Source organism: Budorcas taxicolor, chromosome 1 (genome assembly GCF_023091745.1).
Source record: "Budorcas taxicolor isolate Tak-1 chromosome 1, Takin1.1, whole genome shotgun sequence".
Taxonomy (NCBI): Eukaryota; Metazoa; Chordata; class Mammalia; order Artiodactyla; family Bovidae; genus Budorcas; species Budorcas taxicolor.
In genome coordinates, this window is record NC_068910.1 from 3,628,961 (window position 1) to 3,870,002 (window position 241,042).

Consider the following 241,042-nt stretch of genomic DNA (forward strand, 5'->3'; position numbering starts at 1 on the left):
GATCCGGGAATGGAGCCAGGGGTTCAGACCTGGGAGGCAGACAGATCAGAGAGCTTGCTTTTAAGGTCTGGCAGGAATATGATGAGTGGGTGGGATGGTCTTATTGAAAAGTCCTGGGGTAGAATGGCCGATGCACAGGGTAAAATGCACACGTTGAATTCTTACCGTGAGCTGAGCTGAGCCACAATGATAGGTTAGTGTCCCTGGAGCCTTAATGGAATTTTCCAGGAGAACTCAGGGCCAGAGAGTACCGCGTAGGGCAACAGAAATCGGTGATTCATGGATATCAGAGGCTTCGGGAAATAAAATAACTACAGAAAGGGATTTGGGGTAATTGGATCTTCTGAGATAAAAGGAGGTGGCTTTGTGACTGTCAGTGGAGTGCAGACAGCCCAACAGCAGACAAGTTGAAGGAGTCAGAGATCTAGCACTCTGCACTTCTCCTGGTTTTGGGCGACCACTAACTACGCTGTCACATCCACTCTCCTCTGAGCATATGCAAAGTGCCCTTCACGCATCTACCGTGTGCCAGACATTGTCCTGAGCATTTCCTGTGCACTTCCTCTTTGAACCTCAGAAAATCTGTGATCGTTCCCATTTCACAGAGGAGAAACCTGAAGGTCATAGGATGAAGTCAAAGTCACACAGCTAGCACAAAACAGATCTGGACCTTGAATACCAAGTTCAAGTCCAGATTGAGCACCCTACTATACTCCCCCTCCACCCTTGCTTTTAATTTAAACTCTCTCAGTTATCAACTTTTTTACTCATTTTCCCACATAAGACTTTGATGCTCACAGTGGTATTTTTAACTAATACCCAGAGTCTTATTGAGTATTATTTTAAATTAGTTTTTGTTTGTCCCCCTTTTTTTTGAGCTCAGTTTTTTTTTTTAAACTAGGTAATACAGCCAAATGGTACAAAATTTAGAGACACAAAAGAGCATACAAGTGTTGTTTCCCCATTACCCAGCTTCTTATTATGATTACGTTTAGAAGTTATTTGTATTTTCTTTCTTTCATGTCTATTACCACCTTCGCTATAGAATTGTTTTTTTCCTTATTGATATGTATTATAGAAGCTTCTAATATATGAAGGGAACCAGTCCTATGCCTGTGGTATGAATTGCCAGTATTTTCCCAGTTTATCTTTTGCCTTTTGAAAATGTGAAGGTTTTTTCCATGGAGAAACATTGTGGCAGTCAAATCTGTCAATTTTTAAATTTTATGACTGGGATATGCCATTCTCAGACAGCTATACCTCACCGCAAGATTATAAAACAAAATTCCCTTCGTTTTCTTCTATTACTGTTCTGGGTTTGATCCATCTGAAAACTTTTTGCTATAATGAGATATGGATTCACTTTAAGTTTTCATAATAACAAGCCAGTTATTCCAACAATGTTTGCTGAATAACCTTTGTTCCTTAGTGATTTGAAATGCTCCATTTATTCTGTGCTAGATCTCTCAATTTATTTACTTCTGAGCTTCATGTTATGGATATGCTTGTCTCTTGATGCAAGTACCACACTGTTTAAATTACTGCAGCTTAATATCATGTTTTAGTAGCTGGGAGACCCAGTGCCTTTCTTTCTACTCTTCCTTTCAGAATTCTCCTGGCTATTTCTGATTGTTTACTTTTCCATGTGAATTTCAGAATTCATCTCTCTACTTCTCCCCATCTCTAGGACCCCCAAAACTATTTTTTTTTCTATTGGAATTGCACTAAATTTACAGATTAATTTAGGGAGAAATGACTTCTTTATGAGTTGAGTCATCCTATTTAAGAAAAAGATGTAACTTTCTGGGACTTTCCTGGCAGTCCAGTGGTTGAGAGTCTGATTTGCAGTGCAGGGGACATGGGTTCAATTCCTGGTCAAGGAACTAAGACCCCCCCAGGCCACAGAGCAACTAAGCCCGTGTGCCACAACTATGGAGGCCAGGCATCACAATGAAAGATCCCACATGACAAAACTAAGATGCCACGAGCCACAGCCAAGACCTGATGCAGTCAGATAAACGAATAAATATGTTTTTTAAAAGATATAACTTTCTTTTTTTAAGTGTTCTTCGATGTCTCTCAGGAATGTTAATTTTTCAAATAGAATTTCAATGCATCTTGTTAAGTTAATGGATGGATCAGTTCAGTTGTTCAGTCACTCACTCGTGTCTGACTCTTTGTGACCCCATGGAATGCAGCATTCCAGGCCTCCCTGTCTATCACCAACTCCAGGAGTTTACTCAAACCCATGTCCATTGAGTTGGTGATGCCATCCAACCATCTCATTCTCTGTTGTCCGCTTTCCCTCCTGCCTTCAATCTTTCCCAGCATCAGGGTCTTTTCAAATGAGTTGGTTCTTTGCATCAGGTGGCCAAAGTATTGGAGTTTCAGCTTCAGCATCAGTCCTTCCAATGAATAGTCAGGACTGGTTTCCTTTAAGATGGACTGGTTGGATCTCCTTGAAGTCCAAGGGACTCTCAAGAACCTTCTTCAACATCGCAATTCAAAAGCATCAATTCCTCGGCACTCAGCTTTCTTTATCGCCCAACTCTTGTATCCATACATGACTACTGGAAAAACCATAGGTTTTACTAGACGGACCTTTGTTGACAAACTAATGTCTCTGCTTTTTAATATGTTGTCTAGGTTGGTCATAACTTTACTTCCAAGGAGCAAGCATCTTTTAATTTCATGGCTGATCTGCAGTGATTTTGGAGGCCCCCCCGCCAAAAAAGTCTGTCACTGTTTCCCCATCTATTTGCCATGGAGTGATGGGACCAGATGCCATGATCTTAGTTTTCTGAATGCTGAGTTTTAAGCCAATTTTTTCACTCTCCTTTTTCACTTTCATCAAGAGGCTCTTTAGTTCTTCTTCACTTTCTGCCGTAAGTGTGGTGTCATCTGCATATCTGAGGTTATTGATATTTCTCCCGGCAATCTTGATTCCAGCCCAGCGTTTCTCACGATGTACTCTGCACAGAAGTTAAATAAGCAGAGTGACAACATACAGCCTTGACGTACTCCTTTTCCTATTTGGAACCAGTCTGTTGTTCCATGTCCAGTTCTAACTGTAGCTTCCTGATCTGCATACAGATTTCCCAAGAGGCAGGTCGGGTGGTCTGGTATTCCCTTCTCTTTAAAAATTTTCCACAGTTTTTTGTGATCCACACAGTCAAAGGTTTGGCATAGTCAATAAAGCAGAAATAGATGTTTTTCTGGAATTCTCTTGTTTTTTCAATGATCCAATGGATGTTGGCAATTTGATCTCTGGTTCCTCTGCCTTTTCTAAATCCAGCTTGAACATCTGGAAGTTCATAGTCCATTTACTGCTGAAGCCTGGTTTGGAGAATTTTGAGCATTACTTTACTAGCGTGTGAGACAAGTACAATTGTGTGGTAGTTTGAGCATTCTTTGGCATTGCCTTTCTTTGGGATTGGAAATAAAACTGACCTTTCCCAGTCCTGTGGCCACTGCTGAGTTTTCCAAATTTGCTGGCATTTTGAGTGGATGGATAATCTACATTTTTATTGCTATTATAAATATCTTTTCCCCTTCCATCATATTTCCTAACTAGATGCCATTTTAGCTACAGTTGTAAATCTCCACTCTGGCAGTATTGCTGCAAGTTATCTTGGGAAACTTCACATCTGACTTGGGTTCCAGTTGTTGGAACTCGGCAACAACTCCAGTTGTTGCCAACTCAGGTCCAGCTCCTTCCACCAGCCTATGGTCAAGACCCAGACCCTTTGGAATCTGAGGGTTCTGGCAGAGGGAATGCCCTATCCATACAGCTAAGTGCCTTTAGGATGGGAGCCATGGGTACTCAAATAAGTTGATGATGTTATGTATGTCATAAACAATTACAAATGTGTATGAATCCAATGCCTTTTCATCCTCTGGGACAGAGGAGAAGATAGCAAAGTAAAGTTTATGTTGCTTCAGTCTGAAACTGTTTGGATAAACTTATCTTTGGTGTCCTAACAATTGATCACCTGGAGGAAACTGAGGCAGTATTCAATATTACATGTTCTAAAGATGCAACACTATTTTTTCCTCAAATCACAGAAGGCAATAGGGTGTCAGGTGTCCTCCCAAGAAAATTGAATCAGTCTGGTATTGGAATTCGTCAATGTTCATTAGTATTCTTGACCATCACTGGTATTTAATGAACATCTATTATCTATGTGCCATCTGGCGCTGGGAGTTGAGGACACAGAAATGAATAAAGCTACAAGTGCCACCATCCAGTAGGGAAGATAGGCAGAAAGTCACTCTAATGAATAAGGACAAATATTCAATAGACTTATGTTCAACATGCCACAGGAATGTAGAGGAGGGGGCTGTGGAGTTTACTTGGGTTTGTGCTTCCCATGTGGCTCAGTTCAGTTCAGTTCAGTCGCTCAGTCATGTCTGACTCTCTGTGACCCCATGGACTGCAGCACACCAGGCTTCCCTGTCCATCACCAACTCCTGGAGTTCACTCAGACTCAAGTCCATTGCGTCGGTGATGCCATCCAACCATCTCATCCTCTGTCATCCCCTTTTCCTCTCGCCTTCAATCTTTCCCAGCATCAGGGTCTTTTCAAATGAGTTGGTTCTTCGCATCAGGTGGCTAAAGTATTGGAGTTTCAGCTTCAGCACCAGTTCTTCCAATGAATATTCAGGATTGATTTCCTTTAGGATGGACTGGTTAGATCTCCTTGCAGTCCAAGGGACTCTCAAGAGTCTTCTCCAACACCACAGTTCAAAAGCATCAGTTCTTCATTGCTCAACTTTCTTTATAGTCCAACTCTCACATCCATACATACCCTCGAGGCTCAGTGGTAAAGAATCTACCTGCCAAGCAGGAGATGTGGGTTCGATCCCTGGGTTGGGAAGATCCCCTAGAGAAGGAAATGGCAACCCACTCCAGTATTATTGCCTGGGAAATCCCCTGGACAGAGGAGACTGGTGGACTATAGTCCAGGGCGTCCCAAAAGAGTCAGACTCGGCTGAGCGACTAAACAGCAACAGCGGTAGTCTGGCTTTTGAGCTAGGCCTTAAAAAGTGAGGAGTAGTTAACCAGTTCCACAAGGGTGGCAGAGGGTGCTAGAACCTCTGGGCTTTATCTGAGAGCTAGCACTGGTGGGGGCTTGGCCTGGCTCTTGCCCAGGGCAGGATGTCAGGGGTGGGAAAGGGGTGTCAGTGGCAGTTAATGTTCCCAGGAACAGTGCTCAAGCAATCTGGAGTGGGATAAATGCCCTAATTCTCACCCACCTAGTGGGACAGCTCCAAAATGTGTTCTACAATACTGCTCAGTGGATTGGGCCCCAGTTGCTCAAAGGGTAACTTGCTCCCTAACACACATCTTCTCTGCTTCCTTCCCTTTCTGTCCTACTTGTCCACGTCCCCACAGGATCCCTTCCTGGGATCGCCTCTTCAACAATCTGCATGCTTACGTGCTAAGTCGCTTCAGTTGTGTCTGACTGTGATCCCATGGACCGTAGCCCTTCAGGGTCCTCTGTCCCTGGGACTCTCCAGGCAGGATTATGGGAGTAGGTTGTCATTTGTGTTCAAACCCTAGTGTCATGGTGTGCATCTGGGTAACTAACCCCATACAGCAAAGGATGGGCAGAGTGCATTCCTGCAAGGAAGAATAGTGTCAGCAAAGGCACAGAGGTATGACAAAGCATGACTTGTCTGGGGACCAGAAAGAAGTTAAATACTGTATGACTGTAGAGCCGTTCAAGGACGCTCAAGGGAGATGAGCTTGTCAGGCAGCGTGGAGAAACATGGGTGCCCGGGTACCTAGTGGCTTGACCCTTTGTGGAGAAAGGATGTGGGATTAAAATGAAATGTTTTAGAAGTTCAGGGGATGATTTGGTGGTGGGCAGGGGCACTGCCTGGGGGCTTCCCTGGGGGCGCAGAGGTAAGGAATCCGTTTACAATGCAGGATAGTCTGCCTGCAATGCAGGAGACGCAGCTTCGATCCCTGGGTCAGGAAGATTCCCCTGGAGAAGGAACTGACAACCCACTCCAGCATTCTAGCCTGGAGAATCCCGTGGACAGAGGAGCCTGGTGGGCTATAGTGCTGGGGGCCGCAAAGGGTCAGACACAACTGAGCGACTAAAGCACCAGCACCCGGGGCACTGCTTGGGGAGCAGCAAGGAAGAAGACCCTGCCCTCCTCTTCCTCTCCTCTCTCTGACGCTTTTGCCCAGGGCTCGGGGCTCCCAGCGCCAGCTCGGGGCTCCCAGCGCCAGCTCTGGGGCTCAGCACACTCCACCCGACGTGAGCGAGCCTCCTGCCTTCCAGGAGAGATGCTGGCCGCCTCCCCCACCTACGGCGCCGGCTGCGGTCGCCGAGGCTGCAGCGCAGGTTAGCGGAGGTGGGCGGGGCGCCGCCTGCAGCCCCCACGCGCCGTTTCCAGGCCTGGGACGGCTGTCTGTCCCCAGCGGCGGCACAGACGGAATTTTCCTTTCTGCAGCTGCGCCTTCCCGCCGCCTTCCCCACTCCCCGAATGCCGGGCTCATCCGAGGCCTCCTACTCAGGCGGTCATTGATATTCTCATCCTGTTGCTGGCTCCTGTCGATGGAGGATGAAGGAACCGGGAAGGGCTCTCAGACAGGCTGGGGGGACCAGGAGCCTTTCCTGTCTGCGTGGACACAAGGACAGGCGTTTCAGGCCAGCACGTGGTCCTAAGCAGATCTGTGCCTTATTTTCTTTTCCTTCTGTCTTTCCTTTTTCTTTCTTTTCCCTTTCCCTTCCTCCTAGGCCCTGAACTAGGCATTCCGGATTCAGAAATGACTCAGTTGAAACCTTTGCCCTCAGAAAGCTCCCAGTTGAATGAGGGAAACAGAACATGATGACCCAATACTTACAGTTTTGTGTGCTGAGTACTGTGATAGAATTCTTTATGTATTTCAAATATTCGTTGAATGATGAAAGAAAAAAATTGAATGAATGTTAGGGCAGGGAGGAGGGAGGTGTAGTCAGGGAAGGCTTCATAGAGACAGTGGTGTCTGAGCTCATTGGGAAGGGCTGGTTATAATCACTAGCTCTTGCTAACTGCCGGGTACCTCACTAGGCCCTTTTAGCTGGAATCCTCATGAGAAAACTGTGAGGCAGACAATCCTACTTTACAGAGGAAGAAAACCTCAGACAGATTGGATAAATTGCCTGAGACCATAAAGGATTCCAGCACAGCTCTGTCTTCTGCAAAGCCTATGGTTGTCCACCAGGCCTCAGGAAGTATATCCCCAACAGAGGGAACAGCTTGAGCACAGGCTTGGGGGGCACACTATACATGACAGAGGAGCTTATTCTCTGAAACTCTTGGCTGTCACGCTCTCTAATATACTCGAGCACTTTCCAAAGCACTCACTGTGGCTTGCAGGAAAAGCAATTGGCAGGTGAGTGTTCAACACTTCCTCCTAGAGCTGGGAATTAGAGTCTGAATCTCAGCTCTTCTGTGATGGGCTGTGTGACCTTGGGGAAGTCCCTTCCCCTCTCTGAGCCTCTTTTTTCTCATTTGTTTAAATGACTCTGTGATTCTTACCCTGTAGAGTTGTAAGAATTCAAGGCAACGTGTGAAGCCTTGAATTAGTCTATCCATTCAAGGTGACTTTGGGATACCCAGGACTGGCTCTTGATGAAGGGTTTGGCTGAATCACCAGGCAAGGGGACTTTTAGATAATTGGATAGGGAACGCCTTCCATCTTCCAAGAAACGAGGGTGCTGGCAGGCAGCCTGCTGCTAGCCTGCTTCAAATGGACCAGATGCTATTTTGGAGATGAGAAAAGACATTCTCTTGACAGTGGCAGTGTAGAGGGAAGATAAAAACCAAGATATAGAAATACTGACTGACTCCTGATCAGGAATGGGAGACAAGCAAGCCAGCCAGGTGTCTCCAGCCCTTGAGAGGGCCTCTAGTCCTGGCAGTATCCTGCAGATGTTCACGGTGAAAAGGAGGGGATGGAGAGAGAATGCCGATGGGCTTTCAGGCTGAATCATATTCATGAAAATGACAGTCAAGTGTTTGACCTTGGACTATGACTCTGTTTTTCTCCAATCCCTGGAGCTGGTTGTTTTCAAGAGAAGAAATGGGGCCATCTGCTCAGAGCTGGCCTTGGCACTGAGGAACCTTTCCCTGGGGACAGCCATGCAGGAACTCATACAATGTGGTGTCAAGGTGGGGGTGGGAAATGTTCTTCTCAATGTACAGATATTTACATTAAGGAGTAAGGCATTAATGCCTCATGCCATCTCACCAGTAAAGAAGAGGATGTCTTTTTTTTTTTTTTTCTGGCCCAAATCCTCAGGTTCTCAGCAGAGATATTATAACCATACTTTCAAAATAAAATCTTCACAGAGTCTATGAATTGCATGCTGACCTCTTCAAGAAATGGGAGACTCAAAAAAAAAAAAAATTGACTGCAGAATATCACATAGCTATTAAGTGGTAAGCCACGGATTTAAATATTGGTCTGTTTCCAAATTGGAACATAAGTTTCATTATACTCTTTATTTTTTTTTAAGAAATAATTGGTATCATGAACATGTACTTACCATGTGCCAGACACTGTATTGGGCACGTTTTATACATGATCTCTTAATTTTCTTCAGTAACTCAGCAAAGAATGATTAACCCCACTTTACAGATAAATAAACTGAGTGTCATTAAAGAAATTGCAGGAGGCTGCCTGGCTAATAGGTGGCCGAGGCAAAGGATAAACCACTTGGATCTGACACTAACAATCTAATTGATCCACGGTCTGAGAGTGGTGGAGCAGGATGGGGAGTCAAGAACTGCCCACTATTTCTGTAAACAGCTCATTTACTGGCCTCTTGTAAATATCTCGTCCTACCACCTGGAAGGCACCTCCTTGAAGAGGAACTGTACCAGAGGTAGAGAGGGGGGGTTGCCTCCTGCGTGGACTTGGTACAGAAGGCTCAGCTCTGTCTCTGGGATGGGGTTAAATGCTAAGTGGAAGGGATGCTCTTTTACTTATCTGTGAAGTGGTGTGCAGATGCTGCTACAAAACAACCTCTGATGAATTCTCTGAGTTTCCCAGGCAGGGAAAACCCGCTCTGTGCTGCTCCTGCGTGCATGACAGAAACAGAAATGTTCCTCTGTCACCATGGCAACAGCCAATATACCCGCATCCCACAAGAGGCCAGAGCTGCTCTGTGGGGAGCTGTGGTCCAAGCTTGGTGGGAGTAGGAGTGGGGTGTATGGGGGGGAGGGGTGTCTCATCAGCTAGATTCTTCTTGCTTGAGGCCAGCTTGTTCCTGGAGCAGGAATGTTTATACAGGATTCCGAGCCTCCTATGGCTGCAGGAATTTGGGCAAAAGGAGATGGTAGGGAAGCTGAGGAGAGTCCAAGAGGCCTATTATTTTTTCTATGGCTTCCAATAAATGTGTTTAATAGGCAAGCTGCTGATGAATGCAGAATCTCATGGGCTTGCACACAACCAGATCCGACTTACAGCTTTGTAACTTTTTAGTTCTAAGACCTCACGTTAGTTAGCGTACCCTCTCTGAAGTCTAATAGCTTCATTGGCAAAAGGGGGATATTTAACACTATTATGAGAAGTTAAATGAGATGATACATGGGCGGTTTCTGGTATCCGGTCAGCATCTAATCAGTTGCAGTTATTATTATGTCCCCAGTACTGTCAGAGAGATGGAGACTTAGCGAGGGGACCATCTCTGACTCTCTTAAGTCAGGGGCAGACTTGGAATTAGAATTCATGCCACCTGTGTTGCTTCTGGGCGCCCCAGCTTCTCTCTCTTCCTAAAGCCATCTGCCAGTGTTTAGCCCCTGTCCCTGCATTCCCCGGCTCAGCCTGGTGACGTCAGGTGCTTACTTCCCCCTGTGGGGCCCCGCCCAGAGAATCTCATAGCACCAGACCTCGGGGATCACCCAGTTTAGCTCCCTCTCCTTCATCTTTTCCAGCCCAGGAAATAGAAGCCTGGAGACAGAAGTGAAGGTCCTTCTTCAAGGTCATCCAGAAAGGCAGAATTTATTAGTTAAAGTGCTTGTTACCTTTATTTTGGCAGCTATAACTCAGCCCGGGAGTAGCTGCAGAGGTGCGCCTTGTGTCCTCTATGAATTCCCTTGGGTGTGTAACGTCGTGATACATATATATGAGAGGAGGTCTTATTTCGCATTTTAGTTGTGCTAGTGGCAAACTCTATGATTCCCGTGGCATCAGAAATATTAATAGCTAGCATTTGCACAGTGCCTTACAGCTGATAAAATACACTCACATACTTGATCTTATTTAGGCCTCCAAATAGTCCTTCAAGGTCGTTGTGATAATTATTGCCATTCTTCTACAGATCAGGAAACTGAGGCTGAGAGTGACTTCTTCAGGACACAGCTACCATGAGGCAGGTTTAGGAGTTGAACTTATATTTGTGAGATTCCTAAATACAGCAAAGTGGCCCAGCTGATGCGCCACCTTCAGAGAATTCAAAGATGGGGACATGGCTGTCTTCTGCTCCGGGGTGGAGGAGGAGGGCATCCACAGGGCTGATGGTCATGAAGGCCTACTGGAATGCAGATGACAAACCCTCAGTTCAATCAGGTTCTCCAAATGACAGGTCACAAGATAGTATGGGAGGCAATCATGATGCCTCTTCCAGTAAAGCTTTGTCACCTTCAAAGTTTTCCCATGTTATCTCATGAGAGGCCCAAGGAAGACCTGTTCCTTCTGGTTTCCAAAAGAGGCCCAGGTTGCTAAGCAGCTTGTTGAAAATTGCAAAGCCAGTGAGTGACAGAGCCAGGACAAGGACCTATTATACTTTCTGAACCCAAAGTCTACCTCGCCTTAGGGCAGCTGGGTCTGAATGGGGTCCCAGATCCTAAGGCATGAGGGAGGGACAAGGATAATACCTACGTTCCAACAAACTTCCGTGTTTCGGAGGAACCGAGACAGTGCACCAAGGTTTGCCTTTAAGCTCAGTTTTTTGAGCTGTGCCTGCAGAACACTCCTGTAGCCAGCCTGGCTGCCTGTGAGCCTTATCCACTGCACTGTTGCTCAAGGGGAAGAGAGAAATTCAAGAGGCGGTAAAGCATTTAAATTGGTTCCTGATTTTAGCAGGATTCTTTTCATCTGCGGTCGCCAGATATTTGCTTGTGTTTACAATTCAGTGGGAAGATAAAGATTACATAGGGAAGGACCTCAAAGAGTCCCAGGCTTCCAGGCTTGGAAGAGACATCCAAGATTCTGACAGTTGGTTTAGTCAATCCCTGAATGATTAAGAAAGATGGGGGAGACACCCCCCCACCTCCTGCCTTCCTCACCAATTACTCTGGGAGAAATGCCTTCCCCCTGCAGACGAGGAAAGGTGCTGGTTGGTTTCAGAGGAAGATAGGTAGAAAAGGGCCTAAGTGCACCAGAATTTTCTATTTTACAGCATTTCCTAATCCTGCTCCTCCTTCAGTTCCAGAGAAAAGGCACTGGTAGCTCAGATGGTCAAGAGTCTTTCTGCCAGTACTGGAGACCTGGGTTCATTTCCTGAGTTGGGCAGATCCCCTGGAGAAGGAAATGGCAACCCACTCCAGTATGCTTACCTGGAGAATCCCGTGGACAGAGGAGCCTGGTGGGCTCCAATCCATGGGGTTGCGAAGAGTCAGACAGGTGAAGAGCACTGTGTTCTCCTTGCATCTGGATCCTAGATCCACAGGTAAGGATAAGGGAAAACTTTGAATTACAGCTCATGAAAAACCCCAGCCCATTTATAATGCAGCGTCTTTGCACGCTGCAAAGACACTTCTTGGCAAGGACTCAGAGGAACACAGAAGATGTTGGTTTAAGCAAATGCGATTTACAGTTCTGCCAACAAATGAAAATCTTCTGACCTTATTCAACTGATTAATAACCTCCCATGCCCAATCATAAGAAAGTAGTCTGTTCTTCTGCAAGAGTAATATCTTATTAAAACCAACCAGAAGATAATTGTGAATGAGTGGAATGTTTAATACATATTTTTACTGGTCTTGTGGGCCTCCATTGTATCAGTGAAGAACTCTCTAGATAAGCAATTCTCTGGGAACATTTTGATCTAGCACTCAAGACTGGGAAACTTTCTGTGTGTTGGATATTATATGAGGCTTTGCAGATCATTCTAAGAGAGCTAGGAGACAGAATTCCTCACTGGGATTTGCCATCTAAAGAAGTAGCTGGATAGGGACTTCCCTGGTGGTCCAGGGGGCCTGGGTTCGATCCCTGCTCAGGGAACTAGATCCCACATGCCTCACCTATGAGTCTACATGCCACAGCTAAAGATTCTGCATGCCACAAAGAAGACAGAAGATCCCAAGTGCCACAGACATGGCATAGCCAAATAATAAATAAAGAGATTTTAAAATTAAAAAAATAGCTGGATAGACACTAACAAAATAAATATACACATAACTACAGCCCCTCAGAGCACCTCTACAGACATTTGAGTGCATTCCACATGCCAGGTGCTATTCTCAGGCTTAAGGAGTGTAATGTTAATATAGGGAAGGTCTTTGCCACCAAGGGAATAGATCTATACATTCTTATGACTTACCCAGGGCATCATCCCTGACTTGCCATCTCCTCTGTCTTGGTTGTCTCCTCCAGTCTGTCCTGGTTATCTGAATTCTACCCACTTTATAAGCCCTCCCCTGTGAAATCTCTCCTACCCCAGAGATCTCTTCTTCCTCTGGCTCCTTTGAGCACTGCCTGCTCCACTTCCTGGTCACACACAGTTGTTGTTGTTGTTCAGTTGCTAGGTCATGCCCAACTGTTTGCAACCCTGTGGACTGTAGCATACCAGGCTTTCCTGTACTTTCCCATCTCTTGGAGTTTGTTCAAACACGTCCACTGAGGTGGTGGTGATGCCATCCAACCATTTTATCCTCTGTTATCACCTTCTCCTTCGCCCTCAGTCTTTCCCAGCATCAGGGTCTTTTCCAGTGAGTTGGCTTTTCGCATCAGGTGGTCAGTTTTGGAGCTTCAGCATCAGTCCTTTGAACAGATATTGAAAGGTCACACACAGACTTCTCTGCTATTGTTAGTTATGTGTTCACCTGTGTCAAAATTGTCTCCTTATGGGCTCAACTTGTATTTTCTTCATCCTTGAATCTCCTCTACCCTCCAGTGCCTAGTATCATGCTTTGTGTGTATCAGGTTCTCAAAACATGTTTGTTAACTGGTTGATTTTTTAATAGTATATATGCACTACAAGCAATTCATGGGGTCGCAAAAAGTTGGACATGACTGAGTGACTGAACTGAACTGAACTGACTGACAAGCTTAATGATTAGGGGGAATTACTTAGTGAAATACGAAAAGAAATATAATCCACTCATCCACACACACCCAAAAAAAGTGATGCAGTGTCTGAAATCCCATGATTAGAGATTCATGCCTTTGAAAAGTTTCCCCTCACTTTCTAAAACAGTACTTCTAGGAAGGACAATATCTTAATCAAAGTTTATTTACCTAACATATTAGTGACTTACCAGTTTTATTCTCCATGGAGAAGGAAATGGCAACCCACTCCAGTGTTCTTGCCTGGAGAATCCCAGGGATGGTGGAGCCTGGTGGTGGGCTGCCATCTATGGGGTCGCACAGAGTCGGCCACGACTGAAGCGACTTAGCAGCAGTTTAATTCTTCAACAGACTCAAGAACTAAGTTGGGTACAGTTGGATTGTAAAACAGCAGAGTCCTTGCTACGTATCAGGCAGTGTGCTTGATGCTGGAGTCCAAAGATGACCACGACCCAACCCTATCCTTGAGATGCTTATATTCTAGTCACCAGAACATTTTGTTATCATTTCTTCAGGGACTCTGATGAATCCAAGCACAGGCAATGAAACACAGCCCAATGTGGGGACTGAGGAAAGGCTTCCTGGAGGAGTCATCAAGGCGCATTCCTCCAGGACTTCCCTGTCTGCGAGCTTTCTCCACTTCTCTGCTGGTAAACTCTTACAGCTGTCTCGAGACCCATCACAAATGCCACCTCCTCTGAGAAGCCATCCCCAAGCCTCACAGGCAGAATGAATCCCTTGTATTACAGTGTTTCTCACAGCTTATTGTGGCGATTGATCCTCCCGACTCTTTCCTCTAGCCCACATGGACAATGAACTCACAAACAGGGGCCACTTTCTAATCACGTCATTAGGGAGATGGGTGAAAGTCACTCAGTCGTGTCTGACTCTTTGCAACCCTTTGCGACCCCATGGACTATACTGTCCATGGAATTCTCCAGGCCAGAATACTGGAGTGGGTAGCCTATCCCTTCTCCAGCAGATCTTCCCAACCCAGGAATCAAACCCAGGTCTTCCACATTGCAGGCTGATTCTTTACCAGCTGAGCTATCAGGAAAGCCAGGGAGGAGACGGGAGGACCGCTGTATTACTACAGTTGACTGAAGACCTCTCGGGTATCACTGGGTCTCTGGCTCAGGGCTAGACTGTGCATCTCCAGCTCCCAAGCTGAGTGCCAGCTGGGATGTAGGAAGCAAGGGCTGCCTGCCAACATTAGCACCAAGCTGCTCAGTGATTCCATTCAGTCCAGCATATACTTAACTTACTGAGCACTGAGTTCCAATAAGAATAAGAATCCGGCCACCACTCCTAGAATACTTACTGTGTGCCAGGTGCTTTACATACATGATCTCACTGGCTCTGTGTAACACTTTTGTAAAGTGTGATCCCCTTTTACTAGCTGAGGAAAATAGGCTGGGAGGTCTGGTTTTGCCAAAGGTCACACATCACTCAGAGCGGTCTGAATGTAATGTGTATCTGCCGCAGCCTGCTCCAATTCAATGTGGAGATTAAGTATATCTCCTGAGAGGTGAAAACAAAGGTCTGGGGGCGGGGGGCATACAAGATTTAGGGAACGTCCACGGGAAGGCCCATATCAGAAGAACTTCATGGAGGTCAAGGCAGATCTGGCCAATAAATGAACTGGAAAAAAGACATCTGTCTTAAATAGGAGAATTTCTTAGTACAACACAGGATGTACCAATACCTGTTAGCAAGGAGAGAGAAGGGGTGGGGGAGTCTTCGATGTCTCACTTCGGGGGGCTCCTCCTGGGGGAGGGGCATCTCCAGCCTCTCACCTTTCCTCTCTCTTATGGAAGAGAAGGAAGAGAGGATATGTGCTCGGGGGTGAGGCATCTCTAAGGAGCAGGTGCTGAAAGTGCATCTCACACACCCTTCTAAGACAGGTGCAGAGGGCCTGTCCCCCACCCCCTTAACTCCCCAAAGTGGAGATGACCCTTGGCTTCCTCACAAGGTCTTGTCACCTTAGGGTGTGTGTTGGGGGATGACTTTCTCTCCCAGCATTGAGCAAGGGATTCTCACCATAGGGTGTGTGTGTGTGTGTGTGTGTGTGTTACTGGGGGCGATTATTCCTTTCTCTTTCATCTGGGGGTTGGGGAGATGGCACTTTTTCCCTGCTTTGGGAAAGGAGGTAGTTCTTTTTTTCCTCATTCTCGCCTTTGTGTGTGTGTGTGTGTGTGTGTGTGTGTGTGTGTGTGTGTGTGTGCATATGCGTGTCCGCGCGCGAGAGAGGAATGGCTCCTCTCTCACCTCAGGGTGGGGAAGCTGACATTTCTCTTCGCTCCCAATGGGGACAGGTTTCCCTCGCCTCCATCTCGGGTGGGACACGGTTCTTTTCTCCCCCAGTCAAAAAAGGGGTAGGGGCTCTCGGCTCCCCTTACCCACTTCTTGGGGAGCAGGACTGGCCTCCACGCCCTCCCCACAGAGCCGCGCCCAGGTCGCAGGAGCCCTGGCACTCCGCGGACCTCGAGTCCCCAGACCCCGCAGACCGGAGGCTCCCGGCCAGCGGCACCGGCGGCGAGTCGGGGGTGGTGCCGGCTCTGCGGAGAGGGGCGTGGCGACCCGTGGCCCCGCCCCCGGCCCCGCCCGCTCCCTGGCGCTGAGCCGCGCGCCGCCCCGCCCGCCTGGCCCAGTCCTCCGCGGCTGTCTGCTGGGCTCGCGCGCCGCGGACTGAGCTTGGGCAACCTCAGCCGCCTCAGCCGCCTCAGCCCCTCGCCGCCGCCTGCGTCTCGCCCTCTGCACCGCCCGGCCCCGCCGCCCCGCGCGCCCCCAGCCTCTCAGCCAGATGATGAACTTCCTGCGGCGCCGGCTGTCGGACAGCAGCTTCATCGCCAACCTGCCCAATGGCTACATGACCGACCTGCAGCGGCCGGAGCCCCAGCAGCCGCCGCCGCCGCCCCCCGGCCCGGGCGCGGCCTCGGCCTCGTCGGCGCCCCCGGCCGCCTCACCCGGCCCCGAGCGGAGGCCGCCGCCCGCCCAGGCGCCCGCGCCGCAGCCCGCCCCGCAGCCGACCCCGGCGCCGTCGGTGGGCAGCAGCTTCTTCAGCTCGCTGTCCCAGGCGGTGAAGCAGACCGCAGCCTCGGCGGGCCTGGTGGACGCGCCCGCGCCCGCGCCCGCGGCCGCCAGGAAGGCCAAGGTGCTGCTGGTCGTCGACGAGCCGCACACCGACTGGTAGGTGCCCGGCCGCCGCCGCTGCCGCCCGGGGCTCCGGGCTGGGGGCGCGGGGGTCGCGCGGAAGCTGCTCCGGGGCCCAGGGAGGTGTCACAGCGACGAAAGCCAGGGTCTGGGTTCCCGCAGTGAGGACAGGTCCTGCGAGCGCGCGCGGAGGGGGCGGGGGAGGCACTGATCGGCCTCGAAAGGTGAAGTCTGAGGTGAGCCCCTCAGTTGACTCAAATCCCTCGTAATATGCTGGAGCTACTTTATCCAACAGAGAAGAGTCGTAAGATGTAGTGGTTTTTTTTCCTCTTCTTTCTGAGGGGTCGCGGAGGGGACAGACTTTTCTGCCTGTATACATCAAAAGCTGAGGTGAAAAAGGTCCCAAAGCCCCGGAGGGACATTTAAGGCCAATAAAATGGGTTCTGCTTTATGAAGCCAGGCGGTGGGGGGCGAGTAAGGAATTAAAATAGGTATTTTGAGGGGCGGGGTGGTGAGGTGGAGAGGGCAAAGGTAATTTTTCACCTGGTCGGTTGAAGGCTGATGTCAGTATTGACATCAAGGTTGACCACAGATGTGGGAGCCCAGGTGTACACCGACCTGTACAGCATGGGGAAGTCGTTTAAGAATAGTACGATTCTTGTATTTTGTGCAGCCCCAGGTGTGTGAGTGTGTGTGTGTGTGTGTGTGTGTGTGTGTGTGTGGGTCGGGATATGTGGCTTAATAAAATCTTTTTTGGAAGGGGGTATGAGTTTTGGGGTGGAAGTGATGGTGGCTTTTTCCAGTCGAAAGGATGATGACCGAGGTAAAATATTCTGGATCATTAAAGGATCATTAAAAGATCACAAATAAAAAGAGATCTGCCTTAGTGCAGTAGATGGGGAACTTAAAATTTTTTTGCTTCTTCTTTTATTCTTTTCTATTTTTTAAAACGGATATTCCAACCTGGAATGGTGAAGGTTGGGGGACTATGTGACCTCTGGTTGATAAAAGCATGAATGAGGTCTGTTTAAGACAAATTCGTTAAAAGAAGTTCCAATTTATGGAGGAGGAAATTGACCCAGGAACGCATGGTTGGGGTGGGAGGTGATAGTGGAATTGACTAGTGAAGGGCTTGAAGAAATGAAGAGGTGAGGGAAAGGGGTTACTTTTTCTTCTGGACCATGGAAAGGGTTTCGTTTTGTTTTTGTTTTTTTGGGGGGAGGGGGGCTTGTTTGTTGGTGGTTTTTACTTTCCTCACTAGAGTTGGGGTTGGAGGCTAGACCTAAGTCTTTCCTCCCAAGAGGCAGGCACAGAGGGACCACTGAGCTATGTATCTCCATTTCCTCTTCTGACTGCTCCTCTGGTTTTCTCTATCATTTTCTTACTGGGAGACCTACAGGGAGAGAGTGCTGGCGTGGGGGTGATGACAGTGAGGTGTAGATGCAGAGATGCTCTCCTGCTGGCCGGTAAACACGACCATTCTGAATAGTCACTTGGGTGACTTGTGTAGTTGGTTTTTTCTTAGGACAGCAGAGTAGAAAATCTAAAGGGACCTTTGTAAGGAAATGACAAAGGCACAAGGAAGAGTGTACTGGGGAAGGTAAGAGTGCACAGTGGTGCCGTTGGCAGTACCCTATGAGAATTATTCTAACTCAGTTCAAAATCAACAAGTGCTTATTAAGTGGGAAGGACAGGTATCTAAGCTTTTTTAGCATTGTTATATGACAGACCTTGTACTAGGTATTCGAATAGATCTCTTGTCAAATTTTTACCACCAAACTGAGGCTTAGAGAAAGTAAGTAATGTGTTCACATTCAAATGGTAGGACTAGAATTTGAGCTTAGGCCTATTTGACTCCATTATTGCCACTCCGTTATATTACCTCTTATTATTATTATTATTTTATTATTAGTAATATTAATAATTAGCTCCCTCTAGGGGCTAGACAGTGTACCCACCTTACAGGGAACTAGACTCTAATTTGAGAGACAAAACGAAAACATAAAACAGTTAACAAAAAGGAATCTAGAATAATTAGTTGAGACTAGTGTTTCAGGCATTCAGTAGATGTAATGATTAGTGAGAGTTACTGGAGAAAACTTCACAAAGGATGAGTCCTGAAGAAAGGCCAGGAAAAGGAGGGGAGAAACGGGAAAGAAATCAGTGCTTCATTTTTTATGCAAGAATCTGATCCTTCTATACACGCTCCTGCTCTCCTACCCTGTTGAAGGCATTTGTTTTGGGTCTAATTACCAGTTAGGTTCAGGTAGGAAGATACTCATTTGTATGGGTATGTGCTTATAACTGCTTCAGTGGCTTGAGATTTGAAACTCTCCTTGGGTAGTGTTATTCTCTAGGAAGACTACCTGCCTGGCATGAACCACAGAATTTACCTTACCCTGGAGACTAGACTTCTGATGAAAGTTAATAGAGGCCATTTTCCTATGGCCTGACTCCCAACTGTTTTCTCTGAAGTAATAATGTTGATTTATTAAAACTCATAAACCCAGTTTGAGTCTAGTGCTTGCCAACAGTTCTGTGCTTCTGTGTTTCTGTGCTTAACAGCAGTTCTCAGACTTGCAGAGTCTGTCTTCTTTTAAGGTGTCTATGTTTGTTAAAAACATCTCAGTTAAATATTGCTGAGTGGTTTTATTGAAGTTTCTATGAGTTAAGAAGCAGATGCCTGTTTATGACAAGCTCAGTGACTTTAAAAGGTGTTTTTTGCTCTAAAGGTTGATTTTAGTAAATTTGTCTCACAGTTTAAGCTACCTACATAGTATTCTGTGAGCAGGTGTCATACATGCCTGGTATTTTCTTGGTGCTTGAATAGGAAGTCAAAGTATAGCCTCCCAGTAAAATTTAAGAATTTTGGTCCCATTTGAATTATGGAGTTTTAACAAGTGTTTCAATAACTGGAAATCTAAAGAGGGGCTTAAAATAGGCAGCCTTGATACACAGCCGACTCTTCTGAATTTCTATAGCATAATTGTGGGCAATGGAATTTGGGGATCTTATCACTAACCAGGTTGATGGGAAAATTGGAGGGTGTTTCTCTCTTTTTTTTTTTTGCTTGAAATGTGTTTTCATTGGGTGCCTGAGGCCTTGAGATTAATTGCACATTAAAGAATCATTGAAAAATGTTTCTGTTCCACTAAAAAGTGATATCAAGCTCATTATATACCTTTTTAGTTAATTATCACCATAATTATTATATATAATAATCATTTATTTTAAAATTACTATTATATAATAATAGCTGTATTAATATATAATAATATATATGTATATTGTGTGTGTATATACACGCACACACACACACATGCCTGAAAATGTGTGTCTTCTTTCATAGTTTGGACCTGAATTTGAAGTCCAGTTAAGATTGCATTTTAATGACCTTTGAGCTTAAACAAGGGAACAAGCATCCAATTGTATATATTATTTTTTCTGTGTATGATATTCTCACTGGTTATGAGGTAAGTTTTCTCTCAGATTCTTCCCTGCCTCTGTTCCTGTGAGCCTAATTCCAGTGACCAAGTGCTTTTTCAACATCAAATGTGTCAGTGTTTGAATCTGAAAATCAGGATGGTTCTAGGGATTATCTAGAGTATCTAGAGACTGCGGATTGGTAAATCCGCAGATATTTATTGAACACCTCTGTACAGGGTATATATGCTAAGAAAAATGAGACATAGTACCTCTCTACTAAGATCTATCTGTCTGGGTGAATAGACAAGATAAATACATTTTTAAAAGTTTCCAGAAACTTCCCCTCCTATTAGAACTATGGTCCTTGGATCCACAGAGTTGGCATCAATAGGAGCTTTTCTTTTCTTTTTTTTTTAAATTTATTAAGGGATCATTTTACTACCTCGATGGACATGGGTTTGGGTAGACTCCGGGAGTTGGTGATGGACAGGGAGGCCTGCCGTGCTGCCATTCATGGGGTCACAAAGAGTTGGACACGACTGAGCGGCTGAACTGAACTGAACTTACCTCTACTTTTGTCTTTGTTGTTGTTTTCAATTTTTTAAATTATGAAAGTATGATAATGCATTTACAGGAGACTTGGAAAATACAGAAGGTTACATACAGTTCCACTATGTATTACAATTATTTTTTTAAGTAGATAAATGTAAGATTTTAGTTGAAGTTTCAGTATCAAACACTCAAAAATTAATAGAATGAATATACAGAGAAACAGAAGGATATAGTAGACCCGAAAAGCACTATGAACCAATTCAACATAATTAGATGTATACAATTTTTACACAACAACAGAATTTGTAGGAACTTACAATTTCTGTGTAAGTTCCCATAGACTATAAACTGGGAGACCCTGGAACATATCCAGGGACACAAAACAAGGTGCAAAAGTTTCATGGTCCAAACGTATTAAAATCACCTGGAGTCTGTTCTCTTATCACTATGGAATTATGTTAGAAATCAATATCAAAAGATATTTGAAAATAATCCACATATTTTCAAGCACAACTTAGCCATCAAATGTCTCAATAAAAGACTGAAAAAATAGAGGGTAATTGCAGAGAAGAAAGCAGTTAAATGAGAAATTAATATCCAAATGAGAAATTAGTATTAAAGATACTTTAAACAAAATACCATGTATTTGGAAATTAAATGTCTACTTTTAAATGATGGGTGTATCTAAGAAGCCATAACAAGGAAAATTAGAAACAATTTGTAATAGAATAAAAATGAAGAGAGAATTTATCAGAATTTGTTGCATGCAACTGAAGCTGCTCAAAGCAATTGAATACAATATGGAGTCTTGAATAGGGTATGAAAACAATGTCTTCACTTTCACTTTTCACTTTCACACATTAGAGAAGGAAATGGCAACCCACTCAGTGTTCTTACCTGGAGAATCCCAGGGACGGGGGAGCCTGGTGGGCTGCCGTCCATGGGGTCGCACAGAGTCGGACACGACTGAAGCGACTTAGCAGCAGCAGCATTAAATTTTGTGAAATTTGAACAAAATGTGTGCTTGAGTTAGTAATACTGTATCACTTTTTAATTTCCTGGATTTTTTTCTTTTTTTACAGCATAGTATTTCTTTATATTCTCAGAATTGGATTGGAAGTTTCAAGCCTCATTCGAATTTTTTTTCAATCAGTAAGATAATAAATTTTCTTTACTTTTATCAGTAATACTAAATGCCAAAATACATAGAACTATATCAAAGTTTTATGTGAATATAAATTAGAAATCTAGCATTCTATTCACACTAAGTAAAACAAGTGGAATCAAAATGTCATAAATTGTTTTAGCTAGGCAAAAATTCATAAATTTTCTAAAATATATATATTATACATTATATAGGCTTCCGTGATGGCTCAGATGGTAAAGAACCCACCTGGCAATGCAGGAGACATAGAGACATGGATTTGATCCCTGGGTCAGGAAGATGCCCTGGAGAAGGAAATGGCAACCCACTCCAGAAGCCTCACAGGCTACAGTCTCTGGAGTTGCAGAGTTGTACATGACTAAGCGACTAAGACACACACTCACACACATGCCTTATACACACACACACACACACACACACACACTACCTCTACTTTTAATATACTTTGGGCATTAGAACTTGCTTATTCTTTAATACACAGCAATATTAATTAAAAGGCACAAATAGACAATGGTTAGGCAATGAACTTGTCTAAAGACTGATGGGCACAGACCCTTCTTAAGCAGGAGTTTTTTGAACTACAGATTATCAGGTCCCACTTGACGCCCACAGAATCATAATTTGCATTTGAATAAGCCCTCCAGGTGATTCACAAGCACATTAAATTTAGGATGCACTGAATTAAACGTTATGTGATTAGTGCTAAAGGTGTGGTAAAGCACCAACTCCAATCCTTTTTTGAGCCACTGCTGTATGTCGTGTGGTGCCACGTTCTTTACAAATATCATTTAATCTCTACCACAACGGTGTATTGTATTGTGGATGTTTGAAAGAGGGAGAGATGGATGTGGACTAGAATGGAAATAGTGAGATTTGAACTGAGCTTTAAAGAATTTAAATCAAAAGAGACAAATTGGCTCAATCCAGACAGTGGGTGTCATAAGCAAAGTGCACTGGTAGAAAAGAGGGAGACCACCATGAGACCAACTTGGTGTGTGATCTGGAAAGCATGTGTTTCCATTCTTCTCTGGTTGGTCTTTGGGCATTTCATTAAGAATAGGGGAATTCAAAGTACAGTAGCCTGGACCAGTGCTTGTGTGTAGTTCGAGAGAAATATATGAATTGAAACTTGGGGTGGGAGGCTCAAGTGAGGTCTGAGGGTTCTCTCAGCCAAATGTTATATCGATATGTCCTGTTTCTAATACAAACATACTGATTCCGTAGAATTTTGTTGTTCATAGCAACAGTAGCCTATAGCTTAAAATCCTAGGTTGTTAGAGCTGGTATATCATCCAGATTATTTTATAAATGAGGGAAATGTGGATCTGAAGAGGCAAAGTGGCTTGTTCAAGTTTACTGAGAACTAGGATCTAGAACTTCTAAGTCTTCCTTATAAGCCCAAAGAAATGGAATGGTTTGCCCAAGGTCAAATAAGAAGTTAGTGAGAGAATGGAGACCAGAATTCTCATCTTCTGACTCTTTAATTATCGGTAGATTCCTTAAATTTAACCTCTTTGCTCTGTGAAAATTCTGTTGTGTCTGCTTCTTTTAAGGAGTTATTGTGAAGTTGTGAATGCTTCAAAAAGAACCACTTGAGCATAATATTGCACTATATCTCCACCAATAATTTCACTATCTTATTTGAGTTATTGTTGTTTCAGCAAAGGTCATTGTAAAATGATTGAAGGAGACTTTTAGAGCTTACTCATCAAACTCCAATAGTATAATAAAGTTAGTAGGACTGTAGTTTTAGGATGACCTTGCTCCCAGGGATGCATTTTTACCTTAGTGTCCCTGTCTGCCTAAGACTGTTTACTGTCTTTCTGTACCCAAATTCAGAATGGAGGCCAAAACAGCAAGTTTCCCAGAATCTCATACCTTCCCCTCAGATTTAGAAAAGAGTTAACTGGGATATGTTCAGTTCACTTGAGCGTCTAAACACAAGCCAGGTGCTGGGAATATAAGATTAAGTTGGGCATAGACCTTGTCCACTGAGATCTTCCAGTCCAGAAGGGGAGAGGACAGACATCTAAATAGGATTTTAGTATAGCATGGTAATTAGTATGCATAAGATGCTGTAGGAACACAGAAGAATAATGTTGTGGTTAGAGGTGTTTGTACCACTACTCGTTAAAAATGTGCCACTGTTGAGCCTGATGGAGAAGAAAATGGCACCCAACTCCAGTACTTTTGCCTGGGAAATCCCATGGACAGAGGAGCCTGGCAGGCTACAGTCCTTGGAGCTGCAAAGAGTCAGACACAACTGAGTGACTAAGCAGCACTGAGACTCTGCTCTAGAACCCGGAAACCACAACTACTGAAGTCCTAGGGCCTGCGCTCAGCAGCAAGAGAAGCCACCACAGTGAGAATCCTGTGCACCGCCACTGGAGAGTAGCCCCCCACTCAGTGCAACTAGAGAACAGCCCAAGCACCAATGAAGACCCAGCACAGCCAGTAAAGACATAAATAAAAACTTGTTTTAAAACATGTGCCACTGTGTATTCTTAGCTAAACCACTTTGCGTCTTTGGAGTTTGATTCTCTCAGTTCAGTTCAGTCGCTCAGTCATGTCCAACTCTTTGCGACCCCATGAATCGCAGCATGCCAGGCCTCCCTGTCTTGAACTCACGTCCATTGAGTCAGTGATGCCATCCAGCCATCTCATCCTCTGTCGTCCCCTTCTCCTCCTGCCCCCAATCCCTCCCAGCATCAGAGTCTTTTCCAATGAGTCAACTCTTCGCATGAGGTGGCCAAAGTACTGGAGTTTCAGCTTCAGCATCATTCCCTCCAAAGAAATCCCAGGGCTGATCTCCTTCAGAATGGACTGGTTGGATCTCCTTGCAGTCCAAGGGACTCTCAAGAGTCTTCTCCAACACCACAGTTCAAAAGCATCAATTCTTTGGCACTCAGCTTTCTTCACAGTCCAACTCTCACATCCATACATGACCACTGGAAAAACCATAGCCTTGACTAGACAGACCTTTGTTGGCAAAGTAATGTCTCTGCTTTTCAATATGCTGTCTAGGTTGGTTATAACTTTTCTTCCAAGGAGTAAGTGTCTTTTAATTTCATGGCTCCAATCACCATCTGCAGTGATTTTGGAGCCCCCCAAAATAAAGTCTGACACTGTTTCCACTGTTTCCCCATCTATTTCCCATGTGATGGGACCAGATGCCATGATCTTCGTTTTCTGAATGTTGAGCTTTAAGCCAACTTTTTCACTCTCCTCTTTCACTTTCATCAAGAGGCTTTTTAGTTCCTCTTCACTTTCTGCCATAAGGGTGGTGTCATCTGCTTATCTGATGTTATTGATATTTCTCCCGGGAATCTTGATTCCAGCTTGTGCTTCTTCTAGCCCAGCGTTTCTCATGATGTACTCTGCATAGCAGTTAAATAAGCAGGGTGACAACATACAGCTTTGATGTACTCCTTTTCCTATTTGGAACCAGTCTGTTGTTCCATGTCCAGTTCTAACTGTTGCTTCCTGACCTGCATATAGGTTTCTCAAGAGGCAGGTCAGGTGGTCTGGTATTCCCATCTCTTTCAGAATTGTCCACAGTTTATTGTGATCCACATAGTCAAAGGCTTTGGCATAGTCAATAAAGCAGAAATAGATGTTTTTCTGGAACTCTAGCTTTTTCGATGAGCCAGCAGATGTTGACAATTTGATCTCTGGTTCCTCTGCCTTTTCTAAAACCAGCTTGAACATCTGGAAGTTCACGGTTCACGTATTAGTGAAGCCTGGCTTGGAGAATTTTGAGCATTACTTTGATTCTCTAAACCCTGTCAAATGAGAGCACGGACACAGACATTCTCTAAGATCTTTTACAGCACTACGTTAGTTCCATGTTATTGTTTTTGTGCGTTTTTCTTTCAAAGGCTTTGGCTCTATGATTTGTTCTATGTGGTAATGCTTGCAAACTTTTGAAAGAGGAGGCATGAGTCAGTGTATGGCTCACATGTCCTTGGATGAAAAGCTCATCTTCAAGTACTCACCCTTCAGTACCCCTTTCTTACAGCATTGCTACCATGTCGTATACACCCCCAAAAGGGGTTGGTCCTGTAATGCCCACTGTGTATGTTTCCTCCTCAGTAGTGGGGCTTGTGGTTGAATTTCTCTCTCCCTGATAGATGGAAGAACATTTGAATACATATGCTGAAGTGTTGGCCAACTGCGTTGATTTCTTGATCCCTGCTGGGTGCGCTGTGTTGCACAGTTTGCACAACATCTTCATACCCATTGTCTCATTTTATCTTCATGATGATGAACAAACAGGCTCATAAAAGTAGTTGCTTGCCGAATATTAAATAGCTATTCAGCTCTCCAGGTCACCGTTTTTTGGTGTGCATGAACACCCCATGCTTGCTCTTCCTCCTTCCTTTCTGGAGAACAGCTATTGTGCTCTCTGCCTCTTCTGCTCTCTCAGCCTGGGCATGAAGATGTCTTTCTTTTTTCTTTCTGTCCGTCTAGTCAAGGCTATGGTTTTTCCAGTGGTCATGTATGGATGTGAGAGTTGGACTGTGAAGAAAGCTGAGTGCCAAAGAATTGATGCTTTTGAACTGTGGTGTTGGAGAAGACTCTTGAGAGTCCCTTGGACTGCAAGGAGATCCAACCAGTCCATTCTGAAGGAGATCAGCCCTGGGATTTCTTTGGAGGGAATGATGCTGAAGCTGAAACTCCAGTACTTTGGCCACCTCATGCGAAGAGTTGACTCATTGGAAAAGACTCTGATGCTGGGAGGGATTGGGGGCAGGAGGAGAAGGGGACGACAGAGGATGAGATGGCTGGATGGCATCACTGACTCGATGGATGTGAGTCTGAGTGAACTCCAGGAGTTGGTGATGGACAGGGAGGCCTGGCGTGCTGCAATTCATGGGGTTGCAAAGAGTTGGATACGACTGAGTGACTGAACTGAACTGAAGACCTTTCTTCCATTCTACTCCTCCCAAGTCCAGCTTTAATCCATTTCCAGGACATTGTGTGTATCTAGTTCTCTTTTAGGGGACTTATCAACTTTATGAAGTAACTTGAGCCTGATTTAATCCTACAAAAGGAGGCTTGGGCTTTGTGGGAGTAAACTGGAAATCCCCTCTCTCTATTGTGGACTTGAATCCTTGGAGGGGCCCTAATATTAATAATAACACAGCTTAAGACTGTGTTTTCTTTTATACCTCCAAGTTTTAGTGATACAGAATGAATCTTCTGTCTTCGGACCCTGTGATGTGCTTCTTGGGACACCTATGGATATGATTCCCTCTTCAGTCCTATCACATCCTGAGGCATAGCTGATGATGAGAATTTAAGTTCTGTAGAGTCCTATGTTTACTAACATTTTAATTCCTGGGGAAAAGGACAGCAATGAAAGATTGATCTGCTAATCAATTAGCGAAGAGCTAATAACTCCAGTTTGTTATTTTCCATGAAGACTACAAAATAAGTGAAAAACTTGGAATTAGATAAATTATATAATGCATGCTTTCACTTTTGAGAACTTGTACAAAATCTTAGGGAAGACAAAATTAGCATTGTATAGTGGAAAGATCATTGCAAACATTTAAAATATCTGGATTCAATCTCTCCGCTGCCATGTAACGTTTTGTTTCACCACAGGCAGTTTAACTACTGAAGCCTCCTTTTCTATTACGGAAATTAAGGATTAGAGCTAAATCATTTATCTTCAGAGTCCTTTAGAAACTTGATTTCTAAAGGTGAGATTGTTTGATGGTATAAAGAGTTGTTCAGAGAAGGAAGAAATCACTGTGGGCTGGTAAAGTCACAAAATATGTCACAGGAGGGCTAGGTCTGAGCTGGGCTTTGAAGGCTGAGTGAGATTTATATTCATAAGGAAGGAGAGAGGCATTACAGTTAAAAGGAAGAGAAAGCAAAATTATAACAGCAGGAATGCGTAAAATGTGTGTAAGAGAACTCTTAGGCTGCTCAGCATACACGCTTCAGGACAGGGAAGAGAGGAAGGGAGGTTTGGAGAAGGGGGGTGACGTGATGACAGGAGAAACGATAACAATATCTAATGTATTGGGTATACAATGTGATAGGGCTTCTTTTGTACAGAAAGTTATTTTTGAGATGGCTTATTTGTAGGGACACTTTATACTTGGAGGACTGTCACATCCGTGTCCCATTTAATCCTCCATACAGTAGTATTTGGGCTTTCCAGGTGGTGCTATATAAGTGTATGTGTACATATGGGGCTTCCCAGGTGGCTCAGTGGTAAAGAGCCCCCTGCCAGTGCAAGAGATGCAGGCTCGATCCCTGGGTTGGGAAGATCTCCTGGAGAAGGAAATGACACCCCACTCCAGTATTCTCGCCTGGGAAATCCCATGGACAGAGGAGCCTGGCGGGCTATGATCTGTGGGGTTGCAAAGAGTCAGACGTGACTTAGTGACTAAACAGCAGTAGCTTATGCACCTCTGCTCTTTATTTATTATTTCTGATTGCCCTGGGGGTCATGCGGGAGCTTAGTTTCCCAGCCAGGCATTGAACCCATGCCCCCTGCATTGAGAGCACAGAATCTTAACCTCTGGACCACCAGGGAAATCTCAAGGGGTTCTAAGTAGATGTATTAACTCATTTACCAAGTTATGAAACAGATTACTGTTGTTAACCTAATTTTACAAATGAGGAAACTCATGGTGAATTTGAGATTTGAACCCAGGTAGTTCAACTCTTGAGACTATGTTCTGTAATCACTAGATAACAATGTTCCAAATTTCTCCTTGGCACCGAACATGTTGGTGTTTCTTTTCCTCAGTGTCACAGACATGTGTTTTATGTTGAGCAATGTCTTGTTCTCTGTGAACTTCAGTTTCAACTATAAAGAGGAAATAAAGTATATTTCAAAGGGTTCTTCTGAGAACCAGTTGAGGTAAGCTCTCAAAAATGCTTAATGTGACTAGGACCTGGGAAATGTTCAATAAATGTTTCATCATGACAAGCAGATTTTCATAGCAGCTTTGAGGCAGCAGCTGACATATGAGTATTTATAGGAGCCTTCGAGTCAAGTAAAATCATTTGTAGACAGGTTTCTATGACACTAAAAATAATTTTGAAAAATAGGACAAACCTAAATGAATATTCCTTCATTTTGGTTGGAGTAGTTTGTTGCACATCATTGAGAAAACACTGATTACTAATGTTTTGAAACAGTCTTGGGGTAAGTTGTTTTTGAGATGGCTCAGTTGTAGAAATTATACTTTGAGGACTCTCACATCCATTGTCTCATTTAATGCTCCATACAGTAGTCTTTGGGCTTCCCAGACAGCACTAGTGGTAAAGAACTCACCTGCCAATTCAGGAGACGTAAGAGACACAGGTTTGATCCCTGGGTCAGGAAGATCCCCTGGAGGAGAGACAGCTACCCACTCTAGTATTCTTGCCTGGTGAATCCCATGGACAGAGGAGCCTGGCAGGTTAGCATCCTTGGGGTTGCAAAGAGCTGGTTGGACACAACTGAGGCAACTTAGCATGCGTTCATGGTAGTATGTGTGGGGCAGTAATTAATGTTATTTTAGTTTACCTATGAAGGAATTAAGGTGGGAAGGTTACCCAAAGTCAAATAGCCAGGAAGTGATACAGTCAGGACTATCACCCAGGTCTCTGTCTTTGGATCTTGTGTATTTTTCTGTGGGCTTCCTAGACTGAGTTGCAGGTGCCACAGAGCTAGCTGGTTAACTAATTTAGTTAGAAACTTGTTTTAAATGAACAATATTATTAGTTATTCCAGCCATTTGTTAAACTTTCTTTGCCATGAGTATTTAGATTAATGATTTCCCTTTAGTGCTACCTTGGGGTTCTCTTGCAGAAACTGTTATATTTGACTCAAAAAACCAGTGAACAGTGCCATGAAAGATGGTCACAGGAAGGTTGGGGCTGGGATTTATCTTCTCTGGCGAGGTTGGAGCCAAAAGACCTCAAGAAGCACCATGATGTTCTGGATAGCTTTGGAGATTTGTAGTCAGAAGGTCTGGGTTTAATTTAGCCATAGCAAGCTGCTATTCTCTGAGTCTCAGTTTCCTCATCCTTAAAACTGGAGTCATAAAACTTCCTCTGCTTCCTTCATAGGATTGTCCTGCGGACAGATTTCAAACAGTAACATCCACAACAGATTTAAATATATGCATATTGAAACTGTAGCAACAGGTGGGACTAAGAGTAGATATGGGGAAGAATTCCACACTTAATTTCCTTGTAAGTATTGTCATGGGATTCCCAGGTGGCCAAGTGGTAAAGAGTCCACCTGCCAGTGCAGGAGGCACACGAGACATAGGTTTGATCCCTAAGTCAGGAAGATCCCTTAGAGAAGGAAACAGCAACCCACTCCAGCATTCTTGCCTGGAGAATCCCATGGACAGAGGAGCCTGGTGAATTACTGTCCATGGGTGTGGAAACAGTTGAACACAACTGAGTGACTGAGCACACACACACAAGTATTGTCATGGGAAATTTTTCTATTTAATTAGGAGTAAGAATTTAGGGGGAAAATAGTTTTTTCGCAAGTGTCAGGGCTGCTGATTCTAGTGGGAACTGTGGAAATGGTTAATTCTGTTTCTCCATGTTTCTGCACCTTCCCCCTCCACTGATGCCTTTCATTCTTTGTCCATGGCCTACTGCGGCCTAGGACCCGTTTCAGAGGTGAACATGTTTTCTAAAACAAATTTGGGAATGAGGTCTTGTTTTTCAGTAAGAAGATAGTCTGAGAAAGGTTTAGATGCTGACATATGGAAATTGGGGGGAAATCTGGGGCTTCCCTCGTGGCTCAGATGGTAAAGAATCTGCCTGCAATGCAGGAGACCCAGGTTCAGTCCCTGGGTCGGGAAGATCCCCTGAAGGAGGGCATGGCAACCCACTCTAGTGTTCTTGCCTGGAGAGTCCCATGGACAGAGGAGCCTGGCAGGCTACAGTCCATGGGTCACAAAGAGTAGGGCACGACTGAGCGACCAACACAATGAAGACAATGGTGGTTGCTGATAGGAACCTCTTTGAAATCCAGAGATTCCTGGCCAAGTTGTTGTTGGCTCCCTTATTTCTGAGCTTTTCATTTTCAGCAGACTGAGTTAATCTTTGTTCAGTATGAGTTGTTAGTGGCTATTGACAATCCCTTTTTACAGGTTTTTGCATTTTCCTAGAAGGAGCTAGAAAATAGAAAAATCTTCTGTAACCCTAAGTAATAAACAGTGCAATTTTAGCATTAAGATAGGAGGAAAACGAGAATCATATTTTATTGCCACCTACTCACATGGAAAGTCTACTCCTTAAAAGAAAAAATTATCATGACTTGGCAAAGAGGGGTGAGATCAATTTTCCTGTAGCCCCTGGATGACTTACACAGTCAGATCAGGCTGAAAAATGCACTGACCTTAACTTTCACCCTGGAAGGAAATTGTAGCATTTGTGATTCTGTAATAAGGCCTATGTTTAAGTAAAAATGTATAACGTACTACATACTTCATCTTGCATGTATCGTCTCATTTAATTGTCACCTTTACCTTGTGAGGTAAGTTGGTATGGTTGCCTATTTTGATTAGGAAGCCAGTGCTCAGAGAGAGTGTGGTTTATTCAAAGTTACAACATGAAACAAGTAGAGCTGTATCTAAAATCTAGATTCTTCTTTCTCCACACCCTTCTCTCCTTGCTCAGTGTCCCTTTCTCCATGCAGCTAAACTTTCTGAGCTCTGCATTAGTCAGTTACGATGCTCTTGCCTCAAAGCACCAAGGACGGATGAAAGATTGCCTAAGCTGAAAAGAGCCTGTATAGTTTGTGACAGGTGCTGCGTAGGTTGGTTGAAAAATAACTTAAAGATTGTCTCCTTTCCCTACGTGTTTTTTGTTAATGCTTATAATACTCTGATGACTTAGAGTCCTTCTGGTGCCTCTGATATATTTCAGACTGCTTTTAAGTTGTCAGGAAAGAGATTGTTCACTCCAGAGCTCAATTCCTTTAAAGCTTCTTATTTTCCTTTTGTATCTGGAAATTTATTTTTTAACCAAAGCTATACCCACTCTTCCTCACCTCAGTTCCAGCTGGAGTCATATGTAAAGTTCTGCGAGTCAAGAGCAGCTAGTTTGGAGGCAAAGAATATGAAGCTCCTGTCCCTTCTGAGTCTTCCTTTTCCCGAATATGCGAAGCATCCTGCTTCTGTGTCCACTTAGCAGAACCCTGTGCCTTTCTCTAGACCCATCAACAGCAAAGGTCTGGGCAGTGGCCTTGAGGGAAGAGAGACTTTCCAGAGATTCTTCAGTGAGATTATTTGGTTTTCCCCATTGTTAGAGCTTAAAAACAGGCATAGAGACCACCCTTTGGTTTGTTTGGTTTTGGCCTTGTGCTTTCGGGATCTTAGATTTCCCAGAAAATCTCCACAGTGAAAGCATGAAGCCCAAACCACTGGACCACCATGAATTCCCACCTTGTCTTCGTTTTTAATTACCCACTTCTTCAGCCCTTCTTGGGGATTAGTGTGAGGTTTCCCATTTATCTCATTAATTCTTTCATGAAATAAGAAATTAGTGCTGTAATGCTGAACACAAGAGACATTGTCTTGTCTTCATAAAGCTTATAGTTTATTTGGGAAAGTAGTCAATTAAACAAGCATTGTAATAAAGTATGCATATCAACACGATTAAGCGAAGTTTTAAATAGAACATGTTTCTATCATAATTTCACCATAGCAATAGAGCAGCTGTTACATTTTTATATTCTCTTCCAATATTTGTCTAAATACAAGCGCATTTTTACAGAATTGTGATTATTTAGCAGTAATTTCATATTTTGTTTTTCTACTTATAAATAATTTTATATATTGTTATATAATCTTAATAATTATATATATTTTAAGAACTGTTGTATCATAAATTACTCAATTATGTTTCTATTAGAAAACTGTGTTGACTTCCAATTTTTCAACATTATTACATAGTAATACCACAGGCATTTTTATTTTTCAGGAAATGAACTATTTGATTGAATATTACAATACGACTCAGCATTGGATCTCTTGGCTCAAATCTCAATGTAAAACACAGCTAGTTGCCAGAATTAATGCAAATTGCAGGACACACTGATCACTGATACTTTGAGTGCCCCTGGGGGCCTGGGGCTATGCCTTGTGAGTGTTGCTGAAAAAAAAAAGGATTATGATCATATAAGTAGCTTTTGGTAGATATTGCCATATTGTTTCCTATATAAGGTTTTTCCAGTTTGCAGTCCATCAACTGTATTCACCTCACTTTTCTGCACACAGTATTACCCTTTTAAGTGTTAATAGATATACAAGCAGTATTTGAATATTTTATCAAATATTTCTGTGAGTACAGATGAGTTGAATGTTTTTCCTAATGTTTGTTGATAAATATGTGAAACAATTGCTCTGGGATTTTTGGCATTTTACTGGTTGATTTACTAATTTGATGGTTTGATTTTGAATGGGACATTCATTGTCAATGAGGAAGAATGGATGACAGTGGTAGAATGTCTGCTGGGGATTTGCTTTAATTTGACCAAAAACTTCTGTGATTGTAGCATTAAGAGTCAGATTCTTTGAGCTAGAATCAGTACTCTGTGTAGAACCGACACCTGTGGGGTCTACAGTGGACTGTGAGCTCCTTCAAGGCAAGAGTCATGTTTTATTCTTTGCCTCAGCATTTAACAGCCTGGCCAATACGAGGCCTCAAAAAAAAAAAAAAAATTGTTGAAGGAATATGAATTTCCTGGGATTGTCTCCTTCTCTGAATATCATTCTTACATCTTTACCATTTAAAATTCATTCTTTGGATCTCAAAGACTTTCTAATCTTGGATGCCTCTAGGAATTTATGAATACCTGTAGGAGGGTGAGTGTGGTGGTCTCAGGAACATATTGGAGATTATAACCACAATACAAGAGCAACACTCTGTAGAGGTGGAGTGGAAAACGGATGCTCAGTGATGCACGTGTGGAGAGGGAGAGAGATGCTGAGAAGAGCAGTAGGCAGTTGTCAGGAATGAACCTCATTTATTGTAGAGCATCCCAGGAATGTGAGAGCAGGGAGGTAACGCTAGTGATAACCTGAACTTTGGTGTCCATATAATAAATGCAGATGAGAATATTTACTTCCCAGGTTTTTTGTGCAACTTTATTTAAATAAAGTAGGTTATAAAAGTGCTTTGTAAACTCTGAAGTGCTATGTGAATAAAAATTTATTGTTATCATCACCATCATGTAGGAAACCAAGGAGGAGAAGGATAAAGTTACTTGTATCTTTTTGCCAGGAGCTAGATTTCATCTTCATATTTTACAGTCAGTCTTTATCATTTGAAGATAAAATGGAAATTTCTAAAGTATTATTCCCACCGACCTCCCCCCCGCCCCACCCCTTTATAATAGTGAGGAAGAATGGAGGATGAGGTTGGGTAACTCTAGGGACTAAATAGACTTTGTTAAGCTTTTTGTCAAATGCTTTTGACCAAATGATTAGTTTCTCTTTGCCCAAGTCCTTTTCCTAGAGCATGAAGCATAGCAAAAGAGGAGGATAAAACAACCTGACATGGCTTTGTTCAGAGGTGGTAAGTGATTTGATGGAGGCAGTGGGTTAAGATGTAGAGGAATCATGAGCCGATCCTGGATTAGTAGATTAGGATCCAGCAAGGAGAACCTTGAATACAAAGTTTAGACATGGTCAGTAGAGAACAGTGAAAGTTTTGAAACAGGAGAGTGGTTGAATCAGTGCTGTGGTTAGGAAGGTTTATCTGGGATGCCTGCTTAGTTGCTCAGTCGTGTCTGACTCTTTGTGGCCCCATGGACTGTAGCCTGCCAGGCTCCTCTGTCCGTAGGATTTTCCAGGCAAAAATACTGGAGTGAGTTGCCATTTCCTACTGCAGGGGATCTTCCCAACCCAGGAATCAAACCCGCATCTCTTGTGTCTCCTGCATTAGCAGGCAGATTCTTCACTGATGTGCCACCTGGGAAGCCCGTTTATCTGGGGATGGTGTAGAAAATGGGGAGGAGGAAGAACTCGGGCAGGGCTGGAGGCCGATTTAGTGCATGCTTTGGTTGTTTGTCTGTGAGACACCGAAGGCTTCTAAGAGGACCATGGTAGTGGAAAAGAAGGGGTCAGCACAGGATGTCAGAGAGGGCAGTCCCAAGCTGAAGAAACTCTGAGGCGTTATCTCCTTTCATCTATTATGTCTCCCAGAGGTTTGTTTCCCTGTAAACTTTTTAAAAAATTGAAGTATGAAACTGGAGCCGATTATACAGAGTGAAGTAAGCCAGAAAGAAAAACACCAATATAGTATACAAACACATATATATGGAATTTAGAAAGATGGTAATGATGACCCTGTATGCAAGACAGCAAAAGAGACACAGATGTATAGAACAGACTTTTGGACTCTGTGGAAGAGGGAGAGGGTGGGATGATTTGGGAGAATGGCATTGAAACATGTATACTATCATGTAAGAAGTGAATCGCCAGTCTAGGTTCGATACAGGATACAGGATGCTTGGGGCTGGTACACTGGGATGACCCAGAGAGATGATATGGGGAGAGAGGTGGGAGGGGGGTTCAGGATTGGGAACTCATGTACACCCGTGGTGGATTCATGTCAATGTATGGCAAAACCAATACAGTATTATAAAGTAAAATAAAAATAAGTAATAAATAAAAAATTGAAGTATAAAAGTGCATGAATAGTAATAGTTCAGTGAGTTTTTATGAAGTATGAAGTCTGAGCCAAGTTAAATATACAACATAACCAGCACCCTCTAAGCCTCTATAAGCCCCAGTCCTGGCTCAGACAGAAAAGAATCTGCCTGCAGTGTGGGAGACCTGGGTTCAATCCCTGGATTGGGACGATGCCCTGGAGAAGGGAATGGTAACCCACTCCAGTATTCTTGCCTGGAGAATTCCATGGACAGAGGAGCCTGGCGGGCTACAGTTCACAGGGTCACAAAGAGTCAGACATGACTGAGCGACTAACACTTTCACTTTCAAGCCTCTATAACCCCTTCAGTCATTACTTCTCCCTTCCCCACAGGTAACCACTGTTTTGGCTTCCTTCACTATATGTTAATATTGCCTGGTTTTGAGCTTTCTATAAATAGAATCAGGTGGTACTAACTCTGTTTTGTCTGGCTTCTTTTGTTTGACATTATGTTTTTGAGATTGTTCTGTTTTCTGGTATGGAACATTAGTTCATTCTTTTTCAGTGCTCATTTGTATTTCACTGTATGAATATATCACAATTTATTTATCCATTCTGCTATTGATGGACACATAAGTTGTTCCCAGTTTGAGGCTGAATAATGAATTTATTCAAGTTATGAATCATATTGCTATGAGAAATTCCTTCGCATGTCTTCTGATAAACGTAAGCTCCTGTTTCCTACCCAAGAGCGTAATCTGCTGGGTTATAGGGCATATGCAAGTTCACCTTTAGTAGCTACTACCAAATAGTTTAGCATTTTACAGAGTTTACCAGTTTACACTGCTTTTAGCAGTATGTCAGAGTCCCTCACCAATTCCTGTGTCTTGGTCAGCTTGGGATGCTGCAGTACATACCATAGGCTGGTTTAATGAGCAGTTACTTCTTTCTCACAGTTAGGAGGCTGAAAGTCCCAGATCAGGTGGCCAGCATGATCAAGTTCTGTTGAAAGTCCTCTTCTTGGCTTGTTGATGACACCTGCTTGCTTTATCTTCACATGGTAGAGAGACAGCTCTGATCTCATCACCTCCTGATGAGGGCACCAATTCTGTCACAGGGTCTCCACTCTTATAAATTCATCTAAACTTAATTACCCCCAAATGCCCCACTTCCAAATACCATCACACTGGGGATTGGGGCTTAACATAGGGACCGTGGCAAGGGACACAAACATTCAGTCCATAGTAACTCAGCATTGTAATATTTTAAGGGGTTTCCCAGGTGGTGCTAGTGGTAAAGAACCTGCCTGACAGTGTAAGAGATGTAAGAGATGTGGGTTCGATTCCGGGGTCAGGAAGATATAGTGGAGGAGGGCTTGGCAACTCACTCCAGTGTTCTTGCCTGGAGAATCCCATGGACAAAGGAGCCTGGTGGTTTACAGCCCATGGGGTCGCAGGGAGTCATAACGACTGAAGCGACTTAACACTCATGCACGTAGTATTTTAAATGTCAGAGGCTCTTAAATTATAAGAAACTTGAACAGAGAGGGCTGAGTCTAGCATAAAGGAAGAAAGGGACTGCAGTCCTCCCTTTGCATCCTCAGGCGATTGGTTCCAGAACCCCTTCCCCCACAAATCTATGAATACTCAAGTCCCTTGTTTAATAATGGTGAAGTATCCCAGGGACGGGGGAGCCTGGTAGGCTGCCATCTATGGGGTCGCACTGAGTCGGACATGACTGAAGCGATTTAGCAGCAGCATTTTCCGTACAAACTATGCCCATCCTCTTGTATACCTTAAATCATCTCTAGATTACTTATAATACCTTGAATACTGGAGTGGGTTGCCATGCCATTCTCCAGAGGATCTTCCCAAGCCAGGGACTGAACCTGGGTCTCCTGCATTGCAGGTAGATTTTTTGCCACATCTGAGCTACCAGGGAAGTCCAATATAATGTAAATGCTATGTACATAGCTGTTGCATGGCAAATTCAAATTTTGCTTTTTTGGGGGGAACTTTCTGGAGTTTTTTTCCCAAATATTTTTGAACCCCAGCTGGTTGAATCTGTGGATACAGTATCTCAGGTACAGAGAGCCGACTGTGCTGGTTATTGACGGCCTGCCACATACCAGATACTGCCTCAGTGCTTTTACTTACATTGTCTCATTTAATCAAGATAATTCGCATGTACATTGTGAGCTCGGTGTTATTGCATTGATGTTTCAGGCCAGAAAACAGATTCACAGGTCAGGCAGCTCGTAATTACTTCCAGAATCCAACCTAGATCTGCTTGAATCCAAACAGTCACATCACATAAAACTGCAGTTTGTCAGTGAGGCGTTTTCAGTTTTTTGGTGCATAAAGGGGGCTCTTGCTGATGACCCTGAAGTCCCCTCATATACATAGTCCCCTTCTGAGACTTCGACTTAGCTGACCTTGTAAACAGCAGCCTCCCAACCAGGCACCCCCGTGCCTTGTGCCCTCTCTGCTTCCCCACTGAAGCTCTTAGCAGCCAGTCATTAAGACCATCTCAGGGTAGTTATTATCCTGACACGTCCTCCAGCTAGCAGGATGATGGAAGAAGCTCCCATGGAATTTTTAATGCTAGCCAAGCCTCTTCTATCTCTCACCAGTTTTCTTCATGTAGCTTTCCCCTCCCATGACTAGGAAGATGGACATGACATATAATAGAAAGTGCTAGAAGGCAGGAGACCTAGTACAAAGTACTAATACTGCTAAAGACTAATACTGACCCTAATACTAAATTGTATGCTCTTGAATGTCACCTGCTCTTGATCCAGGTTTCCTAATTTATTAGAAATGAGATTGGATTGTGGTTGGTGGTTACATGGGTCATCCTCAGGGCTTACTGTGGGAAGACTCAAGCAGAAGATACTTTGAATTCTCTGTATATGATTGTAAACAGAGCAGCTCTGGTTTTACTTTTGTTGTGTATATATTGAGCTTCCTCATGAGATTTTAGTTAAGGTGGAAGATTATATGAAAGTACATGCTTGAAATCCACTAGACTAGTTGTATCTGTTAAGTCAGTGTATCACTTTGTGAAAACTTTATGAAAGATTATAAGTGGCAAAACTGAAAGCAAAATTGTTACCCTTTACATACACACACAAACACACACACATACTTACAAGCCTTCATGCTCTTCTCTGACCACTGTAAGGGAATGGGGCAGATATAATGAGTTTTGCCCAGGGTGGTAGGTTGTGGAAGGATTAACCAAAGAGGAGGCGTCTGAGCTGGACTTAAAGGAAGAGCAGAGCTTCTCTAGGTGGATTAGGAGACTGGAGAGAGATGCCATTTCAGGCAGAGAAATGAGGCAAGAAGGCATGGAAAAACACTGCCCTTTTAGAAGTATTGTGTTTTTGGTGTAGAGGTTGTATATGATGGAAAGAGAAAGAAGGAGGAAAGCCAGGTGACGAGGCCTCTTTGTGAAGGGACTTGAACATTTGAGGACTAATGAAGTGTGGATGTCATTTGAATTAGCACTGTTCATTCATCTGGGGCTCCTTTAGTCTCAGGACCCCTGATCCACACAGCAGTGGTTTTGCGTGGTAGCTATGGCAATGATGATGGTCACATACTCAGAAGTGACTTTGATTAGAGGCAACCTTGCTGATCTGCATTAATTTCTTCTTAATTGGCTAGGAGTACTGGGTATATATGTGTCATACTTGTATAAAACGAAAGGATGGGGTGGGGGAGGCTGTGCTTGTGGGCAGCGACTTTCCACACTGTAATAGACTCAGTAATGTCCTTACCATTTAATTCATCATCAAGAGTGAAAGTGGCAAGATTGTCATTTTACCTCCTATGTGAAAAACTAGAGTCAGGCTTGTGGCTCAGACTTCACAGATCTTCTCCGTAATGGATCTCCTGATTCTGTCCCTGGAAACATATGTTTATTTGTAATGCCTTCCATTTGTGGTAATTGGAGCACCATGCCTTTTCATTCTCCTGTCAGATGGCTGTCTTCCTGCTTGGAGGGCCTCAGAGCCTGATATAATGAGCCTATGAATTGCACTGGATCAGGAATCAGGTTTCTGGTTAAGCATGTAGGAGGGGCATCTCACCCACTTGCCCCTTTTTCTCATTTGTGACCTTGAGATGTCCCTAAATCTCATATGAATCCTATCCTGGTTGAGGACAGATTTCAGATTGGGACTCATATCTGCCCATTTGGGGGCAGTGTCAGCTTCATCCATTTTACAGAACCATGAGAAGGAGCGAGCTGACAGTGACTGAAAAGTTACATGGAGCAGGCACTTTACGTACATTGTCTCACTGAGTGCTTACACCTAAAAAGAGGGCTTACCAACATTTTGCATATGAGCAGATAGTTAAGTAATTTCCCCAAAGTTGTATATAGCTAGAAAGTGATAAGTGAAGATTTGAATCTTTGTCTGAATTCAAAGCTCATGTCTTTTTCTTTTTTTTTTTTCCTTTTCGTGACTCTGAAAGCAGAATGGTTGTGCTAATAGAGTGATAGGAATTGTGTAGCTCGGTGGAAAAATTTTAGGGAGGAGGCTTTAGGCATTAGAGCCAGAGGAGCGGCTTTGGAAAATCAACACTAAAAGCTAATCAAAAGAGTAGCCTTTATAAAATACAGAGAGTAAAGAATTGTAAGCTGTTCTAATACTTTCCTCACTTTGGGAATGAAACACGTTATGCTGTGACCAGTGATAAGTTTAGATGATATCCAAGTGCGAGGCAGAGCAGGGAGCAAGAAATTGATGTGATATGTAGCTGGGACTTAAAAACAACCGAGGTATAGTTTGCATACCATATAATTCACCTTTCTAAAGTGTACAGTTTGTTTGTCTTAGTTTACTTATGAGATTGTATAACCGTCACCACTGTCTAATTCCACAGTCTTCATCACTCCAGAAAGAAAATGACCTGTATCCATTAGCAGTCATTCCATTCCCCTTGCTCCCTTCCCCCAGCCACAGACAGCTGATTATCTACTTTTTGTCTCTATGAATTTGTCTGTTCTAGACATTTGATGTAAATGTCTAGAATTACACAATAATGTGACCTTTTCTTCTTCTGTGTCTAGCTTATTTCACTTAACATTATGTTTTCAAGGTTAATCCGCATTGCGGAATGGAATAAAAAGGAACTAAGTAAATAGCACTTAGTAGTACTTAGTTCCTTTTTATAGAATTTTATTCCTCTGTTCCTTTCTGTAATATTCCGTTGTATGGATGTACCACATTTTATTTACCCATTCATCAGTCAATGGATATTTGGGTTGTTTCTACTGTGCTGTTGTGATAATGCTGCTATACACATTTGTGTATGAATTGTTATGAACATGTTTTCACTTTTCTTATGTGTATTCCCAGAAGTGGAATAGGAGTGACTCTATGTTTAACTTTTTGAGGGACTGCCAAACTGTTTTCCAAAGCTGCTGTGCCGTTTTACATTCCCATCTGTAATGTGTGATGGTTCCATTTTTTTCCCACCTCCTCAACAACATTGTTATTGTTCTTTTAAAAATTCTTATTCTAGCCATCATAGTGTGTGTAAAGTGGTATCTCATTGTGTTTTTGTTTGCATTTCCCAAATTAAAAGACGCTTACTCCTTGGAAGAAAAGTTATGACCAACCTAGATAGCATATTCAAAAGCAGAGACGTTACTTTGCCAACAAAGGTCCGTCTAGTCAAGGCTATGGTTTTTCCAGTAGTCATGTATGGATGTGAGAGTTGGACTGTGAAGAAAGCTGAGCACCAAGAATTGATGCTTTTGAACTGTGCTGTTGGAGAAGACTCTTGAGAGTCCCTTGGACTGCAAGGAGATCCAACCAGTCCATTCTGAAGGAGATCAGCCCTGGGATTTCTTTGGAGGGAATGATGCTGAAGCTGAAACTCCAGTACTTTGGCCACCTGATGCAAAGAGTTGACTCATTGGAAAAGACTCTGATGCTGGGAGGGATTGGGGGCAGGAGGAAAAGGGGACGACAGAGGATGAGATGGCTGGATGGCATCACCGACTCGACGGATGTGAATTTGAGTGAACTCTGAGAGTTGGTGATGGACAGGGAGGCCTGGCGTGCTGCGATTCATGGGTCACAGAGAGTCGGATACAACTGAGCGACTGAACTGAACTGAACTGAATGATTAATGATGATGAGCATCTTTTCATGTGATTATTGATTATTTTTATATCTTATTTGGAGAAGTATCTATTCAAATATTTTCTCATTTATAACTGGATTAATTGGGTTGGTTTTGTTGATAAGTTGTAAGAGTTTTCTTTATATATAATAGTTATAAGTAACCTTACCAGAATGTGATTTGTAAATATTTTCTCACACTTAGTGTATTATCTTTTTACTTTTGATAGGATTTTTTGAAGCATAAACCAAATTTTAAGTTTATCTGTTTTTTCTTTTGTTGCTTGTACTTTTGGTATATGTCTAGGAAATCATTGCCCAGTTCAAAGTCACCTGTTTTCTGCTTAGAGCTTTATAGTTTTACCTCTTGCATTTAGGCCTTTGATTCATTTTGAATTAATTTTTATAGATGGTATAAGGTAGGAGTCCTACTTCATTCTGACACATGTAGACATCTATATTTCCCAGCACATTCATTGAAAAGATTCCTCTCTCCTCATTGAATTGTTTTGACACCCAGTTCACTATAGAATTATGGATTCATTTTTGGATTTTCAGTTCTCTTTCATTGATGAGATGGATTCCAGTGATCTGCTGTCTATCCATATATAATATCACACTGCCCACACTGTAGTGGCCTTGACGTAAGCTTTGAAATTGGAAAGCATGAGTCCTCCAGCTTTGTTCTTTTATAAGACTTTTGGCTATTCTTGGTTCATTGAATTTTCTTATGGATTTTAGGATCAGTATCTCAATTTCTAAAACTTGTTTATTTATTTTTGGCTGTGCCACACAGCTTGTGGGGTCTTAGTTCTCTGACCAGGGATTGAACCTGGACCCCAGCAGTGATAGTGCTGAGTCCTAACTACTGGGCTTCCAGGGTTTCTTTTAAAAAGGCATTTGGAATTTTGAGAGGGTTTATGTTGAATCTGTAGATCTATTTGAAGAATCTTGGCATCTATTAAGTCTTCTAATGCATGAATACTGTTGATTTTCCACTGTTTAGATCTTTTTTAGTTATTCTGTAGTTTTCAATGTATCAGTCTTGTACTTCTTTTTAAATATTTGTTACCAATAATTTTATTCTTTTTGATGCTATTATGGATGGAGTTGTCTTCTTGATTTAACTTCTAAGTATTCATTACTGGGTTTTTTATATTGGTTCTGAATCATGCAACCTTGTTAACCTCCTTTATTAGCCCTAATGGAATGTACGCATGTATTCCTTAGAATTTGTTGTGCATAAGATCATGGCATCTGCAGACAGAGGTAGTTCTGCCTCTTCTTTTCAATCTGGATGCCTTTGATTTCTTTTTCCTGTCTGACTGTCCTGGCTGGAATCATACAATGCTAAGTGGAGAGAGCAGACGTCTATGTCTTATTCCTGACCTTTGAGGGGAAACTTTCAGTCTTTCACCATTAGTATCAAGTTAATGGTGGATTTTTTCATAGATGCCTTTTATTAGCTTGAGGAATTTCCTTTTGATCCCTAGGTTGCTGAGGGGTTTTTTTGTTTTAAAAACATACTGGGTTTTGTTAAATACTTGACTGTGTCTGTGATCATGTGGTTTTTGTCCTTTGTTACTATTTTGTATTATATTGATATTTATATGTTGAATCAACCTTGCATTGCTGGGATAAATCTCGGTCATCATGTATAATCCTGTTTTTCCCTTTGGAATGTTTTTTTTTCTTTACTGAGGTCTAGTTGATGTATAATATTATAAATGTTTCAAATATACAACATAGCAATTCACATTTTTAAAAGTTATATTCTGTTTATAGTTGTTATAAAATATTGGCTAATATATAATTCTTTTTATATACTGGTAGATTTGGTTTGTTAGCATACTGTTTGTAGCTGGAGCTTTTTTCAAAATGTTTTTAGTAGATCTGACATTATACAGAGAGAAATAGAAGGTGCCTTACATTTCACCAACTGCTGTGTGCTGCCACCATGCTGAAAGACTTACTTGTCTTTGTCTTGTTTAGGCTTCTAGGCTGTATTGTCCCTGTCTTGCAAATGAGAAAACAGGCAAAAAAATTTTTTTTGGTTCAGGACTTATCTTCTCTTAAATAGGGATTGATACTGCAAGGAAAAAGAGTAAGACAGAGCCAATAGCCAAAAAAGCAGCAGAATTTTTGAAGATGTGTCATAAGTTATAAAGCTAGCTTTATATATGTAAAAACAGAACCGAACCTGTCATGGGTATAATCGTAGGCTAGACATCTCATATAAGGTAAAGGGTTGAGGATAGAAAGAAACACAATTTTTTCTTGGCTGTATGACTACTCTTTTTTGATATCAGATATGGTCAGGCCTTTAACCCTTAAGCCTCAGTTTTATTTTATTTTATTTTATTTTTTAGCCTTGCAAAGATAGTATCTTTTATTTATTTATTTTTTAATTTTTATTTTTACTTTATTTTACTTTACAATACTGTATTGGTTTCGCCATACATTGACATGAATCTACCATGGGTGTACATGAGTTCCCAAACATGAACCCCCGTCCCACCTCCCAGCCCATATCATCTCTCTGGATCATCCCCGTGCAGCCTCAGTTTTAAAGAAGACATAGTTTCCTGCCCTTAAGTCTTAATAGTTAGTTTCTAGTGTGGATGACAGGTAAGCTGTTCAGTGAGGTTCTGGGTCCCTAGCGATGCCCACATTAACCAGGTGGGCACTGGTGTTGGGGGAGCCTGGAATACTTATTGTATACTTAGTTAATAACAATGAAGTATGGAATGATTAAGTATAAAATATGCTGATTTGGGACACAGATTGGTGATTTGGGAGATTTGTGTCTGTGTTTGGCAGCAGAGATTCTCAGTTGGATTCCCATGAGTTAAGATTTCATGAGGATTCAGCGTCCAAAGATGATTGGAATTTGATGAGGGACTGCCTGGCAAGTGTGTAGCTGCAGACAGAAAAGACATTAAAAGTAGATGTCAGAGTGGGAGAGGAGGTCTTTGGACTAGCAAATTAATCTAGTTCTGATGAACAGGAGAGAAGAAGGATAAACACAACATTCTGCATAGTGATTACTTCTGATGGAAGCCAGGGTAAAGCAGGAGGGTTGGATAGAGAGCTTTAATGATATTGGTAAGTTCTGTTTCTTAAAACAGTTGGTAGATCCACGAGTGTTCTTTTTATTAGTAGAATTTATAGTAACTTTATCATGTTTTAAAATATATCCAATATTTCTTTCAGAAAAGGAGGAGATGAAAGAAAAATGATGGAAGAATAAAGGAAGAGAATCAAGTCCCAGCAGGGAACTAATGCCAGGCAGCCTTTGCTTAATATCTGTCATGTTATAGTCATCTTGCCCATTTGGATTTAGTAGGGGATATATGTTTCTTTTTTTCCATGACTTATGACTGAAAGGTAATTTCTTAGAGCTAAGCGTTGGGAAGAAGAGAAGAAAATGAAGCTTTGAAACAGATTTTGTTTCTCCTTCTCAGGGGAGAAAGTGGAGGGTGTGGGAGTGGGAGCTCGTGTGTCCAGGCACCAAACTTGGCAGACAGCTCCCTCAGAGCAGATGGAGCGAGGATTTCATCGCCTGACAGACTGACTCAGACCTGCCTCCCTGCAGCCACTACTGGGTAGGCTGGGGATGGCTTGAATCTCTGTCAAAAGCAACCGGATGGTGTTATTTCTCCCTCAGCTCTAGCAGTGGCATACTCTAACTCTCCCAGATGAGGAGCTGCCCAGGACCTGGCAGACCCCGTGTTCGGGCAAGGAACTGGTGTATCTGACCTCTGTTGTTTGCAGGGACAGTGGCTTTGATGGAACGGGCATTTCTTAGACTGAAGTGTTTAAGCAGAGGCTGTAACTCTCAGTGATGACTTCCCCAATCCGTGTTGCTGTAGGGAGGATTTTTACATTGAATTAGATCTCCTGTGTGTCCTCTGAGCTTTTTTTCTTCCCAGAGATTATGAGAAATGTGAAGTGGAAAATCTTATATATAGTCTGTGATTGGTTTAGTGAGATCAGCATAGGGAAAAAAAAAAAAAAACCCTGGGAAAGACTTAGAATTATCGCCTAAGAAGTAAGCAGCTTTCTGGAAGTGACAGATTTTGCTGCCAGTCACGATTTTAGTAACCAGTGAAGATGAACATGTGCTGGATTAGGGCCACAGCCTTTTAGTTAGTGTCCTTGCCTTTAGTCTCTCCCCTGCCAGTTTAATTGCAAATGGTGCCAGGCTTCTTTTCCTAAAAGCCGACTTTCATCATGGCACTTTCCACTCAGGTTTCTCCAATAACTGCCACTCTGCATCAAGTCTAGGTTTACTGTCTACCTTTGAAAGTGAAAGTGTGAGTCTGTCAGTCGTGTCCAACTCTCTGCGACCCCGTGGACTGTAGCCCACCAGGCTCCTCTGTCCATGGAATTCTCCAGGCAAGAATACTGGAGTGGGTTGCCATTTCCTTCTCCAGGGCATCTTCCCAACCCAGGGATTGAATCCACATCTTCCGTATTGGAGGTAGATTCTTTACTGTTTGAGCTACCTGGGGAAGTCTTTGAGATGTGTTATATCCGGCCTTCTTCTCTATCTAAAACCTACCTACCTGTCCTGTAAGTCTTAGCTCAGTTTCCTCCTCCTTCAAGCTGTCTTCTGTGCTCTAACAAACGTATACAGTAGTTTCTAAATAATGTAGTGATAAATTGTTTCATAATGTTTATTTGTGTATGAGTGTTGGACTGAGAGCCCTTTGAAGCAATGGACCATGTTTCCTCCTCTTCCCCGTGGTATTTAAGATGGTACCTGGCACTTATCAGTATATTTTGTTAAATTATTGAACATTGAAATTTTTGTAATAACTAGTATCTGTATATTAATAATTTTAGAGTTCATAAGTACTTTTACATTTATTGTTTCATTTAATTCTCCCAGAAATTTTATGATATTCCCATTTAGAGATGAAGAAATTGACTCTTAAGAGAGATATAATTTTTCCAAGATCTCATGGTTGCTAACTGGTAGACAGAACTGGAGTCCAAGTTTTTACTTCTGTTGAAAATACCGACTTGCCTCAGGTTTTCTTAAAATCCCGGTTTTCTTTAAGGGATTTGTAGATATTGTTATTCAATACCATGGAAATATACTGGGAGTGTAATAAGGTGCTATCTTCCTGTAAACTAGACAGTTATAGAAGATGTTATGTTTCAGATTCAAACAGATCTGAAGAGGAAAGTTTTAGTGAATTGAGCAGGGTCTCTCTAAAATTCATACCACCCTTCACTTCAGAATGTGACCTTTTTGGGAAATAAAGTCTTTGCAGAAGTTAAAGACCTTGAGATGAAGTCATCCTAGTTTAGGGTGGGCTCTAAAGTCAATGACTGGTGTCCTCATAAGGAGAAGAGAGCACACAGAGAGGAGCAGGGAGGAAAAGGCCTGTGAAGATAGAAGCAGAGACTGGAGCTAGGCAGCTGCACACCAGGGAACAGTGAGGGCTGCTGACAGCCCCTCAAAGCTGGAAGAAGCAAGCAACTGATGGGCCCCTACAACTTTCAGGGGAAACATAGCCCTGCCGTCCCCTTGATTTTAGGCTTAGCCTCCAGAACTGTGAGAGAATAAATTTTGCTTGTTTTCAGCCATTATGTTTGTGCTAATTTGTTATAGCAGCCTCAGGAAACTAATACAGAAAGGGGAAAAAAAAAAGTCTCTTATATACCAGGCTAGTTCTAGGTGCTATAATATGTTATTTTACTTTATCTCTCAAATACTTTATGTAGGTAGAGTGATTTATCCATATTTTATGGTCAGGAAAATAAGGCTCTGAAAGGTAAAATAGAAAGCTCATGTTTTAAAAATGTTCTGTCATCCTGTTTTCAGCTGCGTACTTTTCCTTTTCCTGTTCATTGCCTGAGAAGCTTATTTTGTGGTCCTCACAGTGCCAGGGCACTGAATTGTGATGGTCTATCTTTATTAGATTGGTCAAAGATGTGAATGGTGGGTTAATCAAACGAGGGCTGAAAGTCTCATATGACCTTTCTTCTGGGCCTGACTTTCAACCTCACTCTCCCAACTTCCTTACCTACATATTCACACAGCCTTCATGAATCTTTCTTAGGTTCCTCTTTACCTAATATTCTCTGTTTCTGTCTCTTTTTCGTCTGAAACTCCACGGCAGCTTATCTATTGAATTTTATTACACCTATTGTTGTCTATCTTTTATTATGTGCTTTGTGCCTGTCTAACTCTCCCAGGTGTATTGTCGGTTTCTTAAGGTGAGGATCTTGTCTCGTTCACTTTTATGTCTTCCGTATTACCTATTGGGAATCGTTAGTTGGCACATCTGTTAATTAATGATTAGTTGAAATTTGCTTTCCTCTTCTTCCTCCTCCCCAGTTTTCAGGTTCCAGTGCCAACCTTTGGAAGGCAAAGTTCGCCTTTGGCTTCCTTCTGTCTTCCTTTCCAGTGGCGTCATTGTTCCGTGTGCCTCCTCCCTTCTCTGAGCCTTGCTGTCCACTGGCTGTCACTTAATTCTCTTGTGAAGCGCTGCTGTGCTCTGCTCCAGATCACTGTACAGGAGGCCTACCGTAGTGCTGTCACAGTGTTACGGCCACATTAGGTGTCTGCCTCCCAAGCTACAAACTCCTCAAATGGAAAAGAACTTTCCTTGCTCATTCTAGTACTCAAATGCCTAGCTCTTTGCTTCACATTCATTAAATGTTGATTGAGTGAGTAAATTAAAGGTGTTTTACTTCATAGGATGTCTGTATTTTTCTAGGAAAACTGGTAACGTGATAGGCCTTCCAAATCTGGTTGAATTTGATGGTAGAATTTTTTAAAAAATATTAACAAGTATTGAGGTAGAGGTCTGAGTTGGGAGCCTTTTGATTCCCCAAGTATTCAACCTTATAGGTTACTTTCTATTTTATATGGCTAGTCTTGCCAGGTATAGATGTGAAGCAGATCATAAGGCCAAGGTCATCTTGAAAAGTGATGCCAAAACCCTCCGTATGGAGCAGAAGTGTTTCCTGGAGAGTTTTGTGAAGCCGTCTTTTCATGAAAGCAGCTTTTAAGAAGCAAAGCAAAGCATTTTAAGCTTCAGATAATTCAAGGCTTAGAGGTGATTGAGATTCTCTTTTATAGTTTTCTTCCCCTAGGGGAGTTGCGTAGTGTGAGAGAAAGAGCACCAAACTGGGAGTCGCAGTGCGAGTTCTTCTCCCAGATATGACTGTGATTAGTTACGTGATTATAGTGGGCTCTTGTGGGGTTTGCTTCCAGTGTCTGTTTTCCCTTCTTTTAAATACCAGTGCCCAGGTTTTCTATCTCCTCCCTAGAACTCAGGCCTTATGCTTTGGACATAGCCCACTTCACCCCTGGCTCCAAGGATACACATGTGATTCGTGCCTTGCTAATAAAGAGGATTGCATTCTTTCTGATGATGTAGATTACTTAAGAATGGGCAGCAGTCTCAGTTTGGATATATGCCTGACTTTTAAAAAAACTGTTTTTAATTTGAAGGATAATTGCTTTACAGAATTTTGTTGTTTTGTGTCAAACCTCAACATGAATCAGCCACAGGTATACGTATATCCCCTCCCATCTCCCTCCCCATCTCACCCTCTAGGTTGATACAGAGCCCCTCTTTGAGTTTCCTGAGCCATACAGCAAATTCCTGTTGGCTCTCTATTTTACATATGGTAATGTAAGTTTCCATGTTACTCTTTCCATACATCTCACCCTCTCCTCCCCTCTCCCCATCTGTTTCTCCATTGCTGCCCTGTAAATAAATTCTTCAGTACCATTTTTCTAGATTCCATATATATGCGTCAGAATACAATATTGATCTCTCTCTTTCTGACTTACTTCACTCTGTATAAGAGGCCCTAGGTTCATCCACTTCATTAGAACTGACTCAAATGCATTCCTTTTTATGGCCGAGTAATATTGCATTGTGTATATGTACCACAACTTCTTTATCCATTCATTTGTCAGTGGACATCTAGGTTGCTTCCATGTTCTAGCTGTTGTAAATAGTGCTGCAGTGAGCAATGGGATACATGTGTCTTTTTCAATTTTGATTTCCTCAGGGTATATGCCTAGGAGTGAGATTGCTGGGTCATATGGTGGTTTTATTCCTAGTTTTTTAAGGAATCTCCATACCATCTTCCATAGTGGCAGTATTAATTTACATTCCCACCAACAGTGCAAGAGCATTCCTTTTTCTCCACACCCTCTCCAGCATTTATTGTTCGTAGGCTTTTTGACAATGGCCGTTCTGACTGGTGTGAGGTGATATCTCATTGTAGTTTTGATTTGCATTTCTCTAATAATGAGCCATGTTGAACATCTTTGCATGTGTTTGTTAGCCATCTGTATGTCTTCTTTGGAGAAATGTCTGTTAGGTCTTTTTTCAACTTTTTGATTGGGTTGTTTGTCTTTCTGGTACTGAATTGTACGAGCTGCTTGTATATTTTGGAAATTAATCTTTTGTCAGTTGTTTCATTTGCTATTATTTTCTCCCATTCTGGGGGTTGTCTTTTCACCTTGCTTATAGTTTTCTTTGCTGTGAAAAAGCTTTTAAGTTTAATCAGGTCCCACTTGTTTACTTTTGTTTTTATTTCCATTATTCTAGGAGGTGGGTCATAGAGGATCGATCTTCCTTTGATTTATGTCATCAAGTGTTCTGCCTATGTTTTCCTTTAAGAGTTTTATAGTTTCAGGTCTTACATTTAGGTCTTTAATCTGTTTTGAGTTTATCTTTGTGTATGGTGTTAGGAAGTGTTTGAATTTCATTCTTTTACGTATCGGTTCAGTTCAGTTCAGTCGCTCAGTCGTGTCCGACTCTTTGCGACCCCATGAATCGCAGCACACCAGGCCTCCCTGTCCATCACCAACCCCTGGAGTTCACTCAGACTCACATCCATCAGGTCGGTGATGCCATCCAGCCATCTCATCCTCTGTCGTCCCCTTCTCCCTCTGCCCCCAATCCCTCCCAGCATCAGAGTCTTTTCCAATGAGTCAACTCTTCGCATGAGGTGGCCAAAGTACTGGAGTTTCAGCTTTAGCATCATTCCCTCCAAAGAAATCCCAGGGCTGATCTCCTTCAGAATGGACTGGTTGGACTCCTTGCAGTCCAAGGGACTCTCAAGAGTCTTGTCCAACACCACACTTCAAAAGCATCAATTCTTCAGTGCTCAGCTTTCTTCACAGTCCAACTCTCACATCCATACATAACCACTGGAAAAACCATAGCCTTGACTAGACGGACCTTAGTTGGCAAAGTAATGTCTCTGCTTTTGAATATGCTATCTAGGTTGGTCATAACTTTTCTTCCAAGGAGTAAGTGTCTTTTAATTTCATGGCTGCAGTCACCATCTGCAGTGATTTTACATGTAGCTGTCCAGTTTTCCCAGCACCATTTATTGAGGAGGCTGTCTTTGCCCCATTGTATATGCTTTCCTCCTTTGTCAAAAATAAGGTACCTGTAGGTGCATGGGTTAATTTCTGGGCTTTCTGTCTTGTTCCGTTGGTCTATATTTCTGTTTTTGTGCCAGTACCATACTGTCTTGATGACTGTAGCTTTGCAGTATAATCTGAAGTCAGGAAGGTTGGTTCTTCCAGCTCCATTCTTCTTTCCCAGGACTGCTCTGGCTATTTGGGCTCTTTTGTGTTTCCATATGAATTGTGAAATTTTTTGTTCTAGTTCTGTGGAAAATGCCATTGGTAATATGATAAGGATTGCATTGAATCTGTAGATTGCATTTGGTAGTATCGTCATTTCCACAATATTGATTTTTCCCACCCAGGAGGACATCTGTTTATGTCGTCTTTGATTTCTTTCATTAGTGTCTTATAATTTTCTTTGTACAGTTCTTTTGTCTCCATAGGTAAGTTTATTCCTAGATATTTAATTCCTTTTGTTGCAATGATGAATGAGATTGATTCCTTAATTTCTCTTTCTGATTTTTCATTGTTAGTATATAGAAATGCAAGTGATTTCTGTGTATTGATTTTGTATCCTGCAACTTTGCTAAATTCACTGATTAGCTCTAGTAATTTCCTTATACTATCTTTAGGGTTTTCTATGTAAAATATCATGTATGACTGACTTTTGATCAATTTTTTCTTTTTTACAGAAGGCATATATTCTTTTTATATTGGATATGAACCTGGGAAGATGTAAGATTGGGGTCCTCAGGAGAAGTTCTGCCTGGGAATAAAACCAAAACAGAGATGAAGAGCAACCAGGTCCTTTGAACCCCTAAAGTCTGTTGAACTCAAAACCTGGATGTTTCATGTGTGAATTAGTAGAAAAATTTTTTTGCTTAGTTTACTTTTGCAAGTCATCTGAAATGGTGACTTTCAACAAACTTTTTTGAGCCTTTATTTTAGTATCTTTAAAACGAGTAGACTGGGCTCATTAAGAGATAGATTTACTTCTATGTTCATACCTGTTTGAAATAAAATAGATTTTTTTTCACACTGGAATTATACGGATTGAGAGTCTAGGTGTTCTTGGTGCTACTAAATTGTGTTTCCCTGTAGTTAAATCTGACCACTGATGTTTCAGTGAATTTATAAAGTTATAGCCTTGTCATTGATCAGATCTGTGAACTTGACCACATCTTTTAGCCTCTGAGGTTTAATTTCCTCTTTTAGGATGTGATGCTGATGTTGTCTTATTAAACTTACAAAGTCAGATGATGGAATGAAATCAGAGGGTCAGAAGAGAAGTGTAATTTTGATGGTACAGGATAGGTAGGGTTCAGATGAGGAGAGGAAAGGTAAGGCATGAACATGAATGACGTGAGCAAAGGCAGAAAAGAGTGAGTCAAAGTCTGTAAGTCAAATTTCTTCAGATTCCGGATGGAATATTGTGTTTCATTCTGTCTTTCCCACTACATGAATAATCAGGGTACTGAAAGATTTGAAATAAGATCTTTGTGGGAAAGTAAAGGCTTCCAGAAATATGACTGAGAATTTAGTAACTGTCTGTAGTTATCTTGCTCTGTGGTTGAAACAATTTGAACAACTATTTTCCATTCTTTCAGAGGAGAGGACTAGGGGAATTAGTATGAGATATTTGGAATCTAATGGAGACATTTGGTTAAACATTATAACCCCTCAAAATAGGAGGAATCTATCTTGAGTCATGGTCCTCTAGTTTTACAGAAGCATGTGGAGGCACTGAGGTTTCCAGAGGAGCAGTTTACATCCCCCATTAGAACCGTGTGGTCGTGGTTCTTGTTGTAAACTACAGATATTTCTGTTATTGAGGAATAAGCACAATACCTTCGAATAAGTTTTTTATATTTTATTGTACCCCGTGGCATTAGGCTTACAGAATCATGGAACTTTAGAGCTGAAGAGATAGAATAATAGAGCAAGTATTTATTGAGTTCTAATTGTGTGCTATCCACTGCCCTGATTTCTTTACATATATTAAATCTTCCTCAGCTTATGATAGAGTTACATTTTTATAAACCTATTGTAAGTTGAGAATATTGTAAGCTGAAAATACACTTAATACACCTGACGTCCTGAAGCACATCACAGCTTAGCCTGGTGGTGTTTTAATCATTAAGTCGTGTCCAACTCTTTGCGACGCTATGGACTGTAGCCCACCAGACTCCTCTGTCCACAGGATTTCCCAGGCAAGAATACTGGAGTGGGTTGCCGTTTCCTTCTGCAGGGAATCTTCCCAACCCAGGGATTGAACCTGCTTTTCCTGCATTGTAGGCGGTCTCCAACTGAGCCCCCCAGGTGGCACCAGTGAGATGAAGTTTCAATTCCTGGGTCAGGAAGATCCCCTGGAGGAGAAAATGGCACTCTACTCCAGTATCCTTCCTGGGAGAATCCCATGGACAGAGGAGCCTGGCAGGCTACAGTCCATAGGGTCGCAAAGAGTCAGACATGACTGAGTGTCTGAGTGTAGCACAGACAAAAATAGCACAAATTGACAGTATTGTAAGATGAAAATGCCCTTAATACACCTAACCTCCTGACCGTCACAGCTTAGCCGAGGCTACCTTAAAGTGCTCAGAACACTTACACTTGCCTATGATTGGGCAAAATCAGTGCTGAATCTCTCGTATAACTGCATACAATACTGAAAGTAAAAACAGAATGGTAGTCTAGGTACAGAATGGTTGTAAGTGCATCATTTGTTTACCCTCGTGTTCGTGTGGCTGACAGGTTTTGGGGAGCTGTGGCCCCAGTGCTGCTTCCCAGCATCATGGGAGACTGTCCTACCACACGTCGCTAGCGTGGGAAAAGATCAAAATTCAAAATTTGATGTATGGTTTGACGAATGTGTATTGCTCTTGCACCATTGTAAAATAAAAAAATTGTAAGTCAAACCATCGTAATTTGGGGACAATCTGTGTGTTTAATTCTCACAGGTACCCTATAAAATAGGTACAGCTATCACTCCTATTTTTAAAAAATACATAACTATTAGTGGTGGCGTAATGTAATCCTTAAAGGACAAGAAAAAAACAAAAACAAACCACCCAATCAAATAGAGAAATAGCAGTCTCTATTCAAATCTGCATTCAAATATTGTATTCAAATATCGTACTGCATTCAAATATCGTATGCAGTATGAAGTATGGTTGATTTACAATGTTTCAGGTGTATAAATCATTCGTACTTTATGAGTGAGGAGATTGAAAGGTTAACAGGTTAAGAAATGTGCCTTTAAATCATGCAACTGAGAAGTGGCAGAGGCAGAACAATTACAAATCTGTAATTGTATATCCTGAAGTTTCTGTGGTCTGGGGGTTTCCAGCCTGGGCTCCTGGTGTTTAGTAATCTAGTCACAGTCCCCTTCCCTTCCAGGGTCTTTGCACTATACCACCACCAGGGGGCAGTACTTGTGGTGTAGCAAAATCTGCTAAAAACGCAGTTTAGAGGGAGTTTACTACACTTAGTATTTTAGTATATTTTTTTAATATTAACTTCAGTGACTGCTTAATGACTGAGATGTGATTATAATAAATTAGGACTGTTAGCCTTTTAAGATTTTTCTGATGCAATAAAAGAGTAGATAAAAAGCAAAATGCATAAATTAATTTTCCTTTTACTGCAAATAAGAATTTTGGATTTAAAATTATTTAAAATGAGATGCTAAGAATGAATGAGGAGAAATATATTTCAGGTTTTTTCCTGGGTTAAAAAAGTAAGTGGCAGTGCTATTTCTCTATTTGAATGGGTGGTTTGTTTTTGTTTTTTTCTTGTCCTTTGAGGATTACATTCAGTTAAGTTTAGTTCAGTTCAGTCGCTCAGTCGTGTCCGACTCTTTGTGACCCCATGAATCGCAGGCCTCCCTGTCCATCACCAACTCCCGGAGTTCACTCAGACTCGCATCCATCGAGTCAGTGATGCCATTCAGCCATCTCATCCTCTGTTGTCCCCTTCTTCCCCTACCCCCAATCCCTCCCAGCATCAAAGTCTTTTCCAATGAATCAACTTTTCGCATGAGGTGGCCAAAGTACTGGAGTTTCAGCTTTAGCATCATTCCTTCCAAAGGACACCCAGAGCTGATCTCCTTCAGAATGGACTGGTTGGATCTCCTTGCAGTCCAAGGGACTCTCAAGAGTCTTCTCCAACACCACAGTTCAAAAGCATCAATTCTTCGGCGCTCAGCCTTCTTCACAGTCCAACTCTCACATCCATACATGACCACAGGAAAAACCATAGCCTTGACTAGACGGACCTTAGTCGGCAAAGTAGTGTCTCTGCTTTTGAATATACTATCTAGGTTGGTCATAACTTTCCTTCCAAGGAGTAAGCGTCTTTTAATTTTATGGCTGCAGTCACCATCTGCAGTGATTTTGGAGCCCCTCAAAATAAAGTCTGACACTGTTTCCACTGTTTCCCCATCAATTTCCCATGAAGTGATGGGACCGGATGCCATGATCTTTGTTTTCTGAATGTTGAGCTTTAAGCCAACTTTTCGCTCTCCTCTTTCACTTTCATCAAGAGGCTTTTTAATTCCTCTTCACTTTCTGCCATAAGGGTGGTGTCATCTGTATATCTGAGGTTATTGATATTTACACCACCACTAATAACACTTGAATAAAGTTTTACACTTCACAGTGCACTTTCACTTATGTTATTGTACATATTAGTCTTTCCATCTTTTGTGCTCCCATAGACATCTGCACGGAGCCCTTCACTGTGTTTTATGTGTTATTTACTCCCCAACCAACTATAGTCTCCAGAACAGTGTTCCCAGTGAACTGATTTGTGGGTCCTGTGGAGTTAGTATTGCCATGTTGAGTGGTAGGGAGCTCAGAGCTGCCTCCCAGAACTATGTGAACTTTGAATCTGTTGGAGTTAAGAAAAAAGTTAAAATCAATTTGCTTAGAAATATAAATGAAGGTTCTATTTCAAGCATAATATAGCAGGAAGAAAAGCTTGGACTTGGAGTCAGAAGACCTGAATCTGAATTCCTTCCCCTATTTTACTAGACATTGATTCATGCTTAAAGCACCTTGTACTTCTCCTCTATGGTATTTATTGCAATTGTAATCAAATAAGTATTTGTTTAATGATTATATTTTCCACTAGTATATAAATTTAATCAGGAAAGAGACTACAGTATTCTTCACAATTGCATTCTCTGCACCTAGCACAGCAACTGATACATTTTAGGTGCTTAATAAATATTTGTTGGATGAATAAATGAATGAAAACCCAGTAAATTGGGACAAGGGGAATTAAAATTGGCTTTACTGGATCTGAGGAGTTGGCAACTTTTTCACTGAGGATGCTGTATTTAAAATTGAGACTTGAAGGGTGAAGGGGAGTTGGCAAGGCAAATAATGAGGAAACTGTTCTGAGGGAAAAAACATCTGGGAAGGGGAAAGAGCCTGGTTAATTTGAAGAAACACGTCCCTGTGTGATTGGAATGTAGAAGGGGCAGGAGGAGCGCTGTGAAGTGAGCCTGGAGTACGCAGAGGCGGATCATGCAGAGGCCTGGGGGCTTTGCTAAGGCTTTTGCACTTGATTCTAATAGAAATGGGATGCTCTCAGAGTTTTGGTAGAGGAGAGCCATGAGTAGGTGTCCCTTTTGAAATGGCTCTCCTAGCAGTTGTCTAGTGGGGTCTGGATTGGAGGAGGGGGAATGTGGGCCCTGGGAAACCATTAGAAGTCTCTCACAGAAGCCCACGTGGGAGATGATGGTGGCTGGGGCAAAGATAGTGGCAGTGGGGATGGAAGGAGGTGGAATAGTATAATGTTTGGTAGATAAGATGGTCAGGTGTTGATGATTGATTGGATGTGAAATGAAGGAGAGGGAGGTAGCCAAGTATGTCTAATAGGTTTCTGATGAGGCACCTGAGTGGATGGGGTGCCGTTTCCTGAGAGGTGAGGAACACTGGAGGAGCCTGAAATAACAGGTTTTAGAGTGAATGGGGGAGTGTTATTTTAGACACGTTTCTGACATGCGTTTCAAGTGCCTGTGAGACATCCAAGTAGAGGATGACTATGGGCAGTTAGGTATACGGGTTTGAGCTTCAGGAATGCATATTGTATTCTATGACTGTGAGAACAGAAAGAACCACCTTATTCTTTTTTTCATGACTGCATGTTTAAGTACTAAGGTACCAATTATGTGGTGTAATTATCTTAAGGAAAATATACATAATATGGAGAGAAAGAAATGTTTTTTGCCCAGAACGTTTTTTTTTTAATTGAAGTATAGTTGATTTACAATTTTGTGTTAGTTTTAGGTGTTATCACAGGTGTGATCACAGCAAAGTGATTGTTATACATATATTTTCTTTTCCAGATTATTTTTCGTTACAGGTTTTTACAAAATGTTGAGTACAGTTCCACCCTGAATGTGCCCCACCACCCCCCACCGCCAAATTGTCTAATCTCATAAGGTCAGCACAGTGGGGCCTACTTGGTTGAGAGAGAGGAGTAGTTTAAAATGTGAGTTTCCTTTAAGAGAAAGGGGAAATGAGGTTCCCCTAGCAGGTGGTTTTGGTCTTATATTAGAGGAGGTCCACCCGATTTATTATTTTAACAGAAGGGATGGAGGAGAATGTACAGAGGGATGGAGGGGAAGATACAGAAAGCTATGTAGACTGAATGGTGTGAAGTTGAGGACGTATCCATCTGGTGGATTCTATTTTCTTTGTTAAGTAGGAGGCTAGGTCATCTACTGAGATGACAGAAGGGAGAAGGAAGGGATGCTATTTGAAGGGAATGAAGAAGACTGGAAGTCACCATTGTCTTTTGACCAGACAAACATGTGATTTATTGGCAGTTGAAGACTTTGTTGAGGTCCTTTCTGCCCTGTTATATGTGGGTGTTTTGGCATTCCTCAGCAACTTGGGGACATATTTGGAGAAGGTGGGTAATTGAGCTTATCAAGGGGTTTTGAAGTTTTACCAGGTAGAGAGGATGAAAGGCAAAGGAAATATAGGCTATTGAAATACTGGGTCATGGAATCCAAGTTGAGTGGAGAAGCAGAAGGCAGGAAAGGAGCAATGGAGTGAGAGAGTGGCACTCAAACTTTGGTGTGCATCAGAATCATTTGGAGGATTTGTTAAGACATAAGTTGCATTCATTTGTAAAACAGGAAGATAAGTTCTGATGCCTTTTTCATTTGATTATTGTAGAGTATAAAGAGGGAGCATGTGAATATTCTCTTTAATTTGAAAAGAGCTATTAACATGCCTTTTTTTTTTTTTTGCAGTAAGGCATTCAGATTTAAGGTGGCTCAATAAATCAGCAAGTAATTCTTGGTATAAGAATACTTTCATTTCCCAGGTGCCTGATTACACACAGGTTACATACTTTGTGTATTCCAGCCTTTTGCTCTGACTTACCGGCAAAGCGCTCATTATTTGTCTCTAGTGGATCAAGCGTTTTCTGTGATCCCTAATGAAAGATTTAACCTCTCTGTGCCTTTTTAAAATGAGGCAATCAATGTTTGCATTGTTTTGCTTCCCCATGAGGAAAGTATGAGATTTCATTATTTTTTTTAAATAAAAACTTATTCTTATACTTTTGACATTTTTCACATATAATAAAAGTCTTCATTTTAGTTATAGAATCTGGTGATTTATTATAATGGTGATGATGGCTAACACTTATTGAGCATTAATTGTGTGCCAGTCACTGTCCCAGTTACACAGTAAATAGGACAATCCAAGGAAGAGCCTACTTAGTGTTTTTATATATTTCACTTAATCCTTTCAGTAGTCTTAGGAAGGTATACACTACATTCCCCCTATTTTACAAATAAGTTAAGTAAGGCTTAGGGAAGCAATAGGCCCAAGTCATGCAGCATCTGTATGATAGCTAGGGTTCAAATCCAAGGTTATCCAATTCCATACACCTGCTCATAATCACTAGACTAGAATTGCAGCAGTCAACATAGTAGTGTCTTCTGTTAGTCATTGAGTCAGCTGGCTTATTAATTTTGCAATCATATGCAGACTTAAGCACTGGGAGCTTGTGTGTCATTCTTTTGAGTTCTATATAAGATGGGATTATCAGGGTTTATGAATATGCAGATGAGAATGGAGGCACTTGAAGTTAAGAAATGTTCATGGCCCCATCTTAATCATTTATTCAACAAAAACTTATTGAAAACTTAGGGTTTGTAAGGACATTGTGCTAAGTATGTTCTAAGGAAGATAGTCTGAATTCTTACTGGTTTAGCATAACTTAGGGATTTTAACATTGGGGCTCAAAAGAGAAGCAGAGATAAATTGTGGGAAGAAGATTAGATTGAAGCTTGAGAGATCTAGGTTCTAGTCTGGTACCAGAGTGCTATAGATGGGTTGGGGGTTTTATCGGAAATGGTACAGTACTTCCTGTGAAATGGCTAGAACTTGTTGAATGAAAGCCATGGTTTGGAACTAATTTTGTTTTACAGTTCTGTGATATTTTCTGTTATGAAATTCTTCTCTTTTGTTTATTCATACATCCATTGGGCCCATTGGGCAGTGTATATGTTTGTTCCACACCTCTGCCTAAGTGGCTGATCAATTTGGAAACATGCTTGTGTGCAGAGGACTGGAGGGCAGATATAAGCCAGAGGTAGAATCAGTACCCTGGAGAGCTCCAAGTGGGCATGTGATCCGAAAACAAACCAGTCCTTAGGCTGTCAATGATTGTAATTCTCTGCAAGAACCTTAGAATGTTAACAGATCCTGAAGTCATGCCCTTCATTTAATATAGATTCCTTAAAAATGATGGCTCCAGTTTGAACTTATTTCATAGGTTTGTAGACTTGGAAAGATCTTTGGGATCATCTCACTGATGTCTTAATTTTAAATATAAAGAAAACAGAGACCCAGAATGAGAATAGCAAAAGGATAAATGGTCTGGACAAGAACCCAATCTTTTGACTCAAAGGCCAGTGCTTCATGTGTGGTGATGGATCCACCTGTCTTTAAGTGTCCTCTTAATAAAAGCAGTTCAGATTATAAGAATAAAGTGAAGTGAAGTGAAGTCGCTCAGTCGTGTCCGACTCTTTGCGACTCCATGGACTGTAGCCTACCAGGCTCCTCTGTCCATAGGATTTTCCAGGCAATAGTACTGGAGTGGATTGCCATTTCCTTCTCCAGGGGATCTTCCTGACCCAGGGATTGAACCCAGGTCTCCCGCATTGTAGATAGACGCTTTACTGTCTGAGCCACGAGGGAAGTCCTTGTAAATAAGTCCTTCTTATTTATAAGAATGAATCCTTATTTATTTATTTATATAAATAAGTCCTTCTTATTTATAAGAATAAAAGAAGTAGGAAATCTTACACAGTGTTTGTAGCAAGAACTTATAGTTTTCTTCTTGAACCAGGGTTTAAGATGATCTCATAGGACCATGGCAAAGGGATATATAGTGTCAGTTTCTTTAGATACTCTTGGTGTCTTTCAGTGGAGAATATTCTTTTTTATTACTGGAACATAAACAGAGGGTATTGTGCTGAGAGATGAATTGCTGCATTGTTCTATATCTCTGGAAAAGGCACTGCCGCTGCTGCTGCTAAGTCACTTCAGTCGTATCCGACTCTGTGTGGCCCCATAGACGGCAGCCCACCAGGTTCCCCCATCCCTGGGATTCTCCAGGCAAGAACACTGGAGTGTGTTGCCATTTCCTTTTCCGCTGGAAGAGGCACAAGCTCTGATAATTTCTTCTGCAGAGCTGCTACTGGTCTTCTAGTGTAGGGTGGTTGTGGTCTGTTCTTCACATTGCTGCTGCCCTAGCAAGTTTTCTTAGTACAAATAGATACCCAAAGGTCAGAGCTGAAGGATCTTACCTAAGGTCTGCCTCCTTAATTTTATGGAGTACTTTTAGTTCTGAGCTATTCTCCAACTTTAAGTGTATCTCAGGGGCTCTGAAATTGAACACTCAGGCTTGTTCTTACATTGACCTACTTGGAAATGGCTTACCAGAAATCTTTTCTGAACCAGAGGAATATACCTTAAATAGGTCAGTTGCAGAGAACCTCTTTTGAAGCACACTCTGAAACAGCATCTGGCCTGAGGTGATAGGGTAGCATGTCTTCAGGCAAAAACTTTCTCAGATACTCATTTGACTTCTCTGCGAAAGAAGCTTTTTAGTCCACTTGATATTCTCTTGTGAAGTTCACTCTGTGTTTCCCATGTGGGTTTCTGCCTCTGGGCTGGCTTTCTGCTGGTTTCCTCTTCCATTCTCTTTCTTTATGTTGTACTTTTTAATGATGATGATTCTTTGCCTTTGACAGGTGTTTCAGTTTGAAAATTGTTGACACATCCTTATTTAATCCTCCCACCAATTATATGAGATATATATTATACACATTTTAGTATATAGATTTAGCAAACATTTATGAATGTTAGCTACAGGCTCTCATATATACCATTTTTAAAAGTGTCAAGTTTCATCCACATTTTAGGAAAGAGAAACTAGAAGCTCAAAGAAATTAAGTAACTTCTATTCCATTCTTGTTTTCTTGTTTTCTTTCTTTCTTTTTTATACCTATCACCTGATTAGAATTGTTCTTAGCACTTAGGAGAGGTAAAAGACAAGTTTGCTGTTCTCCGGAACTCATGCAGTGTCTGAGGGAGTCAAGATTTGTAAAGATAGTGTAGACTTTAATCAAGGTTAAGAGTTAATTGTTGGTTATACTTCCAAAGGAAAAAAAAATAAGTTGATCTGTTAGAAGAGAGCAAGAAAAATCAGAGTGGACCAAAGAAACAAATACAATTTACTGATGAGAAGATAGAACCTAAATTGAGGGATCTGGAGCCATTATAGGTTCCTGATCTGTGGATAAGATGAGAAAGAGTTAGGTTAGGAATGTTAAACTAACTAGAGGGATTAGTGGGAAAAGAGATTAGAGGCTGAAACACAAACTAGGAAATTGTTTTAATCTAGATTACCCACAGGGGCCAGGCCTGGCCATGTCTTTGAAGTTATAAGAGAAAAGAGAATTTTTTTTTTTTTAATACAAAGGATCATAGCATTTTTGAAATTCTTAGCTTTACCCCTATAGTTTAGCCTTCAAAGAAGTGGTAATTTAGTGACTTTGAACTCTTTGTATCCCTCTTCTCTTCCTTTGACCCTAAAATGCTGTTTTGAACTTGGTAATACTCTCTTCTCCCATATCCTGTGTGGAGATCTCCCTCCCAGAACCCTCTGTTCTGTCTCAATCTGTATTATTTGCTATCTAGGCCTATTGCATCCTGGGGTTTTGTTTTTTCTTTCAATACTCTCCTGGGGATTAGACGCTATTTTATGGATTCAGCTTTTTTTCTTTATTTTATATTCTCATTCTTCAGGAGCACATACTCCCGGAGGTTTTGAGAAAGAGGCCTAAGAGATGAGTCTTCTGAGAATTGCATGTTCAAAAAGATTGTTTTTGTACTCATACATTTGGCTTACAGCTTTGTTGAATACAGAATTCTAGATTGAAAATAGTAATTTTCTCCCAAATTTAGAAAATTATTGTTTCTTTCTTAACAGCATCTCATTTTACTTTGAGAAGTTTAATACTGATACATTAAAAAGGCACAATTGAAAATCGAAAAGCTCAATGCTTGAACTTTTGGTGATACAGATTTCTGTATCAAACAATTTGAGGATATACGTGGAACATTTATAAAAATTAATATGAACGAGTCATAGAGAACACATAAGGTTTCAGAAATAGAAATTATACAAAAAACATAAATGTTTAAATTCTTTATGTATGTTGAAAATTTAAAAGCATATAGCTAACCTACTGTATATAGCACAGGGTAAATCTGTTCAGTATTGTGTAATAACCTAAATGGGAAAAATATTTGAAAAAGAATAGATACATGTGCACGTGTAACTGAATCACTTAGCTGTACACCTGAAACTAACACAATATTGTGGGGGGGTTTTTGACATTAAAGAAAATTATCTATTAAATTCACATTTTAGTGCTTCACATTTCTATGAGTGCAGACTGTAACTTTTTTTTCAGTTCATATGCAGAACATATTTACCCATTACCCATGTGACACCATTGAATATATTATTGATTTAGAAACAAAGATTTCAGTAGAATTTTAGTTCTGAACACTATGGGGAAAATACATTTTCTTTGGAATTATCCATTATTAACACATTATTAATCAACTGTATTCTAATATAAAGTAAAAAAATTGTGAAAGGCATACTGCCAAATAAGTAACACAAATTTAAGATGCCTAAAACTGAATGAAAATGAAAACATTACATAGCAATATTTGAGGGATAAAGCAAAGGTAGAGTTTTGAAGAAAACTTATATTTTAAATACATAAATTAGTTAAGAAATCTTTAAAATGAATGAACTGTTTTATGAAGTTAGGAAATGAGGAGAATAAGCTGAAAGGAAAAAAGAAGCACATAAAAAATAATGGATTTCCATACACACAGAAAAGACCTGTTGAGATTTTGTGATTGTAATGACTCTGTGGACCAGTTTTGGAAGAAATGACATCTTTGTAACTTCTAGTTCATAAACATGATGTATCCCACCATTTATATGTTGCTTCTGTAACTTCTCTAAATTTCATTTTGTGGTTTTTCAGTGTGGAGACTTTTGCATATTTCATTACCTTTATCCCTGGGTGTTTGGTGGTTTTTTTTAATGCTATTATAAATGGCATTATTCTTTGAAATTCATTTTTTTTTTGCTGACTGCTGGCACATAGAAACAAGTAAATTTTTGCAAAAAAAAAAAAGACAAAACTAGAATGTTATCATTTTGCAATGCCTAGTGAATTAATGTATCTAGGTATTGAGCAACAACAGCTATTCAGTTCAGTTCAGTTGCTCAGTCGTGTCAGACTCTTTGCAACCCCATGGACTGCAGCAGTCCGGGCTTCCCTGTCCATCACCAACTCCCAGAGTTTACTCAAACTCATGTCCATTGAGTCAGTGATGCCATTCAACCATCTCATCCTCTGTCATCCCTTGCACTTCCCGCCTTCAATCTTTCCCAGCATCAGGGTCTTTCCCAGTGAGTCGGCTCTTCACATCAGGTGGTCAAAGTATTGGAGCTTCTATACATTTTATACATGTTTTCTGTGATCTGAACTAATGAGCAAGATGATTAGTGGAGAAAAGAAGGGAGCTGTATAAGAAAAAATTTTGTTTTTTTTTTTACTACTCTATGCTGGTCTCTGTGCTAGGGCATTTCACAGATAGTATCTTAATATTCAAAACCCAGTATCCCTGTTTTACTGAGTCTCACAGAGGTTAAATAACTTGATCATTATAGTGAGTTAGCAGAGTAGAAGTTAAAGCCCTAACTTGACCTGGTTCCAGATTACAGATTACTTCTGCTTTTTCCATTGATTTGATATTGGCAAGCAGAAATGTGGGGGGTACACTGATTTCTCTCTAAATTCATTCTCTATTGTATTGGTCCTTCAATTAGTATTTTGTGTATATGAAAAATTTTCTGGAAATATGTATGCTAAATTCTCTTTCTCCAACTGATCAATACAGACAGACTCATTATATTTTCATTCTAACAGAAAAAAAGTGATAGTTCTAAGAAGATATCATAAGATATGAAAATACAGTATTACCTTTAAATATCGTTTTTTTAAGGGAGTTTTATTTCTAGTGAAACATGGAAAAAAGATAGGAATGAGTTACAAATATAGTCTAGTTTCTGAACAGTGCCAGAACAGTCTTATACATATAGAAATATATGTATTGGGAGAGATATTGTTTTTAATATTTTGTGTTGGTTTTAGCCCTCAACACTATATAAACTTGGATTAGACTTGCTAATAGATTGACAAAAATTAAAACTGTTACTTTTCTGACTCCAGCTTGATTTTCTAAAGTTTATTTTGTATTTAATTTTGACCTGGATTTATTTCTCTTAGCATTTTATCTGTTGATAGCTTTGTTTGTATTCTAAGTTCACAGGAAACTGATCTCTTCTACTCTCTGTTGCCCTACTTCTCCTTTCCCACGTTGCTGCTGTTGTTTAGTTGCTCAGTCATGTCCAACTCTTTGTGACCCCATGGAATGTAGCCCGCCAGGCTCCTCTGTCAATGGAATTTCCCAGGCAGGAATACTGGAGTGGGTTGCCATTTCCTCCTCCAGGGGGTTTTCCCGATAGAGGGCTCAAACCTGTCTATACTGCATTGGCAGGCAGATTCTTTACCACTGAGCCACCAGAGACGCCCGTTCTACTCCCTTATCGTGCCTTTATTGTTACTATAAGACAATCGGGAGATTTTGTGAAATGCTTAAAACAAGCATATAAATTGAGCTCGGTTTAATTTTAAAAGAATGTTAAAACTAAAAATAATTATATAACTATACCTGAAATATATTGACGGTTTTAGAGCATGGTTTCTCAAAGTTTCTCAAAGATACTCTGCCTGCCTGAGTCAAAAGCCCCAGGATGCTCATGATTGTAAAAGCATACTCCATAGGTCCCTCTCCAACCCTTCTGAATCAGGATCTCTGCATTTCTAAATGAGTGCATGCGTTTAGAATTTGATTTTCATCCTTTTCTCAATTTCCGTATTTCTTACCTATAATGTCTTTAATGATTTATAGATATCGATAGACCATCTGCAGGTTGACTTTGTAGATTTGTGATGTAAGTGGAAGATGTTAAGAGCATAAATACATTTTCTTTCCAACAAATTAATGATCTCTTTAATGATAATATATGATTTCTGAATGATTCCCAGCTGCATTATCAAAGACATTAAATTAAAATGTTATTAGGCTTTGTGTATAGACTAAAAGAGGAATCAAGACTCAGAATTTCTTTTTCCAGAACGAGTATCAGTTATTGCAGTCATTATTAACCTTTGTATGTCTGTATGGCTTGAGATAACAGTAATTTACTTCTTTTCCTGACAAGCAGTTGTTCCCTTTCTGTTTAAATATGTCAGAGGCAGGAAGCTCTTTCCTGAAGTAAACTGTTCCTTGCAGTGAAGGACAATTTGCCTCTATTATTTCCACTTATTCTAGGATCAGTTCTTCTGATAATGATTAAGCTCTAGCCTGTCAAAGTAGACCCAGTGAATGAGTCAAGATAAGTATTGGGGAAGGGAATATGAAGGCAGGGCTGAAACAGTAAGAGCAGCCTGGGCAGAGAAAAGCCCAGAAAGGAACATGGGCTCTGGAGATCTATTTGATTATTTCACTTTCCCTGACCTAGTTAAAAGATTCTGTTGGAGTGTCATAAGGTGCTGAGAATGGCTTCCAAAAGGAGCTGCTGCTGCTGCTGCTAAGTCGCTTCAGTTGTGTCCGACTCTGTGTGACCCCATAGATGGCAGCCCTCCAGGCTCCCCCATCCCTGGGATTCTCCAGGCAAGAACACTGGAGTGGGTTGCCATTTCCTTCTCCAATGCATGAAAGTGAAAAGTGAAAGTGAAGTCGCTCAGTCATATCCAACTCTTAGCGACCCCATGGACTGAAGCACTTACCTTTATTATCTCCCACCCCACCCCACCCCCTGAGAGTCCCTTCTCATTTCAGTTCCATGCTGGTTCCAACTACTTTCTCATCATATAAAACAATTCTCTAATGGTAGCACTTGAGCCCTAAGTCACCATCAGTTTGGATGAGAAGGCATATTTATGTCTATCTCTCTGGTTACATGCATCTCAAGTATTATGTTGCCAGGTGGTTTCTTAAGAGGGCAATTGATTAAACCATATGGATAAAAATGCAAGCAGCAGGTGTCAGTTCCCACATACAAAGAGCTTAGAAGTCATGACACCCACCCTTACACAAGAAACAACTGAGCAAAATGAAAACGGGTAACTTTTCTTGGACAGTAGGAAATCAGTAATAAGTAAGTTTTCTTATCAGAGAGCTGAGATTGCTGCCCCAAAGTATGGAGAGACTTATCCAGAAAAACAGTTGAGATCTGCTTACTTGGGGCAGAAGCTTCCACAGTCATGAACTGGTGGGAACACCTAGATGGTAATTTAGATGAATTGCTACAGGCTGAGTGCAGGCTAGCTGGAGAGTGAGAAACTCCTGGGGCCACAATCTTAGAGATGTCCCACATTTTCATAGGTTTTACACCCAAGAACCTTATCAGGTTCTCACTGTGAAGAGCCAAGAAAGACCCCATCTTGATTCTGGCAAGAAGAGGAGAGTAACTCTTATGAAATGTACCTGGAGCCTTCTTTGTAACAAAGGTCTGCTTTCCAGGGGAAGACTTGGCCAGAGCCCTATCCCACCTGTGGAAAGGACATTTCTCTGACTCCAGCCCCTCATGTCTTATTGTCTCACCTAAGTGAGGAGAGGAGAAAGAAGTTGAGAAACACTGGTGAAGGTCCTAGTCCAGGGACAGAATCCCTCTAAAAGACTGAGATATACTCATAGGACTATAGAACTCTTCCTTCTCCCTTATCTTACCACTCGATTAATAGGACTCTGATATAATAACTGGATTACAGTCAATAGTCTAGTATTAGATAGTTGGTGATGTTTGCACAACCTTCTGAATATACTGCTGCTGCTGCTGCTGCTAAGTCGCTTCAGTCATGTCTGACTCTGTGCGACCCCATGGATGGCAGCCTACCAGGCTCCCCCATCCCTGGGATTCTCTAGGCAAGAACAATACACTAGAACTCTCTAAATCGTACACCTTAAAATGGTGAATTTTATCTTATGTGAATCATATCTCAGTAAGCTAAGGAAAAAAAATAAAGAAATCTGAATAATGTTTGTACTTTAGTTAATAATAAAGAATATAATGACTTATTAATTTTGATAAGTGTACCATATGAATGTAAGATGTTAATAGACAAAGCTAGGCTTGGGGGTTTTGAGAACTCTCGATCTAAAATTGTCCTAAAAAATAGAGTTGGTTTTAAAACAGGAAAGCAGCTGTTTCAACATCAGAAGTGAAAACAAAATCTCCCTTATGAAAGCAGAAATAGTTGGATTCAGTTGTTTTTGAAAAAAGAAAAAGATTTAGAGGGAGAGAAAAACCTAATCACACTGCAAAGTATGGATTGAGGATGTTCACCAAAACTCTTGGGGCTATTCGTAGAAAATCCAGCTGATTCTTATGCAAACTGGATATCTTATTTGGCATAACTACTGAGTTTTTCAGCCCAAACATTTCCCTCTCTTCCCCCCAACATTTCTGTACTTATTTCAGAATGTTTATAGCATGTTGGATATGGAAATAAATATGCTGGAGCCCTGATATCACAGGGTGATGTGGTAGTGACGTTTGGAAGGTAAAGCACTATATTCTGTTTCCAGAATCTCTTCACCAGTTTTGTGAAGTTTGTCTCTAGGGGAGAAAGGACTGACGCAAATTGTAGCAAGGGAAAGGAAAAGAACAGATCCGTGTCAAAATGCACCTCAAGCTGTGCTCAGTAATCAAAAGGAAATGTTGCTCCTTTATTGTTGCAACTGTCTGATCTTCCCTTGTGAAGTTCTTTCCGTCCTCCAAGACCATGTCTTCTGTGAAACTTCTGTTTCTCTCTAGTCCGTATTATGTCTCTGTTGAATTGCTCTAACTACAATTGGTGTCACTACTTTGGCCCTTAAGTACTTATATATAGTCTGGTTATTTGGGACATCGATATCATGTATGACATGTCTGCTTTTTGTGAGACTCTGTGGGCGGGAGCTCATTTCAGTTCTGATTGTGAGATACAGTTGGGCTTCAGAGGTGGTAAAAGAACCTGTTTGCCAATGCAGGAGACACAGGAGATGAGGGTTCGATCCCTGGGTCGGGAAGATCCCCTGGAGAAGGGCATGGCAACCCACTCCAGTATTCTTGCCTGGAGAATCCCATGGACAGAGGAGCCTGGCAGACTATAGTCCATAATGTCGTGAAGAGTAGGACACGACTGAAGTGACTTAGCACGCACGTAAGATGTAACTAGGTTGTATGTGCGTGTGCTTAGTCACTCAGTCGTGTCTGACTCTGTAACCCTGTGAACTGTAGCCTGTTAGACTCCTCTGTCCATGGAATTCTCCAGGTAAGAATACTGGAGTGGGTAGCCATTCCCCTCTCCAGGGGAATCTTCAGACTCAGAGATTTTCTTTGCCTTAACACCATCAATAATTTATTTTGCATTCTTCTCTATTGTATGTATGTTAGGAAGCACTCGTAAATCCTTTGTAAAAGGGTTTAAACATTAAAATTACTTGTGGGTGTGTGGTTATTATAGCTGGTATGGTGAGAACAGTAATTAGCAAGTCAGTAGACTTGGGTTCTCAGTGATCTGGGACATTAACTAGTTATTTGCATTTCCTAGCTTCCATTTTGCCACTTGCAATATGAAAGAATACTATCTTATACAATTTCTAAGGACATTTTGGGATATAAAATTCGTGGGACTTCCCTGGTAGTCCAGTGGTTAAGAATCTGCCTTCCAGTGCAGGGGACATGGGTTTCATCCCTGGTTGAGGAACTAAGATCCCACATGCCGCAGGGTATCTAAGCCTGCCCACCACAATTTAGAGAGTCCGTGTGCTACAGTGAAGATCCTGTGTGCTGTAACTAAGATCCGACCCACAGCCAAGTAAATAAACAAACAAATAAATAAACATTAAAAATAAATATGTGTGTCAGTCTCATCCCACTATGTGAAAGTCTCTGACAGCAGCAACTGTCCTTCGTTCCTTGTATCTCGCAGAGCTTATTACATAAGACAGAGTACCTGTTGGGATATTAATAAAAATTTTTGTTAATTAAACATTTTTCTAGGCACTGTTCCTGTGTATGGAGTCATGGTTATATTTTCAAATTGATACCCCACTAATTTTTACTAACAGATGAGGAGGTCCATTTATTTCACAGAATACTGCAGAGTGCAGACTTTTCTATGCTGCAGGCATTATGAACTGTTTGCACATACCCTGGGGCTTTCTGCAGGGCAAGTAAATGGCTACGCTTGTCCCAATATGTTCCATTTGGCCCATTTATCAAAACTGAGATACTGTAACCTCTGTAGTAGACATTAATGTCAGGCTTTCTGGGAAGAGATAGCAAGTCTCTTCTATCTCTCTAAGATACAAAGGTCTTATCGTTGATGAAAGGCAGATAGGAGGACATATAAGAGAGCTAAACTTAGAGTTCTAAGTTCTGGTTCTGGCTCTGCCTTTGATTTTTATTTTTGAAACAATAAAGTTGGTTTTTAAAAATATAATCCCAACATTATTGGTCCCAAATAATTTTACACAGATTTTTTTTTCTTTTTTTACTTTCTTCTAAACTTTGGAAAATCACTATACCTCTCAGGTCTTTAGACTCTTCATCTTCACACTGAGGCGTTGGACAAGATGATTCTTGCAGTCCTTTCCCAGAGCGAACATTCCAGAACTTGTATGGCTTAAGTGCTTGAAGATGATAGGCTTTGCCTGAAACCCCTGATGGGTGATAAAAGTTCACAGTCACACTCATAGCTTGAGCCTAGAGCACTGAGGGAATCCAGATTTTCTCCTTGATAAGTTGTACAATCACCTCTAGTGCTTGAGGCACTGTTACCTCCCGGATAGATCCACTTCAGATATTTTGCAACTGTACACGGGAAAGTTTATATGGAATCACACAGATGCAGCCTAAGTTCTGTTTTTCATGTCTGAAAATACTACCCTAGTACTTAATTGATAGTTAGCTGGCTTTGGAGTTCTAGATTGGAAGTCTTTTTCCCTTAGAATGTTGAAGGCATTATCTTCTAGATTCCAGTATTGTTCCTGAGAAGTTCAAAGCCACTTTGATTGCTCATCTTTATTCCTGGTTTTTTCTATGTGATCTGTTCCTGTGGCTCTTCCTTAAAAGCTTTAAGTATTTTCTCTTTGGCTTGCTCTTCTGAAATTTATAATGTTGAACCTTCATGAAAATCTATTTTCCTTCAGTTGGAAAAACAAGTCCTTTGATCTTGAATGCATTCTCTTGAATTATTTCTTCGTTCATTTCCAACCCGTATTTTTCTCATCTCTCTTTCTGGAGCTACTGTTATTTGGATGTTGAACCTTCTGAACCAATTGGCTAATTTTCTTAATTTTCTTCTCTTCTGTTTTCCATCTTTGAGTTTTTTAAAAATGTATCTTTCAGAAGGTCTCCTTAACTTTTCTTCCAACCTTCCTACCTTTTTTTCAGCAATATTTTATTTTTCTCTTAAAAAAACTTCCCATTTAAATCATACATTTCAGTGGTTCCTAGTGTTTCCGCAGAGCTGTGCAGCCAACACTATTCGATCTTAGAATATATTCTTTCTCATCACCCCTAAAAGAGATCCATCCTATCTCCCCTCACCTTCTCAGCTATAGACAGTCACTGATGTAGTAACTAAGAGTTACTGGAGTCACATAACTAGGTAGTCATAGAGTCAGGACTGAAATACAGGTCTGATGCTCCAAGTTCATGCTGTTCTCATTATGTGCCTTCCAAGGTGAGAAAAAGCAGGCTCGTAGGGAACTAATGAAGTAATGCCCGGGTGAGGTAAAAAGTGCCTGTGATGCCACAGCTCTTGAATTTTCTCGATGCTGATTTCACATAGTCTCCTTGTCCCATGAGCCATGAAAATGTTTGGCAAAATCCAGTGTTTGGGCATGTAAAGTATATTTTTCAGGTTGATTTTTGAACCTAGAAGTAATCTTTTTTTTTTTAAATTCAGACCATGTGTACCAATATCTTTTGATTATGATAACATGATCACCATGAGAAGTGAGGCTAAAGGAAAAAATGATTTCCAGGGAATAATGCTAAGAGTCATTACTAGGTGTGAGACACTATACCAAGTATTTTACCGGTATTGATTAATCCTCACAAGAATCCTATTGGAGAGGTATTATTTTCCGCCAAGACTAAGAAAGGGTTAATAACTTGTCTAAATATCACATGGCTCCTTAGTAGTAGAGCTGCACTTTGAGCCTTCACCTCTGTCATTACAAGGTCCTTGAGCATCCCTTTACACTGCTCTGGAAACAAAATGGCTTCACCCTTATAGCCCGGGGAGAGATGAGTTCAGTTCCAGGAATATTCGTGTAGGAATACCCTTCAAACATGGCTACAGATTTCAAACAAAATCAGCTTAAAGTGTTTTAGGGTGTTCTACCATCTTAATTGTGGTGGAATAAAAATGTTCAACTATAAGAATATGAAGGTTGATAGTTTAGAGGAAAGATAATTGAATTTTTGAATAGTGTGAAGAAAGTAAATAGCATCATCTGTTAGTGTATTTTGCTGATGAGAGGATTTATCACATCTGGATTTTAGGGCATTTTTAGCCAGTAAACAACAAAGATTAGTCAAAGGTTAATTTCCACTGTTAACTTGGTAGTACTTGGCATATAAATGCTTAATGAATGCTCATTGAATAAACAAGTGAAAAGCTGCCTTTTATTTAAGCAGACACAATTGTCTTTTGTAATGCAGTGCTGTAAGTATGTCCATAATATCAAATCACAAAAAGAACTTCTTGAAAGGAAAATGGAATAAGTAATGTTACCTTCTGTTGGTTTCTGAAAGAATGGGCCATTGTTCCAGATATTTTGCATTTCCACTTTCTTTCCAACTCTAATATGTTATGATGCCATTGTCCAGAAGCTTTGCTGAATGTTGGAGCAAATTATATATCACCATTTCATTGTCACAGAAGCCAAATTGGTTTATTGAACAGGCCCCTGGATAATTAAAACTTATTAATTCAGGCCCCAGATATACTGGGTATATTAGTATTAATGTCTCTGTGGGTTTTTAATCCAAGGAAACTTTAGACATAGGAATGCTCTTGGTTGCTTGCTGTCAACTGAGAGATGCATGCTAGGAAAATGTGATTGACGTCATTAGCCCCTTTTGACAGCGTAATGTTATTCTCAGAGCACGCCACAGCATATGAGTTATTTTTGTCTTCTGTGGGTCAGAATCTGGGGCTTGTTCCTATTCCCTGGGAAGGTGGGCAGATTGTTTAATGATGGCTTTGCCCGCCAAGATATTTGATCTTAATAATGGGCTCAAATTTTCCTTTGTTCCATTGGGAACTTAAATTGTTTCAAGGAAACTTAGTAGTAAAATACTTTGATGTGGGGAAAAATAAGTACCTCTCACTGAAATCAGTTTGTTCTCATCATTGATCCTGAGCATGTTTTTCTCATTTCCATATCAGTAACTTTATTTTCTGAGTGTCCTGCCCCTCTTTGCTGATATCCTTAATATATATCCTTTCTGTCCTAATAGACCTTTCCAGAAGCCTACTCCCATCCCCTTTCCCCCAACTGCCCTTTCCGCTTTCTCTGAAATTTTATTATAAAAAGACTGCTATGCAATTTAATGCTTAGTTATCTACTGTCTTATATTATTATCTCATTGTTTTATGTTTTTTTCACTTTGTCTCCTTAAAATATTTGCTTCTTGAAACCAAGGAGCAATCTTTGTTCAGCTCTGTAATCCTAATATTGCTGAATTTGTCCCAGAAAAAAGGATGTATAGAAGAAGGAGTAAAAGACTGTAAAGGAACTTAATATTTATTGAACTGATACCCAGTACTAGGTATATGTAACTTATAGTTTATTTAAAATTTTAAAACAATAGCCTAAAGATGGGAAGTATTAGGTCCATTTTACTCCTGAAGAGACTTGGCCTCAGAGAGCTTGAGTGATAGGGTCAGAGGTAGTGTGGAGTTACAGTATTTAGTCTTGAATCTCTCTTTCTCTGCCATTTACTATCACAATAACTTTCTTACCCTTTCTAAGCTTCAGTTTCAAGATGGGGATAATACCTGCTCTACTGGGTATTCATGACCCTTAATGAGAAAGATAATGTAGATGAAGAGTCTTTGAATGTCCAACCCATAGATAGTCTGTAAATGAGACATATGTGAAAGTAGAATGAACAGGACTCCCTGTTGGAGTGAGTGTGGTACACAGGGAGAGAAAAAAATGAAACATGACTCCCAGGTGTCTGTCTTGAACTACTGAGAAGATAATGATATAATCTGCAGAGAATTTGACACACTAGAAGAAAAACAGGTGTGGAAGGGGAATACAGAGGTTAATTTCGAGATCTTGAACAGGCAATTGAATATACAATTCTAGAGCTCAGAGGGAAGATCTGAGACAAAGATCCAGTGTAAAATCTGGGAGTCACTGGCCTGCATGTGGTCAACTGAAATTATATACAGTCTGGGGAACTGAAATAAAAAAGAAGAAAAACAGAACCTCAGAGTCTTCTGGCACATCAACAAGCATACCAACGTAAACATAATAGGAGTTCTTAAAGGTGACAGACGAAGGAAAGACTATTTGAAGAAATAAAACCAGGGAAAAGAATATCTAGAGAAATAAAGCCAGAAAACTTCTCAAATTTGATGAAATACATGATTTGATAGATTCAAGAAGCTCAAAAAATTCCAAGTGTAGGATAAGCTCAAAAGAGATCCATACCTAGAGACATCATAATTCAGTTTTGTTGAAAGCCAAACCCAAAGACAGTCTGAAAATGGCAAAAGAGAAGTGACTCATATCATTTATAAGGAATCTTTAAAAAGATTATCAGCTTATTTTTCATCAGAAATGATGAAGGCAGTGGCACAAGGCAGTGGGATGACACATTCAAAATATTTAAAAAAAACTGTCAATCAAGAACTCAATATCCAACAACATTATTCTTCAAAAATGGGGAAAATACAATATTCCCAGGTAAACAAAAGTGAGAGGATTAATTGCTGACAATAGTTATAAGTTTCCCAGGTGGCACAGTGGTAAAGAATCTGTCTGCCAAGCAGGAGATATGGGTTCGGTTGCTAGTTAGGGAAGATCCCCTGGAGAGGGAAATGGCAACCTACTCCAGTATTCTTGCCGGAAAAAAATCCCATGGACAGAGGAGCCTGGTGAGCTACAGCCCATGGGGTGGAAAAGAGTTGGACACAACTGAGAGACTGAGCATGCGTGTGTGCACGCATGCACACACCATTCTTAGGAGAAAATATAGATGTCAGTCTTTGTGACCTTGGATTGGACAATGGGGATTTTTTGTTTCTGTTTTTAGATACTACGTCAAAAGAACAAGCAATAAAAGAAAAAAATTGATCAATTTCATCAAGATTAAGAATGTTTGTGTTTCACAGGACACTATCAATAAAGTGAAAACACAAACCACAAAATGGGACAAAATATTTACAAATTATAATAAGCATCTAATCAATAGAATATGAAAATAACTTGTAAAATTCAAAAATGAAAAGACAACTTAATGAAAGAAATGGTCAACGGATTTGAATAGATGGTTCTCTAAAGAACATAAACACATGACCAGTAAGTAGATGAAAAAGTCTCATGAGGACATAGTCCTGAAGGAGTAAAGAGCACTGAGGGAACAGGTGAGATTTTAGATGGCCTGTTAAAATGCTTTAAAATGAAGCCATTAGGAAGATGAGGACGCTCTTTTTGTACTGATACGGAACAATTTCTAAGATCTTTTTAAATTAAAAAAAGAGATGAGGTACAAAGTGTATACAGTCTGTTACTATTTGCATAAAAGAAGAAAAATTATAAATTCAGTTACCTACATAAGTATGAACTTTCCTAGTGACTCAGATGGTAAAGAATCTGCCTGCAGTGGAGGAGACCCTGGTTCGACCCCTGGGTCAGCAATATCAAACCAGTCAATCCAAAGAAAATCGACCGTGAATATTCATTAGAAGGACTGATGCTGAAGCTGAAGCTCCAATACTTTGGCCACCTGATGCAAAGAGCCGACTCCTTGGAAAAGACCCCAATGCTAGGAAAGATCAAGGGCAGGAGGAGAAGAGGGTGACAGAGGGATAAGATGGTTGGATGGCATCTCTGACTCAACAGACATGAGTTTGAGCAAACTCCAGGAGATAGTGAAGGACAGGGAAGCCTGGTACACTGCAGTCCATGGGGTCGTGCAAAGTCAGACACGACTTAGCAGCTAAACAACAACAACATGAGTATAGAGTATCTCTGGAAAGAGGCAAAGAAGCTGAAAACATTGGTTGCCTTTAGGGACAGGAGGGGGATAGAAGGGACAGTGGTGGGGAATGTGGAAGAGTTTTTACTGTGATGTCAGCATGGTACAAAAGATTTTAAAGATCCTTCCCATTATATAACTAGGTCCTTGATAAACTACAGTTAAAATAGCATTTTTAATCATTGCTAGGCCCTCAAAAACATGAAGTCTCTAAACTTCCCTCATTCATATCCCTCCATGAATTTAAAAAAAAAAGGAAAAATAAAGCGAGTGCAAAATGAATTGGGAAAAAGAAAAAAGAGTGGTGGAATGAAATTAGAAATCAACCACAAGAAGAAAACTGGAAAAATCACAAGTCTGTGGAGACTGAGAAACATGCTATTAAATAACTTTACTCAACAAAGAAATCAAGGGAGAAATTAAAAAATTATCTGAAGATAATGAAAATATGACATACCAAAATTTATGGGATACAGCAAAAGTGGTGCTAAGAGGAAAGTTTATAGCAATAGAGGTCTATCTCAAGAAATAAGAAAAATTTCAAATAAATAATCTAATCTTACACCTAAGGGAACTGGTAAGGAGAGAACAAGCAAAGATGAAAGTTAGTAGAAGGAAGAAAATAATAAAGATCAGAGCAGAAATAAATGAGAATAAAAGACAATAGAAAAGCTCAATGAAACTAAAAGCTGGTTCTTTGAAAAAATCGATGAGATTGATGAACCATTGGCAAAATTAACTAAGAAGAAGTAGAGGATCCTGATAAATAAGAAGTGAAAGAGAAGAAATAACAATATACACCACAGAAATAGAATTATAAGAGCATATTATTAACAGCTGCTGCTGTACACCCACAAATTGGGCAATCTACAAGAAATGGACAAATTCTTAGAATCATACAACTTTCCAAGACTTAATCAGGAAGAAATAGAAAGTCTGAAGACTGCTCACTAATACAGAGATTGAAACAGTAATCAAAAAGCCCCCAAACACTAAAGTCCAGGACCAGATTGCTTCCCAGGTGAATTCTACCACACATTCAAAGAACATGTAATACCTATCCTTCTCAAACTGTCCAAAAAATTAAAGAGAAGGGAACAATTCCTAACTCAGAAAGGAAGGAAGGAAGAAAACCACTGTCTTACACCATACACAATTAACTCAAAATGGATCAAAGACTTGAATAAAAGACCTGAAACCATAAACCTCCTAAAGGCAGTATGCTCTTTGACATTGCTCTTAGCAATATCATTCTAGGTATGTCTCCTCAGGCTAGAGAAACAAACGCAAAAATAAGCAAATGGGATTTCCTCAAACTGGAAAGCTTTTGCACAGCAGAGAAAACCATCGGTCAAGGACAACCTACCAGATTGGAGAAGATATTTGCAAATGATATATCTGATAAGAGATTAATACCTCAAAATATATAGAATTCATACTTGACAACTAAAAACAACCCAATTTAAAAATGGACAGAAGATATGAATAGACATTTTTTCAAAGAATATATACATATCTCCAATAGGTACATGAAAAGATGCTAAACATCACTAAGTGTTAGGGAAGAGAGGTGAGCAAATAAATGAATAACCTTTCCTCTATGAGTCTAAATGAACATTTTATAAGAATGATGTATAATTATGGAATTTTTAAAAGACAATAGAAATCCCAGACAGCAATAGCATGTGGATCTAAATGGGGACATTTGAAGTAACAGGCTTCCCTGGTGGCTCAGCAGTAAAGAACCCACCTGCCAATGCAGGAGACGCAGGCTGGATCACTGGGTCAGGAACATACCCTGGAGGAGGAAATGGCAACCCACTCTAGTATTCTTGTCTGGAAAACCCCATGGACAGAGGAGCCTGATGGGCTACAGTCCATGGGGTCACAAAAGACTTGGACATGACAGCGGTTGAGCGCGTGTGCACACACACACACCGCACACCCACACACACACAAGTACTGCTCTGGTTGGTTGAATCCTCAGATGTGGAACCTTGGATTCAGTCTGGAAGGCTGACAGTATTATTTAAAGATTTTCCTCTGAGCTGTGGAGTCGAAGGATTGATGCTCTTACCCTGCCATGCTGTTCCACAGTCAACTATACATCCTTTTTAAAGCACGTATGAAACATTTTTTCAAAACAAAACAAAACTTGAAACAACTAAGGAAGAGATTGGTGATGCAGGTGAAGTGTAATACAGATAGTGCAGTTTAGTCGCTCAGTTGTGTCCGAATCTTTCCGACCCCATGGACTGCAGCACTCCAGGCTTCCCTGTCCATCACCAACTCCGGGAGCTTGCTCAAACTCATGTCCATTGAGTCAGTGATGCCATCCAACCATCTCGTCCTCTGTTGTCGCCTTCTGTTTTCAATCTTTCCCAGCATCAGGGCCTTTTCTAATGAGTCGTCATCAGGTGGCCAAAGTATTGGAGGTTTAGGTCCTTCCAATGAGTATTCAGGGTTGATTTCCTTGAGGACTGACTGGTTTGATCTCCTTGTAATACAGATAAGATGGGCTTTTAAAGATTTTCCTTTTAAATCTCTATTTTGAGCATTTCTAGCACTAAGTGAGCACAATACATGTAATCACTGGTTCTGAAGCGTTGCTCATCCTTGTAAAACTCATCTATATTTTAAATTTGCAGACACTGCTGTGAACTGAGAGGGAACTGCTTGTGTCTTTGACAACATAATTGAATTGTATGAGCAATCTGATTTCCTCTGTTCATCAGGCTTAAATTAGGAGAATGCCAACTCATGCAGCAGCTGCAGTGTTAGACAAGGGCTTTGCATCCAGTAACAAGAATGAGAGGAATAGAGATTTTTGAATTTTGGGTATACTGCTCTTCCTCCATCATTCTTGGTTCCTGAATTGTGACTTCTTTGCTTATGCAAAAGCAAAGTAAAGTAATTTTTGACCTTTCCAATATACCCCGTCCCCAGGTAGCCAGAAGTAATCTCCATCTCTTCTGAGTCACTGCAGTCTTTTAAGTCTTTTATCTGTGCACATTGTTTGGCACAAAGTGGTCAGCTAACAAATGTTTGAAAGAGAAAATAGAAGGGAAAGAGGGAGAAAGAAGATCCGTGCTTTCCAGGAGGAGGTTTTGTTGCAGATAGCCCAGGAAAGGAAAGGAAACCTGACTTGGCAGAAAAGAGGCTTGCTCCAGGGCAAATCTTGTGCTTCATAAAGAAGGGAAAAGCATCAGAAGCTTCTAGTGGAACAGTCCATAATATTCTCCAAGACCATTAGCTATAGAATTAATATAGCCACACTTGAGAGTTTTCTCTCAAGACTTCTGGAGAACATATGGGCTCTGTTATAGTACAAGGAAACTTTTCTAGCCTGGTTTGAAGGGAGACTATATATTATTATTATTATTATTATAGCATGTGATGGCTCAGATGGTAGAGTCTGCCTGCAGTGCAGGAGACCTGGATTCATCCTGGATCAGGAAGATCTCCTGGAGAAGGAAATGGCAACCCACTCCAGCATTCTTGCCTGGAAAATTCCATGGACAGAGGAGCTTCTGGTGGGCTACAGTCCATGGGGTTGGAAAGAGTCAGACACAACTGAATGACTAACACAGACGCACACACAGTTATGTATTATTTTTCCAGACCTATCTTGCCACCTTAGCAGATGCTCTGAACTCATACAGTTCCTATACTTGGTAATGGTTTGTTGTGTTAATTTCCTATTGCTGTGTAACATCCATTTTTTAGTTCACAGTTCTGTAGGTCAGTAGTCTGATGGGGTAGCTAGGTTCTCTGCTTAGAGTATTAAAAGGTCAAAATCGAAGTGTCTGGCTGGGCTGAGTTCTTGTCTGGAGAAATCTGCTTTTTTTTTTCATTCTTGTGGCAGAATTCAGTTCCTTGTGGTTGTAGGCCTTGTAGAGCTCCTTGTTTCCTTGCCAACTGTCAGCCACAGGCCACTCTTAGCTCCTAGTGTCCACTTGGATTTCTTAACATGTGGCCTTCTCAATCTTAATCCAGCAATGGCACATCAAATCTTAACTGTGTTTCAAATGTCTGACTTCTTCTGCCACCAGCTGGAGAAAACTGTGCTTTTAAAGGGCTTGTGTGGTTAGATTAGGTCCGCCAGAATAAATTCCCTATATTAAAATCAGTTGTGCCATAATAACCTATTCATGGAAATAAAATCCATCATATTCAAGAATCCTGGGAAAGCTGGAGCCATCTTAGAATTCTGCCTACCACATTCATATGTGTTTTATCTCATTAGGTCCTAAGAGTCTTGAGGACAAGTTAATGCCTTGCACATAACAATGCTTAGAAAATACTGATATTCACATCAGCAGTGACTAAAAATTAATATTAGAAGTTGTATATGAGATTTATAATCTTATTCATAAATCCCTAGTATCTGACATAGTGTATGATTTAACTATATGGCTCAGATGATAAAGCCTCTGCCTGCAATGCAGGAGATCTGGGTTTGAAAGCACATTCCTGGGTGGGGAAGATCCCCTGGAGAAGTGAATGGCAACCCACTCCAGTATTCTTGCCTGGAAAATCCCATGAACTGAAGAGCCTGGTGAGCTGGAGTCCATGGGGTCACAAGAGTCGGATATAACTGAGCAACCAACACTTTTAGCATTTTAGCAAATATTTAGATGAAGTAATGAAAGAATGAATAACTAATTGTATAATTCAGGGCTATGAACACTTCTGGTTATTATGTAACATGATATATTTTCCTAAAATCATGTGTAATCTAGTTTGTTATATTTTTGTAGTTTTAATGAATTGATAGGGTACAGATAGAGTCTTCTAGATACTGCTATTTTAATGGCTATTTTAAAAGCAAAACTTTGCAAATTGCTCTTTCACAAAAATATCTTCTATATTTTTTTCCTGATAAAGTGATGAGCACTGGAATAGGAAATGAAAGTTAGATTTAGATCTTGACCCTACCTCTAACTACAAATAGGTAGCTGGTATGTGTGTATGTTCTAAGTGTGGGGACACTTTGGCTTGGGTAATCTTTTACGTTCCACTGTCCAGTTCTACTACTGCATATACTATTCAAACATAATAGTTTACATAACTCTGTGCCTTAAACATTTCGATTTGAGATGCCCCGCAAAAGTATTCCAAGTAAAGAAAGAAATACTTGGAGTTAGGTATCAGAAAGATTAACCATTTCCTTCCAGCATCCAGATGGCTGCCAACAATATGTTCCAAGACACATTTATCTTTGGAATTGAAAGTCTATTACCCTGGGACTCTCTAAATGTAAATGTTTTCCTTCCTGCTTGAGTAGTTTTCTAATCTATAGTTTTGAGTGATGGGTATTATCGTTGCAATTTAATGACATTAGCTCAGCCCTTATTGATTATCTGTTTAAAAAATGGATTAGTGGATACTTATTCTATCGGAGAGCTTCTCTGTATAATGATGTCACTGTAATCAGACTGGGTAATGTAATTTTCTGCTTAGGTCAGTTGCTAATCGTCACCCAGAGAGGTCATTCCCATTTGAGATGACTCATGCGGAGGCCCTGGAACACAACACTGTATTTCAGAGAATGCCATGTAAAATTACGGAGAATTATGGCTTTTTCATCATCTCTGCTTTTTCAGTGCAGGATGGATCTTAAGCCAGCATTTCCTAAAATCATTTGGCTACAGAAGAGCTTCCACCTAACACCTAATAAATTTCATAGAACACAACTTGGGAAAGGCTGATTTTTTATAATCTAAGACTCTAAGACTAACTCTAGGGAGCATTATAGGGCACTTTTTTAGAAGTAGCTTTAGGTGTCATTTGCTTGAACTACCATATTACAGGGCTTCCCTAGTGGCTCAGACAGTGAAGAATCCACCTGCAGCGCAGGTGGATCAATGCTGGGTTTGATCCTTGGTTTGGGAAGATCCTCTAGAGGCGGGCATGGCAATCCACAGCAGTATTCTTGCCTGTAGAATCCCTGTAGAATCCCATGGACAGAGGAGCCTGGCAGGCTACAGTGCATGGGGTCATAAAGAGCCAGACACGACTGAACAACTAAGCACAGCACACAGCGCCATATTACGGCGGGAGAACCTGAGTTTCTGGAGGACTGAAGAGACTTATCCAGGAAAATTGGTGGCGAAGCTTGGATGAAAACAATCCAAATGTCTTGTCTCTCATTTCTGGGCTTTTCTTACTATGGTGCATTTCTTAACAAACTGATAAGCCTAACAACTGTGAGCCATAACCCCTTTTTCGCTAAAGATGACCATACCTTTAACATTGACTGGGCTTCAGTTTGGGGGTAGGATTGGGAAGAGGGCTTTGACTAAAAGAATATACTGAAGTTTTTGTTTTTTAAAGAATGTCACAAGGGACTTTCTTGGTGGTCCAATGATAACGAATTCACCTTGCAATACAGGGGATGTGGGTTCAATCCCTGGTCAGGGAATTAAGATCCCACATAGTGCAGCACAGCTAAGCCCTCAGGCCACAACTACTGAACCTGAGCACTGCAAGAAAGATCCCTCATGCTGCAACTGGGACCTGAGGCAGCCAAATAACTAAATAAATATATTTTTAAAATGTTATTCCTCTAAAAAAAAAAAAAGAATTGCCATTCTTAAAAAAAAAATGTTATGAAATAGCTCTTTTCAACTCTAGTTCCATTCTTTTTATGTGCAGAACCCTTGTCTTAAGTAAAACCTTCTTATCTTCTCTTCTCCATTCAGGAGTAAACTGTTATTAAGTTATCAGACTCCAGCCAGCTTCTTTTCTAACTTCTGCACTACAGGACTGCACGTTACGAGTGGAAACTTGCATTCTTCATACTTTAGTGTTTGGTTTTTGTTGTTGTTGTTAGTTTGTTTGCTTAGGTGTTTTTTTTTTTTTAAAGATATAATCCATTTAGAAACCGATTTTCCCAGAGCTCTTCCTGACCATCTACTTAAAAGAGAAAGGGGGGAAATAGATGCAAAGTGTCGGGAGAGAGATTATATGGAGAAAATGCAAATACCTATTTCTAATATTGAGCTGTTCAACTGAAAAAAGCCATAGAGACCCAATGAGGTTTGCAGGTTGTTCCTGCTTATAGCCTGTAATTCCATTCCTAAATAGCTTTACATGTTGAAGATTTTTCATTCTTGTTTTCTCTTATCAGAAAGTGCCATTATCAGAAATTAAGGGAGTATTTTATAGGATTGGAGTAGGATGGAGGCAGGATAGGAACAAATCTGGGGGTCTGGGAACTTGGAGAAGTGTTAGGCAGGGAACCTGCACAGAAGATACAGTTGCCAGAGGCACAGTACTGAAAAGTTACCAGGACTTTGAAGTCACCATGCTTTCTGGTTTTGAACCTTGTCCACCTTGGACAAGGTATTTAATCTCCCTAGGCTTTTATCTATCTCTAAAATGAAGATAATACCACCTATCTTCAGGATTATGAAGATTACAGAAATCAAAGTACAAGTGTTTATTATATCAATAGTATTACATTATATTTTATATTCATCAAACCAGTTAGAGTTTGCCTTTGGGAAATGAGATTGAGAAAGTTTTTTACTTTCTCCTTTTTGCTTGAGAGTTTTATGATAATTCTATAGTATCAGAAAATCAATAAATACACTCTTGTTTTAATGTAAAAAGAAATATATGAAGTGCCTGATATTTGCTCAATGGTCAGTTAGTTCTCTTTTCATCTCTCCCATCCTTCCTTCCCCATGGCCAAACGTCTTGATCTTTTTTCCTGGTACTGTCTTTTTTCTCTGTAAGGAAGAGAATAAGACCCAATGATACGGGCAACTCACCTCCAGGGTTTGAGGTACATATGAGATGAGAGAGGTCAGTTCTGCCTATCTAAGTGTTCTGTAAGAGGCCACAAAGTGTATAGATTAAAGACTCAACCTTGGGAAAGATTCAGATATGAATTTGTATCCTGGCTCCTATCATTTACTAGCTGAGCAAGCTAAGGCAAGTTATCTTGATGAAACTTCTGTTTTTCCTTTTCCCAGGCAAGAATACTGGAGTGAGTTGCCATTTCCTTCTCCAGAGGATCTTCCCAACCCAGGGATCAAACATGCATCTCCTGTGTTGGCAGGCAGATTCTTTTACCACTGAGCCACCAGGGAAGCAATAATTATAACACTTACCTAATAAGTTGTGGTGTGTATATATTTAGCATACTATTTGGCACATTATGATGCCCAAATAGATGTTAGTTGCCATTGTTGTTATTATCATCATCCCATCCAGGTCTCCTTCATGTCCTTAGACAACCCTAAATGAACTTTTAAAGAGCTGGTAATTCCTAAGCAGCCCTATAGAATACCTCAGAAAAAGTCGTCTTCGTCTGTTAGTATGTCTTCTTTTTTCTGGTCTTTATCTTCATCTTAAATGGGACTTCTAACTCAAAAGCTTTGAATTTGCTTTCGATGTCAATTTATTGCCCACTTTACCAGTCTACCAAGTAGTCCTAGTTAGTGGGCTTTTTTTTTTTTTTTTTAAAGAAAGAGAAATCTGGAACTTTTTAGCTATGATTCACTGCATTGAGTCATTTGTCTCTGGGATATTGACTACTGTTCACTGTTGAAGAATCAGAGAATCCTTGACATTGACAATGTTGTTCATCATTGCCAGTATCTAACTCCAGGACATTTCACCACCCCAAAAGGAAACCCTGTACCATTAAGCATTTGCTTTACATCTCCCCATTTCCTAACCCTCACAACCATTAACCTGTTTTCCACGAATTTGCTTATTTCAGATATTTAATATAAATGAAATCCTCCAGTGTGGTCTTTTGTGTCTAATTCATTTTGCTTAGCATGTTTTTAAGGTTCATTAATATTGTAGTATATATTGGTACTTCATTCTTTTTTATCTCTGAATAATATTCCATTGTTTGGATATAGCACATTTTATTTATTTATTCATTGGTTGATGAACTTCAGGGCTGTTGCCATCATTTTCCAATTGAAATAGTGCTGCTATGACATTCATGTAAAATATTTGTTTAAATACCTATTTGCCATTCTTTTGGGTGTATACCAAGCAGTAGAATTACTGAGCCATATGGTAACTCTATGTTAAATTTGTGAGGAACTGTCAAACTGTTTTCCAAAGTGGCAGCACCATTTTACATTTCCACCAGCAATATATGAGAGTTTCCATATCTCCACAAGCTTGCTGTCTGTCTTTTTTTATTACAGCCATCCTAGTGGGTATGAAGAGGTATCTCATAGTGGTTTCGATTTTCATTGCCCTAATGGCTAATGATGTTAAAAATCTTTTCATATACTTGTTGGCCCTTTATATGTCTTCTTTGGAGAAATGTCTATTCAAGTCCTTTGCCCTTAAAAAATGGGTTGTCTTTTTGTTGTTGTGTTGCAAGAGTTCTTTTTATAATCTGGCCCTAGGCCCTTATCAGATATATGATTTGCAGGTATTCTCTCTCATTCTGTGGGTTGTCTTTTTACTTTTGATGATGTCCTTTGATGCACAAAAGGTCTTCATGAAACCTGTTTTTTTTTTTTTTGGTTACTTATGCTTTTGGTGCATATCTAAAAAAATATTGCCTAACCCAAGGTAATGAAGATTTATCCCTCTGTATTTCTTAAAAGAAAATTTTAAAGAGTTTTACAGCTTTTATCTTACACTAAGGCTATGATCCATTTTTAGTTAGTTTTGAATACAATGTGAAGTAAGGGTTCAACTGTACTTTTTTACATGTTGATATCCAGTTGTCTCAGCACCATTTATTGGAAAGGCTATTCTAGCCTTGTCTAACTCAATGGAAGTATGAGGCATGCTGTGTAGGGCCACCCAAGATGGATGGGTCATGGCAGAGAGTTCTGACAAAACGTGGTTCACTGGAGAAGGGAATGGCAAACCACTTCAGTATTCTTGCCTTGAGAACCCCATGAAAAGTATGAAAAGGCAAAAAGATAGGACACTGAAAGATGAACTCCCCAGGTCGGTAGGTGCCCAATATGCTACTGGAGAAGTGTGGAGAAATAACTAAGAAAGAAAAAGAATTAACAGAAAAAGAATTAAGAGATGGAACCAAAGCAAAAACAACATCCAGCTGTGGATGTGACTGGTGATGGAAGTAAAGTCTGATGCTGTAAAGAACAATATTGCATAGGAACCTGGAATGTTAGGTCCATGAATCAAGGTAAATGAGAAGTGGTCAAACAGGAGATGGCAAGAATGAACATTGACATTTTAGGAATCAGTTAACTAAAATGGACTGGAATGGGCAAATTTAACTCAGATAACCATTATATCTACTACTGTGGGCAAGAATCCCTTAGAAAAAATGGAGTAGCCCTCATAGTCAGCAAAACAGTCAGAAATGCAGTTCTTAGGTGCACTCTCAAAAATGACAGAATGATCTCTCTTCGTTTTCAAGGCAAACCATTCAATATCACAGTAATCCAAGTATGCCTGAACCAGTAATACTGAAAAAGCTGAAGTTGAACAGTTCTCTAAGACCTACAAGACCTTCTAGAACTAACACCCAAAAAAGATGTCCTTTTCATTATCAGTTCAGTTCAGTCGCTCAGTCATGTCCGACTCTTTGTGACCCCATGAATCGCAGCACGCCAGGCCTCCCTGTCCATCACCATCTCCCACAGTTCACCCAGACTCACGTCGATCAAGTCCGTGATGCCATCCAGCCATCTCATCCTCGGTCGTCAACTTCTCCTCCTGCCCCCAATCCCTCCCAGCATCAGAGTTTTTTCCAATGAGTCAACTCTTCTCATGAGGTGGCCAAAGTACTGGAGTTTCAGCTTCAGCATCATTCCCTCCAAAGAAATCCCAGGGTTGATCTCCTTCAGAATGGACTGGTTGGATCTCTTTGCAGTCCAAGGGACTCTCAAGAGTCTTTTCCAACACCACAGTTCAAAAGCATCAATTCTTCGGTGCTCAGCCTTCTTCACAGTCCAACTCTCATATCCATACATGACCACAGGAAAAACCATAGCCTTGACTAGATGGACATTTGTTGGCAAAGTAATGTCTCTGCTTTTGAATATGCTATCTAGGTTGATCATAACTTTTCTTCCAAGGAGTAAGCGTCTTTTAATTTCATGGCTGCAGTTACCATCTGTAGTGATTCTGGAGCCCCCAAAAATAAAGTCTGACACTGTTTCCACTATTTCCCCATCTATTTCCCATGAAGTGATGGGACCAGATGCCATGATCTTTGTTTTCTGAATGTTGAGCTTTAGGCCAACTTTTTCGCTCTCCTCTTTCACTTTCATCAAGAGGCTTTTTAGCTCCTCTTCGCTTTCTGCCATAAGGGTGGTGTCATCTGCATATCTGAGGTTATTGATATTTCTCCTGGCAATTTTGATTCCATCTTGTGTTTCTTCCAGTCCAGCGTTTCTCATGATGTACTCTGCATAGAAGTTAAATAAGCAGGGTGACAATATACAGCCTTGACGTACTCCTTTTCCTATTTAGAACCAGTCTGTTGTTCCATGTCCAGTTCTAACTGTTGCTTCCTGACCTGCATACAGATTTCTCAAGAGGCAGGTCAGGTGGTCTGGTATTCCCATCTCTTTCAGAATTTTCCACAGTTTATTGTGATCCACACAGTCAAAGGCTTTGGCATAGCAATAAAGCAGAAATAGATGTTTTTCTGGAACTCTCTTGCTTTTTCCATGATCCAGCGGATGTTGGCAATTTGATCTCTGGTTCCTCTGCCTTTTCTAAAACCAGCTTGAATGTCAGGGAGTTCATGGTTCACGTATTGCTGAAGCCTGGCTTGGAGAATTTTGAGCATTACTTTACTAGCATGTGAGATGAGGGCAATTGTGCGGTAGTTTGAGCATTCTTTTGCATTTCCTTTCTTTGGAATTGGAATGAAAACTGACCTTTTCCAGTCCTGTGGCCACTGCTGACTTTTCCAAATGTGCTGGCATATTGAGTGCAGCACTTTCACAGCATCATCTTTCAGGATTTGAAACAGCTCAATTGGAATTCCATCACCTCCACTAGCTTTGTTCGTAGTGATGCTTTCTAAGGCCCTCTTGACTTCACATTCCAAGATGTCTGGTTCTAGATTAGTGATCACATCATCATGACTATCTGGGTCGTGAAGATCTGTTTTATACAGTTCTTCCATGTATTCTTGCCACCTCTTCTTAATATCTTCTGCTTCTGCTAGGTCCATGCCATTTCTGTACTTTATCGAGCCCATCTTTGCATGAAATGTTCCCTTGGTATCTCTAATTTTCTTGAAGAGATCTCTAGTCTTTCCCAATCTGTTGTTTTCCTCTATTTCTTTGCACTGATCACTGAAGAAGGCTTTCTTATCTCTTCTTGCTATTCTTTGGAACTCTGCATTTAGATGCCTATATCTTTCCTTTTCTCCTTTGCTTTTTGCCTCTCTTCTCTTCACAGCTATTTGTAAGGCCTCCCCAGACAGCCAGTTTGCTTTTTTGCGTTTGCATTTTTTGCATTATAGGGGACTGGAATGCAAAAGTAGGAAGTCAAGAGCTACCTGGAGTAGCTGGCAAATTTGGCCTTGGAGTACAAAAACGAAGCAGGGCAAAGGCTAATAGAGTTTTGCCAAGAGAATGCACTGGTCATAACAAACACCCTCTTCCAACAATACAAGAGAAAACTCTGCACATGGACATCACCAGATGGTCAATACTGAAATCAGATTGATTATATTCTTTGCAGCCAAAGATGGGGAAGCTCTCTACAGTCAGCAAAAACAAGACTGGGAGCTGACTGTGGCTCAGATCATGAACTCTTTATTGCCATTTTCAGACTTAAATTGATGAAAGTAGGGAAAACCACTGGACCATTCAGGTATGATCTAAATCAAATCCCTTGCGATTATACAGTCGAAGTGACAAATAGATTCAAGGGATTAGATCTGATAGACAGAGAGCCTGAAGAGCTATGGACAGAGGTTTGTGACATTGTACAGGGGGCAGTGATCAAGACCATCCTCAAGAAAAAGGAATGCAAAAAGCCAAAATGGTTGTCTGAGGAGGCTTTACAAATAGCTGAGAAAAGAAGAGAAGCTAAAGGCAAAAGAGAAAAGGAAAGATATACCAAACTGAATGCAGAGTTCCAAAGAATAGTGAGGAGAGATAAGAAAGCCTTCTAAAATGATCAGTGAAAGAAATACAGAACAATGGGAAAGACTGGAGATCTCTTCAAGAAAATTAGAGATACCAAGGGAACATTTCATGCAAAGATGGTCACAGTAAAGGACAGAAATGCTATGGACCTAACAGAAGCAGAAGATATTAAGAAGAGGTGGCAAGAATACACAGAACTGTACAAAAAAGATCTTCATGACCAAGATAACCACAATGGTGTGATCACTCACCTAGAGCCAAACATCCTGGAATGAGAAGTCATGTGGGCTTTAGGAAGCATCACTACAAACAAAGCTAGTGGAGGTGATGGAATTCCAGTTGAGCTATTTCAAATCCTGAAAGATGATGCTATGAAAGTGCTGCACTCAATATGTCAGCAAATCTGGAAAAGTCAGCAGTGGCCACAGGACTGGAAAAGGTCAGTTTTCATTCCAATTCCAAAGAAAGACAATGCCAAAGAATGTTCAAACTACCACACAATTGTAGTCATCTCACATGCTAGTAAAGTAACGCTCAAAATTCTCCAAGCCAGGCTTCAGCAGTATGTGAACTGTGAACTTCCAGATGTTCAAGCTGGTTTTAGAAAAGGCAGAGGAACCAGAGATCAAATTGCCAACATCTGCTGGATCATCAAAAAAGCAAGAGAGTTCCAGAAAAACATCTACTTCTTTATTGACTACACCAGAGCATTTGACTGTGTGGATCACAACGATCTGTGGAAAATTCTTCAAGAGATGGGAATATCAGACCGCCTTACCTGCCTCCTGAGAAATCTGTATGCAGGTTGACAAGCAACAGTTAGAACTGGACGTGGAACAATAGACTGGTTCCTAATTGGGTAAGGAGTACATTGAGGCTGTATATTGTCACCCTGCTTATTTAACTTATATGCAGAGTACATCATGCAAAATGCTGGGCTGGATGAAGCACAAGTTGGAATCAAGATTGCTGTGAGAAATATCATTAATCTCAGATACACAGATGACACCACTTCTTTGCAGAAAGCAAAGAAGGAACTAAAGAGCCTCTTGATGAAAGTGAAAGAGGATAGTGAAAAAGTTGGCTTAAAAGTCCACATTCAGAAAACTAAGATCATGGCATCCAGCCCCGTCACTTCATGGGAAATAGATGGGGAAACAGTGGAAACAGTGTCAGACTTTTATTTTTGGGGGCTCCAAAATCACTGCAGATCGTGATTGCAGCCATGAAATTAAAAGATGCTTACTCCTTGGAAGGAAAGTTATGACCAACCTAGACAGCATATTAAAAAGCAGAGATGTTACTTTGCCAGCAAAGGTCCATCTAGTCAAAGCTATGGTTTTTCCAGTAGTCATGTATAGATGTGAGAGTTGGAGTATAAAGAAAGCTGAGTGTCGAAGAATTGATGCTCTTGAACTGTGGTGTTGGAGAAGACTCTTGAGAGTCCCTTGGACTGCAAGGAGATCCAACCAGTCAATCCCAAGGAAATCAGTCCTGAATATTCATTGGAAAGGCTGATGCTGAAGCTGAAACTCCAGTACTTTGGCCACCTGATGGAAAGATCTTACTCATTGGAAAAGACCCATTGAAGCTTCAGTGTCACCCAAGAATTTTTTGTGAAGTGAATATATTTCCTGGTAGTTACATGAAATCAATGCAGTTAGTTACAACCACATACCTCTTTCCTACCTTCATGGATATGTAAAAGGACTCACTTTAAATGTACCAGCGCCATGATTTTTCCTTGCTCATAAGCTTCGAAATATAGCATCACTGGACCCAGTTTTTATTCCTAGGGAAAACTCCAAAGCACATTCTTTTAGTAATGACTACTGAGTCATTCAGCATATAATTTTTGAGTGACAGCTTTGGATTCAGTGTTGAGAAAGGTGGATTTAGTCCCTAAATTATATCTTACCAAGGTGCAGTCTTTAGGAAAAGGACTCTCCTGTTTTGTTTAAATCTCATCTCAAAATTTACAAAGAAATGCTGCAAATTACTGAAGATGTGCTGCTCTGGATTTTGTACCATTCAGTGCTGACTCTATAAGATCTCATTATTCATTGTTTACGAAGGCCCTCGGAGACAGAGAACTATTTCCCAGCCCACCCTCCCTGAGAAACATCAGGGACTGGAATCAGCAGCACTCTGGATGATATAAGAAGATAGTGCCAGAATCTGTTATATAACCTGCTAAAAACTCTGCCTTGAGGTTGCAGTTAGTCAAAGCTAAATCCTCTCCTGCGTATCTGTTTTCTGCCTTTTGCCCTTCTTTAAAAGGACTGAACTTCCTGCCGAGCAATCTGCAGCATCTTCTCCAGAGGCAAGCTTCAGCCTTCCTGCAGTGTGTTGGGAAACAGGGATTCCCACCCAGCTCTTCCTATCTTGGCCCTATGTACCACATTTTAAGTGTTGGTGTTAGTTGCTCAGTTGTGTCTGACTCTTTGTGACCCCATGGACTGTAGTCTGTCAGGCTCCTCTGTTGATGGAATTCTCCAGGCAAAAATATCGGTGTGGGTTGCCGTTTCCTTCTCCAGGGAATCTTCCCGAGCCAGGGATAAAACCCAGGTCTCTCTCATTGCAGGTGGATTCTTTACCCTCTGAGTCATTTGACTTAGTCTCAATTTCGAGTTCCTACTGATGATGGGCATTAGATAGTATTGTGGCTTCAGTTATGAACATGGCATGGGTAGTACATTCAAAGAACATAGTCTGGTTAAGGAGATGGAGCATACAGAGGAAGAGCTAAATAGTGAGGAAGAGCATTAAGACAAGTGAATTTTGTGCAGTGACAGGCAGCACCAAGTAATGGAGACAGCAGTGACTTTACAGTTGGAAGAACCAAGTTCAGAGGCTCAGTTTTATGTGCATGACCAAAGGAACCTTTTCTTGACTTAGTTTACTCATCTATAAAGTGGAGAGAATGATCTCTACTCTGTCTAAATCTCTAAGTGGTTGTAAATGTTGAGTGAGATATTATATGAGAAGCTTTGAGAAATGCCAATTTAAAAGCAAGGTGGAAAGTGATCTTATCTCATTTAATAGTAGAGGAAACTGGCATAGAGATGAAAAACCTTGCTGAAAGTCTCACATGCTTCTATAAAACAGCACTGCATTATTTAAGCACAAAATAGAATGACTTTCTTCATTTGTCTCCCTCACTCGTAGACTTTGTCCACTGCAAGAACTCTAAGTAATCCATATGCTGTTGGCACCAAATAAAGTGTGTTTTGGTAGAGTGTGAGGAAGTTTAGGGGTCCATATTTTATCCTAAAGATATTGGTCAGAGAGATATACTGTCACCTTCTTTGCTGGGCATGGCAAAGGTTTAAATCAATACTATCCAGTAGAAATATAATGCAGATGGCAAATGTGAGCCTTATGTAAAATTTTAACTTTTATAGTAGCTACAGTAAATGGGGAAACAGAGACCCACAGAAGTGAAACAACTTGCCTAATCCACACAACAAGCTAGTGACAGAATCTGGACTAGAACCCAGGTTTCCTTTCCAGGCCAGTGTTCATTCAATCAGTTTACTGTGGAGAGCCTCATTTCACAAGGGTAGAAGACAGTAACAATGAGTCTTTTATTATATTCTCCTTGATGAGACCTGACAGGGTCCACCTCTTCTTCTCCACTAATAAATCAGGTTCGCCCCCCTCTTGTTATTGTTTTTCTCTAGAACCCAGGCTGGGGCTTGCCTTAGCCTTTGTTCTGTTCCCAGTTTTTGCGGTGCCAAGAAGGATGGGGAGAGAGCGGATTCAGGCAGGTCACAGTGGCACAGATGTTTCCTGGTCTCTCTGAGGGAGCTGAATGCCATGGCCAGGTGTGTCTTTCAGGGCCTTCCAAGCCCTTGGAGGTGGTAGGTGTTTAGAACCGCAATTTCCTGATTAGCTTCTGTTTGTCACAGGCCTCTAGCCACTAACTGAGGGAGTACATTTAAGCCTCTACTCTGGGAGTCATCAGTCACTCAGAGCTCTCTGTAGTCTGGCCATAATCTACCTCTGTATTCTTATTTCCCAGCGTCCCCTTCATGCATCCTGTGTTTTCTCCCAGAATACTATGTTTTCTTCCTTCCCTCCTCATCTTCACCTATTAAAATATTACTCATTTTTCCATCAAGTTGAAACACCACTTCAAGAAACCTTCAATATTATGCTCCCTCCTGCCATCGTATTGCTTCTTAGCCCTGTCTCCCACCATTTCCTGCCTCATATTTTATATGCAGGAACTTTGCAACCTGTTATTTTCTACTTCCATTCCTTTGCTAATGCTGTCCATTTGCCTAGAATCCCTACCTCACTTTTGCCTCGCTGAGTCCCCTGATGCTGGGAAAGATTCAAGGGAGGAGGAGAGGGGGACAACAGAGGATGAGATGGTTGGTTGGTATCACCAACTCAATGGACATGAGTTTGAGCAGACTCCAGGAAATGGTGAAGGACAGGGAAGCCCGGCATGCTGCAGTTCATGAGGTCGCAGAGAGTCGGACATGACTGAGTGACTGGAAAACAACCAAAGTCCCATTTAAATTTAGGACGGGCTATCAGGCATCACCTCTTCCAGGGGGACTTCTCCGACCCTCCACGCTGAGTTCGGCTACTCACACGATAGAATCTACCAGTCTCTATCTTTGTACTTACATGCTATATTTTATCTATCTGTACCTGACTCCCACACTAGACAATGTTCCAAGGGAGATATCTGTGCTTTACATTTTCTATCTCTGGCAACTAGCAGCCTTCCACTAACAACAGATGGTTAATAAATGTTTATGGAATAGGTGAACAAATAACCTTTAAACTATAATATGACCTTAAGGTTTAAAGGCTTAAACCTTTAAACTTTATAATGGTTTGAGTTATCCCAGGTAGCCTAGTGGTAAAGAATACAGGAGACAAGGGTTCAATCCCTGGATCAGGAAGATCCTCTGGAAAAGGGCATGGCAACCCACTCCAATATTCTTGCCTGGAGACTCCCATGGACAGAGGAGCCTGGCAGGCTATAGTTCATAGGGTCGCAGAGTCAGACACAGCTGAAGTGACTTAACATGCACTTTATTTTGGGGGGTAACTATTTGTCTACCACTAGATTATATGTTCTGTGAGGGCAAGGAAAGTGATGGAATCTTATTCATCTATTTGTCCATCACAGGGCCTTATTCACAATGAATATATCAGTTAGGTTTCTGTGGAGAAACAGATCCAATAGGAGATATATAGATGTGTATATTGATTTTAAGGAATTGGTTCATGTGGTTGTAGGGGCTGGCAAGGCAGAATCTGTGGGGCAAGCTACAGGCTAGGAACTTGGGCAAGAGTTGATTTTGCAGACTTAAGTTTGAAATTTGTAGAGCAGGCCAGCAGGCTGGAAACTCAGGCAAGATTTTTCTGTTACTCTTGAGGCAGAATTCCTTCTCTGGGAAACCTGGGTTTTTGCTTTTACTGCTTATAACTGATTGGGTGAGTTCCACACACATTATCAAGTATAATCTCCTTTGCTTAAAGTCAACTGATGGTGGATTTTAATCACATCTACCTAATACTTTCATAGCAACAGCTAAACTAAGTGTTTAACCAAACAGCAGGGCACAAGAGCCTAGCCAAGTTGACATATAAAAATTTCATCATCAGGTAAGTGACCAATAAATGTTTGCTGAATTGAAGTCTACTTTTCAACTTCTTATCTGAAGCTCAGAAAAACACAATGATCCTAATTCTGTTTCCAGCAGTAATTTGGACTCAGATCCCCAAATCTTCTACCACTAAACTCCCAACAGCTCTGAATAAAAAGTAAGAACATTCTAATACATAGCTGAACTTGCAGGAAAGTAAGGGACTCTCCAGCGGCTGAAAATGAAGACAAACTGAGTAGTAAGTGTGTCAGATGATATTGTATCAGGCCTCTTGAGATATCTGTGTTGGTAACCTTGGAACTTGGTTTTAAATACACACAGAGGAAGAGAAAATGAAGACTTGAGTCTTCATAAGACGAGCATTAAAGCTGAAACCCACAAGTGAGATGGGACTTTCTGTAACACGGTAGTTAGAAAAAAAACTCCTTAATATATAGTCACAAAAAGGTTGTCTTTCTCAGCCTAGTCTCTGAGAAGAAGAAAAGTCTCTCTCAGAATTCAAAATGATAGGTCTGTCTGAAGTTGGGTTCAGAGTTTATATTTCTACTACCTATGTGATATGGATCCTGAAAGTTGATTAATTAACACAAAAAGTATACTTAGCCAGTTGATATACCCTGAGGTACCTAGCAGAATAAAACAAAAAACCCTCTTAAGGTGATAAAAGATCTAAAACTATAAGATGATTTTTTAATACGTAAAATTAATATATTTAAACAATTAAAAACAAATTAAAAATTAAAAATATGAGTTTAGAAATGGATATCATGTATAATGGGGCTTCCCAGGTGACTCAGATGGTAAAGAATCTGCCTACAATGCAAGAGATCTGAGTTTGATCCCTGGGTTGAGAAGATACGCTGGATAAGGGAATGGCAACCCACTCCAGTATTCATGTTTGGAGAACACCATGGACAGAGGAGCCTGGCGGGCTATAGTCCATGAGGTCACAAAGAGTTGGACATAACTAAGCAACTAATACACACACACCATGAATAATATAAGGTAGATATGACAAATAGAATTTAAACAGGAGATTAGACACTGCTAAAGAGAAAAACTGGTAAACTGGAAGATAAGGTAGAAATTACCCACAATGCCTCTCAAGGAGAAAAAGAAAAGAAAAATATGAAAGCAAAGTTAAGAGACATGGAGGATAGAATGAGAAGATGTAATACATGTTTAATAATAGTTCTAGAAAGAAAGAATAGAGAGAATGGAAAAGAGACAATACTCAGAGGTAATGGTTGAAATTTTTCCAAAACTGATGAAATACCTCAGTTAGGAAGCACATTGAGTTCCAAAGGATAAATAGAAATAAAGCCAATTCTAGACATATTGTGGTGAAACTGCATGGCAGTGAAGATTAAAAGTGGGTATTAAGAACATCCAAAGATAAAAGAGATATCCTACAGGAAACCACAATTGCGCCAAGAACAGTGGCAAAATAAACAAAAGAGTAATGCCCTCAAAAGGTGAGAGAAAAAAGAAATCCCACCCAATCTAGACTTTTCCATCTAGTTAGACCTTTGTTCAAGAGTGAGGGTAAAAGAGAGACAATTTTAAACAGATAAAGTCATCAAATTTACATCTCAGAGATAATTTCTAAAAGGACTAATAAAAATGGATATTCTTCATGAAGCAGGAAATTGAGGACTTTCCTGCTGATCCAGTGGCTAAGTCTCCACACTTTTAATGCAGGGGTCTGGGTTCGATCCCTGGTCAGGGAAATAGATCCCACATGCCTTGCATCCATCAATGAAAATCAAAGATCCTAAGTGCCTCAACCACAGACCTGGCACAGCCAAATAAGTAAAGGAACAAATAAATAAATATTTAAACAAAAGAAGAAGCAGGAAATTGAGGAAATTGAATACAGAAGGAAGTAGTGACATGAAAAAAACAATGGAGACTAGAGAAATAGGTAAAGTGAAAGAAAGTGAAAGTCACTCAGTCATGTCTGACTCTTTGCAGCCCCATGGAATTCTCCAGGCCAGAATACTGGAGTGGATAGCCTTTTCCTTCTCCAGGGGATCTTCCCAACCCAGGGACTGAACCCAGGTCTCCTGCATTGCAGGCGGATTCTTTACCAACTGAGCTATCAGGGAAGCCCAGAGAAATAGGTATACATGTGAGTAAATCTAAAACAAATGAAAATAGAAAAAATGACAGTACAGAATAACAACAAAAATAATGATTAATTTAGCGAGCATGAAAATAAGGTCAAATTAAGATATCAGGCAATAATACGTGACAGGGAGTAAAGGGAGTAAAGAGAAAAGAACTGTGATCAGTCTTGAAATATACTAAAACTTGGGAGGACAGTGAAGCTACGGATTAAACTTGATAAATAAAACGTGCATATTTAGAAAAAAAAAGTTGGTGGTAACCACATCAAGGATAGAAATAAAATGTGTAATTGCCAGACAATTAAAGGAAAAAGACTTGCACAAAGGGCCCCATTTAAAAGAAAGATGAACTCTGCATAAGTTATAATAACATTCAGAATAACCTAAGTGTCTGTCATTGTGAAAAAAGATAAGTGAATTGTGATATAGTCAAACAATGAAAATGAATGAGCCAAGGTTTTATGTATTACCATGAAAACATGTCATAATTATAAAGTTAACTGGAAAAAGGCAACTTATAGGCAGATAAAGAATAGTACAACTTATATAAGGTCCTCAAATAAATGTTGTCCCATCAGCTGCCTGAAAAGGAAAGCAAAACAAAAGAAACTTGAAAAATAGTAATTTTTCTGTTGACCCCTTGCTATGAACATTATAGTGTAGATTCTTGCATTGGGAGAGGAGGTGGGGTTTGATGACCTAGTTTTATGTTTCCTATACATAAATAATAGACAGACTTTTAAGTCTTTAAGTCATTCAAGTGAACATAGACACATATCAGAACTGTTGACACGAGGAGAGAAACTTCTTTTGGCCTCGGGATTTCCTCTTTATTTTGGAAAAAAATCCCCAAAGTATAATACAAAATGAAGAACCTGGGAAATAACATTTAAGTAGATATCTCTCTTCCAGAGTATGTGTCTTAAGGTTTCTGTTTCATCATTCCCCAGATTCCAAACTGTTAGCTTCACAGGTCTTCAGAGGGCTCTCTCCTGGTTATTGGCAAACCAGGAAGCAAGGAACTGGCTCCATCCTACCTTTCAACCTTACCTCACAGCCCTTCTGCCGTATGTATATCCTGATTATACCATCGCAGTGCCACCACTTAGCAGAGCTTTGCGAATTACACTTTCATGCTGCAATACTTTTGTTTAAGTTACTTTTCTTTTTGAAGTGTCCTTTCCACGTCACATATTGAAATTCTACCAACTCCCAGACTGTCAAAGCCTAAAAATGCCTTTAGAAACTGTGCTTAAAGGAGGGGCAAGAGGAGGGAAGGGGATCAAGAGGTACTGGCTAGTAAGTGTAAAATAAATAAGATATAAAAATATTGAATCACTGTGTTGTACATCCAAAACTAATATAACATTGTAAATCAACTATACTTCAATTTAAAAAAAGAAAGAAACCACGTAGTTCAGTTCAGTTCAGTTCAGTTGCTCAGTCGCGTCTGACTCTTTGCAACCCCAAGAATCGCAGCATGCCAGGCTTCCCTGTCCATCACCAACTCCCGGAGTTCACCCAAACGCATGTGCATCGAGTCAGTGATGCCAACCGGCGGTCTCATCCTCTGTCGTCCCCTTCTCCTCCTGCCCCCAATCCCTCCCAGCATCAGGGTCTTTTCCACTGAGTCAACTCTTTGCATGAGGTGGCCAAAGTACTGGAGTTTTAGCCTCAGCCCCAGTCCTTCCAACACCCAGGACTGTTCTCCTTTAGGACGGACTGGTTGGATCTCCTTGCAGTCCAAGGGACCCGCAAGAGTCTTCTCCAACACCACAGTTCAAAAGCATCAATTCTTTAGCGCTCAGCTTTCTTCACAGTCCACCTCTCACATCCATACATCACCACTGGAAAAACCATAGCCTTGACTAGACAGACCTTTGTTGGCAAAGTAATATCTCTGCTTTTGAATATGCTATCTAGGTTGGTCATAACTTTCCTTCCAAGGAGTCAGTGTCTTTTAATTTCATGGCTGCAGTCACCATCTGCAGTGATTTTGGAGCCCAAACAAATAAAGTCTGACAGTTTCCACTGTTTCCCCATCAATTACATATGAAGAAAATACATTTCAGATGAATTCCTAAGCTACACAAAATTTCTGTTATTCACCCTGTAATAAAAATTTATCACTTCTTTCTCTGTACTATAACACAAACAGAAAATCACATATGTGGAATGTCTGGAACTTTATTAGTCCTAAGTTAGCAATTGAAATTTAAGTATTATAATTCTAAAAGAGCACAAGAAATTTTAATTTTTAGTTGTGATAAAGTACATGTAATATAAAAATTACCATCTTAACCATTTTTAATGTACAGCTTAGTACTATTAAGTATATTCATGTTATGCAACTGACTTCCAGAACTCTTTCATCTTGCAAAACAAAATCTTTATATCTATCAATCATCAAGTCCCCACTGAGCATAAGAAATTATAAAGAGATGTTTCATCCTGTAAGATGTGATAAAAGAAATAAAAGAGCTTTAACATATGTATGTCTTAACTAAAAAGCAAAACTGAAAGTTCAGTTTCAAGAGTTGTAGATTTTTCTCTTGAATGCCACTATGGGAAAAAAGAAGAGGATTAATACTTATAATGGTTGATTACTACTGAGAAGGTTACCAACCTGTACCTAAAGATGTTGGTTGTCTCTACTATCCTGTATTCACTTTCCATTTTTTAGGCTATATTTTTATTATAAAAATTATACTTCCCAAGAAGCCATTTAGAAATAGTAATAGGAATTGTTACTCTTGCTTTTATTACAAATTTTTATTTTGAAACTAAAGCAGAAAAGCATGCATGAAAATCTAAATCCTCTTTATATAATTCTTTTTTTATGGTTTTTAAAATAATTCCATATTTTAGAAGTAGTGTGAAACAATGATTAAGATCTGCTCTGGAGTCAGTTTCCCTGATCTCAAATCCTGAATCCAACCATTAAGTAGTTATATGTCCTTGAACAAGTTAATTATTCTCTGTGCCTTGGTTATCTTATCTGTAAGATTAGGAGATAATGCTAACCATCTTATATAACTGATATGAGGATTAATTGAATAAGGTGAGTAAAGTCACTAGTCAGTAATTAGTGCTCCAGTTCAGTTCAGTCACTCAGTCATGTCAGACTCTTTGAGACCCCATGAACTACTGCGCAGCACACTAGGCTTCCCTGTCCATCACCAACTCCCGGAGCTCGCTCGAACTCATATCCATCGAGTTGGTAATGCCATCTAACCATCTCATCATCTGTTGTCCCCTTCTCCTCCTGCCTTCAATCTTTCCTAGCATCAAGGTCTTTTCCAATCAGTCAGTTCTTCGCATCAGGTGGACAGAGTATTTGAGCTTGTTGCTGCTGCTGCTGCTAAGTCGCTTCAGTCGTGTCCGACTCTGCGCGACCCCATAGACGGCAGCACACCAGGCTCTGCCATCCCTGGGAATCTCCAGGCAAGAACATTGGTATCAATTTTACTATAGTTGATATAATTCTGATACTTGGACTTTGGGATAGTCTCCTGCACTTCTGTTAACGCTGTTTTAACTCTTTGTGGCAGAGCTGGGTAAAGTCTGGGTCTGTAGTCTTTCATTCTCCTACCCTTCACCCACTGCTTTGCATACTGCTGGAGAAATAGTAGGTACCCACGCTGATAAATCGTTGTTTAATGAATAAATGATGAAAATATTTTTAAAGGTTTATAGAATATATTTCATTATAAAAAGTGGATGGTAGACTCTATTTCAAAGGAATGTATGGAGACGCTAAGGATACAATTATTGGTTTTTAAAACTATCCTTTGGGCTTGTTGAATGTGAGGCCCGTGCATCCTCAGTGACTCATTAGAGGTGGTTGAGAGGATGGACAAATTCATTGCAGAGGAGAGAGCCTGAACAGTACCTCTGTATTAATACTTCGATACTAAGGCATGAGCTTCTGTCCAAATCTACCCTGAGCTAAACTTGGTATAACAAAAAGAGCTCTGTTGAGAAGAAATCAGAGTTCCCACAGGGTTCGCACTCATGACCTTGGCCCACCTTTTCCCTTAAGCCTCAGTTTCTTCACCTATAAAAATGAGAATGTAGCATCTAAGGTCTGTTTCTCCATTCAAAACACATTTGGTTCCATGTTACTAAACTCTGGTGCACCTGGGAGCCTGTGGCATGTGTCTTCCAGAACAGTGACAGTTCTCCCAGCCTGCCAAAATTCAGTCGTCAGTGCCCATTCTGGTGAATAATATCTCCTCCTGAATTGGTGCCAGTTGGAAAATTGTAGAATGGAATGTGCCACCTGGGTTTGAATTTGGAAATCCGAAGTGTTGTTGCCTTGAGGTACAAGGATGTTTCTGCCCAGCCACAGTGGTGAGTAGGCTGATAATACCAGTCGTGGCAGTTTGCACTTGGACTGAGAAAAGAGGGTCAAGTCTCCTTTGCTAGTGAGAGCAGAATGAAGAGAAAGCTGTGTTCTTATTTCCTTCAATCTGCTGTATGAACTGTGCACCAGTGATATAGTATCACAAACAGAATGAATGCATCAGCAAAGTGATAAAAATTAAAAGTTTATTATGCTTCTGTGATGCTTGAAGTAAAAGTGAAAGTGTTAGTCGCTCAGTTGTGTCCGACTCTTTGCAACCCCATGGACTGTAGCTGACCAGGTTCCTCTGTCCGTGGGATTTCCCAGGCAAGAATACTGGAGTGGTTGCCATTTCCTTCTTCAAGGGATCTTCCCAACCCAGGGATCGAACCTGCATTTCCTGTGTGTCCTACATTGGCAGGCAGATTCTTTACCATCTGAGCCACCAGGGAAGCCCTCTATAATGCTTATCTGTTTATATTCTTTATTGTACTTGATCTCACAAGCACTTGGAATGGAAATCAAGTCCTTGAATTCTTTAATATCCTATAAATGACCATATTTCTGTCTGTATTTATAAATGCCTGAGCAGCATTCAGTGAATTCATTTTGTTGAAATGCTCTTCATTTCAAAGGACTCACACAGGCACATTGTTTAACCCAGGGATTTAAAAAAAAAAAAAAGGGAAGAAAAGGATGTAAAATGTGTGAATGGGTGCTGTGCTAGTTACTTAACATATTCATTAATTCTTTCAACAAATATTATTGGGGACCTAACATGTACCAGGCATTGTAATAGAGCTGGACATACGATTGACACTGCAGTTATCACACCAGCAAGATCTCTGCTCTCAGAAAAGCTACATTTTGGTTGGAGAGATGAGTAATAAATAGTCAAGCTGATTTTAAAATAACATCTGTGATGAGGAACTAAAGAGCCTCTTGATGAAGGTGAAAGAGGAAAGTGAAAAAGCTGACTTAAAACTCAACATTCAAAAACTAAGATCATGGCATCCAGTCCCATCACTTCATGGCAAATAGGTAGGGGAAAAAATGGAAACAGTGACAGACTTTATTTTCTTGGGCTCCAAAATCACTGCAGATGGTGACTGCAGCCATGAAATTAAAAGATGCTTGCTCCTTGGAAGGAAAGCTATGACAAACCTAGACAGCATATTAAAAAGCAGAGACATCACTTTGTTGACAAAGATCTGTCTAGTCAAAGCTATGGTTTTTCCAGTAGTCATGTATAGATGCGAGAGTTGGACCATAAAGAGGTCTGAGCCCTAGAGAATTTGTTTTTGAACTGTGGTGTTAGAGAAGACTCTTGAGAGTCACTTGGACTAGAAGGAGATCAAACCAGTCAATCCTAAAGGAAATCAGTCCTGAATATTCATTGGAAGGACTGATGCTGAAGCTGAAACTCCAATACTTTGGCCACCTGATGCAAAGAACTGACTCATTGGAAAAGACCCTGATGCTGGGAAAGATTGAAGACAGAAGGAGAAGAGGGTGGCAGAGGATGAAATGGTTGGATGGCATCACTGACTCAATGGACATGAGTTTGAGCAAACTCCAGGAGATAGTGAAGGACAGGGAAGCCTGGCGTGCTGCAGTCCATGGGGGTCTCAAAGAGTTGGATATGACCTAGCAACTGAAAAACAACTACAAAACAAGCTTTAGGATACATGGTATAATAATTCATAAAATTTTTACCAGAAAAGAAAATGGAAGCCTCTCCATCCAGTTTTCTTAAGTCAAGGATAACCTTGGTAATAATTTGCACCAGAGCAGTGCACTTAAAAATCTAGATACATTCACTCTTTGTAATATATTAACTAATTGCATCCAGTTAGGTATTAAAAAGCACAATATATGATAAAGTAATATTTATTCCTGGACCCAAAGTAGAAAGTCTATGATTGCTTCACAGATGAACACTCCCAAACATTCATGGTAGCGATAATACAAGTTCCACAAAAATTCTTATTTCCCAACTCCCTCCGTGAAGCCAGAATTATTACTCTGACACCAAAGACACCACAAAAAATAGAAAACCACAACCCCAAATCCTCAATAAACATAGTTGCAACAATTCTTAACAGCTTTTTAGCAAATTGGATTTCATGATACATAAAAACTATCATGTGTCATGACCCGATGCAGTTCCTCCCAGAACTCAAGTTTCGTGTAACATTTGAATATCAATCAGTGTCACTCACCACACAGCAAATGTAAAAAGAAAAGCACGGCCTTTGCAATTACCTCCTTCTTCTCTTTCCGCTTTTTCTCCTCCTCTTCCTTCCTCTTCCTCTTCCCATTCTTCTCTGTCTTCTTTGGCGGGAACTCCTAGGAGGTTTCAAGTTTTACAGTACAGTATTGCTTACTCTCATGCTGTTCATCACCTCTCCAAAACTCACTCACCTTGCATAATTGGACCTCTGAACTCTGATCAACATCTCTTCATTCCGCCCATACCCCCAGCCCCTGACACCCACCATTCTATCCTCTGCTTCTCAGTCTGACTGTTTTAGATTCCACATGTGAGATCACGCAGTGTTCATCTTCCTGTGTCTGCCTTATTTCACTCAGCATAGTGTCCTCCAGGCTCATCCACGTTGCTGCAAATGGCAGTCTTTCCCTCTTTTAAAAAAAATGGCTGGATCATCATATGTGAATATCACATTTTCTTTATCCGTTTGTTCGTTAGTGGGCATTTAGTTTGCTTCCATATACTGGATACTCTGAGAAAAGGGTGATCTTTAAATGGACCAACACACAGAAGCGGTAGTTTGACAAGAGGTGGTTGGGAAACAGTGTGAATGGCAGATCAACCTACTGGTAGCATTCGGTGTGTGAATGACGGTGGGACAGGGCACCTGCATATGTTTGTGCAGGGTGTTGACTGACAAGGGCATCTGACTAAGGAGATAGGAGGGGTGAAATGCAACCCCACATTCCATCTGCCAAGCTGCGTACCCTGAAGCAGGAGTGTCCGACTGGAGGAAGGAATGCCTTTTTCTAATTCACTCAGACTCTTGGGGCCATCTTGCAGGAGGGAAACACCGAGAGATTAGTTTGGCATAGAAGAATGGGGCCAGATCACGGAGGACCTGTCTGTGTATCTAGAAATGGATGGCTCTGATGGTAGTGGTGATCATGGGTATAATTTTTGACCCGACACTGGAGTTAAACCTGGGTATTTGTCAACGCTAGGATCCCTGTTTTTCTGGTATAAAAACAATCACATCTTTCAAAATTATATTTGCTTGAAGTTTTCTCCAGAGCATACATTAATACAGACCTACTTTAATATCAAATCAGCCTGATTTAATTTTATAAGCTAGTCAGGACTGTCCTATGACTCCAAAGCATTCTGCTCTGTAGCTCCACTGTAATTACAGACAAATGCGTCTAATCTTCCCATCACGTGTTGTCCTGAGTTACAGGATTCTATTCCTCCCTCCCCCCGACCCCCGCAACCAGTGTTTGATAATCTTGTTATCTTGTGATACTGCATCATTTAATTATCCCCCAAAATAGAGATCTTCAGAAAATCTGCTCAGAGAAAGTGATTTTCTGTTCCGAACTGGTCACAGCTGGTGTGTTTACTCAGGAATTAGTCATTTTCAGAACTTGGCATTTTTTTCTGAAAGGATCTCATCTGCCATCTAAGTTGGTTAAAGCCTTCCTGCACACCTCTGGAGGGAATTTTATAAACTCCAGAGAAGAATTCAGTAGGTGACCTCAGAGATCTACAAGCCCAGGACTCTTGTCAGACTGGGCATGGTTACTCTCTCTCTACTGTTAACCTCCAAATGTCTAGCTGTATTCATTTCAATAACTCCATAAACGTCTCCTGAGCATCTACGGTGTGTCCAGGAGTCAGACAGGCATTGAGGCCACAAAAATGAGTGGAGCACAGTTCCCATGGATGTCCAGTGGATTTCCCTGGCAGTCCAGTGGTTAAGATTCCATGTTTCCACTCCAGGGGGCACGAGTTTGATCCCTGGTCAGAGCCCTAAGATCCTGCATGCTGTGCTGCACAGCCAATATAAATAAATCTTGGGCTTCCCAGGTGGCACTAGTGGTAAAGAACCCACCTGCCAGTGCAGGAGATCTAAGAGTTGTGGGTTCAATCCCTGGGTTGGGAAGATCCCCTGGAGGAGGGCATGGCAACCCATGCCAGTATTCTTGCCTGAAGAATCCCATGGACAGAGGGGCCTGGCGGCCCACAGTCCATAGGGTTGCAAAGAGTTGGGTATGACTGAAGCTACTTAGCATGCACAATTCCCATGTAAAGGAATATATAGTTTCTAAACTTGATCATCCCAAGTGCTGAAATTTAATTTTATTAGCTCTGCCTCCTACTAACTGCTGCTTTGAAGCAAGTCACTTCATTTACCTGATCTTCATTTTCCTACAAAACCAATAACATTGAAATGAGTTCCTGTAAGGCATAAAACATTGGGAGATTACTTTGGTTGTCTGGGATAAATGATGCGTAGAGTATGTCATCTCTCAAGATCTCTTTCCCTCCTTTAGACCCTTCTCTCCCCTTTGGACCTTTACGTTTATAGACTGAAGAAGACTCATTCTGTCAGCCCTTCCTAAAACCAGAGACTTTTCATTTTGTTTTCTTTTTCTCTGGGCCATTTCTACTTCCCTCTTGTCATTTGTGTTTAGACAAGTGGACCTGATATGCCGTATCTCGAATATGAAAGTACTGTGACTTGTACAAGATGAAGTCAGTGTAAAAGAAACCCTTTATGCTGAGTTTCCAATAAACTTTCTAATGATGATCAACATTTTTTTACCTTTCAACCTCTCAGTCTTTCTGTGTCTTTCTCTTACATCTCATAGGACCAGTGTCTTAAGGAAACAGTTTTCTGTTATTTCTTTTTTTGAATTGTAGTTGAACACTCATGATCCCCTGATAAAATCATTTTCCACTGAATATGTTTTCTTACACTTAGTCACATGAAAACTCCTCTGCCACTTTACTGCCCACGTCCACATCTTCTTTCACTTCATCCCTAATCAACTTGGCATTTTAATCCCTGGAAGAGCTAAATGCCATCTGCAAACTTGGCATTGCCTTCTTTCCCAGATCATTTATGTGATTGTTAACGAAGCCACCATGCAGCTTGCTTTCCATCTAGGAAGTTGCAGAGATTTTGATTTAACTACTTAATCACTGAGTTAATAATAATACCAAAGACCAGCCGCAGAACATTGCCTTTATCCAGAAAACTATTCGCTTTTTCCTATTTGTTTCTTATTCCTAAACCAATTATCCATAACGGACATTTTTCCATGTACTAAAAGAGAATTATGACTAATGAATTAGATTACAAATCCAAATTGGATTTAAGGACCCCTTTCCCTGGGTGAGGAAGATCCCCTGGAGAAGGAAATGGCAACCCACTCCAGTATTCTTGCCTGGAGAATCCCATGGACAGAGGAGCCTTGTGGGCTACAGTCCATGGGGTCGCAAAGAGTTGGACAGACTGAGCGACTTCACTTTCACTTTTACTTTACCAACTAAGTGACTTCCCTGGTGGCTTAGATGGTAAAGCGTCTGCCTACAATGTGGGTAGACCCAGGTTCAATCCCTGGGTCCAGAAGATCTCCTGGAGAAGGCAATGGCACCCCACTCCAGTGTTCTTGCCTGCAAAATCCCATGGACGGAGGAACTTGGTAGGGTACAGTCCATGGGGTCGCAGAGTCGGACATGACTGAGCGACTTCACTTTCTTTTCTTTCTTTACCACCTATTTTACTTCTCATTTATGTCTTTGTTCCAGAACATCTGTATGAGGTGTCTGCCCTGTACCACCTTCTGTCACATAATTAAATCCTATTTCTTAACATCAGCGTCGTTTGCCAGCTGGCTTCTAAGTTCCTAGGCCTAATCAATCAGATGCTCCATTGAGTTGCCTGATGAGTGTTGTGCAGTAGCTGTTGGTTTGCCATGTACCAGGAAGACCGCAAATCTTGACATCTCATTACTGCAGCTGCTTCCCAAATGATCTGGAGCCCTGGTTGGCTCCCTCCCATGTCTTCTGCATCCCAAACAATGTGGCCTCTCAGATTGTAGGCATATCTGATCATGTCACCTCTGCTTAAAAGCTTTGGCAGTATCTTGGGAGACAGTCATGAAAACTTGAATATAGACTCAGAAAAGACACTTAATATTCAAGTTTTCACAACTGTCTCCCAAGACCTGCCAAAGATTGTAAGCAGAGAGGTGACACAATCAGATGTGCATAAGATCTGAGAATCCACGTTCGATTCCTGGGTCGGGAAGATCTGCTGGAGAAAGGATAGGCTACCCACTCAAGTATTCTTAGGCTTCTCTGGTGGCTCAGACCATAAAGAATCTGCCTGCAATGAAGGAGACCAGAGTTCCTGGATTGGAAAGATCCCCTGGAGAAGGAAATGGCAATACACTCCCGTATTCTTGCCTAGAGAATCCCCATGGACAGAGGTGGGCTACAGTCCATGGGGTCGCAAAGAGACAGATACAGCTGAGCGATGAAGCACAGAGATGCTTTACATTATTATTAATTATTAAATAGTGATTGTTATTTAAAAAGTTGTTACCCTAGGATAGGCAAATCTCCTTAAAAAAAGAAAAGTAAATTAGGTGTGACCAGAGACTGTGGGGTTGGGAAGGGGTGAGGGATGGATAGTTAATGCTTAATGGCAGCAGAGTTTCTATTTTGGATGATGAAAACATTTTGGAAATAGTGATTTTGGTTGTACAACACTGAATACCCTCAATGCCACTAATTGTACACTTGAAAATGGTTAAGATGGCAAATTTTGTTATATATATATTTTGCCACAGGGAAAAAAGTTTTTAAACCATTACCAGTTAGAGATATTACTTAAAACTTTGCAAGAAAAATAACGTGATATTTGGGATTTGTCTTAAAACACTTAAACAGAGTGTTCCCTGGTGGTCCAGTGGTCAAGACTCCAAACTTCCACTGCAGAGAGTGTGGGTTCAGTCCCTGGTCTGGGAACTAAGATCCCACCTGCTACACTGCACAGACGAAATATTAAGAACAAACAAAGGACACTCAAACAGTAGTCCCAACAACAACAGTGAAGGTGATAAATGAAAAAAATTGACCAAATGTTAGTTACTGAGGATAGAATTTTCCATAATAAAAATTTTTTAAAAAGATCTCTTGGAGGCCAGCTCTTACATCCTAACTTCTCAGCCTGAAGTCTAAAGTCCTTTGATGGCCTTCCCTTTTTCAAGGAGCCTCAACTCTCGCTGCTCAGCCTGCCTGCCCTGCCCCCAAGGCAGCTAGGCACTGCAGAGCTCTGTGCGCAGCCAACCACTGTGCTCTCTCCTTCTTGTGTGGCAAATTCCTGCTCATTCTTTAAGGCTCAGCTGCATCCTGGAGCCTTCCCAGGCTCCTCCAGGCAAAGAGAACTCCCTCCTTCGGGTTCTCACAGCGCCTTGTCTGCACCCCGTGACCACTTGCTTGTACCACGTATTATCATCTTTTATTCATACTTCTGTTCTCCGCTAACCTGCAAGCTTCATGAAAATAGAGAAAACTTACTGTTCACTGTACATCTTCCTGGGCTATGTGAAGCTTTCATTGCTGCTGTTTTAGTTGTGTGCATTGAATATTTTTAAAGGAAAAGATTGAAAGGTGGGGATGTGAATATTCGTTATAAATCTTAAAAGTTGAAAGGGTCCTTAGCGATTACCCATAGGAATATTGGTCTCTTTCTAGACTGTGCTTTCTCTACTTGGCAACTACTGATGCATTTTTACATTTTCAGTACCTACCACTGGGTGTTCAGTACATTGTTGCTGAATTTACTCACAGATCACATCCTTTCTTTCTACAGATGGCAGAAAGCCAGCTCTCTAGCTTGAGGTATGTGGACACACACTTTTTAGAAGAAATGGTGAATTTTCAGACATGATTTGTCAGGGCAGGAAATAAGCACTGGCTGTCACTGGGCCAGTGGAGTTGGCTCAGCGGGTGGCTGCGCTGGGAGCCAGGCATGTCTGCAGTACACTTGCTGCCAGGGGGTGGCGGCAGGCACTCACAGACTCTCCAAGACGGGCAGGCCTGATTCACCCTTTGAGTGTAGGGTGGGAGATGGCCTCCTCTACTATTCCTAGTTTATTTTCTAGCTTCTTGATGCCTTGAGATGCTTGGCCCAAAGAATAGGGCCCAAGTTAGAGACAGTAAGAGCCACAAACTAAGCGTCTTGTTGGAGGTAAATGTCTGGGTCAGTGCTAGGCACTACTAGGTACACCGTTTGTTTTAGTCGCTCAGTCGTGTCCTGCTCTTTTGCGACCCCATGGACTATAGCGCACCAGGCTCCTCTGTCCAGGGATTCTCCAGGCAAGAATACTGGAGTGGGTTGCCATTTCCTTCTCCAGGGGATCTTCTTGACCCAGAGATCGAACCCGTGTCCCCTGCAATGACAGGCAGATTCTTTACCACTGAGCCACCTGGGAAGCCCCTAGGTACTTCGTTAGTGCTCTCATCTTCTAGCTGGAAGTTTTGATCCCTGTAAGAACTTTAGGCGCCCTGGGGGAATTTACACTCCAGACTGTTTTTAGGTCCTTTAGTTCCAGTGTAGATGGAAACTGAGAACAGATTTTCATGTGGGGAAGAAGAGGGAAGAAAGAACATGACACCCTGGGACGTGCACATGCGAGAAGAAAGGAGAAGACAGCTGGACCTGTAGAGACACAGTCCACTCAGTCCTGAGGTGGCCTCTTCTGGCTTTCTACATCTCTCCAGCCAACACCATCACTCCTAACATCTCAGGTGAAGAAACAAGCCCTGATCGTGAATAAGGAGGAGTTGGAAGGAGTTGGAAATCTATAGATAGGACGATTCTATTTGTACAGGTCTTAACTCAGAGCACATAATACGACAAAAGAACATAATCGATATTTAAAATCCAAGATGATGAAAAGTCCAGGTTTGTATTCATATTCCTTGCTTTGAAGTATTGCTCTATTCTAATGGTCTGAGGCTGGAGTTGGGGAGTGGTGACACAGGTTATTAGATAACTGAGTTTGAAAGGTAATATCAGATGATGAGGCCATGAGCCAAATATCATGAGTAGATGAGAAATGAGACAAAAGTTCAGAAGAGAAAGAATCCTGTTGGCTGTGGTGAGACAGCAATAATACCTGGTGTGTGAATGTTTGTTGCATTTTGCCAATAGTCAGTCCTTAAAGAAATTCAACCCGGAATATTCACTGGAAGTACTGATGCTGAAGCTGAAGCTCCAATACTTCGGCCAACTGATGTGAAGAACTGACTCACTGGAAAAGACCCTGATGTTAGGAAAGATTGAGGGCAGGAGGAAAAGGGGGCGACAAAGGATGAGATGGTTGGATGGCATCACCAACTCAATAGACATGAGTTTGAGCAAACTCCGGGAGATAGTGAAGGACAGGGAAGGCTGGCTTGCTGCAGTCCATGAGTCAGACATGACAGAGTGACTGAACAACAACAACTTTATATTGCCATAATATTTCAGAGTTTCCAAAACACTTTCATGTCATTTATTTTCATCTGGCTTCATTAAATCTTCACAACAGCCGGGTATTATTAAATGAGGTAAAATACATAGAATATTTGGGGCTTCTTAGAATAGTGGTTAGTACGTAGTGAATGTTTACTATTATTATGAAAATCATTATTAGCCCTATTTTATACTTGACAAATCTGAGGCTCAAAGAGGCTGTTACTTGCCCAAAGTCACACAGCTGAGAAGTGGTAGAACTAGGCCTGAACTGAGCTCCTGTTTCTAGACATTTCTCCATTTTCCCATGTGCAAAGAGGGAGTATTTAAGCTGGGCTTGCCAAAGTTGGGCCAAGTTTTGAGGTGGCCTTAGCGGAATTATCTCTAATGAGGTCTCCACAGCCTCGTGAGCCCTAGTTGGCCAGTGAATGGGAATTCCTGAGAGTGTTCTGTGCCTTGAGTAAGAAGAGTTAAATCTACTCATTTTAGCAGTGAGGGGAGATGGTTCATTGCCTCGTCCCTCAAGGAAGCTGCAGGCCATTAAACTCACATAGATCCTCAGCTGGTAGGCTTGTTAAGAAAATGTGACAATAGGGGGAAATTGACAACCCAGGCACCATAGATATTTTTAGTCTGTGCTTCAAGGATGTACATCTTGGTTTCTGTTTAGATTGAGCATGAGGGAGTGAACTAGACTGATTTGGCAAGACTGGCAGTCCGAAAGTCCTTACTGAGACCCTTCTCTGTGCCCAACTTAAGCAAGGGACTGAGGGGGGTAATTAAGGGAGGCGAAGTGACTTTCCCAGATGCTCAGACACTGTGGAGCGTGGTGGTGTCCTTTTCTTCGGTGGGAGGCAGTGTGCTGACGGCAGGAACCATTCTGTCCCTTCCGCACCAGCGCTTCTGCAGCACATTACCCTCCTAATGCACAATGGCTGCAGCTACCCATAACGCATCATGCACTTCAAGTTTGCTAAGAGAGTAGATCTGAAGTGTTCTCAGTGCACGCTCACAGACACATACACACACACGGTGATAATGTGAGCTGATGGGTGTGGCAGTTAACCCGATTGTGGTTATCCCGTTTCACAAAGCAGACATATATCAAGTCATCACGGTGGACACTGAAAATATTGCGATTTTATTTGTCAGTTATCCCTTAGTAAAGCTGAAAAAACTACTCTTGTGAATATAGTTTTAATTGTCAGCCATTGTAGCTCTGTTTGTAATAGCAAAAACAGTCCAAACACTGGAAATGGAATTTCATGCAACTATTAGAAAGAAAGAAGTCTTATCAATTTTATGTGCTGAAAGCATATCACTAAGATATGTTGTTGTTTTTTTAATTGAAGTAGAACTGACTTGCAATATTAGTTTCATGCATACAATATGCAGCCATCTGACATTTTTTTTTTTTTTTCTCATTTAAGCCACTTGCCAGAAGTCACAGAACCAAAAAAGTGTACAGCTAGGATTCCTACCCAAACTGTGATTCTAGGCCCTGTGATCCAGAAGCCCTCTGGATCCTAGCACACTGCTTCCTAACAGTGCTCTCTTAGGATCAGGAAGTAATTTTCTCACTTGTTTGTAAATTACCAAAAAATTTTCCATGAAGACACCTGGGAGAATGTGCTCATCCTCAAGAAGGCTCTGTTGCCTGCCACCTTGCCTGCCACCAATGCCTGCTCCGTTGCCTGCCGCCTTGGCTACTGTTCTATAGGATGTGGCATAGCCAAGAGGGGCCAGTGACCTGAAGCCGGGAAACACAAACCCAGGTTTCCAACAGGGCAGATTACCTTCAGGAAAAGACATTAAGATAATTGGAGAGGTGGGGGTGGGGAGAAGGCATGAAAACAGGGTCATTAGCCAACTTGGTCAATGGGCAGGTACAGGAAGTGGCAGATAAACACAGCCAGAATCTATAATTATACTTCAGTATCAGTGTTCAAAACCCACAAAATAAATGAGTGAATTAAAAAACTTGGCAGTGTCTAAGTACCTAGATATAAACTACTAGTGTTAGCCTTAACTCCTGTGAACTTCTCTGTGATTTTGAGCATACAATTTAGCTGCTCTAGCTTTCTTTCCCCATTAGTCAAGTGGACAGCACAGTCTATCCTGGCCACTTCACAGAGTTTTAAGGAACAAATAAGGCAAGAGATGTGCTTTGAAAATGCAAGACGTTATACCAAATGAGAGGTTATTGTCTATGCCTCTGGGACATACCTCACAGAAGGAGACCTCTTTTCTCATTAAACTTTTATTTTAAATTGGATCTCAGATCTTGTGACGGATTTTTTCAAGTTGTTTCCATTAAAAAGTACTGATTTTTAAAAACTAATAACTTAAAACTGCCACACACAAAACAAATGGTCCATGAAACGTTTATTCTCCTTTCCTGCTGAAGGGTTTACGATGCATTGTTATCTTTTAACCAGTCTTTTACTATTAAACTGAAATGACCAACTGAGACGAGCAGTTCTGAGATCATTCTGCCACCACTGGTTAAGACTGGGGTGGCAGGTGTTTAGAGATAGGAAGCTGGGAGGAAGCATCAGGAAAGCATTGCTGGTAGCAAGGTAGACACAGCTCACCAACACAAGCGAGGAACCTCATGGCATCATTTTTTATTCCAGTTCCTCCTATTTAGAGTTGTGGACAAAGACCTGTGGAGTCCACAAGATCCCCAGAGCAGTGATAGAGCGGTGCGTAGACTATTGCTTAAGCCCACAACTAAGATGGAACCATGAAAGGGGCTGGATGTGCTACATGACCTTTGCCTGAGGGGCTTGCTGAGCTATGAATGTTGGACGGGGCTCTGGAAGCAAGCTGATGAAGCACAGTGAGGAACTGGGGCAGAGGTAGGGAGATGAGCTTCGGAGATCCAGTTCTAGGATGGCTGAGTGCCTCTGAGGAGCAATTTGAGGGTAGCCAGGGACTTGGACAGGACAAATGACAACTTCCTGGAACAGACTGTTCCAGGACCAGAGAGGAAAGGAAATAGCCTGGCCCCATCCTGGGCAGTTCACAGGAACTAGGGCGGGAAGTATTTGAAATGGAACTAGCCCTCACAACTTCAAGTGCTTTCTCAGTGGAAGAAGGAAAATGGGACAAGAAACTTGTGACACAGCATACACGTCAAGTCAGTTTTCGTGATGGTGGGATTGAAGATGGCAAGAATGAACAAGCAGAGGGAGTGCTGTGCAAGGCCAACAGCTCTGGGCTCAGACTAGCGCGTGATTATTGCTTCTGTCACTCACTTGCTGTTTGACCTTGAATATGCCGGTTTTTCCTCTGAGTCTTGGTTTCCTCATCTCAAAAATGAATGCCCTCCTTCCCATCTCATAAGTAGTTATGAGAGTTAAATGAGATGTTCTTGAAAGCAACTAACATATAATTCCTAGAATATGAGTCCTAGTAAATGTTAGTTTATCCCTTTGTTTTGGAGAAGGACTTTAGAAAACCTCCAGTGAGACATGCTGATTTGAAATTTCAAGCACTGGGAAAGCAAGGCCAACCTAGGTACAGTGTGGAAAGGCTCTTTTGACAGATGGAGAAGCAGCCTAAAAAGGCAGATAAGAAGCTCTCATGAGAGGAAGGGTAGGTGAAGGGCAAAGTAGCACTGGCTCTAAATACAAGCACAAACTCAGTGCTCTTACCAGCAGCTGTACTGTGAGGTTTCTCTGGCTTGTGACAAAATGAGAAGATAATAAGTACGGTTTATCTAGGCTTGACTCATTCCCTTGACTGTTCAGAAACACAGGAGAGGTTTTGTGTTCGATTATAGTAGTTTTCCTAAGCCTCTCCCCCGCCCCACTATTTTTCTGGTATAATTAACTCTGCTTCATTCATTGACTCTCCTTTCATCCTTGTTTTATTGGTTATATTTGCTTTTTAAATTATCAATTGCCTCAAATCCTTTCTGGAAGTATGGGTATGAAGGGGTAAAATAGTTTTAGTTTCTTCAGAAACTAAAATTCCAAGGGTGGAAACCAACTAGAAAACCAGAGTGAAACGCAGGATGGGGAAAGATAAGGAGACCACAGTGAGGCATAAACTGACCTGGTTTTTACCAGGAATCTCATCAGGGAAATCCTACTCCTGGACTTCTTTTGTAGCCAAAACATGACAGCAACTGTTTTCACAAAAGCGCACAGCCTGAGAGTGAAAGGCCTTTTAGTTTATTTTAGAGAGGAAAGGCCATGGTTTGCCTGGAGGCTCTCTCATGGTGATCTGGTAGTAGACTAAGGTCTAACACTGACCCAAGTCTCTTGACTCTCATTCTGGAATTCTGTGTGCTGTGGTCCTCCTCATCTTTGTGAGAGTGAATTTCTGATGACAAACACCTGTACAAAACTAATAGGTGTGGGTTTTGTTTTGTTTTTCCTGTTTTTCCAGGGCCAAGTGCTTTCGGGGCAAAAAAGTCCTTGGAGATTATGATATCAAAGTGGAACAGGTAACCACCCTGGAGCCCAGGATTGCATCTGCATCATCGTGGGGCCCTCTTGACACTCTGGAGTGAACCGTCTGGGGCTGCCAAGTGAAAAGATCAGGGTCTATCACTAGCTTCTAGGCTCTCTACCTCCTCCCCCTACCCTTTCCAGGATTTCTCTCTCCAAGAGACCCGGTCTTGAAGGCTGCATCTTTCAACTCCCCTGACTTCTCTTCATGGCTCTGGGGTCTCTAGGGAGGCAAGCAGTGTAGCTCTTAGGGCCTCTGGGGGTGCAAGGTCCTCAGGCTGAGGAACACTGTAGAGGAATGTCTTCCGAGGACACGGCCACACCTCCACTGTGGTGGCAAGGTCTTGCTTGGTAGATACATGTCTGCCACTCAGGTGTGCAGCCTCCAGTGAGGCCTCCTCTGTGCCCAAGGCTGCACTTCAGAGAGAACTTAACAAAGAACACCTCCCGGTTTTAATGCAGTGAAGTCCTGAAAGCCTCATTTTTTTATCTTCCTGTACCCTTTGCTTCATGATAAATAGAGATTAGGTCCATTTGAGTCGGGGGGAGAGGGGATGTCCGGTTTACACAGAGCATGTATTTTCTATGTAACGATAGAAGCTACTCATCATTCCTTACACAGTGTGCTGGGATTTACAGATTTACTCTTTCTATCCATTGCTGCATTCAGTTCTTAAAATAACTTGTTAGGCAAGGTTGATAAAAATTATTTCCATCTTATTGATGGGAGAAGCTGTCCACCCAGAGAGAATAAGTAAAACATCTTATGCATCTCACTGGGCCAGAGCAGCACCAAAACCCGATTTCCTAAATGAAAACTTGGTGCTTTATGAGACTGAGAAAGGGCATATTTGCCTCAGTTTGCATTCCTATTCTGCAGAGAGGCAGCACAAAAGATGCTGGGTGGGGAGCTGGAAGCCCTGAGTTTTGCTCCTGTCTCGGCCAACAGTAAGCTTTGTTTGTCCAGAAAAGTCACTTAACTGCTCCTTTGGTAAATAAGGATAATTATCTCTGTCCCGCCTGCCTCACAGAGTGGCTATGAGAGTAGATGGGATCAGTTTGGGGAAATGCTTTGCAAACTGTAAATACATGTTTGGTGGAAAAGATATTGCTGCTGCTGCTTTATGGGGGGTGCCTCTCAGAGTCAGGACTGTAGGGCTCACTCCCCTACTGCTAATTTTATTTAGTTATGTTCTATCATAGTAAGAAACACAGAAGGTGAAATCCATGCTCTTAATCCCCTCCTGTTATTTTCCAGGCGGAATTTTCAGAGCTCAACCTGGTGGCCCACGCGGATGGTACCTACGCCGTGGATATGCAGGTGCTCCGGAATGGCACAAAGGTGGTCCGGTAAGGTCTTTTCTGTCTTCGGGGTCACTGCCACTGTCTCTGGCGTGCCATGTGTAGTGTACAGACCTCGATGACATGTGCTGTGTGGCGGTGGTGGAAGGAGGCAGAGAAAGCTGGCTCTGGCCCTTACAGATGTCTTAGTTCCATGGTAAAGGAAGCTCCATGGACGCAGAGCTCACTTTGCAGTCACTGGATGATTCCCATCAGAGGTGTTGGAGGACTCCAGCCCCACTTCAGCCAGTGCAGCTCTGGACTTTTATCTCTCAGTGTATTTCCCCTGGAAAACACGATTCTATTGCTTTAAAAGAAAAGGGCCTGGGGGGAGTTTAAAAACCTCTGCTCTGGTCCAGCCTCCCATGTTACATGGATTTGCTTCCGTTCACTCAGTGAGTTGGCAGCAGAGCCCTGTGTACTACGTGAATTCTTTTAACGCCCTTCCCAGTGTTCTATACTCCAAATTTCTGGGAACTCCTAAGTCTTGATAGGAAAGCCTGGGTCAGAGGGACATTGACTGTGAGTGGAAGAAAATTTGTAATTACAAAGCACTTACGCTGCAGATGGGGTGCTAGGTGACATGTAGACGTCATCAATTGTAATGCAACAATTCTGTGTGGGAGATGATGAAGATTCCAGATGAGGGAGCATGGTTTCCACATTGTTATTCTTTCCCAGGACTCAGTGTGGCCTCAGGGTTCCAGGCATTAGGGTCTTGCTCCAGGAAGAGTCCTCACTTCACCCTTTTCCCTTTTTCAACCTGCGCTGCCCTGACCCCAAGGCCACCAGTGTCCAACCGGACCTGGTCTGTGACAGGGAAGGCAGCACTCAGGTGTCTGGAGCCAAATGTCAGGGAGTGTGAGCTCATCCATCCTGGAGACTGAGGAGGACAGAAGAGAGCTGCCCACCCATGGTCGGGGAGCACTCAGGAAGCTCCTTCTAGAGATGATGGTGGGCTCCCCCAGTGGCAAGTGGAGTAGGTCATGGGGATCCGTGACACGAATGGGTGGCAACAAGAGGGCCCGGATCAGCAAGCTGGGAGGGATCTGGCAAAATCAAGGCAGGCCTTCCCCATCACCAGTGTGGGGACCCGGCGCTGACTGCAAGCCTGGAGCTCAGTTTCAGTAACCGGGATATAAGGTTTGGTCTCAGGCATTTGACGGAGCCAGTTTCCCAGAACTCGGGCGCAAGGAGGTCGGCCCACGTCTACTTTGAAAGACTGATCTCTGAGCCCAGGTAGGGCTGGAGCAGTAGGCGGGAATTGGGTGGGTCCCAGGGCAGAGAACCAGGTCCGTCACTGCACATGTGTGGAATGGCTGAGGCTTGGAACCTTGAGGGGAGATGCTGCCACAGAACTGACTGTCTGGGAAGGTGAGGTTCCTCAGGTGTCAGGGCATGAAGTCGGGCCCCTGATCTTGTGGAGCTCTGCTGTCTGGAGGTGAAACACAGGGAGCCTTCCCGTGCCTGGGAACACACTGTACTCTCAGCTTCCTGTAGCCAGTTGCTCAACCTCAGCTCTGTGGAAACATTCGTGCCCCTCCCTAAATCTGCTTTGGAGGAATAACACTGGGGTGTCTGGCATCTGTTCTCAGCCAGCCTGGACCCTAGCTCACCTGGGGAGCTGCTGAGGGCACGGCATCTTTAAGGAGCAGCTTGAGGAGTCAGAGCAGGACGCTGAGGTCAGGGATCTTTGGGGCAGGGCAGTGAAGTCAGCCAAGTGTGGTGTCTTCAGAGTCTGCTGGGACCCCCTCGGGGGTGCCAACTCCAGAGCCACAGGAGCTTCCACTCTCATCCACAGGGACACGGAAAATTCTTGTTGACTTAAGGTGTGGCGGTCTAAAAGTGTTTCTTCCCCCCTCCCCGAGGGCTTCTGCACCTTAGAAAAAGACAGTGCTTAACCCAGAGGAATTGTTCAGTCGCCAAGTCATGTCCGACTCTTAGCAACCCCATGGACTGCAGCATGCCAGGCTCACCTGTGCTTCACCATTTCTTGGAGTTTGCTCAAACTCGTGTCCTTTGAGTCAGCGATGGCATCCAACCATTTCATCCTCTGTCACCCTCTCCTCCTCCCACCCTCAATCTTTCACAGCATCAGGGTCTTTTCTAGAGGAAAAGAATTTCAGAAATCTGTTCAAATCTCCTTTGAGAAGTGCCTACATAATACCGCATTTCCTAGTCCATAAGAAAACAGTCATGACAAAATGAGGGTCTTGGCTCAGGTAACCCCTTCCCTGTCTTGGGCTTTGGAGATGGGAGACAAGAGGATATGTGACCTGAGGTGCTGGTTGGTGGCAGACTTGCTTCTACATTCTTTCCAGGTCCTTCCGGCCAGACTTTGTGCTCATCCGGCAGCATGCGTTCGGCATGGCAGAGAATGAGGACTTCCGCCACCTGATCATTGGCATGCAGTACGCAGGCCTCCCCAGCATCAACTCCCTGGAGTCCATTTACAACTTCTGTGACAAGCCGTGGGTGGTGAGTGAGTCCCTCTTCCCTCAGGTAAAAGGGCAGCATCCTGATCCTCTGTCTCCAGGTCCCTAGAAGGACCTCTGTTGATCCAGACACCGTGAGGGGCCAGCTGAGATGTGGGAGGAGCTTCAGCTGGGGCATGGGGTGGGGCAGGCTCTCACAGTAGGGCTTTGTTGTCACGGGCTGGGCTGCCTCTGCTGCAGAAAGGACCTTTGGCCTCACAGCAGAGTCACACAAAGATTCTGTGAAGGAGCCCTTCCAGGTCTGCAGCCATCAGATACAGCAATAAAAACACCTACTTCTTGCCTCCGAAGGATCTAACCATTGGAAAGGCCTGAGGCCAGTGGGGACCAAGGGGATGGTGCACCTCAGAGGGATGTCAGTGTCAGAGTCCTACCAAGTGTCTCAGCAACCTTAAAATGAGATTCATCCACACGCATACCAAATCAGGCACTTTTATGCTCTGGAAGTGCCCTCTGAGATAATCGGCTCTCACTCCTTCATGGCTGAGATGTGACCATTTTCAGAAAGAAGGTAAGGAGTATAAGACCACTCATGATGTGATGCCAGCTTCGGAGATTTTCCTACATGAACTTCATTTAATCCTCATAATAGCTTTACAAGGAAGGTGTTATTATCATTATTATCACTTTTTACAGAGAAATGAGACCCAGAGAGGATTCAGTAACTCACCAAAGTTTCAGAGCCAGGATTTCTCTGACACCATCCCTCGCATAAGCTGGGTTACCATGTGAGGAAGAAGCTGGTCTCGTGTTCTCTTCCTGGGATAATCTGGAAATCTTGGAGGCAGTGGAAGCCTCTGAGCAGAGAGAAGAGTGCAGCTGGGAGAGGAAACGGCCTGAGACAGTTCTAGGCTACCCCAGCCTCCCCTCTGACTGCCGAGGGGACCCAGCTCCTAGAACTCTGCCGCTCCAGGCTGCTCCTTTCAGAAGGAAACACCTGCCCCTAGTCACATCCTTCTCTTCTTGTTTTTCAAGGGTTATTTCAGCTCTCACACACTGGCTTGCCAAGGGTCATGGCACTGGTGGCTGATTGTGGAGTTCCCAGACCCCAAGCTTCTCCCACTCAGGGAGCTGGAGCGGGGGTGTTGTTTTTGTTTTTGTTTTTAACCAAAAGGACCCATCACCTCTGCTCTTACACCTGAACTCAGTCTTCCTATTTCCTTGGAAGCCAGGGAGACCTGACAGTGTGAGAGGAAGACCAGTGAGCGAGGAGTAGAAAGATCTGGGAGCTGCTGTAGCGGCCCCTTGTTCAGCCTTTCCCTCTGTCTGGCCTGAGGACTTGGAGTCCGAGAGTTCTGCAAAAACCAGCTGCAGGAGTTGTGTGATTTGAATGGGTTGCTGCTCACAGGAGAGCGCATATGAGGCCTTCAACAAGTTTCCCCTTAGTCACATGGCCTTCCGTGCTGCACTCATGCCCTAGCCCTTACCTCCCTCACCCCTTCAATACTTGCTAGAATTTGGCTCCCTCATAGCCACACAGGGTGGTTCTGCTAGTATCAGCTTTTCTTCTGGGCAATCTCACTAATCAGCCTCCTGACTAAACCACTCTGTGCCCTGGTTTCTTTGTCTGTAAACTAGGAGTAGAGGCTTCCCAGGTGGCTCAGTGATAATCTGCCTGCAAATACAGGAGATGCAGGTTTGATCGTTGGGTTGGGAGGATCCCCTGGAGAAGGGAATGGCAACCCACTCCAGTATCCTTGCCTGGAAAATCCCGTGGACAGAGGCGCCTGGTGGGTTATAGTCCATAGAGGGGCGGTCACAAAGAGGCAGACACGACTGAGCAACTGGGCGTGAGCATGAAACAAGGAGTAATCACAGCACCTGCCTCCAGTCTGCCAGCCTGGTGTTACAGCCCCCAGTCCTGGGGATCTAAAAGAAACTTATTCCATGCTGCATGTTCCAGAACTGTGCCGGCGGCCAGAGAGGGGCGGGTCAGAGAGCCTAGGCTGGGGCTTTGCCCCTCCTGGGATCTGGGATCTGGTGAGGGTTCACATTCTCACCCGTTCACAGTCCCAGCACATTGCCGTTGGCATCGCAGGGGAACCGCAGGACTCCCTGGCCACACACCAAGTTCTCCCTTCATTTTCACTAAGCAGCTGGCACACTAATGGCATTTTATATATTCTTTGCCTGTTCATGGGGATGAACAAATCTGGTGTCTGTGAAGGGGGCTTCCCTCTGAGATGATGACTTCGGTGTGTGTTTTCTAATACTGTGGCTGCTCCTGGCATGAGGAGAGGCCTCAGCCGTGTTGTGAAGGCTCCACCTTGTCTCTGAGCACATCGGCTATTTCATAGATTGCTCAGGGCAGGCACACGGGGAGTTTGGAAGCAGAAGTAAGACCTATCAGTGAAAGTAGCATTCCAGAGAGAGTAAGAGTGCTGCCTGCCATATTGCTGCAGATTTATCTGAAAATCCTGTCACTCTATGTGGGTTTTTTTTAGAGGCAAATGCACAAGAGTTGAATTGAAGCATTTTATTTCCAGGAGGGATAAGCGTAAAATATTAAATTCAGACCGATCTTGAAATCCCGTTTCATCTGAGAAATCTTTCCTGATACATTGGATAAATGGTTATGCTGAGCATTATCTTCCTATTCGTTGCCAATACCACCCCCAGCTCCAAATGCATTCTTTTGTCTATGTGGAGAGGAAATAACCCTTATCAGGTATTACTTTTGTTTAGTTGATGACTGTGTGCTTGTGACTGAGGCTGAGCTTCCAAGGAGGCAGGGGTTAGATGCCAAGCCTAGTGCTCTGAGCAGAAGGGACTACAGAAGGTGGAGGAGGGTAGCGTGAGCTCCCGGGGAACCAGCTTAGTGCATGGGAACTGGCTGCCATCTTAGTCTTGACTGTGCCAGGACTCTGGGAGCCCGCCGGGGGCCTTCTTGGCATCAGCATGGTGTCTGTGTAACTCTCCCACATACTGGGAAGATAGGGCCCCACATTGCCTTGGTGCTGTGCCAGGGTGTGGGCTGCAGCAGGACAGAGGTTGTGAGGCAGAGCTGGCATCAGCTGGCTGGGGAGGCTGCAGGGCCTCGGGAGCTCAGGCAGGTATCCAGACGCCGAGCAGGAGTCCAGTCATTCCAAGTGCCCAGCCAGGACCTAAAGGTGAGGTAGTGGAGGGAATTGGAGAATGCAGGAAAGGTCTGAGGGGTGGTCTTGACAGTCAGAGAAAGTGGAAGAAGCAGAGAACACCAGCAGGGACGGCAGGGTACAGTGACGAGCGCACTGGGCAGGAAGGGGTCCGGGCCCTGTCCCATCACAGCCCCAACTCCAGGCGCGACGTGGGAGCCTGTGCTCCCCTTTGCTTCTCTGGCCTTGGTCTCCTCATTTGTAAGATGAGATGTCTGGTCTAGAGACTCTCTGAAGTCTCTTCCAATAATAAAATCTTAGGGCCTTGGGGGTCCATCAATCATACTTGCAGCCCCGGAGGAGGCCTTGGAGACCTAGAGCCACCAACTGTGTGTCCCTGAGGAAAGTGACCCAGAAACTCCAGTGTTTCTCAGCATTTCAAAAATAACAGGTTCTATCTCTACTCACAAAGGGACCACAGCCAATGATCACTAAACAGCAGTCTCATCATGGAGTTTGGGAGGAAATATAGTGAAAATGTTTTTTTTGTGTGTGTGTGGTTAAAAAGTCTGAAGAACTGACCAAATTCAGTTGTCTATTTTATATATGAAGAAAATGAGGCCTGGAGAGGCAACATCATTTGCCCAAGGACATCTAGCAAGTTCAAGGCAGAACAAGAAGAATCAGAAGACTCTGGTTTTCTAACAACCCAGTTCTGGCTTTTATTGTCTCCCCGTACCAACACACTTGCTAACATCACTGAAAACAGGAACTGGGCTTTTGAAAAATGTTCTATCTTTCCCTTCTTTAGTAAACAGAAGGTCGGTTTGCTCTGGCAACTCTTCCTTCCGGCAGTTCCAGGTGTCAGTGGCTTAGAGTGTGAACCCAGTAGCACTAGAGAGAAGACGCTGGATCACTGCTGCTGCCAGTGCTCTGGGGTGGGTGTGTGTGGAAGTGAGGAATGAGTGTGAATGGATTGAACTGGAAAGTTTCCTGTGGGAAGAGCATGGTCTCTTTAGAGCCTGAAAGGCAGCGACATGAAGGAGAAGGAAGAGTTACGGGTTAGAACTAAAGGGGTCCGGCTGTGAGTCTGGCTCAACTACTTTGTGACCTTGAGCGAGCAACTTCTCTGGGCCTCAGTTTCCCCACTTATAAAGTAGAGGGGTGGGCAGGGGACACCAGGGACGCTACATGTTCGCCAAAGGCAGACCCTGACATTTAAGTACGTGCACTTCACCCCTTTTCCCTGGAGCTGTTGGGGCTTCTCATAGGTGAAGGGTCCAGTGAGTTCAGTTCTTAGATGAGCAGTAAGTCCAGAAGACGGGGTCTGTCTTTGCTGCATTCCATGATTTCTTTTCCTTGCCATTTGAATTTCCAAGACTGGGCCCCTTGTTCCCCCATCCAGCTTCATCACTTGCCATCTCTAGAGATGATGGTGGTTAGCGTTTTAGAGACCCAAATTTCAACCCCACCTATCCCTTTTTTTGCAGCACTGTGGCTTTAGGCAGTCACCTACCCTTCCTGAGCCTCATATGTAAAATGAAGATGATAAAGACCCTAGCTCATTAGTTTGATATGAGGATTAAATGAAATATCTTTAACACTGAGTAGGCACTGAATGAATAGTAGCTCATTCTCTCCCTTCCCCAACAGAAGCATATGTTCCTGGAGAATAGAGGGTGGGACACCTCTTTTATATCCTCAGAGCACTTTGCACAAAGCCCTCAGTGGAGCAGATGCTCAATAAATATTTGTTCAATGGATCGCCATTTTGTCTGTTCCAGAAGCTGTCTGGGTAAACTGAAACCTTTGCTTCTCTTTTGCAGTTTGCCCAGCTGGTGGCCATCTACAAGACACTGGGAGGAGAAAAGTTCCCGCTCATTGAGCAGACTTACTACCCCAACCACAAAGAAATGGTAGGTGACTGAGAGGGGCCATCAGTCTCTGCTGTCTGCACTCTGAGCTTAGCCGTGTGCTGACTGTGGGCCTCTGAGGAAGGCCTCAGCCTCTCAACCCCAGAGAATCTATTGAGGTTGAACTGCAGACCTGCTTTGTGAGGCCACAGTGGCGGGGTTGTAGCTGACAGCCCTCTATCTCCGAAACTTGGAGACAGACTAGGAAAGAGCAGAAACAGGGGCGTTTTATCAAAAGCTGAGAGTAACAACCTAGATGGATCAACAGTCAGAAGATCCTGCTGCTTGCGATTCTAGCCACAAGTCGCGGACGGTTACATTCCCTCACCACGTGTCAGCATCCGAATCCGAAAGGCGAGTGGGCTTAACGATTCCTGGCCAGGATAGCTAATATGGCACTTACATGATTTCAGTGAGCTTCTTTAAGCAAATAGTCTGTGAGGAGTATGGAGTGCTCCTCAGATGTAAGCTATTGTTCCTGATATTCACCAGACACTTCCATTCCCTGGGCTTCCTCAAAATTCAGATAAGACAAGGGTTTCACTCTGCCTTCTCTGAGGCCATCCCGGGATGGCAGAAGGAGCAGAACGATGGGATAGATGATTGGTACGGAGGCCACCTCTAGTGTTTATCCCCCTTCTTCTTCTTTGGCCCCACGCTCTCTGCCCCAGGCCTGTGTGGTCAGTGGGTAATCCTACTTCACCCACCAGTGGAGACTCTCTGCCTTATCTTTCCAAGTCTTGTGCTCCAGGACAGAGATCTCCAGAAGGAATCTCCATTGGCACCATTTCTGTGGAACCTTCTTCTGGTGTTTTGTGCATGCCCCAGCTTATCAGCAAGCCGTATAGGACCTTGGGGCCTTGGAAAGAACTACCTTCTCCATCTTTGCCAGAGCTTCCCCAGGAGAGGCCCTGGAACTTTACGCACTTGTCTCTGATAAATCCTTAAGACGTTCACCAGGGCTTTCCCTTTCAGGACAAGTCAGGAAGGCTTGTAGAGGCAGAGGAACCCTCAGGGGCTATGCTTGTAAAGTTCAGGGCATCCAAGAGAGGACTGAGCAGAAGGCTGGGCGGGGAGCCCTCGAAGCTGGCTTTGTCCTGCTGTAGCATCTAGCAGGCTGACCACTTGATCTGTAACACTTGCAAAGTATATTCCTCACCTACCTCCTTTCCCCCAAGGGCCCTTGAGTTCTTTTTCTCCTGTCCTCTAGCCTAAAATTTGCCCTCAAGAGAGGACACCCACCCCCCACCCCCAAGATCTCTGTGAGGCTTCAAAAGCTGAGGGGGAATTTCAACTCTATAAGAGAAAGGCTTTTTTTTTTTTTTCAAGCTTAAAAAAGATTTTGAAGTAGTAATGAAAACAGGACTTTCTAAAGGAGACAGAGGAGAAGCCTTTTGGACAGCAGTTGAGGACATTAAGTATAGTTAACCTGGAGAGACAATGCCCAAGTCTGTTCTTGTCTTGCTAACTGGGCCAGGCCCTGTGCCAAGAATGGCATAGAGGGGATTACACTGTAGGCTTCACATTGAATGGCTCCTGTCCCCCTTTGCCACTCTCCTAAACAGACTGAAAGTATATCAGAGGGTCAGAATGAGTCGGGACAGGAGGAGTAGATGAAACACAGCCAGACGATATTGTTCTTTCCATTTCTCCAAACCAGCCTGTTTATGATACTGTCACCCACCTTCTGGTCTTATATCTCACAAGGCCACCCCATCTCATATGTATAACAGTCATCATTTCTCCCCTGTCAGATCAGTTAAGATGAAAAGAAAACACATTTATCTAGGGAGAAAAAGGAATAGTCCTAGCTTTGAAAAAAGAAACTAAGCCAGAATCAGTAACAAATACCAGCTCAACTAGAAGGTTCGGAGGCAGGGATAAAGGGCTGAGGGTGGGAGAGAAAAGTCCTGCTACTTTCCCTAGCCCTTGGCCCAACGTGTTCTGTACTGGGGTCCCGGACACAAGCTGCCACATGCCCCATCCCTGCCCTCATGCTGGCCACACCGTCCACCTGGTACTTCCCTTTGTCTGGCATCCCTGAAGCAGGTAGGGACAGCCAGCGCCCTGCCAGGAAGGAAAAGGGCTTGGTCTTCGGGATTCTCAAAGGGTTGTGGCGATCCGTCCTACGGCTGGATGATGTCAACAAACTCCTTCCTGAGGGGCAGGCGTCCCTGGTACCAGCTACAGGTGCCGTCAACATGCTTCATGCAGACATAATGCTGGGCCTGATACCCGTAGAGCTTCCGTTCCAGCAGCCAGTCTGTCCAGAGGCACTCGCTGGGAGCCGAGGTGGTGCAGGGCACCGTGTAGCAGGCGGTGATCTGGAGCCACAGCCACACAGCATCCAGGTGAGCAGGGCGTCCTTTTCCTGTTCTTGCCTTTCAGACTCCTACATGTTCTTACAGCCTAGCTCAAGTGCCCCCTGGCTTATAAGGCCCTTCCAAGTCTCCAGATTTCTCCCTTAGTTCTCTTTCCCCTGTACTCTCCACATACAGTATTGCCTCCCAAAAGGCACAAAGGCCCCTACTCTACCACTGACCTAAGCAAGTCACTTCACTTCCTACAACATGAATTTCTTCCCCATAAAATGGAAATCTTAACTCTGCATAAATTTGTTTGAAAGACTAAATATCTTAAATAAATTAACCATTACAGGTCCTGACAAAAAGAGTAGACTCTCTTTAAGTGGTAGTGTGTTATCCCAGTCTGTCTTATATGATGGCTGCCTTCTCAGCCAGAATGCAAGTACATTGAGATCAGGGACTATGGGCCTTGTTGCTTTCCCACCCCCAGCTTTGAATGATGCCTGATCCATCACAAACCTCAAGTATAGTACCGCAAATGAATAGATCACACACATGGGAAGGAAGGAATACACGAAGGGTGAGGCTGCACGGCCTTTCCCCCACCCCCGAAGACCTTGGAAACGGACAGTCCTTACTTGGCAGCCACAGTTCAGATGGTAGTGGTGATTCAGACTTTCTCTCTGCAGAAGGGACAGGTTCTCCCAGGGCTCAATGTAGTTGCACAGATGGACAAAGACTTTCCCATCACTGAGGATCTGACCTTAAAGGGGAGATAGAGGAGAGCCGACATGAGGAGTCTGCTTGTGGAGCTCCAGGAGTTCTTGAGGGAGCCCAGAATCACAGCCTCCTCGGTATCTTGTGGTGGAAGTGGTGACACGGGGCTCAATGAAGGAGCCAGAAAAACCTCTGCTGTCTTTATATCAAAGCCATTACCAGATGATGTTTGTATGAGGGAGAGTTGTAGGGCAAAGGCCTTTCCATTAGCATGGTGCAGACAGAGGGATGTGGGCTTTAAGTCAGAATCTTGGCAGAAATCCCTTCTTTTCTATCATTTACTAGTGTGTGACCATAAGAAATCCATGTAACTTCTCAGCTGAAAGATGAGAATAATAAGGTTGTTGTCAAGATTAAATGAGAGAATGTCTATGAAGTTCCCTGCACAGTTGTGGACCCACAGAAGATGTTCGATACATAGTAGGTCTCTCTTCCTTTTCAACCTTTTCCAACCTTTCTCCTGCTCCAGTGATATCTTGGTGAGTCTGTCCCCTTCCCCTTCTTTACATATCACACTCTTTCCTATTTTCCAAATACCCTTTTTAGTACCAACGCAAAGCCATCCCTGGCCATACTAGCCCTCACCTCTCTTAGAGCTTCAGTCATTCAGTCATTTACTGGCTGAGCAACTACTATGGCCTGGTACCAGGAATACAGGAAATAAACATGACAGGATTTCTACCCCTAAGGAGCTTAAAACTAGTAGGGAAGACAAATTGTGTTGTTCAGTTGGTCAGTTGTGTCCAATTCTTTGTGACTCCATGGACTGCAGTATGCCAGGCTTCCCTGTCCTTCACTACCTCCCAGAGTTTGCTCAAACTCAAGTCCATTGAGTTGGTGATGCCATCCAACCACCTCATCCTCTGTCATCCTGCCCGCAATCTTTCCCAGCATCAGGGTCTTTTCCAGTGAGTCAGCTCTTCGTGTCAGGCGGCCAGAGCAGTGGAGCATCAGCTTTAGCATCCGTCTTTCCCGTGAATATTCAAGGTTGATAAACAAGTAGAAGATGATACTGTTGTATGATTCTATACAGGATGTGGTATAAGAACAAAGGAAACACTGTTATCTCTGTCTGTGGAAGGGGTGGGGGCAAGAAGGGTGTCTAAGATGATACTTGGGTTGGGTGTTGAAAGGATGGGTAGGAGTTCAGCTGCCAGACAAGTTGGGGAAGGACTTCTGGACACTGAGATGGACGGGCACAGCCCTGCAGAATACCTTTTGCAACTGCAAGTAGTTTAAGCTCCAGGGGAAATGAGGGGCTGGGAACGGCCCCTGAGCAGTGACAGGAGGCAAGGCTGGGGAGGTCAGCTGGGTCTGCTCACAGAGGGTATTAGGCAGAAGGGCTGCGTCTTCTGCTGCAGACCATGGGCACCAGGATGAGTTTTCAGTAAGCCTATGCTTTGTCATTTAAGCCCACCTTTGGGTGGACTTGACCTCCCTGAGGCAGCCGGCACGTGTCTGCATCCCTGATGCACTACAGCCCCTAGCAGAGGGCAGGTGCTCAGGAAGGAGGAGGTCCCATCAGCTAGTTCCGGGACCTGGAGGTCCCAGGGGCCTGTTCCGCCCCTGCTCTCCCATCCAGAGGTGCCCAGATCAGCACAGTTCCACATCCTCAGACCTGGGGGACCCCACCTGCGTGGCCTCCAACACCTGTGACTTCTTAGAAATTTGAACTGTGAGAGAGCTCCTTGAGGACTGTGGCATGTTTAATGCATCTCCACTTGAGGAGGTGGTCACTCATTGCTGAAGGGATGGACAGAGAGTGGAATTCCTCCTTCTGTTCTCCCCATCGGCTGTGTTTTTCTTTTCCTGGCCTTCTTTCTAAATATGTTTTATCCTTTAGGGAAAATTTAGATCCCACTTACACAATGAAGGCTTCCCTAGTGGCTCAGATGGTAAAGAATCTGCCTGCAATGTGGGAGACCTGAGTTTAGTCCCTGGCTTGGGAAGATCCCCTGGAGAAGGAAATGGCTACCCAATCCAGTATTCTTGCCTGGAGAATCCCGTGGACAGAGGACCCTGGTGGGCTACAGTCCATGGGGTCACAGAGTCAGACACGACTGAGCAACTACACTTTTACTTTCACCTTACACAGTGAGGCTTCCCTGTCTATAACCACACAGATACCTTCCCTGGACAACAAAATAATTCAGTATTGCATTCATTCAGCTATGGATTAGATTTTTGTGAGGTACTTTAACTATTTTATCCCAGTCAGTGCAGGATGAGGAGATCTGCCTGGGCCCAAGGTCTTGGAGACAGAATCCTATTAGAATCAAGGCTGCTATTAGGGCCTGTGCTTTACTGCACTTCCAGAATAAGGCCTTGGGTGTGAGTCAGTCACGAACCAAGAGTGTGACCTATCATGGCCGCCTGAAGCTGATGCTACCGTAGGCTACAGTGACTATTATGTGTATGTTGTGTATGTGGGGGTGAGGTTGCGAATGCACCATCCTTTTACTCTGTGTGACTAAGAGCTCCCCTGCAGTGTGGTCCCTGGTTCAGGGTCCAGTGCTGGGGAGGGACGGGGACAGGCTCTATCCTGCTGAAAGTGGCCAGGACAGGAAGGGGTCTGGGGACCATGGCCAGCAGAACCTGGAGCTAGAGTGCATGTATCTGTTGTCCTCAGGCCTCTGAAGGGTCATCCTGAAACAGAGGGCAGAGCTGAACCCACCAGGGGCAGTTTCAGAGTGGCATAATTTGGCTCAAGATACCAAAAACCTTAGGCTTCCCTGATGGCTCAGTGGTAAAGAACCCGCCTGCCAATGCAGAAGATGCAAGAGAAGCAGGTTCCATCCTTGGTCAGGAAGAGCCTCTGGAGGAGGAAATGGCAACCCGCTCCAGTTTCCTTGCCTGGGAAACCCCATGGACAGAGGACCCTGGCGGGCTACAGTCTATGGGGGTTGAAAAAGAGTCAGACACGACTGGGCACGCATGCACCAAAAATCTTATCACTTAAAGCTGTTTGGAAATGGAGCCAGCTGCCCTAGGCTGGGACAGCAGCCTGTGAACTAGGAAGGCAGTGGCACTGACAGGGAGGTTACCAAGGCTTCTCCCAACTCAGGCTGCCTTGAGTTATGCAGCTGTTTGTGCCCAAGAAAATGGCTCAGCTTGCTGCCCAAGGTCAGCCTGGCTCCTCCTTGCCTAGGGCAGAGACTCATAGGGCCGCTGCTGGTCTTTAACTTACCAGTCAGGAGATACTGCTTCTGGCTGTTAGCTTCTAGTTTCACCCCACAGAGGGAGGAATCAAAAGGCGTATAAACATACTGAATATCATTGACTTTCTCAAACCCTTTGAACATCTGAAAGGCAATTACGAAAGAGCAGTATTGAGTAAGTGAGTGTACTTTATATCTTAACAGGAAAAACTTTTTCTTAATCTAAAAAAGTTAAGTGAAAGTCTGGTTCAGGACTCGTTGCACACAGATGGCACAACTGGGTCTTATCTCCCTAAAATATTTAAACCTTGGTTTATTCCAGTGAGAAGGGAGGCTCCTCTAGCAGCCCCACGCACAAGCACAGAGGGCCTGTCCTGCACTGTCCTCTGGCTCCTATGGCCTGTCCCCTACATGTCATCCACTCTACTTCAGTATCTGTACCCCTAGCATCACTGAGCCAGGCCGCCCGAACCACCAGCCCTGCAGCCCCACCCCTCCCAGATCACAGCCCCCAAGTCCTCCTAACAGCCCAAGAGGGTGACGCCCTGTCCTGCCCCCATGTACCTTTATCTGTTTGATTTCATACCGGATCATTTTTTGAGGGTCAGCAGGGTCAGCGCTGGCAGGAACTACCTTCTCACTGGAGATCTTGGCCCGGATAGCTGCACAGGAAAAGAAAAGAGGGGACCTTCAGCAGCCGATGGGAACGATCCTCCTGGGATCTGGGTGACCTGTGGCCCCCTGGAGAATTCTGCAGGGGGGTTCTGGGTTTAGGTCTCGGTGGGTTGTGAGGAAGATGCTGCATGTGAGGGATGCTCCTCTGCAATCCCTGGAAGTTCCAAACCCCTTGGGCCTACCAGGTCCTCGAGTCTTTCTGCTCTGCCTGTTGCTCTGGGGAGTCGAGTTCTCTGCAGCCCAGAGTACGGCGGGGTGGAGACGGGCAGGGCGGAGGAGCCACTTGAGGGCAGTCAGTGTGTAGTCATCCACTGCTGTAGCCCAGGACCTCAGAGAGAGCCGGACCGAGCTGACGTTGGCAAATGTTTATTGAATTAATAAATATCCTGACTGTGCACAGAGGTAGTTCATCTCTTTGTTGTTCGGATAGTAATCAAAACCTGTTTATGAAGTTCTTCCTCTGTGCCTGGTCTAACACTGGGTCCTAGGCCCACAAGCACAATTAGGAAAGGGCCCGCACCCTGCAGAACTCTTGCTTTAGTGGAGAACACTCTTACAAAGACCAACAGCACAGCAGACTAGGAGCACAGAGATGCTGGAGATGCTGTGGTAGCACCAGGAGTCAGGAAGCCTTCAGAGAAGAGGAGACCCCCTGGTTTTGAAGGATGAATAGGAGTTTGCCAGGAAGTTAAGGGTTTTTGAGGAAGGGCATTCCAGGCAGAGAAAAAGGGTAAAGGGTGTGTGTTGGGGTGAGGCTGTGGTGACAACCTCAGTTATAGGCTTGGATACAGAGGGATGTTTATCATGAAAGCCCAACCCCCTGAACCCCCTCCTCCTCAATCCCCCTAACCAGTGGATCAGAATAATCACTGGATAGTTCCAGAGGCTTGTTGTTCAGTGACATCCCATAACTGCAGTAGGCAGGGGAGAGGGGATCGCTGTGGAGCCCTTTACACTGTCTTTGTGCTCATTCTGTCAGTTGCAGCTGACTCTTTGCAACCCTGTAGACTGTAGCCCGCCAGGCTCCTCTGTCCATGGGATTTCCCTGGTCCAGAATATTGGACTGGGTTGCCACGCCCTTCTCCAGGGGTCTTCCCGACCCAGGGATTGAACCCATGTCTGTTGAGTCTCCTGCATTGGCAATTGGGTTCTTTACTACTGCGCCACCTGGGCAGCCCTACACTGTCTTTGATTCTCTGGCAAGTCAGCGGGTCTCTGCGCTTGCAGGGTTGCTATGGCGCCAGCCCGGCCCAACCCACCGGTCGCAGCAGGAGGCAACTGGGGCGGGATTTGAGCTCCACCCCTTCCCTCGAGACTCCAGATTCGCAGCGCGGCCCCACCTCGACCCCACGGACCCCAGCCCACTGCTGGGGCCCTCGAGGGCTCCCCTGGACTTACCGAGCGCCGAGTGGCAGACGTGCTGCTGGGGGTGCGCGGGGGCGCAGCTGCACGCCTCGCCCAGCCCCGGCGGCCGCAGCAGCGCCAGCAACCGCAGCAGCAGCGCCCAGCTCGGCGCGGGCCGGGGGCTCCGGGGCATGTCTCCGCAGGGCTGCGACTGAGCCTGCGGGGACTGTCAGACCACACTGCCCCTCCACGGCTTCTCCAGAGCGCGGCGCGCCCCTCGCCCCTGGCTTTATGAGGTGGACCTAGAGCCAGTCCCGCCCCAGTGGGCTCCGCCCTCCCTTGGCCACAGGCCACCCTCGGGCTGCCGCCCCGCGGCCCTCCTGGCCGGCAGGCTCAGTAAGGCGCAGGAGAGAGCCGCGAGAGTCCTCGGTGCTGTCTCCCTGCCTGAGCCTTCTCGAAGTACAGGGAAGGCACCGGGAAAGGGGATGGTGTCAGGACAGAAGGACAGGGCCACAGAGACAGATGCTTGGGGAGCACAGAGACCAAGAGGCTGTGACTCAGGCAAAAGGAACAAGAGTGTAGAGAGGCTCAAACAGAAAGAGTGAGACAGGCAGAGTCAGAGAGAGGCAGACAGAATTACAACAGGCAAGAGAGACAGCGACAGAGAAGGCCGGACCTCTTGCTGAGCTGCACACTGGGAATGAGAGAAGCTCCTCAGGGCTTCTTTCAGCTGCAGGAAGTGTTTTCAATGCCCTATTTATGAGGCTCCAAAGCAACAGCAAACAGTAATGGAACAGGACAGGGAAAGTTGGGGGGGGGGGGGGTGTGTGTGTGTGTGTCTTGGCTCTGTCGGCTGGGGGGTGGGGAGAGACGGCGGAGAAAGCAGCCGGTGCCTTAGAAACCCTTTCCCGTTCCCGGAGCCCATGCAGATGGCGTGAGGACAGTGCTCTTTGAGGGTCTCAGAGCATAGGGTGGCCCATCACTCGGGGCAAACCTGGGCCCTCAAAGCCCTTTCTCTGCTCTTGGCCACCCTGATGTCCTGTCTCAGGGCCCCACTCAGCCGAGAGACTACGTCTTGTTGTAGACGGAGGGGCAGCTTGGAAAACGAGTGAGGCTCGTCTTGAACTGGAGCTGTGTGTGCTGTTTGATGGGGAGCATAGTGCTCCCGGGCTGAGGGTAGAGACCCACGAGCTGGTTGTAGGGTGTTTCCACACAGTCTTGCAGCAGGCAGTACGAGGCTGGATGCCGATTCTGCCCCTCAGGGGCTTCACAGCCTTGCCTCAAACTGAACTTAAAGCTCCTTGCCCCAGCCTCAGCTGGCCGCAGCCCGGAGTGCTGAAATCCTCAGGTCAGGCACTCCCAGTATCTGGTCACACTCAGGATTCCCATAGGAATCTGACTTTTCGTCAGAGTCAATAGTGTATCCTCTGAAAGACTTGTTTTCGTCTCGAGGTGGGCATGATGTTTGTAAAGAAGGCAGCTGAGAGAGCACTGACCTGATGGAGAAAGGACGAGGTTTGGCGTCCAGATTGGCTCTTCATGCAATCCCAGCCAGGGTACAGTCTGATGTGTCATTGGACAGGCTCTCAAAAGCATCCCGTTCGGCCTCTGCACTTGGTGGATGTGAAGGCTGAGGCCCAGGGAGGCAAAGTGACTTGCCGAGAGACTGGGATGCAGGTCTCCTGACGTCTGGTCCCCTCTACCATGTTACTTCTCCCATGGCCATCGTGTGACAGCTTGAAATCCTGCCTTTGGGGGGTGGCTTTTCTTCTTCCAAGTGTCTGTGGTTTCTCTGTTAAAATACGGCTATCTCAAGGTAGTGGTTAAGGACAGGGAAGTCTGGCCTGCCACCCCCATGGGGTCGCAAAGAGTCAGACGCGACTGAGCCACTGAACAACAAGGTAGCGTTTACTCTCTTAAGCATCTCTTTTGAATGGTAAACATGCTGAATTCTTATGTTAGCTGTCTTCCAACCCAAACTGGGCAGAAATAGGCCTTTGCATTCTGAGCTGTGTTCAGTGGTGAGTGGGAGGTGTTGGTGAGCAAGGAAGAGAGTGTGAGAGGTGAGGAAAGCCAGGTTTGGAGCAGGAAAGCTGGGTACACATGAAGGCTGAAGCAATGAGTCTTAAAGATGCAAAGAGTACCAAACAGGAGAACGGGCTCCTTGCAGTTCTGCCTCTAATATGCTGTGACCTTAGGCAAGTCACTGTCATTTTGTTTTTACATTTTTAAATTTCTGATGCAAATAGATTGCACTGGTTCTCTAAAGAGCCCTTCCAAGGGTGTTCCCAAGAAAAATATTTGTAGGATTCCCCAGAGAGACAGGTACACTCTGACCAATTCATTCCTTTCTCTGCTTTCAGCTGACTCTGCCCACGTTCCCTGTGGTGGTGAAGATCGGCCATGCTCACTCGGGCATGGGCAAGGTAAGGCCAGAGCTGCTGTGTTCTGGGGTTGTGAGGCCGCAATGGGAGCTTTTCCGGGAGCCCAGTTGTGGACTGTTCTTCTGCCTCAGTTGCTGATGAATTCTTTCTGAGGCGAAGATGATATGGCCCCTCTGAAACCATGAGTGTTACCCAGACAGGCCTCTTGCAGCAAGCAGAGTGCAGGCCACCAGACTGTCCCTGTGCTCTTTGCAGCAGATATGGCTCCCAAGCCCTGGGAAGGGAAGCTCAAGAGTGGGGACCTCCTAGGGAGATGTGGCACCCAGGTTTGCCTCTGGGTGTGAGCGTCGTGATGAGCCTGGAGGCCCAGGGCTCTTGTGACTCTCAGTGTGTGTGTGTGTGTGTGTGTGTGTGTGCACGCACGCGAACCTCCCTTTCTGCCTCTCTGCCTTCCTCCACCATTAGGTCAAAGTGGAAAACCACTACGACTTCCAGGACATTGCCAGCGTGGTGGCCCTCACCCAGACCTACGCCACCGCAGAGCCTTTCATTGATGCCAAGTATGACATCCGGGTCCAGAAGATAGGCACCAACTACAAGGCTTACATGTGAGTGGGGTGGGGGCCGCCGGACACCCGTCTCCTCAGCTCAGGGACGATGCTCAGCCTCCAGGCAGCAGCCAGCTCTCAGTTTCGCCTCCCCTGGCCCCACAAGGTAGAGAACACAGGGAGGGCGCCATGCACATCGGGGAGTCTTGGCCTGGCTTCCTTTCAAGGCAGATGAGGGGTTATTTTCATTTGCCTCTAAGTGAAACCCGACGCTCTCCTCAGTTGTGAGCAGACTGGAGTAGTCGCAGTAGTAGACAGACGTGTGGTTTGTCACCAGCGGTCATCACAGAGGTTTTTGTATCACATACACTTGTGGCAGATATCTCTAAATACCAATTACTTTTGTCACTACTTACAAGTCATGGGAGTTAGACTTGCAGCTACATTCATACCTGTAAACACATTTGTTACTTTCAGAAAAAGACATATTTTTACACTAATCAGAGATTTATTGTTTTTGATAACTTTTTTGATAATTACTTTAAATCATTGAGTTCTTTTGCTGTCCTGTGTATTTTATTTTACACTTATACACCTTCAGTATTTTGTACATCGAAAGGAATTTGTAGGCTTCACGAGGCTGCCAGAGCACAGAAAAAGCTAAGAAACTATAAACATGTAGCCCTGTAGACACTACAGAGCGTGAAAACCTTGTGGTTATGAGAATAGGTGATTGTTCCATGTAACTGCGTCCATTTACCAAAATGAGAAGGGAAAGGCTTCCTGCAATAGAATTGAGAAAAAGAAAAGATTTCAAGACTACCCGATCTTCTGAAATATACATCCAAACACAAATGGCTTACAAGTCCAATTTTGGAAATAGTAACTTCACGTTTTCCCTGATAACGCAGTTGGTAAAGAACCCGCCTGCAATGCAGGAGACCCCAGTTCGATTCCTGGATTGGGAAGATACCATGGAGAAGGGAAAGGCTACCCAGTATTCTGGCCTGGAGAATTCCATGGACATGGGGTCAAAAAGAGTCTGACACGACTGAGCAACTTTCACTTTGACTTCAACTTCACACTTTAAAAAAAATTTCAGGTAGTATTTTCCTTCCAAAGAAAGAACATTACAATCTATGAATGTGACCTTTGCCACTCTGGACTTGAGCTCACAGCAGGGTGGAGCAGTTTCCCTCCTCTTCACCCACCTATTTTCATTTTTCTTCCCTTGTCTTTCTTTTTAGGGTTTATACTCCCTGCCCCTCAAGAGAGTTAGGAGCCCTGTCCCTGTGCGCCCTTGTAACCTCTCGCACACCTCTAGCTGAGCACTCTTTACCCATGGGCGTTTGTCAGGGTGGAGCAGTTTCCCTTCACCCACCTATTTTCATTTTTCTTCCCTTGTCTTTCTTTTTAGGGTTTATACTCCCTGCCCCTCGGGAGAGTTAGGAGCCCCCTCCCTGTGCGCCCTTCTTGTAACCTCTCGCACACCTCTAGCTGAGCACTCTTCACCCATGGGCATTTGTACTACGCTCCTCTGCGCTCTCTGAGTGATAATGACAGAGTCACGCTGCAGCCCTGCTTCCTTGTGCAGACTCGTAGGGGGCACCCAATAAATACGCAGAGAGAAGCCCTGTGGGGAACTGAGGCACAGAATCCTTTTTGCAACTTTATTGACCAGATTCCTACTTTCTGAGTTAATCATTTTTTATGTAAAGCTATTCTGCTTCAGAAAGGAGTTTAAGGTTGCTTTAAAATTACACACAACGTGGGACTTCCCTGGTGGTCCAGTGGTTAGGACTCTGCACTCTCACTGCTGAAGGCCTGGGTTCCGTCCCTTGTCAGAGAACTAAGATCCCAAGTGCTGTGCATGGCCGAGTAAATAAATAAATAAAATAAGGAAGTATGCACAATATAAGACAGGAAGATGCAGGTTCAATCCCTGGGTCAGGAAGATCCCCTGGAGGAAGAAATGGCAACCCACTCCAGTATTCTTGCCTGCGAAATCCCATGGACAGAGGAGCCTGATTGGGTACAGTCCATGGGGTCTCAAAGGGTTGGACACAGCTTAACACAATTTAAAAGACCATTATAAAAACTAGCTAAAAGCAGTAGGAAAAGCCATGATTTTGGCACTGATGAAAGCTGATTTCCTATCCTTTAATTTTAAAATTCCATAAATAAAAAAGCATCGATGATAGCAGAGCAAGAGTGTCTTGATCCTTAAAAGGAGGCACCACATTTTTAAAGATTGGGGTTTCTGAAAACTACTTAAATGGAGCATAAGAAAAGAGAATCCCCAACCATTGATGAGGGGTAAGCGATGAGAGCAGCTTTAGAAAATATTCACTTACCTTTTTTACTTGTGAGGGACTGTCAGTTATTTGGGCGAATGTTTAGGTTCTCTCGCCTCCTCTTCCCCAAACTTTGGGCCATCTTCTTGCTCTCAGAAGAAGGAACTGACCTGACAGTAGCCAAGGTAAGGACTGAGATTCTTCCCTTCTCCCCGAGCCCTCACCTAGAGACCAGGAGATGGCTAGGCTTGGTGGGAAGAGTGCACTGCCCCTGCTGTCTGACAGTCAGCAATAATGTGGGTCCCTCTATGGACGTCGGATGGCCTGTGAGTCCTGAGTGGCCATTAAGCTGTCCCTGAATGGCTTCTTAGGTTCCCCTCTGCTCCCATGTGCCCCCCGTCATGGATCTGTGCCTGGCATCCCATTGTTAGAGAGAGCTGTGAAGTGTAAGGGGCTTTAATATTACTCACTCAAAAGTTCCTGACACCCTATTATGGACCATGGCCTTGCGCTGCGGACAAGGAAGTGAGGGACTCTGCCCAGCCTGGTCACAGGAGCACACCTGTGAACCACCAGTGCTGGGAAGACAGCATCACTTTCACTCTGATCTGTCCTTGTGTTTCTGTTCACATAGAGCAAGCCACTCAGCTGTGAGCTGTTCATCTTTTCTGAACTAAGCAGTGGGGTATAGGGGAAAGCAAAACCCAATGAGGGAACCAAGAGTCCTGGGCTTGTTGTTTAGTCACTAAGTCGCATTCGACTCTGCGATTCCAGGAACTGCTGCACACCAGGCTTCCCTGTCCTTCACTATCTCCTGGAATTTGCTCAGACTTATGTCCTTTGAGTTGTTGATGCCATCCAAGCATCTCATCCTCTGCTGCCCGTTTCTCCTCTTGCCTTCAATCATTCCCAGTATCAAGGTCTTTTCCAATGAGTTGCCTCTTTGCATCAGGTGGTCAAAGGATTGGAGCTTCAGTTTCAGCACCAGTCCTTCCAATGAATATTCAGGGTTGATTTCTTTTAGGATTGACTGATTTGATCTCCCTGTAGTCCAAGGGACTCTCAAGAGTCTTCTCCAGCACCACAGTTGGAAAGCATCAATTCTTTGGCACACAACCTTCTTTATGGACCAACTCTCATGTCCATACATGACTACATCCATACATACACGCCTTGATGTATGGACCTTTGTCAGCAAAGTAATGTCTCTGCTTTTTTGATATGCTCTCTAGGTTTGTCATAGCTTTTCTTCCAAGGAGAAAGCATCTTCTACTAATTCATGGCTGCAGTCACCATCCACAGTGATTTTGGAGCCCAGGAGAAGAAAATCTGTCACTGTTTCCACTTTTCCCCATCTATTTGCCATGAAGTGATGGAGCTGGATGCCATGACCTTAGTTTTTTCAATGTTGAATTTTAAGCCAGCTTTTTCACTCTCTTCTTTCATCCTCATCAAGAAGCTCTTTAGTTCCTCTTTGTTTTCTGCCGTTAGAGTGGTATCATCTGCATATCTGAGATTGTTGATGTTTCTCCCGGCAATCTAGATTCCAGCTTGTGATTCATCCAGCCTGGCATTTCACATGAGGTACTCTGCATATAAATTAAATAAACAGGGTGACATACAGCCTTGATGTACTCCTTTCCCAGTTTGGAACCAGTCTGTTGTTCCATGTCCAGTTTTAACTGTTACTTCTTGACATGCATACAGGTTTCTCAGAAGACAAGTAAGGTGGTCTGGTAGTCCCATCTCTTTAAGAATTTTCCACAGTTTGTTGTGATCCACACAGTCAAAGGCTTTAGCGTAGCCAGTAATGTAGAAGCAGATGTTTTTCTGTAATTCCCTTACTTTTTCTATGATCCAACAGATGTTGATGATTTGGTCTCTGTTTCCTCTGCCTTTTCTAAATTCAGCTTGTACATCTGAAAGTTCATGTTCTGGTGAAGCGTAGCTTGAAAGATTTTGAACATTACCTTGCTAGCATGTGAACCTAGTTTGACTAGATATACAATCTTGGATGAGTCAGCTAACCTTTCTGAGTCTCAGTCTCCATGTCTGTAAAGCGGGGGCAAAAATTGCAGCCTACTCACACCAGGGAATTTTCAGTGAGGCTCTGATGAGGGATTTGGGATGGAGCAGCCTCGGAAGGGAATCAGCACTGTACAGATGTGAGGTGTTGTCACTGCCGTAAGGGTCGGCTCTCTGGGCTGGCACAGGGCTCTGAAGAACCTGCCACATGTCTTGGTTTCCCAGTGTCTGGTATCGGATCTCCAGGGAGGATACTCCTGAGAACTGCTGAGCAGAGAATCACATCATCAGTCTCCTGTCATAGTGAGTGACAAGGCCAGCATGTGGTAGGGAGTGACCGGGCTTTGTCAGTGGATAAGCGTGGCTTTCCTGTCCCTGGGCCATCCCCTTCCTCTTGAATGTGTCTCTGTGAGGACTAATTTATAGTTTACTTAAAACCTGTATAATTTGGTCCTCATGGCAACTCTGTGTTTACACAAGGATAAAGAAGGCTCAGAGAGGTGAGGTGATTCACCCAAGGTCCCCCAGCCAGTCAAGAGCAAATCCAGAACCAGAAACCAGGTCAATTGCCTCCTCCTTAGTCCAAGACCAACTGAGTCTGTCTGACACGTGGCCACAGATGGAGGACGCAGGGCAGAAGAGAGGGCTTGGGGACTTGACTCCATGGGCTCCACGTGAGGGACGAGGCAGCTTAAGCCTGAAGAGGCCAACCGGCTTGTCCAGAGCCACAGTACCGATAGGGTAGGCCCTCAGTGTTAACTGTTGAAAGAATAAGTGAGCTAGTAAGGAAGCCACAGGAAGACACTCACTGGAGCCTTGAGGGTGTGTCCAGGGTCAATAGAATTCAGCTTGTGCATACCAAGTCAGCCCAGATACCAAGTGGGTAGGCTGATGGGAATACTAGACACAATTCGTTGTTGTTGTTTAGTTGCTCAGTTGTGTCTGACTCTTTGCAATCCCATGGACTGCAGCATGCCAGGCTTCCCTGTCCTTTACTATCTCCCGGAGTTTGCCAAACTCATGTCCATTGAGTCAGTGACGCCATCCAACACCTCTGCCACCCTCTTGTCCTCCTGCCCTCAGTCTTTCCCAGCACCAGGGTCTTTTCCAATGAGTCAACTTTTCGCATCAGGTGGCCAAAGTACAAGACACAATATATATCCTCAAGTGGTTAATAGATTTGTGGACAGAAGACTTAGCTCAGATAACTAAAGTAAAAAGTAGACACAGGATTTGAAGAGTGGTGGAGGCAAAGTCCTCTAGGAATTGTAAGGAGAGCAAGTGCTCATCAGGTTGAAAAGATCAGGGAAGACTCCAGGGCACCAGGGCAACCTGGGCTGGACCCTTGTAGAAAGGAGGAGAGTATTACGGTTGAGGGGTTGGCAGCAGAAGCCCGGCTCTCAGGTCAGCAGACAGGCCCCCAGGCTCTGGGTGGGAGAGGCAGGTGGGGACAGCAACCATGAGCTGTCACTTGGTGGGGCCTTGTTGCAGGAGGACGTCAATTTCAGGGAACTGGAAGACAAATACTGGCTCTGCAATGCTGGAGCAGATCGCCATGTCAGACCGGTGAGTGAGGGGAGGGGTGCAGCTCCCCTGTCTGGGGAGGGCGGCTTCCATAGAAGAGGAGATGTAAAAAATGAGTCCGGCCCAAAGGGAGCCTCTAGTCTAGCCAGACAGATGGAACACAAAGGCCCAAACACCCAGTTAAGAAGATCAAGCAGGACTGGAGATATGATGGAGAATGATGGAGATAAAGACTGGACTTGCCATCGACGCTCCAGGGCAGGAGGAGTTACTGTGGGCTGAGCAGCTGCGGGAGGCTGCCTAGAATAGGTGAGACCTGCTCTAAGCTTGGGAAGGTGCAGAGGGCCCAGAGAGCAAAGCAAGAGGGTGCGTAGATAAGGCAGTGTGCTTGATTCACGGGGGAGGGCTGGGGGTGCGGCCAGGAGAGGTAGAGGCCGCCAGGATCGCATGACCACAAGCGGGCTAGGTGGGAGCTAGTGCCCCGGCCTCTGGACACTTTCCCCTACCCTACTCCAGGTACAAGCTGTGGGTGGACACCTGCTCTGAGATGTTCGGTGGCCTGGATATCTGTGCCGTCAAAGCTGTGCATGGCAAAGATGGCAAAGACTATATTTTTGAGGTAAGTCTGGCCCAAAGAGTATCTCAGTAAGAGAAGAGCCCCAGGGCTGGAGGCCAAGCTCTTGGCTTGAGAGCTGCACGGGTGCACGGACTGCAGTTAGGTTAGAGTCTCCTGAGCCACGGGAAGGTTCCCAGGTGACGCAGCTGGAGAGTGTGCAGAGCCAAACAGCTGCCAGTAGAGCTGTGGACTCTAACCAGCCAGGCTGACCCACACCACTGGTGGGAGATGCCAGACCCGCGTCTCTGGGTCCTAGCCTGCCACTCCTCCAGGAAGCCTTCAGTGGATGTGCCATTCTTAGTCTCAGGAAGCTGGCCTTGGGAATCACTGGGTCCAGTCTGCTCTGCCAGTGAGAGAATGGAGGCCTGATGCCACAAGCAAAGCCACACAGTGAGTCGGTGTCTCAGCTTGGCTAGAACTCAGGTCTCCTGGATGCAGGAGATTCTTCTTAGCTCTTCTCTGAGCCCTGGAGACACTTGACTCAGTCTGGGCCTCTGGCGCAACCTTGCTGACCCTTTTCCAATGTTAGAGGGAGAGTCAGTGGCCATATGTGTCCTTCACACACATTCCTGTCCAGTCTTCCTGAGAGTAGGAGAGGCTCCTTGCCAGGAGTTGGTAGTATTTACAGAGGATTCATGTCTGGAGCCCAAAGTGGGCTTCAGAATCTACTCCATGGCCTGCTCAGCATGTAACTTCTACATGGTCATACCACCCTCCTCTTGGTGGGCCTTGGTTTTCTTATCCCTGAATGAGAGAGTTGAACTACGGAGTCTGCGATCCTGGGCAGGCAGACACTTCCTAAAGGAGGAAAACATCGATCTGGATCTTGAGGTACAGGAGGAATTGGCTTGGTGGTGAAAGTGAAGGCATCCCAGGTCATGAGCAAAGGCAGGAAGCCAGTCGTTTAATGGGCACAGTATCAGTGGGGACAGAGGTTGTGTGGGAGAAGAGTCACAGAGGAGAGAACTGCCTTCTAACCAGCGTTAAGGGCATGGCCTTCCATGTTCCTGCTCCCCTGTCTGTCAGCCTCAGAGCCCGGAGCTGGACTGTCTGCCTGCCCTCTGCCTCTCCCCACCACCCTCAGTCGCCAGACTAAAGTCCCACTGAGCCCTGACCTGCATGAAGTCTGGGGAGGCCCAAGGCCAAGGCTGCAGGAGAAGGGAACGGAGGCATGCAAAGGAGCATGCCTCCAACTGAAGACACAAGCACCCACTTCACCCCAACCTACCTCTGCTGGCTTAAGTCCTGCTTGTTCTGAAAGACTGTCCCAGGCCGTGGATGTCTCCTTTCCTAACCAGGTTCCCTTCCTCCCCCAGGTCATGGACTGTAGTATGCCGCTGATCGGGGAGCACCAGGTGGAGGACAGACAACTCATCACTGAGCTGGTCATCAGCAAGATGAACCAGCTGCTGTCGAGGACCCCTGTCCTCTCTCCTCAGAGACCCTTAACCACCCAGCAGCCACAGGTAAGCAGGGAGGAGACACAAGGGCAGCCAGGAACCCTTGCCTAGCCCACTGCTCCAGATGGCAGTGGCTCTAGGACGGAGCAGAGGTCAGATGCCCACAGGTCTGGGTGGGCTCTCTGGAGTCTTTTCCTTCTCCCTCTTTTTCCCTTCCCTCCCCTCTGGACACCTGATTATCTTCCATCACCCCTTATAGAAACCTTCTCATCAGCAGTCTGCAGGATCAGCTGTATAACTGTCCAGAGATGGAGTATCAGATCCCTCCCCTCTGAACTTGAGGACTCCAGGGAGCCAAGCCCTGTTCCCTCTGGAACTTGTCACCTGGAGTTCTCTGAGGAAGGGCTGGGTCAGGTCTCATTAGCTGCTCAGTGCCTGAGAGATCTGTCACACTTGTAGAGAAAGAAGGGTGTTTCTGAGACGCCTGCTGGTCTGGAGAGGGGGAGAGTCGGGTCCCTCATTCTGGGAGAGAGTGACAGGTAGAATTCAAATAAGAACTCTGCTTTCCTCCCTAGGGGAGACCAGGCAACTTCCTAGTTGCCTGTGGTGTGTGACTCAAGTCAGTCACATCCGCAATGACAGTACTCCAGCCACAGGTCTAGTGGGAGATCCACACTGAAGCTTTTGTGAAACCTCAAGCCCTGTGGCTCTAGAGTGGGCCAAAGAAAGGCAGGGACCCTTGGCCTGAGGGCCTTTAGTCCATCTAGGATGTAGCTCCTTTTTCAAAAATACTGCCAAACTCTTCCCTCCACTGTGTAACAGAGTTGTAACAGCTTGGAACAGTGAATCCAAGAACTGAGTCCTAGTCTAGCTCCAAACAGCTGTATGACTTTGGGGGGAAGTTACTGCCCTTTTTAGGGTTCAGGTTTTATCATTTGTAAATGAAAATCTCTCAGCAATCTTGCTTTCAAGATCCTACTTCAAACATTCAAGGAGGTGGAGTCGAACTCAGAATGTGGGCTTTGATGCAAGAACTCTCCAAGTTTGATAGTTTACTGGCTTTGTGACCTTGAACAAGGACTGCATCTCTGACTCAGGAGAGATCTGAACAATAGCACCTTTATTCTAGGGTTGTTATAAGGATCAAATAAAGCAAAGAATATAAACTGTGGCATAGCATATCATAAATGCTCAATAAAGGCTACCTGTGTTATTACGCAAGTAGGCAGCCTCTGGGTGTAGGTTCCCTCCAGTCTTCGGCTTTGAGGTCATCTCTCCCTTTTCTAAAGATCAGTGCTTTGCTGGGATTATGCTGCAATCAAGAGCCAAGTAATTGGATTCTTGAAATCGTATGGTAAGAAAGAAGAAAAGGAGGGGGGGAAAAGTATAAACTTGTCTGGTTTATTTAGTATAGAAGCAAATTACCTCCACATTTATCTTCTCATCATTTGAGCATCGCCGGATCATAGCATAGAAACACAGTTTACAGTCATAACAATGGACCTGAACCCTCAGGAAAGGATTGCATTTTAGTCAGTGTTTCATACTCTGGTTAAGAAGGCCAGAAACATAATGCATAAGAAGTGTTTCTGTAGAAAATGACTAAGATAAAACAACATGGCAAGCGGTAAGTCAGTACCCTCTCTTGATCTGTCTCCTCCGCCCTTTCTCCACCCCCTATTAATACAAGATGATATCTAAATACCTTTTGAGCTTTAAAGATCTCTCTGAGTAGAATTCTCCTTCCATCCTGACTGATGCTGGATAGATGAGAGCTTATGGGCCAATGTATGTCTGTGCTGTCTTTGTGCCCAAGTTGAGAGTAGCCCCATGAGGCGGGATGTCGCCACAGATTGGCGCTTGCGTGTGTTACACACCGTCCGTAGGGCTTCGCTGGCAGCCCAGATGGTAAAGAATCTGCCTGCAGTGGAGGAGATCAGGGTTCAGCCCCTGGGCCAGGAACACCTCATGGAGAAGGGAATGGCTACCTGCTCCAGTATTCTTGCCTGGAGAATTCCACGGACAGAGGAGCCTGGCAGGCATCCATCTCCATGGATGGCAGAGTCAGACACACTGAGCCACTAACACTTTCACATCTTAGATGGCTCATGCTGTGGGGGCCTCTAAACAAGTACAAAAATCTGTTCCTGTGCTTTAGGAATATAGTCACCAGATAATTATATAGGGTAATTAGGGTAACACACCTTAGTTGCTTGTTAGAGTTACAAGCCCATTATTTAACTATTGTGCTTAACTAGAGGTGATAGAAAGATTTTCCTGGTTGAAATAATATCAGGCCTGCAGTAGATTTTATGATTTAGTAAATCTGATGGCATTACTGTGTCTTCTGGTCCTAGCTGTCTCAGGGATGGGATTGGCAGGTGGTTGCTCATTCCTGCTCTATAGGAAGAGTGACAAGAGTCCCCTTTCCCCCTGGCCCTCTGAGAAATCTGAGTATCTGGTAGCTGCTTAAAGAATTTCTGACAGAGTAAGACAGCCAATGTTGCCCAGGCAAGATAAGCAACAGTGGGCTGCTCTGAGGCCCTGTGAAGGTCCCTTTAGGACTTTTATATATGTGTGCACACCCTCTTGCCTCCTACAGCAAAATCATCCTGACTAGACTGAAGGCTATGCCGAGGGCCAGGAGACCTGAGTTCAGTCTGTTCTTGCCACTGACTCATGAGGTCGCCTTGGGTAGATTTCCTTTTCTTTCTCTGTCTCAGCATCTCTGTGTGTAAAAGGAAGGGCTGAACCAAGAAATTCACTAAGATCTTTTCTAGCAATAAAATTTAATTATTTGAAAATTATAGTAACAAAGAAAGACTTTCTCCCTAAAAAAGTGTTTTCACCCAATGAAAGCATTGATTCTTCTTTCATGTGATTCCCTTACTTTGTGAACATTAAATACTTCAACTTAAATATTTTAAAGAGAAACCCTTCAGAGTCAAGGCAGGAAACCTGGTAAGGAATGAGCTTCCCTAAACACAGGGACACCTGTAAAAATTCCGTACAGCAAAGCCCTTGTGGCTTCAGGGCGAGTTATTATCCACTGAGCTTCACAGTTGAAGTTACAACAGGATATTACAGAAAGCACAGTGTGCTGGGAGTCAAGACACTGAGGGGCCAGTCTCCCTCTGCCAGGATGTTACGTGACTGTGGGTGAGTCACTTCCCACCTCTGGACCTGCTTCCTCACCTGTGAAATGGAACTGGGATAGACAATCTTTAGATCCCTTTCAGTTCTGAGGTCATGTGAAACCTGAAGTCAGCCCACCTGTGAAATCCACAGACCACCCTTACCCCTGCCACGAGCAGAAAGTTTAGACACTCCCCCAAACCACCCTCAGGTTTGAGAATTCTCTGGAGGGACTCACAGAACTTCCTGAAAGCCACTGTACTCACAGGTGCATTATGGGAAAGGACACAGATGCAAAAATAAAGGCCCGAGAGTTCCGAACCCAGAGCCTCTTTTGTCCTTAGGATGTGTTAGTCTCTGGCTTCTGTCTCTGATGCGGCGCCAGGAGTGTTGCCAACCAGGGAAGCTCACCTGAACTCCAGTGTTCAGGGGTTTTGAGGGTTTCATTTCATAAGCTTGCTTGATTGATTGATCATTTCCTTGAACTCTGGCGTCTCCAACTTTCCCCTCCCTGGAGGTCAGTCTAATACCACAGGGCCTGAGGGGCCCACCCTGAGTCACCTCATTATCATGCACCATCAAGGGTGGTCTGAGGGGGGCCCCCACCTTGAATAACAAAGACACTCCTGTCACTCAGGAAATTCCAAAGAGTGTAGAGGCTACTTCCCAAGGCAGGGAGGGGGGTTGTGAATAAAGGCCAGATCTTTCTTTGGGCAAGGCCAAATTCTTTACTGCATACATAATTAAATTAATTTAGCAAATGTCTCTCAAATACTCTCAAGCCTTATTTGTCTGTGTTTTCTCTGACCAGCATAGGCCTAGGCCAAAGTACGTGCTTAAAATTAGTTAGTAGACTTGAGTCGACAGGGATAAATGCAGCATCTTCGTACCGTCCTAGCTCATGCCCACCATGCCCTCACCACACCTTTATACTAGCTGCGTCCTCTCTCTGACGTACTCTTTCTGTATTTTTGCATGGCTGGCTCCTTTGAGATCATATAACTGGTTCTTCCTCAACTGCTGTGTCTCAGGTCTGGCAGAGGCATCCTGGCTACACGAAGGAGCAGTGTAGGCGTGGTCTGCCCAGTACAGTCAGTCGTGGGTAGAAAAGTCCAACAACAGTAACAAAACCAAGTCTGTCTGCTTTTTCATTATCACTATGTGGTGGCCATTCTATATAAATGACAGTGATAAACCACTCCCACTTACTTATCCCTTGATCTGTCAGTGCAATACATATTTGTTGGATGAATTCCAGTTGGAATACGTTTCTTTAACAGCCTTAGCAGCGCACTGGACTTGGGTTGGAGGTCTTCTGAATGAATTTGGTAGAGTCCAAATGGAAGAGATGCAAACCAAAGCGAGTTTACTTGGGCCTCAGCCAGGGCTTTGAATGGCAATCTGAGCCCATGGGTGCTGCCACTCTTGTCCGTTCCTCACCATCAGGCTCCCCAGTCCTGGCCTCTTTCTTCCGTGGCTCTGGCAGCTCAGGCTGAGAGAGCCTCTGGCCTGTGTCACAAGCCCCAGATGCTGCTTCTTGCCCATATTCTAGGTCAAGACCAGGACAGACTTCAGTTCAGTTCAGTCGCTCAGTCATGTGTGACTGTTTTGACCCCATGGACTGCAGCACACCAGGCTTCCCTGTCCATCACCAACTCCCAGAGCTTGCTCAAATTCATCTCCATCAGGTCAGTGATGCCATCCAACCATTTCATCCTCTGCCTTCCCCTTACTTATGACTAGCCGTCGTTGACTTTTCTCCCTTTCTCCCTCCCTCTCCTTGCCTACAGCTCTCCCATTAGAGCTTTTGTTTGTTTCTGTGACTCTAAAAGAAAGCCTGAAGGAGGTTAGGGGTGGGGGAGGTGAGCAGAGGGCCTCCCTTACCTTGTCAGCCAGCCACCTAAGTGGAGTAATTGTAAGAAGCAGAGAGCCAAGTCATGGGGCTGCGCCCAGGCCAGCTGCTGGGCCCAGTTGAGAGGAATAGGGGCAGGGGTGTGAGAGGCACGCAGTCGCTGAGAGCAGGAGTGAGTGGCAAACCCTTATCATCTTGGCCTCGCCCTGGCTGGCCTGCCAGCTTCAGGGCTGCCCCGAGAGACCCTCTACTTGGAGTGCTGTTCTCAAGGTGGCAGTGACACCTGGTGGCCAGTGCCGGCCAAAACCTCCAGGCTAAATGCCCGCAGAGCCTCCCCTGTCAGGCCTGCTTTCCTCTCCCCTCCTCACTCCCTGTCCGGGGGCCTGTCATCTGGGATCTGAGCTGGGCCTCATCACATCCTGGGTCCCTGGAGGGGGTCTGCTCCTGAGACCCCAGGAGCCACGGGCAGAGCTGCAGGTGGAGAGAGCATTCGGGTCCCACCCGCAGAGAAGGTGTCCTGGGGCTCTTACTCATGTGTCTAGTTGTTGTCATTGCCTGTCACATCGCTCTCCTTTTTATTCCCCAATAAAATCTTCCAGAGCCAAAGGACTGAATTGGTCATGAAGGGATTTCAGACACCCCTGATCTTTCTGTCTGGCTGTGGGTTAGACCCCTGAGGGTCTAAGATGCTAAGATTCAGCCTTTGGAAACATGACTGCGCATAATGTGTCCAGGAAGAACATGAGGCTCTGCCTCCATCTTGAGCTGATCACAGCACACCGCCAGTGTCGCTTCCCATCCGGCAGTCACAGCAAGGCAGGTGCTCAGAGGAGAGAAACCCAGAGGTTGGGGCATTTGGTAGATCTGTCCTATGAGCAGAAGTTAAAAGGGCTAAGCAGCAGAATTCTCAAGGAGCCCGTGACTGCACATCCTCAGCTCTCTGACAGCTGTCATGGGGCAGATCAGATGCCAAAGGCAAACCTATTGGAAGACGTGAGTAAAGTCTCTGATGCTGAGAAAGGAAATGGCTGCTCAGGGAAGCGGTACGTGGCTGCCATGTCACTGCTGATGTCCAAGCCACTCCTCAGGCACATGGTGAAAGGCTGGGCTGGAGGCTAGGGCTTTTGGAGCAGGCGGCTCTCAACAGTCTCCTTCCAGGTCTGAGACACTGTGATCCAGGCCGCTCACTAGCCAGAGGCCTGGGGAAGTGACGAGCATCCCAAATTGAAGGGCTGGCGCCCGGTAACCTCTGGCCCTGGGCTTCTGGTGGGGCATTATGCAAGTCCTTTTTCACTGATTCTCTGGCCTAGAGAGATACTCAGAAATGTTTCCAGCTAGGTCTTTCCAGCTGCAAAGGACTCTGAAGTCTCTTGAGTACAAGGAGACCCGAGATTGAGAAGGGGTCCAAGACTGGAATCTAAAGGGCCAGGCAGTTAGGGAGGAGACACAACTCAGACCCCAAACACAGGCCTCAGAGGGCTTCACTCAGCTCAGAAAAAGTGAATTTCAGGCAAAGAAAGGCCTTCCTGCTTCCCACAGTCGGACCACATTAGGGAATTTTTTTCCCCAGTGAGTATAAGCTGAACATGTGAGATTTGAGGCAGGTTCATATAAAGTCACTAGTGACCAGATCCCTTAACATACTATTCAGGGAAACTGACTATTTTGAGGCTGTCTTAACTTGTAAGGGACATCTTTAATCACTTGTCGCTGACATTCTGACCTCGGGTGACCCAGCCCTCGGGGCCCCCTTAGGCCTCATGGACCACCCCACGGGACCTTTCTTGTGTCCATAGGAAATCTCTGATCATGGGAGGACTGCAGTCCAGGACATGCCTCTGCCCTCAGAGCAGCAGCTCCCCTCACACGAGGAGGAGGAGCAGGTCCCCGGGTGCCTTTTGTAACCTCTCAGCAGAAGGAAGGTGGGCTCTAGGGACCGCAGGAGTGATCCTAGGAAGGTCCCTAGGTGCCTGGAAACATGCTGTCCCCTTTGCTCCAGCTGAACCTACAACCTCCTGACCACATTCCTTCCTGCTGCCTCATTCCCCCTGGGGTCCTGGACCGGGGGAGCAGAGCCTGGGGAGCTGATCAGAATAGCTCGGTGGCGTGTCCAGCGAGAAGCTTGGCCTGGCCTTTTTCCTAGGGCCAGACCCTGAGACCCTTTCCCAATTTCCTGTCTCAGATATGCTGAGCAAGCACAGGCTTTCCTCTGTGGTGGGGGCCGCTGGACTCTGGCCAGCAACCCTCAAGAGTTGAGTCACTCAGTGTCTTTCCTTCCTCAGCTCTCCAGCCTGCTGGGACCTCCGATAGGAGCTCCTCTCTCACAGCTTGTCTGCTGAAAGCCGCAGGCTGGCGAACGAAGGGTGCCTTTGGCACAACTCCACAAATCCTCCTCCATGGACTTGGTTTCTCTCCCAGACTAGTGATTTCCTTTCCAGTCAGCTCAGGAGCTAACATTTACTGTTTTTGAAATGACTTTACTGCATCTTCAGGGACCTTGCTGGAACACGTCAGTGATACACAGAGGGCAGCCCAGCCCCGAGTCCACACCCTACCCTGCCCACCCTGAACTACTGTGCACTGCTTGTGCAGCTGACAGAAAACCGCCAGCAGTGTCTTCTCCACTGATGCGTGAAATCCTACCATTAAAGCTTCACTCCCCTGGACCGATAATTTATTATTATTCAAATAATAGTAATGATGCTCAGATCATTACTTCACCTGGCACTTTGCAGTTTACAAAGCACAGCCATTATTCTGAGCCTCACAGCCTTTCTGTGAGATGCTTTAAGCTGGTGTTTCTGTCTCTGTTTTACATATTAGCAGAGAGAGTGCAAACGATCTGTCCAAGGTCACATAGTTTATAGGCAGGAGAGCTGGGTCTTCTGGCCCCTAGTTCCACAGACACTCTGCAGCGCCCTGCACCGTGCCCTTTGGATGCTCCTCCAGAGCTCAGGGACGGTGAGAAGTGGGGGAGCTGGCCCTGGGGACCCTGTACAGGGGCAGCCCTTGCCCTCCTCCTCCTCAGACTCACACTGAGCCTCCCAACCTGGAGACACCTCCATACTTCAGCTCTCTCTTGCTGTCCCCTCGCTGGCTTCCCTGGTCACCAGCGCTGGTGGCCGTAGCACAGCAGGATCTGAGCCCTGTCAGCTTGAATGGGGAGCAGCAGCCCACTGTCCTCAAACCCTGCGCCTACAGGACGCCTCTGCTCACACCCTGTAGCCTTGGCTTCTTGCTGGGCTCGAGACTCCACAGCTAAGAAAGGCTTGGCTCATACCTCAAAAAAGTACACAGAGGACCTAATTGGGAGCTCAGAGCCTGTAGAAGTCGCCAGAGCCTGTGACTGCAGAACCCCAGCTCCATGCCCCGCCCAACCCCGCTCCTCGGACAAGAGTTTGTCCAGGCTGTTTTGGACACTGCTGCCAGGAGGCTCACTCCTGCCCACGCCACCCCTTGACCTTGATCAAATTCATGTCTGAGTGACTTTGAGCTTCTACCTGGTCCTCGGGGTTTCCCTAGTTATCGCATTTACTCCTTTAGACTTGGCTCATATGGGAAACTGAGACTCAAGAGATTAAGTAACTTGCCCAAAATCACATGAGGGGAGCTGTCATTTTACACTGCTCACCATCCTGGCTGCTCCACGTACCCATTTTATTGCGCTGGTGTCCACCTTTAAAAGAGGCACCCAGACCTGGTGATCACTGCTCTGTCGTGAGGCTTATCCATCCAAAGGGCAGTGGACCGGTGACCTCCTCTTGTTGGGACACTGATGCACCTCCAGCTGCAGCGTTGCCCGCTGACACCTTCTGAGCCTCTTGTCTTTCTGTCAGCCCAGGCTTGTTTGGGGGTTTTCCTTATGCTGCTGCAAGGCCATTTACCCTCCTTCTTTGTGTGCAGCTGAACACAAGCGCTGGACCTCGCATTCTTACCTGTTTGAGTCAACCCAGTTTCCTGAGGGAAATGCTGCTGCTCAGTCTGGCCCCGAGTTCCTGCTGTGGGCTGGCCACAGGCCAGGCTTTGGCAGTGACGCCAGAGTGGCCAGACTTCTGTGGAATTCAGCATCCCAGGCGGCTCTTGGTGACTGGAGACAGATTCTGTGGTAGCCAAACCCCACAGGGAGCAGGCCCTCAGCCCCAGCAGACAGAAGGCTTGAGGGTGGGGCCAGAGAGTCTTAGCCTGGCAAGGGCCAGTCCTGGGGGACTCTCCTCCCTCCTCTCATCACCCTTGGGAAGTCTTCAGTCCACAAGCTCCACGGGGCGGGGGCCAGAGAAGCTCCCCAGGCGCCAGACCAGGGTGGCCCAGGCACATTCCCAGGCTCCAGCGTGAAGGACAGCTCCTGGGAGTTCTTCCTCTGCAGCCTTTGGAAGGGAACTTGTGGGCTCAGGTCACCCTTGGGGGTCTCAGTCGTATAATTCTTAGGCTACAGAGAGGAGAGGCAGGGCCAGGCTTCGTGGTGTCGTTACCCTGGCAGCTCATGCTGTGAGTTTTACCATCAGAACTTAATCTAATCCGTGGGAGTTTTCGTTTTTCCTGGAATCATATGTTCTCAGAGTTGAAAGGTGAAGCGTAGTGTCCATCTAACCTATCTCGTATTTCATAGAAGTGTACTCCCTGCTGTATCTCTGTCAGGTAATTCTCTAGCCTCTGTATGAACATACCCACCCTCCCAAGATGCCTCTCCCATTGTTTTTACAACAGGAAGTTCTTGTCATTGAAAGTCTACCTTTCAGAGCTTTTGCCCACTGGCCCTGGCTCTGCCTTTGTGCCCTGTGGTCTTCCATAATTTTCTCTGAAAATAGCAATTCTCTGGGAGGAGAGCATCTTAAGCTGCTCTGAGCAGAGTCTGAGGTGTTTCATGGGCAGCTGTCAGGGGGTACAAGGTGAGGCCCTGGGGGAGGGGACCAGCAAGAGCCAGTCTAGTGGCTCCACAAACTGAATGAGTTTCTCTGTCTTTCATCTGAGTATCCATCTCAGGCTGGGAAAGATTGAAGGCAGGAGAAGAAGGGGACGACAGAGGACGAGATGATTGGATGGCATCACCAACCCAGTGGACATGAGTTTGAGCAAACTCCGGGATATGGTAAAGGACAGGGAGCCTGGCATGCTGCAGTCCAGGGGTCGCAAAGAGTCGGACATGACTGAGCGACTGAACAACAACACTCCACTCAGGCAGTGAGACTGTGACACCAGTGGCATGTCAGGGAGCTCAGAGGAGACTGCACCATCACCGCTGAGTCACATTCCCCAAAGCCCAGGAACAGGAGCACACCGAAGGGGGTGTTCCATAATGAGAAAGAGACCTAAGAGATGACAGAGCTTCAGAAGGAAGGACCCCATCGGCATCACCATTACCGTCATCTGTAGTGTCTTAGGTGGTACCTAAGACAGGTACAGGTACTCGTGGATTCCTCAATAGATGGATGCATAGGTAGTAGATGCATAGGTAGTAGATCGATCGGTGGATAATATCCCTTTATATCATAGAAACCATTTGAAGAAAGATAGATGCAGTGGGGGAAAATAATTTGCCCAAGGCCACCAAGCTAGTAAGTGGGAGATTTGTTTAAACCCAACGTCTTCCTAACCCCAAGGCCCAAATTCCACTGTGCTGCCCAGTCTTAAAGACTTATTGTCAGGGACCCAGTGCAGTGTGTGTGTGTGTGTGTGTGTCTGTGTGTGTGTGTGTGTGTGTGTGTGTGTGTGTTTTGGGTGCTCGGGTTGATAGGCCGCTTGGCTGAAAAGGCAGCCCTGGTGTCCTGTGTGTCCATTACCACGCACCCCCTTATAATCTCCTCTTCCAGTTGGCAGCCAGGCCAGGGGAAGGAGGTGCTCACGATGGCAAAGAACTCTGGGGCCTGAAGTCTCACTGACCTGACTGGATTACGCAGTCTTGGTGGAGACCATTTCTGCTTCTTTGAGGATTGTTTTGAATTTCCCTTCTGCATCGAGTGGGCAGGCACAGGTAGCAGGCCTCGTGTTCTAATTCTCTAACCTGAGCATTTTCAGAGCTGTTCATCAGAGTTGATCCCAGATATGGGGTGGTTTGACATCTATGGTTTAATGACGTCTTTCTCTTGACTTATGCCCTACTTCATTTTGGACTTTACTGTTGTTGTGTGGTTATTTATCTAATAAGCAGTCATTAAGGACCTCTTATGTGCTCAGTCCTGTGCTCGGTGACATTGGTAGAATGACGATAGTCTTAAACTTTCCAAAATAGTCCCAATCTTAACTATTTTACCTTTTAAATAAATAGTTACCTAATCAGGCCATGTATCCCAATTTTTCTTTGGAAAAAATGGGCACTGTAATTGTTAGAAATTCATGAGAAGGTGAAGACTCATCGTCCTTGCTGTCAAGGATCTGGTGATAGAAACATCATCCCAGTCTTCAAGGTGATAACAAGACCGTCTATTAAGTGCTGTTATAGCATTTCAGAGAGGAAACCACAATCAAAACGGGCAGTCAGAAGAGAGATTTCACAAATGAGGTATAATTTGACTCAGACCTCCAGGATGTGTGGGATTGGATTGGTTGAAAAGGAAAGAAGGTATTTCTGAAGGGTACTTATCATAAACACTGGAGTGGCCTAGACTAGAGAACAGTGAAGGGTCAGGCTGGAAGGAGCAGGCACGTTTAGAACATGAGGGACAGAGGCTCAAGGGGCCAGTCCAGCCATGCTGAAGCAAGATTCTGGTGTCAGCCTGAAGAATGCAGACATCATACTGTGGGCGACGGGAAGAGGTCAGACTGCCTGGGCTCGTGTGCCAGCTGCCTCTGTATTACCTGACTTAGCTGGGCCTCAGCTTCCTTATCTAAAAATCAGGGATGTTGATACCTTGGAGAGCTGCTGTGAGGCTTAAGGGAAATACTGCATAAAATTGTCCATCGTGTTGCCTGGCACGTGTATAGTGTTAGCTGTAAATTATTTAGAGCAGTGAAAATGTTACTTGCTCAGTTGTATCTGACTCTTTGCGACCCTGTGGTGTAGCCTGCCGGGTTCCTCTGTCCAGGAAATTCTCCAGGCGAGAATACAGGAGTGGGTAGCCATTTCTTTTTCAAGGGGTTCTTCCTGACCCAGGGATAGAACCCAGGTCTTCTGCATTGCAGGCGGATTCTTTATCATTTGAGCCACAGGGGAAACCCATTTAGAGCAGTGAAGTGATACAATTAGAGAAGGAGTTTAGGAGGATAATAGGCATCCAGAAGATGGATCGGAAAGGAGACTAAAGAATTGAGAGACTATTCTAGTAGTCTAAACAAGAAATGATACAGGCCTGACCAGAGTAGGTCAAGAGGAGATAGTGAATTTCGGATGCAAAGAGGGAAAACCTGGTGGGTCTTGATGGCTGTGGAAGGTGTGGGCTCTAGCTGGCTGGGCATGGGGATCTCAGGGTCAGGGGTGAGACCCACCTTGAAGGCCCCCTGCAAGTCTTGGAAGAAGGGAAAGGGAAGTGTGGGCGTTCTTGCTGTGATCTGTAAGAGGTTGGGATTGTGGATAGAATGGGCACCCTCTGGTGCAGTGGCACCAAAGACATTGCCGAGGGCCCCCCTGCCTTCTACTGCCTGAAATCCTCTTGGTAGAACAGCTGTAGGCAATGCTGTCGTTGAAAGACCGTGACCCTGGCGAGAGCGGCCCTTTTGCTCTCCCAGTACTGGAGCTGAAAACAGGCCTGCAACAGCAGGAAGGGAGATAGAAGGCCAGATCAGGGGCCCATGGGAATGGGGAACAGTTTTAATGTGGGAGTAGGGCTGGGGGGGCCTGTCACAAGGGAGAGGAGCACTGAAAGAGGAAGTGGGGGTGCTGAGGACTTGCAGGGCCTCTCCTGGCCTCGCCTCCGAAGCTCCTGCTTTAACACCACTGTCGGCACACTTGGCAGTCCCCCGCCTCGTGGAGCATCTCCCCTGAGCTGAATTCAGGCTCCACACGCTCCCTGCCTTCAGTGCAAACAGTAGATAAACTGAAGTCACAGCCGTCTCTGCTCCTGCCAGGGCATAATCAGAATCACAGCTGGGAGGAGAGGAAGCCTGGGAGTAGAGCCATGGTGCTGGATAAAATGCAATTATGCTGTTAGGGAGGGAAAAACAGCTTGGCCTTGAGCACTTTTACAAACATTAAGGTCTTACTCCTTCCCTCTGGGTAAGGAGGGTCCTGGGAAACAAAAGACGGCCCCCCTCCTTCAGGTCCCTCCCTTCGCGAGTTCCAGTCCAGCCCAGAGAGTGGCTCTGACCCCTGAGTCAGCCAACTCTGCAGGAGTTAGTGCCAAGGTTTAAGCCGTCACCTGGCCCAGCCCCCGCTGGCGCTGGGGTTGATCCTTCCCCCAGAAGCCAGCCTTGAGTCCCAGGGTAGCTGGCCCTCAGGCAGCCCCCAGAGAAGAAGCCAGATGCTCTTGGAAGTTTCTATAAAGGGTTTAGAAGGAAGGGAAAGGAAAAGGGGGTAAGGGTCTCAGATACTGCCCGCCAGAGTGGTTCTCAGCCCCAGATTGCCTTCACTTAGGTCCCAGCAATACACCAGAGGCTGAGAACCCCCTTGAGGTGTTTGCAGAACAGGTGAAGCCCTTGGGCCAGGTCCCAGTGGATCCCACTGCAGCCCCGCCACAGAGCCACAGGGTTCTCTTGGGAATCTGCCTGAAGTTTTCTCTTGGGAATCTGCCTGGAGTTTCGTTTTTTATCTCTTTTGCATTTTTGTCTTCCAGAGTGGAACACTTAAAGATCCGGACTCGAGCAAGACCCCGCCTCAGCGGCCAGCCCCTCAAGGTTGTTTACAGTATATTCTCGACTGTAATGGCATTGCAGTAGGGCCCAAACAGGTCCAAGCTTCTTAAAGCGATGGGTAGTTAATTTTTTTCAAAGCAGAAATTTTAAGCCAAAAACAAACAAGGAAAGAAAGGAAAGCGGGGAGGGAAGCAGCAGAGCCTCCCTCTGGTGCCGTTTCTGCGTTCTTTCAATGCTGACTGGACTCTGTTCTTCCTATGCAGTGTCCACGCCTCTGTCTGGTTGTTCACCTGTTCCTGTTCGTGCTTGTAACGCTCACTTAACGTTTCTCTGTATAACTTGTGAATCCAGGGCTGTTTGTCAACAGTGAACAAAAGAATTGTGCCTCTCCCAAGTTCCGTGCGACTATCCTCTGAGTGGTTTGATAGTCTCTTCTTTTTTAAGTTTTACACAATGTGGGGTGCAGTAGGACTGGGGCTGGGGTGGGGAGAAACAAAGACCACAAGATCAAACCTGACTCCCCTCCTTCTTCCCCCAGACTCAGATAAACCGCCCCTCTCCCCCGACCCCCTGCTTACCTCCTTGAGTGTGCTTGGGATCTTCAGTGCTTTTTGCTTCCTTTCTGCATGACTCGGGTAAATAGCTAGAAGTTTACAAGATTTCCAAGGTCTCATTTCCATCACTTCATCCGTTGAATCTGAAGGTGTCTCTCTTTTTCTCCATTTGCTAAACTTTGGTGCATTTGAGTTTCTGTGAATAGGCTGGCTGTGCCCGTGGAGCTCTTGTGTTTTCTAGTGATGACATAAACTATAAAGAACAAGCTTATCTCCAGGAATGTGTTCTGTATTCGACATCCCAGTGTACCTTTCGTTTTATTATTAACTAATTAGCTATGAGATTAGACAAAAAAACAAATGGGGCCGCTGATGTGCAATATCAAAGTGACTTTGTGAGTATTTTTTCTGTGTTCATCTCAGTCCCCCTAAATTGTTTCTGAATTGGCCATCTGTGTGCTTCTGTGGAACCGAGGCTGCTTCGTTTTTCCCAAAGCTTGACCTGTGTACAGAGGTGATTCCTTAGCGATTTGGGAGCTGCTGAAGGTCTGGGAAGGACTCAATCGTGCTGCCCTTGGCCTCTGTCGAGGCATGACGACTTGGGAGCAAATCGGAACTGCCCCATTTCCCATGAGCGGGTACGCTGCCTCCTGAACTCCGAGGTGGGCGCCTGCTTTAGTTTTCAGCTGTTGCAGGAGCCTTCCTGAGTCCAGAGGCAGAAGAGCTTCCTCTTCCCTAAGAAGGACTGTCTCAGATTTTAGCCCGTGTGTGTCCAGGGCCGGGGCTCTGGGAGAGCCCTCACCCATCTTGTCCTCTCTCCTCCAACATGCATCTCCTGGGCAGGGAGGAGGCAGTTCCTACGCAAGGCCTCGGGTCAGGGCCTCCTCTTGCTGTCTCCTGGCCAGGCCGGGACAGGGTACCACGTGGCCTCCTCTAGGGCCGAGGGCCGAGGGCTTTCACGCCAGCAATCTGCCTTTTAGAAGTGCTTTGAGCTCTACTTTCACATCCCCCCCACTGCTGCCACGACATGTCGCCTTTCTGGAAGGCCAGGTCTGAGGAATCGCTGGTGACGGTGCCGCGTAACGCGGTTCCTGCGTCCACGGGCCCGTGCCCTGCTTCCCGTCTTGGCTGCTGGCAGGTTCTGAGCTGCAAGGAAATGCACTGAGTGTGAATGTTCTCGACTGCGATTCCTCCCTTAGCTGATGTGGATGCCGACGGTAGTCAGTGTGCTGTAAATAGATATGTATTATAAGCAGTTCCGCACTCCCAGGTGGGTTACCTAAGAATCAGGTCCTTAAAATACCTCCCGATCTGACGAAATGATAGAAAGTAGTAAAGAAACATTTCCCAGGATGGAGGAATACATTTTATTTTTTAAATTTTATTTTTGTTCAAGCAGTGAGCTGATGATGATGGTGTTGCTTCTTTGCATGTGATCAGTGTGAACATCCAGGTGCTTTTCATGTGACATTCGTGAGCCACAAACACAAAGTTGCCATTTGAATTCAGTCGGACTGCAGGGCAGTGTCGGCCACAGTCTTGTCAGGTGGGAAAGAGGAGAACTAGGGCTCCCTCCCGCTGTCAGACATAGCTGACTGCGTATCCTGACTGTCCTGTGCCCTCGGGCAGCATGCTAAGGACAACTCTGTGGCCTGAGGCATCCGTATCACAGTAAAAGAGTGCAGTTCAGGTGTTTTGTACCCATTTCTTTTCTTGATGTTGTCCCCCTTTTTTTGTACCGATCCAGCTGGGAGAACCTCATTTAATGCTGGAAGTGTGATTGAAGTACCTCTTTTTTGTGACTCTTGTACAGCTTAATGTGCAATAAAGGAAAAGTTTTATCTGTCTTCAGTGTTAAGTTGTAGTTTCTGGCTGTTCAAGCATCTCTGTACAGGTGGGAAAGGTCTCAGGTGTCTGGTCCAAGAGACTGAGCTCTCAGCCTGTGGTACTTGACAAGATAATGCTGATACAAACGATGCCAAGCTTTGGGAAAGGCAAAAACGTGTTCACGTGAAATGATCTGCTAATCTGTCATCTTTACTAGTTATCTGATTTGAACCTAGAGCTTCTTCAACATGCAAAATTCCATTTATTTATTTACTTGTTTATCTATGTGTAACTAACCCTGGTATGAATTGGTCATTTATGATAAAGTGGAATCTGTACCATGTAGAGGGGAAACCGGCCTACAATCGTGGATGTACAGTGGTATAGATGTATGCTTCTGCCTCTCCTGAGGCCACAGGTATCCCTGTGTTTCTGGAAAACTAAGTTACAAGTCTTAGCTGTCCATTGAGTTTCTGTGAGCACACTCCTTCCAGCGGGCACATGAATGGGTACTCTGGGACTGAGACTAAGAAATGAGATCTCCAGGTTGCCAGACTGTTTTCTGTCTCATTCTGGGAGAAAGGGGATCTTAGTCCTTTTCTGTGGGCAGTGGGGGTGGGGGGTGGGGAAGCAGGCTACTTTGCCAAATGGTGCCCACAACATCTCCAGGAGAGAATGGGACTTGATTTTTGGAGAATTTCACCACACACACCTGGGAGGGACAGGAACCCCTTAAGGATGGTACTAAGAGGGAGAAGAATTGCCTAGACATGGAAGTTTCTAGTCATGGATGTGAGTTAACGCTAAAAGAAAGCCCTGTTGGGGGTGTGGCAACCAGACACCCAGGCATGGAGTGGGTTGGGACTAAGGCCAACTGTAAAGCAAAGCGTAAGTCAGTGACGGTTGTAAGGCACAGAATACTTCTGAGAATGTCCTTGTCCATCGTCATCTTTGACACACTACCCTCTTGAAAGAGAACTAAGACTGGGTCTCAATTGTTCACAGTTTTCTGCTTGGAAACACTGAGGTCCAGAGAAGTCAGCTAACTTACTCAGGGACTTGCTGATAGATGGTGTCTGGGATTTTCTGATCCCCAGGCCAGGACTCTTTCCACCACCCTACGCTGTGTGTGCCATGTGGAACTTGCACCTAGCACCCCATGGGCCAGGTTGGCCTGCACCTGAGGAAGCTCTGGGGGAGAGGGGTGGTCCCTGTGTGTGGTCTGGGGGCTTTCTGTAGCAGAGCTCACCCCTGAAAGGGCTGCTCAGCCCCTGGTTTCTGCCCTGTGCTCCCACTTCCGCTGTGACCGCGTTGTCGTGCGTCTGAGAAGGCACACGTAGAGCCATGTCCTTGGGGTAACCAGGGACTGCAGCCTCCAGGGGTGGCTCTGAAGGGCTCCAGCAGCTTCTTGTGACAGAGTTTATTCTCTGGTAATTAAATAACCACACCCTTCGTGATGTAGATTCTAATAAGGAAACCCTTTGATATGGTTAAATTATGAAGTTTTTCTTGTACTGAACCTAGGGGGCCCTGGGCAACCCCAAGGAATGCAACCCCCAGGCAAGGTGCTGCCTCCACGCCGGCTCCCCCCGGGACCATCAGTGCCACCTTCCTCCTCCTCCTCCTCCTCCTCCTCCTCTTCCTCCTCCTCGGCTCCTCTGAGGCCGGGCGGCCCCACCACCCACAGAGATGCGCCTTCCAGCAGCAGCTCCCTGGCAGAGGCCCAGCCACCCCCGGCCGCTCCACCGCAGAAGCCCCAGCCTCACCCACAGCTCAAGTAAGAGACAGCTCAGCCGCTCCCCGCCTGCCCTCTTCCTGGGGCTCCAGAGCTGCTAGGAAGCACCTTCAGTCAGACCTCCTCCCACAGACACTTTTGTGGGGGGTTTTTGGGGGTTTGGGTTTCGATGGGGTTTTTTTTTTTGTTTTGTTGTTTTGTTTTGTTTTTTGGTGGGGGGCATGCTCGGGTTGGCTGGGGAGGGGAAGAAAGAGGGAAGTGAAAGTCTAAGGTCTGGCTAGAAACTCAAACCCTCCCCTTTCTTCCTGGGGAGTGACAGACAACTAAGACAGTTACTACCCCTCTCCCATTCTTGTACTAACTTAGGGTTTGCGTTTTGGTTTTTTTTAAATCCTCTTTCCCACTCTTTTTTTCCATTCCTTTTCTCTCTGTGTGTATGTGTCTCTCTCTTTCTTTAAAAAAAAAAAAAGAAAAAAGTTCTCTTTTCTGCCTCTGACTCACAGTTCACGGTATGCCAATCAGCAAGGCTGCCCAGAAGGAAAAGGGAGAAGTAGTTAGATCCATCTCAACTTTTTACCTTCAGCTTGGTCAGAAGGAGGTTGGCTTCTGGTGCAGTCATCAAAGGAGAGGCCCACATACAGACCCCGAGGGACTCCATTCTCTTGGGTTCCCTCATTCCCAACAGTGACCCCAGAGACTCCCACCACACTGTCCGGCCTCCGAAGACAGAACTGGGGGCCCCTGGGAAACAGCACAGCTGCAGGTGGGAGGGGCAGCGCCAGAGGACTCAGCCCTGCCCCCCTTAGGCCCAGGCTGTGTCTCTCCAGCAGCCCAACGCAGACCTCTGTCATCACTGTCAGGTCAGACCCCACTGCCGGGGCAGTGGGAGCGGTCCGTGAGGGCATCTCAGTAAAGAGATGAGACTCTCGGGGACGGAGGTCTGGGGCTCCGATGAGCCACTCAGAGCCTGTCTAGTCAGCACAGAGACGGGAAAACCCTGCTCAGAGCTCTGTGTTTCTTAGTTGGAGCCCTTCTGCTCATCAGTGACAGAGCCGGGTGAGGGCTCCGGCGGTTGATGACTGCTCTCTGTGAGTCTTTCAGTCCTGTACGATGGGCAGGCCATCCCCCAGTCCAGCTCCCCAGCCCGGGACACAGGCACTTTCCACTTCTCGCCTGCCCCACAGCCTCCCCTCAACCTGGTCATGTTCTGCTGTGAGCCTTTTAATCTCTCCCTCCTACTCTTGAGCTGACTCTGGCCCCAGTCTGAGGGCAAATCTCTGGGTTTGTCACTGCCTCTGGGCTGAGCCAGACAACTGGGAGACTGGTCCCGGTGCCCTCGGCCCATGTGTGCAGAGGAGTCCTCGCTGCCAGCAGCTGACGTGTTGGAGCTCATCGCCCCCAGTGAAAGGCAGGGCGTCTGTCCAGTCACTACGGGAGAAGAGATGGGCTCACACTCATGTAGAGGGGGATTTCTGGGGCAGCGCCCGAGTTCAGGAGAGGGCTGGGAGTGCTGAGACTCCAGGAGAGGAGTTCTGGAGGCAGAGGTGAGCAGGAAAGAGACAAGCTGAAGTCAGGAAGGAGAGCACATGGCCACGGGGACACCAGACCACGTGTTCCCTCCTAAGCGCTGAGCCTGGCCTTCCCCTCCACCTGTGGCCTTCACAGCTTTTCTCTCTGAATCACCGGTGTCTCGGGAGAAAATCGGTCCCTAAAATATGTGCAATTCGGGCTTTTTTCTCCTGAGAAAACTACCCAGTAACCTCATGTGGGCCTGATATCTAGTTCTGTGGCCCGGGACACCCTGAACCTCACAGCTGTCCCCCGAGGAAGCCTGTGAGGGCCATTATGTCCACTGGGAGGGCAGTCCATGGAGGCATTAGAGTTTGTGCCAAGTCCAGAGGTTCTTTAGGAATCAGAGAAAGAAAAGCAAACTAGAAAGAGCTGAAAAGGCCTAGAGATCATTTTACCAGACATCAATGGAACACAATTAAGAAAGCAAACAAGAAGCCGAGAGAGGCACGCACGTGGCTTCCCAAGGTCAAGAGTGAGGGAGGGCTGGAACCAAGACTTTGACCCATGTCTTCCGACACCAGCTCCACTCGCTCCCGGACAGTTGGTGGGAGAGGGAGCACACGAGTCCACTGGCCCCTGTTCCTGCATTTCATCCGAGAGTGGGCGAGGGTGTGAGGTTCCTGGATTGGTACCTACCCAGTTGGTGCTTTAGCATTAAGGAAAAGAAAGAGCCTCAAGCCCCTCTTTTCTCCCTGCCTCCCCCACGGCCCCGTCCTTTCCTGCTCCAGCAGTGCTGCAGGGAAAGAGAAGGTGGGGCCTCCCAGGGCTGGGAGCCCTCCCCATGCTGGCTCTCTCCTCTGGCTCCCGGTCTCCCTGGGGCAGGAGCACGCACTCCGATTGTTGTATCCCTGTGTCACCGTCCCTCCCTCCCTTGCCTGGAACACCACCATCTCACATTCTCTCTGGTTTTTATCTTCTTCAAGCAAGTCGCAGTCCCTGACCAATGCCTTCAGCTTCTCTGAATCTTCCTTCTTCCGCTCTTCAGCCAGTGAGGATGAAGCCAAAGCAGAGACCATCCGGAGCTTGAGGAAGTCCTTTGCCAGCCTCTTTTCAGATTAGCTCTGCAGACACACAGGGGGCCGCCGGCCCAACCGGGAAAGGTGTCCAAGACACTTGCCAGCAACCATCCGCCACACTGGGTGGTGATGTCCCGTGCCCTTGACGTGCGTGGCCCCCTCCTCCACTCCGTTGTGCTCAGTGGCATGGTACAGCCCAGCAAAGGAACCAGGTGACAGTCTCAGGGCAAGGTGCCTAACCAGCGAGGGGCACCTGGCATCAGAGAGGATCGAGCCCCCTTTCCCATAGTCGTGAGAGTTTCCTCTGAGGTCCCCGTTTGCTGTGACTTTAGTGGCCTTACTGTGATAGCGCCGTCATGTCTTACTCTCCCTTGTGAAACCAGGGTGCCCTTCACCGAGGACATCTGCTTGCTTCACTGAGCTCAGATGCAGTGCTAAGCATGCCTCTCTCCCACTGTAGTCAGTGCTGCCCATTTGGGGAGGAGAATATTCTTACCCTCCCCCAAATATTCTAGGCTGTACGTGTTAGGGACTCACCCACACCCGGATCCCTTGTCACACCTATTTAGCTGTTGGAAACACCCCTTCCCAACACACGTGGTTCCTCGACTTCTGTGGTGGTGAAGTGCCTGTGGTCTGCTGACTCCAGTGATCAAGGACCTGTGGTCTCACCGCCCCCTCCGGCGCGGTCCTCCTGAGCAGACCGTGGTGGTCTTGAGCTCCTCTGAAGCCATGCTGTAGAGAATGCATGCCAGTTCACCAAGTTTTGTGTTCCTCTCCAAATAAATGTTAAGACTTTTGGTGTAATAAAAGCAGCAGCATTCACCAGCATTTGATTCAGCCGTGAGGTCTTCCCCAGGCCGCCCTGTTGACTGAGATGACGTTGGTGAGGCCCGCGCGAGTGTGCACGAGTGGAGGGCAGAGAAAGGGTGAAGCTGTCGGTGTATATGTGACTGTCTCTGCACATGGTTGAGAACATGACTGTCCCTCAGACGCTCCCTAGGCCGCACTTCCTGACATCGCCCAGGCGAACCTTTTCCTCCAGGATGGCTGGACCTCCTTCAGTAACTCAGCCGTTCCACCAGTTGTATGGGATTTAGAGACTTTCTGTTAATAATAAGCATGGCACCCTTCCTTCCATAATGGCCAGTCCAAGCCACTTGTCAGGTCCATCTGTTTCCTCAGCTCCAACCCACACGGAGGTGCTGATGAGGCAGGACAGACCTGCTCTGGTGAATGGGGTCCCCAAGCTCCCAGCATCCTGAAAAAGTCTGCGCTGGAGGGATTTCAGTCTGGCTTCCTCATGACTCAGTGTGTTCCCCCGACCACAAGTGCTGTGAGGATGCACACTGCGTCTGCCCTGATGCTAACATCTTACCTCAGTAATGTCCCATACACAATGCCCACCCCACCAACCATTCAACCAGATAATACCCATCCTGATGCTGCAGTCTTGATAAACTCCTCACAAACAGTAGGTGCTGAGAGGTCCAAGAATGAAGTCCTCTGGTGCCTGGGTCTCCCTCCGAACTAAGCCCAGGCTCCCAGGGTTTGAGGATCTAAAACTGCCTCTTTCTTTTTTTAAATCTGTTTGTTTACTGGGGCTTCCTTCCCTGGCGACTCAGACAGTAAAGAATGTGCCTGCAACGCAGGAGACCTGTGTTCGATCCCTGTGTGGGGAAGATCCTCTGGAGATGGGAATGGCTACTTACTCCAGTATTCTTGCCTGGGAAATCCCATGGGGACAGAGGAGCCTGGTGGGCTATAGTCCATGGGGTCACAGCTGATCAACTAACACGCACATTTGTGTATTTAATTTAAAAAAAAATTTTTTTTGGCTGTGCCACACTCATGTGGGATCTTAGTTCCTTGACCAGGGATTGAACCTGCACTCTCTGCAGAGGAAGTTCAGAGTCTTAACCCTGACATCCTTATGCCAACTTTTTACACTTAAAAAACAGCAAGTAGAACCTCCACTGAATGACACTTGGGGGACGGCCCTTCTCCCACCACAATGCGCATAACCCGGGCACAAACAGCCAACAAAACAAACAAAAGGAGGGTGGGAGGGTAATACCTGAGCTCAAGGGAATTGATCTTCATGGTTGCTTCCATTTCCAACCAAGAGTCTTCCACTTGCTGTCACTTCTATCCCCATCCCCTCCTGTTCCAAATGTGTTTTAATAGAATGAATTTGCTTCATTAAAAAGTATTTATTGAGCATTTCTTTTGAGCTTAAACACTGTGATGGATTCAACGAAATATTTACTAATATATCCACAGTGGCTGCTAAGTTCTGGGCACAATCCTAAGCACTCAACATATATCAATTCATTTGTTCCTTGCAATGTGATAGACACTGTTGTTTTACAGATGAGGAAATAGAAGTAAATCAAGAGTCAATAACTTGCCCAAAGTCACCCAGCTAGTCTGTGGTGGAGCTGGGCTTTGAACCCAAGGAGCAGAGCCCCATGGCCTTGCTTGCTTTGTGACATTATTTAATCTAGCAGAAGCAGCAAGATACAGTTTTATTGAACTATACATAGTATGAATATGATAACAAAATTATAAATGTACACAAAAATTCTTCATATCCATACCTACCTCCTTCCTTCATATCCTTCCTACCTCCTTCATATCCATACTTACCCAGGAAGGGGTGGGAGAACGTTAGGGTACTTGTTACCAGTGTTGACCCCTTGTCCTAGAACCATGAGTAACATACACAATGCATCTTATTCTGATCAAATATAACTCTGGTTCTTAAAAAATTACTCATTCTTCCACATGTGATGTCAGAGCAAAAGCCACAAGTGGCTTATTTAGAAGATGAGTCAGCCTGGAACTGCTGGGGTGTCAGAAGCGGGAGGCGTTTACCAGAGGTCACACAGCTTCCTAGTCCAAAGGACACATGGATCCTATCCAGCCCTTGGTAATGGGGTGGGGCCAGAGGTGGGGGAGTTCCGTTCAGAAACAACAGTCTTGATGTATAAAAAGACGAACCCAGAGACTGGGAAATTTGCTGCTTTCAGCAATCAGTAAGTATTTGATGAATACCATGATAAAAAATTATCTAGAGCTTGCATCTCCAAAGGTTGAAGACAGTCCTCCATAGATGTTGAAACCTTTGGTTTGTCAGCCAGCTCTGACCACTGTGCCACCTTCGCCACAGCTGATGGGGATTCCCTACCCACATCCTCACCCCAGATGAACAGCGATAGATGCTTCATCCCTCGCCTCATGGAATCTCCATCTCCTTGGGTCAAGACAAATTCGGTTCTGCTCATCGTTAATTTGTTCACAGCCCTTTATTGCGTCCTTACTAAGCTCAATGCATTCTTTGAGTTAAGCAAGGCTTCTGCCCTCACAAAAGTGATAGCCCAGGAGGGGAGGTAGCGTAGAAACAAATATAAAGTGGAGAACACTAAGTGCCATGAGGCTAACGCAGCCAGAATGTTCGTTTGGAAGGCTGTTAAGCCTGAGAGGATTGGTGAGGATGTGAGAAACAAGCATATTGCAAGTGTGAACGTATGTTGGCACCAGCACTTTGGGGAACCATTTGGCAAGACCTAACACATAAACCCCCTGGCTCAGCAATTCCATTTCTGGACACTGATTCTAGAAAATCCCTTGCACATGTAGTCAAGGAGGCAACCTAAAGAATACTAGTGTCAGTGCTGTTAGTGAAAAATGGAAACAACCAACTGTCTGCTGTGGAGGAATTAAAATATAAATTGGTTTATTCTTACATTGGGGAACTATATAGGAGATAACAAAAAGGTTTGAGGAATTCAGATTAAATATGGAAGGGAGTGGAAACGATGAGCCAAGGGAGCGTAACATGGACAACAGCCAGGCATGTGGTTGGAGTGGAGCTTCCTTCTAGCCAGGCGGTCAGAGAAGGTGGCACCCAGGGGGAGCCATGGGCAACGCACAGGGTTGGGAGGCCTGCCAGCCGCTGGGAATAGGGGGAGTGCGCAGAATTCAGGCACTGCGTTTTTCAGCAGGAAGTTTCATCTAGTTCTATCCTTTTCATTTCACAGATGAGAAAACACAGACAACCTACGGAGCTTGCTGAGGTCAGGAAGGAAGTTAGTAATAGAAGCAAATGAGGCTGAGTCCCAGATGTCCGATGGGCCAGCTGCTCGGGACACTGTCCTTGGTGAGATAAGTGAGTCTCTTTCACTTCCAGGGGCTCCTAGCGAGGGTGGAGCTCCGGGGAGCGTTTCCCAGGGGCTGGGAAGAAATGGAAGAGTCAGTGTTGGGCAGTAGAAGGAGTTCTCAATTTACATCTGAGTTTAAGTCCTTGCTTGGCTCAGTTCAGTTAAGTCGCTCAGTCATGTCCGACTCTTTGTGACCCCATGAATTGCAGCACGCCAGGCCTCCCTGTCCGTCACCAGCTCCCGGAGTTCACTCAGACTCATGTCTATCGAGTCGGTGATGCCATCCAGCCATCTCATCCTCTGTCATCCCCTTCTTCTCCTGCCCCTAATCCCTCCCAGCATCAAAGTCTTTTCCAATGAGTCAACTCTTCACATGAGGTGGCCAAAGTATTGGAGTTTCAGCTTTAGCATCATTCCTTCCAAAGAAATCCCAGGGCTGATCTCCTTCAGAAAGGACTGGTTGGATCTCCTTGCAGTCCAAGGGACTCTCAAGAGTCTTCTCCAACACCACAGTTCAAAACCATCAATTCTTCGGCTCTCAGCCTTCTTCACAGTCCAACTCTCACATCCATACATGACCACTGGAAAAACCATAGCCTTGACTAGACGGACCTTAGTCTGCAAAGTAATGTCTCTGCTTTTGAATATGCTATCTAGGTTGGTCATAACTTTCCTTCCAAGGAGTAAGCGTCTTTTAATTTCATGGCTGCAGTCACCATCTGCAGTGATTTTGGAGCCCCAAAGAATAAAGTCTGACACTTTCCACTGTTTCCCCATCTATCTGCCATGAGGTGATGGGACCAGATGCCATGATCTTCATTTTCTGAATGTTGAGCTTTAAGCCAACTTTTTCACTCTCCTCTTTCACTTTCATCAAGAGGCTTTTTAGTTCCTCTTCACTTTCTGCCATAACGGTGGTGTCATCTGCATATCTGAGGTTATTGATATTTTTCCCGGCAATCTTGATTCCAGCTTGTGCTTCTTCCAGCCCAGCGTTTCTCATGATGTACTCTGCATAGAAGTTAAATAAGCAGGGTGACAATATACAGCCTTGACATACTCCTTTTCCTATTTGGAACCAGTCTGTTGTTCCAACTGTTGCTTCCTGGCCTGCATACAGATTTCTCAAGCTTGGCTAGTTGTTAGCTAATTGACTTTGTGTCAGCTTTTCTGTGCCTTGGTTTCCTGATCTATGAGAATAATAGTATCTTTCTGAGGAGGTGAAGAGTTAAATGAGGGAGTTCACCTAATGTCTATTTCTAACACTGGTCAGCATGTGAGAGAATCATAAGACATCCCCTCCATCTCACACAGAGAAGAGCAGCATCAGCTCCAACCCCTCCCTGCCCTTGGCCAGGACTCCTTTGAGAACACCTACACAGATGCCAGTCATGCCTTTCTTCCTGTCCTGTAACCAGCTGGACACCAAGAGCACCGATGCCTTTTCCTCGGGCTGTGGCTCTTCCAGACTGAGTTGGTGAAATTGAGTTGAGGGTAGACACCTGGGGAGGCAAAAGCTGCCGCCTAAACATCCCACTAGCAACGAACACAAACACACACACAGGCCAGAAACCACTGCAGCTACAGAAATGACTGCACAGCCCCCCTGTGACTCTAGTGGGCTAAGTTTTAAACGCTCATACTTTATGATCCTCCCTACAGTGGTGTGCTTTCCCTCAACCAGCTCCTTTGGGGAGGCTGAACACTTGTTCCAACAAACCTGCTGCTTATGCTCAGAAAATAATTACCCTCAGATCTGTAACCCTCAGAGAGCATCACCAACTCAATGGAGAGAAGTCTGAGCAAACTCCAGGAGACAATGAAGGACAGGGGAGCCTGGCGTGCTGCAGTCCACGGGGTCTCAAAGAGTTGGACACGGTTTAGCTAGCAACTGAACGACAGAACAACAACTGGGGCCCCCAAACTGGAACTTCTGCAACTCTTGGAAGATCCAGAGTTCTCTGCCTAGGAACTTAGAAATTCCCGTGCCAGCTGTTCTGTGCATTGCACACTTTGGCAGGTCCTCAACACACCCCCGAGATGATTAAGAAGCATTGTTTAGAGACTGAATTTTGATTAAAAAAAACACTTAAAATTCTTTTATACTCAGCTCTCATGATTAAGCTAGATAACATGTAAGGTTCAAAATGCAAGGTGACTATAAATTAGTGAGATCATTTTTTGTGTGTGGCTTATAAACTGGTTTCAAAGGAGAATGAATCCCAGAGGAGTCTTGTCGGTTTTGAATAGTTTCTCTTTGAAATAAATGTCAAGCCCCATCAGGAGTATAAGATCAATAAGATTCTGAAAGAGAGAAGATACATTTCAACAGGCAAATTCTGTTGTTTGTTTAAAATGGTCTTACCGTCTAATTCTCAGGTCACAGACTACATTCAGAATAATGTTTTGCTCCTCAAATAATTGTGATCATTCTCCCTTACATCTGTGTAGTAGTTTGCAGTTTATGTAGCACCTTGGACTTTAAAGGCAATTTACAGTTTATAAAGCACCGATTCATCTCTCAGCTTGTTCAGTTTTTCGCAACAGCCCCCTGAGCCTATTCCTCATTATAAGTGACTTCCGAGCATCTGAGCTTTGGGCTCAGGCTCCAATAGTGCTCTTCCTCCTACACGTCTCCCTGGACTTCAAAGCCTGTTGTTTGTAAACGTGGGGAAATCATGCAATTCTTCATTCTCTCTGGTAGACCCTTCTCTTCTTCAACACCCTCTCACTGTCTGACCCTCTCACTGCCTCACCTCTCTCACTGTCTGAGAACTTGCTTTCCATCTTGGTAGTGATGTAATCTCTCACACGCACACACACAGATGCACATTTATGCTTGTCCACTGGTCTATGTTTTCAGGAGTCTTTTCTCCTGTTTCATGGTCTGTACTCCCCAGCGTGTCACTTTATTGGGGAAATAACTGGAGAGAGAGGGGAGGAGGGAACACCAGACAACTGTTTCAGGGACACTGCCCCACATGTCAATGAATGTCCCCCGGGGAACACCACCTCTCTGGGAATGTTCGTCCACCTACATATCCGCACACATCTCTTTTGATAAGAATTCCCACCCTCCAGCTGACTCCTCGGGGCAGCTCCCAGCAGAAAGCCGCAACCATCCCAGTGGATCAGGGATGATGATTAGTGACAGCCTAACAAACCCTAACTCTAGATCCAGCTCTGGGGGAAGGGAGATTAGCTCTATCAGATTACTGATGGGAAAGTCGGGTTTGGACCTCTTGAATCCACTCTGGAGCTCATCGCTAGTGACAGAGAATTGCAAGACTGGACCCGAAGGAGCCCTGTGGGCAGTTCACACAAGCCTGACCTGTCAACATGCTGACGACCCTCAAACTCTCCCTGAGGCCTGAGCAGCTTGGCAAGTGGACTGGAATGACAATAAATAAATAAATGTGTATTTATTTGTCCTTGGAGCCTCACTAGGCTAATACAATGCAACGCTTGGGATCTAATGATACTTTTAATTTGAATATTTAATACCAAAACAGTGATTTTTTCTCAATATATTTCAATATTAGTTGGGAAAAGTCAGTAGACTATTTCTGCTTAAAGATTCTTCCTTTATTCTGTCCCCACATCTATTTTATTCACACCTTATTGTGACATCTCCCTAATTGGGTTTCCTAGCTTCCATCTCTTGCCTATTTATGCCAATTTTCTTTTTAAAAGTCTCTGATCACCGAAAAAATCTTTCAGTGGATCTCCAGGCTTAAGGAGGAGAGCCTAAATTCCTTACTTTGGGCTGTAAGGGCCCCTAGAGTCTAGCCTCACTCTTTCCAGGGAGGCAGTATGTCTAGTAGTCAGGGGTTTGGACTCTGGGGTCAGACTTTTGGGTCAAACCTGGTTCCGCTGCTTGTTCACTGTGTGACCTTGGGCAAATGACTATATACTTCTCTAAACCTTAGTTTCCTTACTAGCAACTATTTCAGTTGTAACACCTCATGTTTGTTGAGAGGATTAAGTGAGATAAATACATGGAAAGTGCTCTGTGCAGGTACCTCAAATATTGATATATAAGGAAGATCCTAACCATATTATTTATCATCATCATTGCTTTTCAACCTTACCTTTCCCTGTTTAGTTGTAGCTGATGTGAAATTCACTGTTCTTGCTTGTTTTCTTGCTCCACATATGCTTGCTTTATCATTTTCAGCTGTCCTCAGCCCCATAAAAATTCTATTCCTGGGACTTCCCTGGCAGTCCAATGGCTAAGATTTCACAGTTCCACTGTAGGGAGTGAGGGTTTGATCCCTGGTCTGGGAACTAAGGTCCCATATGCTGCAAGATGTGGCCAAAAATATAAACAAAATTCTTTTCCTTAAATTCATTACCCATCCAAAGTATGTATATCCTTCAAAGCCCAGCTGAAATATCACCTACTCCTTGAAGCCCTTTTGGCCCAACTTGGTGTCCCTCAAGGTTGCTCTCTCCTCTAAACTCTTACCACGCATATATTGCCTCTAATACTTACAAAAAATTTTTGCAAGTTCACACAATTCTATTAAAATGTATACATCTATTTTGTCTGTTTGTTCTATTTCTAATTTTGATGACTTTTATATTTAATTACTTGCCTTTTTTTTCTACCGAAAAACTTGCTTTAGGCTGTTCTGAACACCACATTTCCCCCCCCGCCCCCACAACATTTTAGTTTGAAAATCTTGAACTACACAGAAAGTTGAAGTAACTGTGTAGAAACGGAATACTACCTTAATAATACCTGAATACTACCTGAATAATACCTGTGTAGTAACTGAATATAGTCACTACCTTATCTACAATTAACTTTGTATTACACTTACTTTGTCCCATTTCTATCCATCCTTCTGTGCATCCAACAATGCATGTCACATTTTTAATGCATTTCACAGTAGGTAGGAAACATCAGTGCCCTTCACAAATTGTGATACAAATTAGTTCCATCTGGTATAGATTTTGAGATGATTTCATCTATCCCCTCATTTTATAGATAGAAAACCTAGAGCCCTAAGATATGAAGCAGTTAGTCTAACATCAGTCAGTCACTCAACAAACATATACTGATCATCTACTGTGTGTCTGGTATTCTGCAAGGTCCTGGGAACATAGAAATGAATAAACAGATAAAGGCTTTGCCATCATGGGGGCTTACGGCTTAAGGGGGAAGATAGACGTTGAATAGATAGTTATAAATGGTTAACTAATAAAGTACATGGGGATTCAGCTAAGTGGTGGGTTAGAAAAAGGATTCTGAGAGGAGTCATTACTTACTGTTCAGACCCTCACTGTTGGTAATTTCCAAAGGCTTTCATGTATAATAAGAGACACCTCACAGATTCCTCCAGAAGAGATCAGGTGCTGTACGTAGTTGAAGGTGAAGCTTTCATAGACAAGAAGACTCTCAGGGCCATGGAGGCGTCAGCCTGGGCCCACTCAGTAAAGCTACGATGTGGAAACACTGGCCTCCCAGCACTCAGGTCAGACTGCAGGAAGCACGTGAATTCAGGCAGAGGGACCCTAGACTCTCAGGAAGCCCCATGTATGGTGGGCTCAAAGAATTACCAATATAAGGATTTCAGAGTGGCCCCCTGAGCTGGACTTGGTCTCTATTTTTAGAGTTGTAACTTCTGAATAGACTGAGTACATGTGAGTGAAACATGACTTTTCCTTAGGAAATTTCTAAAGATTCCCTCACGTTGAATGGTTTAAAGATTTAAGTTTCTCTTCCACATTTGTTCTATTGGGATCTGTTTTACTGTTCTAAGGTAAAGAAATGGGTCCATTGCTTGTCTCAAGACAAGGATGTAGGGCAGAGATTTATCAAGGATTGGTGTCTTATCTTTGGACTTCTGAAGCCAGATGGCCCTGAGCTAAGTTCATAGATTAATTGAGGACACACCCAATAGGATCCTTTTTCCTAAAACTGCCATTTCAAAGAACATCATTATATCTGAAAGGGACTTGGTTTCTTGTCTTTTCTTTCTTGTTTCTTTCTAAAAAATTTATTTTACATTTGTAAGTAGACCACATGTTGTTTAGCCACTAAGTTGTGTCCAACTCTTTGTGACCCCATGGACTGCAGCATGCCAGGCTTCTGTTCTTTCACTAGCTCCCAGAGTTTGCTCAAACTCATGTCCATTGAGTCAGCAATGCCAGTGATGCCATCCAACCATCTCATCCTCTGTTGCCCTCTTCTCCTCTGTAGATAATCTTAAAATCTTGCTGAATGGTGAATGGTTATCATGAACAGAGAGGACTGTGTTTTGTATTACTGTTTCCCAATTATTATTTATTAGTTATTATTCCCAATTATTATTACCCCAGAGTGGTCTCTGAATTCCTCCCGTGGGACACCCAGTCTAATAAAAGACAGTTTATCACTGGTCTAGGTCAACCCTGCGACTCAGTTTACAACCTCTCTGATGATTGTTCACCCAGCCTGTCTTCAAATATAAGAGTTTAGACTCTCTGTTTAGTGGAATCTGAGCTAAGGATATATTATAGCCATCATCAAAATACAGAAGTAGAAGCTGCTGATATCAAGATCTCCCTGGGATACCCAGGACAGGATCCTTCAAGCAACAGTCAGTATGCATGTGGGTCAAAGCACTCAGAGTAACAGGGCAGAGATGCAGTGTCAACCTCTGGGTCAAATCCAGCTTTCTCCAGCCCAGGGGAGGCAGGCAGGAGGAGTCCTACCTTGGAAAACGGGGTTGGGCTCTTTGGCAGCGTCTTTATTCCTCACAATTGCTTTAAGCCTCGGGGCTGCTGGCTGTTTGAAATAGCATTTTAATTAAAACATTTACCCTAAGTGACAGGATCAGTCTCATGAAAGGTTGCAAAGGCCAAGCGCAGAGAGTATTAAAAACGTGTTTCATATTGCCGTTTCGCCACTATGGCCCTCTCAGGCCTCTCTCTTCTGTTTTGAAGTCCGAGGCTTCAATAGATGAAGTCTCCTAGGATCACAAAATATGTGTCTCTTTGCCTCCATAAAAGGGAGCTTCTTAAACAACCAATACACACTTAGAGGTGGCGCTGTGGGAAGAGGGCTTCCTCATATCAGCTTCCACGTCCGAATGAACTGAGGAGAAGAAGTACTACAAGTGACGAGTAATCGTGCATAAGCACAAACGGGAAGCTGGACTTCCTACTGGTGGTTGTCCAGAGCCTCATGATGTACCCACCGGAGGGCTAAGCCAGAGTTCCCATTCCAGCTGAGTCAGGTGTTACCGGCTTCCAAACACCTAATACCTAACCAACAAACCCTCAAAGCCCAGGCTTGTGAGAGAGAAGGGTGGAGAGAAAGGCAGAACTCTATATGAAAGGAAGTAATTCATTTTAAAATATACTGTATTTAAATACAGTATTCAAGTGAGTGTAGGATTCCACACTCTACTGTGAGGAAGGGTGTGGCTGCTAGAAACCAAACTGGGAAGAAACAAAGAATCAAAGCTGGATTTTGGTGGAGGTATCCCAGCCCATGAGTAAAATGTCAGCAAGGTGCTGGCTGGGAGACTTTATATACTGAGCACAAAACAAAGCAGTGTTTCTGCCAAAACACTTGGTGAACCCTCAGAACACAGAGCTCAGGCAGTCAGACAGACTCTGAAACACAACGCAAAACCTAGCAATCAATCTCTTTGCTTCTGAATTACGCTGACAGTGGCGGCGTTCTTCCAAATACAAATGATTGGTTATGGTAAGGTAGCAACAAGGTGCTGGCAAAGGGTGGTTTCGGGTTGTCTGTGTGTGAATAGGAGTCAGTTGGGTCCCTGTTGCATAATTCCCATAGCTGGAGATAAACCATATGTGCAGTTTCTGTCCCCAGCAGATCAAAAGGTGAAGTGTCTTGAGTGGGATGAAGTGACCCTGGGTGGTGGCCCAGGCTCTGGGTGGTAACGATCAGAATTGTATTCCATCCCCTGCACTTTTGCTGCTCCCACTTTATTCTAAACTCACCTCCTTTAAGAATTTTTCTGGAGACTTTCCTGGTGTTCCTGTGGTTCAGACTGCACTTCCAACGCAGGAGATGAAGGTTCAATCCCTGATCAGGGAGCTAAGATTTCACATGCCTCACGGCCAAACAACCGAAACATAAAGTAGAAGCAATGTTGTAACAAATTCAATAAAGACTTTACAGTTGGTCCGCATCCAAAAAAAAAAAAAAAAAAAATCTTTCTACTTGCTGGCATTCAGTCTAAATATAGGGCATAGAATGAGGACATTTGCTTTCTGCTTGAGAGCCATAAAAATCTCTCAGAGAGAAACATCCACTTAAAACCCAGAATTTTAAAATCTAATTTCGATGTATATGTAGAATAATTAAACCTTGAAATTGGAAAGGATTTCAGAGGGTATCTCGCCCAAACTCACCTATCACCAACCCGGCGTGGAGCAGTGTATAGACTCGCAAAGTACAAACAGATATAGACAGAGAGGGAGATAGACTAGAGATAGCCCCGTCTTCAGGCTACCGTCTTATTTAACGTATGCTTAGTCACATCCGACTCTCTGCGACCCCAGGGACTATATAACCTGCCAGGTTCCTCTGTCCATGGGATTCTCCAGGTAAAAATATGGGAGTGGGTAGCCATTCCCTTCTCTAGGGGATCTTCCCAGCCCAAGGATCAAACCCAGGTTTCCTGTGTTGCAGAAGGATTCGTTACCATCTGAGCCACCAGGGAGCCTACCGTGGTGTGTGTGTGTGCTTAGTTGCTCAGTCATGTCTGACTCTTATTTAATGACAAACATCAAGGGCACACCCACTAAAATTGGGTTTAAGACAAGGGTGAATACAGTCACCATTATTGTTTAACCTGGTATTGGTGTGTTAGTCAATGCTGTTAGAAAAGAGAAACCAACCAAAGGCGTAACAGTTGGAAAAGAAGCATAAAATTATCTCTTTGGGGAAAAATCCAAGAGACTTGATGGAAAACTACAAATATTTAGAGAGCTTAGTTAAAAAGCAGGAGATTGTGTCTCCCCCCGGCCCTACCACCCCAATACACACACACATTTAACACGGCACATTTCTGTTTACTCTTTGTTTTATTCCATTAGTCTGTTTTTAAATTTGTAGTCCAGTGCCACACCATTTTAATTACATTAACTTTACAGTATGTTTTGATGGTGTTAGGAAAATCCCAGTGTTTTTTCCTTTCAGAGTCATCATGACTATTTTTTCTTGCATTTTTTTTCCTGTTCAATATGCAACTTAGGGCCAAATGTCAGGTTCCATTAAAAAGTCTTTGATGTTGTGGTTGAGAAGGCCTTGAGTTTGCCAAATATTTGTGGGAGAAGTGACATCTCTATGATAGAAGACTTCCCACTGTGTAGCATACATTGTCCCTCTAAGCCAGGCCTTCCCTGACCACTCTGTTTTAAATTGTATCCCTTCTTTTTTTTATTGTATTAAAAATAATAAATTTTTAAATTATTTTACGGTTGACTTACAATGTTGTATTAATTTCCTCAGTACAGTAGTGACTCAGTTATGTATATACTATATTATTTTTCATATTCTTCTCCATTATAATTTTTCACAAGATATTGAATATAGATCCCTGTGCTATACAGTAGGACCTTGGTGTTAATCCATCATACATATAATATTTGCCTCTGCAGTCAGGAAGCAACAGTTAGAACTGGACATGGAACAACAGACTGGTTCCAAATAGGAAAAGGAGTACGTCAAGGCTGTAAATTGTCACCCTGATTATTTAACTTCTATGCAGAGTACCTCATGAGAAACACTGGGCTGGAAGAAACACAAGCTGGAATCAAGATTGCCGGGAGAAATATCAATAACCTCAGATATGCAGATGACACCACCCTTATGGCAGAAAGTGAAGAGGAACTAAAAAGCCTCTTGATGAAAGTGAAAGAGAAGAGTGAAAAAGTTGGCTTAAAGCTCAACATTCAGAAAACGAAGATCATGGCATCTGGTCCCATCACTTCATGGGAAATAGATGGGGAAACAGTGGAAACAGTGTCAGACTTTATTTTTGGGGGCTCCAAAATCACTGCAGATAGTGATTGCAGCCATGAAATTAAAAGACGCTTACTCCTTGGAAGGAAAATTATGACCAACCTAGATAGTATATTGAAAAGCAGACATTACTTTGCCAAGTCTGTCTAGTCAAGGCTATGGTTTTTCCAGTAGTCATGTATCGATGTGAGAGTGGGACTGTGAAGAAAGCTGAGCACCGAAGAATTGATGCTTTTGAACTGTGGTGTTGGAGAAGACTCTTGAGAGTCCCTTGGACTGCAAGGAGATCCAACCAGTCCATTCTAAAGGAAATCAGTCCTGGGTGTTCTTTGGAAGGAATGATGCTAAAGCTGAAACTCCAGTACTTTGGCCACCTCATGTGAAGAGTTGACTCATTGGAAAAGACTTTGATGCTGGGAGGGATTGGGGGCAGAAGGAGAAGGGAATGACAGAGGATGAGATGGCTAGATGGCAACACCGACTCAATGGACATGAGTTTGAGTGAACTCCGGGAGTTGGTGATGGACAGGGAGGCCTGGCGTGCTGCGATTCATGGGGTCGCAAAGAGTCGGACACGACTGAGCAACTGAACTGATCTGAACTGAATCCCCATCTCCTAACCCTTCCCTCCTCTACCCACCTGCTCCTCTTTGACAAGTACAAGTCTGTTCTCTATGTCTATGAGTCTGTTTTTGTTTCAAAGATATGCCGATTTGTATAATATTTTAGATTCCACATGTAAGTGATATCATATAGTATTTAATGTCTTTCTCTTTCTGAGTTACTTTGCTCATGTATAATAATCTCTAGTTCAATCCATGTTGCTGCAAACAGCATTATTTCATTTTTTTATGGCTGAGTAATATTCCATTGTATATACAGTCTATGTGATAGGTATGTATGTATCTTTATCCTTTCATCTGTCAGTAAACATTGAGGTTGTCTCCATGTCTTAACTATTCTAAATGGTGCTGTTATGAACATAGGTGCATTCCTATTTTTACCCCTTAGGTAGGTTTATTCCTATGTGTTTTATCATAAATCTCTGGAGGTCTGTTTCTAAATCTCTATTATATTTTATCAGTATGAAAGTGAAAATTAAGTCACTCAGTCGTGTCCGACTCTTTGTGGCCCTGTGGACTGTAGCCCACCAGGCTCCTCTGTCCATGGGATTCTCCAGGCAAGAATACTGGAATGGGTTGCCATTTCAGTATGAAAACTGAAAGTGAAGTCCCTCAGTCGTGTCCGACTCTTTGCGACACCAGGGACTGTAGCCTACCAGGCTCTGAGGAGCAAGAGTACTGGAGTGGTTTGCCATTTCCTTCTCCAGGGGATCTTCCCAACCCAGGGATCGAACCTGGGTCTCCCACACTGCAGGCAGACGCTTTACTGTCTGAGCCACCAGGGAAGCCCATTTCAGTATATCCTTTTGTAAAAACCACATTGTCTGAATTATTGTAGCTTGATAGTGAACCTTGTTATCAAGTAGCTTTACCCTCCAGCATTTGTCTTCATCAGAACTATTCTTACTATTCTTCACCTTGTCAGTTTCCACAAAAAGCCTTCTTTTTAGTTAGACTTGTATCAACTACAGAAGAATTGACATGTTAATAACACTGAGGCCACCGACCCATGGACATGGTATATCCCTCTATTATTTAGGTCTTCTCTAATTCCTCTAAGTAAAGTTTTGGACTTTTCTGTGTATGCTTTTCCACATATTTTGCTAGTTTTTCTTCCTGGATATTTGATTTTTTTTCATGTTATAAATATATATTTATAAGTGAAGTCGCTCAGTCGTGTCTGACTCTTTGTGACCCCATGGACTGTAGCCTTCCAGGCTCCTCTGTCCATGGGATTTTCCAGGCAGTATACTGGAGTGGATTGCCATTTCCTTCTCTAGGGGATCTTCCCAACCCAGGGATTGAACCCGTGTCTCTCGCACTGTAGACAGACACTTTACCATCTGAGCCACCAGGAAAGTCTATATTTATATTTATAAATACGTATTAAAATAATCATTTAAAATTTTGTTGTCTTTTATTTCTGGTGTATGGAAATACAATGGATATTTTTGTATTGTATACTGATCTAGTATCTAGCAATTTCGTGTTTTGTCTGTAGATTCTTTTGCATTCTGCATGTGCAGTCATGTCATTTGTGGATGATGACAGTTTCATTTCTTTTATTCCAATCCTTACATCTTTTTTTTCTTTCTGGCCTTATTATGTAGCTAGGACTTCCAGTATGTTGGCTGACATGTGATAGCAGATATTCTTGTGTTGTTCCTGATTTTAAGAGAAAGGCTTTCAATATTTCTTCATTAAATATATTTGCTATGTCTCTTCTTATTTTGTTGGTTGTGTGTGTGTATGTTAAGTTGCTTCACTCATGTCTGACTCTTTGTAACCCTATGGACTATAGCCCACCAAGCTCCTCTGTCCATGGGATTCTCCAGGCAAGAATACTGGAGTGGGTTGCCATTTCCTTCTCCAGGGGATCTTCCCAACCCCAGGGATTGAACCCAGGTGTCCCGCATTGCAGGCAGATTCTTTATCATCTGAGTCACCTGGGATCTAGATTCTAGATAAACAGATTTTAAATTCAGTAGGTCTTTGTAGATAAGGATGTGATCAAGGAATCTGGTTTTTACAATCACTCCTGTAAAGATTCTGCTGGTAGCCAGGTTTGAAAACTACTCTCTTAGGGAAGTCTTGGGAGTTTGAATTTTACATGCTGAATTTTAAAAAGTCACAGCTAAGTTTCTACTCACATCTATGTTCCTTTACAATAACAGAATTTATATTCTCTCTATATTTTTTGCAAAGGACTTTTATGTAATTTCATCATTTGACACTCACAAAGTCCTATATTATCCATGTTATAAATTAAGTCTAAAGTAAATAGGAAAGAAAAATTAATTTTTTTGTATTCCTTCCAAATACTGTGCCAAGTGGTTTACCTTGACTCATCTCATTTACTTTTTACAACAGACCTTCATAAAGTATTCTTACCTTCAAAGACCTTACTTATGCTACTTGCCAGAGGACTTATAACTAATAAGTATCGAATTGGAATTTAAGGCAGTGAATGGTTGGGAGTTTGGGCTCCAGGATCAGTATACTTGGGTTCATGTCCTGATTTTGTCAATTGTAAGCTGTGTATACTTGGGCAAAGTTACTTAAGCTTCACAATCCTCAGTTTCCTCATCTATGCATGAATAATAATAATAATACCTGCTTCACAGATTAATTTATTATGAAGATTCAATAAAACATACAAAGAGCTTAATACATTGCCAGGCACCTGGTGAAACCCTCATAAATGCTAGCATATTATTATATATAATACATATTATTGTGTTTTACTCCAAAGCCCATACTTACTCCATCATGCCAATATCTCCATAAAGGAAAGTGATGCAGAAAAAAAAATACATAATACTCAGTGGCTCATTATTTATTAATTTTACCTCTAAAGTCCTAAATTATATAACTTCCTATTCAGTAAGAATTTCATTGTTATACTTCACAAATTTCCAATTGATAGCATTGGAGCTAACAAGTTTAATGCTTTGTCTTACATGGTTGTATGTAGTTTCATGGTGAATATTTTGCCCCCTTTCATGCCCCCACCAGCTGAATCCGCATTATTTCTGTAAGCTTTTGGAAGCTAGAACTAAGTTTTGCCCCTATATAGTACTATGAAATCATTAAAGGATGTGATCACAGTTTGCTTTGTACAATAATTATCTATATACCTATCTATCTTAAAAGACATCCCAGGGCTAGGCCATGTCTAATTCAACTTTGTATTTCCTTCAGTTCAGTTCAGTCGCTCAGTCATGTCCGACTCTTTGCGACCCCATGAATCTCAGCACACCAGGCCTCCCTGTCCATCACCATCTCCCGGAGTTCACTCAAACTCACGTCCATTGAGTCGGTGATGTCATCCAGCCGTCTCATCCTCTGTCGTACTCTTCTTCTCCTGCCCCCAATCCCTCCCAGCATCAGAGTCTTCTCCAATGAGTCAACTCTTCGCAAAGTGGCCAAAGTATTGGAGTTTCAGCTTTAGCATCATTGCTTCCAAAGAACACCCAGGGCTGATCTCCTTTAGAATGGACTGGTTGGATCTCCTTGCAGTCCAAGGGACTCTCAAGAGTCTTCTCCAACACCACACTTCAAAAGCATCAATTCTTCGGTGCTCAGCTTTCTTCACAGTCCAACTCTCACATCCATACATGACCACTGGAAAAACCATAGCCTTGACGAGACGGATCTTTGTTGGCAAAGCAATGTCTCTGCTTTTGAATATGCTATCTAGGTTGGTCATAACTTTCCTTCCAAGGAGTAAGCGTCTTTTAATTTCATGGCTGCAGTCACCATCTGCAGTGATTTTGGAGCCCCTAAAAATAAAGTCTGACACTGTTTCCACTGTTTCCCCATCCATTTCCCATGAAGTGATGGGACCAGATGCCATGATCTTTGTTTTCTGAATGTTGAGCTTTAAGCCAACTTTTTCACTCTTCTCTTTCACTTTCATCAAGAGGCTTTTTAGTTCCTCTTCATTTTCTGCCATAAGGGTGGTGTCATCTGCATATCTGAGGTGACTGATATTTCTCCCAGCAATCTTGATTCCAGCTTGTGCTTCTTCCAGCCCAGCGTTTCTCATGGTGTTTAATAAAACTTTGTATTGTTTTAAATAAATATGACTATTAACTGAATGTTACTATAATCTATTATAATCTTCAGAAAACTTTTAGAAATAAACTTCATTGAGGTATAGTTACATACAATAAAATCTACTCATTTTTAAAGGATACGCAGTTTGATGAGATTTGGCAGATGTATACTCTTGCGTAACTCTCCCCTAGTCAAGGCAGAGAACATTTCTATCACCCCCAAAGCTCCCTCATGTCCTTTGCAGTCAATTCCTGCTACGTTACCAGCATCCACCCACCCCCAGGCTATAGGCAACCCCTGATCTGATTTCTATCACCAAAGATTTGTTTTATCTGCTCTAGAATTCCATTAAATGGAATCACATAGTGAATACTCTTTTGTATCTGATTTCCTTTGCTTTTTATAATGTTTTTGAAATCATCCATGTTGCATATACCAGTAGTTTACTCCTTTCTGAGTCATAGTTCTGAGTGGCTTATCCACTCATCTGTTGATGGACATTTGAGCTCTTTAGTTTGGGAGTATTATAAATGAAAGTGCCATAAGCATCCATTGCAAGTCTTTGTGTGGTTCCTGTTTTTACTTTTCTTGAGGAGTATCTAGGAATGAAATTTCTGGGTCAGATGGTAAGAATACATTGACTTTATAGAAGACTGACAAATAGCTTTCCAAAGTGGTTGAACTATATTACACTCCCTCCAGCAATGTATAGCAGTCCCAGATGTTCTATTCTTCCTAAAACTTGATAGTATGTCTTTTTCATTTTAGCCTTTTCAGAGTATATAGTGGGATTTCCTGGTGGCTCAGAGGGTGAAGAGTCTGACTGCAATGTGGGAGACCTGAGTTCAGTCCCTGGGTCAGGAAGATCCCCTGGAGAAAAACATGACAACCCACTCCAGTATTCTTGCCTGGAAAATCCCATGGACAGAGGAGCCTGGTGGGCTACAGTATCCTTGCCTGGAAAATCCCATGGATGGAGGAGGAGCCTGGCGGGCTACAGTCCATAGAGTCACAAAGAGTCAGACAGGACTGAACAACTTCACTTTCACTTTCAGAGTGTATGGGCTTCCATTGTGGGTCAGCTGGTAAAGAATCCACCTGCAATGCGTGAGACCTGGGTTCAGTCTCTGGGTTGGGAAGATCCCTTGGAGAAGGGAAAGGCTAGCCACTCCAGTATCCTGGCCTGGAGAATTCCATGGAGTGTAGTCCATAGGGTCCAAAGAAAGTGAAAGTGAAAGTCGCTCAGTCATGTCCAACTCTTTGTGACCCCATGGACTGTAGCCCACCAGGCTCCTCCGTCCATGGGATTTTCCAGGCAAGAATACTGGAGTGACTTATTGTGGTGTTAAGTTGCATTTCCCTAGTGCCTTTATTAAGTATCTCTTGTATATCCTTTTTTGTGAAGTATCTATTCAAATCTTTTGCCCACTTAAAAAATAAGTTCCTTTGTCTTCATAATATGTATATCTTCTTTATATTTTCTGCATATAAGTCTCTTGTTAGTTAAATGTTTTTTCTTCCATTCTATGACCTTTTTTTTCATTTTCTTAGTGGTATTCTTCTAAGAGTAGATTGCAATTTTGATGAAACCAAATTTATGTTTATTTTTCTCTTACTGTTAGTTCTTTTTGCATCTTACAGAAGAGATCTTTGTTTATCCTAAAGTTTTGAAGATTTTTCTCCTAAATGTTTTTCTAGAGTTTTACAATTTGTTACTTTACACATGGTTTATGGTGCATTTCAAGCTAGCTTTGTGAGATGAAGTTGGAGGCTTGTTTCTTTCCAGTTCTTCCAGGACCATTGGTTGAGAAGACTTTTCTATCTGAAATATTTTGTTGAAATTAATTAAATTATTTATGAATGGGCTTCCTAGGTGGCTCAGTGGTAAAGAATCCACCTGCCAATGCAGGAGACGCTGGTTTGATACCTGAGTCAGGAAGATCCCCTGGAGAAGAAAATGGCAACCCACTCCAGTATTCTTGCCTGGGAAATTCCATGGACAGAGGGTCCTGGGGCTACAGTCCATGGAGTCCCAGAGTTGTACATAACTTAGCAACTAAGTAACAACAACATATATAAACACACACGTATTTTTTATTGCACTTTGTGTTATTGTGCTTTGTAGATACTATGTGTTTTGTTTTGTTTTATAAATGGAAGGTTTGTGGTAGCCTTGCATGGAGCAAGACTATTGGAGCCCTATGTCCATATTGTGGCAATACTCACAATATTTCAAACTCTCTACCAGCAAAACTGACTATGACTCACTAAACCTCAGATAATGGTCAGCATTTTCTAGCAATAAATTTTTAATATTTTAAAATTAAGGTAGATATATTTTTTTGTAGACGTAATGCTATTATACACCTAACAGACTATAGCATAGTATAACCATAACTTTCGTATGCACTGGGAAACCGAAAAGTTTTTGTGACCCACTTTACTGCAGTATTCGCTTTTTGATGGTCTAGAACCAAACTGACAATATCTCTGAGGTCTGCCTGTACGAACAATGGATTATTATTCAGCCACAGAAAGAAATGGAGTTCTGATACTCTATGTCATCCATTTCAACATGAATGAAACTTGAAAACATTGTGAAAAAGAGCCAGATACGAAAGGACAAATATTGTATGATCCCACTTACTTGAAATAACTGGAGTAGGCTAACTCAGAGAGAGCAAAGTAGAATAGAAGAAACCGTGGACTGAGGGGTGAATGACAGGAAATTATTTCTCTTATTGAAGTATAGTTGATTTACAATATTATGTGAGTTTCAGCAAAGTGATTTAGTTATATCTATGGGCTGCCATCTATGGGGTCACACAGAGTTGGACACGACTGAAGTGACTAGCAGCAGCATGTCTATTTCAGATTATTTCCATTATAGGTTATTATAAGATATTGAATATAGTTCCCTGTACCATACAGTAAATCCTTGTTGCTTATCTATTTTATGTATAGTAGTTTGTATTTGTTAATCCCATACTCCTAATTTGCCCCTCCCCTTCCCTTTCTTTTTAACCACAAGTTTGTTTTCTATATCTGTGAATCTGTTTCTCTTTTGTGTATAGATTCATTTGTATTATTTTTTAGAGTCCACATATAAGTGATATCGCATAATATTTGTATTTCTCTTTCTGACTTTACTTAGTATATTTCCTAGGTCCATCCATGTTGCTACAAATGTTTCATTCTTTCTTTATGTCTAAGTAATATTCCATTGTATTAATATGTACCACATCTCCTTAAGCCAATCATCTATTGATGGATGCTTGGGTTGTTTCCGTGTCTTACATGCTGCTTTGAACCTTGGGGTGCATGTATCTTTTCAAATTAGAGTTTTCGTATTTGCTGGATATATGGTCAGAAATGGGATTGCTAGATCATATGGTAGCCCTATTTTTAGTTTATTAAAGACTTTCCATATTGTTTTCCAAAAAACAATATGGAAAAATTGGCTGCACCAGCTTACCTTTGCACCAACAGCGTAGGAGGATTCCCTTTTCTCCACATCCTCTTCAGTATTTATTATCTGTAGACTTTTTAATGATGGCCATTCTGACTGGTGTGAGGTGGTACCTTATTGTAGTTTTGATTTGCATCTCTCTAATAAGTAGCAGTGTAGAGCATCTTTTCATGTGCCTGTTGGCCGTCTGTATGGCTTCTGTGGAGAGATGTCTATTTAGGTCTTCTGCTCATTTTTTTATTTTTTTTTAATTGAGTTTTATGCACTGTTTGTATATTTTGGAATTAAGCCCTTGTCAGTTGCATCATTTGCAAATACTTCCTCCCATCTCATAGGCTGTCTTTTTGTTTTGTTGCTATTTTCCTTTGCTTTGCTAAAACTTTAAAGTTTTATTTGGTCCCATTTGTTTATTTTTGCTCTTATTTATTTTGCCTTGGGAGACTGATTTAAGAAAATATTAATCTGATTTATGTCCAAGAATTCTGTTTTGCCTATGTTCTCTTCTAGGAGTTTTACGGTATCAAGTCTTTTATTTATATTTTTAAACCATTTTGAGTCTATTTTTTTATATGGTGTGAGAGAAGGTAGTCTAATTTCATCGATTAACATGCAACTGTCCAACTTTCCCAACATCACTTACTGAAGAGACCATCTTTTCTTCATTGTATATTCTTATCTCCTTTGTTGTAGATTAATTAACCATAGGTATGTGGGTTTATTTCTGGGCTCTCTATTGTATTCCATTAATCTGTATGCCTGTTTTTATGCCAATACCATGCTATTTTGATTACTGTTGCTTTGTAGTATTATGTGAAGTCTGGGAGTATTATGCCTGGTAATTCTTATTTCATGGGCATGGAGTTTCTGTTTTAGATGATGAATTATTTTGGAAATAGACAGTGGTGATGTTTGCACAACATTGTGGGTATAATTGATGCCACCGAACTTAAAATGGTTAAAAAGACAAATTTATGTTCATATATATATACATACACATTATAGGTAGATATATATAGGCACAATAAAAAAATTCAAAAATATTCCATTCCTCCCTCCTGCCTTTGTATACTTTTAAAATTCTGTACATTATAAACACTCAATACCTTGTTGTTATTTTCCCTTCAAACAGTAAATTATTTTCTGAAAGAAATAAAAAAGAAAAAAATCTTTTAAATTTGCCCACACATTTGTTATGTCTGAAACTCACCATTCCTTTGTCTAGATCCAAATTTCCCTCTGATATTGTTAGCCTTCATCCTGAAATGCTTCCTTTAGAACTTTTTGCAGTACTAGGCTGCTGCTGCTGAATTCACCCAGAGTCTGTTTGCTTGACAGTGTCATTATTTCACCTTTAGTTTTTAAGAATATTTTCACTTGGAATATTGGAAAATTTTTCTTTCAGCATTTAAAAATCATCCAGTTTGCGTGGTTTCTGAAAAGTAGTTAAAAGTCATTAATGTCTTTCTTTCCTCTGAATTAGAATGTGTCTTTTCCCCTCTGTCTACTTTTAAGATTTTCTCTTTATAACTTGTTTTCAGCAATTTGATTATGAAGTGTCTTGATGTAGTTTTCTTTGTATTTATTTTGCTTGGAATTCATGAATGTGTTTGACTCATGAGTTCATAGGTTGGTTTTGTTTTGTTTTTAATTTGAGGGAAAAGAGAAAGTGTTAGTCGCTCAGTCGTGTCTGACTCTTTGTGACAACACAGACGGTGGCCCTTAAAGCTCCTCTGTCCATGGAATTCTCCAGGCACGAATACTGGAGTGGGTTGTCATTCCCTTCTCCAAGGGATCTTCCTGATCCAGGGATCAAACCCAGGTCTCCTGCATTACTGGCAGATTCTTTACCCTCCGAGCCACCAGGGAAGCCCAGTTTGAGAGAAATTTGCCCTTCATTTCTCCATTTTTTTTCCCCCTGCCTCTCCACCTTCTTGGACTTTAATTACATTCATGTTTGACCACTTGATTTTGTCACACAAGTCACAAAGGCTCTATCTTTTTCCAAATCTTTTTTTTCTTCTATACCTAGTCTTCATAGTTTCTGTATCTATGGCTTCAAGTTCCCTGATCTTCCGTCACATGTTCTTAATTACTATTAATCTCATCCAGGGAATTTTTCATTTCAGATATTGTATTTTTCAGCTCTAGAATGCCTATTCAGTCCTTTTATACATCTTTGATTTCACCCTTCATTTTGTTCATGTTTTTATTCAAACCCTTCAATATTTGTGTTCGCTTTCAAAGTTCTTGTCTGATATTTCTACCATCTCTGTCATTTTTAGAACTGTCTTTGCTGACTAATTTTTAATCATGTCTATGGATCACATTTCCTGTTTCTTTGCAAGTCTAACAACTTTTTCTTGGATGGTGGATATTGTGATGTTTTGCGTTGATTGTTTGAATTTTGCTATCTTCCTTCAAAGAGTATTATGGGCTTTCGGCAGGCAGTTAAAATACCTAGAGATGAATCTGGCCTTTTCAAGGCTTGCTTTTTAAGTTTTGCTATGTATGTATGGGACAACCTTAACTTATAGTTAGTTTAGCCTTATTTCTAAGGTATGGTCTTTTGGGGGTGCGTGCTGAGTGATCTCGGTGCTTAAGGGGGTCCACACTTGACTGTCTCCTAGCATTGTGTGACCTCTGTGAACTGTGCTCCCTGCTGCTCATGTTTTCCCTGGTAATTGTTATACATCATTGTTATTAGCCCTGCTTTGTGGTCTCATTCTATGCATGCTCTTATTCAGGCTCAGACAACTTCTGGAGCTTTTTCTCAGTGTAGCTCCCGCCTCACTATTACTCTACCGCAGAAACTTCAGGATCCTCAGCCTCCCAGAACCCCAGTCTCTGTCTCCTCGCTTAGCAAGACCTGCATGTTCTGCTTATGTGCCCCTTCCCTACACTGAAGTCCAGAAAGTGCAGTGGCTCACTGTGGTGAGCACAGGACTTAGCTCTTTTGCCTCTCTTCTCCTGAGGATAGCAGTTCTGTGCTCTCTATTGTCTACTGCCTGGACAACAACTGTTTAATAAATTCCGTTCAGTTTTTTAGTTGTCTAGTTGGAGGGCAAGTCTGGTACTAGTTATTCCATCACAGCTAGAAGCAGAACTCCAATCTGCATTTCAGTCTCGTTGAAAAATAATAGCTTATAGCTGTGTTCCTGCTCAAGGTTAAATGGGGATGAGTGAAATATAGTAAAATAAATCACCGATTGTGTAATCAGATCTCCTGTAACTTGGAGAAACTTTAACTTTTCACTTTAAAGAAGGATACTTTAAGTTATATTGCCAGTTTAATTTAAGGTTCATATTTCTCCCAGGCCATATGTATTTCTTGACATTATCCCTTCACAACCGGCCTTTAGCTGATCTTCAAAACAAAAGAAATCTACCTCCAGTGACACTAGCCATCTTCTGTGATTCCTAACATAAAATTAGGAAACCTTGAGTATATTCTGTATGTGCCTTCAATTACTGAGGTGCAAATAATAAGCTCCAATTTGCTTCAAGTTTACTGGAATTAAGTCATCCAACCATATTCTTGAGGTCAAGTATACTAACATTTGTATACAATTTCATAAAGAAAATAAAATCTTTCTTTATAAGATATGAATGTGTAAGATCTGCTTTTGAGATTATGTCCAGTTTTGTCGATTTAGTTGGCAAAATGGTTGCCAGGGTATAATGTGTTACACTTTCACACTGTGAGTCAGTGTGTGTGCTAGAAATGCCATATAAGCCTGAAGGCTTATCTGAGGACAAAGGACGATGAGGGGAGGAGAGAGATGGAATGGATCCATTTTGAGGTGAGATTAGAAGACTTCTCAGATCCCTAGGAGATAGCAGGACTTCCATCCATGTTTACTGCACCAGCCTTCAGAGTAACCAAGACACGGAAACAAGCTACATGCCCTTCCACGGACAAGTGGATAAAGAAGGGGTGCCACGTGCATATAATGAAACACTGTGTAGCCCCCAAAGGGAGGGAAACATGGATGGACCTCGAGGACATCATGCTAAGTGAAATAAGCCAGTTGCAGAAAGACAAACACCTCATGGTTCCACTCATGAAAAATCTAAAATAGTCAAAGTCGTAGAATCAAAGAGTGGAATGGTGGTTGGCAGAGGCTCGAGGTGGGGGAAACGGGGAGTTACTAATCAATGGGCTAAACAAGACAATATGTTCTAGAGATCTATACAGCCTTGTACCTAGAATCAACAGAGCTGTATTGTATGCTGAAAAATTTAAATGGGTAGATCTCACGTTAAGTTCTTACGACCATGTGTGTGCTCAGTTGCTCAGTCGTGTTTGACTCTTTGCGACCCCATGGACTGTAGCCCACCAGGCTCCTCTGTCCATAGGATTTTCCGGGCAAGAATATTGGATTGGGTTGCCATTTCCTACTGCCATAAGAATTAAATTAAAAAAAAAAAGATTGCTGATTGTGTTCATGATATACAGATCTTACAAGAATGTTAAAAAATCAAGGTTAAAAAAAAACTGAAGTCCAGTTCTTTAATGACTTTCAGGTTTTTAAGCACATGCCTGGTGCTTTGACTTTATGAATGGAAAAAGGTGGCATGTATCCACTGGCTTAATCTAAGGTGTCAACAATCCTTCTCTGAAGCTATTGAAATAAGAGGAGTGCCCACAATTACTAAAGATCTTCCGGTGATAACAGAGAAATTGCATAAACTCCTGGCTCCATGCATCAGAATGATTCAGCGTTTCATTAAAAAAAAAAAAAATACTTTCATTGACTTTCCAGTTAGGTTAATTTTCAGGAATACGTTCTCCTCATACTTAACCGTTAAAATGCAACAACTGCTCACTGCCCCCCAGGTTGCAGGCATACAGCCTGTGAAAGCTGGTCTGAAATCTGCTTTTACTGTGTCTTCTTTATAAGACAGGAAAGAGACTGGCTGAATGGCTGAGCCAGAGCAGAATTCTACCTGCTGGCAGGAAATTTTCTTAAGCCACGTTAGCAAGGAAAAGATGACTGATGAGGCAAAGAGCATGCTCCAAACCTGCAATCGACCTGAAAGAATCAGTACCTGGCCTCGTGCTTATCAAGTGCACTCCCCAGGGGACCTGATTAAGGCAGGAAAGAAATAGGATACAGAGCCACTGCCACAGACACACGGTGGGAACATCTACCTAACAAAGCTCTTGTTGAAGCCATGCCTAGTAAGCTTCAGATCCTTCAGAGAAGGGGGTGGAGTCTGAACAGCCATAAGTAAACAGTCAAGCTTTTAAACCAGTCAGCTATATTGTGGAAGGAAATTGTCTTGAAATTTGTTTTGGCTTTATAAACAAAATGTAAGGGATACTGCTTTCTTGATGATCTGATCATCAGAGTGATGGGCTGTGTGATGGGATGATGTCATCAGGCACAGTGAGACGCTAGGATCCGTTTTCTCTGCAGCACTAACTGATTCTGGACGCCTTGCCCTCTAAGTTGTTGTCTTCCTTTTCCTCCCTCGTGTCATGTTTCTTTGGCTCCTATCTCACAGATACGTTGTCAGTGGTCACAATGTCCTATTATCAGGACGTTTTTAATTCTCTCCTGCATGTGTTATTTCTCTTCGAATGTGGGCGTGGATGACGTACTGCCAGGTTTCTTGTGCAGAGACTCCTGTGAATCAGGTTCGTTATCTGTGGTGCATAGACTTGGTGACCTTTAGTGCAGGACCCAAGTACTCCTTCCCCCAGGTCAGGACTGTGTCCCCCAGTAGCTGACAGCACTGACTGCTGAAAACTTACAGTTGAGTTTCTCTCTGGGCATTGCCCTCAGACCCAGGCAGCTGCTTCACCCAAGGTTACACTCTTTCCCAGGTGCCACTTACATCCAGTGACCAGTTCATGGGCTTGTACAAAGACCCAATCTTCTCGTTTTGACTAGAGCCAGTTTTGAAAGGCCACCCCAGCTCCAGAACTTTTGGTGAGATCGGCTGAAGCCTTTGTTGCAGCTCCTTCACAGCTCGACTTCTCCTCATACCCAGTCCTGCTTCCCTCATTGCCTTCCAGGGCTTGCGGCTGAGAAGATCCTCACTGACCCTCCTGCAAGTAGATCTCCGCCTCCAGGTCTGTGTCCCAGGGAACCTCCACTAAGACAGGTGGCAGTGACCTCAGCCCTGCTGGTGTCCTTCACAGCAGTGGCACCTGTGTGCCTTAGGATAGGTCTTCCCTCTTGCCCCGTTTTGCTCCCGGTACTTGATTTCCATGTTTTCCATAGAATTTCTGCTTTGTGTGGAGACTTTGAAGTTGACTAGTGGAGGTTATAAAAATGAGGTTTCCAAATATATTAGATTATAGGCTAACATTTATTCAGAGAACCACCTTTATTGAAGAGGTCTCCACTGGTAGACTATGAAGTATCAAGGATTTTTTTTCAATGTTATTTTATTTCTTCAATGTTTGAAATGTTTATTTTGATCATCCTCTATGTTTTCTTAACTCTTTTAAACCAAAGTTGATGGTCTAAAACAAAAGATTACTTACGGACACATATTTTCCTACTGTTGTTATTTGTTGTTCAGATACTAAGTCATGTCCGACTCTTTTGTGACCCCATGGACTGTAGCATGCCAAGCTTCCTTTTCCTTCACAATCTCCAGGAGCTGGCTCAAACTCATGTCCATTGAACCGGTGATGCCATCCAACCATCTCATCCTCTGTTGCCCCCTTCTCTTCCTGCCCTCAATCTTTCCAGAATCAGGGTCTTTTCCAATGAGTTGGCTCTTTGTATTTCCTGCTGTGGCTTTTTTCAAATTCCCTAGCTCTCATATTCTTGCTGGTAACATTTAGACAAGTATTATATACCTTCATTCTTTTCTTTGATTTAAGATCTCTGTTCTATTGTTTTGACAGCTTGCTCTAATTATCTCCCTACCCATTAATTTTTTTAATTGAGGTATAGTTGACAGTCCTACCCCATTGATTCTACCTGGAAGTTTCTAATTTTATTTAAATAGCCTGTTTAACCAAGTGGAATTCAGAGACTGGAAAAGCCATTGAGAAAATGCTAAGTATGCTAATACAGTACAAATTTTTATTTACTTAAATCACATATGAACAAAAATGTGTAACTGATCAAACCTGGCATCCTCTAAACGGATGTCCCCTGTTTTACAGACTAATAGACACAGAAGGGGCTCAGAGATCATCTATGCAAGCACCTCATTCTATGGAGGCCCCAGGGTGAGGCGACAAGCACTGGAATGTGCAGTTAGATCCCTCGTCTATCAATTCGGAAATCATACTTCTTCACCACCATTACCACTGAATTCCTTTTCCTTTCTTTAACTCCCTCCGTGAACCCAGGACATTTTCTTGACTCAGTACTTTAGAGACCGCAGTTATTTTAACTTCATTATCCTTTGAACCTCAAGCGGGTTTCTGGCATTCCTCCTTCCTAATTCAGTTATGCAATCCATCAGCAGAATTTAACCAACACAAATCAGTTGGGGTGAGAAAATATTTAGGCACTTTTATCCAATACTAGGGCTTTTGTTTTTTAAAAAATAATCTTTACGAGACTTTTTTTCCCTTTTAATCTGTGCCTGTTGACTCAGAGAACCAAGGACCCCAAGTGGCCCATCTGTATGGGTTGCTAAAATACCAAAGACTGGGTGGTTTATTAAAAACAGAAATTTATTTCACAGTGTTAAGAGGTTGGAAGTCCAAATCATGGCACTGGAAGACTCGGTGTCTGGTGAAGGCCTGAATCCTGGCTTATAGACAAAACCTCTTCACTGTGTTCTCACGTGGTGGACCGGGGCAAGTAAGTGTTCTTCAGCCACTTTTTAAAGGGCACTAATGCACTTTCTAGTAGATTTCCAGCCTCTTAATCACCTCCCAGAGATCCCACCTCCTAATACCATGACCTCGGGGATTAGGTTTCAATATATGAATTTTGGAGGGACACAAACATTCAGACCATAGCAGATATGACTAATACAAAAGTCAGTGTTATGAGCTGTATGATGTCCCCTCAAAATTCATATGATGAAAACCTAAGCCTCAACACCTCAGAATATGACTGTATCTTGAGATAAGTTCATTAAAGAGGCAACTACATTAAAATAGAGATGAAGTTACAGACTAATGAAGACTAATTAATACTTTTTTGGAAGCTGTGAAAGAAAATGAAAAGTGAAAAGTGTTAGTCACTCAGTTGTGTCCAACTCTTTGCAGCCCCATGGACTGTAGCCTGCCAGGCTCCTCTGTCCATGGGATTTCCCAAGCAAGAATATTGCAGCGATGAGTTGCCATTTCCTTCTCCAGGGGATCTTCCCCACCCAGGGATTGCAGGTCTCCTTCATTGCAGGCATATTCTTTACCATCTGAGGCATCAGGGAAGCCCTTTGTAAGCTCTACTTGAACCCTATGTTGGAGAAGGAAATGGCAACCCACTCCAATATTCTTGCCTAGAGAATCTGGTGGGCTGCTGTCCCTAGGGTCGCACAGAGTCAGACACGACTGAAGCGACTTAGCGTAGCATGAACCCTATGTACTAAAATAATCAGAAAATGTGCAAGTTCCTTTTACAAAGCACCTTACATACTACGCTTCTTTGTGTGAGTTTAGCGTCACTTGTGGCAGAATGAAACTATTATTCTGATCAAAAAGTACGTGCAAATTAGTTCACACCCCATACACTTAGTCTGCCCCTGAAATAAATTGGTTAGCTAAACGAGTAACACATAAATTATTCAATGATACAAATATTCATCATGGCAAGGCAGGGTGAGCTTTCAACTTGAATAAGAGTCTTAGAATTACTCTAGAGAGATAAGAGTGGTGCCAGGTGGAAGGAGCAAGGACTCTAATTTTATTTCATAAATATTTTCCTTTCATATCTCTGATCTTCGTCAGTCTCTCCAGAGTCACCAAGGGAAACAGGCGATTGGTAGTTTCTTGCAGTAAATCATTTTGCTAAGAAATCCTGCATAGCAGGTATTGCCTGACTTAGTTGAGAATGATAAACTAGCAATGTTGTTATTCAAGTTAGAAGGACCTGAAGGAGCATAAAAACTACCTGCTGTGTTGTTGTCATGGTGTCTCTTTAAAAGAGTGATAAAGAACTTCAGTTTTGGGTGGGAGGTGGCTTGCAACTTTTTTTTTTTTTTTTTGGCCTTCAGCATGACATGAAGAATTAGAACTCTCCAAAGCCTTCAATTTGAGTTAAACTATCCAGTAAAGAAGCCGAACCCGGTCTTGACCTTATCTATAATTTCATCCTCTAGCAGTATCTCCAAAGATAAGAGAGAACTACAAAGGTTTCAGTTACCGAACATCTCCCAGTTCCCTGGGCCTCTCATGGAGTTTTCTCACAAACCTGATGTGGGCGGATCTGATCTTGCTTCTTATATTTGCCCCAAAAATGAATGGACCATGCCAGAATGAACCATGTCCCTACCCCAGGTTTGGCAGGTGCTGATCCCTAAGGGCAGCACATCCATGAGGTGTTCTCATTTAGAAATCCTTGACTCTCCCACACCATCACCACGACCACCACTGCCATCACCACCACCATCCCCATCAAACCACCAATCTCCTGGCGTTCTTTACTGAGGCCCTGAGATTCAGGCTGAGACCTGCTTCCTTGCAAAAGACTTGTTTCCTTCCTATCTGACATAGCCCAGGTAGCAATCACATTTCATAATGTTTTTCTCCTTTTGTTCTCAGGTGTTCTAAGCCGGCTCCCCGCAGCACACATCAACAGTAGAACACCTGGGGCAGACCTGGCTCCCAGACCATCAGGAGAGGCTTGCCAACAAGCTTGCTCAGGATGTCTCCGTAGTGGAAATTCTGGGACTGGGGCCTGTTTGGAAATACCAGAGATAGTTCAGTTCAGTTCAGTTGCTCAGTTGTGTCTGACTCTTTGCGACCCCATGAACTGCAGCACACCAGGCCTCTCTGTCCATCCTCAACTCCTGGAGTCCACCCAAACCCACATCCATTGAGTCAGTGATGCCATCCAACCATTTCATCTGGAGACCCCCTGCAAAAAAATAGCATCAGTGCTTCCCATTAGAACAAGATAGAAAAGCACACATATCATTTTAAAGAAGCTGAGCTTTGGACTGGTCGTGAGAGAGGATGGTGAGGAAGAGCCCCCTTCTTACTGGGCGTATGTTGGCTCATTTTGTCAGTCTTAACTGGAAAAAGCTCTGCTGCCCTCCTTCTGCCAGGATGTTCCCTGCATAACTTGGGTTCCAGTAAAAGCACCAAATGCACACAGTATAAGAAGTCCTTCCTTCACTCTATCTTTTCAATCACAAAGTATGTTGATTCATTAAAGTCCAGACTTTTTGCTGGCACCACCTTGACCTCTGCTGCCCTACCTTGGCCTCTCACGATCGCCTCCATAAAAGCCACAGGTGAGTCAGCTGAAATGGGAAGGAGTAAAGAGGTGTGTTTCTGGCTCCTCCACTCAAGACTCTGAGCAATGAAGGACTGCAAACAAAGTCTTTCAACCTGAAACTCTCAAGGGTAGGGTGTGGGAAAGTGTGCGGCCCAGTGCATGTTCGGCAGGTCGGACATGTGTACTTTCCTTCCATTTGATGATTAGAAAGGAATTAACTCTCCCTGCCGCACTGCAGTCCAGCTCTCACGCTCTCCTCATGGAAAATGCCACTGGGACAACACCAAGCTTCAAAACCCTTGTGTTTTCTGGCCAGGGATAAAGGGTTCCCTCTCTCCTACACTGATTTCCAGCCCCCTAGTTTCTCATTGTTCTGAAAATGTTTGTAATTTAATTGCTAAACATGAGAAATGTGATTAGTAATGTTTGGCTCCTCTGGTTGATTCTGTAGAAAGACTTTTTCACACATTGACGTCAAGCACCTGCACACATGTTGGGCGGTGGTCTGCTAACAGCCCAGAGCCTTGGTCTGCCTCCATGCCAGGCTGCAGTGTCAGAGCCCGCTCCTTCCTGCTACACTCCAACATTCCTCATAGCTGGAAGAAGTTATCTGCAGGCCAGCCGAGAAGACAACATCGCTCCTTTCCTGCCTCCGTGGAATGTGCCCTGGTAAGAAATAAGAATTCGTAATTTAAAGCCTGGGGAGTCTAATGGTCTGCCTCTCATGAAGGGTCAGCAAATATTTTTTCAGGAATCCTGAATTATTTTCCTTGATGTGAGAGCTTAAAAATCTAGAAAAACATTATGAAATGTGATTTCTATCTACTTGGCAACAAGTGAGGGGATGGTGTTATGTTTAAACACACACACACGCACACACACACACAAAATACACTCTGTGGAGACAGGTCTTAACCTGTATGTTGGAACCCCTGCTTAAATCTCAGGAGACAAAAGCAGAGAGACAGTATGGCGGAGGGTTTCAGCACGCGGACCCAAGTCAGGCTGTCTAGGTTCATGTCCTCACTCCCTTCCTTACTGAGCAGAAGACTCCGAGCAAGCTGCTACATTTCTGTGTGCTGAGGCTCCCCCATCTGCAAACCGGGGACCAGAGTAGTCCCTACCTCATGGAGCCGTTATGAGGATTAAATTAATGTTCATAAAGTTGCTCACAGCGTGCCTGGCACATATAGTAAGCTCTAGAGGTGTTTGTTAAATAAACGAAATAAAGATGCATGTCACGGCCGTGTTAGTCAGATCAGGGCGCCGTGACTACACCACAGGACGGGTGGCTTAAACGACAGACGTTTACCGTCTCACAGTTAGAGGCTGGAAGTCTGAGATCAAGATGGCCTCAGGGCTGGTTCCCCGTGAGGGCTGGCCATGATGGAAACATCTGTTCCAGACCTCTCTTGTTGGCTTGTAAGTGACTGACTTCTCCCTGAGTCCTCCCTCTTGTACATGTCTATGTCCACATTTACCCTCCTTCTAAAAAATATTTATGTATCTACTTGTCTGCAAATAAAAATTTAATTGCAGCACGTGGGATCTTCATTGCATCACATGGGGTTGCTCCATGCATGTGAGATCTTAGTTCCACGACCAGAGATCAAACCTGTGTCCCCTTCATTACATGGCAGATTCTTAAGCACTGGGCCAGCAGGAAGTCCCCAGATTAATACTTCTTTATAAGAACATCTGTGATACTGGATAAGGGCCCATCCTAACAACCTCATTTTAACTTAATCAGCTCCGTAGCGATGCTGTCATCAAATATGGGCACAATCTGAAGTGCTGCAGGTTAGAACTTCAACAGATGAACTGGGGGATGACACCCAATTCAGCCTATAGCAACAGCAGTTTCAACAGGAGTGCCTCGTCTCCAGAGGCAGCGCTTGGAGTGGAAGCAGCCACGTGTAACAGCAGCTGCCAAATCACGTGGAAGGGCGGGTCTTTTATCTGCATGTTTTCCTTTAAGCCTGCTGTCTTCATCAATCAAACTCTTATTCAACACTAAGCTTAAGCCTCTGCCTCTCCTCGAGACTTAATGAGTTCAATAAGCCCATACCAATTCTTCAGAGTAGCGCAGTTCTTAAATGTTGTTTGGCTTATTCAATTGGTCCAAAGTCCATTTTCATGTCCTGTTGGATTCTCCCTAGTTCCAAGGTCCTTCACTAAAATCTGTCAATATTTATTTGACTTTGATGGTGTGCTCATAATCCTTCTTCTTCCCATAAAGTCAACATTTCTTATGAATAATTTAAAAATTTTGTTTCCAATTCTTCTTCATGACATGGCTTCATGGGTGAAGTACAGAATGCTCACGCCATGCATGCGATGACTATAGCTTGTGAAAGACTGGGTTTGTATTAATATCCACCAGGTCAGAAAATATCTCATGTTCTGAATGAGGAAGGAAAACCAGAGAAACATCACAGAGTCAATTGATTTTAGAAACAGTGGTGAAGATAAAAATCCAAGAATAACTTAGAATAAGTTGAAAGGAAATTGTGAAAAATTGGTACTTCTCCAAACCTGGGATAAGGAGAAGGAGGCGGCAGAGGATGAGATAAGTTAGATAGCATCACCCAGCTCAATGGACATGAATTTGGGCAAACTCTGGAAGCTAGTGGAGGACAGAGGAGCCTGGTGTGCTACAGTCTGCTGCTGCTGCTGCTAAGTTGCTTCAGTTGTGTCCAACTCTGTGAGACCCCAGAGACGGCAGCCCACCAGGCTCCCCAGTCCCTGGGATTCTCCAGGCAAGAACACTGGAGTGGGTTGCCATTTCCTTCTCCAGTGCATGAAAGTGAAAAGTGAAAGTGAAGTCGCTCAGTCGTGTCTGACTCTGTGCGACCCCATGGACTGCAGCCCACCAGGCTCTTCCATCCATGGGATTTTCCAGGCAAGAGTACTGGAGTGGGGTGCCATTGCCCTCTACAGTGCTACAGTCTATGGGGTTGTAAAAAATTAGACACGACTCAGCAACTGAATAACAACAACAACAAACCTGGGATGCCGTTCACTAGGTTTTGAGCTTCTTAAGAGCAGTACCATTGTCTTATACTGCTCCCCCCTTCTCTCTTTTTAAGCCTCCATGGTGACTAACAGAATTCTGGACATATATAAGAGCTCAATGGATATTTGTGTATTAAAAGCCTTGATTGCTGCTAAGGTTTAAAAGAGACAACATTAGCATTTATCTGTAGGAAATTCATTACATGTCAAAGGCAGTACAAGTGGAAAATATATACAGACTCATAAAAGGAGTTCAGAAGTAGAGGCTTTTTTCTTAAGATATTGTTTACTCTAAGGGAAAAAAAATCCGAAACAAGTGAGGAACTATCTACTTGATTTAAGATAATAATTTAACCCTCCCACTTTAAACAGAAGGAGAGAGAACAAGAAGTTGCGCACCTTGGGAGGACATTCATCTAGACCAAATCCCTCCGTTTACAGATGCATAGAGGACTCAGCAATATTAACTCCTCCACGATCATGCAGTGAGCTGGACACTAACCTGATTTCCATATGTTATGCTTCCTGGCTTTCTCCTGTTGATTTATTTAGTAAATAAATAATGTAAAACATACTTCAGTTTCCTGATGTGTACAATTAAGGAAGAAGCAAAGGAACTGCTGGAAATGGAAAGCACGTGCAATAGCCAAGAGGTGGAAGCACCGATCAACTGGTGAATGAACGGAGAGACCAAATGTGGTCCATACACACGACGGAACATTATCCGTCCCGAAGAAGGGGGGTGATTCTGACACATGCTGCAACATGGACACTAAGTGAAGTGAAGTAAACTAGTCACAAAGCAATGAAATTTGTAAGACTCCACTTATATGAGGTCCCTAGAGTCATCAGATTGCCAGAAACAGAAGGTAGCATGGTGGTTGCCAGGGACTGAGGGGAGGAGACGTAGGGTCTTGTTCTTTAACCGTCGCAGTTTCAGTTCTGCGAGATGAAGATGTTCTGGAAGTTGGTTGCACATCATTGTCAATATACGTAATGCTAGTGAACTGGACACTTAGAAGTGGTTAAGAGGGTAAATTTGAGTCATATGGTTTTCTTTTTTTAACCACATTTAAAAGAAAAAAAAGCAAATAAAAAGGAAAGATGAGACAAACACAAAATGACAAGAGAGAAAAAGACAGAGGGTGCAATGCAAGAAAAAAAAAAAAACCACAAAGATCAATACAGCATTTCTCAGCCACAGAGCGCCTCACCACCCACCCCTCAGCCCCTCAAGCCAGCCTGTCTTCTGATTCTTAGTTCTGCTTAACTGTGCTAACCAAGATCACTCTGCTATTCATACCAGCAATGCCTGCTCTGCTGGCAAACTCCTGATCCCAGTTTCTACACACACACACACACACACACACACACACACACACACATAGACACACACCATGGCAGGCCCAAACACGCCTCCATTCTGCAGCCCTCTCCTCCCCAGAGCTGACTAAGTCATCAAACTTAAAATCTTTGTCATCCTGTCTGTCAAGGTGGCCGAGAGTCAGAACTAAACCAAACTGTGAAGATAAAATTCATTTCAGGATCGCCTTCCCCTCCTTCCTCTCCTTTCTTTGGTTGCTCAGAGGCCCATGCAGTTCCCAGGCAGACAAGATGCTCTCACTGTGGTCAACCAGAGGTTCCTGGGTCAGTTCCCCCCTGTTTTGCATATCTTTTTCTCTACGGCCCATGCACCATCTCCTTCCCTCCATCTCTACCCCGCCCCGCATCTCACTCCCTGCTAGGGTCACCATCATCTGTACCTGCTCTCCAAATTTGCTCTTAGGCAGTGACATGCTAGAAATAGAATCAGACCATAAAAGTCACACTGTGGCAGTGTGGAGAGATGCTTTCACCACCAGACACATCGACAGCTGAGTGTCGTTTCTGCTTTGGCTCAGCCACTTCATTCTTTCTGGAGCTATTCGTAATCGCCCTCTGCTCCTCCCCAGTACCGTACTGCACACCTTCCGACCTGGGAGCGGGGCCTCATCTTCTGCTGTCATATCTTTTTGCTCTTTCATACTATTCATGAGATTCTCACAGCAAGAATACTGGAGTGGTTTGCCATTCCCTCCTCCAGTCTCCAGTGGATCTTCCCGACCCAGGATTTGAACCAGGGTATCCTGCATTGCAGGTGGATTCTTGACCAAGTGAGCTGTCAGGGAAGCCTTTTCAGTGGACCACGTTTTGTTAAAACTCTTTACTATGATCATCCATCCTGAGTGGCCCTGCACAGCATGGCTCATATCTTCACTGAGCTGACGCCAGCCCCTTGACAAGACTGTGATACTTGAAGGGGGGAGAGATAATAGTTTATTAATATGTGAAGATCTCTCAGGGAATATTTGCTCTGTTTTAGGTTACAATTCAAATGTTCATGTCTTTAATGGTGGAACTCTAGCTATGAGAGACAGGCCTGTGGGGGCATGATTTTAGGGTGTTTACTGATTTGACTGTCTCAAAATTCCTATGTGTTCACATGGTCAATTCTGAAGAATCCTCACTGAGAGGCTTTGAAGCAGTTAAAATATAATTCTTAAATTCCTGGTAAATAAAATTTCAGCCTCTTCTTCACATTCTTCTTACAAACCCGCTCGCTGCTTTTGCATAGGATCCAAATTCTTGTTTGAGTGCCGCCTTTTAAAATTTCCTGTTGGTTATGTTGGAGAAGCTAGCAAGCAGGGATATATGATAAAAAAAAAAATTCCTAAGGTGCAAGAGAAATGGTTACAGGTATTATGGAATTATTGTCTCCTTATTTCACTGAAGGCCAACTTGGCAGAAAGGATTTTTTTGAACTCTGTGTTTCTATTATGATGGGGTACATGTGGATTCTGGAGGTGAACTCCTGAAAAGAAATTCTTCTCTGAAAAGCATTTCAATGAAAGTCACATATATCCTTCTAAATACCAGAAGAAGGTCAGGCCCTCTGGCCAATACATGGCTAGCCTTACGACTGACGAGGAGAGTCCCTGGTCACTGTGAATGCAGTAATTGAAGATCTGTGGCTCCTTGTATGTCACTTTTTCTATTTTTGCCACACTGCACAGCATGCAGGATCTTAGTTCCCTGACCAGAGCTCAAACCCCACGCCCCCTGCAGTGGAAACATGGAGTCCTAACCACTAGACCACCGGGGAAGTCCCTCCCTATATGTTTTTTGAATGATAACTCATCTTTTATTCTCTAGTGAGACATCTACATGTCTGCCTGTCAGGCTTCATCCTAAATGAATGGCCTGTCTGTTCTCACTCACCGTGAGTTGTAAGAAGGAAAGATCAGATAATGTTCACCATTTTTAATTGCACTTGGCTTAAGAGTTCCCTCTTCCCATTTTTCCTTTTATTGCTCTTGAAGTGTCATGCCAAATAAAGCAAGACTGTCTCCCCTAGCATATTTAAAGCCACCCCCATGTTCCTCGCACCAGGATCAAGCAGGAGAAAGTTCAAAATGAGCATTCATTTTTGCAGGAAGGTAAGTAGAAATAAATCATTTCTCTAACACAGAGTGCCATCGAGAAAGAAAAATTTGTAATCGCGAATAAACCAGTGAAGCCACACCACCATCTAGCTAGCATGGTGCCTAGTAGTTAGTTGCTTCAAAAGGCAATCCTGTTCTATAAGGAGAAGTGAAGTGAAAGTGTTAGTCACTAAGTCGTGTCCAACTCTTTGTGACCCCATGAACTGTAGCCCACCAGGCTACTCTGTCCATGGGATTCTCTAGGCAAGAATATTGGAGCAGGTTCCCATTTCCTTCTCCAGGGGATCTTCCTAACCCGGGGACTGAACTCAGGTCTTCTGCATTGCAGGCAGGTCCTTTACCATCTGAACCACCAGGGAAGCCCCCTCTGCGGAGAGGGGTTGTGCTATTTGTGGGTAATCCAATAAAGCTTCCAGTAATTCTGCTTTTTTCTGCTCTCATTTAGTTTTTTCCTTTGCTAATCATTTGGGATGATGACTCATATTTACTATTGGGCAGTTACCTTCAACTATTCCATTTTTATTTTAGACTTGTCTGCACCCTTTCCAATGGCATAGAATTCCTTTTCCAGGGAACATGTTATGGCAAATCCTAAAGAAAATCCAGAAACCTGAGTAAGTCTTATTTATAAACCAGTTACCTCCTTTCATCTCCCAAAAAGGTGTTTATTTTTCTTTTAAACACACTTTTAATAAAGAAAGAAATACCATAGTCTTCCCAAGGGCTAAAATCTTAGTTTGCCTCTGTTTCAAATATTTCTTTATCCCACTTGAATTCCAATATTTTTTGAGCAAATTAAACAAAATCTGGTTATTAGGGGCCAGGAAAGAAAGGTGCCTCTCCTTGCTGTTATTGTTCAGTCAGTAAGTCGTGTTCAACTCTTTGCAACCCTGTAGACTGAACTCCAGGAGCTGGTGATGGACAGGGAGGCCTGGCGTGCTGCGATTCATGGGGTGGCAGAGTCAGACACGACTGAGCGACTGAACTGAACTGAACTCAGCTGAGACTGCAGCATGCCAGGCTTCCCTGTCCTTCCCTCTCCTAGGATCCCTCAAATGTTATTAAGTTTGGCTTGGGATGAGACCCTGGGCTTCCCTGGTGGCTCAGTGGTAAAGAATCTGCCTGCAATGCAGGAGCCTTGGCGATGCAAATTTGACCCCTGGATCAGGAAGATCCCTGGAGGAGGGCATGGCAACCCATTCCAGTATTCTTGCCTGGAGAATTCCCTGGACAGAGGAGCCTGGCAGGCTACAGTCCATAGAGTCGGACAGACCGAAGTGACTTAGCATGCGGGGGTGGAACCCTAGAGCAATTTGATTAATTTTCTTTTGCTGAAACCAGTGTTTTGAAAGGAGGGGTAAAACAAAAAGATTTTCAAATGTCAGGCATTAGAATGTCAACGTTTGCACTATGTTTTATATTTGTCGTCATCATCACATTGAAAAATACTTATTAAGCTATTGAGTGTGTATGGTGCTGTGGTAAGCAGAGTATAAAGAGAACTATGTCGAGATAATTCCCATTTTTCTGGATGGAAAGGGAAGCTGAGACCACGACACAACATGAAGACTATAGTTTGGTTCCAGTGGATAAGGCATTATGAAGATTAAAAAGAACAGGGTTTTTGTTGTTGTTGTTATTGTTGTTTGTTTTCACAGTTAAATTTGTTAAAAAGCAAAGCAACCATACAAAATTATAGAAGTAGGAAAAATATTTAATTTTATACATCAGAAAACCCTGCAAGAGAAAGGCAGAGCGACTTGCCCAAAGCTACAGAAAATTAAAGACACACTCGGGATGACAACCTCGTCATCCAATTTTTAAAAATATTCATTTGGTTATGAATTTGGCCGTGTTGGGTCTTAGCTGCTGCATGCAGGATCTTCTTTGCGTGGCACCGTTTCCTTGTAGCACATGGACTCTCTAGTTGTGGTGTGTGGTGCTCAGGTGTAGTTGCTCTGAGGCATGTGGGATCTTAGTTCCCTGACCAGAGATCAAACCCACGTCCTCTGCACTGCAAGACACATTCTTAACTCTACTGGACCACCAGGAGAGTCCCCTATATCCAAATTTAATGTTCTTTTCATTGCACTGTTTTGCCACGATGTTTTCAGTAAGTTGTTTATAGATGTTATCTCAGCAAAGGTTCAACACTTAAAGGTTAGAAGCTACAGGATTAGTTTATGAAAACCAGGAAAAGATCAGAGGCAAGCCAAGAGCATGTCTGGGAGATAGAAAAGTTATGAGAGTCAAGCAGGAATGAGAGTGATGCACGCCCCTCTCACATAGGACGGGAGCACCACAGCAGAGAGAGCCACGCTGGGGGATGTGGTGCCTGGGCTCTGCCTCCTGTTAGCTCCAGGACCCAGGATCAGGGACTATCAGTTTCCTTCCTTCCTGGAGAGGGCTTCCCTGATGGCTGACAGTAAAGAATCCACCCTCAGTGCAGGAGACCTGGGCTCAGTCCCTGGGTCAGGAAGATCCGTTAGAGAAGGAAATGGCAACCCACTCCAGTATTCTCGCCTGGAGAATCCCACGGACAGAGCAGCCTGGGGGGCTACAGTCCATGGGGTCACAAGAGTTCGACATGACTAAGTGACTGATACTCCTTGGTGGAGAAGGCAAGCAAGTTGAACTGAATTCCCTCTGAGGTGTTCTTTCCTGCTCTCACGTGTTGCAATTTCATTATGTGATGGGCACCAAATCATAGGTAGTTCTGGAAAGAGAATCCGGTATTGTTATGGAAGAATGGTAAGCTTCCCACAGGGTCACACGTGAAACGTTGTCATCCAGAGCCAAGAAGAATGTTCTCTCTCACTAAAGACCTCAGACAGAAAACCAGGCAGCGCTTTTGTTTGTTTCCATCTCCATTACTTCTTTATCGCGTAGGAGGATTTGGTTAGGGACTTTTTTTCACTTAGATGTTAGAACTCTAGATCCGTATCTATGTATGTACTCATATATATTAAAAACTTTAGGAGTTACTGATAAAAGGAAGCATTTCTTTGTTTCTTTCTTTCTTTTTCACTCATTTGTTTAAATTCTCTCCTCTCTCTGAAGTTTCAAATTTGGGGTAGTAGGTGAGTTTAGGAAAATGTTCCTCCAGGGACTGGGTGCTCCTCATTCTTGAATCTCCTGGGGAAATACTGTGGTCTGAGAGAATACTCATTCTTGCTCTGACTTCAGTTCAACCCCCCAAAAGACAACTAGGTCACACCTGGTTTCTGTTATGTTTAAAAACTCGGCCACCAGGTTGCCCGCTTGAGACCAAACTGATCACTAAAATAAACGTGACCAACCCGTCCTGACCCAGGTTTAGAAACCCCAGGGTACAAATCTCTCTCTCTCTCTTTTTTTTTTTTGATGTGCTAAACCACACAGTCAAACTTGTGCATATGATTATTAAAGAGTTGCAATCATAACTCATTTCAGCATAAAGCCAAGCTAACTTAAGACAGATTTAAATAAAGTCATGAGCTCTGCACAGCCCATTTCCTCAGGCCTGAGATCAAGAGCAATGCACATCCCGTCATACCACCCAAGTATCAGGACACAACCTGCAAGTTTCTGTGAAATGTCTGTGTTTGGTGCTATATCACGTGTTATGTTTTGTCTGGATGGTACTGAGTGTCTAGATGTTTGGAAACATCCAGATCATGGACCTAAAAACTTTCATCTTGACGGGCTATTTGGCATTATAACCATGAAGCACTTCCAATCAATAACGTTGACATCATCAGCCTTTGATAAAGCATATGCTTTGTTTTATTTCAGATTGACACGAGAGAGTAAAAAACCCCATAACCATAACATTTTTACTCAGCTTTGCATGTTGGCATCCACTTGCTATTAATACAAACTATAAAGCAGTTAAAATGGCTCTCAAGTTTTTAGAACATTCTCACTCCTTGCCTGCTTGCTTGCCTGTCTTTTCTTTTTTTGCATTAAAAATTTGATCTTTGCCTTATTGGAACTATGAAGAAATCTAAATCTGAATAGCCCTTTTTATAATACACAGTCATTGTTTGTACTTGCAAAATTGGATTAAGAAATCACTGGTGTTCTTACACATGTCTTTTTGCCAAAGAAAATTCAGCGTATTTCTGCCTAGCCGTGAAATTTCCACCAACCAGAGCGAGTGATTTCGTACCACCCACACTCTTCTCCTTGGCGTCCCCACTTCCCTAGGGAAATATCAGCTTGAAACCCATAGAACATGTAGAAACTCCTCTTGTGCCCTGCTCTGTTACACCTGTCCTGCAGGTGAAATAATTTCCCAGCTTGTACCACATTATGGGGTCTAGTGCCTAGTCTGTAAAAATCAAATAAACATCTTTCCTATGTTTCCACCTTTCCATCCTGTTCTTTATCCAAAAGTAAAGACAACAAGTTTCTCTTGATCAGAACCCCTCTCTCTGTACTTCTCTTTCTTACTGTTAGGTATAAAACTCCACTTGGGTGCTAATTACTCTCTTGAGCACAAGCATAGTCGGTTCATTGGTAAACGCAGAAGATGCGGGTTCAGTCCCTGGGTCGGGAAGATCCCCTGGAGAAGGGCTTGGCAACCCACTCCAGTATTCTTGCCTAAGGAATCCCACAGACAGAGGAACCTGGTGGGTTACAGTCCGTGGTATTACAAAAGAGTCAGACACAACTTAGCCACTAACCAACAACAAAAACAACACAAATGATTAGAAGTTCCTTCTTGAGTTTTGCTGCAAATTCTTGATTTATTCAAAACCCGAAACTTTTCTTTTCCTAAAAGCAACACACACATACACACCCCCAGCCTGCATTAATTGTTGTTGTTGTGTTGCTCAGTTGTGTCTTCCTCTTTGCAACTCCATGGACTGCAGGCAGGCAGGCCTCCCTGTCCTTCACCATCTCCCAGGGTTCGCTCAAATTCAAGTCCGTTGAGTCGGTGATGCCATCCAACCATCTTGTCCTCTGTCGTCCCCTTCTCCTCCTGCCTTCAGTCTTTCCCAGCTTCAGCATCTTTTCCAAGGAGTCAGCTCTTCGCATTAGATGGCCAAAGTATTGGAGCTTCAGCTTCAGCATCAGTCCTTCCAATGAATATTCAGGACTGATTTCCTTTAGGATTGACTGGTTTGATCTCCTTGCAGTCCAGGGGACTCTCAAGAGTCTTCTCCAGCACCACAGTTCAAAAGCATCAGTTCCTCAATGCTCACCCTACTCCATGGTCCAACTCTCACACCCATACATGACTACTGGAAAAACCATGGCTTTGACTAGACGGACCTTTGTCGGCAAAGTAATGCCTCTGTTTTGTAAATACACTGTCTAAGTTTGCCATAGCTTTTCTTCCAAGAAGCAAATGTTTCTTAATTTCATGGCTGCAGGCACGATCTGCAGGGATTTGGAGCCCCCCAAAATAAAAAGTCTGTCACTGCTTCCATTGTTTCCCCATCTATTTGCCATGAAGTGATGGGACCAGATGCCGTGATCTTCATTTTCTGAATGTTGAGTTTTAAGCCAGCTTTTTCACTCTCCTCTCTCACCTTCATCAAGAGGCTCCTTAGTTCCTCTTTGCTTTCTTCCATAAAGGTGGCGTCATCTGCCTATCTGAGGTCATCTATATTTCTCCCACAATCTTGATTCCAGCTTGTGCTTCATCCAGTCTGGCATTTCACATGATGTACTCTGCATATAAGTTAAATAAGCAGGGTGACAATATACAGCCTTGACGTACTTCTTTCCCAATTTGGAACCAGTCCATTGTTCCATGTCTGGTTCTAACTGTTGCTTCTTGACCTGTTGTGATCCACACAGCCAAAGGTTTTAGCATAGTCAATGAAGCAGAAGTACATGTTTTTCTGGAATTCTCTTGCTTTTTCTATGATCCAGCAGATTTTGGCAATTTGATCTCTGGTTCCTCTGCCTTTTCTAAATCCAGCTTGAACATCTGGAAGTTCTCGGTTCATGTACTGTTAAAGCCTCCCTTGGAGAATTTTGAGCATTACTTTGCTAGCATGTGAAATGAATGCAATTGTGCAGTAGTTTGAATATTCTTTGGCATTGCCTTTCTTTGTGATTGGAATGAAAACTGACCTTTTTGAATGTGATCTTGACCCCACACTAATAGTTTTAAACAATTAATATGAGAATATGTGTTTTATCATCGGTATAACAATCAAAACTTTTTAACTGGCAGCTCCTCTTGGCTTTACCTATATCCTAGTACTATCAAAAAGGGAAATGCAAAATAAATTTGTAATCATCATACTGAGCAGAAATCTGGAGTTAAAAAAATTTTGTTTGTCTCAACAATGCAAGTATATAAGTCAAATAGCATTACAAAGCTTACCACAAACAAACAACTCCCTCCCCAAACTACAGTTCACTTCCTCACACCGCTGTCTCTGAATTCTGCTCCTCAGAACTTCTCAATCTTTCACCTCTTTCTTCCGCTATTTCTGTTTCTTCCAATATTTCCCCCTGTATTTCGAAATGATTTGCTTATACTGCTTTTTCTTCATCAGTCAACTTGGGCGTTATCTCACTTGCAACTATGGAGGCTATGAATTTAGCATCTTACATCCTCACCCACCCATGTCCATCCCTTTCCTTCACTCCTTTTTTTTTTTCCTCAGTACAGTTTTCACAATATTGGGACAGATGAACATTTTGTGTTTACATGTATTATTTCAATGTAAATATTGCTCACAAAATATTCCTTTTCTTGTACAAAGTTATTTTCCCCTAGAGTTAATAATTATTGTTTCTTGCTTTTTTTTTTTTTTTTTTTACTGCCACTCTTTCTTCCCAAACTCTGTAAAGAACTGTAGAATTCCTTTCAACACAGTCAGATCATCTGTTGGTATTATTCTGGGGCAGGGGGTGATATCTTTCTAGCATCTCTCCATCCTCCCCCTCCAGATAGAATTAGTGGTTCCTTCTGGTCTCCTGTGAACTTGCCAGCCTTGCCTTCGCCATTATCCTGAGAGCTGCCCTTCCTTTCCCAATGGTGTTTCCCAGTTTCCCGGCTTTGTTGTCCTCACTGTCATTGTTTCGCTCCATTTCTTTGTTGCAGTTCCATCACCAAGTAACTTGCCAAGGAAAGGTGAGTGGGTGGCAGTTTTTAACAACTTTCTCTTTGCTAATAGCTTTAAGATTACATGACTAAATTTTAATTTCCCCCAGATTCTCCTATATGGAACATTTTGCCCCATTTGCACACATATACACATGTGTATGTGTATACATATAATAAAAATATTTTTTTCTGAACCATTTAAAACTAAGTTCTGTACATAATGATCCTTGATCCCTAAAGACTTCGATTTATATTTCATAAGAATAAAGATACTATCTTGTATGTTTATAGCGCTGTTGTGAATTTTGGTGAATTTAACACTGACACAATTCTTTTATCTGCCATTCAATTGTGTCAGTTGATCCAAAGATGCGTTTTGTATTATTTTTTCCCCTCCAGTACGGGATCCAGCCTAGGATCAGGCATTGTGTTTGGGAGTCAGCTGTCTTTAGTCTCTTTTAATCTGGAACTTTTCCACAGCCAGTCTTGGTCATTTATGATGGTTTGTTTTGGTTTTTTAAAGAATAAAGCCCCCCTCCCCTTTCTTTTATTTTAAATAGAATGCTCTACATTTTGGTTTCCCAGTGTTTCTTCAGAGTGAGATTCTAGTTATGCATCCCTGGTCAGAAGTATAACATAAGCGATACTGTGTCTTCCAAGTCCTCACATCTGGAGATGCCCAGTGTCCATCTGTTTCTCACTAATGATGTTAATTTCAGTCACCTGGTCTAGATGCTATTCAATTTTTTCCCCATTGGATAGTTATTTTCTCCCCTTGTGGTGAGAAACCTGTGGGAAGACACTTTAAGGCCATGCTAATATCTGCTTCATCACTGAAATTTCCCCCTAGATTTCCTAGTCATTGATGACTCTTGCTTGAAACAATCTTTAACAATTGGGAATGATGATTTAACTCCTGCATTTACCCATCAGCACTCAGCTTATTTAACTTATATGCAGAGTACATCATGAGAAACGCTGAGCTGGAAGAAGCACAAGCTGGAATCAAGATTGCCGGGAGAAATATCAGTAACCTCAGATGTGCAGATGACACCACCCTTATGGCAGAAAGTGAGGAGGAATTAAAAAGCCTCTTGATGAAAGTGAAAGAGGAGAGTGAAAAAGTTGGCTTAAAGCTCAACATTCAGAAAATGAAGATCATGGGATCCGGTCCCATCACTTCATGGCAAATAGATGGGGAAACAGTGGAAACAGTGTCAGACTTTTATTTTTGGGGGGCTCCAAAATCACTGCAGAGGGTGATTGCAGCCATGAAATTAAAAGACGCTTACTCCTTGGAAGGAAAGTTATGACCAACCTAGATAGCATATTCAAAATCAGAGACATTACTTTACCAACAAAGGTCTGTCTAGTCAAGGCTATGGTTTTTCCAGTGGTCATGTAAGGATGTGAGAGTTGGACTGTGAAGAAAGCTGAGCGCCGAAGAATTGATGCTTTTGAACTGTGCTGTTGGAGAAGACTCTTGAGAGTTCCTTGGACTGCAAGGAGATCCAACCAGTCCATTCTGAAGGAGATCAGCCCTGGGATTTCTTTGGAGGGAATGATGCTAAAGCTGAAACTCCAGTACTTTGGCCACCTCATGCGAAGAGTTGACTCATTGGAAAAGACTCTGATGCTAGGAGGGATTGGGGGCAGGAGGAGAAGGGGACGACCGAGGATGAGGTGGCTGGATGGCATCACTGACTCGATGGACGCGAGTCTGAGTGAACTCCAGGAGTTGGTGATGGACAGGGAGGCCTGGCGTGCTGATATTCATGGGGTCGAAAAGAGTCGGACACGAGTGAGTGACTGAACTGAACTGAACTCAGCATTCTTCCAAAAGCAAGAGCATTCCCTTCTCTCCCCATCTGTCCATCCATCCTTCTGTCTACCTACCCTCCCACCCTCTATCAATCTATCAGGCTACAGTCCACGGGGTGGCAAAGAGTTGGACACAACTTAGCGACTGAACGACAATCACACTTAATCCTAATTCAAGTGGAAATGGCTTCTGGATATGAGTTAGGTGCATGTAAGTTTGTTCTGTGATCAAGGAGAAAGACATGATCCTAAAAGATTGGTGTAAGGGAGAAATGTGATACAGCTCTTCAGGGAAGGGCACAAACAAACAAACAAGAAAAACTATATTATATTTCTTTATATAATATGTAAAATTGTATTTCATAGGCATTGACCCATATAACTTTCATAGGACAGATTTAGAAAAATGAGACAACTTTAAGAAGACCTAGTTGCCTGATGTTAAGATGATAGATTTTATTTCACTCTTCTTCATGAGGCTTCCCTGGTGGCTCAGGTGGTAAAGAATCTGCCTGCAATGCAGGAGACTTGGGTCTGATCACTGGTGGGGGAAGATCCCCTGGAGAAGGAAATGGCAACCCACTCCAGGATTTTTGTCTGGAAAATCTGGCAGCTATAGTCCATGGGATCACAGAGTCTGACACGACTGAGTGAATAACACTTTCACTTTCTCCTTCATGAAGTTAAGCTGCAGGGAGGATTGTTACTGTCCTGTTGGAAACCTCTGGGGGTCATCTTGGTAGCTGCTGAAGAAAAACACTATTTCATTTCAAAACATAAAAAAAAAGAAGACCCAGTAATGGAGATTATCATATGTATATGATACAAATGATTTACACTTCACCATTTAAAGTGACAATTCAAATATAATATGGAATACAGGGATAAATGTAATATAAAATTAAATCAGAAAACTACTTTATTTTTGCATATTCAATGACTAATGTCCAACACCTGTTATGTGCCAGGCACAATATTAGGTGCTTACTTCCTAGATTCTCTTGCTACGTTTTCATGAATATCCTCATCAGAAGAAAATGTGTTTCTGAAAGAAATGCAGACAAACCCAAGTTACAATGATGAAATAGGGAAACAGTGGTTGTCTCTATACAGTTTAAAAAAAAAAAATTGGAGAGTGACAAAATATAATCTGTCTAAGGTGCAGTTTGATTTATCTCAGAGGGATTAACTCAATAAAATATTGCCTAAGCATCTAGGAAGACTACATTTTATAATCCTGTGACTAACTTGAAATTAAGCAATCTCACGGAATCAATAGCTTATTTATAAATATTCATGTGTGTGTGTGTGTAACCACAGCAAATTTTCACGTAAAGTTTATCTTCACAGGAACATAGTGTAGGAAAAGGAAGGCCCATTGCACGGTCCACTAGATTCTCAGTAAGAAAGTCCGTATTGTTTAGGATCTTCAAATTTACACTCCATTAAAACTTACAGAGTTTTAGCTGAATCATGTGACAGAGGAAGAAAGGGATATTTTTCCAACCCAATTTCTTTATAGAATTTGTTGCTGGTGAGGGGTAGAGGGAAGGGGGACTGGAACCCTCTGCTATGTACCTTTGAATTTAAAAAGGAGCTCATCTGTGGCTGATTCATGTTGATGTTAGGCAGAAACCAATACAATTCTGTAAAGCAATTATCCTTCAATTAAAAAATGAGTAAACTTGAAATGTAAAAAAAAGGAGGTCATGATATGGACCATCATATCCACTCTGTTTAAAGTGAGGGCGATATTCATGTATTTATACAGAGGGTCTACAAGTATTTACATGGTTAAAAGAGTTTATGTCTAATTTGCAGCCTATGTCAGGCCAGCTGGTGACCATCGTAGCTCCCAACATTTCAAGCCTAGTCAAGGCTTGTGGTCAAGATATTATGTGGGTCAAGATAAACGCTGCTGCCGCTGCTGCTGCTGCTAAGCCGCTTCAGTCGTGTCCGACTCTATGCGACCCCATAGATGGCAGCCCACCAGGCTCCCGCATCCCTGGGATTCTCCAGGCAAGAATACTGGAGTGGGTTGCCATTTCCTTCTCCAATGCATGAAAGTGAAAAGTGAAAGTGAAGTCGCTCAGTCGTGTCTGACTCTTAGCAACCCCATGGGCTGCAGCCCACCTGGCTCCTCCGTCCATGGGATTTTCCAGGCAAGAGTACTGGAGTGGGGTGCCATTGCCTTCTCCAGATAAACGCTAATATGCTTCTATTGGGAGTGAAATTTGATACAGCCATTTGCAAAGCATTCTAGAGCTTCACAGCAGAAAAATACAAAATAAAACAATGCACATCAGGTTGGAAGCAAGTTTAAAATCTGACCATACTAAGTGCTGGCAAGTAGGTGGGAAATTTGATACTGTGTATGCTTGATAGATATGGTATAACTCTGGAGGATCATTTTCAAGAGCACTGTGTGAACTCAGTCGCTCAGTCCTGTCTAACTCTTTGTGACCCCATGGACTGTAGCCCACCAGGCTCCTTGGTCCATGGGATTCTACAGATGAGAATACTGGAGTGGGTTGCTATTCCCTTTCCCAGGGGATCTTCCCAACCCAGGGATCGAACCTGTGTCTCCTGAGTCTCCTGCTTTGGTAGATGGATTCTTTACCACTAGTACCACCTGGGAAGCTCATGAAGAGCATTGGCAATGGCTAGGAAAGTTGAAAATAAACCTTCTCCATGACTCAGATACTGTAGCTTTTCATTTCAATGGGCTGCTCTTGTCATTCAGCTGGTAAAGAATCCTCCTGCAATGCAGGAGACCTGGGTTCGATCCCTGGGTTGGGAAGATCTCCTAGAGAAGGAAAAGTTTACCCACTCCAGTATTGTGGCCTGGAGAATCCCATGGACTCTCCATGGGATTGCAAAGAGTCCATGGGGTTGCAAAGAGTCGGACATGACTGAGCGACTTTCACTTCCACTTCATTTTAATTCCTGGTTGAGTACTTATATCATCAAGTATATTTTCTAGAAATGTTTTATCTCCAGAATCTTTGCCTGTCTGAGGCTATCTATTGCCTGTATATTTCTTGTGTTTATCTGTTGCCTGAGGACACTTGGGTATAGAATTTTTCAGTGAAAAATCCCTTATCACTGAAGACATTTAGATGTTGCTTCACTGTTTTCAGATGAACGTTCCTGTAAAGAAGGCTGAAGGCAGCCTGATTCCTTTTCCTTATGTAAGTGGTTTGACCCCTTGTGCAGCAGGCCTGAAAGATCTTTTCTCTGTCTTCAGCACCCCACCAGTATTCTTGTTGGTATTATTTTCTATTTTTTCCCTGAATCCCTTTGAAATGCAAATTGAACTAATCGTTTAAGAAATGTTTCTCTCCATCACTGAATAGGTCTTTGACATGGGTTTCCACATGTTTGTTCCTTGCCTTTTAATTTTTAAAACATCTCTTTGTTTTGGAGCTGTATTGCGTAGTCTTCCATCCCTTTTCTTGACAAGTTCCTTTTGGACCTTATTGTGTTATTTTGTTATTTCATTTTCTTCTTCACTTTCTCAAGAGTGTGAAGAATACAATATCTAAACATTTCTTCTCTTTCCAGGGTAGGTTTTCTTCCAATGTGGATTCTTTGCTACGTTTGTAAGTTCTCCTTAACTCCAAACCTTGCTTCTCTGAGTAATATTTGAATCCAACCCTCAGAACATGAGTTTAAGGACTCATGTTAATGGGTTGTGGTTATGATCTGTCCTGTGGGAGTAGAAAGGGGCTTGAGAGGGTTGGGACTTGGAACAGATGAAGTCTTGGAACTTTACCCCCACCCTTCCTAATGAGGCTTGTATAAAGAGGTCATTTTCTTGAGTTTTGGGGAGATGGGTTGTCCTTATACTCAAATAGCTAAGGCAGTGAAGCTCTCTTGAGTTTCAGTGATGTTTCCCTGTTATAGGGTCATCAAGCTCGTGTATTTAGAATGAAAGCACTGGCTGTTTTCCACTTTGAGTCTGGGGTACCCTAATGTTCCTTCTTCCCACCCACTATCCAGAGACTTTATTGGCTACTTAGAACAAAACAAAACTATGTCTTTCACTGGCAAATCCTATGAGGACCTTTAAATTAGATTCACGCACTATTAGTATCTAAGGTCAGACAGAGGAGCTGTAAGTCAGAAGTTCTCTACATTTTGTGATCTGTGTCTCCAATCTGCATAGTGAGGTTTTCCAGGATTTTCTCTGACTACTGATCACCCCACTGCACTTCTCTCAGCTGAGAGTCTATTCCCTGTATTCTCCTTTTAACTCGACAAAAGGTGTGTTATATCGGATGCTATTTCTTGAATTTTGTAGCGTAAGACGGAGACCCTTGCATGGGGTCTCCATCAGTTGCATATTCTTTACTCTTTTCGCTTCATTTCATACATTTGGCTTAACTTAGGAGGAGCAGCTTCTCTTGTGATCTTTCATTTTAATTACCATCTAAAAGTCTTTGCGAGTTCATATTGTGTACATATCTTCCCTGTTGTGAATGTGATTCAGTTAAGCATAGATTATCTGCATTGAAATTCTCTACGGCAGATCAGGTCTTCAAAGTTTTATTTGAGTGTTTCCTTCTTTAAAATACCTTTTGTGATCATCATTGCTATTTTTACATATTTATTCCTACAAGCAGCCTACAGACCAGAAGAAGATGCAAGAAAGGATCTTCTGAGCAAAATACATTTGACTATTTTTAAGTCTTGAGGAAAAGAGTTAACAGTAACAGCATACTTAGAGCAGGTAATTTGGTTTAGTTTAGTGAGTAGCATTATCTTAAAGGTTCTCTATCCACTATGAGTTTACCTTTAATATAAATAAGTAGATTATGAAGAAAAATGAAGTTTAATAACTTCTAAGATATTAATAAATTAGGTTTTTCACAGAATGATTTTTGTCAGATTTTTTTTAACATCTTCTACTTAGATATACCCAATATATGCCATACATTAAAAGGTCATTTGGTCTAATACCAAAATATCTATAAGAAAATTTTAAACTGGCATTAACAAGCCATTGAAGAGAAAAAATTACAAATAGCCATTAAAAATGGCTTCAGTTCAGTTCAGTTCAGTTCAGTCTCTCAGTCGTGTCTGCCTCTTTGTGACCTCATGAATCACAGCATGCCAGGCCTCCCTGTCCATCACCAACTCGCAGAGTTCACTCAAACTCATGTCCATCGAGTCAGTGATGCCATCCAGCCATCTCATCCTCTGTCGTCCCCTTCTCCTCCTGCCCCCAATCCCTCCCAGCATCAGACTCTTCTCCAATGAGTCAACTCTTTGCAAGGTGGCCAAAGTATTGTAGTTTCAGCTTCAGCATCAGTCCTTCCAAAGAAATCCCAGGGCTGATCTCCTTCAGAATGGACTGGTTGGATCTCCTTGTAGTCCAAGGGACTCTCAACAGTCTTCTCCAACACCACAGTTCAAAAGCATCAATTCTTCAGCGCTCAGCCTTCTTCACAGTCCAACTCTCTCATCCATACGTGACTACTGGAAAAACCATAACCTTGATTAGACAGACCTTTGTTGGCAAAGTAATGTCTCTGCTTTTGAATATGCTGTCTAGGTTGGTCATAACTTTCCTTCCAAGGAGTAAGTGTCTTTTAATTTCATGGCTGCAGTCACCATCTGCAGTGATTTTGGAGCCCCCCAAAATAAAGTCTGACACTGTTTCCACTGTTTCCCCATCTATCTGCCATGAAGTGATGGGACCAGATGCCATGATCTTCATTTTCTGAATGTTGAGCTTTAGGCCAACTTTTTCACTCTCCTCTTTCACTTTCATCAAGAGGCTTTTTAGTTCCTCTTCGCTTTCTGCCATAACGGTGGTGTCATCTGCCTATCTGAGGTTACTGATATTTCTCCCGGCAATCTTGATTCCAGCTTGTGTTTCTTCCAGCCCAGCGTTTCTCATGATGTGCTCTGCATAGAAGTTAAATAAGCAGGGTGACAATATACAGGCTTGATGTACTCCTTTTCCTATTTGGAACCAGTCTGTTGTTCCATGTCCAGTTCTAACTGTTGCTTCCTGACCTGCATATAGGTTTCTCAAGAGGCAGGTCAGGTGGTCTGGTATTCCCTTATCAAATACATTCAAATTAAGATAAGATACCTTATTTGCTCATCGAATTCACAAAGATAAAGATTTTATTCTAAGCGTAAGAAGAGTGTAATGAGATACTCTGATATGAATAAAAATGAATACAATCTTGATGGAAATGTAATTTGAAAATTCTTAGAAAAAAATATTTGAGAATTTAGCATTTTCATCTAGACATTCAGTTGAGAGGACACCATCCCAAGGAAATGACAGGAGAGAATATAAGTATTTAGGTACAAGAACATTTACTGCATTATTGCTAATAAGAAGGAAAAAAATTGAACACAACCTAATGTCAAGTACTAGGAAAATACATAAATAAATTTTACTACTTTCAGATATAATATTAAGTAATCATTAAAATTCTATTCTGGAAGGATTTGGGAAGAGTACAAGGCGTGACATTGAGTGAAAGAAGCAGACCATTCTACTTATGTTAAATCATGATGTATTATACACATGAAATGAATTGGGAAAGAAACATACCATAACGTCCTCAGTCAAACTATCTGGGTAAGGGAGGACAAGCTACATATATTTTTTTTCTTTAAATTTGATTATATTTTCCAAATGTTCTTCAGTGAGCGCACACTATTTTATAATAAAGTAGATTTTAAAATACATATTATATACACCATATATAATATCTATATATCCACAATGCGTCTCTGGCAGGACAGGGACAGATACATCCTTAAAAAGAACATCTCAGGGCTTTCACAGAATGTTCTCTACTTCCTCTACTAATTGTATTGTTTGCCCTTCACAGATCTTTCCCTTCATTTCAGTCATGCCGAGAGCTCTTGCCTAATCTCACTGAACGTGCTGTGTTTTTGTGTGGGTTTTTCTTTTCTGTCTTTTTTGTTGTTGTTTTTCCTGTATGCCCTGGGCTTGATTTCAGGAGCAAAGACTTTCATTCCTTTGGAGAAATGGCTTGTAAGGACAAGACAGGGCCTAAGGTGGAGAGGATCTAGGGGCATTGGGCACAACATGAAGACAGGAACTCAGGTAGAGGGGAATATGGAGGAACTCCAGCTATCAGTATCAGGACATGAAGAAACACATTAAAGTAGTAAGTGGAACTACTTGATGTTGAGGTGTCTGCAGAGATTCCCTGGTGGGTCAGTGGTACAGAAGCCACCTGCCAATGCAGGAGACATAGGTTCTATCCCTGAGTGGGGGAGATCCCCTGGGAAGGAAATGGCAACGTACTCCAGTGTTCTTGCCTGGGAAATCCCATGGACAGAGGAGCCTGATGGGCTACAGTCTATGGGGCCGTAAAAGAGTCTGACATGACTGAGTGACTCAACAACAACAACCTGTGGTGCTGGTTTAAAAACCCTTCAATTCCCACACTCAAGAATATGGGAGATGGCCATATTTTGTCTAAAACAAAATCAAATTCTAAAGCTAAGTTTAAAAATGACTTGCAGTTAGGAAATCCCTGGTGGTCCAGTGGCTAGGACTTGGCACTTTCACTGCTGGGGTCTGGGAACTAAGTTAGGGAACTAAGATCCTGCTGCAAGGCCAGAAAAAAAGAAAGACTCAAAATTATTGTTATCATCATTTATTTTCATGAGAAGGCATGATGGAGAATTTAGTATACCCCTAACCCTTACCTCATGTGAAGAGTTGACTCATTGGAAAAGACTCTGATGCTGGGAGGGATTGGGAGCAGGAGGAGAAGGGGACGACAGAGGATGAGATGGCTGGATGGCATCTCTGACTCGATGGACAAGAGTTTGAGTGAACTCTGCGAGTTGGTGATGGACAGGGAGGCCTGGCGTGCTGTGATTCATGGGGTCGCAAAGAGTCAGACACGACTGAGTGACTGAACTGAACTGAACTAATCCCTACTGAATAATCATCTAGTTCAACCTCTGGCAAGCTTTGTCTGAATATGAGCCTCCCAACCTCTCTCATATTGTGGGTCACGTGGAAAATGGTGAGGAGGGCAAGACAACCCACTCCAGTGTTCTTGCCTGGAGAATTCCACGGACAGAGGAGCCTGCTGGGCTGCAGTGCATGGCGTTGCAAGGAGTTGGGCACTACTGAGCGACTTTCACTCCACTTCACTTCAGGGCTGAATCCAAGAGGACACTTGAGAATGAAAACGGTTGGCCACCTTGGGTCTCTGTGGGCCCCAGGGCCTGCCAGCTCCCCCCAGGGCTGAAATGATCGCTATCTCTGCACACCCGAAACACATTCCCTGCACACCAGCTCTGATCTACGTCGCTTAGCCAGAGGTCCATCTCTTCTGTTTAGAAATGCCCCCAGGAGAAGAGATCCTACCCCTCTTCCAGAGGTAAATTTTTCCTTTTGGCTATCTCCTCAGATTTCCCTATTTGAACAGCAGTCAGAGATCCCTTCTCTCAAACCCCGAGCTCCTCTAGGCCACCATATCATTGATGGGCCTTATTCTAGGTGTACACTCATGAGTGCATTCTTTAAAGAAGCCGTTTCCTATCAGGCTTTCCTTTGCAAACCACCCTCCGTAAGGCATACCTCACTCAGTGACCAAGCTCTGACCCGTCCTTTCACAGATTGCTTAATAAATATCTTTACTATCAGGGGTGAGCAAAACTCTACAAGCAAATACAGAAGTAAATCAGTTAGCAATCAGCCGACAGGTAGTGTTTCTCAGGTTTGGTGTGGGGTTTGGGGAGAGAACAAGGAACAAAAAGAAGAGAAGACATGATGGGTTTGCGTAGACCACTATCTTCTGGCGTTTTCCTGCTCTTTAGAAACAGACTCATTTCCATGTTTCTTATTCTCTGCTAAAGGACTAGGCTGAAATTGTCCTGCCTAACTCTGCTGATCTGATGTCAAAGGAACAATGGGTATGGTCAAAGGCATTACATAGAAGCACTCATAGCTTATTTTTTAAGGGACTAATTTAAATCATATCTATTACAAACTGCTTGGGTTTAATTTCTTTCCACCGAGGCCAGGAGAATGACCAAATAGGCTTTGACTTTTTAAACATGCCAGTCAATAACTAAACTCGTTCCTACCATGACTGGTTAGTGGGAAGTGGCACGCTAGACTCTAGATTCACTGTTTGCTTGTTTCTTCCTGTCACTCTCCTCCCCCGGTGTAGTAATGTCTGTGTATGATATCTGGATAAGCACGTCTTCTTGCCTTCTGCCAAATGCCTCCCTCAGATGATATGTACATCCCTTACACTCGAAAGTTGTAGCTATTGCCCCTTCCTTAGTTTCTATTTTCTTTATAAATAATACTTAATCCTAATAGTAATAGTGCCCACCTTAGAGGAGTTTCAAAAAGAGGATTTGGGCAAACAACTTAGTCTGTGGACCCTGAGGAATATCTAGACCTAGGATACTCAGAGCTTTCTCATCATAACTTTTTAACAGAAACAAGTGTTAAGTGGGATCTGTTTTTTTTTCTTTTTTTCCTTCCCCAGTGCATATAAAGCATGTTATTTGCCATAGGTTTATAGAACGGGATGTGTAGGCAGGCTTTTATGAAGCTGTTTTCGTTCATCTCAGTCAACATGCTTGCAATTTGGGTACCTGCCAACAGGTTAGAGGTGGAGCCTTGTGTTATGGCTTTATACAGCACTTGGCTAGGCCTTCCTAGCCCTGTGGATGACTGAGAGCAGGGGCAGCACACTGCCTAGTCGGCCTTGTCCTTCTCATTGTAAAAATAGCTCAGCAATACCCAGCAACTCCACTGCCAAGGTGTTCAGGCCAAGAGAAATGCAAACATATGTCTACGTAAAAACTTGGGTACGATGTTCATATCAACATTATTCATAGTAGCCAAAAAAGGAAAGCAATCCAAATGTCCATCAGCTGACAGATGGGTCAACAAAGTGTGGTGAGTCCATCCAATAGACTACTACTCAGCAATGAAGGGCAACACAGTACTGATACACACTGCTACACGGATATGCTCCGAAACATGCTCAGTGAAAGAGGGCAGCCACAAAGAGCCATGATTCCATTTGTCTGAAATGCCCAGAATAGGCAAATCCGTAGAGACAGAGAGTAGATTAGGCTGCCATGGCCCTGGGCAGGGGCTGGAGAGAAAAAGGGGAATGACTGTTGATGGGTATGAGTTTCTCTATGGGGTGGTGGAAATGTTTTCAAATTGGTCGTGGTGGTGAGGTTTTCGCAACTCGGTAAACATACTGAGAGCTACTGAATTGTGCACTTCAAATAGATGAATCATATGGCATATGAATTATGTCTCCATAAAACTGTTATTAGAATAATAGCTCAGTTATAACTCTCCACCCCTAAAGTATGGGCTGGGAATAGTGACTTCCTTCCAAAAAGGACAGTGTAGAAAGAGGGGGAAAAGAGTCACTTCATAGTGGAGAAACCCAACAAACACTACCTGTCGCCTGGGATCGGGGTTGACATGATACGGTGAGAATGGCAAAAGGTAAACCTCTATGGTCTGCTCCCCCAACTCCATAGTCTGAGGCTAAACAGGAGAAAAACATCAAACAAATACCAACCGAGGGACCTTGTACAGAACACCCGATCAGCACTCCTCGAAACTGTCAAAGTCACTGCAAACAAGGAAAGCGTGAGACACTGTGACAGTCAAGCGAAGGCCAGGGAGGCGTGACGGCTAAACGTAACACGGCGTCCTGGATGGGACACTGAGGCAGAGAGATCCGGTAAAAACTAAGGGAATGTGAACAAAGCATGAACTTGGACAATCATGTATGTAATACTGGCCCTTTACCTGTGGCAAAGGCACCGTGCTCGTGGATAATGTTCATATCAAAGGACACTGGGTGTTACCTAACTTCCCCTTGGCTCAGTTTCTTCTCGAAAGCGAGAATAATCATAGTACCCACATTACTGGTTGGGGGGAATTTCAGCCGTTTTACACACAATGCTTGAATGCATGCATGTGTGCTAAGTTGCTTCGGTCGTGGCCAGCTCTTTGTGACCCCATGGACTGTAGCCCATCAGGCTCCTCTGTCCATGGGATTCTTCAGGTAAGAATACTGGAAAGGACTGCATGCTCTCCTCCAGGGGATCTTCCCAACTTAGGGCTCGAACCTGTGTCTGTTATGTCTCCTGCCTTGGCAGGTGAATTCTTTACCACTAGCACCAACTGGGAAGCCCTGTGATGCTTGAATAATGCCCAACAAATCGTAAGTGATCAATAAATACTAGCTATTATGATTGCTAAAGTCATTCACACTTTTCTTTCAGATACTTATTTTAAAATGAGAGAAAGGTTAAGAAAAAAAATCGACCTAGTCCAATTAATAAGGCTGACTTTTATAAGGGGCTCAGAAATGCTGCCTTTTACGATGTTTTTTAAGCAAATACATGCCTATTTTGGAGCAAAGTGATCTGGAATGGAATATGTAGGTACGTTTTTCTCTTTAAACCACTTATGTTTCAGATGGAACTGAAAGGAAGTGAAATAATAGATATATATATATATCCAGGGGGAAAATATAAAGTCAAGAGATTGTTTTAAATTCAGAATTTGCGATGGAGAAACAAGTGAGAAACTTACTGGTTGTTCTCACAACCCTCATGCTAGAAATAGGAAAATTATTTTTAATTATAGTTTTTTTTTCACTGTCACTCATCTTTATCCAGTGGCCTTCCACAGGCATAGTAAAATTTCAATGGGAATCTGCACCAGGGATCTCTAAATATAGAAGCAGCAAGGAACTCTAAATACAATTAGTCCCCAAATTAAAAGCACCCAAATGCATGTATATGTAAAAGATCAATCATAAAATACTGAATGCCCAGTTAAATTTCAGATAAACAATACATACTTTTTTAGTATATGTATGTCTCAAATATTACACAGGAATATTATACTCAAATATTATACATATACTAAATAATTATTTGCTTTTATATGAATTTATATTTAACTGAATATCTTTTATTTTTATTTATTTATAGGCAACCCTACCTGAGGATAATTATGCCTTTCAATGTTCATGATAGTTTCTTTCTAAAATTTTCCTAAGGAACTTGGAAAAAAATTAATAGAAGCCCCTTTGAATATCTCATACATTTCCTAACTGGTACTGCTGTAAACTGTACTAAAAATGCTTTCTTCCTATCAAAGATCACTGACCCACAGACACAAAAATTAGAAGTTACCACAGCTGTGTCTTTGGAGAAATAGATATTGTATCAAATCACCAGCTTTCTCATCTAAATTCAGGAAAGAAAATGCTTTAAATAATAGTTTAGAGATTTTTTTTACAAGAAAAAGAGAGAAAACGTGAATGAATGAATGAGAGACAGCGAGAACAGCAGACAGGAGACGGAGGGAGGCATGCAGGCAGATACAGAAAGAGAAAAAAAAACCATGGAAGGCAGAGGAGAGGACAAAATGGGGAGGGAGAAGGAAATAGAGGAAGTGAGGCTTGGGGGCACTGACATACTCGTTTGTGGAGGCGCAGTGAGTGCTGTGCAGAGCCGGCGCAGTGAGTGCTGTGCAGAGCCTCGGTCTTCATGGGACAGCCGGCCGCACCGCAGGGCTCTTTAGGGTACAGTGGTCCGAATAGCTCCGCCACCTTCTCTCTAAGGACTGGGTGCAGTTAAACTGAACACCACGGGAGTAGGTATCCTACCTGCCCTGGTGCCAAAGAATCCTGAGATGACACTTTCGCAAAGGAAGGAAGAGAGGGAGGGAGGAAGGAAAGAAGGAAGGGAGAAAACATTCCCAACTTTCTCTTAAATTCTTTTTTGTTTTTTCCTCCTTAAAAAAAAAAAAAAATGAAGTATAGTTGATTGACCATGTGTTGATTTCTGCTGTACTGAAAGGTGATTCAGTTATACATACATATGCATTATTGTTCGTTTTCTTTTCCACTATGGTTTATCACAGGATACTGAGTATAGTCCCCTGTGCCGTGCATCAGGACATTGTTATTTATGCACCCTGTATGTGATAATTTGCATCTGCTAATAGGCTCTCAACCCACCCCTCTCCAGCCTCTCTCTGTGGCAACCACAAGTCTGCTCTCCATGACGGTGAGTCTGTTTCTGTTTCACAGATAGTTCACTTGTGTCGTGCTTTAGGGTCCAGGTATAAGTGATATCACATGATATCTCTTTAGCTCTTTTTTTTTTTTTTGGTCTACCTCGGCAAAAGAGTCCCCCTGGAGGAGGACATGGCAACACTCCAGTATTCTTCCGTGGAGAATCCCATGGACAGAGGAGCCCGGCGGGCTGCAGTCCATGGGGTCGCAAAGAGTCGGACACAACTGAAGCAACTTAGCACACACACAAGCACACAGCAAAAGATTCTTTAAAAAAAACAAAGGGCACTCTGGAGTTTGACTTGGGAATTAAATTTGCCTCTGTCCTTCTCTGTGTTTCTCTGTCTCATACACACACACACACACACACACACACACACACACACAGACACCCCTACCCCCAGTGATTTCACTTTACATGTATGACCCTGACTCAGTTCAGCTTCCTTTCAGCATCCTTGAACCTGGTTCAAGTGCCAGAATGAGAAAGAGCTGAGTCAGCAGAGATAAAGTATAATTCAAGTAATCCATCTATAAATCATAAAGATTTAGTTGTACATTAAGTTATTACCAGGCCTAAGGAATCAGACTTTGAGAAAAGATTCCAAGCTGCTATAGTCTGGGTCATTCAAAGAATGAAAATTGGTGTAATAGCATTTTACTACCAAGGATAGGATAGGGTGCCTATATCTTTTTAAGGAAATACAGACACGGAAATTTTAGAGGAAAATTTCCTTATGTGTCATGGAAATAAGAAAAGTGTGACCTTAGTTAAAGCACAGACATATCAAAACTCTTTCTTATATGTGCCCTAGTTCTCTAAAGAGAAAGTGACTAATATCAAGAAGCAAGGATGGTGAGAGTCGTCTTTGGGGTTGTTTAATTTAGAAAGAAGGCTGGACAATAGCCAATAAATTTCTTGGCTTTAAATAAGACCCTGATGACATGTTTCATTTTGATTTCTGAGATTAATTAATTATGGGAAAAATCTTAGAATTTATTTAAAGGGTCACATGGGAAAAGTCATACACCAGTAGAGGGGTTTGGTCTGAGATTGAAGAGTTCCAGGACAGGATGACTGGCAAGTGGAAAATTACTAAGAAACAAATTATGGCAAATGTTTTGGTTTTCCAAATTAGAAAAGAGAGATTATTTTTGATACCGCTGTAGAGATCATTAGAACATTTACAAGCTTTTGCGGGGAAAGAACTTGGTATACAAGTTATACCAATGAGAATGGGAAACTTTTCTGAATTCTTCAGCATTGGGTCTCAAGTCCTTAACACAATGCTTGGCACACACACACACACACACACACACACGTGTTTTGTGTGTAATAAAACAATGCATTGCATGATTAAACCTTCAAATGGAAGAGCGCAAATTCAAGAGAAATGTCAGATTCTGACAAATGGAAGATTAATGAAAAGGTTTAACGAAGAAAGAAATCAGATCCTTTTACTACATTGGATATAGTTTTAGCAATTGAGATTCCTCAAGCATTGGCCAAGATTATGGCCAAAAGGCCTGCAAAAATAAGAGCAGCAGAAGCATCAGACTTTAACCACTATAACACATCTGTTGAACTTTAAAACACAAAGGCGATGATTTATTTTAAAACTCTCCTCTATGTCTGAGAAGAGTTTCACATACTTCATTTGCTTTTCAATTTTTGTTGTAAACTATAGACCATTTGAGGGATTTTTCCACATGAAATATATCCTGAAAAACACTTTTTTTTTAAGAAAAAAAAGAAAAATATAAAATCCAACCTAAGATCTCATCTAGAGACCTCAATTTTAGCTGGTCTTCTCTGCAACCGTCTTTCCTCGTTTGTCTGAGGTTTTCTGCAAAGATAATAAAAATATGACCAAGTCACATGTCCAGTCATATACTCCTTCTTTCTCAACTTCCTTCTTTATCTCATGCCTCTCTGGTGCTGGAATTCTTTTACAACTTCTGTTATTTTTAAAAAGCAGTACTAATAGTTCATCCCTAAAAGTGTTATTAATAGTTTGTTCTACATATTACTTTTGTCAAAAAAATCCTTAACTATCATTTAATTTTTTTTTCCACAAAATGTTATCCTTGCTTAATCTGCCTGTAACTCCAGACTTCACAGCTTTCCACATACATTGCTTCACATTTTCCTATGAAAAGATCACTTTTTTTTTTTTAGAATTGCCATTCTAGAAACATTTTTTTTTACAAGAACTTCTGCTGAAACTAAGTTCATCCCTGCCAAAAGCATCTGTGTAGGGAAACAAATTCTCAAATGATATTTTCTGTTTGGTACCATTCGCAGCATTGAGGAAAATAATTAATCAAGTAATTTTTTAAAACTATGTAAATAGCTCTAGTTTGATTCAAAATCATGAAGTTTTCAACTATAGCACTGAGTTACATTCTGCAGTATCTATTCTTCCGTGTGAAAACTGCTCAGCATAATCAAACTCTGAAAAAAAAAATGTTATCACTAATAATTGCTATCCCACAAATTCGATCACATTCATGCCAAGAGTAAAACTTTCACTTCTGTGCAGAGTAGTAAGTGGAAGAGTGGGCTTTAATTCTTTCCCCTAATTTAGGACGACTATTTATTCAGTAGCTACATTTTTTTGGCGCTGCGTGGGGATACAGGTGCGGTTCCTTTCCAGATTCACATTGTCTGGAATGTTCCATGTTTTGATCCAAAATATACTTTATGTTCCACGAATGAGAGGAAGAGCTTGGAGGCCTGGATTATTTTTACAAAAGTAAGTTTGTAACTTGTAAAAAGTGACTTACTTAAGAAAACTCAGTGCTTTACACATTTTATTCACATTTTCTTGATCAACAGAACACTCTTCTCCCTGTTTCTCCATACCTTACTAAATAATAAAGTCACACATGAATTTCTGAAAAGTTCAGGAAACAGCAGGAAAAGAAAAATCACCAGTATACCAAATCCTAGAGATAAGATCTTTTAACAATTTGAGGTATTTGTCTTCAGGTTGTCAGCTGATTTTAAGTTTAACGCAAGTTCTGCGTCTGAATTTTAAATAATACATTGCATGCCCTTCCTTTACAACTTCCTAAGATGGGAAAACAGTTTTATTAGCTACTATCTCTCCTCAAAAAAAAGTCTTGGATTTGCTTATGTGAAATCGGGAGAGAGATTCAGAAATAAAAATATCTGCTGTGACATAATGGAGGGAAGATCACCAAAGGGAGTTAGCCTAAAGACCACGTGTGCAAATTGATGAGCCCTAAATACATCACGCAAAGCTTACAGCGCTTTGACTACCTGCAGGTTGAAGATGCTTAAATAAATTTTACCCTGTGAGCCCCTTTAAATCTTTTCCAGTTGGCATTTTTGTTGTTTGCTTGGGGTTTTTGTTTGTTGTTTTTTCTGAGTGATTATGGGCTTGGAAGTGTTCAGTAATATTAGGTTATAAGAAATGTTCTTTTGGTATCAGTATCCTAGGTTTAAACAATGAGTACTAACTGTTACATATTTTCAAATAACTTTTTGGTCTGAATAAATTATGGCAAATAAATTCTTTCCCTCAAAATACAGTCACCAAGTAAAAGAAATCAAAGTCCAAGATATTTCACCTGATGATGCATTTAGTGTTCCTTAAGCTACTTATTATATCTCAACATTTAACTAATCATTTCTGAAGACAAATATTTACTTCCTTTCAAAATTAAATGAACAAACATGAAGCCTTACTCAGGGTTTAAACTGGGTGGCCTGAGGCTTGTTATTTCTTTCCAAGACAGAACATTTAGGGTAGACGCTGAACTAACATGTTTATGACTTCTATTGGTGTGCAGAATAGAATGTTTTGGTGTTTCTTTGGTTTGGTTTTTGACAATCAATTTCCTGCATTGATAGTCTGGTCTTAGAATTTTTCATCAGTTTTCAATTCAAGTTATTCAAATGGCAGCACGTGTCACTCTTGTTCTGTTGTTTGTTAACTAAACATTAGCTAATTCTTTAAACTGGAAGTTTCTGGGGAGATGATCCAGAAACAGAGAGAAGATGACTGTTGCCAAATATAATGAGATACATTGCAATGACATTTTCATAAGTAACTTGTAAATCTGTATAGTGCCATTTCCCAACACATAACTACTTGATCTCTCAGGCCACTGGCTTCAGAAATTACACTCTCCCACAAAACAAAAAAATAATGTCACAAAGGTGAAGTCTAAGATACATATTGACAATGAAGGGCCGCAAGCACACAGTGGGCAAAAGTCCTAACAAACTTGAAAAATATTTAACCGAACAATAATGGAGCCGTGCCAAATGCTAAAAGTCACCAGAGATAATTTTAATTGTTGTAGATATAATGGTGTTCAGTGACAGCTGTTTGGGAACAAAAAGGTTATTTCCTGCAAATTTCAGTCAGTTTTCTCCTAAAATAAACTCTCATTGATTGTTAAAATTACCAATTGTCCTTAATGGCAAATGGACACCCGAATTGGCTAATAACTCTGAATATGGAGTCACTGCTACATGTTGATTTGTAAACACTATCTGGAGGAAAAATTAAAAAGACATCATTCAACCCAGGGTTATTTCTCCCTATGGAGATATTACAGGAGTCTTATGTAAGAGAAATAGTTGAAAAAAATATCTAAAGCGAAAAGCACTTACGAACTGATGTTGCAACTTTCCCAGTAAACACAGCTTCCTCTCTCCTTTCCCCTGTCTTTTTTTGGAAATGACAAGAATAAGCTTTCGAAAAACTGAATTTTGCCAAATTATAAATTAAATATAGCAATCATTTAACAAAAGAAATCTCATGTATTAGTCAATTAAAATGCCTTTTGTGAGCTGCTAGAACAAGCTACTTTAGATGATGTATTTTATTTATGCTTTACAAGTCTATTTTTTAGTTTATCTGACATGAGGTTATAACTTAATATATTATGCTTAATGGTCCAATGCTATTTTTTGTTCTTCTAAATTTTGAAAGCTTGACAGCTAACTTGAGTAAAAGTAATGCGGGGAAATATAAAGAGGCCACAGTTCTTTTTCTTAAATCCAGGGAAATAGTCATTTGGTTCATTAATAGCTAACTCATTTTATTTTTTCTAATTAAGGAAACAAATACGTACTTATTATTTTTTAAATTGGAAAGTTCAGAAAAAAATAAACTGACAATCACCTTGAACACATCACACCACCTAGCAGTAACCACTGTTAAAACATACTTATTTTTCTCTAGGCATTTTTCTATTCATGCGTATGTAAATATTTATTTAAACAAAATGTACACAGCATCTTGGTTTTCCTTTAAGATTTTAGTTATCAGTTTAACAATGATGAGAAAAGAACCCCTTAGCTACTATTAGAATTCCCATTATTATTAGATATGTAAGAATTTTTTTCTTTTATTTCATTCTGTTTCTGCATCATGGGATCCACAGTTTTCAACTGTAGCTTGTTAGGTAATATTCTAGTATTTTATGCTTAAATATTCCTTTTAAGAATACTTTGGGGCTTCCCCGGTGGCTCAGTGGTAAAGAATTCGCCTGCCAATGCAGGAGACACGGGTTCGACCTCTGATCCAGGCAGACCCTACATGCCCCAGGATCTGTGCGCCGCCACTCCTGAGCCTGCGCTCTCGAGGCCGGGAGCCACAGCTACTGAGCCCTGCGCTCCAACAAGAGAAGCCCCTGCCGTGAGAAGCCCGGGCACCCCAGCCAGAGAGTAGCCTCCGCTCGCCACAGTTAAGGAAGAAAAGCGCTTGCAGCGACGAAGACTCAGCGCAGCCAGAAACAAATGCATAAAATTATATATATGTATATACTTATAATACTTTGTTTTGAACAAAATACTTACGTATAGTCTTTTATGCATCAAAATAGTGCATTAAATCTATGTTCTTAAAAGATGGAAAAGTTAAGAGGAAATCCCTATGAGGTTTAGTTTTCTCAAACAAGAAATTAAACATGGAAGTGATTGAATATAATCACTACTGTTTGCCCATCAAAGGTTTTAGAACTTAGGCATGGTATTTCACCCTCCTGTAAGACACATTTAAAAATGTATTACACGGTGACTTTAAATAGAATAGATACATATGTTCTGACATGAAAGGACTTCTTGAGTGAGAAAATTCACAGCACAATGCATTTCAAATAATTTAGGCTAAACAACTATAAAAGTGTGTATGTTAAAGCCCGTATGGACCTCTATACCTATGAAAATGCACAGGATGCCTCATTCTGGGAAGGGAAGTGGAAGTGGGGAGGAAGTAACCGGGAACCTTTACAGTTTACTCTAGATATTTCTGTATCCCCTTCAACAAAAATAAATTCCTGCACTACCGGTGTAATTATTTTTAAATGGAAGAAATTAGGGTGACCCAACATCATTTTACCAGTTTCACCGGCCTTTCACGACTCTGAATTCTTGTCACTTCTGCAACCAGCAAATCTCTCCTAAGAAAGCTGAAAGCTCCTGGAGGAGACGCAGGCACAGTTACTTTGCATTTTTCCCCACAGCCCTGCCACTGGAGCCTCAGCACGGGAAGTCCCAGTATGTCTAAAGGTATAAAAATGAGACCATTATGACCTAGACTATGATTTCTTTTATTTTTATTTTATTTTGGAGTATCGTTGATTAACAATGTCGTGTTAGTTTCAAGTGAACAGCAGAGCGATTCAGTGATATGAACACATGTATCTGTTCTTTTCCCATTTAGGTTATTAGAGCATAGAGCAGAGTTCCCTATGTTGTACAGTAGGTTCCTTGTTGGTTATCTATTTATTTTTTCGTCAACAATAGTCTTTATTTTTACACAAAGCACAGTTCCCCAGGAGTAAGTTGGAGCTAGAAAATCCATCCTGAGTGTGAAAGTGTTCATGTTGGTTGCTCAGTAGAGTCCGACTCCTTGTGACCTCATGGACTGTAGCCCGCCAGGCTCCTCTGTCCATGGGATTTACCGAGCAAGAACACTGGAGTGGGTTGCCATCCCCTTCTCCAAGGTTATCTTTATACATACAGCAATGTATGCATGTCAGTCCCAAACTCCCTCTACTCTCTCCCTCTACTCGTCCCCCCTCATAAGTTAATTCTCTATGATTTAGAAGGACAGAGGAGCCTGGTGGGCTTACAGTCCATGGGGTTGCAAAGAGTCAGACATGACTGAAGTGACTTAGCACATTTGCAGAGCAGCAAAACTATGATCTTTTGGAGAGAAAGCTACAAAGAACTCTGGAGGGTCTCAGTAGGGAATTCACGATGAGTCCTTTATAAACTAAACATGTTGAATTTTACTGCCCTTTCTAGTATAATTGGACTTCCTTGTTAGCTCAGACAGTTAAGAATCTACCTGCAATGCAGGAGATGCTGGTTCGATCCCTGGGTCGGGCAGATTCTATGGAGAAGAGAATGGCAACCCACTCCAGTATTCTTGCCTGGAGAATTCCACAGAGGGAGGAGCCTGGTGGGCTACAGTCCATGAGATCACAAAGAGTCAAATACGAGTGAGCAACTAACACTTCTAGTGTAATTACTAGAAGTTCAGTTTAGATAAGGTTTACCCACACACGGCATAACTTTTTTTGAAAACTAGATTTGGGAGAAACGAAACGAGTCAGTTGTAGTACCAGCAGGATCACCTAGGAGCTCTGCAATGGGCAACTTTTCTTTTTTCTGTTATGAAGAAAAGAACTCTGAGCATTCCACCAGAGCATAGCAGCTGATGAAAGGGAAAGAAAATGCTAGATTTTATCGTGTGAACATAGGAAGGGATCGTGTAAATGGGGCCTATCTCTGACTGTTAGTGTTGACCTTGAGCATAGATAGGTAGGGCCAACTTTGATATGGTGAGTAAAGTTGTGAATTGTAGTGAAATACGAAATTCAGTCTACTTTATCGTGAATGATATTAATTACATTTTAATGGATTCCAGAGTGAGAAAAAACCGGATGGACACCCACTGAAGGTGATTTCTTTCATAAAGCGTACTGACGTACATAAAGTGTACCAAACAGCTTCAGCTATTTAAACTGACAGCCTCTCCCCAGATCTGTTCTGATTAGAAATACATCAACACTTCATTCTAGAGACAACTGTTTTCCTTCTCACTAGCGCTGGTCCTCAGCTTATCATCATGGGCAAACCTCTCTAATCCTAAAAACAATAGAAACCACTTTATTGAGACCCAGCTTCTCCTTTGTAACATCTGTCCTCTTTCCTTCACTGACAAACGTTTCTAAAGAGTTGCCCCACATTCATTATCTCCAGTTTTCACCACCACTGGACACCAGCAGTGGCTGAGAGGCTGGACCCAAAGTCAGGTAGAGCTGGCTTAGTGTCTATCTGTCGCAGGCAAGTCATCTTGTCTCTGGCCAAGGCCTTTCGGTGCCTCACTGACTCAGCTGTAATGTGAGGATGGTGCCTTAATAGCTCAGAGGGCTGCAGTAAAAATTAAACAGCAGGATACCTTACAACGCCTGGCACACAGTAGATGCTCAGTAAGTGCTCCTGACCAACGTGGTCTCTGCCTCCGTCTCCTCCTCCACCAAAGTCACCAGGCTCGTCTTAACTGGCGGCTCTGTGCCATCTGACGGTATCGTCTGCCTCTTCCTTTGACTTTCATTGTACCATGCTGTTCTCATTTTTCCTTTTTCTATCCCTCCCATGGCTCCTTCTCAGATTCCTTCTATCCCTTACAAGTTCATCACCTGCAGAGATTTCTCTTCAGCCTCCTTTTCTTGCTCCCCCTGGCAACCCAGGCACATCAAAGGCTTCAACTGCTAGCGTATGATGGCAACTCCATTGACTTTCCATCTGAGAATCCCTTCCAAAGTTACAGGCATGGGGTGCCAATCGTCCGCGGACATCTTCACCTGGATCCCGTCCTACAACCAACACTGAAAACTCAGTATTAATTGCTCAAGTTGGAGCAAATCCTTTTCTTCTGTTTTTCTTTTTAAAGGTCTTGGACTTTACCTCCTAAATATGTTTATTATTAATATGGCTGCATTGTACTCACCCTTCAAGATTAAGCTTGGGTACCACTTCCCTTCCCAGCCCTTCTGTGTACCCTCCAGAATCATGTAGGCCCTCTTTCATTTGTACTTACCCATTGTATTCTACTTTTCTTGAACTCTCGGCCTCCTCTACAGGACAATAAGCTCCCTAAAAGCAGGATGTTTCTCTTCCAGCTAACACTGTGAGTGGCAAAGGGGATGTAATAGGGACTTGACAGCGAACCTCAACCAGCCTCCCCACCCCGACCCCTTCAGCCTGGTTAATTCCTCTGCTATCTCAGGCACACGGTCCATAGTCTAGAATTTAGTCAAATTACGAGAGGAGGCTCAATGACCTTACAACTTCCAAAATAGTAAAATTCGTTCCTCGATAAGTAAGAGTTAACTATATACTAGAGTTCAAGGGATCCTTGCCAAGTCAATAAATTACTTGGTGTTTACCGAATACCAACTGTTTTCCCCATACACAGAATATGTTTACTATTTCCATTGCTCACATTTCTCACTGAGGGTAACTGAAATTAAACATTTTTTTTTTCGTGAGAAGGAAGAGATTCCTTTGGCAAGATATCATCTTAAATGATGGCCCTCAAATACTTGAAAAGGGAGTTCTGTCTTAACTGGGACTTGGACTCTGTAATTCACACAACAGTGTGTGTGTGTGTGTGTGTGTGTGTGTGTGTGTGTGCGCGCATGTGCACGCACGCGTGACTTTTTGCGACTCCACAATAGAGAAAACATTAAAAATGTGGCCTCGTATTTGAGTTCTAACACAACTTTTCAGTTTACTGCTTCTGACCTCTTGATTATGGCAGTGGTTCTCAAATGTTTAATTGTGCGAAAGGAGCACACCTGTGTCAAGGAAGGAAAGAAGTGAGATTGGGACCAACGATGAGAATTTGGCATTATTCAAAACCTTTCCATTTTTTAATGAAAAAAATTCTGTTCCTATATACCTTGTGTAGTTAAAAATAAAACTTAAAATCATCCCCTAAGATGCTTCTTAAATTTGATTCACGAGCTCAAGCAGGTGGTACTGGTTAGTCTGGGAATCCTGGATCCCACCTTTCCAGGACTGGAAACAAACAAGCAGAAAACACTGACTGATGTGCAGCCAGATTTGAGAACCACTGATCCTTGATTTTTATGTAGAAACACTTCAAATATTCATGAAAGTTAACAATAAATACTCTGTCACATACAAACAGGCAAAGTAGACAAAAAAACTGCCGAAGAAAATGGGCAGCTGCAAATATTTAACACCAAAACAATGGTTAGTTTGCCAGAGTTGTGGGATTGACCTTAGAAGTAGTCATTCATTTTATCACATTTTTTACATCAGCTCCCCTTCTTTCTCTAATGGTAGAATTAAGGACCTATTAAATTCTAGGGTTATTTGTCAGTGTTTCAGTTCAGTTCAGTTTAGTCGCTCAGTCGTGTCCAACTCTTTTCGACCCCATGAATCGCAGCACGCCAGGCCTCCCTGTCCATCACCATCTCCCGGAGTTCACTCAGACTCGCGTCTATCGAGTCAGTGATGCCATCCAGCCATCTCACCCTCTGTCGTCCCCTTCTCCTCCTGCCCCCAATCCCTCCCAGCATCAGAGTCTTTTCCTATGAGTCAGCTCTTCGCATGAAGTGGCCAAAGTACTGGAGTTTCAGCTTTAGCATCATTCCTGCCAAAGAAATCCCAGGGCTGATCTCCTTCAGAATGGACTGGTTGGATCTCCTTGCAGTCCAAGGGACTCTCAAGAGTCTTCTCCAACACCACAGTTCAAAAGCATCGATTCGTCAGTGTTTAGGTATCACAAATAAACAAAATTGCTCTTATTCATCAATTCATCTACTAATATTTATTGAGTACCCACTATATGCTAAGTACACAAGTACTTTGTATGTAAAGTACCATTATTTGGGGGTTCTTCCTGTTTGGAATAGACTGTTATTTTGAACATAATAATAACTCAATAAATGTGCATTGACTCACTGATTAAATTTAGTGTAGAAAATACTATTATTTGAGCTCTTTTGAAATCTCTACAAGAATGCCTTCAGAAAAGTTGCATTGTTAGAACAAATCAGCATCAGGATATCCTCTTAGTAGTGATGGTATCAAATATAAAAACTGTATTGGAGGATCATAATGTAAGGTTGAACAATACACCAAATCCTTTTTAAACAAAAAAGGCAAGTTTAAAGGACCTGTATAACATATTTAAAATAGAAATGTACTTTTTAAGCTTAATCAGATAATTTTCAACCCAACTTGTAAAGAGAGGCCCAAAGAGTGTTTGCTTCTAGAAAATAATCCCACTACAGCATTAGAGTAAAATGAAGTGCTTGACTTCTTTATCGAATTTTTAAAATTGAAATATAGTTGATTTATAATGTTGGGTTAATTTCTGCCGTGACACAGAAAAGTGATTCAATTATATGTGTATCTTGTTTTTTTAAATATTCTTTCCCCATTGTGATTTATCACAGTGTACTGAATAGATCAACAGCTCCCCATGCTATACAGTACGAACTTGCTTGCCCACTTTACTTGTAATAGGTTCCATCGTCTAACCCCAAACTCCCAATCCGCGCCTCCTGCACCCTCGCTCCCCCATGGCAACCAGCAGTCTGTTCTCTGTGTCCGAGTCTATTTCCGTTTCCTACACTCATTTGTGTCACAGTTTAGATTCCACGTATAAGTGATATCATAGGGTATCTGTCTTTCTCTTTCTGCCTTAGGAAGCGCTTGATTTTTAATCCAAGATAGTAGCTCAGACAGTAAAGCGTCTGCCTGTAGTGCGGGAGACCCAGGTTCGATCCCTGGGTTGGGAAGATCCCCTGGAGAAGGAAATGGCAACCCACTCCAGTATCCCAGCCTGGAGAATCCCATGGACTGAGAGGCTCCTCAGAGCCTAGTAGGCTACAGTCCATGGTGTCGCAAAGAGTCGGACAGGACTGAGCGACTTCACGTTCACTTTCACTTCACTCTATAGTAGACTGAGTACATGTATTTACCAACCGTCCCGATTCCGAAAGCCCAGGCAAAGTCACCTTCACATGAATTAGAAGAAACCCTCTCTTTCAGGTGGAATGAGTGCATCGCTGGGACATCAGACCCTCTTTCCACTTGGCCAACTCCTCTGGGCAGAGTTATAACCTGAATGGTAGTCTGTTGCAGCCCTGGAATAAGAGAATAAGAGGACAAAAAAAAAAAAAAAACAAGGCTAGGTGGCTGGAGAAAAGAAAAAACATTCTGGGTGTTATTTGGTAAGGGAAGGATATAATTAACCATCTTTTTCTCCCCATCATTCTTTTAGTTGAGATATAATCCACAGACCATAAAAGTCGTCCTTTTTAATGTACAATTCAATAGGTTTTCATATATGGAACAGAGTTGTACAACCATCACCACTACCTGGAACATTTTATCACCCCTCCCTCCCCAAAGAAACCATGCTCGTGAATAATCAGTCCTGATTTTCTCTGTGCCCCCTTAAATCCCCTGGCAACAGCTAATCTTCTTTCTGGCACCATGGACTTGCTTATTCTGGGCATTTCATATAAATGGAATATGATATGAAGTCTTTTGTGACTGACTGTTCACTTCAGTTCAGTTCAGTCGCTCAGTCATGTCCGACTCTTTGCGACCCCATGAATCCCAGCATGCCAGGCCTCCCTGTCCATCACCAACTCCTGGAGTTCACTCAAACTCACGTCCATCAAGTCAGTGATGCCATCCAGCCATCTCATCCTCTGTCGTCCCCTTCTCCTCCTGCCCCCAATCCCTCCCAGCATCAGACTCTTCTCCAATGAGTCAACTCTTCGCATGAGGTGGCCAGAGTATTGGAGTTTCAACTTTAGCATCAGTCCTTCCGATGAACACCCAGGACTGATCTTCTTTAGGATGGACTGGTTGGATCTCCTTGCAGTCCAAGGGACTCTCAAGAGTCTTCTCCACCACCACAGTTCAAAAGCATCAATTCTTCGGTGCTCAGCTTTCTTCACAGTCCAACTCTCACATCCATACATGACTACTGGAAAGACCATAGCCTTGACTAGATGGACCTTTGTTGGCAAAGTAATGTCTCTGCTTTTTAATATGCTATCTAGGTTGGTCATGGGAACTTCCCTTGTAGCTCAGTTAGTCTGCCTGCAATGCAGGAGATCCAGGTTTGATTCTTGGGTCGGGAAGATCCCCTGGAGAAGGAAATGGCAACCCACTCCAGTATTCTTGCCTGGAGCATCCCATGGACAGAGGAACCTGGCAGGCTACAGTCCATGGGGTCGCAAGAGTTGGACATAACTTAGCGACTAAACCACCACCACCAGGTTGGTCATAACTTTTCTTCCAAGGAGTAAGCGTCTTTTAATTTCATGGCTGCAGTCATCATCTGCAGTGATTTTGGAGCCCAAAAAAATAAAGTCTGACACTGTTTCCACTATTTCCCCATCTATTTGCCATGAAGTGATGGGACCAGATGCCATGATCTTAGTTTTCTGAATGTTGAGCTTCAAGCCACTGTTCACTTAACATAATGCTTTTAAGGCTTATACTTCTATTATCAGCACTTTGTTCCTTTTTAAGGCTGAATACTATTCCACTGTAGGACTTGATTCTGTTTATCCATTTGTCAACTGATAGACATCTGGATGGTTTCTACTTTTTTACGACTATGAACAATGCGACTATGAACATTGGTATACAGGTGGCTTGACTTTTTACAGGAAGCTTATATTCTGTAATTTTAAAAAATTAATTAAAAAGAAAAAAGTCACAATTTACATAAAAGTCCAGAGCTGTGATTTCTTTCTATTTTCTGTTTTTTCTCTTAGATTTAAGTATCCTTCCATTATTTGGTTGTATTGACTTCTGTTGCCCCTTTGTTACAATCGTTATTGATTTTTGTGGGTTTGTAAATATTTTATTGGTTTTACACAACATTGCTTCTTTTAAGCATGCTACATGATAGATTTAAAACTTGGAGGTGGGGGGAATGTCTAGTTAGTTTAGTATTAAATATAGTAATTGAAAAAGCATAATGAGAATTATGTTCTGTAGAACCCGACTAAATATTGCCCTAAATGCTAATAATTCTATTTCTGTCATTAACAAATGATGCAATTCATCTAGGCCACTGCAATTCCACTTGGCAGGAGAACAGTTAAAGAGGTCAATTAAATTTACCTTCTTAAATCCCTGTACAGGGAAGAATCAACTTCTTACTACCACAGGAATTAAAAAAAATTTTTTTAAATTCTGCATTCTAAGTGAGGGTATGCAGAAATTGACCTACTGAAATTTTGAGAGAATAAATGGATAATTATAGGAGATTGAAATAAAAAAATACTTTTGGGAGGAAAAAAATTCCATGTACCCATATCACAGTGGTAGGAAGAGTGGCTGCCAGATACAATGTCAGTAAACAAAGTATTCAGTTTAGTTCAGTTCAGTTCAGTCGCTCAGTCATGTCTGACTCTTTGCAACTCCATGGACTGCAGCAGGCCAGGCCTCCCTGTCCATCACCACCTCCCAGAGTTCACTCAAACTCATGTCCATTGAGTCGGTGATGCCATCCAACCATCTCATCCTCTGTCTTCCCCTTCTCCTCCTGCCCCCAATCCCTCCCAGCATCAGGGTCTTTTCCAGTGAGTCAACTCTTCGCATGAGGTGGCCAAAGTACTGGAGCTTCAGCTTTAGCATCATTCCCTCCAAAGAAATCCCAGGGCTGATCTGCTTCAGAATGGACTGGTTGGATCTCCTTGCAGTCCAAGGGACCCTCAAGAGTCTTCTCCAACACCACAGCTCAAAAGCATCCATTCTTCGGCACTTCTTTATAGTCCAACTCTCATATCCATACATGACCACTGGAAAAACCATAGCCTTGATTAGACGGATCTTAGTCGGCAAAGTAATGTCTCTGCTTTTTAATATGCTGTCTAGGTTAGTCACAACTTTTCTTCCAAGGAGCAAGTGTCTTTTAATTTCATGGCTGCAGTCACCATCTGCAGTGGTATTGGAGCCCCCCAAAAATAAAGTACGTCACTGTTTCCACTGTTTCCCCATCTATTTGCCATGAAGTGATGGGACCAGATGCCATGATCTTAGTTTTCTGAATGCCGAGTTTTAACAAAGTATTACCTACTGTAAAGCACACACATCTCCCAACGCCCTCCCTACCCGTTCCCGCTAGTGTACAAAAGTTCCTAAACATATAAAGGTGATTCATGGTCAATCTACCAGTTACTCATTTAAAAGGCAGTAAAAATGCAAAACACAAGTGTACTGCAGGCCTAAACGTCATCTCCAGAAAGTGGGTCCACGTTTCCTGTCTCAGATGCGTGAAAAGTGCTCCTTGTAGGTATCAGTGCCAGGACTGGAGAGAAAGTTGTGGGGATGGCCAGGGCAGCAAGAAGTCTATTGCTAGCTTAGTTCACACCTTTATACCTTAAGGCATTTCAGAAATAGGCCCCTGTGTGCCTGAAAACCTCTTCTGTAAAAAGGGATAAGGGAAATTATGTGACAGGACTGTCACCGTGGAAACAGAGTCGCTGAACACCCGCTCCTCAGGCTTTGGTTCAAACTTCCCCATCCTCAGTTTGATACTGTATCAGTAGCAGCAGCTGTTTGGATCAAGAGCAAAGTTGGCACATGGGTCCAAATATTCAAATTAAAATTATGTTCATAAAGACAGAAAGGCTTGTGGCTACCTAGGTAAGGCTCAGTTCAGTAGTTGAGCCTGAGATATCTTGAGGGATATCATTTACGTAAATGATATCCCTCAACTTTGTAGACATGAATGATGAAAATAACAGCCTCTAAAAGTGACTGAATTTATGGCATTACTATTTTTTCAATAATAAAAACATTTACCATATGTTAGGCATACCATAAGCCAAGGTCACAACAGCAAATTAAACAAACAAACAGCCTTAGGGGTTTGTACCTTTGTCAAATCTCTGTACCTTTGTACCTTTGACAAACCTCTGTACCTTTGTCTTAATTTTGCTGTGAACTTGAGGCTGCTCTAAAATAATAGTCTCTAAAAAAAGAAATTGCTGCTTTCATGGGGTTCAGGTTCCAGAGCGGGAAAACAAACAATAAATAAATGTTAAAAATATAATTTCAGGTAGCGATACGTGTAGAAAGAAAAAGAAAACTGTTAGAATAAAGAACCATAGTGATGGAGGATCTCTTGACAAAGTGACATTTGAATTATTTGCTTAATAGTACGCTTAGGTTTGCAAGTTAAACACTCAGCAATCAATCATTCAACAAACACTGATGGCCCACTTATTTGGTTTCAAGCCATGTGGGGCAACAGGTCCTGGGTGGAAAAAAATCAATAAACCACAGCTTCTGCTGTCAAAGTGCTTGCATCTTAGTAAGGGAAGACAGATACATCACAGACACACAAGTGTTGGGATTTTGTTTATGTTTTTCTGTTCTGGTGGTCCTGTTGTTAGCAACTGAAATACCGTAACTGTCTTTTTCCAAGTCCAAGCGCCTTGCCCATTTCTCAGCCTGGACACAGCATTTACGTCCTCAGGTCCTGAAACTCCAGAGTAAGCAGATGGCAGCCCTCTGAGCTGTGAGCACGTTTTGCAACACACCCACGATGGACATGAAGAGTTGTGAAAATATTAGCAGAGAAATTTTTCTGATAAATTGAAAATCTACCAGAGCTAACTGTTTGAACCATCTTTTAAATGATGAAATTCCTTTA

At 43.2% G+C, this 241,042-nt stretch overlaps 2 protein-coding genes across 5 annotated transcripts; one reads left to right on the forward strand and one right to left on the reverse strand.

Annotated features, from left to right (window-relative positions):
* The first annotated feature begins 16,094 nt into the window (after positions 1-16,094).
* SYN2 (synapsin II) lies at positions 16,095-163,846 on the forward strand. Its single transcript, XM_052649414.1, has 13 exons — positions 16,095-16,480; positions 114,833-114,890; positions 116,153-116,244; positions 118,557-118,713; positions 123,631-123,720; positions 134,341-134,403; positions 134,827-134,969; positions 140,720-140,794; positions 141,269-141,371; positions 142,685-142,834; positions 156,458-156,518; positions 160,382-160,634; positions 163,088-163,846. The coding sequence occupies exons 1-13, from the start codon at positions 16,095-16,097 to the stop codon at positions 163,221-163,223; spliced, it is 1,767 nt and encodes a 588-aa protein (XP_052505374.1). The 3' UTR covers positions 163,224-163,846.
* Positions 121,200-132,660, reverse strand: TIMP4 (TIMP metallopeptidase inhibitor 4). 4 transcript variants are annotated; one of them, XM_052649441.1, is made up of 5 exons: positions 132,032-132,247; positions 130,523-130,620; positions 129,988-130,102; positions 126,662-126,786; positions 121,200-121,834 (listed from the first exon to the last, which is right to left on the reverse strand). In XM_052649441.1, the coding sequence occupies exons 1-5, from the start codon at positions 132,168-132,170 to the stop codon at positions 121,811-121,813; spliced, it is 501 nt and encodes a 166-aa protein (XP_052505401.1). In that variant the 5' UTR covers positions 132,171-132,247; the 3' UTR covers positions 121,200-121,810. The 4 variants fall into 4 exon arrangements, with proteins under 4 accessions (XP_052505401.1, XP_052505394.1, XP_052505408.1 ...); XM_052649434.1 differs by lacking the exon at positions 121,200-121,834 and adding an exon at positions 124,982-126,041 and having other exon boundaries at positions 132,032-132,249; XM_052649448.1 differs by lacking the exons at positions 121,200-121,834; positions 132,032-132,247 and adding exons at positions 124,982-126,041; positions 130,816-130,962 and having other exon boundaries at positions 130,545-130,620.
* Positions 163,847-241,042: the final 77,196 nt, after the last annotated feature.

Bases quoted from the DNA above. Each gene is read 5' to 3' on its own strand.
- SYN2 (XM_052649414.1), top strand. From the start codon at position 16,095: ATGATGAACTTCCTGCGGCGCCGGCTGTCGGACAGCAGCTTCATCGCC. The intron at 140,795-141,268 runs GTGAGTGAGGGG...ACCCTACTCCAG, and splicing joins CAGATCGCCATGTCAGACCG to GTACAAGCTGTGGGTGGACA. The intron at 141,372-142,684 runs GTAAGTCTGGCC...TTCCTCCCCCAG, and splicing joins GCAAAGACTATATTTTTGAG to GTCATGGACTGTAGTATGCC.
- TIMP4 (XM_052649425.1), bottom strand. From the start codon at position 132,170: ATGCCCCGGAGCCCCCGGCCCGCGCCGAGCTGGGCGCTGCTGCTGCGG. The intron at 130,621-132,031 runs GTAAGTCCAGGG...TTTCCTGTGCAG, and splicing joins CGTCTGCCACTCGGCGCTCG to CTATCCGGGCCAAGATCTCC. The intron at 127,826-129,987 runs GTAAGTTAAAGA...CATCCTGTATAG, and splicing joins GAAGCAGTATCTCCTGACTG to AATCATACAACAGTATCATC.